Source organism: Chrysemys picta, chromosome 7 (genome assembly GCF_011386835.1).
Source record: "Chrysemys picta bellii isolate R12L10 chromosome 7, ASM1138683v2, whole genome shotgun sequence".
In the NCBI taxonomy this organism is placed as follows: domain Eukaryota; kingdom Metazoa; phylum Chordata; order Testudines; family Emydidae; genus Chrysemys; species Chrysemys picta.
Genome location: NC_088797.1, coordinates 32,000,310 through 32,284,217, shown reverse-complemented (window position 1 = coordinate 32,284,217; position 283,908 = coordinate 32,000,310). Strand labels below are relative to the sequence as shown.

General features: G+C 47.9%; 8 protein-coding genes and 1 pseudogene across 31 annotated transcripts; 2 read left to right on the top strand and 7 right to left on the bottom strand.

Annotated features, from left to right (window-relative positions):
• The first annotated feature begins 15,859 nt into the window (after window positions 1-15,859).
• Window positions 15,860-40,882, top strand: CDC42EP2 (CDC42 effector protein 2). The gene is made up of 2 exons (XM_008179680.4): window positions 15,860-16,000; window positions 38,688-40,882. The coding sequence occupies exon 2, from the start codon at window positions 39,305-39,307 to the stop codon at window positions 40,022-40,024; it is 720 nt and encodes a 239-aa protein (XP_008177902.1). The 5' UTR covers window positions 15,860-16,000; window positions 38,688-39,304; the 3' UTR covers window positions 40,025-40,882.
• A 13,232-nt stretch (window positions 40,883-54,114) lies between these two features.
• Window positions 54,115-172,622, top strand: DPF2 (double PHD fingers 2). 14 transcript variants are annotated; one of them, XM_065553016.1, is made up of 12 exons: window positions 54,115-54,270; window positions 63,392-63,552; window positions 65,853-65,960; window positions 67,221-67,435; window positions 74,655-74,747; window positions 76,991-77,069; window positions 78,527-78,568; window positions 83,532-83,669; window positions 84,984-85,112; window positions 85,961-86,073; window positions 87,137-87,218; window positions 172,493-172,622. In XM_065553016.1, exons 1-12 carry the CDS (start codon window positions 54,239-54,241, stop codon window positions 172,495-172,497), a joined length of 1,197 nt encoding a protein of 398 aa, XP_065409088.1. In that variant the 5' UTR covers window positions 54,115-54,238; the 3' UTR covers window positions 172,498-172,622. The 14 variants fall into 14 exon arrangements, with proteins under 14 accessions (XP_065409088.1, XP_065409089.1, XP_065409090.1 ...); XM_065553017.1 differs by having other exon boundaries at window positions 87,143-87,218; window positions 172,493-172,512; XM_065553018.1 differs by lacking the exon at window positions 172,493-172,622 and adding an exon at window positions 90,531-93,994 and having other exon boundaries at window positions 67,221-67,384.
• CHRM1 (cholinergic receptor muscarinic 1) lies at window positions 107,940-153,968 on the bottom strand. 3 transcript variants are annotated; one of them, XM_024100375.3, is made up of 4 exons: window positions 153,831-153,968; window positions 113,415-113,524; window positions 110,834-112,571; window positions 107,940-109,191 (listed from the first exon to the last, which is right to left on the bottom strand). In XM_024100375.3, the coding sequence occupies exon 3, from the start codon at window positions 112,489-112,491 to the stop codon at window positions 110,860-110,862; it is 1,632 nt and encodes a 543-aa protein (XP_023956143.2). In that variant the 5' UTR covers window positions 112,492-112,571; window positions 113,415-113,524; window positions 153,831-153,968; the 3' UTR covers window positions 107,940-109,191; window positions 110,834-110,859. The 3 variants fall into 3 exon arrangements, with proteins under 3 accessions (XP_023956143.2, XP_065409084.1, XP_065409086.1); XM_065553012.1 differs by lacking the exon at window positions 153,831-153,968 and adding an exon at window positions 124,942-125,074; XM_065553014.1 differs by lacking the exon at window positions 153,831-153,968 and adding an exon at window positions 115,351-115,484.
• On the bottom strand, window positions 157,069-182,942 carry LOC101933753 (solute carrier family 22 member 6-A-like). 6 transcript variants are annotated; one of them, XM_042849701.2, is made up of 11 exons: window positions 182,473-182,942; window positions 176,585-176,872; window positions 173,544-173,647; window positions 172,529-172,683; window positions 168,926-169,094; window positions 168,209-168,332; window positions 163,962-164,077; window positions 163,476-163,690; window positions 162,481-162,589; window positions 159,318-159,521; window positions 157,069-157,661 (listed from the first exon to the last, which is right to left on the bottom strand). In XM_042849701.2, exons 2-11 carry the CDS (start codon window positions 176,798-176,800, stop codon window positions 157,574-157,576), a joined length of 1,500 nt encoding a protein of 499 aa, XP_042705635.2. In that variant the 5' UTR covers window positions 176,801-176,872; window positions 182,473-182,942; the 3' UTR covers window positions 157,069-157,573. The 6 variants fall into 6 exon arrangements, with proteins under 6 accessions (XP_042705635.2, XP_005307934.2, XP_008177900.2 ...); XM_005307877.4 differs by lacking the exon at window positions 182,473-182,942 and having other exon boundaries at window positions 176,585-177,126; XM_008179678.4 differs by lacking the exon at window positions 182,473-182,942 and having other exon boundaries at window positions 157,408-157,661; window positions 159,461-159,521; window positions 176,585-177,126.
• LOC101930964 (solute carrier family 22 member 6-B-like) lies at window positions 182,920-196,485 on the bottom strand. Of its 4 annotated transcripts, XM_065553011.1 has the most exons (12): window positions 196,228-196,485; window positions 195,198-195,260; window positions 194,682-194,873; window positions 194,244-194,347; window positions 193,694-193,848; window positions 192,260-192,428; window positions 190,795-190,918; window positions 189,450-189,565; window positions 188,838-189,052; window positions 187,120-187,228; window positions 186,555-186,758; window positions 182,920-183,187 (listed from the first exon to the last, which is right to left on the bottom strand). In XM_065553011.1, the coding sequence occupies exons 3-12, from the start codon at window positions 194,751-194,753 to the stop codon at window positions 183,097-183,099; spliced, it is 1,359 nt and encodes a 452-aa protein (XP_065409083.1). In that variant the 5' UTR covers window positions 194,754-194,873; window positions 195,198-195,260; window positions 196,228-196,485; the 3' UTR covers window positions 182,920-183,096. The 4 variants fall into 4 exon arrangements, with proteins under 4 accessions (XP_065409083.1, XP_005307922.1, XP_065409082.1 ...); XM_005307865.5 differs by having other exon boundaries at window positions 194,682-195,255; window positions 196,228-196,451; XM_065553010.1 differs by lacking the exon at window positions 195,198-195,260 and having other exon boundaries at window positions 196,228-196,451.
• Window positions 196,486-199,057: 2,572 nt separating this feature from the next.
• Window positions 199,058-213,813, bottom strand: LOC101936956 (solute carrier family 22 member 6-A-like). The gene is made up of 10 exons (XM_005307989.5): window positions 212,838-213,813; window positions 211,470-211,573; window positions 210,800-210,954; window positions 210,047-210,215; window positions 209,482-209,605; window positions 206,475-206,590; window positions 204,422-204,636; window positions 203,135-203,243; window positions 202,148-202,351; window positions 199,058-201,511 (listed from the first exon to the last, which is right to left on the bottom strand). Exons 1-10 carry the CDS (start codon window positions 213,237-213,239, stop codon window positions 201,454-201,456), a joined length of 1,656 nt encoding a protein of 551 aa, XP_005308046.4. The 5' UTR covers window positions 213,240-213,813; the 3' UTR covers window positions 199,058-201,453.
• Window positions 213,814-230,200: 16,387 nt separating this feature from the next.
• LOC122173652 (solute carrier family 22 member 6-A-like) lies at window positions 230,201-249,666 on the bottom strand. Its single transcript, XM_065553008.1, has 10 exons — window positions 248,824-249,666; window positions 247,366-247,469; window positions 243,536-243,690; window positions 241,958-242,126; window positions 239,577-239,700; window positions 238,812-238,927; window positions 237,464-237,678; window positions 236,532-236,640; window positions 234,461-234,664; window positions 230,201-232,629 (listed from the first exon to the last, which is right to left on the bottom strand). Exons 1-10 carry the CDS (start codon window positions 249,223-249,225, stop codon window positions 232,551-232,553), a joined length of 1,677 nt encoding a protein of 558 aa, XP_065409080.1. The 5' UTR covers window positions 249,226-249,666; the 3' UTR covers window positions 230,201-232,550.
• Window positions 249,667-250,674: 1,008 nt separating this feature from the next.
• Window positions 250,675-254,822, bottom strand: LOC135972820 (solute carrier family 22 member 6-B-like; annotated as a pseudogene).
• A 13,058-nt stretch (window positions 254,823-267,880) lies between these two features.
• Window positions 267,881-281,944, bottom strand: LOC101936133 (solute carrier family 22 member 6-A-like). Its single transcript, XM_065553009.1, has 10 exons — window positions 281,543-281,944; window positions 280,162-280,265; window positions 278,731-278,885; window positions 276,431-276,599; window positions 273,996-274,119; window positions 273,252-273,367; window positions 272,040-272,254; window positions 271,100-271,208; window positions 269,680-269,883; window positions 267,881-267,992 (listed from the first exon to the last, which is right to left on the bottom strand). The coding sequence occupies exons 1-10, from the start codon at window positions 281,942-281,944 to the stop codon at window positions 267,908-267,910; spliced, it is 1,683 nt and encodes a 560-aa protein (XP_065409081.1). The 3' UTR covers window positions 267,881-267,907.
• Window positions 281,945-283,908: the final 1,964 nt, after the last annotated feature.

The following is a 283,908-nucleotide window of genomic DNA, read 5'->3' as shown; positions in this document are numbered from 1 at the left end:
AATAAATGTGATGAATAGTAATAATGGCACAGGGGAAGGAGAGGACTGAAAATTATCAATGGAGCCGGCAGCTTTGCTGTGGCCATGTCCGATTAGTTTAATTAGTAAACATGGTTTTCTGAGAGCAGCCTTGGAGAGGATTCTAGAGCTATTTGCTGCCGCGGTTGGCGCCTGTGGTTGCTGCCAGCAGTGATTAAAGTTCGTCCGCCTTTGAAGTGGGTTGCGTACTCGCAGAGCTGTCGCTAGCAGGGCTAGAAGTCCATGGCTTGGGCTGGAAGGGAACTGCTAGATGTAAAACTTGCTGGAAGCAGCCTCCCTTTCATCATCACTGAGTCAGAACTCTTCTCTCCATATAAATGAGCTTTTCCTAGCTCACCTCTGTGCCACTGTGGTCATGGCTTGGCAAAAGCTGGAGGGATGTACCTAGCTTCCATTTAACTTCAGGGAAGAAGCGGGGTCTTGTGGTCAAGGCACTTGGCTGGGCTTCAGGAGATCTCTGTTCATTTCTCACTCTTCCACAGCCTCTATGTGTGACCTTGGACAAGTCACTTAATTCAGTGAGAGCTGTGTGGCTAACTCCCAAATGGGTCTTTTAAAACCCAAGACCGACTTTCTCTCTGGGACTCACCTCCCTATCTGTGAAATGGGGATAATAATTCTGCCTCGTCTATTTAGACTGTGAGCTTTTGGGCTCCGGGAGTGTCTCTCCCCATGTTTCTGTACAGCACCTTGCAGAACGGAGCCCTGATCTCAATTGGGGCTTTTGTGCTGTCATAACACTACTTCTGCTGCATACACCAAGCATTGTCAGTAATGCAGCGGCTTGTAAGAGTCGTCAAGTCCCATCTGCAGCATACAATAAGCTATCCACTGCCTAGCAAGTTGTCATATTTTTACTAGAACAACTCATTAGTAAGAAGCAAGCGTTCAACTTCTCTCCTACTCCCAGGCGTGAACCCACCGCTGCTTCCTCTTCTGCTGATTGTTCATTTTTCTGCATTTATAATGAGCCCAAGCGTTGTCTCTGATCACCAAGTCTCAGAGTGGAAATCTGATTCCCCTCCCTTATAGGGATTCTCCCTTCTGCCCCCTCTAAAAAGGATGTCTCCAGATTCCTTTCCATCCCAGTCATCCTTCCCTTTTAAGCTCGCGCCGTGTCTTTATGGGATTACTTCATTTCCCTAGCTCTCTACACGGACTGTGAGGGCGCAGAATCGCTTTGGTGGCTGGGTCTGCCCCAGGAAATCTCCCATCAGCTGCAATTTTTGGAGCACTAGTGTAGGGCAAGGGGATGGCATTTCAACCACCAGGAGGTTTGACCCTGCTCAGAAGTAAGAGGGGTTACTCTAGCAGTATATCAGCTGGGAGGAATGACAGTCTTGTGGGTAAGACACTGGACTGGACTGGGACTCAGCGGCTCTAACCAAGATCAGGGCTTCTCTGGGGCTAGGCACTGTACAGACATAGTAAGAGACAGTTGGTGACTTAAAGAGCTTGCAATCCAAACAGACAAAGGCAGGATTGCTATCCCATTTTCAGGTGGGAACACTGAGGTTAAATTACTTAATCAAAGTCACCCAAGGAGTCTCTGGCAGAGCTGGGAATTGAACCCACATCTTCCAAGACCCACTTCAGGGCCATCTCCCCTTCTGAGTTTTGCTGTCTTGTGTCCGGTGTTGTATCTTTTATGGGGCTGTGCCTCATGAATAATAATGATGTGATACAAAAAGCTGCCAGCCAGCCACGCACATGGGAATCAGCCGTGAGACAACACTTGGTAATGTAGGATTTTAGTATAAAACCTCTCCCCAGTGCATCCTGCTCCTTCAAGTGGTTGGTAATGATCACACACCTGGCCTGGCAGGACACAGGTGAGGTGACCTCATAGGACTCCTACTGGAACACAGTGGCAATAGATTTTCCTGCTTAAAGCTCCCAGCACCAGGACTGGATTAAGGCAATGTGTCGTCCTGGGCATATAGGGTGACCAGACGTCCCAATAAAATCGGGACTGTCACGATATTTAGGCATTTGTCCCGCGTCCTGATTGATCTTCGGTTGGGACGCTGCACTCCATCTTTTTTTTTTTTTTCTTCCCTTTTTTCCCCTCCGCCGCCAGCAGCACTGGGACACAATAGGGAATTGGGAGAGGGAGCTGTTTGTGTCGTTACACCGGCAGCACTTGGCTTCTTTTTGCTCCGCCGGTGACCCCCCCACACACACACACTTGTGTCCCGATATTTTCTTCCTGTCATCTGGTCACCCTATGGGCATACCACAACATGTGGCCCCCACTGTTCTGCCCTTAGGAGTAGCAGGAGCTGCAACAGGTGTCCCTCTTCCCCCATGTCCCAGCCATCGAGAGAGGGGTGGCATGGGCCTGTAGCTCTGTGCCTTGATACAGCCCAGCCTGAAGATCAGATCTGATTTAATGTTTCCCATCTGGAGCCCAAAGTAAAAACCTGCTCCACCCACTGCAGGCGTAGGGTCAGAAGTCAGTGATGGGAGGAAATGTTTGAGGTTTCCTCTGCCAGTGGTTTTTTAACTGTTTTCCCGCAACAATCTGGGGAAGCATGTTCTTTGTTATTTGTGTTTGTTTAGATTTCATCTGGAATGCATTTCAGAACTGAAAGAGTCAGACTTTGGCCCCAATCCAGCTGGCAGTGCTGATAAAACCAGATAGAAAAATGGAGATGTTATGAAGGAGGATGGGTGCAGAGCAGGGTCTACTGGAGTTAAGGGGTCTGGATGGTAGGGGGCAGGACTCCTGAGTCCCATTGATGCCTTTGGAAGAGGGTATATTTCTCAGTGGTTAGAGCAGGGGACTACAGATCAAGGCTCCTGAGTTTCTCTTTCTAGCTTTGGAAGGGAATGATATCTAGTGGTGGGGCTGAGGGTCAGGACTCCTGGGTTCTGTTCATAGAATCATAGAATAGCAGGGTTGGAAGGGACCTCAGGAGGTCATCTAGTCCAACCCCCTGCTCAAAGCAGGACCAATTCCCAACTAAATCATCCCAGCCAGGGCTTTGTCAAGCCTGACCTTAAAAACCTCTAAGGAAGGAGATTCCACCACCTCCGTAGGTAACCCATTCCAGTGTTTCACCACCCTCCTAGTGAAAAAGGTTTCCTAATATCCAACCTAAAACTCCCCCACTGCAACTTGAGACCATTACTCCTTGTTCTGTCATCAGGTACCACTGAGAACAGTCTAGATTCATCCTCTTTGGAACCCCCTTTCAGGTAGTTGAAAGCAGCTATCAAATCCCCCTCATTCTTCTCTTCTGCAGACTAAACAATCCCAGTTCCCTCAGCTTCTCCTCATAAGTCATGTGCTCCAGCCCCCTAATCATTTTTGTTGCCCTCCGCTGGACTCTTTCCAATTTTTCCACATACTTCTTGTAGTGTGAGGCCCCAAACTGGACACAGTACTCCAGATGAGGTGATCACGTCCCTCGATCTGCTGGCAATGCCCCTACTTATACAGCCCAAAATGCCGTTAGCCTTCTTGGCAACAAGGGCACACTGTTGACTCATATCCAGCTTCTCGTCCACTGTAACCCCTAGGTCCTTTTCTGCAGAACTGCTTCCTAGCCATTCGGTCCCTAGTCTGTAACAGTGAACGTTCCTCGTTCCAAAAGAGCATGTTGGTCTAGGCTGGGAATCAGGGTGCCTGGGTTCTATTTTTGGCTATGGGAGGGGAATATGGTCTAGACCAGAGGTGGGCAAACTACGGCCTGTGGGCCACATCCAGCCCGCGGGACCATTCTGCCCAGCCCCTGAGCTCCTGCCCCAGGAGGCTAGACCCCGGCCCCTCCCCTGCTGTCTCTCCTCCCCTGCAGCCTCAGCTCGCCCTGCCGCCAGCGCAATGCTTTGGGCAGCAAGCTCCTGGAGTAGCGCAGCTGCAGAGCCCAGCCTAACCCAGTGCTCTGTGCTGTATGGTGCGTGGCTGGCTCCAGCTGAGCGGCATGGCTGCCTGTCCTGGTGCAGCCGTGCCGCCAGCCACCGGTGCTCCAGGCAGCGCAGTAAGGGGGCAGGGAGCGGGGGCGGGGGGTTGAGTGGACAGTGGCCGGGTGTGTGGATAGGGGTGGGGGCGGTCAGAGGGCAGGGAACAGGGGCGTTGAATAGGGGCGAGGGTTCCGGGGGCGGTCAGGGAGAAGGGATGGGGCAGGTTGGATGGGGCAGTCAGGAAGGAGAGGAGGGGTTGGATGGGGCAGTGGGGGGCAGTTAGGGGTGGGGGTTCTGGGGACAGTCAGGGGACATACAGCAGGGTGGTGGTGGATGGGGCAGGAGTCCCGGGGGGGGGTGTCAGGGGGTGAGAAGCAGGGGGGTTGGATAGGGGGCAGGGGCCAGGCCATGCCTGGCTGTTTGGGGAGGCACAGCCTCCCCTAACCAGCCCTCCATACAATTTCTGAAACCCGATGCAGCCCTCAGGCCAAAAAGCAGCAACTTCAGGGAATCATGTTGCTTAACATTTGGTGAGCAAGCCCAGGTGCTGCAGGCAGTGATGGGAGTTACTACTAGGAGACGCTTTCCCCTCTGAGTCAGTGGGGACCCCAAAGACACAGTGCGATCCTAGGAGTTGATGTGCTTCCATGCAGTGGTGTGGGTGACTCAGTTAGGGGTGCTCTCCCTTCTGAATGACTCCCCCGAAGTACTAGGGGGCACTGCCCTTCAGGGAGCAGTGTGGAGATGCTCTCCCCTCAGTCAGTACTGACCCTGGTGCCTCAGTGAGTTGCTAAGGGTCTCTGTGCTGCAGGGAGCAGGGTGGGTGACTCAGCAGGTGCCATTTGGAGTCAGTACTGACCCATACCTTAGCTGCTGGAGTTGCTGTAAAACAGATGTTCTTTGACCACATGTGGCTATTAAAAAACACCCTGTACGTGGTAACTCAGGAGACCAAAATTCTAACTCCAGTAATTACCACTCTCTAAAATCCCCCCGACAGCCTAAGTCATACACAGCATTCTCCTTCACGTCCTAACCTAAATTGTTGTATGCTGTAGCTGTACCATGTTCCTCCCCAGAGGTGGCTGCATTTCCACAAGGGGCAGAGCAATGTGTGCATGTTCTACTCTGTGTGTGCATTCTACTCCTCCTCCCTGTGCCTGCATTCACTGCTCTGCAGTCTTTGCTAATACACAGCCAAGTTTTCTCTCCTCTGTCACAAACACTACTTTACTAAAGAAAGGGATTGTTTGCCAGTTGTTCCGTTCCACAGAGCTCAGCTTTCCAGACTCTCGGCTGATAAAATCAGACACGCCCAGCTACACATCTGTGGCAGATTACCCCTTACTTGTACTGAAGGAAGAATCTTCACCGAATGACTCAACTCTGGAACAATTTATTCTTCTTCGAGTGCTTGCTCATATCCATTCCATTAGGTGTGTGCGCGCCGCGTGCACGATCGTCGGAAGATTTTTACCCTAGCAACACCGGCGGGTCGGCTGTGGAGCCCCCTAGAGTGGCGCCTTCATGGCGCTGAATATATACCCCAGCCGACCCGGCGCCCCCTCAGTTCCTTCTTACCGCCCCTGACGGTCGTTGGAACTGTGGAGCGCTGCTTAGCTGTTCTCCACTTTCCCTAGCTTTTCTTGTTGTATCATAGTTGTAGTTATAGTTATAGTCTTAGAGTTTGTTGTAAGTTAGTTAAGTAGTTGTAAAGTTGTTCTAAATAGTCCAGGGGGTTAAGGGGGTCGTCTCCCCCCTTTCTCCCCCGGCCGCGGGGCCGGGCTCATGCCCAACGCTCCCGGCTTCAAGCTGTGCGCCTCCTGCGCTAAACCTATGCCCACGAGCGACCCGCACGAATCTTGTCTGAAGTGCCTGGGAGAGTCACACCAGACAGACAAGTGTAAAATCTGTAAGGCCTTTCGTCCGAGAACGAAGAAGGAGCGGGACTTTCGGCTCAGGCAACTTCTGATGGAGGCGGCTCTTAGCCCGGACGCTCCTTCCACGAGCAAGGCCCCGGCACCTAGCACCTCGGTGCGCAGTGCCCCGGCGGCACCGGCTGCGACGACCACGCGAGTGGCGTCAGACAAGCCTCCCCGGCACCGGACCTCGTCGGCACCGCAGACACAGCAAGTGCCTCGGCGCCGGTCCTTATCCCCAGGGCATAAAAAAGCCCATAAGACGGGGACATCAGTGCCGAAGACGCCAGCTCCCCCAGTGTCGGGGGTAGAGCCGCGTCCACCGGTGGAGCAACGGAAACAGTTGCCTCCGGCACCGTCGACTCCGGCGCCGAGGCCGTTGAGTCCGGTGCAAATAGCGTCTCCCCCCAGGCCGGCGGTGATACAGTGCCTCCCGTCGACTCCAGAGACCTTCGCGGCGGCGAGAGACTTAATAGCTCTCACGGAGCCGGCACCGCCTCAGCCACCGGCACCGACTGCACCGTTGACTCGCCCGGTCCAGTCGAGGGGGAAACCTGATTTGATGCGCCCACCATCACAGGGGCTGGAACCTCGGCACCGGTCCAGGTCCCGAAGCAGGTCCCCACGCCGCTCGCAGTCCCGGCGCCGAATATCGTCTCGGCACCGGTCGTACTCGCGGCCAAGATCTACTTCGCGGCACCGCTCTTCGTCTCGGCACCGCTATGATCGTCGGCACCGATCAACGTCGAGACGTAGTTCTCGGCACCGCTACGGTCGGCGCTCGACGTCGAGGGGTCGCTCCCGGCACCGGGCATACTCCAGGTCCTCGTCGAGGTCCAGATCCGACTCCCGGCACCGACGAGGTCATCGGCACCGGTCGCGGTCCCGGCACCGATCGCCGGCACCGCGCGGAGATAGATCATCTCCGGACCGGCACCGTGCGGCACCGCAACCCACCGGGATGGTTTCATCTCTCTCGGCACCGCCATGGCCGTCTAGATCGGTGTCTCGCTCCTCGGAGGACTTGTCGAGATCGGCATACCCCCCTCAAGGGCGCGCCGATGAACAAAATTTCGGCCACTGGCAGGAGATGGCAGAGGACCAATCTCATGGACCATCTCACTGGTCGTTTTGGACCCCGTGGGCATACCACCAAGAACAAGGGGCTCCAATACCATCGACCTCTCGCTCGGGTCACTCAGTTAGAAGGGCCCCAGAATCCACCATCTCTCGGCCTCCGCCAGGAGGCATGGAGGCTTCGGTGTCCACGCCACCCGACACCAGGGACCCAAGTGCAGGTGATGCCCCGGCCCAAGAGCAAGGGGATCGGGACCCCCCCTTGGATCCGGTACCACCGGAGGCATCCTCTTCCTCCTCTCCGGACGAGGCAGTGGCGGGCACTTCATGTACGGGTCCCCCTCCGATAGATCTTCGGGCTCACCAGGATCTCCTGCGTAGGATGGCCCGTAATATGGACCTGCAGGCGGAGGAGATAGTGGAGGTGCACGACCCGATCGTGAACATCCTTGGAGCAGATGCCCCATCGAGGGTGGCGTTACCTCTGATCCGCACGATCCAATCGAATGCGGATACGATATGGCAAACTCCTGCCTCCATTCCACCCACAGCGAGAGGGGTGGAAAGAAAATACTTTGTCCCCTCTAAGGACTATGGGTACTTGTACACCCACCCCCAACCGTGCTCACTGGTGGTGGAATCAGTGAATGCACGAGAGCGCCACGGCCAGCAGGCTGCAGCGCCTAAATCAAAAGAGGCTAAGCGGCTCGACCTGTTTGGCCGTAAGGTCTACTCAGCCGGAGGGCTACAACTGAGAGCGGCGAACCAACAGGCGTTACTGAGCCGCTATAATTTCAACTCCTGGAACTCGATGGGGAAGTTTAAGGAGTTGATTCCCCAAGAGTCCAGGGAAGAGTTTGGAGCCATGGTAGAGGAGGGCAAGAAGGTGGCTCGGACCTCCTTGCAGGCCTCCTTGGACATTGCAGACTCAGCGGCGAGGACCCTGGCTTCGGGCATCGCTATGCGCAGGACCTCCTGGCTTCAGGTTTCGGGTTTGCCTCCGGAGCTGCAACAAACCCTACAAGATCTGCCTTTTGAGGGGCATGGATTGTTCTCGGATAAGACGGACTCCCGCCTGCAGAGCCTCAAGGACTCGAGAACAATCATGCGCTCCCTGGGGATGCATGTTGTGGGCCCCCAGCGCAGGCCATTTAGGCCGCAACCTCAGCGCTTCTACCCCCCCCCGCCTCGTCAGAGACAAGACTCGACCCGGAGGCGAGGGCGAGGTGGTAGAAGAAGGTGGACCGGCCCTCAACCCGGCCAGAACCAGGGGCCACCTCGACCACCTTCAGGCCCCAGGCAGAACTTTTGAAGGTGCGGTCGAGGACGGCGCCCCAGTCATCCCCCAGGATCCAGCCCCCTCCTTTCGGGATCGCCTCTCCCACTTCCACCGTGCTTGGTCCCTTATAACTTCGGACCGTTGGGTCCTCCGCACGGTGGAGAGGGGATACGCTATCCAGTTTTCTTCTATCCCCCCCTCCTCCCCCCCTTCCCCGTCCCTCTTCAGGGACCCTTCTCACGAGCAACTTCTTATACAGGAAGTTTCTACGCTCCTCGCTATGGGGGCCATAGAGGAGGTTCCAGTGGAATTAAGGGGCAGGGGATTCTACTCCCGTTATTTCCTCATCCCCAAGTCCAAAGGAGGTCTGCGACCCATCTTGGACTTGCGCGGACTCAACAAATTCGTAGTAAAGTTGAAGTTCCGCATGGTCTCTCTGGGGGCCATTATCCCTTCCCTCGATCCTGGAGACTGGTTTGCCGCCCTCGACATGAAAGACGCATACTTTCACATCGCAATTTACCCGCCTCACAGACGCTTCCTGCGATTCCTAGTAAGCAAAGTGCACTATCAATTTGCAGTCCTTCCCTTCGGCCTATCCTCGGCCCCAAGAGTGTTCACGAAATGTATGGCTGTTGTGGCAGCGTACCTTCGTCGGCAAGGGATACAGGTGTTCCCGTACCTAGACGACTGGCTGGTACGCGGTCGTACCAAGGAACAAGTTCGCGCTCACGTCCACATAATAGTGCGCACATTCAACAAGTTGGGTATCCTACTCAACAAGGACAAATCCACTCTAGAGCCTACCCAGAGAATAGAATTCATCGGTGCGGTTCTAGACTCCAGACGCGCACAAGCCGTCCTGCCAGACAATCGCTTTTGCACCATCACGAGCCTCATCCAGGGACTCAAGACCTTCCCAACTACCACGGTGAGGTCGTGCCTTACCCTCCTGGGTCACATGGCTTCATGCACGTACGTAACCAGGCATGCCAGACTTCGGCTTCGCCCACTCCAGACCTGGGTGTCATCAATATACCGCCCACATCGGGACAGCCTGAATATGGTGGTCACAATCCCGAACTCGGTCCTGACCTCCCTCACATGGTGGCTAGATCACAATGTGGTTTGCGAGGGGATGCCGTTTCACGCCCCACAACCCTCTCTGCACCTGGTCACAGACGCTTCATCCCTGGGTTGGGGCGCCCATCTCAACGAGCACCATACCCAGGGCCTGTGGACTGCACCTCAGCTAGCCCTACACATCAATGTTCGGGAACTGATGGCGGTGCGCCTGGCGTGCCAGGCATTTCTCAATCTCCTACGTGGCCGCTGTGTGTTAGTTCTCACCGACAACACCACGGCCATGTTTTACATCAACAAGCAAGGAGGAGCACGTTCGTCAATTCTATGCCAAGAGGCCATTCGCCTGTGGGACTTCTGCATCGCCCACTCAATCCATCTCACGGCATCGTTCCTCCCTGGAGTCCAGAACACTCTGGCGGACCGGCTCAGCAGGTCCTTTCAAACGCACGAGTGGTCTATCCGTCCGGACATTATACATTCCGTCTTCCAGAAGTGGGGGTTTCCCCACATAGACCTGTTTGCATCTCGAGACAACAGGAAGTGCCACGTGTTCTGCTCCCTGCAAGGTCGAGCTCCGGGCTCCCTCTCGGATGCGTTTCTCCTTCCCTGGAAAGACCACCTGTTTTATGCCTTCCCTCCGTTTCCTCTGGTCCACAAGGTACTGCTCAAATTGCGCAGAGACCAGGCACAGGTAATTCTGATCGCTCCAGCGTGGCCGAGACAACATTGGTACACCACGCTGTTGGAACTCTCGGTTCGGACACCGATCCCGCTTCCGTTGTATCCGGATCTCATCACGCAGAACCACGGCCGGCTGCGTCACCCCGACCTGCAATCACTCCACCTCACGGCGTGGCTGCTCCATGGTTCACCCAGGCAGAGCAACAGTGTTCTCACTCTGTCCAACAGATTCTGCTGAGCAGTAGGAAGCCCTCAACACGGACCACATACTTGGCCAAGTGGAAGCGGTTCTCCTGTTGGTGCGAACAGCGAGCCACGTCCCCGTTGCACGCACCTATCCCTCTCATTTTGGAATATCTCCTCTCCCTAAAACAGCAAGGGTTGGCGATATCTTCAATTAGAGTTCACCTGGCCGCTATATCGGCCTTCCATCCAGGGGAACTCGCGTCCTCGGTATTCTCTAACCCGATGGTCGTTAGATTCCTCAAGGGCTTAGACCGGATGTACCCACAACAACGTCACCCCGTTCCGACGTGGGACCTCAACCTGGTTCTCTCCAAGCTCACAGGTCCTCCATTCGAGCCACTGGCCACCTGTTCACTTCTGTACCTGTCCTGGAAGACAGCCTTCCTCGTAGCCATCACCTCAGCAAGGCGCGTTTCTGAACTCAGGGCGCTTACATCCGAGCCCCCTTACACAGTTTTCCATAAGGATAAAGTGCAGCTCCGCCCACATCCTGCCTTTCTCCCTAAGGTGGTTTCTCCATTTCATATCAACCAGGATATATTTCTCCCGGTTTTTCACCCTAAACCACATGCTTCTCGCCAGGATCAACGTTTGCATTCCCTGGACGTACGCAGGGCCCTGGCCTTCTACATTGACCGCACAAGGCCCTTTAGAAAGACGACGCAACTCTTCGTTGCAGTGGCTGACCGAATGAAAGGCTCACCGGTCTCCTCACAACGCCTATCCTCCTGGATTACGTCTTGCATCCGGACTTGCTATGACCTGGCAGGTGTCTCAGCACCGCACCTCACCGCTCACTCCACGAGGGCCCAAGCGTCCTCGACGGCTTTCCTGGCGCAAGTTCCGATCCAGGACATTTGTAGAGCTGCGGTTTGGTCGTCAGTCCACACGTTTACAGAACACTATGCACTAGTGCAGCAGTCCAGGGACGATGCTGCCTTTGGATCAGCGGTTTTGCACACAGCAATGTCTCACTCCGACCCCACCGCCTAAGTTGGGCTTGGGAGTCACCTAATGGAATGGATATGAGCAAGCACTCGAAGAAGAAAAGACGGTTACTCACCGTTGTAACTGTTGTTCTTCGAGATGTGTTGCTCATATCCATTCCAAACCCGCCCTCCGTCCCCACTGTCGGAGTAGCCGGCAAGAAGGAACTGAGGGGGCGCCGGGTCGGCTGGGGTATATATTCAGCGCCATGAAGGCGCCACTCTAGGGGGCTCCACAGCCGACCCGCCGGTGTTGCTAGGGTAAAAATCTTCCGACGATCGTGCACGCGGCGCGCACACACCTAATGGAATGGATATGAGCAACACATCTCGAAGAACAACAGTTACAACGGTGAGTAACCGTCTTTTTTGCACTTACATTTGGTGACGGGTTTAAGAGGCTAATTTTCTCCCAAGCCTGAGGAATTTCAAGCGGCCAGATTATTAAAAAACTGCTTTCAAAGCTGAGGCAGCAGAGAGGGGATGAGTGCATGGACGTGGTTTAGATCAGTGGTTCTCAAACTTTTGTGCTGGTGACCCTTTTAACACAGCAAGCCTCTAAGTGCGACCCCCCCCTTATAAATTAAAAACACTTTTTTATATATTTAACACCATTATAAATGCTGGAGGCAAAATGGGGTTTGGGGTAGATGCTGACAGCTCACGACCCCCCCATGTAATAACCTTGTGATCCCCTGAGGGGTCCCAACCCCGTTTGAGAACCCCTGGGTTAGATTATCGTGTTCTCACTTCCTGCCTCCGATTCCTTTGAAATCCATTATGTGTTTATTTGTTCTCAAATTTATCAGTGACCATGTGAAGTGCTGGCAGAAATAAATAAGATTCGTTGACAAGGTGGATCCTACAGCAAGCAAGCTATGTGGCCAGGAATGGTTAGAGCAGGGGACAAGGAGCCAGGACTCCTGAGTTCTATTCCCAACTCTGTCACTGAGGATATGTCTACACTGCCATTAAACCCCCATAGCTAGCCTATGTAAGCTGACTTGGGCGCATGGGGCTCAGAGTATAAGGCTGTTTAATGGTAGTGTAGACATTCAGGCTCAGGCTGTAGCCTGGGACTGGGGGCGAGAGTCCCAGACCCTGGTTTCTGCCCAAACGTCTCCATTGTATTTAAACAGCCCCATGAGCCTTGGGAGCCTGAATCAGCTGACCTGGGCCAGCTATGATTGTTTAACTGCAGTGCAGACATAGCCTGACAGACGTGGTGAGTTATGGTAAGTGCCTCAATTTTCCCAGTGGGGACAATACCAAGTGAAATGCTTTGAGATCCTTGCATGACAGTGCTACAGGCAGACAAAGGATCATTATCTGTAACCAGATTCTGCAGCAGCAGAAACTCTGGTCCCTGTCCCAGCAGCTATACTAAGCATTGGCTTTGCTGCAGCAGTTGGCACCTACAGTCAGTGTTTTGTAACAATATAAGCTTTGCAGTGGGATAGGTACTCCTGCAACTTTCTTTGGCAGCGCTATACGGTCCTGGTTTGGATAGAGACACAAACTCATTCGCAAATAATCTCATTTGCAGGCTTTTTTAAGATGACCTGGCACACAGGCAGCATTTGTAACAAATGTTTAATTGAGTGGAGTGGCTGATATCAACATCGCAGAAACCTCAAAAGTGTTTTTTTGTATTGTGCGAATCTGCAGAGCTGTAGGAAATCCAGCAAGACACGGTACCTTGGGACTGTGTGGTGTGTCTGTTTGCCAACTTTCTGATGTCTTTATCTCTTCTGAAAAGTGTCATGTTTGCCAAGGGGAAAACAAACAGCACCTTCTCCTGGAGTGATTTGTGGCCCTGCGTAAATAAATGTGGTTTGGGGCTTTTTTAGGGGTGGTTTTCCAGGAGGGAACTAGGAGGGTTAGAAACATATTTTTGAAAAAAATGAAATGTGCGATTCTTGTGCAATCGCATGACTAGAGAATCTGGGCTTTAAGGAAAACATCCAATTTTGCAAGTTTTGTAATAAAATTGTAAGAGTTGGCAACACTCAGTTATCCCAATTCTAGTGTCCACATTTTAAAAAGGAAGTTGGAAAATTGGAGAAGGTCCAGAAAGGAGAGACAAAAATGATTTGAGGGCTATAGAAAATTCCTGACAGTGAGAGACTGAAAGAGCTCAATATGTTTAGTTTATCAAAAAGAGATTGAGAAGGGGCTTGATGACAGTGTTTCACAGGAAGAAAACACCAGGGTACTAAGGGGTTCCTTAGCCTAGCGGAGAAAGGCAGAACAAGAGCCAATGGCTGGGAACAAGCCAAACAAATTCAAATTAGAATTTAGGCACAACTTTTTCCCAGAGCTGGTGATTAACCATTGGAACAAACTCCCAGGGGAAATGGGGGATTCTCCCTCTCTTGGTGTCTGCAAAGCCAGGCTGGATGCCTTGCTGGAAGATGTCAAAGCCTAACACAAATTGTGCTTTTGTCAAAAACAAATTACTGGGCTCAGCGCAGGGGTGAGTGAAATTGAATGGCCTGTGATGTACAGGAGGTCAAACTTCAACTCTATGCATCTATGAAAATTCCAGTGTAGATGATACATGTTACGTTTTCCTTCTGTTCAAGTTCTTATACTCCATTCATTTTGTGCACCTCTGCTTTCCTATTATAACCTAAAGTGTTGTTGACTAAGAACATTCTGCTTAAAATATATGGAGTCAGATCCTCAGCTATTGTAGATCAGACACCATTGGCCTGATTTATAATTTACATCAACTAAGGATCTGGTCCAGAGAGTTTTAATCTCACAGAGTCCCTCTTAGGCCTAATTCTACACACAAAGTTGCACCCATTTAACTAAACACCACACCTCTAGTGAAATCAGTGCATCTTCTTTATGTAGATTAAACTCTTTAATTCTAATGAAGATGGAAATACAATAAGAGTTTTTAATATAAATAAATGCCCAGGCTATTTCCAGCACGGGTTGGCAAAGGCTCAACTGAAACACAATTTTGTGAGCAGCTTGTCCAGTGAAAGTTGGCTGAGAAGTTACAGAGATTTCATGCCGCAGGCATACTGATTTATATTTTTTATTTAGATGGATGACTAATTGGCTTAGCTCTGTGCACTGGATCCCTAAAGAATCCATGCACTTTGGGTCTGCTCCAAAGCCCATTGAAGTCAATGGAAAGACTCAGCGGGCGTGTTGGGTCAGGCACTTTATGCATAAACCATGCACTTTGTTCTCTGAGAATCAACACCCTTTATGCTGAGGCAATCTGTGCATTTTGTTCACTGAGAGAGCATGCATGTTGCACTGTTGAAAAACTCTTGTGATTTGATCATGAGTCTTGTGATTTTGGTGTTTTCCCTAAAGCCACAGCTACTGGAATCAAGACACTGCATGAGAATCTCAGCTTCAATTAAAAAAAAAAAGGTATGTTTCTAGTCCTAATGGCTGCAGAGAGAAGTTGAAAAACATGAAATGAGAGTATCCTGAAGATTCAGAACCCAGAAGGCAAATTAAAAGAAATGACAATTAATTTTAAAAATAATCTCATAATTTTCAAGACAATCTCATGAGTTGAGGGTCCTGGCTCATAATTTTTGAACATCTAAGTGATTTAGGAGCACAAGTTCTACTGAATGGCAACGGGACTGTGTTTCTAAATTACTTAGGGCCTTTTGAAAAATCCATCTTTTATGCACAATCCATGCATTTTATACACAGGGAATCCATAATTTTATGCACAGTTTAGGCACAAGGAGAATCTTTTCCCTTAATTCCCAGGGAATCTGCATTTTATGCATAAACCATGCATTTTATGTACAGAGAATTCATGCATTTTGGGTAGAATTTTCAAAAGCATCTAAATTACTTAGCAGCAAAGTCCTATTGAACGTCAAAAGGATATGTGCTCCTAAGTCACTTAGAAAGAAGAACAGGAGTACTTGTGGCACCTTAGAGACTAACAAATTTATTAGAGCATAAGCTTTCGTGGACTACAGCCCACTTCTTCGGATGCATCCGAAGAAGTGGGCTGTAGTCCACAAAAGCTTATCCGAAGAAGTGGGCTGTAGTCCACGAAAGCTTATGCTCTAATAAATTTGTTAGTCTCTAAGGTGCCACAAGTACTCCTGTTCTTCTTTTTGCGGATACAGACTAAGTCACTTAGGTGCTTTTTACAATTTTATCTTTTATCTAGGCATATTAAGCACACAATGCCCATGCATTTTATGCACAGAAGCAGCTCTGCATTTTAGGCACAAGGAAAACTCTTTAAATCACAGGGAACCCATACATTTAATGTACCAAGCATCCTGCATTTTATGAACAATCAGTCCCCTTTCGCCCCGGGAGATCTGGTCATTTTATGCATGCAGCGGACACCTCCCTCTGAAAGTTCAGTAAAGAGGATTGCAGGTTTCATAAATAAAAAAAAGTCTGCCCCTGTTTGTAGCCCCTTCTGAAGAGGATGCCCAAGGCCTCCCCTAAAGTGCTACCTCACTTTGCAAGCAGTGGAGTCGGGGAAACAGTGCGAAAGAGCAGGCTGGAGCTGGCTGGCTTGTGCACTTGGCCTGGGGAGGAGTTTGCATGCTATTTCGCTGGCTAGCTACATTGTAGCTTTAGCATTGGCTCGCTCGGGAGCAGGAGGAGGGAGCAGCCCTAGCTGAATACATTGCCGGCAGCGCGCAGTGCATTGGCTCAAGAAGGCGCAGGGTGGGGAACAAGGGAAGGAAGAACCCGCTGCTGCTCACTCAGTTGCTGGCTGCACCTCGGAGCAGGAGCCTCACTGCCACCAGCATCCGGGACTAAGGGTGAGTACTGGGGAGGTGGAGTGAGTGGCTGTCGGTTTTTGTTTGGTTGGTTTTTGGTCGCTCTCCCAGAACTTTGAAGGATGCGTGTGAGACGGTACTTGGCAGTGCCCGCTCATGCACTGCAGCAATGGCACTTGCCACGGAGCTGAGACTGGAGTTTTGGAATAGCCCAGGAAGCTATGCTGGGAGTCAGGACTCTTGGGTTCTGTTCCCAGCTCTGAGAGGAGAGCGGGGGTCAGGACACTCGGGCTCTGGTCTCACTTATGATAGGGGAGTGTGGTTAGAGCAGAGTGGGGCTGGGAGTCAGGACTCCTGAGTTTTAGTCATGGCTCTGCGGGGTGTGTATGTGTGTGTGTGCGGGGGGGAGCGGTGATAGTGGAATATTTTCTTTGCCTCGGTTTCCCTGTTTGTAAAATGGGGATAATTTCTGCTGCCAGGATGTGTGCATGAGGCCAAGAATGTCTGAGTTGCTTTGAGGCCCCAGAAAGAGGGCAGAGGCTTAGCTTTCCGAACCAGGAGGGCAGTGGTTTCTTGCAGTGTAAGTTGGTAGCTGCTACCACTTTTCTTTCTTGTCGAGGGCAGTGGGCCTGGCACTGAAATGGGATCCCTCTCCTTCTGTCTCATTCCATCTGTTAACAACCAGGGCTGACTTTCCAGGGTATTTGTTTTAAGGGAGTGTAATCTGTAATCAGTAAAGCTTGTTAAATTCCCTCTTACTGCTTGCAGCAAGAGGGGAGGGGGAAGAAATTAATTCTCTCACATTTTAAATCGAGCTGTGGTACTTAGTAACTGCCTTTTAAATTTAGAGCTGGACTTCAGGATATCATTTACCCATCGTCTGCTATATAAAGCTCTGGTTGTCGCCCATGAGGATTTTTTTTACACCTATGTAACATGTCTACGTCTCGCATGATCTACATACAGCAACCTGCCTTATATAATTTTAGAAACCAGCTGTGACGTTTATAACTATCTTTAGATTAACTTTGGCAAATTGAGATGCTTGCAATAGATGTCATGTTCCGGATGATGGGATAAAGGACTGATTCTTACTTTTAGACCTCTTGACACTGGCAGAGCAGTGTAAAGGCCCTTGGGGTAAATGAGAAGCAGGCCTTATGGATCTTAAATAAGTGACATAGTAGAGGATAGCTGGGGAACCACGGAGGTGTAAATCTGAAGTAATTCCAAGGGGCTCCGTTTACTCTTGTGTTACTGAGAGTGGAATCCACCCTAATACAAGAATATTGAAATTACCATCCAGTCCAGGATCCTGCCTCCAACATTGCCCAGTACCAGCTACTTCAGAGGAAGATGCAAGAAACCCGTAGAAGGCAATTATGGGATTACTTGACCCAAGGGGAAACTTTCTTCTCACCCTAATGGTTAGAGGCTGGCTTATATCTCATTAATGATTGTCACTAGTAGGTGCCAGTAAGACAGGGTGTTGCTAGTTTTAGGAGCAGGGCCGGCTTTAGGCTGATTCCCTGGAATCGGGCCCCGTGGGTAAGAGGGCCCCACACTCGCACCTAAGAGGGCGGCGGGGGGAGGCGGGGGTTGTCCGTTCCAGGGTCCTCGGCGGCATTTTGGTGGTGGGGGGGGTCCGCTCCGGGGTCTTCTGTGGCGGGTCCTTCAGTGCCACGGAAGACACGGAGCGGACCCCCTGCCGCTGAAGACCCAGACCACTGCCAGGTATTGGAATCGGGCCCCGCAGGTCCTAAAGCCGGCCCTGTTAGGAGGACCCCTCTTCTAGAGTCATAGAATTGTAGGACTGGAAGGTACCTTGAGAGGTCATCTAGTCCAGTCATCTGCACTCATGGCAGGCACTCTAGACCAGGGATTGGTAACCTTTCAGAAGTGGTATGCCGAGTCTTCATTTATTCACTCTGATTTAAGGTTTTGTGTGCCAGTGATACATTTTAACATTTTTATTAGGGCTCTTTCTATAAGTCTATAATATATAACTAAAATATTGTTGTATGTAAAGCAAATAAGGTTTTTAAAATGTTTAAGAAGCTTCATTTAAAATTAAATTAAAGTGCAGAGCCCCCCCGGACCAGTGGCCAGGACCCGGGCAGTGTGAGTGTCACTGAAAATCAGCTCGCGTGCCGCCTTTGGCACATGTGCCATAGGTTGCCTACCCCTGCTCTAGACCAACCCTGACAGGTTTTTGTCTAGCGTGCTCTTAAAAATCTCCAATGATGGAGATTCCACAGCCTCCCTAGGCAATTTATTCCAGTGTTTAATTACCGTGGCAGGAAGTCTTTCCTAATGTCCAACCTAAACCACCCCTTGCTGCAATTTAAGCCCACTGTCTCTTGTCCTTCTTGAAGTATTTATTTGTTATATTATTATTTCATTATTCTTTGTATTTCAGTAGCAACTTGAGACCCAAAAGAGGTTGGGGCCCTACTGTGTCTGGCACTGTACAGACAGATTTTGAGAAATGGCCCCTGCCCCAAAGAGCATACCATGTAAATAGACAGGACAGACAAAAGGTGAAAGTGGAAACAGCCAAGTGGCAAAGAGAGGGGAAGAGCCTAGAACCCACCTCTCCAGATACTCAGCCCAGCATCTTAGCCACTAGACAGCATTACTTTGTTCAGTATATCTTACAGTTAGACACATGTTTTACGGGTTTCCGTCACCCAATCTGAAGTTTGGGCCTAACTTTCCCCTCTTCATAGTTTTCCCCACATCCTTGGATGATTCTCCCCTCTCTAAGGAAGATGATCATTACAGTCACCTTCATCCTCCAACTAGCCAAGGCAAGAATGCAGGTTCCAATGTCCTTGGCGTTCTGTAACTTGGCCAGCAGGAAGTGCTTGCCATGGGAATAGCTGCCAGTCCCCAGAGTCCTGAGTTGCATTGCCTGGCTGCTAGATAGCTGAGGTGGCTGGCATACTATGTTACTGGCTACCAACTCACCTAACGTCTTGGGCGTCGTGGAATAAATAACTTCTTAGGATTAACTTTGCTCCCAAAGCCTGCCTGCCTTGCTATACCAATCCTTCCCCAACTCCCTGGTGGGCTAATATGGTGTCTCATGGCATCTTTCTGACTAGTGATCTGCCAGGAGAAGGGTAGTTCTGAGTACTTCATCTCCCTTGTGGGACTTGCACATACATTTCGCTGTCCAACTCCTTTGTGGTCTAGACTAGCTTGGAGTCAACAGCAGGGCAAGCCAGTGAAGGGAGGAGACACAGAACAAGGGAAGAGAGATTCCAGGGTAGGTTGGGCAACTTGAAGGCCCACGGGTCCCTTGAAGAGAATCTTCTTTCCAAATTGTTTTGCCACAGAGCTTTGCTTTGTTTTACATTGACAGAATAATTTTGGTAGGGTGGGCTCAAAGGATTGGTGTTAGTTTTTTTTGGGAGGGGTGGCGGGGGGGGGGGGTGGGGCGTTTACTGAATGATTCAGAGGATGGGGTTGTGGGCTGTATCCACTCTACAGATAAATCTATCTTGGGTATTTTTAAAACATTCCTCTTTAGGGCAAAAGTTTTCCCTGGAGCACTAAACAAATAGTTTTCTGTTAGTGGGGTGAGGGAAATGACCCTCCATGTAACTCCAAGGCCTTTGTGGGGCTGGAAAGGTGAAACTTCTTTTAAGAGGATCCCTGACAGATACAGCCATCTAGTGGATGTATGGGAGAACCAGGTGGATCCTCTGCTAAGGAATGTCAGTCCCTTAGCATGCTTCCAAACTCTGTGCTTACATGTATAAGAAAACCAGCCAGCACAAGACTTCCTATTCCTTCAGAGGGGAAAAAGGAATATTTTAATCTAAGGCCTTGTTTATATTGGGATGTTCGCCATCGGTGCAAGCCCCTGTGTAGATGTGTTTTACATGATTGTAACATGATTTCCACCAGTGCAGTTTACCCTGAGGATAAGCTGCACTGGTGTAAATAGTGTCTACACAAGGAGTCAGTCTCCTTGTTGCCTTTCACCTTGTGTGGTCATTTATAGTGGTGCAAATCACTTACTGCTCTGACTTAGTAACATTTTAAACACACCTTTGCTACCTTCACTTTGACTGATGTAAATGACTTCCCAAGCTGCAGGTCAGTGGAGAATCTGACCCTAGGAGTTTGGACTGGTGCTAAGATCCCAGATTCTGATCTTGCTTATACTAGTGTAAATCAGGAGCAGCTCCACTGAATTATTTGGTGTAACACTGTGGCTTTTCACCAGTGTATGTAAGTTCAGTATGTAGACAAGGCCTTAGTCTCAGAAGTTGAAGGGTGTGTGTGTGTGTGTGAAGCTGATTCTCCCTTGTATGCACATCATGGAGTCATTTAACGCCTGTGCAGAGTAGGTGCAAAACTCTACTGCTAGCTGCCATGGTTCACCACTGTGTTACTCCTGTTCTATATCAGTGTAATTTCACTGAAAATGAGTCACACTGGCATAAACCTGGGGTAATGCTGTGATCTACAGGTGATAAGAGCTAGGGATTATTGTTCTTTTATTATTTAAGATTTTGCAAAATCAAGCTACTTGAATAACCAAAAATGTTTCCATGACTTTTTTTTTTGGTTTAATTCCCAGGCTAATAAATAAGCATTCCCTCACAGTGTTTACAATGCCAACAGTGGAGCACGTACCAAGGAATCAATCTCTCGCTATTACTCTGATCCCCCTACTGCTGAAGGCCCTGATCCTGCAGTAGGATGGGATGAAGACTATTGTGGACAATACTGTAAGCTCTTTGGGGCAGGACTGTCTCATTGTTCTATGTCTGATCAGCACTTAGCACAATGGGGTCCTGCTGCGTGACTAGGGCTCCAAGGTGCTGCTGCAATAAAAATAATAATCCCTAGTGCATACCCAGTGCTTTTCATCAGTAGATTTCAAAGTGCTTTACAAAAGAGGGCAGAATCATTATCACCATTTTGCAGATGGGGAAAACTAAGGCACAGAGAGGGAAAGTGACGTGCTCAATGTCACCCAGCAAAGCAGTGGCAGAACCAGGAGTTGAATCCAGGACTCCTGGGTCCCAGTCCAATGCTCTATCCACTAGGCCACATTGCCTCTCCCTTACTAAATGTTAATGAATTTTAGCCTGGCAAGACTCCTGGGAGGTAGGTAAAGGGAGTGTCATATCCAAGGCCATCTGCTGAGTTGGTGGTATAGCTGGGAGTAGAATCCAGCTGTCGGGACTCCCAGCTCACACAGCAGTATTACACATTGACTTCAGTGGTGTTGACTCTTGATTTATCCTGACGTGAGATCACAACTGGGCCCCCAGTACTTTAGCTGCAGGAGCATCCTTCCTATCCTGTAGGCCATAAAAGTCTTGTATTAAGACCCCTGCCTCTTTATTTTTATGTAGAGTAGAACCAAGTGTCCGGATAGCTGGAATTGCACCAAACCTGGTCCCCACCCAATTCCAGATGGTCCATCTCACCTTCTTACTGACCGTGAGGCACATTTTCCAGGTTGTACTTTTCTCTTTATTTTCTCCATCTCTCTCCTGGCATATACACCTGAATCTCATTTCATAGGTTTGGGGAGGGAACTCCTGGAGTGTGATCAAGAAGATCTGGGTTCTCTTCCCAGCTCTGCGCTGACTTGCTTTGACATTTTCCCCTCCTATTCTTTGCCTGTTTAGATTATAAACTCTTTGGCCAGGTCTATGCTAGAAACTTTTGCCAATACAATAATGTCAGTTAGGGATGTGATTTCCCCTCTCCCCAGCTTATTTAGTTAATCGGTGTAAACTATACTAGCAAAAGCACGCTTGCCAGTATAAGCTGCATCTACATTAGGAAGGTTTGCTGGCATAACTGAATTTGTATCGCTATCCTGGCAAACCTTTTCAAGTGTAGACTACGCCTTTGTATCTGTGCAGTGCCTAGTACAACTATTATTTATTATTTGTATTACCAGAGTGCCCAGGAATCCCGGTCATGGACCAGGACCCCATTGTGCTAGGTGCTGTACAAACACAGAACAGAAAGTTGGTCCCTACGTCAAGGTGCTTAGATCTAATACAAGAGACAACAGATGGATACAGGCAGATGGGGGAATACAAGGAAACAATGACACAATGTTAGTGAGCATGATAGATAGGCAGTGATCCCAGCATAATAGCGGTCTGATTGTCGTCAAGTTGTTTGTAGGCCTCACAGCAAAGGAGATTTGAAGAGGGATTTGAAGCAGGCAGTGTGGTGGCTTTGTGGATGTTTATGGGGAGCTCCTCCCAAACATGAGAGGCAACATGGGAGAAAGCACAAAGGGGATTGTTTGAAAATGTAACACGTGGGTAATGCAGGCTTGCACCATGGGCCAATCAGAGGTGAGCATTGACAGCTCAACAGCCGATGAGACATGATAAATAGGGTGGGTTGGGGATTGACCAGGAAGGGCCATGAAAGTGAATAGAAGCAGCTTATGCTTTATGCAGTGGAGGTATTCAAAGGGAGGGGTGAACTGTTAAAGTGACAGGCTAGGAAAATGATCTTTGCAACCGTATTCTTTGCAGCCGTGGGGCCCTAATTCCAGTTGGGGTCTCTTGGCAGTACAGTCATAAAAATAGTTAATAACCATCTGTGATGTAACCTTTGGTTTGTCTAGACTAGTAGGTTCTGATTCTCGTTTACACTAAAGTCCCTTTGCACCACTCTGGTAAAGTGAAGGGGCCCTAAAGTGAATGCGAAGGACCCTTTACACTGCCAGAGCCTTATTAGTGTAAATGAGAATTGGCTTGATCTTGCATCATTACGTCATTGGGAGCTTTACCAACTATTTCAATGGGCACAGCATCACAATACTAACCACTGCCCCTTGAATAGCCAAAGTGCCATGTGCGTCAGCTCTCTCAGGGGAGGGCCTCAATCACAGGATGCCTTTGTTTTGGGGGCGGGCATTGAGGCCATTGAATCTCTGATGGGAGGGGTTTCTATTAGCCTGTCAGAGCAGGTGCTGCAAGGAGCCGTTAAACTGAACCTCTCAGGCTGCCCCAGGAAGGAAAGACACAAAAGGGAAATGGTTTGCCAGTAACAGGCACAAACAGGGCTAGGCTGCTATTTTTATAAAGAAAAGGGTGTGGTGCACATTACAGAAAGGAATATGATGTCATTCCCTGTGGGAGTTGGGAGGGGGTTACAGAGATGCTCTCTGTTTTGTTACAATAGCCATTGAAATACAGAGTTCTAATCTGATCATGTTAATGTTTCAGGGTAGAATCTTTAAAGGAGTTCAAGGAAATTAGGTTCCTTAGCCTCCTTTAAAAATCCCAGTCATTTATATGGCTCTCCTGTGTGCACTCATATTGGGTTGGAGGTTTTCTTTCTGATATTATCCAGTAATAAAACACTGCAGTTTTATACATACCTTTCCCTCTCCTCACTAAAACAGTCTAGGACTGGTGACCCTAGAATAAGAATAATAATTAATACCGAGCTCTTATAGAGCTCTTCATCTAGATGTCTCAAAGTGCATCAGTATCATTCTCATTTTACAGATAGGCTTGGGAGGTCACTTGCCTAAGGTTACCCAGCAGGCTAGTGGCAGAGCCAGGAATTGAACTCAGGTTCCATCAGCCCCATATAACATAGCTGTAACGGTACAGTCCTGCCAGTGACAACCATAGTAGCAGCAGGAGGTGATAATCTTGTGTTGCATGTTATATTCCTTCTCCCCCTTCACTTGGGAGTCTGATCTCAGTGAGAAATCAGCATTTTTGCTTAGCAAGTGGAGTTCTGCAAAGCTTGTTTGTTTCTGTTCTGGCTGTTCCTTTCTCAACTAGTGTTGCTAGACTGGGCAGCATGCAGCTACACGGACTGTATTGTGCAGAGTATGGGGCAGAAAGGAAATTAGATCATTATTGAGTGACAACAGGTTCATTTGTCGGGGTCTTATTCTGGTCATTTGACTGAGTGGAGATTTTTGGTTATTTTTTTAGGAATGAGATTTTCAAAAGCAGCTCCCCTCCAATCCACCCCCACCTCCGCCTAGCTAGAGCTTAGAGGGATCTTCATATGTAAATCATTCCAGAGATCAGGCTTATCTAATACTAAAAATTAGCACTCACTAGGCCTGACTGTGATTTCACTTGTGGTGCTGTAAATCAGCAATAACACCACTGAAGTCAATGAAGTTGCTTTGGTGTAAAATTAATGTGAGATCAGAATCAGGCCCTGTATGTAACTCCACTGACTTCAATGGAGCCACTCCTTATTTACATCAATGCAGATTAGGTCAAAAGCAGGCCAATAATGGTTCTTATTTTACAGAAAGGGAAACTGAGGCACACAAAAACAATTTGCTCCACAGAAGGAGTTCTTCTCACCGCCTCAGGCTCTCAGTGCTGTGCTTGGACAGTGCCTCTACCACTAGTCCAAAATAAGAGCTATGCCTAATGGGTGGACAAGAACTACAGCTGGTGTCAATTGACATAGCTCCATTAAAGTTACTGCAGCTATACTGATGGAGGATCTGCCCTTGTGCTTTTAAGGTACGTAAGTGAAGTCTTGGGGCAAAAACTGCACACAAATCCAACCCCTGGTATAGCCATGCACACTGCTCCCATAGCACTGTTGCTCCTTTTCGACCCAAACAGATAGTCAAAGTGTTAGGGGTCTGGGGATGTTCCAGTTGAAAGCAGAAATTGATGGAGTCTGGTATTTTCTTTGATGCAGTTTTGTTTATTTACAAAGAATGGACAAAGTCCTGAGTCTCTGAATCCAGAAGGAATCAAATAGCAGGAAACAGCTTCCTTTGCTCACAGCACCAAGAACATGCTTTTCAGCCTGCTCCCCTGACCCAAAAACCTCTCCCCAGGTTTCTTCCAGGGACAGCCACACACACTTTCAGCTGCTCCTTTAGTCTCTCTCTCTCAATGTGGGTATGTCTACACCGCAAGTGCTACAGTAGCACAACTGCAACACTCCAGCTACAGTGTTGTGGTGATGCAATGTAGACAGACACTTGGGGCAGGTCTTCACTGGGGGGGGGAGTCGATTTAAGATACGCAAATTCAGCTATGCGAATAGCGTAGCTGAATTCGACCTATCGGAGCCGACTTACCCTGCTGTGAGGACGGCGGCAAAATCGACCTCCGCGGCTCCCCGTCGACGGCGCTTACTCCCACCTCTGCTGGTGGAGTAAGAGCGTCGATTCGGGGATCGATTGTCGTGTCCCGACGAGACGTGATAATTCGATCCCCAAGAGATCGATTTCTACCCGCCGATTCAGGCGGGTAGTGTAGACATAGCCTTGGTAGAGCAATGGAAGGGGTTTTTCCGTGGCTGCAGTAGCAGTAAATCCACCCCCTGGAGAAGCAGTAGCAAGGTTGACAGAAGAATTCTTCCATGGACCTAGTGGTGTCTATGCTGGGGCTGTCGTTGTGTTAACTACATCCTCGTCAACGTCACGGTCTCCTTTGAGAACAGGAGTCCGGCATTTTGCGAAGCCCGAGCTCGTAAGCTGGAAAAATACGCCCCCCTGGCTGACACCCTGAGAGCGAAGGGCTATGAGGTGCAAATGGACGCCCTGATTATCGGAGCCCTGGGCGCCTGGGACCCCTGCAACGAGCGTGTGCTGCGGACCTGCAGGATCGGTCGACGCTACGCACGTCTCATGCGGCGCCTCATGGTCTCACATGCCATCCGATGATCCAGGGACATCTACATCGAGCACATCACCGGCCACCGACAGTACCAGGAGGCGTGAGCCGGAGTGACATCGTTCTCCCACTATGAGAAAGGGACCAAGTGACCTTCTCCGTTGGATTATATGAACTGGAACCATAAACTTCCTAAACATTAAATCTCACTAAATGAGGGTCAATCCATCCTCATCATCATATCCACTCATTATACTCCACACCCGAACACAATCACTCTATGAACTTCATACCCTCATATCTCAATGTCTGTACTTTGACCCATCAACCTTTTACCCCCAATCGGGGATATTGCAGATTATGTATTCCTCATGCCACCTGACCTTAAACCAAACTTTGCCCCCTCAATAATCTGTATGTTATTCCCTGATAACCAGAAACTTCTATGCTCAAACTCTGTTCACAATTTTTTTTTAACATCATCTTAATAAAATTTTAAAGTCTGTTTTTCAGGGATGTGTGAATTTTTCACACCCCTGGGCAACATAGGTAGGTTGACCTAAGTTTTAGGTGTCGACCAGGCCTCTGTCTTTCCCAGTTTTTGTATTCGGCCTCCCCCACAATCCCCTATGCCAAAATAGTATTCAACCAAAAGCCTCTGGGCAGGTTCACAATTCACAGATTTCTTTTGTCTTAGGTGGGGGTTTTAACTCAACCCATAACAAGGTTCCACCCTGTCCATAACAATACCCGCCCCCAGGTTTGCTCCTTGTCCCAGTGAAGCCTTTAATGGTGGCACTTAAGAGCCCATCCCAAACAGATTTTTTTAAAAGTAAATTTAAAATGATACAGGTTAACTGTTTACACATATACAGTGTCTTTCTGTTGAGATGGTTTCATATCACCAGCCCAAAACAATTTTATTCCCACCCAAATCCCTTTGGGGCTTTTCTCTCCCTGGATTGCCTTTCAGCGTTCTTCTGAGGTGTTTGGCTGAGGCAGAGCCTGGCCATTTTGTTCTAATGGGGAATTCAGTTCTGTAACAACTTTTCCAGCTTCAATTGCCACAGCTAGGGCTTGTCTATACCACGCAGCTTTTAGTGACACAGCCTTGTTGCTAAAAGTCAGCGTGTGAAAATGCTTTTTGTCGGTACTTTGACGGCACTTTTGCCGACAAAATACTTCCAGCCCCGCAAGCGGCGTTAGTTTTGTTGGCAGGAGAGCGCGCTGACAAAGCCGCGTTCACACTGCCACTTGCGTCGGCAAAACTTTTGTCTTTTGCGGGGGGGCTTTTTTAAGTTCCCGTGGAAGACAAACATTTTGTCAACAACTTTGCAGTGTAAACATACCCCTACATTCTCAGATTCAGGGGGTAGCCAAGCTGAAATTCTGTCCCCAATATCTTGGGATGGTCCTGATGGATAACTTCTGGGATCTAACCGTATCATGGACACCACTTCATTTATTTGCGTCAAGACTGTATGTGGTCCCTTCCAAAATTCATCCAGTTTAGGGCTTCTGTCCTTCTTCTTTTGAGGATTGTGGAGCCAGACCACGTCTCCTCTTTAAAAAGTTTCTACATATGCCTTTTTATCATAGAGCCTTTTCATTTTGTCAGAGGCCTCAAATTTTCCCTAGCAAAGGTGTGAACTTTTTCAGTTTTGGGTTGTAGGGTTTCCACACAGTCCAAATGGTTCAAATCCCTTTGTTCCCTTCAGAAACTCCATACAAGAGGTTGGTTTAGCTCCTGCCCAAATATGAGGCGTGCTGGGATACACTTCGTACTCTCATTGACTGCTGTTCTATAAGGGCTTGTCTACACTTGAAATGCTACATAGGCGCAGCTGCAGCGGGTAGGATTTCAAGTGTAGACTCTACTTTTGCTGATGGGAGGGTTTCTTGTGTTTGGTGTAGGTGGTAGCTAGGTTGATGGAAGAATTTTTCTGTTGACCTACTGCTGTCTATGGTTTTCAAACTTTTTTTCTGGCGACCCAGTTGAAGAAAATTGTTGATGCCTGCGACCCAACGGAGCTGGAGACAAGGGGCTAGGAGTGTGGGAGGGGCTCAGGGCTGGGGCAGAGGGTTGGGGTGCAGGGGTGAGGGCTGAGGGGTGGGGCCGGAAATGAGGGGTTCAGGGTGTGGGAGGGGGCTCTGGGCTGGGGTAGGGGGTTGGGCTGTGGGAGGGGGTCAGGGCTCTGGGCTGGGGGTGCAGGCTCTCGCTGGGCTGGGGATGAAGGGTTTGGGGTGCAGGAGGGGGCTCTGGGTTTGGGGGGCTCAGGACTGGGGCAGGGGGGTTGGGTGTGGAAGGGGTCAGGGCTCTCGGCAAGGGATGCAGGCTCTCACTGGAGCTGGGGATGAGGGGTTTGGGGTTCAGGAGGGGCTCTGGGTTTGGGGGGCTCAGGACTGGGGCATGGGGGTTGTGGTGTGGAAGGGGTCAGGGCTCTGGGCTGGGGGTGCAGGCTCTGGGGTGGGGCCAGGGATGAGGAGTTTGGGGTGCAGGAGGGGGCTCTGGGTTTGGGGGGCTCATGGCTGGGGCAGAGGGCATAGGCTTATCTCTGGTGGCTCCCAGTCAGCAGCGCAGTTGGGGTGCAGAGGCAGGCTTCCCGCCTGTCCTGGCACCGCGGCCTGCACTGCGCCCCGGAAGTGGCCAGCAGCCAGTCCGGTTCCTAGATGGAGGCACGCAAGTGGCTCCACACAGCTCTCGCTCACAGGCACTGCCCACCCAGCCGGCCAATGGGAGTGTGGAGCTGGTGCTCGGGGTTGGGGAGTGCGCGGAGTCCTGTGGCCCCTCTGCCTAGGAGCCGGACATGCTGCTGGCTGCTTCCAAGGCGCAGCGCAGTGTTGGAATAGGTAGGGACTAGCTTGCCTTAGCTAGACAGCACCACTGACAGGACTTTTAACAGCTCCATCGGCAGTGCTGACCAGAGCCGCCGCGACACAGTGCCTTATGTTCTGTGACCCAGTACTGGGTCATGACCTGCAGTTTGAAAACCACTGGTCTGTGCTGTGGGTTAGGTTGGCTTAACTAAATTTCTCGGGATGGTGGATTTTTCACACCCTTGAGCCATCAAAAGGAATGGGATATGCTGGTTCCTGTCCCTTTGGTGCTGTTTAAAAAGTTAGCCAGCTGACACGCCCCCCCCCCCAGCCCCCCGGCCAAGCCCTACTGAAGCTTTCCACCATCCCATCAGAGTGTAGGTGTGAGTTTTGTGGATGTCTAGAATCTCACAAACCTGTTGAAACACTTCGGATTCAATGTCTCTCCCTTGATCTGTGTGTAACTCACCCAAGACTGCAGATCTGGTGAAGAATTCATTCATTAGGCCTCTTGATTTTTTTTATTGGGTAAGCCTTAGACCATTTTGTGAAGTAGTCCATTAGCTAATAGCTACCAGCAGGTATTGATTGTCAGCCTCTGTCTCAGGCAAGGGTCCCAAGAACATCAATGGTAATGCGCTCCATTGGTGTCCCCTCAAGATACTACTGCAAAGGGGCTCTCCCCGTTTTAGGGGGACCATCTTCGCAATGCAAACAACACATTTCTTGCACCAACTATCTTGGCTGCTTTTTACCCGTAGAACTTGTCCCTTAATTTGTCTAAGGTTTTTGCAACCCCAAAATGTCCTGCAGTTATAAGATCATGACATAACCTTAGGACCTCCTTTTTCAGTGTACCAGTACCTCTCAGCTTCTGGTTTCTCCCATCACCTCTAAAATATTTCATTTTTATATTCCAAGCTTTCCCACTGTGACCAGAAAGATTTTACTGTGAGGAGACTCTACATTCCAGGGTGGATACATTTTCCAGTTGATTTTCCAATACGCCCTATCCTGTATCCAGGGGAAGTTTTAGTTGTGCCGGAGTCCATTTCTGCTACCTCTTTCCCCAGTCTTTTTGGTGGATGAACCAGGCACACTGGCATTTCTGCGAATTAGACTAGAGCAAAGGTGTAGAGGCAGTCCCATTACCTTGAGCAGCTAATTCCTTGCTCTCCTGCTTGGGGCAGTGTTTGCAATTAGCCTCGCAAGAGACCTGTCTGGACAAGGCATCAGCATGACCATGCTTATGGCCAGGCCTCTGTGTGATTGCAAAATTGTAGCATTGCAGTTTCTCCAACCCCCTGGCAAATTGTCCCTCAAGATTCCTGAATCTAAAGAGCCGTTGCAGGTCTGTCCTGACCATAATCTTCCTTGTACACAAATAGTGATGAAAATGTTCTATAGATTTAACCACAGGTAGGAGTTCTTTTTGGGTGGTGCAATAACTTCTCTCCGGACTCTCAGAACTGCCCCCAATCTGTAAGCACTAGCGGCTGTGTCCAGTATGAAAGGGGTTTTGAATCATAGGTGGGCCAAGACAGGAGTGGTCAGAAGAGCCTTTGTCGACTCTGAAAATGCTATATCATACTCTGCTGACCAGTGAAGTGGTTTCCCTTTCTCACCCAACCTGTGCAGTGGTTTTGCAATATTGGCAAATCCACAAATAAAGCTTCGGTAACAGGAGCAGAGCCCTGTAAAACACTGCACATCTGAGAGTGTCTGGGGAATTAGCCAGCTCTGTACAGCCTCAGTTTTCTTTTTGTCGGTGGAAATTCCCCCCTTGCTAATTGTGTACCCACTGCACAGTTGCCAACTTTCACGCAGTAAATAAGCACCCCAACTTTCACAATAAGCCAAAAATCAAGCTAATCCCATTGCAAAACAAGGCCAAAACAAGCCAATCCCTAAGAACCCCAACATACTATGTAACTAGATCCCTCCGGTGTGCAGTCTGGGACTGTGGTGGGCCCGCTGTGCACCCCTGAATCTCTCCCCCACCCTTGCCCCTGCTTGCTGGGATCCAATCAGAAAAAAGAAGCTACAAGCCAAAAATTAGCCAACAAGCAACTCACAAGCCAATTAAGCCAAAAGCAAGCCCAATTTCTGTGTTTTTTTCCTCAGGTTTGGCATGTCTGGCCCACTGCAGATTACCTCTTTTTGGAACCACTCACATTTCTTTAGGTTCAGTTTCAAATTGGCCACCTTCAGCTTATCACAGACCATTTGTAAATGTTTTAGTTCCTGCTCAACTATTTAAGCATCTACCAGAATATCATCTAGGTATAATAGACAGGCTGAGAGGGCATCCCACATAATGCCCTCTCCATTAGCCTCTCAGTGCACAAACCGAAAGTCACCGCTTTAAATTGCCACAAGCCTTGTCCTGCTGTGAAAACAGTTTTTCCCCTCTCTTTTGATCCACTTCCACTTGCCATACCCACTTTTTACAGCCTCCAGGTTATCATTTAATTTTCTACAGTCCACATAGAATCTGGTGCTGCCATCCTTTTTCTTAACCAGAACTATGGGTGAGCCCCAACAACTGGTTGAAGGCTTGATATGCCTTCCATTCCGGATACCTTTTCTCAATGGCCTGTAGTGCCTCTTCCCTTTTAGCTTCTGGTAAACGATGAGATGGCTGTTTAATGGGTTGGTTTCCCCCAGTATCAATCTTGTGTTGGACCAGTTGAGTAGAACTTATATCTTTGTTGGATAAGAAGAACAATTCTTAATTTCTAACCAGAAAGTCTTAAGCCATGTCTATGCTACTGGCTAAACTGGCACTGCTGCGATGGATGCAGCGGTGCCGGTTTAGCGGATCTGGTGAAGACACGCTAAGTCAATGGGAGAGCGCTCTCCCCTCCACATTTGTACACTACCTCCCTGAGAGGTGGAAGCTATGTTGATGGGAGAGCATCTCCTGTCGACATTGCGCAGTGTAGCCACCGCTGTAAATTGACCTAAGTTATATCGACTTCAGTTACGTAACTGAACTAGCGTAACTTAGATCGACTTGCAGCGTTAGTGTAGACCAGCCCTTAGATTGTTCTGCTGTTCCCTGTGTAAGTGTACAGCACTGTGCTGGAACAAGTCCAACTCTGGGAGCTCACTTTCCCAATTGTAGTTTTCTTCTATAACAGTATTTACCAGATACCCAGCTCACATTTCGCAACTGCATTGCCTTTTCTCACTATTTGCTGTTTGTCAGAGACGTTCAGCAAAGGAAATGGGATCAGTTCTTGTTTCAGAACTACAAGAACTTTAGGAGCTAAGATTCCCCTGAGAATACACATCACAGATCCTATACACACTCAGTAGCCAAATTCCCATTATTGCTGTTTAGCTGCCCAGATCTAAACAAAAACTGGGGCTGATCCTTGTATCCCCAAGCTTTTCCCCTTCAGCTTAATGTCCTCCCATTTCTCAAACTAGGAGAGGGGCTTTCACTAGACACTTGTGATATTCTGTCTTGGCCTTCCTTAAATGTATAACACTCCTTCTTTTTGTGGCGAGTTTTGTCATAGCATTTAACGGAATTGTTTTCCTTTAATTTTTTTAATCATTGCCAATTTCCTTTGTGAAAATAATATTTCTCATTTGTTCCAATCATTTCATATGGTTGTGATCCAGATTAGAATCCCCCTTTCCATCATGTATATTAGAAACAGAATTGTAGTTACAGGGATCAAGGTCATTAGCTTCCATCTTCCTCACTAATAGCTGCTTCCTCTTCAAGATTCAAATTCTGTAGCAAATTCCACAGCCTCTCAGAATGACTTTGACCTCCTTTCGCTGATATTGATCTGCAAGTCAGGGTCCAGCTGAGCATCTACACATTGATCCATTGCCCATCTATTCTGGAAGGCCTTTGTGATATGCGGATATGCCAGGAACATAAGTCTTTGAGGTCCTCTGCCAGTTCAAGTGGGGTTTCTTCTTTCCCTTTTTTTCTAGATCTTAGCTGTGCCCTGGCTAGCTCAGATTGATGGCTGACTCCAGACTGCATGTCAAGGGCTTGTACCAGGTCTGGATAACTCCATCTCTTTTCTGGGAGTAAGTTCTGCAGCACTATCAGAGATGGGCCACTCAAGTTGGACACTAGTAACCCCCCTTTCTGTCCATCTCACAGCACTGATTTGAGCTAGAATGTTGAACTGAGCCAAATAAGCCTCCCAGGGAGTTTTCCCCTCAAAGATAGTAGGTTTTTGCATCACTGGAGCTGGCCCCTCAGGGACTTTGTGGGTTACAAACAGGGTAGACAACTGTTGTAAATGTCTGGTCTTACCAAAGTCCTCTGGCTGGCTCAATTTCTTATCCAGGCAGCTGTCTTCCACTGTAATCTGTGATGCTTTGGTTTTCTTTTGGAACTGAATTTTCAGCTCCTAGTCCTTGCTGCTGCTTATCTCTGTTAGCAAGTTTCAAGTTGGCGAAAGCTTTCCTGGTCTCCACTATTTAATGGACAAAACCTCTGGTCTATGGCACTCAGGTTGCTGGTCACCTCTTTGACCTGTCTTGTCATTCCAGCCTGGAGCTTTGTAGCTGGGCTTCCCAACCTGTCTGAACATAAGGAGTTGTTGCTCCCACACCGATTTGACCTCTGCCTGAAAATCAACCCTCTGCCCTTTCTGGAATCTTCCAGATGCTGCTTTACTTTCTGTTGTGAAGCTTCAAGGTCCTGTTTCAATTCCTTTTGGCCATCTTTGATTTCTGCAAGCATTGCAATCATTTGCTCCATCTTGGTTCAACAGGAATACCAGCACACAATTTTTCTCCTTGGAGACTGGATCCCAGTATTGACCTCAGTGTTGCCCCTTTTTGACCTGAGCAGCTAGCCAACATTTTAGGACCCTCTGAATGTTCCAGTTGGAAGTAGAAATTGATGGGGTCTAGTATTTTCTTTGATGCAGTTTTGTTTATTTACAAAAAATGGACAAAGTCCTGAACTGTGAACCCAGAAGGAATCAAATAGCAGGAAACAGCTTTCTTTGCTCACAGCACTAAGAACATGCTTTTCAGCCTGCTCCCCTGACCCAAAAACCTCTCCCCAGGTCTCTTTCAGCTGCTCCTTTAAACTCTCTCTGACTTCCTCAGTTTTTCTGTTCTGCCTTCCTCCCTCACTCTCCCACCCCCCTGAAAAGAATAATCAGCCAAAAGCCCTGGAGTGGGTTCAGACACATTTTGTCTTAGGTGGAAGTTTTAACTCAATCTATAACAAAGTTCTCCCCAGCTCATAACAATCATAGAATCATAGAATATCAGGGTTGGAAGGGACCTCAGGAGGTCATCTAGTCCAACCCCCTGCTCAAAGCAGGACCAATCCCCAACTAAATCATCCCATCCATGGCTTTGTCAAGCCAGGCCTTTAAAACTTTAAGGAAAGAAATTCCACCACCTCCCTAGGTAACCCATTCCAGTGCTTCAACACCCTCCTAGTGAAAATGTTTTTCCTAATATCCAATCTAAACCTCCCCCACTGCAACTTGAGACCATTGCTCCTTGTTCTGTCATCTGTCACCACTGAGAACAGTCTAGATCCATCCTCTTTGGAACCCCCTTTCAGGTAGTTGAAAGCAGCTATCACTCCCCCCCTCACTCTTCTCTTCTGCAGACTAAATAATCCCAGTTCCCTCAGCCTCTCCTCATAAGTCATGTGCTCCAGCCCCCTAATCGTTTTTGTTGCTCTCCGCTGGACTCTTTCCAATTTTTCAACATCCTTCTTGTAGTGTGGGGCCCAAAACTGGACACAATACTCCAAATGAGGCCTCACCAATGCCAAATAGAGGGAAATGATCACGTCCCTCGATCTGCTGGCAATGCCCCTGCTTATACAGCCCAAAATGCGTTAGCCTTCTTGGCAACAAGGGCACACTGTTGACACAACTTCTCATCCACTGTAACCCCTAGGTCCTTTTCTGCAGAACTGCTGCCTAGCTATTCGGTCCCTAGTCTGTTGCAGTGCATGGGATTCTTCCATCCTAAGTGCAGGACTCTGCACTTGTCCTTGTTGAACCTCATCAGATTTCTTTTGGCCCAGTCCCTCTGTATCCTATCCCTACCCTCCAGCATATCTACCACTCCTCCCAGTTTAATGTCATCTGCAAACTTGCTGAGGGTGCAGTCCACGCCATCCTCCAGATCATTAATGAAGATATTGAACAAAACTGGCCCCAGGACCGACCCTTGGGGCACTCCGCTTGATACCGGCTGCCAACTAGACATGGAGTCATTGATCACTACCCATTGAGCCCGACGATCTAGCCAGCTTTCTATCCACCTTATAGTTCATTCATCCAGCCCATACTTCTTTAACTTGCGGGCAAGAATACAGTGGGAGACCATATCAAAAGCTTTGCTAAAGTCAAGAAATAACACATCCACTGCTTTCCCCTCATCCACAGAGCCAGTTATCTTGTCATAGAAGGCAATTAGGTTAGTCAGGCATGACTTGCCCTTGGTGAATCCATGCTGACTGTTCCTGATCACTTTCCTCTCCTCTAAGTGCTTCAGAATTGATTCCTTGAGGACCTGCTCCATGATTTTTCCAGGAACTGAGGTGAGGCTGACTGGCCTGTAATTCCCCGGATCCTCCTTCTTCCCTTTTTTAAAGATGGGCGCTACATTAGCCTTTTTCCAGTCATCCGTGACCTCCCCCGATCGCCATGAGTTTTAAAAAATAATGGTCAATGGCTCTGCAATCATACCCGCCAATTCCTTTAGCACCCTCGGATGCAGTGCATCCGGCCCCATGGACTTGTGCTCGTCCAGCTTTTCTAAATAGTCCTGAACCACTTCTTTCTCCACAGAGGGCTGGTCACCTCCTCCCCATGCTGTACTGCCCAGTGCAGTAGTCTGGGAGCTGACCTTGTTCGTGAAGACAGAGGCAAAAAAAGCATTGAGTACATTAGCTTTTTCCACATCCTCTGTCACTAGGTTGCCTCCCTCATTCAGTAAGGGGCCCACACTTTCCTTGACTTCCTTCTTGTTGCTAACATACCTGAAGAAACCCTTCTTGTTACTCTTAACATCTTTTGCTAGCTGCAACTCCAAGTGTGATTTGGCCTTCCTGATTTCACTCCTGCATGCCTGAGCAATATTTTTATACTCCTCCCTGGTCATTTGTCCTAACTTCCACTTCTTGTAAGCTTCTTTTTTGTGTTTAAGATCAGCAAGGATTTCACTGTTAAGCCAAACTGGTCGCCTGCCATATTTATTATTCTTTCTACACATTGGGATGGTTTGTTCCTGCAAGGATTCTTTAAAATACAGCCAGCTCTCCTGGACTCCTTTGCCCCTCATGTTGTTCTCTCAGGGGATCCCGCCCATCAGTTCCCTGAGGGAGTCAAAGTCTGCTTTTCTGAAGTCCAGGGTCCGTATTCTGCTGCTCTCCTTTCTTCCTTGTGTCAGGATCCTGAACTCGACCATCTCATGGTTACTGCCTCCCAGGTTCCCATCCACTTTTGCTTCCCCTACTAATTCTTCCCTGTTCGTGAGCAGCAGGTCAAGAAGAGCTCTGCCCCTAGTTGGTTCCTCCAGCACTTGCACCAGGAAATTGTCCCGTACACTTTCCAAAAAACTTCCTGGATTGTCTGTGCACTGCTGTATTGCTCTCCCAGCAGATATCAGGGTGATTGGAGTCCCCCATGAGAACCAGGGCCTGTGATCTAGTAACTTGTTAGTTGCCAGAAGAAAGCCTCGTCCACCTCATCCCCCTGGTGGTCTATAGCAGACTCCCACCACGACATCACCCTTGTTGCTCACGCTTCTAAACTTAATCCAGAGACTCTCAGTTTTTTCTGCAGTTTCATACTGGCGCTCTGAGCAGTCATACCGCTCTCTTACATACAATGCAACTTCCCCACCTTTTCTGCCCTGCCTGTCCTTCCTGAACAGTTTATATCCATCCATGACAGTACTCCAGTCATGTGATTATCCCACCAAGTCTGTTATTCCAATCACATCATAATTGCTTGACTGTGCCAGGACTTCCAGTTCTCCCTGCTTGTTTCCCAGGCTTCTTGCATTAGTGTGTAGGCACTTAAGATAACTCGCTGATTGTCCTGCTTTCTCAGTATGAGGCAGGAGTCCTCCCCTCTTGCGCTCTCCTGTTCGTGCTTCCTCCCAATATCTCACTTCCTCACTTACCTCAGGGCTTTGGTCTCCTTACCCCGGTGAACCTAGTTTAAAGCTCTCCTCACTAGGTCAGCCAGGCTGCTTGCGAAGATGCTCTTCCCTCTCTTCGTTAAGTGGAGCCCGTCTCTTCCTAGCACTTCTCTCTGACACCACCTGTGTAGCCATTTGTTGACTTCCACGATTTGACAGTCTCTACCCGGGCCTTTTCCTTCCACAGGGATGGACGAGAACACCACTCGCGTCTCAAACTCCTTTATCCTTCTTCCCAGAGCCACGTAGTCTGCAGTGATCCGCTCAAGGTCATTCTTGGTAGTATCATTGATGCACACGTGGAGATGCAGGAAGGGGTAGCGATCCGAGGGCTTGATGAGTCTTGGCAGTCTCTCTGTCACATCGTGAATCCTAGCTCCTGGCAAGCAGAACACTTCTCCGTTTTCAAATAGATGACTCAGTCCCCCTGAGGAGGGAGTCCCCAACTACCACCACCCACCTTCTTCTCGAGCGGTGGTCATGGAACCCCCCCATCCCTAGGACAGTGCATCTCATGCCTTCCAATCAGTGCTAATACTTGAAATGTTACTGTGAGAAGAGCTGCCCCAAAGGGAATCCTGCTTAATTCATTTGGCACAGACTGACATTTAAAAACCATCCTGAATTTCAAAAAGCTCTTGAGTTTTTAACAAAATTGATATGCGCTGGCGATTCCCCCTCTCATTACTGCAGGGTGTGCACAACACATGGCTTCCCCTCTACCTTTGGCACAAAGTTGTTTCTTTTTAAATGTGGTTTTGCGGAGATCTTTTGTTGGGTTTTAAAATAGAAGGTAAAACAAACTCCCAGAGCTTTCAGCTGGTTGTCTTGCATTTGTTTTTAAGTGGCTGCGAATGAAACATTGCAAATGTCGTTCACTTTGGAATGTTGAGTGACTCTCTTGCAAAATTCATCATGGCTTGGGATTGTCTGGAGGAGGAAGAACTGGCTTACAGTATCTCAGCTGCTTGGCAGACACTCTTCTTTTCTTTCCAGAAGTGCTGAGTATACTGAACAAAGAGGCTCTGAGTAGTTGGGTATTTGACTGGAGTGTAAACAGGCCTGTGGTCAATAGTATTTTATGTTTCTTCAGTTGTTTGCATTATGGTAGTGCCTAAGGCCTCAACTGAGAGCAGAGGCTCATTGTGCAATGTGCTGCAGATATGTAGCAATAGGCAGTCCCTTCCCTGAAGAGCTCATAATATTTGTCTTCAAAGTGTTATGGTTCCTATTTTATAGTTTAGGGAAGCTGAGGCACAGAGAGGTGAAGAGATTTGTTCAAGGTTATGCACGGGGAGTCAGTAGCAGAGCCAAGGATCCAGGAATTCCTATCTCCCAGTCCTGTAGTTGTATTGTATCTTTCTTTCAAGTGGTATCAGTAACTGGTTAGTTGTCAGTCATCCATCTGAAAGATGGATGAGGAGATGGGAAGCTTTTTGAAACTTAGGAACATAAAAATTGTCGTCCTAGATCGGTCAAATGAATCCATCCAACTCAGTATTCCCACACTTCATGCTTTATCAGACCAGTGGGCCTACGTAGTCCAGTATCCTGGCCTCCTTCCATCAGATTAAGAGTCCATTTAGCATAGTACTCCCACCACTGAGCTATGTTAGCTCAGATCAATGACTGACCAGTGTCCAGTACCAGATGCATCAGAGAAAGGTGTAAATTCTACGTAATAGGCAATTCTATAGGAGCATACTTATGGGGGAAGGGTGAGATGTTAAAAAGCACCTAAGTGGAAGCTCCTAAACCACTTAGGCACTTTGGAAAGTCTCACTTGATGTTTCTTCACAATCCCAGGCACTTAGTGTTTGGTTTAAGACATGAAGGTTGGTCTAATTTACAATTATTTATCCTCACTAGCATAACTATGGATTATATTCTTGTTTGCATAAATGTCTATTTTTTTGTATCGTCCTGATCTCTGTGACTCATGCATACACACTGACTTGTGGAACTCAGTGCCAATCATGGAAAAGCAGAATTCATTTCAAAAGTAGTGATAATTTTAAAGGTTACTAGTTCTCCTTGAAATACATACTGAACTTCTCCAGCATAACTAAAAATGACTGATCTTGACTAAGATTAAAAACAAACTAACTTTTTTTTTATTAATCTGTTTTATACAGTGTTTGACTGGAAGTGTTGTTAACCTGGATTATGAATGGCAAAATCAGGGAATGGAAGTTCATACTCCTCTGCTGAGTTGACAAGTTTCATCTTCAAGAAAATTTAGAACAGAACAAATTGACTTGTGAAGCTGTGTGTTCCTAATCTCAGCCTCCACTGGGAACATGTCACTAGTCCAACTTCTTAACACGTCTCCATTCAGCCTCATCAAATATGAATCACCCTGGATTTAATACATTTTGTTGATTCAGACTTTAAGAGTTTAAGCTGATTTTTCTAAGGCAACAGATTTACTGATGAACTCTCAAAAGACATCACAAGTGCCTGGAATGAATTACTTGGGGTCATTTTGTTATCTGTGACGTATCCAACAAACTTTAGAAAGAGAAACTGTGAGTGGCTGGAAATAATTCCCTGAATTAATATAATCACAGTGAGAACTTTTCTCCTACATGTTACTACTCCATTTCCAAACATCTCTTTATAAAAAATGGCAGAAAACATTTAGATTATTTTTAAACCTGTTTTTTAGGATCCAAAAAGATACCCTCATCTGACGGATTATTTTGATGGACTTTGCCAGGCCAGCTCTGAATAGTCTTTAGTAATCGGCAAGATGTCCACTAAGGTCCCAATCTACCTGAAAAGAGGTAGTAGGAAGGGCAAGAAGGAAAAACTCCGAGATATCCTTTCTTCTGATATGATCAGCCCCCCCTTGGGAGACTTCAGACACACTATTCACATAGGGAGTGGTGGGGAGAATGATATGTTTGGGGATATTTCTTTCTTGCAAGGGAAATTCCACCTTCTACCAAGGACTGAAGGTAGCCTAGATTCTGACAGGGGCAGCCACTGTGGAGTGCCATTTGAGTTCTCAAGGACTGCTACTATCTCTGGTCATGAGCAACCATTTTCTGAAGCTCCCTCGCCACTCTTAAAAAATGCCATCTCACTGCCTGTCATTGGGGGTCCACAGGCTCTAATGTTGCCCTCTACACAGGCCCCACCAAAGCCACCAAGGCTGCACCTTGATGATAAAGTTCAACCAGCTCTGCAAGGCAAGGAAGCTGTGGCAGAACTGACTTCATCCAAGGACAGCAGGACTTCTGAACCTATCCCTCATCTCTGCAGCCCCAATGAGCTGTTTGCCATCCCTCAGAATGGATTTGTTGAAGAGAAAAATAAGAATGAGTCCTTTATGTCCCATGCTGGTTCCCTGCTCTCCCTCCATGTGGATCTGGGGCCTTCTATCTTGGAGGATGTCCTTCAGGTCATGGATAAACACCAAGCTGGGAAAGTGATACAAGATTCTGGCAGGCAAGAAATCCTGACATGAAAACTAAAGGGACTTACGTGGGGAAAGACTTTAAAATGTAGAGTTTTGTAGATAAGAATTTTCCCCCCAATGTGGAATATGGTTAACTGGGCCAGCTTGAATTAGTGAATTTTATCCTGTGTGAAATCCCAATTGTGCATCTTATAGTAATAGGGTATTAAGCTTTTAGGAGTGTGTTGCTTACTTTCACCAATGCCCATCATACTGACGTTTTTTTTTATGTTGCTTTCTGCAGGCCTTTGAATGCTGCTCAGTACTGAAAAATGTATGAAACTAAGATAAGTTCAGTAGCAGCAATAAATTGCCGCTTAGCAATAAGACCTCTAACTTTACTGATCTGAATAAATTTTAAGGGATATGACTTTTTTTTTAAAGGACTGTGTCATTTTAAACTATTTGTAGTGGGTGTGGTGTGAATGATGCTGTGGAATATCAAGAGTTTAATTCAAAAGGATCCTGGTTCAGATTGAGAGACTATTTTACACATAACTTTGTTAAAGTAGAGCCTGTGAGAGATGCCATATTGCTGGGGTCCTTGTTAAAGGAAATAAAGATGTAGACTGGAATATAACCACATATATTAAGGGGATTTCTCATTAGCATTGTAATCAAGATTCACTGTCCACATTAGTCATGTAACTCACCCACAGATGTAGTACAACTCAATCAAGTTGACACATGCTGTTCTAAATCAAACTGTCTTCCTATCTGTATTTACTGTTTGAAAACCTGACCACTTGCTGTTTGCCAGATAACTTGAATTGTCAAATGGACTGTAAGCAATTTTTTTTAACCTCTTAATTGAATTTTTAAAAGAATCTGCCACTTTACCAGTAAAGCAACTAGGAAAAAAATCCATTTGGCTTTGATGATGATCCTTCTTTATAAAAAAGCTAGGAGTAAAAATTAGCAGACTGTATAGTTATGCCTATGTCTGCTAAAATAGAGTCAATGGTTGGAAGTTGAAATCATCGTACTTCAAGCTGGAAATAAAATGAAACTTTTCAACAGCAAGAATAATTAACCACTGGAACAGATTACCAAGGGATGTGGTAAATTCTCCATCACTTGGAGTCTACAAACTGAGAGACACTCTAATTCAACCACAAATTGTTGAGCTTGATGCAGGAAATTGTGGGGACACTTTTTAGCCGGTGTTATGCAGGATGATGATGGTCCCTTCTGGCCTTAAAATTGATGGAAATCTAAATTCTGCTGGCCTTAGAACTGCAGAAATAGCCAAGACAACAGATGGTTCTATTTGCTCAAGTGGGTCATATTTTCAAAGTTGCCTAAAAGATTTGGACTCCCACTTCCCATTAAAATTCCCTAGGTGGTTTTAAATGTCAGCCCTTGCTCTTATTTATTTATTTATAATCCTTTAGTACCTCGGTAGGAACTCCAGTCTATCTCAGTACTTGTGTGTCGCTCATCATTAATAGACTTTATCCTTGTAGCACTCCTGTGATGTAGGGGAGCATTGTCCCCATTTTATATCTGGAAGAACTGAGACAAAGGATAGATCAATGGGCAGATTTTTAAAGGCATTTAAGTTCCTTGGGCAAGGTCACACAGGGAATCCAGGACTAATCCAGGAATTGAACCTAACACTCCAGAGTCTCAGTCTAGTAGCCATTCTTCCACCCAGTCAAATATCAAGGCACCATGGTGCTAGGTATTATACAGAAGACCACTTCTGCCTCCACAATTTTACTAGGTAAGTACTGGATAGGACACACAACTGAGTGGGTAGAGAGGATGAGGGAATAATAAAAGAAATAGCATGTAGCAGAGAAATAATAATCTCCACTTGTCAGTAACCTAACCAGTGTCAGACAAGAATGATTTGTAAGTGTCATGGCAGAGGTAGGATATAAGGAGGGACTTAAAAGACTGCTCAACTAATCTGTGGGGGATGCCTTGTTGGAACAATATGGAATAATTCAGACTTGCATAGTTTTTTGGGCTAGGAATGTAAAAAGAGCCTGCTGGAGTTGGACACCCAAATCCATCTGAAATGTAATAGGAATTGGGTGCCTGACTCCCTTAAAGTCCTTCCAAACGCCCAGACTTGGGGTATGAGAGAGGACATAGTATAAGCACCTATCACTATCAGATCCCTTTGACTCCAGGGTTCTAGTCTCATCTCTGGGAGGGGAATGTTTAATGCTTAGGGTAAGGGAACTGGAGTCAGGACTCTTGGGTTCTATTCCCAGCTCTGGGAGGAGGGTGTTGTTTTGTGCTTAGAAGCAGTGAGGACCCAGGACTCAGCGCTGTTCCTACTCTACCACTGATTTACTGTGTGATCTTGGGCAAGTCACAACTCTCTCTTCCTCAGTTTCCCCATCTATAAAATAGGGATAAAAAAAATGCCTTCCCTTCACCACACAGATATCAAGGTTTGATGTATGTAAAGTATGTCCCACTGGCTTAAAGGCAGTAATTAAGTTCAAAGCATCATAATTCATGGACATTTCTGGCAGCCTCAATTCACAGTTTAAGATGTGTACCCTTAAGGAATTAAGGTGCCTTGACCTTCTGTTCCTCCCTCTGCATCAGAATATGTTTTTCCTACAACATCTCAATGTCACTGATTTTCTGTTTTGTACAGAGTGTATCATTTTGTTTAATCTTTTCTAGAGGGGAATAAATAATGACTCATTAAACTAACAAGCTCTCATCTTGTCACTGCACAACTGTCTCAGCTCTTGTTTATGCTGCCCATCTGTTTCTGTTGGGAGGCTTTACAAAGGAGACAAATGTGTATGTGATTAAGGTGCCTTATAAGGCAATGCTGCCTGAGAGAAGCAGCAATTTTGGTTTAAATAAGTGTTTTGATAACTTTTCTAGCCTTCAGGCTGCAAAACAGACAAACTGGACCAAATTCAGCCTGGAGTATGTGGGAACACTCCCATGGCAGTCTCTAGATTTCATTCTGGTCTGACTTTACACCAGTTTTAAATCCAGGGGGCCAGATTCTGAACTGGTGAAGTCAACAGAGTTCCACTGAGAATCTAGCCCTCTGTCTGCAGTGGAGTTACTCCCGATTTACAGTGATGTAATGGAGACCAGAAGAAGGTCCTCTGTGACTAATTAAATGGGGATAAAAGCTGTTGTTTTTTTCCTGGCAGTGCTTAAGGGTCACCAGTTAAGGATCTGGGCCCCAAAGGTGCTGTATAACCATCTAACAAAAAGATTGTCCCTGTCCAAAAGAACTTGCAATCTCAGTGGGTGTAAATAACCACACAAAGTGCAGGGCAATGGAGAGGCTGGCCTCTGGGGTGTAAATCTGGCAGAAGTCTTAAGAGTTGGAATTCCATGGGATGGAAAACAAGTATGACTTACACTTCCAGGGGTCAGAAAGGAGTGTAATTGCACTGCTGTTTTCAGGATACCTTATATGCCATGCCAAATCCATAGCTGGTATAAAGTGGCATGGATCCATTAAAGACTATGGAACTACACTGGCTTACAGTTGTCAGGGATCTGGCCCTATGTGTGATTTATACCACTGTTGAATTTGGCTCCCTGTTCTCCATGCAGCATACTGTTCATCCTATCCTGTGTTGATACATAGATGGCCCACATCTTAAGGGTATCTGAGCACCTCACAATCATCAATGAATGTTTATCCTCATATCCTGTGAGATAAAGAAATATCCCCATTTTATAGTGGGGGAACTGAGACACAAAGTACATTAAGTGACTTGGCCAAGGTCATGTCTGTGGCTGAGCCAAGAATTGAACCCAGGTCTTCTGCATCCCAGTCTATGCCCCTATTCAAGTGATTAGACCATCCTTCCTACCCTACAACCATCCTTCTGTTTATTTTCAGATGGCAAAACATCTCAGCAAGCTGCCTACTACATTCTGACCTCTTTTGGCTGCCACCAGTTTCCAGGGTCACATTGAGGCTTTAGGGTAGACGCTCACTATAAATGCTGCAACCAGAAGAAGAAAAACAGGTCCCCTGACACACCTGCAGAGTTCATCCTTCACGTTAACCCACATCTGAGTGTATTAGGGTATGGTCTGTCTGTCTCAGTATGGGGCCACCCCACTTTTTCTGATATTGTCCTACATAAAAGTGAGTACAAATTGTTAGTGCTCTGGGGAAGTCTTTTATACCTGCTTTGCATTGGTGCAAATGACTACACAAGTTGCAGGCAATGCAGAATCCTGTTTGGTATGCCTAATGTGCCTATCACCATGGTATCCGGACTCCATCTCTTCTGTTTAGATTATCCTTCTTACACAGAATATTCAATCAGGCATCACTCCAGGAATTTCCAGGCACTAGAGAGTATGGATGCCAATTAACACTTGAGATTTTGGAGGAGGCAGGGAGGATGAATTCAGATTTAGAATACAGGCCTCTACAATTTTACCTTTGCAGTAACTTGCTTTATCCAAGATCAATCTCTGTGTGTCAGTCTGTCTCTCCTCCCTCTCTCACGAGGTTAACTTTATTTTCCAGCATACTAAAGCTGTTGTTCAGCCAAACAATTCCAAGAAAAATTCTGGAACGGACCATGTTTCTGAGTGCAGAGCAGATCTGCTAATGGACAGCTCTGCTTTTCTATTGCTGCCTATAATCCTCGTGAGGGCTTTGTGGCCATGGCGACAGCACAGTGGCATTTGTTTCCATGGATTTCACCTTAGTTGGCACATCAGAGTGAATGCACAAATAGATTTCAGCCTGAAACTAAAGTGTTTGGAATCCACCTCCCCCACCACACCCCATCCTTGGAAGCATCAGAAATCTGCACAGACTGGTACAAAATAACCCTTACCAAGAAGGACATACTATCACAAAGGATCAGACTCTAGGCATCAGTCTTCCCAGCTGTCAGAATTGTCCGTCCCATGTTAAAACTTCTTGAACAGATACAACTTAAAATTCCAAATAGCATATAACTTTTTGCAATCAGTCTTAACAGTTGCTTCACTGTTAAAATTAATTCCTTCCACTGTTAGTGATGAGTTAGGAATATAGGATTCATAGCATTAATATATCAAGTCTGGTATCCAACCTCCTGTTATACTGTATCAAATCAATGATCCATCCAGCTTAATAGCCCCATCACTCCCTGCTGCACTGGATCAGACGAAGGGGCAAAAGTATCCTGGTATCCCCATCTCAGGTCAGACCAATGGGTCCATCTAGTCTGGTCTCCTTGCCTCCTTGTTACCCTGGACCACATCATTGGTCCATCTAGTTTCGTATCCTGCTGCCAAAAGAGCCCATTAGCTGATGCTTGTGAAGACGGGAAACCCAGCCTGCCCCTTGTATAATGTTCTATTAGGTGTGGAGGACTGGAAGGCATGGAATCCCTTCTGACTCTTGCTGTGATTATTTCATTAGAAACTTCCATTTTCAGAGCTTTATGTCTTAGCTATAGAAAACATGTTTAATCATGTTAAGATTATCCATCTGTAAAAATAATGACCAGCTTAAAGGAATCCTGCTAATAACTGAGGTTAAAAAAAACTTGGCTCGTTATAAACAGGTATAATTGGTACTTTGCACTGTAAATATTAATTTTTGTTAACCACACAGCCACACTTTGATAACAATTAAAAACAAGAAATGTCAGCCATGATTTGCATAAGGCATACATTAAAACAAGACAGGTTCATTCCTGGTGTAAAGCAAATGAAGTCAGGTCCTGTGGTTAAGATGCTGGCCTGGGATTCTTTAGTCTGGTTTTGATTCCTACTCTGGCACAGACTTCCTGTGTGACCTTGGACAAGTCACATAAGGTCAAATTTTCAAAAGCACCTATGTGACTAAGTCCCATTTTAAAAAGTGACTTTGGTGATTTCAGAATGTTATCCATAATTTTCTGTGCCTCAGTTCCTCATCTGTAAAATGGGGACAATGGGCCAGAAACTCAGCTGGTGTAAACAGAGCTCCAATAATCCTTCCTTTGTCCCATCCTTTGTCTATCTATTTAAATTATAAACCCTTTGGAGCAGGGATAGTCTATTCCTATGTGTACATGCAGCACCCAACACAAAGGGCCCCAATCTCAATTGAAGCCTCTTTATGTTACTACAATACAAATAAAAAACAGCCACACAAGCCAACACAATTTAAAACAAGAAATGCCAGCTACGATTTGTGTGGGACCAACATAAAAATCAGTGGGCCAAATTCATTGTTGGTGTAATTCTACTGAAGTCAGTGGGTGAATTTATCCCAAGCTTGTGGCTCCCAAGGGCTGAATGGTGTTACTGAACAGCTGCTAATCAGGTCACTTAATGCACTACTGGAAAGTTCTCAGATATTACAGTGTTGAGGGCAGTGGAAGAACCTACAGCTGTACCTCTGACCCAAGCAGTTCGCCAATATTTGTGGCCTTGCAGGGTTGTTTCTGTTAGGAGATGAAATTGAGGCTACCAGTCTGATATATTCTTTAGTGCCATCTAGTTTATTAACAAAGAATGTCCACAAAGACCTGTTTCCTTGAACATAGGTGAAAATGAAAAACAGGCAGTTTCCTGGCTCACTATTTCCCAGGCAGTTCTGTGCACAAGGAGCTCTGTCCATCTGCTCCCTCTCAGGGCCACGCTCACGAAGGGCATGGCTACACTTGTGAGTTAGAGCGCATTAAAGCAGCCCAGTGCGCTCTAACTCACGACCCGTCCACACTGGCAAGGCACGTAGAGCGCTCTGACTCCGCGGCTACAGCGCTCCTGGAACTCCACCTCGGCAAGTGGAATAACATTTGATGCGCCCCCGCTGGAGCGCCACAGCGCCAGTGTGGACGCCCTGGTCTGTTAATGCGCTCTGATTGGCCTCCAGAAGTGTCCCACAATGCCTGTTCTAGCCACTCTGGTCATCAGTTTGAACTCTACTGCCCTGCCTTCAAGTGACCAACCATCAGACCTGCCCTTTCAATTCTCTGGGAATTTTGAAAATCCCCTTCCAGTTTGCTCAGCCAGGCGTGGAGTGCTCTCAGTGAATCCTTCCAGGTGACCATGCCTCCACGTGCCAGGCGATCCCCAGCATGGAGCAATGGCGAGGTGCTGGACCTCATCAGTGTTTGGGGGGAGGAAGCTGTCCAGTCCCAGCTGTGCTCCAGCCGTAGGAATTACGATACCTTCGGGCAGATATCAAAGGACATGCTGGAAAGGGGCCATGACCGGGACACTCTGCAGTGAAGGGTTAAAGTGAAGGAGCTGCGGAATGCCTACCGCAAAGCCTGCAAGGCAAACAGCCACTCTGGTGCTGCCCCTGCAAACTGCTGTTTTTACAAAGAGCTGGATACGATACTTGGGGGTGACCCCCACCTCCATTCTGAGTACCACCATGGACACTTCAGAGCCCAGTGCAACAAGGCAGGAGGAGGAGGAGCAAAGTGGGAGTGAGGGTGCTGAGGAGGAGGAAGACACGCCGGCATCCCTAGATACATGCAGCCAGGAGCTGCTCTCAAGCCAGGAGGAAGGTAGCCAGTCACGGCGACCGGTGCTTGGGGAAGGACAAACACCAGAGGAGGTTCCCGGTAAGTGGCTTTTATTTTGGAAAGGAAGTTATTCAGTGCGGGCTCTTGGGGCAAGGAGGGTTAGGGCTGCATGCATGCCTAGATGTGGAATAGGGCGTTTATGTGCTCTCTCACATTGCGGTAATCGGCTTCAGTGATCTCTTCAAAGGTCTCAGCCAGAACTTGGGCAATGTGCTTGCGCAGGTTTCGTGGGAGAGCCACTGTGGTCCTTGTCCCAGTCAGGCTAACATGTCCGCGCCACTGTGCCGTGAGGGGCGGGGGGACCATAGCTGCACACAGGCAAGCTGCATATGGGCCAGAGCGGAAGTCGCATTGTAGTAGAAGACCCTCCCTTGCTTCCCAGGTTACCCTCAGCAGCAAGATATCTTTCAGGACCAACTCCTGTGGAAAATGTGGAGACAGTGTTCAGTATAGGGGCCTCCTGCAGCCGTTGGCTCTCCCCAAGGCACAGAAACCCAGAGGACAGTACAGCCATGAAAGAATCAGTCCCCCTTGACCCTGTGCTTACTCACCATTTTGGGACTCCCGTGGGTTATGTGCGCTCACTTTGGGATGGGCAAATTATGCTATTGTGTAGACTGTGCTTGCCCTCCTTAAGTACGGGGGAATCATTGCTCTGTCTGGTGTGAACAATGCTGCCTCTGTTAAGTGTTGCATTTTGCCTTTACAGATGCAGCCTTGAGATCTCAGCCGTCCATGTTATCACCGGCCAAGAAGCTGAAAAGAATCAGGAAGAGGCCACGTAGAAGCAAAAAGGACTTCATGCAGCAGTCCCTTAATGAAAATCGAAAAGTGCAGGAGTGGCGAGAGAGTGAAAGGAGGGTCTGTCAGCAGAATGTGGATCACCGGCACCAAATCACGGAGCGGCTGATAAGCATCATAGAGCCCCAAGCGGACTTGATTCAGGCGCTCATAGCCATGCAAGTGGAGCACTACTCGCCCACCTCCCGCAGCCCTTGTCCCAAAACTCTTTCCCTTGTGCCCCCATATCACCTCCAACCCGCTTTCCCCAACATCCAGGTTCTTATCGCCAACTGCTGCCTCCAACACCTGTAGCTTCACCACTCAGCCCTGAAAACTACGACCCTTACCCACTGCATTCAACCCCCATCACCATCCAGTATAGCCATCCTGAAGTGCAGCACTCTAAACAGGAAGGCTGAGTATGATACTGGACATACACAAATCTGTCATTGTACCGTTCCCCACCCCATCCCCTTGCCTTTTGTGTTTCCCAAGCAGTTGTGTTGCTTTTCAATAAATGGATTTTTTTGCTTTGAAAACATGATTATTGCATAAAGTAAAAGATACCTTAGCCCAGGAGAGCAACAGGCACTGCAAGTCAGTGTATCATACGTAGCAAACACAGATTGCTACTAACATTGGAACCACTGCACTTCACTCCCGTGCAGGGCACCAGACACTACTGGTGGCTTTCAGCCTCAAATTGCTCCCTCAAGGCATCCCTAATCCTTGCAGCCCCGCGCTGGGCCCCTCTAATAGTCCTGCTCTCTGGCTTTCGAATTCAGCCTCCAGGTGTTGAACCTCCGAGTTCCATGCCTGAGTAAATCTTTCACCCTTCTCTTCACAAATGTTATGAAGGGTACAGCACGTGGATATAACCGTGGGGATACTGTTATCGGCCAAGTCCAGCTTCCCATACAGAGAGCGCCAGCGGCCCTTTAAACAGCCAAAAGCACACTCCACAGTCATTCTGCACCGGCTCAGCCTGTTGTTGAACCGCTCCTTGCTGCTGTCAAGGCTCCCTGTGTAGGGTTTCATGAGCCATGGCATTAATGGGTAAGCGGGGTCTCCAAGGATCACAATGGGCATTTTGACTTCCCCTACGGTGATCTTCTGGTCTGGGAAAAAAGTCCCGGCTTGCTGCTTCCTGAACAGAGCAGTGTTCCAAAAGATGCATGTGTCATGCACCCTTCCGGGCCAGCCTGCGTTAATGCCAATGAAATGCCCACGGTGATCCACAAGTGCCTGGAGAACCATAGAGAAATAGCCCTTCTGATTAACATACTCGGAGGTTAGGTGGGCTGATGCCAGAATTGGAATATGCATCCCATCTATCGCCCCTCCGCAGTTAGGGAAACCCATTTGTGCAAAGCCAACCACAATGTCATGCATGTTACCCAGAGTCACGGTTCTTCTGAGCAGGATGCGATTAATGGCTTCTTCAAACTGGTTAACGACCGATCGGTAGCTCTGGAGTTGCCAGCTTCCAGATTGCAATAGCCACCCGCTTCTCCACCGGGCAGCTCTCAGTCTCGTGTCCTTGTGCCGCAGGGTGGGGGCAAGCTCATCACACAGTCCCATGAAAGTGTCTTTTCTCATCCGAAAGTTCTGCAGCCACTGCTCATCATCCCAGACTTGCATGACGATGTGATCCCACCACTCAGCGCCGTTCCAAGGTGGTGAGCATGTCGGTGAATGCCACAAGCAATCTCATGTCGTATGTGTTACTCGAGTCGATATTGTCGGAGTCCTCACTGTCACTTTGGATCTTAAGGAATAACTCGACTGCCAAACGTGACGTGCAGGCGAGACTCGTCAGCATATTCCTCAGCAGTTTGGGCTCCATTCCCGCAGATCGAAAAGGAAGACAGAGCGCGCAGTACAAAAAATGTTGAAAGATGGCGCCAATTGTGGACGGAAGCAGAGGGATTGCTGGGATGTGAACCGATGCATCATGGGGCGTTGGGACAGGACCCAGAATGCCCCGCCCCCTTCACACAAACCACAGCGCCAGAATGGGAAGAGGTGCTCTGTGGGATAGCTGCCCACAATGCACCACTTCCAATGCTGCTGCAAGTGCTGCAAATGTGGACACGCCAGTGCGCTTGCAGCTGTCAGTGTTGACAGACTGCAGCGCTTTCCCTACTGCGCTCTACGAAGGCTGGTTTAACTCAAAGCGCTCTACATTTGCAAGTGTAGCCATGCCTGAACTGTTTCTTTTGCTAAGCTATCTGCTGACTTTTTCTGTCCCACATCTGCCAAACCATCCTTTACCCTCTGTATTTGAAATCAGGGAAGCTCTTAGCCCATTTGGCTCAGCTTCAGATCAGACCTTGCCACATGGCCCATTGTTTTGGGGGGTGACTTTTACTGTTTCCAGCTCAAGAGGCTTAACTGCTCCTTCGTTTAGGGTGAAAGAAGTGTGCTGTATTCATCCATCAGCTCTAAGCAGGTCTTTGATTATCTACAGTTAAAAGACCCACTTCATGGCAGCCATTAACACATTCCAACATAATGTTATATCGAATAGAATAGTTTAGATCATGGTGAGAACTTGCTTCTCACTCTCTCACAGCGAGTTGGCCCGCTTTCTCATCTTCTGATTGTTTGTAAATTCCTCTTCTTGTCAAGCTGACAGTGTCTTTGATGGAAGCTGTATTCAGAGTACACTTAGCCAAGCTATCACACATTTCTTCCTGAGTTTTCTCCCTGGCTTCCTGCCCATTTAAAATGTTGCAATAAGTATTGCCTTATTCCTCTCTTACAAAGCCAGTAAAAACCACTGAATAAATCTGGCCAACCTCAGAGATTTCCCACAGCGCTGGTGACGACAACTTCCTTTTGCTCCCTGACCCTTTTTAACCTGTTTAGTTCTGTTTTGTTTAATTTTTAACTAGCTTTTCTTGATTGTTCACTTCTCAAATCAGAGAATAACCTAAATGATCATTCCAAAGCGCCACACATACGACTTTTTACCTTAGTTTTAAAAAGTATGGGTCATTCTGCCAGGAAAATTACTAGTTCCAACCTATCCAATATTGTATCTGAGCCCATGATGGCAGAATGAAATTGAGTCCCCTTTGGTTTTCTATCTTCTGGGATGAAGAGTTTTCTATCTCACTGGGAGGGAGAGTAATCTGGAGGTTTGAGAGAGGGGACCTGAGTGAAGACTCCTGGGTTCTATTCCAGCTCTAGGATGGTGGCTTAAAGGTTAGAGCAAGCAACAAAATTGAGACCCCTAAATTCTGTTCCTGGATCTAGTGGGTAAATCACATAGGGATCTCCTGTATTCTAATCCTAGCTGTGCTTTTGACTCTCCATATGATCTTGGAGGTAGGATGCAAGCTCCCTATGAGACAAATTACTAGAAATGGGAAGTGAGTGCTGAGAAGAGGCCTGGAGGAAGAGAGAGGCAAAAAAGAATGCAGAAATTGTGCAGATGGAAGAAGGAAAGAAATTGGGGAATGCACTTCGTTGGTTGGGCATCCAAGATTGCCTAGAGTTGATATGGAAACCATGTCTTGTTCTTCTTACTTTGTCCCAACAGGAAACATCATCCCATTCAGGCTGGAAAGTGGGGAGATCTGACATCAGTGCACCAGTTCCTGAAATGTTGATTTCCTTACAGATCACATGGAGAATTACAAAATAGGCCTTGTCTACAGTGGATATACTTGCCTGGGTTACTAGTGCAAAATGCTAGTGTTGACAGGCAAAGCTGCTGTTTGCATCACTGATGTTTCCTTTGGTTTCAGCGAGCAAACAGCAAGCGAAGAGCTAAACTGCATCGGTGCACATCAGCCTTAGAGTGATTTGGGATGGGATTTGCATAGGCACAGCCACCGCCCACACCCATCATTTGCCACCAATGTCCACTGTGGGAATTTCAGCAAACCTTTGTATCACTTGGAAGTCTGCTGGGCATGTTACTTGCAGGGAATTTATATCTGCCTGGAGCAAGGGAATTATTCAGACAACTTATTTTAAAGGGCCAAATGGCTTCTACAACTCCTGGATAAGAGTTTGGTACTTTCAGATCCCTGATCCCTATTGTGCAAAAATAATGAGCAGCCAATGTGTTTCAGGGAAACAAAGAGAGTTCAATGGAAACATTTTAGCCCTCCTGGCCAGCCCTGGGAAATCTGAGAAACTCTACCTAGCCAAACTGGCACCTCAGCAAGCGGAATTCTTCTGGGGTTGGCAAGGGCACCTCCTTCTGAACAAAAGTTGAAATGTGTGTCGTGCAGACCCTTCCGTTAGACTCCAACTGCAAAACTAATTACTGGGAAGGGGAAGCTTTAAACAAAGAGCTAAATTGTGTCTTGGAAAGGCTGCAGGGGGGAAGGAACCTACAATTTGTAATGGAAGAGAAAAAAAGGCAGAGCAAAAATGTTGCTGCTCTCATCTTTCCTAGTTAACAAGCCAAGAAAGTGTCAGGAAGATGCTGGGTGCATCTGATCTGTAAAAAACACACTGTGCAAGAACAGACTCAAAATAAAGCAATACACTTTCACCCACATTTTTTTTTTTACCCCATACATCGAGAGGGAGAATTTAGATCCAAGTCTATCCATGTTGGTACTTATTCTGTTCCCACAGTATCTGAGCAACTCACAGATTTTATTTTCACAACACCCCTGCGAGGTAGGAAAGCATTACACCCATTTTTTTTTTTTTTTTTTTTTTTACAAATGCCAAACAGAACCACAGGGCAGATTAAGTGATTTGCCCCTGGGAATCTGTGGCTGAAGAAGGAACTAAATCCAGGTTTATTGAATCCTAGCCCAATGCTCTATCCATTAGATGATTTGTCTTACCCTAAAATACACACATTTGAGTACTCTCTCCCACTCCCCACACTTCCATTTGTGTTTCCCATTGTGTTGAGGGTGCTTACCTTCCAAACACGGGCAATAAGCATTTTATGAGGTTAAATCTGAGGGTGTAAGCCTCTCCAAATGCAGGTGGGCTGGCAAATAAATGTTTCTGTTTCAAAGTGCAGCATAGATTCATGTGATGTCTCCAAAGCCATAAACATCCCAAGAAGCAGCAGTCCTGCACGAGGGGCAACTGGAGACAGGGCACTACCCAGCAGACAACGATGAGCAGAACAAGAGTCTTGTCCGTTGCAGGCACAACCTGTCTCCCCCCTATTTGACAGAGATTCCTCATAATGTCTCTTGATCTAAAGCTCAACATGCTGGTTCCCATCAGACTTATTCTGTACGAATGTGGGAATGCGTGCACATGGCATTTGTAGTGCCCAATCCCCTGGGGGCATGGTTTACATTAGGGAATTATAGATACAGTATTTCAGTTTTATAAGGCAAAATTTAACAACCTACCTCACACTATCCCCCCCCCAGTCACTGACACCCCCCCCCCCATGTTTACACAGAGCAGCTGGGGAACCTTTCTTCCCAACAAACACCCCATGCCAGCACGGTCCAGAGGTCAGAAAAAAAGATCAGCCACTCTGGTGAGGCATGAAAGCCCAACGACAGCACCAGTCAGTACCACACGCAGCAGCAGTAACTGGTGCAGTGAAGGAGCCGGGTTGGCCTCTTGGGGACTGCACAGCGACACCTCCCTCCCTTCACCCAGGGCCGGTGCAAGGAAGTTTCACGCCCTAGGCTCTCTTAGGAGCGGGCTCTTGTACGCATGCGTAATGTAGTCGCGACAAGGTCGGTCATTCTCTCTGCCGTACGCGTATTGCGGGGAGTTCGCCTCTGCGGTAGCGCATGCGCATTGGTGACACAGAGAAGGGGCAGGCACGTATTTTTTCCTCGACGCATGCGTAATTATGGTCAAGCGGCGGAGGCGGGGGGTGGAAGGAGAGGGGTGGGCCCGTGGTCCTTGGCGCTTGCGCAACGTAGGGTAGGCGGGGTGAGTCGGTAGCAGCCGTTCTGCGCCCGGCGCGTGCGCACTGGGCGGCCACACGGGCCCAGGCGACGGAAGGAAGATGGCGGCGGTGGTACAGAATGTGGTGAAGCTGTGAGTGGTTCCCTCCCTCCCCCGTTTTCCTGTCCCCCCGAGCGCTCCGCGGAGCAGCCCGGGCCGCGGCTGGGCTCCCTCCCCTCGGGAGAATCTAAGTGACCCGGAACGGCGGTGGCGCGGAGGGCTCCTGCTCTGGGGCTTTCATTGTTAGGCGCAAAGTTTCTCAGCCCGGCTCCTCAGGCGGAGTGGGGATCCCGGCGCCCGGTGGGCCTGGGAGCGGGGAGGTGCTGGGACCACTTGTAGCGGGAATGGGGGGAGGAGACCACCCTCACAGGATGGTCTCAATGGGGTCCCTGGAAGGGAGAATGGAGGGGGCAGAGCCCCCACTTACAGCATGAGGGAGGATTATCATTCTCAGGGCACCACCAAGAACAGCCGGGAGACATTTCCTGTCCCCCTCCCCCCCGTGGAACTGGGAAGAAGACAGCTCCATTTATAGGTCTGCCGTGGGGAACAGGGTCCTCCACAAGGCTCAGGCTAGAATAGGGGTTGCAGCTTCTCTTTCTAGGGGATCCATATGGGAGCACAAGCTACTGCTCCCTACCCAGGTGCTGAGAGCTGGAAAGGCTACAGTTCCTTTGACCTTCTAAACCAGCAGCCCTGCCTCCCCCCCCCCCCTTTTCCTAAATTTTAGGAATAAGAGAAGGTATGAGAGGGGTGGTTGCAAGACTGCCCTAAGGGTAAGGACTATAGCTTCCTAACCTCAGCAGGGTGTGAAAAGGGCCAGCTCCCCTCATATTCTTGATAAACATGGTGTAAAGGAGCAAAAGTGCTGTTTTTAAAATTGGAGTTTAAAAGTCATAGTGATTCAGCCAGCCAGCATGCAGGGTTTAAATTGAAGAGGGTTTTGTGGTAGGTAGGATAAGGATGGTAGGCCTTGACAGAGGTGGTGGTTGTGTGTAATTGTGATGACATTGCTTATAATCTCTTGAGGTTTGATTTTCCAGTACATAGTAGTAATGGTTGTCATATGGCAGACTGTGGTTAGGAAGCAGTATTTGGGATTAAGTCCAGGTGTGTGATATGATTTCCATGCTTCTGATTGAGTTCCTCTTTCTTTCCCCTCTGGACATTGTCAAATCTTTGCTATCTCTAAAGAAACTTGAGAAGAGCAAACAAAAGTTATCTGGAACACACTAAACAGCAGGTATTCTTAAAAATTTCTTGGGGAAAGGACAGTCTTAGCAACAAGGGCATCACTTTCTCTTTCTGCAAATCACACCATTTGAGCCTTGGGCAGAGGGAGAGAAGGGTGGTCTTGGAATCAAGGCAGTGCAATGGACCTCAGGTACCCTAGGATGAATTCCTGTCTCAGTCATGTGTTTCTCACAGATCCCTGGGTAGGTTACTTAATATGCCTTGTGCTTCAGTTCCCCATGTGTAAAAAGTAGATTGTCCTTCCCTGTCTCTTATGGGGATTGTGAGAATAAAATCCATTAATGATTGTGAGGTGCACAGGTACAGAGTAATTGGGGGCTGTAAAGGTCCCCAGATATCTATAAAGATACAGGTGTATGGGTATTGTAGAGTAGTAGCCCAAAATAGAATATCTTTTATATAGTGTTTTTCATCGCTAGATCTCAAAGCACTTTACAAAGGAGGTTAGTATCGTTATCCCCTGCACCAAATGCTACACTGTATCAAAATGTTAGTACAGTGTAACTGGATTATTACTGAAGAGTATTGTAGTAACATGCTTTTAAATAAGGGATAACTGAGCCAAACGTCCTCCTAACCCTCCCCATTCTTCTGATCTGTGTGAGACTTTTTGTACATTTTCTGGTCTTAGTTCAGTCTAAAAACAAGCAAAATACAAGTATCAAGTTATCCACTTGTCACATGAGCATGGAATTTAATTATTTTTAATGAAAGGACAGTTGTTGGGGTTTTTTGATTTTTTTTTAACATAAAATGTAAATTAACAGCTGTTTTTAAAAACTAATGGTGGATGTTTAATTACCAGTGTGTGTGTTAGCTAAAACTGTTTTTAAAATATTTTTTTATAATCATGGTTGGTATAGATTAGGTACAATCTGAGAATGTGGACCCAGTGTGCTAGGCAGTGTATGTAGTCCCTGCCCTGAACACTTTATGATCCAAATAGATGAGACAAAGGACAGGACAGGAAACAGAAGGGGGAACTAGGTTGCTAAAGATCACAGAGCTAGGAAAAGAACTTGGGTCTCCTGGGTACCAGTCCAGTTCCTTATCCATTGGACCATACTGCCTCTCCAGTAGCATTTTAATACCATTTTAGAAAACAGGTTTATAGACTTGAGGTCAGATCCTATTGTCAGTCATGCCAGGGTAAGTCTCGATTAACTCTATCGAAGTCTGCAGTGTTGTATTTCAGCAGTGTTGTATTTACTTGTGTATAACCGAAAGCAGAATATGTTCCTATGTCCTGTAGAAAAATGGTTTCAGTGATTCCTGAATTCTTTAATGTTGTGACCACCTTTGGGCTCACATCTGGTAACATGGCTCCCAGGGGCAATGGTGCCAATTCAGATATTACTTTTGGGGCTGGAGCAGATTTTTCAGCCCCGCTCCCCATTCTTACATCCAGCCCTGGTCCACCCCCAGGTCTCGGGGGAGTTGCCATCGCAGGCCAGAGTGCATGGATTGGGCACGCCTGCCTCAGCGGGGGTGGCAGCTCAGGCTCCGCCCTGTCTCTCTGCACCACAACTCCCTGTCAAGCTGGGGGTGGTGGTGTCTCATTTCAGCACTGCCAGCCCTTGGATTTTGCTGCCAGTGGCAGGGACCAGCCTCTGCATAGCCAGCTCTGTTCACCTCTGCTCTCTGCCTTGCAATGGGACCATGAACAGTCTCCCTGTCTCCCCCTGCCCTACTTAAATGGCAGCCCTGTCTCCCCCTCCTTGTTGGCTTGAGGTTTCCAATGGTACTAGGAGGAGCTGCCATGGGGTCCAGCAGGAGGGCCCAGCAGGCAGTGCAGGACCCAGGACCAGCTAATTTCTGGTCTGCTTTTTCAGACTAGAAGTAAAGACACAGAATCTGCTCTTTTTTCCCTCGTTGAATCAAGATATTTTTGCATATGCAGGATTTAGCCAGAAATCCATTAAATCTTTTGCTTTATTTGATATTTTGAGTCTATTTAAGCTGTTTGAATGCACAGCAATGGCGTATCAATACAATCAGCTTGTGCATTAAGCTCAGACATCTGGTTTTTAATTGTATCTTAGAAATGTGCATTATTAGCTTGAACTGTATAAAAGTATTGATATGACTTCAATAAAAAACTAGGTTATGTATTTTAAAAAGAGAATATCCAGCCATTTGTCTGTGGAAAAGTTTTCACTCTTCCATTAAGATGTTTCTCTCCTGTGTTCTCCCTCCCCCCCCCACCCCCGCTTTTGATTCCTCCATCTCCTGATCTTTCGCCCACTCTACAGTCCAAACCATGTTATCTGCTAAGGGGAATCCTGTTCTGTTTCCGAACACCTTTAGGAAAATTTTCCATCCTGAAAACTGCTATAATATTTAATGCTTATGTAGTGCCTTTAACCCAAGAGACTAAGGGCATGTCTACATTTGCCATTTAAAGCGGAAAAATTCCCTTTTTTGCTCGAAAACTGTGGGAGCGTCTACACTTGCCAAAGAGTTTTTGCAGGGAAACTCAGAAGTTTCATAGCAAAAAGAAAACCACCTCCACAAGCGGCGTACGGCTCTTACCGATGATGCTTTTGGTGGTGATGTGCAAGTGAAAACACGTTCTTCCTGTTTACAGAGCTTTTAGCCTCCGGAGCATATCCCACAGTGTCTAGGTGACCACTCTGGCCAGCATCTCTGCTGCTTTGATGCCAGGAAAACAGACATCCATCCAGGAGCCTGTAAAGCCCCGGGAACTTTGAAACTTCCCTTCCTGTTTTCTTGGCAAGTGCTCACTTATCTGGCCAGGTGACAATGGCTGCTCTAAGGACCCAAGATCCCCTGCTTGGAGCAATGCTGAGCTACTGGAGCTGATCAGTGTTCAGGGAGAGGAGGCTGTGAAGAGACCCAGGATGCCCTTCACTCTCACTCACACAGTATCTGTCAAAATGGAGAGGGCTGCACTGTGGGATAGCTGCCCTCAATGTGCTGCTCTCAGGGGGGAACTGCTGCAGATGTAAACACTCTGACACCTGTGGAAGTAAGTACACAAACCAGGGCTTTTCTTTCACTGGTTCACTATCACCGTGAAACTGACAGCGCAAAAACTCTTCAAGTGTAGACATAGCCTAAAAGTGTTTTACAAGGGAGGGTAGTTGGTGGAATTATCCCTGTTTCGAACATGGGGGAAAATGAGGCACAGAGCTGTTAATAGCACTCTGTGTGAGTAGCAGAACTGGGAATAGAGTCCAGGTCTTTTAACTCAGTCCAGGAGGGCTCTCTCCAGTGCACTGGATTGCTTCTAGAAACTGAAGTGGAGAAGAGACTTGTTTTGTCAATAGCATCATTTACTTATCAGTTATCAGGGCAAACAATTGCTACATGCACTGATCGGGGAACTGTCCTAGCAAGCAGTTGAGTGTTTCATCTGTAGTATGGATATAGCTTAAACTCCTGTCTATGCTACAAATTTAGCTGTAAAGGGAGAGATGTCCAAATCTATAGCATAGTTGAGGACATGGCTAAAGCATAATGAAATTCAATCTGCTGCAACACAGAACTATGCTTTAACTGTGTTGGTTGACAACAGTACTGTAATCAGGACCTCCCTATTCCACTGAATTTTTAAAAAAGGTGTGACTTATGCCACATACTACTTTGTGGTGTTGAACTTGCTAAGATTAGTGCTAACCTGACAGTCGGAAACCCATAGGGACGGTGGCTCTCTTAGTTGGTTCTGTGGACCATTTTATCCCTCACGTAATCTTGTTTGGCTGTCAAATCTTTCTGTGCTGTGCATAAACAGAGAGGACCGTGGATGAAACAGAATCTTTGTTGTGCAGGTGTGGAGCCAGGGAGGTTTCATTTGCAACTGAAATGGATATTAATATCTTCTTATTTTTGGGAAGTTTTCCCCCCCAGTTAATGGGGTTGGTTCTCCTTTAGCTTACATCAGTTTTCCTCCGTATAACTTCGCTGACTTAAATGAGTTAATCTTGTTCTTCACTGGTGTTGGATCAAAACCAGGATTGAGATATTTAAATCTCAGCTCCCCCATCCCAAGTGTGTGCCTTTGTTCTGCGTTATGTCCAGCAAGATATTTTGCATGGAATATTATGTGCAAATTCTCATGTGTTGCCTGAAAGACACAAGCTCCTATGTGTCATGTCTTGTTGTTCATCCTGTTAAACTAGCAGCTTCCTTACTATGTGTGTAATTACTGAGTTGTGTTATGGAGCCAGCCTGAGTGCCTTTCCTCTCTAACTCATATTCTCTGGTTTGATGCGGTCATTTCAGCCAGTATTCAAGTGTCAGGGTGTGTGTGTGTGTGTGTGTGTGTGTAAGCAAAGGGGTGTTGTGCTTATGTATTAATTTTTTCTTTCTTTCCTCTCCTGGCATCGGAGACATAAAATTCTCTCTTCTTTAGCAAGCTGAAGCCACCAGATTCTCTGCTTTCCCTCTCCCTGCTACTTTGTGGCAAGATTTTAACATTGAAATTACTATAATTATAGCTCATTCAATTAAGTGAGTCTTTAGTGCTGCTGTAGCAAAAAAAAAAAAAAAACCCTTGAAGGGGAAAAAAAATTAGATTTAATCTGAATCTTGTATTCTTCCTGTCAGTTCCTGACTTCCCTCTGATGTTTTTGCTAACCTGATTACCAAGCAGAATTGGATTTTTTTTTGTTCTCTCTAGGATCTATATATTGAAAATGTGCTTCAGAATAGCATAACAATATAAAAAGACTCTAAGTAGAGGGGCCATCAAATCAATGTTTTACTCAGAGGATAAGGACATGAACATAGCATGTAGGTAGGTCACCTGAATTTTGAGTGTGGGGATGGAAATACAGCTTTTGGCATCACTCCAAAATGCTACTCCATAATTTTGTGGCAAATCTATGTCCATGATACTTTTATTGTTGTCTGTGTGTGGCAAACTTGAGATCATTCTGCCTTCACAGTAGCAGGAAGGGAGAACTCAAAGCCTCCTTCCAAGATACATGCCTCCAACACTTGATTTAAATGAGAATCTCTGTTAGCACTGCAGGGTCTTTGACATATTTAAGGACTTTTGAATCTGTTCAGTGGTTCACATGCATTACAAATTTCTTACTCTGGAAGGCACTGCATAAAAGAATATCCCAAAAATGCAAGGATCACTCCACTCATCAATTAAAATCCAGCTACTTCTTGGTTGGGTAATGGCAGCCCCACTGCACAACAACTTAGGGCAGAAAGTGAAGGAGTTCTATATCCAATTTAAACTGCACAATATACCAGAGTTATAATTTGCATAAGGCCCTTGGGCATGAAAAGGACTGTGGGATTTTTAGTGACTGCGAGTGACTTACATTTCACCTGTTAATGGAAGGCAAGAGTTTAATTACCTTATTGGTATTTCCAGATAGTAGAAATTGTTTGGCGAAAAGGAGAGATGTGAGAATATTTTGAGGATAATGCCCCCCAAGAAATACATGCTATGTTTTTGTGTGTATAGGATATGTCAAGCAGAGGATGTCATTTTTCACATGCTGGATGATATCTTTCGGGTTCTTTTTCTGTGCAACTGTTAACATGTTCTCTATAGTAATAAGTAATTTTACTATTATTAACATTACTGTTCGCACATGATACAGAATGCTTCAATAACAAGCAATGTCTCTTGGTTTCTTGCTGGCTACAACAAAGTTTTTTAAACTGGAGGTATATCCACTGGGGTGAAATAGAGGCAAGAGAGACAAGTCATAGAAGTCAGAGCGGGATGAGAATTACTAAGTGCTGATTGGTTCCTTTACTCAGTTCCACTTAGGATACCCATCTTTTTAACACTTAAAAACCAGAAATTTGGTACAAAATTTAATTGAAAACCCAAATATAAATCAAGGTAATGGTCTTGTATGAAATAGTGAATTATTTATGGAGAATTGTAGCTTGGAACCCGTCTGTTTTAAGACCTCTGTACATAGTGCATCATTCTGTGATATTTCATGAAATGATATTTAGGGTGAAAGATTGGTTGCTCAGGGAGTTGGCAGTTGGGTAATAGAGCCTTTCAACTCTGCCATTTGACTCCAGCTGGGGTTAGCAATGCCTTTAAAAAAATAATAATAATAAAAAAATCCTGTATGATGGCTGTCTGATAGACCTCCTAGCCAGTTCTCAGCAGGACAGATGTAATTGATTGGCTCCCTTGCTAGAAATGCCAAGGATTGAAAGAGCCATGGAGACTTATCTCCCTCCCCAGAGTTGAGCAGCGGTGATTGGCTCTGAGCAGCTTCCGTTGCTCATACTCTTGGTTAACAGGGCTTCAGATTCAAGGGGTGTCAACCTGGTCCTGTGTTATCTGCTCTGTATCCCCATCTGGTTCACTCATTATGTACCTTTTGACCTTTATCTCCATTCCTGTTTTTCCACTTGTCCCCTGTATTCAGTCAGTTTCTAGGTCCCATGGGACTTCCCTTTAGAGGATGGGTCTTTTGTTCTTGGTGGGTTCTGTCCACCATTCCTGAGGATTCAAATAGGCTGGTCTGGGGTTCTCTGCTCATCTTCCCTCTAGACCCTTCATTTTGACCCTGTGACCTGCCTTTCATACTTTGTACCCTGTAATCAAGTAAGTGCTGGGCTCTGCAGCATGTCCCTCATCTGAGGGGGTGGGCCTTTATTTAATCATGTTTATTATGGTAGTGCCTAAGGACCAACCAAGAATGGAGCCTTGTTGTGCTAGGCACTGCACAAACACAGAGTACTATTTGCGGGTACTGGACAAATGAGTCTAGACCTGCCCAAAATTAAAAGCCCCCACCCCATCCCCCCCAAGGGGTAGGAATCGCTAGGCCGAGGGCACAAGTGAGTACATGGGACTGCGAAGGAGACAACAGGAATGGAAGTGAGGTCAATGGTTAAAAATCAGGGAACCAGAGGGGGACACCAAGCAGAGAACCCCAAACAGTGTCTGCTGCTCCTCAAAGGTGTCTGAGGTAGTGGACACTCCCCAGAGGAACTGCGCCTAGAGACAATACAGAATAGCAGATAGTTCCTGACCCAAAGAGCTTACAATCTAAATAGATCAAACAGGTGAGGATGGGGAAAGGGGTTATCACACACACGAGAGGAATCGGTGTGATGTCAGCAAACAGCATGTTCCGCAATTTTTGTTAGGTGAGTTTGATTTTTTTGGGGGGAGGTCATCTAAATGAAAAGTGAAGGGACTGAGGGGAACAGGGCAGGTGTGGAATGAAGCTGAGAGAAAGAGTGGGCAGGGAAGGAGATGGTTGGAGCCAACAGTTGGCTCTGCCCACCATCCTGGGATTTAAATAGGCTGATTACTTGCATCAGCATTAAATCCACCCTCGTGAGATTTAGAATGCTATGCAACTTGACAACTAATAACAATAATATTAAATAAAATAAAAAATCACTAAAAATTAATAGGAAGCCTCTGTGGTTCATGCAGAACATTATTCAGTGTAAACAGCTTTGAGAAAAATATGCCAAAAGCTTTCGGAGAACTGTCTGAAATCCTTACTTTGGAGGGATTGGTGTGTATCACACTTGGAGTAATTCCAGATACCTTCCAGGAAGCTGGGTTCTCGTAGGGATCTGATCTCTATGGGTCATTGGTCCGCTCCCTAATGTTAATTCTAACTAAAAGTCTGATTTGGGCATGTCTACGTGGTGGTGATGGAATGTCAGAGGATGCAAAGTCCCGAGGTAGGTGTTTCTAAATAGAGTTTCCTGGGAAGTCCTGCCCAAGAGCAAAATATATCACAATGGTTTGTTTGTCAGTGGTCCCTAGTGCTTGGCTCCAGCCGTTCTGTTGTCTTCAGAGTTGGCTACAGGTCTTTACAAAGGTCTAGCTCCAATATTTATGTTGGTACATCCAATCCTGCCAGAGCGTCAGGAGAGTGTTAAAAACAGGTGTGTAGAAAGTGCCAGGAAAGGCAAGCAGCGACGGCAGCTAGTCAGGGAATCCTAATAATTAATACATGGTGTCTGTTTCCTCAACCCACAGCCTTGGAGAGCAATATTACAAAGACGCAATGGAGCAGTGCCACAACTACAACGCCAGGCTGTGTGCTGAGAGGAGCGTCCGGCTGCCTTTCCTAGACTCGCAGACCGGAGTGGCACAGAGCAACTGCTACATCTGGATGGAGAAGCGTCACAGAGGCCCAGGTAGGGCCTTTTCTGCTGTTATGGTACAGTAGCGTATGCCCAAACCCAGCACCAGACTTCCCCTATTACCCACTCTTGTGTAAACTAGCAGGCCAGCTAACCAACCAGTGTGTCAGTGAAGCTCTCTCCAATGTCTCAGTATTTAATCTCCTTTTCCCAGGGATGCATTAATTTTTCAAACAGAGTTCAACATCATTCAAGACAGGCCTGGCCCCTCCTAAGGTATCTGCTGCTGCCTGCACAGCAGGTATCTCTAGCCAAGTCTTTCCCCTAGCTTGTGTGGCAAACATGCCTTCCAAGTCCTTTCCATGACCCATGGTCCTTCAGTTCTCCTTATTAAGAGAACTGCTTGTGTCTTGGCATTTTATCTCACCAGCTGGGAGGCATTTGAAAAGTCACAGGTGGGGGCTAAGACGAAATCCCTTAAAGGGCCAATTCACCCTGTGGTACATGGGCATAACTCTTGTTGCACTTTATAAGTGTTTAGATGAGGAAGGAGCGGGGAGGCTGTTTGGTTTTGGTTAATGATGGCTGTTTGCCTCGAAGCAACAGGAATACATTTGTTTTACAGTTCCCTTATCATTCCTCAGCTGCTTTTGCAGCTATCTTTCATCATGCACAGCGCTGAAGACATACCTGTTTATTGTGTTGCATAAATAAGTTCAGCAGCCTTCTGTATTCAATGGAGTGTAGTGGTTAGAGCAGGGAAACTGGTAGTCAGGGCTCCTGGATTCTAGTCACAACTCTGGAAGGCAGTTGGGTCTAGTTATTATAGCAATGTGAGTGGGAATTAGGATCTCTGGGTTCCCTTCCTGTCTCTGAGTAGAGTGTGTGACTTAATAAACCACGGCAACTGAAAATTGGGGCTACTGGTTTCTGCCTGACTCTGGTACTAACCTGCTATGAACTTGAGAAAATATTCAGGTTCTCTGTGTCCTGGGATCAGAACTGTTACTTATGATCTCATCAATACATGTGGGATCAGTGTGGCCTAGTGGCTAGAACATTGATTGGAACTCGGGAGACCTGGGTTCTGTTTCTGGCTCAGCCACTGGCTTATTGGTGATCTTGGGTAAGTCATGTCCCTTCTGTAAAATGGGAATAGTAATACTGATCACCTTTGTAAATTTGTGTTATTTTATATAGCTCTTTGACAATACAAATTTGTTTAAGTCATGAGGAATATTATGTTGGAACATTTAGTCTTAAAACCTAACTCTGTATTAGGAAATGCAGAGAAAGCCCTGACATCCCCTAACCTGGAAAAGGAAATGTGTTTGATGGTGTTTATATGATGATACTACCTGTGGACCACAATCGGGGCCCCATTGTGCTATTCCCTGCGTGGACAAGCTGCAAAGATAGCTCCTGCTCCAGAGAGCATATCCAGATTGTATCACAGGACAAAACAGACACAATGGGATGACGATTGATTGGAAGGATGGGGTAAAAAAAATACTTCAATTGGAAGCCTTTTGGGGCAGGAACCGTTTTTTTGTTCTACCGTGTACAGCACCTAGCACCATGAGGTCCTGGTCCATGACTGGTGCTCCTAGATGCTACTGCAATTTCCGTAATAATGTGTACTGAGGTAGCATAAATCTTAGCTGGCCTAAGCAGTGCTAGACAGCAGTGTTTTGTAGGCATCTCACAGCCTTTTTCAGTGTGTGTGGGAGGAATGTGTGGGATTGCAGCTTTGAAGGTTCCCCTGACCATGGCTTTAAGAAACAAAAATTTGGTTGCAAACATGCAGCTGCTGGTAGAAGCTTCCCCTCAGCCCTTTCATTCAGGAGTTCATCTTACCACACTCTGTATGTTGTTATGCATTGATATAGACTGAACCTCTCATACAAAGAGGAATGGAATGCTCTTAGCAGCTAAGTTTTGCTCCCAACATTTATCCCATTTTACAGAGAGGCAGTGTGATCCAGGGGATAGGGCACTAGACTGCGAATCAGGAGACATAGTCTATTCCTGGCTTTGCCAATGACCTGCTGGGTGACCATGAGCAAGTCACTTTGCCTCTCTGTGCCTCAGTTTCCCCCTTCCACCATGTATTGTTTTAGATTGTAAACTGTGTGGTGGTAAGATCTCTCTTGCTATATGATTGTGCCATACACAATGGGGCCTTGATCTTGGTGCTCCTGTAATACTCATAATAACTTGGGGTCTTATCCTGAAGGGTGTGGGGGTTACCCACAATCCCCATTGATTTCCAAAGGCAGTGCCTATACTCATCGCTTTGTGGCATCAATTTGTCAGAGAATATCAGGTTTCAGGCTTTCTTTTGTGTTTTAAAGGTTTAGCCTCTGGCCAGCTCTACTCCTACCCAGCTCGCCGTTGGCGGAAAAAACGCCGTGCTCACCCTCCTGAGGATCCGAGGCTTTCCTTCCCTTCCATCAAACCAGGTGACACTTCCCCTCCCTCTGATCTCTGCTCGCAATGCAGTTATTAGGCTCTTCTCATGAGCTGTTTCGCCTGAGGTTATTTCCTGTGATATTAGGGGAGTGGTCTCAATGACCCAGGAGGAGGTCCCTTCCAGTTCTGTGTTCATCTGTTCCTCTCTTGGGTTAACAATGCAGCCTCACCCATGTCACATCCATACTCTGCATAGAGCATGGTCAGAAATAACCTCTTGGCACTACTGAGCTCCATAAATGCCACAGTTACACCAGCTGGGGTTGAAATCATCCATTGTTGGCACTGTATGGGTTGTGGCATTTGTGGCTGAGCTCTATGTAGCGAGAACTTGAGCAGTCAACTGCTAGCTCTACTCACCTGAGCTGCTCCTATGGGCAGCTGATTTGGGACCATTGCAGGAGCAGGGAGGGAATGTATGTTTGAAGAAGCTGCCTGTTGCTTTACCCGACATGGACACTTTTTCAGTGGGGAATTGGAGTAGATCAGTGTTCTGCAGCTTTCCCCAGTTTTTTACCCTATGGCTCTCTAGACCAGTGTGGTATCCCCCAGGTTTGGGAAGCACCAAGGTGGGATAAACATAGAGATCCACTGTCCTTTGGGATGTAAGCCAACTACTAAGCATCTGGTCTTGAGGAAAATACCCCTCCCTAATAAATGTTGTTGCAGAATTGCGTATTTTGGAGGGAATACATCTTCTTTAGGAACACCTGTTGATGGCTGGTATTGGAGAGATACTAGTCTAGATGGGCTCATTGGTTTTGTCTAGCATTGTGGGATAGGGGGTGGGGTACCAGGCTAGATGGGTCCATTGGTTTGATTCAGCATTACAGGGAGTAGAAGGGTAGCAGGCTAGACTGACCCATTGTTCTGATCCAATGCAGTTGGATGGTGGAGATACCAGAGAAAATGGTTCTGGGCATGGCAGGTAGCTCATGATACTGGACTAGAAGAACTGTAATGATATTTTCAGAGTGCCAGTGCAGTTCAAGGTCCCATCTGTGCTACAGAATCAATTGTATCGCAGGACCCAGTTGCAACATTCCTGATACCTGACATGATAACTCTGTCCCACAATGTAGACAGGTCCTAACTACATCTCCAAATTGTGCTAATGCCTTGGATGTGTTTTCTCTCTTGCATGCAATTAGTTGATTTGGTGGTGTAGCTGTGACCTAGTAGCATGGAGAACCTGCTTGACTTCTGCTTTTTTTAGCTCTTGACTATAGTTTTCTTTCCCCTTTCTACAGACACTGATCAGACCCTAAAGAAAGAGGGGCTGATCTCCCAGGATGGCAGCAGCCTGGAGGCCCTCCTAAGGACTGACCCCCTGGAGAAACGCAGCCTGCCAGACCCGCGCAACGATGATGACAGCCTCAGCGAGTTCCCTGTCACCAACAGCCGTGCGCGGAAGGTACGGCAGAGAGAGGGCGTTCTCCCCTATGTTGCAAGAGGGAGCTTCATGGTAAAACACAAATGTCTCACTTGTAAAGACAAACAAAACACACTCTTTCCTCCCCCCACCCCGTTTCTCTCTTGTTACGCCCCTCTCCGGCTGCTGCTTTTGTGGTTGAGGATGTGTGTGTGTCTTTTGGTGCAGGATGAAGGCCTGGTCTAGGAGGAAACCACTGAGCACTCAAAATTTTGAACCCCTGGTGGGAGCCTGCCATTGGGTGTGGGGAGCAGGAGGTAACAGTGACAGACCAGGAAGCCAGGAGTGCAGTGAACTATTGGATTTGCTTTCTGGTGGTAGAAAAAGAAAACTTTCATTTTATCTGGGCCCCATTTTGGCTTAATAGAGAGGATGCATGGGTAGGGCAGTGGATGGGGACTTGGGAGACCTGGGTTCTGTTCCTGGCTCTGCCACTGACTCTGCTATATTAGAGTTAGCTACTATTATTACTATGAATTTATTACTGCTGTTGCTGTTGCCCTGACTACCAGTGGAGGAGGGAAGTAGTATAAGAGCAATATGGACTAGTGGGTAGAGCACTGATCTGGGACTCGGGAAGACTGTTCTGTTCCTGACTCCGAAACTGGCCTGCTGGGCAGCCTTGGGCAAGTCACTTCAGTGCTCTGTGCCTCAGTTTCCCCATCTATAAAATGGGGCTAGTGATACTGACCTCCTTTGTAAATTGCTTTGAGATCTGCTGATGAAAAGCGCTATAGAAGCACAAGGTGGTGGTGGTAATAATTCAGCTCTGTTATTTTGCATTGGCCCAAAGTTTTAGCTTGTAGGTTCTCAGCCCCTAGCAGCTTAAAAGAAAAGTGGGGTAAGGAAGGAGCTGACATCAATTAAAGCACACTATCATGGACTGTACCATGCTCTGACTCCCCCCTTGACCCCACTGCCTTTTGCCTCCTAAACAACAAAGTTTCAGTACAGGGAACCCTGCAGTGATTTTTTGCTCTGTTTCGGGATGTCTGCAGAGAAATAAATGTTCCCATTTCCTGGGAACAAGCAAGGAAATTACAAAGCACCCTCTAAAAAATATCTGTTTAAAACCTTTCCATTGTTACCAGTCAGGGCATTTGTGTAATCTGCAGCAAGGGCGGAGTTGTAATTTTAAGAGATCTGCAAAAGGAGAATAAGAACTGTGCTCATGTGGTTTAGGATTTTTTTTGGGGGGGGGAGGGGGCTGGGCTGTGTTATGATGGAAAAAGGTCCCTGAAAGGGATTATTTTTTACATTACAAATTTGGGTGTGTGTTTGTATTTACAGGGCCTCATCATCATAGTATTGGTTTGCCCCAAAGAGCTTCATACTTCGGTAAATGGTAGCTCTGCTCTTCCTTGTTGGATACAAATAATCCAGCTGACAGTCTAAATTGCTGCACAGCTGCCTATTAAGCCCCGCGCAGGGGCTCAGGGCCACGGTGGGGAGAGGTGCCCCTCCCCGCTGGCCCCAGTGTGGAGCTGCCATGGCGGGGAGAGGGCTGGGGGGAGTCCTCTCCCCTCACTGTAGCCCCTGGGCAGCCTGCACCCCAAACCCCTCATCCTTGGTCCCACCCCAAAGCCTGCAGCCCCAGCCAGAGCCCTCACCAACCCTCTGCCCCAGCTCTGAGCCCCCTTCTGTACCCTGAACCCCTCATCCCTGGCCCCACCACATGAATTTTGTTATGTGCGCCAATATGAAGGTGATATGTCACACATCACCTCCATATTCGTGCACATAATTCATTCTGCACATGGATGTAAAAAATTAGAGGGAACACTGCTGACAGTAGGGCTACTGCCTACTTCATGATGTTACCATTTTTTTTATTACTGATAAAGAGCATGTTAAAAAGTAATTAGGGCTTTTAGTCATTCATTGCCTAGGATTAAGTAATTGGAAACCACTTTCCATTCCACCCCTGTTCTCCCTTTTATTTCTTTTGGAGCCCAGGTTGGTGATTTGTTGTTTTGTGTTTGTTGTCTCAAGCAGAAGCCCTGTGACTGTAGTCACTACTTTACTTCCCACCTGTGGGCACAAGTTCAATCTCCAACTGATTGCTGCAGTCCTGACTAACATGGCTGTGGTGCAACAGCAATTAATCCCACCTTTGTGGTAACATTAGGATGTTCACTCGGTGCTTAAGTTGATTCATTCTTGCAGCCTTATTTTATGGGGAGCCATGTGTACTAGGTTTTATATTTATAGATACTTGTGCAGCCAGACTTGTTCGTTTCTTTTGAAGTGAGTTTTTTGGCTTAGAGCTGGTGCACCTTGTGTGAATTCTTCAGTGGATAATACTTGATCCAAGTTTATGGAAGCCCTTTACGAAAACAAGCCCTCACTATACCCATGTAAGGGTAGATAAGAGGTGGCTATGTTATTATAATAATATCATCTAGCTCTTACATAGCACTATTTTCACTCCTGGGCTCATGACAACTCACTGCTACGTCCTTGGTCGGGTACAGAAGACAAAAGGGTTTTATTTAACAATCACCCCCTTCAGGCAGGGCATTATTTGTACTAGTCTTACTCAGTACCCAGAGGCAAGACAGGTAGCAAATCAAAACTGTAGTCCTGTGTCAAGCCTACCTTTCTTCAGGGAGGCTCTGGCAGGCAGCCATCTCTAGTCAGTTCCTGGCCCAAGCCAGACTTCTCTTACAGAGTGAGAGCTGGGAGGTCTGCTCTCCTTCCCATCCAGCTCCCAGCAGAGCTGGGCTTTTCCCTTTTAACTCCTCCCTCTGAGACTGACACCTATTGCAGATATAGCAGAGGGGGCTGACTGAGCCTACAGCAGCTCATTAACCTTTTCCTGGCAATGTGGGATTTGTGTGCCTCATTGCAAGCACCTGTCATCAGTAGATCACAAAATGGGGTACTTTCATCCACCCCTCACATGCAGCCATCTCTGGCATGGAATGCAGTGGCTGTTTACAAAACTTTAGCGCGGGAGCAAAGAACACTGTATCCAAATGAAACTGCAAGGGGATTAAGTGAGGCAGAATGGAATTAGCCAGGATATCACCCTTATTGTTATACAAAGTTCCATGGGACCTGTAATGCCCCATAAGCAATGGGAATTTTATTTTCCTTGTCATCTGAAAAATGGTAACTCTGTGCCTCCTTCTGGGGGGTTTGGGGTCAGTAGCACTAATGTGGAGGAATACCCTCTGCTGAGTCGCCCACACTGTTCCTTTCACACAGCAGTGCCCTTGTATCTTACTGAGGCTCTGGGATCAGCACTGACTTGGAGGAGGGCTCTCTACTGAGTTGCCCTCACTACTCATTGTAGCACTTTGTGCTCACTAATGTGTCCCTCACTGTTGTATCAGATATGGTGTTTCTATGCTTTGGAGCTCTACTGTTCAGGTATTGCCCTTGCTGATGTTATCTGATGCGCATTCGTTCACAGCACAAGATGGCCAGCCTACAAGAACCTTGAGGTTGGTACTTCTGTTTGCCTCTGCAAAAAGGAGGTATGGGGTTCAAACCTTCCATCATAGTCTGGGTTGATTGATTCCATAGCTGTGGCATGATGCTGGGGTGGATGAGGTGGTGTCATGCTTTGAATGACATTACACCAAAGTTCCTTTCTTCCTAATCTCTGCATCATCCCTCACCTCTTTGAGATGAGGATACTAAGCCCTGTGTCCTAGCCCATGCTCCCACTTGCTGTATAGCATGTTAAAAATAACAAAAGTAATACCTAGCTCTTGTAGAGCATGTTTCATCAGTATTACTTTACAGAGGAGGTAAGTATCATGATTCCCATTTTACGGGTAGGGAAACTGAGGCACGGAGTAGAAGGGACTGGCCCAAGATCACCCAGCAGGTTGGGGCAGAGCTGAGAATAGAACCCTGAGTCCTAGTCCAGTGCTCTCTCCACTAGGTGGCTCTGACCAGAGTCCAGGGCTGCCTGTGAGCTGTAGCAGCATGTGTAAGGCTCCTCTGTTAACTTGTGCAATCACTACAATGCTGTGTTTAATCCTGCTGTCTTGTGAAGTTAAGATCCTGGGAATCCTAGAGTCTCCCTCTATTTTGTTAAAGATTTCTCCGCTTCCCCACCCCAATTGCAAATTAACTTTGGGTTCTAGGAATTTTTTTCCCATAAGGGGCGAGGAATTTGCTGTGAAATGTAAATGAGGCCCTCAAAGCCACAGGGGGCTCTGCTCTTCGTCATCTCCTATTGAACTGCTGAATCTATATTAAATGCATTGGCCGACCTCCAGGAACGTCTCACATACCAGGGCCCTACAAGCCTAGTAAGGATTGGAGCTGAATAGAGAGAATGTCTTCAGCATGCATTTTGTTCTTATCCGTTACCCCATCGTCAGACTAATTTTTGTGGTAGGAGCGTTCGGGGTGGGAATTTTCCAGCTGTAAATTTTGCAGATTTACATGTGTAAAACTGCTTCCACCTCTGCCTGGGTATTTTCTTTTGCATAATTGTCTTGGGCATTCCTTTGTGATCCAGTGAGAAGGGATGGTTTAGTGGATTTGAATATCAGGTTGGCAATAACTTCCTTGGTTCAGTACCGATGCAATGCATTGCCGTAAATGTTCCAGTTTCATGGGTCTCGGTTACCAGAGCAAATTATAATGATTACTACTAGTTATTATTTCGGTTGCTGTAGGCCAACTAAAAGCTTGGCCCCAGTGCTATGCACTGAACAAACATACAAAAGGAGTCAGTTCCTGCACTGAAGAGCTTAAACAGAGGCATCAAGAGGGGATGAGGCTTGGCCAAAGTCACACAGTAGGTCAGTGGAATAAGACTACGAGTCTCCTGATTCCAGTGCTCTATCTACTTGGCTGCACCGCAGAGCAACTATTTTAAACAGCCTTAGAGGAAGACTTGCTGGAAGTACATGTTAAAATCCCAGTAGGGTTGGCTCTGTTCTTTATCCTTCTTGGGCAGATAAATTGAGTTGTATACAGTACAGACTTTAAATTCCAAAATATTTTCTGGTCACAAAATATCCTATGGCTCTTTCCATAAGAGTTGAGGTCTTTGGTCAAATTCCAATTCTCCCTCCTGGATTCCCAATACATTTTCAGGCAGATGCATTCTTACTCTTGTCCTAAACTGTTGGGGTTGGTTAGTGTAAATTAGGAGTAACTCCAGATGAAATTGGTGGGCTGGTGTGAAACTGATATCACAGTAACCAAGGCAACTGCACTTCTGACTCCTTTATGGCCTGGCCTAGGACATCTCCACTCAGGTCTTGACCCATTTCCTTTCTTGGGGCAGGAACGTGCATTCCTCTCCCTTCTTTCTGGAAATTTAAGCTACAATTTCCTCCTGAAACTCACTCTGATCACCATAGCAAGTTGAAGTTTAGTTCAGCTCTTGCTGTCCCTCACTACAGAGAAAACATATCTTGAAAACCATAAATAGCTTATACCCATGCTGTTTTACCAGGTGTTATCCATCTTCCACATGGAAACCCTGGTAGGTTTCAAGGTCCCTCAAACAGCTCATCAGGGTTTGTTCCTCTTGGGTCTAAGAGCTGACGTGAAACTATAATCAGTAAGAGACACCCACACCCATACCCCACCCGGCTGTCCATCCATTCTGTACATTTCTCAGTTCTTTGTCTGCTGGTTCTCAGGAACCTGTGAAAACCAGTCTCTGCAGTTTCCCCCCATGCTATGGGGATCTTTAGAGATTTGCAGTAATTATCCCTTAATGTTGTTAGTTTCTGATAGTTCATTTATGCTTAGTGACTTCCCCTCAGTCACTGTACTGCTTGTCTTGTTTCAAGAGAAAAGTTTAACCCCTTCAAACCTGGTAGGCAACAATATAAGGTGAGAGAGGAAATTCAGTCATACATTCTTTGATAAAAATAAATCAGAAGTTTCCCAGTTCTCCACAATCAGAATCTGCGTTCCATCGCAGAGACAGCTGCAACTTAGTGTTGTGTGAAGCAGTCCCCCTCTGTGGACCATATAGGGACAAAAGGTGCTAGAGAAATGTATTATCACGGGAACTTCAGTGTAAACAATGTTTTTCTTTCTAGGCTTTTATACAGCACTCTTTACTATGGTGGCTGTGTTATACATCCTTTGCATGGGACACTCTTTTTTTCCCTTCCTTGTATCACAGCAGCATCCAGAGGCCTCATCATGGCCCCATTTTCCCAGGTGTTGTGCACATATTGTGTTAGGTAATGGGACAATTTCTATTTGAAAAGTTCTATATAGACAAGACAGGCAAAGAGTTGGGTCGAAAGTATTATCCCCATTTCACTGATAGGGAACTGAGGCACCAAGAGATTAAGGCCCCAATCTAACAAGTGCCTAACTTTAAGACCGTGAGTAGTCTCATTTAATTTGTCATGTAAATAGTGCCTAGGAGCCCGTTGTGCCTGGGCCCTGTACAAATATAGAGCAAAGAAATGTCCCCTGCCCCAAAGAACTTAACTTAACATCTGAGTGTAAGACCAGAGAAAACAGGTGGACACAACAAACGGACTAGGAGAGCACAAGCAAACAATGAGACCATGATGGGTGGTGGTCACAGTAATCCATAATTAGCCACCATTACTTATACTCTGTTTGCTAGCATTAAGTACTTTGGGGATAGCAAAATCTGTTACACATTATATCTTCCCCACTTCCTCCATCCAAACATGCATTAAAGGAGAAGGCATCACTTCTGTGTCTCTTCCTCTAATGGTGAGAATGGAGAATCTGCTCCATAGTAATTCATTTTTCTCTTCTACTCCCCTAGCAGGACCTTTTGTAGGACCTTCCCCAATAGCTCCCAGTTTGGGCTGAGCAGTGTTGCTTGGCACTGCAGTTCTCTCATCACTGAGTCTGTTCTGCAATAAGCTTCTTGGCTATGATGTTTTATGTGCCCCTGGATTAAATTCCTGCATCTTTTTAAAAATAAATAACTACTTGGTACTTAATTAGCCACACATTCAAAGTTTCATGCTGAATTGGGGACTGAGAGACTCACCCAAGGTCCGTAGTGGATCCAGGAGCTGAGAGCCAGGTCTCCTGAATCACAGCCTGGTTCTGTAATCACAAGACCAGCCTTCTCTTTGGTGTGGTTGGGAGTAAAATGTACCTGAAAATTCCCACCCCCTCATATATGCCACATACTCCTCCGTATGTGTTTGTAGCTTCTGGTGGACATCCCTCAGCCAATTTCTAACATCACTGTCCATTCTCCATTTCTTTCTTTCCCCAAACCATGCCAAGTTTTTTCCCCCTACAATAAACCCTCTCCCCTCTACAGCGGATCCTTGAACCTGATGACTTCCTGGATGATCTGGATGATGAAGACTATGAAGAGGATACGCCAAAGCGACGAGGCAAGGGCAAAGCCAAGGTAATGCCAGCTGGGTGAGTTATGGTGCTGTGGGTTGTCCTGGTTCTGTCTCGCTGGGCCCAGCCTAGTGACTGTGCTGAGTCTACCCTATGAATTTCTCCTGAAGACTGATATACCAATGTTCGCTGTAAAGGCCTGTCACCATTCATGCTTGTGATCATGTTTTAAGCCATATTCAATACTACATATATCCACAGCCAACATGGTTACAGAACAACGTTGCCACAGTGTTAAGAAATGGGGGCTGGGATTTCCAAAGAAGCCTAGGGGAACTCAGCTGAATTTCAATGGGATTTGGGTACCTGGCTCCCTGCTTTGAAAACCCTAGCCTGGTTGCCCAACCCTTCCCAAACCTCCCCCTCCCCCCACTGTCTCACTACCACTGGTGCTAGCAATGCCAAGAGCGTGGTGTAGACAGCACCATGTGCATTTTTGCCATCATGTCATCAGATAGGGTCTAGATGATGCAGCAGCTGAAATGTCCGCTGGAGTTGCACTGATGCAGGCAGGACACACTTACTACAGTCTCACAGTAGATCAGTCAGGAGAGCCCTGAAGCAGTTTCTCAAATGCTGCTGCAGTGTTGCCTGGAAATAATTTAATGAGAACCCACCTGTGGGTTAGATCTTCTGGGTGATTACTACTGCTGGTTCACTTCTTTTTCAGTTCCATAGACTTTAAGGCCAGAAGGAACTATTAGATCATCTAGTCTGACCTCTATATAGCACAGGCTATTAAATTTCAGCCAGTCATCCCTGCAGTAGCCACATTGACTTCAGTTAAACCAAAGCATTTTAGTCCTCAGGAAACTAAACTGTTGTGTGTTCCAGGAGAGAGTGAGGTGCCACCAATGCTTAATGGTAGGGAATTAATTAGGTGAGACATGTCCAGGTGATCCTGGTAGATGATCCATCCTGCAGAGGAAGATGAAAACCTCTTGAAGTCCCTTGCTGTCTGTCCTGGGGGAAGATGCCTTCCCAACCCCAAATCTGATGATCAGTTAGACCCTGAACATTTGGGCAAGACACATCAGCCAGGCGTGAAAGACACAGGATCCTTTGAACCATCTCGGAGTACCAGTCCACCCCAATGGGTGTCCTCCAGTGGCTGATATCAGAAAAAGATGGAAGAAAACCAAAATAGATTATTGTATATCGGGGGGGGGGGGAAAATCCTTCCTAACCCATGCAGGGCCGAAGCATGAGATTAGAGAATAATCATTATTATATTATCACAGTCTGTCTCTCATGTTCAGAAAATGGGAGAAATCTCTCAAGGGATAGTCAGTCTCTGGTAGCTGGGCTGGGTCAACTGGATAAATAACCACATCTTAGTTCACTTTAATGTGGTTCTTTGAATTTCCTGAGAAAATCTCTGATTGTTTTAATCTGAGACCCACTTTGTGTTGGTCTCCAAGGCCTGTTCTTGCCTGGCATGTGATCTACTTGGATGTATAAATAGGGGAGTATTAAGTAGGAGGGAGGTGATTTTACCTCTCTGTATGGCATTGGTGAGACCAATACTGGAATACTGTGTCCAGTTCTAGTGTCTAAACTTTAAAAAGGCTATTGAAAAATTGGAGAGGGTGCAGAAAAGAGCCACAAAAATGACTTGAGAGCTGGAGAAAATGCATGGAGAGACTTAGGGTATGTCTATGCTACAATTAAACACCTGTGGCTGGTCCAAGTCAGCTGAATCAGACTTGCGGGGCTTAGTGTGTATACGTCCTTTACAGGGAGAAAGGCAGAACAAGAACCAATGTCTGGATGTTAAAGCCAGACAAATTCATATTGGAAATAAGGCACACGTTTTTCACAGAGAGAGTGGTTAACTGTTGAACAAACTCTCAGGGGAAGTGGGGGATTTTCCATCTCTTGGTGTCTGCAAATCCACACTGGATACCTTTCTGGAAGAAGCTTTAGCAAAACCCAAGGATTGAGCCTAATAACTTGTGTAATTGGCCAGAATTCTCCAGCCTGAGTTACACAGGTCAGACTAGATGATCTAATGGGCCATTCTGGCCTTAAAATCTATAAATTATCTCAGGCAAAGACCACTAAGGGGCGCTATTTGACTTTATTCAAGCAGATTAGTTATTTTGTTATCTTAACTACAGGCATGCAGGAGCCCCTTTGACTAGTCCCTTATGGACTGTCAGCTAGTTTGGTGGCATAAGAATTACTAAATTCTAGAAGCAAATGTCTTGGCTACAGCACTTTACTGATATGATTTCTGCTTCCCAGGGTAAAGGCGTCAGTGGTGCTCGGAAGAAGCTGGATGCAGCCATATTAGAAGATAGAGATAAACCTTATGCCTGCGACAGTGAGTATGAAAAGCGCTTGTCTCCCTGTAGTCCGTACTCTGGGACCAAGCTGTCTCCAATGTATTCGCTTTTGGAGTGAGCGGTGAAGGGAACGGTGTTCCAGGATCCATTGGGGGCAGGATGGGATTTTTGCAGGGGTGTCAGTCACTCAAAATGAAGGTGGATCTGAGACTATTTCAGAGGACTTGTAAGTTTCCCCCTTTCTTTGTTTTTACTGGAGCTGTGGCCCTAATCCAGATCTGTCATTTTTGCTGGGTGCGCAGAATCCAGTTTTTTTTTTTCCCCCCTGGAAAGGACACATGTGATATCTGGCATTGGGGGCAGGGGGCAGGTTCTCCCACTCCAGCAGAATCTTCACTAAGCAAGGAGGCCATTGCAGATGTCTGGACTGCATGAAATGGCTGGTCACTCCGTTTGCATTCTCGCAACACTTTAGCCTGCACCACAGGTGTGAGCGGCATTTCTGGCAGCAGTGCCAACATATTACTTTTTTGTTCAGCTGCAAGGAGCTGTCCGAGCTCCATATTAATGTCCAGCCAGGGTCTCTGAATCTAATGGTGAGAATTGCCTCTTGACTGTATGGGTATGAGTAGTGGGGAGAATGAACACAGAGGTCTCATTCCCACTAACCAGGGTTCCTGTCTTTGATTTCTAGGTTCAGTCTGTTTTATGGGCCTGGAAAAGCCCAACCCACCCTTCCCTATGCTATGCAATACATGACTCAGCTATCTGTTTGCTGCAGGGTTTGTGGAATCCAATTACTTTGTCCTCTCCCTCTTCTCAGACCTCATAGTTCAACTGGAGGGCAGGGATCAATTCTGTCCTACTGGAGATATAGTCGCTGCTTTGCTGATCGTTGTCCTAAAGACCTTTTGGTCCATGCTCTGGCCACGAAACATGAGTTTCATGCCACACTTGTGGTATGGGAGAGCTAATTTATCTCTAATGGGATTCAATTTCAATAATTTTATTGGCAACAGAAAGGCATACTAGCCCTGCTGGGAATGAATACATCAAGCGCGTGTCTAGGGCAAGTAAATGGGATTTCTGTGACGTCCCTGTCGTGCGTTACTCTGTTTCTGATTTGGTAGCAGCCACTACGTCCCCCAAGAACTCATCCCATGCTGCCCCTTGCAGAGTTCTATGCTGCTGTTTCCTTCCTTGCTGTCAGTGGGAATGCCACTGGAAAAGCTTAAGCAGCCCAAGGGGGCGGCTATTCCTGTGATTCTGAACTTTAAATTGGCAAAAGAATGTACAAAATCCTGAGTTTTTGCAGTTACTTCTCTCTCTCCTTCCTACTGTCCTGGTAGAATTGTCACTAGTTTTTTAAGAAAACTAAGCAGTATTTTTTTTCTATTTTCTCCTTTTTAAAATCACTCTGCTCTCTGTTGCTTGCCATGTGTGTGACCTATGGTGTGTTCACCTTTTTTCTCATTATTCTCTTTCTGTATTTCAGATAGTTACAAACAAAAGCATACCTTGAAACCTCCCGACCGAGGTAGTCCATTCTCTCTGTCTGCTTTTTTTATTTCCTCCTGACTTTGTTCTCCTGGAATGTTAGTTTTAAAGACTCTTTGGAGTGGGGTCGCAATCCAGAGCACCAAGAAAAATCAAACCAAACCGCCACCACAGTTGGCACTGATTGGCTCTCCTGCTGCCTGAGAGGCCATGGATTGAACGGGCCATGGAGATTGAGCTTCTCCTTTCACTTTGGCCATGGTTTTCAAACGAGACTGTTAATCTTGGGTTGCCCATCCTGAGAGCCCTTATTAAAGGGACCTGATTTGCAGAACATTACACTAAACAGGGACCAGACTCAAAGAACCAAGAGGTCCTTCTATCTCAGGCAGCCCTGTCATGTTAGCCTGATCGTAAACTTATTAAGTTCCCTCGTCAGACTAGTTGTTTTTCAGAGGGCGGGCCCATGTACTTGCTGAAAATCAGGCCCCTCAGAGATGTCTCAAACGGGGCACCCAAAATTGTGAGTTGCTTTTGAAAATCTTCCCTCTTGCCCACAGTGCAGGGAGAAATTTGCCCAGCTGTTCTTGGTGCTGTGGATGCAAAGAGGCCTCACTGTCTTGGGATGTCAATCTGGCCCTTTTCGTCAGCAGTAAATTCACGTGACCAATTCAAATCCACTCTGGAATGGCCGAGGCATGACTCTTTTCCTTCAAGGAATGCCAAAGTGTATTGCTACTGGAATAGGCACTGTGCTTTTACTGTCGGAACCTGGCCATGCCAGACTCTGGATGAAGGTCAAAGGTTATCAGCTGCCATTGAGATTTTGGCTCAAATATATGTACTTTATTTAAAAAAGCATGATTTCTTTCCCTCTGTGATGATGGTGGCTAGGCCTCCTCTGAAACATAAGGACCATCTTTATTCTAGGGGTTCTGGGTTATCACCTGGGATGCCTTTTGGGAAATGGAGATGTTATGGGTCCATTAAAACTGCAAGATGTTTGAATGAATGACATCATGGGGGGTTGGGGGTTTTGACCATTGTCCTCAGAATTCTGAAGGGGGTGGGATGGCTTGAACCAGTCCCCGTTGGCTGCTGTAGCAATGCCGCCTGGCCTGGCCAGGACACCAGTGACACATGCCCAGCTGGTAAATGATGGTGTAATAAGAATCAAATTGGTTTTTCCTTATGCTGCCATTCTGCCTCTTAGCTCAGACTTATGGTGGCTTTTTCGACTCACTGGGCTCCTGTGCCTCCTAGCTAATATGCTACCCCATCTCGCTTAAGCTGCACCTGCACGGCTCTGCCAAATGCTTCCCTTTTCTTCCACAGCCGGGATTAGATATCAATGCAACACCAGGTCCAAAAGGCTCTTGGGCAAGCCAGTGCGTTGGCTGGGGCTCTGGAATTTGCAGGCTCTGTTAAATATTTGATGGGAAAGTTATGGGTCTGCAATTTTCTGCAACAGTGCATACTTCAGTGACTTCATTAAACTCCTCACATGGGGCCTGATCACCCATCATTTGTTACATGGCATCTGTAGTGAAGAGAAATTCAGTGTATGGGCTCTCCTACCCATCCCCAGCCACCTCATTGCTAGTCCTCTGCTGCCTCTGTTCTCTGTGGTGCAACAGTATTGTCTGACGCTCAGGTCTTGGCTGTAACCAGAACCCTTGGGGCTCTAGTCCTACCTCCAGGAAGGGTGAGTGGTGGTCTAGTGGGTTGGATTTGGGAGGGGAGGAGGAGTCAGGCTTCCTAGCTCCAGGAGGGGAGTGGGATATAGTGGTTAGAACAAAGGGGGGGTGGAAGTAAGGACTCCTGGGTTCTGCTTCAGACTCTGCCTTGGAGATTCTGCATGATCTTGGCAAGAGTCTTAATTTCTGTTATCTATAAAGTGGTGGATAAATATCCCCCTTTGTCAAGTGCTTTGGGGTCTTTGAATGAAATATGCAGAATAAGAATAGACGTTTTAATTCTCATTGACATGACTATTAAATACCTAAAATGTGGTATCGCCTAGACTAGAGGCCAGCCATCGAGAAGCTAACCATAACCCTGCTCAGAGTCCAATTCCATTCCATCCAAGCCAGCATGTGCAAGATCCCTGCCACAGCAGAAGTATCCAGAGAACAGTGCTGCTGGAGGAGCTAGCCCAGCCTGGCTTGTACTTGTGTTTACACAGAGCTAAGAGTAATAATTCCCTTTGGCAAATGGGCTTTTCAATCGCTATGTAAATTGACTGTGGCTTAAAGTGGTTTTAGAGGGATTTGTCTTTTTTCCCCTTTCTTTGCTAGATCCAAGTCTTCAGTTAAATAACTACGAGGCTTGGGATTTCCCTTGTCCCCAGCTTTGCTTTTCTGGGTAAATCTTGGCAAGCCCAAATTAATCCATCCCTCTCCAAGACCCAGTTTAAGCTTCATTGCTTTCCTGCCCTGCCTCTCTCCTCCTTGTTATCCAGCCAGGACTCCATTCCCACCCACTAGCAAGCTTGGGTGATAGGGATTTTGAGTAAAGTTATCCAAAGCAACTAAGTGCCTTAGGAGCCTAAGGCATGGCCTGCACTGAAAAGTATTTCTGGTATAGCTATGTCCATTAGAAGTGTGACCCCTCTTTGCCCCCCCAACCAACAAGCTGTGCCAATAAAATCCTTAGTGTAGACACACTATACCAGCAAAAAAAATCCTAGCTTATTTCATTCGAGGACTTAGTATAAGTTACACTGTCAAAAGAACTTTTGTGTGTGTGTGTGGTGTGGTGGTGGTGGTGGTATAGGGTGCATCTCCACTAAAGCCCATGTCTACGCTGGGAGTGCTTTATTGGTATTCTTCCCCCTCCCCAGTTTTGTTTCAAGCAGAATGTAATAGATATAATGCACACCAGCTGTCTCAGAGTGGGGCTAGGACACCGAACCCCTTACCACCAGTTTGAATCCAGTCTGGGTCATTGTGACTGAAAACAGTCCTCATCTGACTGTGGTTGGGAGGCCAACGTATGAAACAAGTTGAGTGGTTTTCAGTCCATATACTACACTGACAAATCGCTCCTAGCGTGGACAGCGCTATCCCAGCACAGTAAAACCAATACGCACACCCAGATTCCCCCTGAACAAAACAAGCTGTATTGGTAAAAGTGTGGCTTTGCTGGTTTGATGACACTAGGGACTTCTGCCAGCACACCTTTGTCAGTCGGTGATCTCTGCTCTTTGTATTGCTGACTGACAGCTATTATGCCGGTCGAAATCCCTAGTGTAGACCTGGCCTAGGGAGGGGTTGCTGATGTAGCTCTATTGATAGAGCTGCTCTGACAAACACTCTATAGTGGGCACAATGCCTAAGCCCTGGTTCAAAAGTGACTTAGGGAAGCCAAGTCTCATTGAAGGTCAGTGGGATTTAGGCTCTTCTCAGAACTCTTCTGAACATTTTGCTTACTGCCCTTCTGCCTCAGCTGCTTGGTGGCATCGATAATTGGGATTTGGGGTTTTTGTCTCACTGGGTTAAGTGGGAGAAGGCCAAGTAAGGGATCTTTGCATGCAAGGGAGATCCTCTACTGTGGCCCAGCTTCCATCTCCAAGGCAAATGAGAGCAGGCTAGGGGGAATGCTTTAATTTTCACTAGCTTGGCATGATCCCTGAGGAACCATGTGCCAGCTGGGGTTGGCAGCAGCACATCATGCTCCAGCCACTCCTCAGACAGACAGACCCCTATGCTGGGAACTGCGAAGAGGGAGGCATAAGAGCCAGCTCTGGCTACCGAGGGGTTCCCTGGCTGTAGACTTGTAGGAGGTTCCCACTCCAGTAGCACAAAGGGAGTGGATTGCAACAGAAAACCTGTTGTCTGTCCCTGCCCCCACCCCCAATTCTGTTTAAGCAAGGTGTAATTGCTATAATGGCTATCAGGTGGCTCAGGATGGGGGGTAGAATACGAGCCCCTCACTGCCAGCTCAGCAGTTCAAATACAGCCTAGGTTGTTGGTGATGACCAAGAGCAGCTACCATCTGACTGCTGATTGTTCGCTAGTACATGAAATGAGTCAGGTTGGTCTCAGACCAGTTCCCAGTGGTGCCCACCTCTCAGAAGCCTTCTGTTGACACTGAGAGGCCAGTGGATATGCCATGAAGACTGACAGCTCATTTTGCCACCCCACAGTGGTGGGGAAGTCCCTCTACAGTAGGACTTGTCCTGGCTGTTTTGTGGCCAGAGGGTGTGGGAGAAACTTGCGCTGATGCTGTCTGCGCTGTGCCTGTTCTGTGGGCTTTGATCTCTGAGGCTGCCATTCTGTTACCAAACCATGTCAGAGGTAAATGGTAAGAAAGGAATGCAGACCAGGGAGATGGCTTCCGATTCCAGGGGCATCATGCTCTCTACTTCCAGCCCTGCAAGGGAGGTTGGTTTATTGCATGGAAAACAAGCCTTTTCTCTACCTCCTGTGGCTGTAAAGCAGCTGCCTTTTAGGGACAGCAAAGCAGGCAGAGGCAACAGGAGTGTGGGGATAGTGTGGTGTTTGCTTTCTGGGATTCTGTGTGGGATGCCTTCAGCTTTGTTCCAGTGTCACTTGATCAGAGAAACCATGCATCCAAGGAGACACCACCTTTTGGGGGCTCAGAATTTCTTAGTTAGGCAGGTTTAAACGCAAGAGAAGATGAGAATTTCCTTCTATGTTTCTTGGCTTGGATTGTTCTGGACAAAGCTTTCCCATCCCCATGAAGATCTGCTGGGCAAGCAGGAGATGTAGGGGAAAAGTAGGAGGATTTATGGCTTACAGTCAACAAGGGTAGAAACGCCCATGGCTTCTCAGGGTCTGGCCAAGCCATGAGTCTGCTGGCTCATGAAGTAGCCTCCTGAAGCCATGTTGGCTGTTGTACACTGTTAAATGCTGTGTCTTCGGGAGGAGGGCGGGTTGGGAAGGGCTGTCACAGGGAGCTGGGGGGTTGCACGTGAGCAGTGATGTGTGTGGCTCAAATGCCTGCCAGGAGCTCAGACCCATCCCCATTTTCTTTTGCAGTCTGTGGGAAGCGTTACAAGAACCGTCCTGGGCTCAGTTACCACTATGCTCACTCCCATCTGGCCGAGGAGGAGGGGGAGGATAAGGAAGATTCGCAGCCCCCGACGCCCGTCTCTCAAAGATCCGAGGAGCAGAAGTGTAAGACCTTTAGCCACTGTCTTGACCCCGTCTCCTGCATGTCCTGGCTCTTCTGTAGCCTTTGTTAGAAATGTAGACATAGGGCCAGAGTGTAGTGGTGAGGGAACCAAGACTACAGCTGGGACTCCTGTGGTCTATCCCCACCTCTAGGAGAGAAGTGGGGGTCTAGAGGGCTAGAACAAGAGGGGCTCAGAGTCGGGACTCCTTGGTTCTGTCCCTGGCTCTAGGAGCCTAGTGTCTTGTAGAAGGGAGCTGAGACACCTGGGATCCATGGGAACCAATATAATCTAGGTTGGAGGAATTAGCAGAGCGGTTAGATTAGCCAGCCCACAACTCTGGATTCTTTTTCTGCCTCTGCCCCCACTAGCTGTGTGTTAGGCGAAACGCTTCCGCTCTCTGTCTGTTTACCTTTACATAACACAGGTAAAAGAACAGTTACCTTTGTCATATGCAGAGTTGAGGCTTTGTGTTTCTAAAGTGCTTTGAGATCCACAAATGAAAGGTACTGCAGAAGTGGATAGAGCCCTGTGCAGATACAAAATTTATATCCGCTTTTTACCTGTGGATATCTGCGGAGTTGCAGGGCTCTAGCAACAACAAGCGAAACCAGCGGCGAAAGCTAATACACCTCTACCCCGATATAACGCTGTCCTTGGGAGCCAAAAAATCTTACCGTGTTATAGGTGAAACCGCGTTATATCAAACTTGCTTTGATCCGCCGGAGCGCTGCTTTACCGCGTTATACCCGAATAAGTGTTATATCGGGTTGCGTTATATCGGGGTAGAGGTGTATGTGAAAGTGGCTTGCACGCTCTTGGGCAGGAGATGCACACTGATGCATGGAAGGGACTCCTGTCCAGGAGTGTGTGAGCTGTTTGCACGTGCTAGCATGACCAGGGACTGCTGTTGGTGAACTTTATGCCCGCCCCAGTGGTCGGGGCTGGGGGCAGTACAGCCATGCTGGAGGAGCTGCCAGGCTGGGCACTGGCTCCTGTGAGTGGCAGCTCGACATGCTGCTGCCGTTCCTGGCCTGGTTGCTGGTCATGGCCCTGTGGGTCTCGCTCATTGTCTCTAGAGCCCTTCATCTCTGCGGATATCCGCTTTATATACATGGATATACATTTTGTATCCATGCAGGGATCTAGAAGTGGATACATTGGCTATGGTGTGATTCCTCTCTGCTGCATCTGGAAGCTTATGTGGGCCAAAGTCCCTGCAGGAATCTCATTGAATGATGTTCTTCTAGGTGTCATTGCTCACTCTAAATAACCTTGTCTCTGTTTGGTGGGGTGGGGTTGGCTCTTCTCCAAACAGCCAAGAAAGGTCCTGATGGCTTGGCTTTGCCCAACAATTACTGTGACTTCTGCCTGGGAGACTCAAAAATCAATAAGAAGACTGGGCACCCGGAGGAGCTGGTGTCATGTTCAGACTGTGGGCGATCAGGTACTTTGATTTGCAATACCTGCATTCAAGAGGCTGGATGCCCGTGATCCAGCATGAGGTGTTGCTGCTGCTTCATTTCACTGAGTTGGGGTTGTTCTTTATGCTGGCTGCCCTCTTATTTGTCCCATGGGTGGCTGCAGTGATGCATGATGGGACGCTGATGTCTCTCTTGCCCAGAGCCAGGAACATTTCTGCTCTTTTATTTAAGGCCAGTGCAAACTTTTGGCTACCTGGTTTCTTTTGTCCCACCTAAGCCAGCTGAAGGAGGAGACGGGGGACTATGCGTCAGTGCTCCTAGCTTATGTTCCCAGCTTTGGAAGGAGGGGAGAGGGGTCTAATGGGTTAGAGCAAGAGGAGACCTGGGATTCAGGACCTCTAGTTTCCATATACAGTTGTAGAATGAGAAAGGTCTTTAGTGGTTAGAAGAGTGAGAGACTGGAAGTCAGGACTCCTGGGTTCAACCCTTGGCTCTGCCACTGACTGGCTGCGTGACCATGAGCATGTCACTTCCCCTCTCCGTGCTTCAGCATCCCCATCTGTCTGTCTCTTTACCCTGCTCTCCTGTTAGCTGGAGAGCCTTCTCCTCTGCTGTTGTCTGGAGCAGCCTCTCTGTATGTTTCTACTTCCTTCCTTGTCTAGCACTGCTCCTTCTCTATTTCCTCCTCTCTGGGGGCAAGAGCCGTCACCATTGCAGTTGCTGCTATTTGGAAACAACCTCTGTGTATCTTCCTGCCTCCCTATGTTTCATGCTTCATTTCCATTTCTCTTGCTTCTCTGAACTCTTGCCACTTGTCCAGGCCTGACGTGTCTAACATCCATGTGTGGCTTTGTTTCACCCACTTTGGCAGGGCACCCTTCTTGCCTCCAGTTCACCCCGGTTATGATGGCAGCAGTGAAGACGTACCGTTGGCAGTGCATCGAGTGTAAATGCTGCAACATCTGTGGTACCTCGGAGAATGATGTGAGTACCTTTCGGTGCTGGCAGGATCGACCATGGCAGAGCAAGCTTGACACTTTGGGCATCCCCACCTGCAAATGGGGACCAGCAAGCCTCAAGGGGTACATGTCGTTTGTGTCCAGAAATTATCTCCCCAAGTATTTATCTGCCTACATCTTGCCATGCTGCACAGCGAGAGCAGAAGCTTGCACAGTTTTGGCAGAGGCAGGAGAATAATCTTTGGAATGGAGTTTACTGTGGGAGTTGAAATTCTGAATGGAGACTAGCTGGGAGGTAGGATTATGGATAATGTCCAAGGTAGGCTCTCGGGGAGTGTGTGTTCCAGGCTGGAGTAATGCAGCTTGAGACCTTAGGTGTACCATTACATTGCCCTCTCCCCCTAGGTCAGGGGACCTGTTCTACTCTAGCTGGGGAATGTGGCTTCCCCACTGGTTTTGGTAGTTGCTTCTCCCATTACCTAAGGATCTCTGCAGATACAGACAGGCTGTATTGGTTTCACATGTGGCAGCTCCATTCTCAGAGCAATTAATCGCCTCTCTGCAGACTCAGGCGGGCATCACTACATTAGTCACTTATGGAGAAGCTCCATCCTAGACAGAGCTAATGTATCAGGCTCTCTGCAGACTCAGGCATACGTCTCTGCATCACACTCAGGTCACGCTATCAGAATTTGTTTCGCAGTACCAAAGGGTAGAAAATCAAAACCTGAAATCCTGACCTTTTAACATGAATCTAAGAGCCAGGACCCTAGGCATGTGAGTATGCCTTGATCCAGCCCTGCAGGTGTTACACAGACCTCTTCAGTGGCTGTTCCACATAGGAATCTACTACTGCTATCAGCTAATGGAGTTACTCTTGTGGCTTGAGTGGTAGAGGCTTATGCTTTTAGTGTCAAATGTGGCAGGTCTAATCCTGAGGAGTTGGTTAGACTCGCATGTCACTATAGCTCTCTCTGTTGTTCTTTGTGGGATGGCAGAATCATGCAGTGATTTGTAAATAGAGCCCTTTTGTGAAGCTGTGTTGAATCATCCGAATTTTCCTTTATTTTCCTCCCCCCTCTGCTTAGGACCAGCTGCTCTTCTGTGACGATTGTGATCGTGGGTATCACATGTACTGTCTAACTCCGCCCATGTCAGAGCCACCCGAAGGTAAATGTAGTGCTCCTTGGCCCATTCTTCATCTGTCTCTTTAGAATTCTGATAACTTATATGATTTTGGTTCTGAGTACTAGTGATTGATAGCATTGGGCCACGGCACAGCATGATGCAAGCAGGAAATGTGCAACTTTCTCCCACACGTCTCTGAATCCCATATAACATCCCGTACTATTCTGGGCCTGGCTTCCCTCCCCACCCAGAGCTCTGCCAAGGTCCCTCAAACTTGCTGCATGGCCTCGCTTGCTATTTCAGCTCTGAGCTCCCTAACACATGTAGCTCTGCTGATCCCCTATGATCCTAACCCACAGATCCCTCTGCTGCCCAAGTCCTTCCCTCCCCTGCCCAGTGCCCTACAGTCCTAATTTGCAGCAGCACCCCCTCTCACTTATTCCAGTCCTGGGTGCCTCTTAAACTGACAAATGTGCTAAGTGGTGTGTGTAGGATCTTGTGGTGAAGGGAACACTGTGCTAAGTGTAGGGTTAGGTTGGGACTCTACTTATTCATATTGTGGATATCCCCTAGGAGGCCCAGTCATGGGACAGAACCTATTATGCTAGGTGCTGGACAAATACTCCAAGTTCCCCATAACTTTCCTTGGTTTTCTTAGAGTCAGATTCCAAGTCCAGAAGGGACCACTGTGATCCAACTAGTCTGTCCTTTTGTATCTCATAGGCCATGGGACTACCCTGAATTAGTTGATGTTTGAGATGGAGTAGACATCCAATATTGATATTTAAAAGGGAGGATTTAGATACAAGGGCCAACAAATTCAGACTCGGAGGAAGCAGGTGCAGCTCTCATTGAAATTGATCAGAGATGTTTCTGCTTACATCAGAACCTGTGAAATTCTTTGGTCTGTGTCATGCATGAGGTCAGATTAGATGAGGTCTGTGGACCTCCCTCCCTCAGCCTGCTGTCAAAATAGTCAGATACACTTTCTCCGGGCAGTGCCCTCTCCAGTAAGATCCTCCTAGTACTAAATCATCACTTTTTCTATGCCAACTGGGATGTGGTAGGAATGTCATTAGGCTTCCTGAGGAAGGAAGTATGGGGACTGCATCCTGCCAAGCGTGGAAACATTTCTGCGTTGGTAGCAAAATCAAGAGTACAGTGGCAGAGTCCAGATTTTCCACCAGCCCCACCTTTCCTTGCACAATGCGCTGATTCATGGTTTCAAAGCAAACTGGTTACAGTTGAGCAGCCAGAAGCAATCTCTGGTCTAGATTCACCCATGTTAATTTTAAATCGCCTTTTAATTATCTCACTTAACATTACCTAGATGGAGTAATATCTGAAGATCTTGGGAGCTTTGTTTCCTAACATACTGGGAGCACATAGTCCTGGATTAACACTTGTTGGGATATGTTTAGGGCCCTACCAAATTCACGACCATGAAAAATGCATCACAGACCGTGAAATCTGGTCTTTTGTGTGCTTTTACCCTATACAATACTGATTTTATGCGGGAGAGCAGTGTTTCTCAAATTGGGGGTCCTGACCCAAAAGGGAGTTACAGGAGGGTCACAAGGTTATTTTAGGGGGGTCGTGATATTGCCACCCTCACTTCTGTGCTGCCTTCAGAGCTGGGTGGCCGGAGAGTGGTGGCTGTTAGTCGGGAGCCCAGCTCTGAAGGCAGCGCCCTGCCAGCAGCAGCACAGAAGTAAGGGTAGCAACACCATACTATGCTACCCTCATTTCTGCGTTGCCTTCAGAGCTGGAGAGTGGCGGCTGCTGACTGAAGGCCAAGCTCTGCGGGCAGCAGCGCAGAAGGAAGGTGGCAATACCATACCAGGCCATCCCTACCTCTGTGCTGTTGCTGCCGGCGGCTCTGCCTTCAGAGCTACGCCCTTGGCCAGCAGCTGCCACTCTCCAGCTGCCCAGCTCTGAAGGCAGCCGCTGCCGCCAGCAGCAGAACAGAAGTAAGGGTAGCAATACCGTACCCCCCCCCCCCCCCAAAATAACCTTGCAACTCCCCTGGAACTCCTTTTTGGGTCAGGACTCCTACAATTAAAACAGGGTGAAAATTCAGATTTAAATAGCTGAAATCATGAAATTTACGATTTTAAAAATCCTATGACTGTGAAATTGACCAAAACGGACCCTGAATTTGGTAGAGCCCTAGATATGTTCCAGGGACAAGAGTATGAGGCTTGTGGACATAATTGGGAATTGGGCAAGGACTGTAAGAGACGAGCAGTACTGCCTAATAGGCTGCACAACCTTCATCCTATTTTGCTTCTAAAGGAGCCACTGGAGAGTGGGAGGGCTTAAAGGGTTAATGCCTCCTTCATATTTACTGCCAGTTGGAAAGGGACTGAATCTGGGATCTCTATGTTGCCAGTTCACTTTCTCCTAAGTCATTTATTAATATGACCATATTCCCTACGATGCCCCTACCAAGATCTGGGCCTTGTTACTGTATGTGCACTATTGGTAATATTATGGTAGCACTTTGGGGGCTCAGCCAAGATTGTTAGTAGTACGGTGGTAGTGGTTGAGGTCCCAAAAGAGATTGGGACTTGTTATCGCATGTGCATTATTATTAGTAGTATATTAATATCTAGAGGCCCCAACCAAGAGTCTGGAATAAACTACTGGCATGAGGCACCAGTATAACTGTTTCCATACTAGGGGGTTGTGCCGCTTTAGCTATACCATTTTCAAACTGGTGTAGTTAAAAGCAGTATGAACACTGTGTGGACAAACCCACAATGAGGCAGTTCCTGACCCAAAGTGCTTGCATTCTAAATAAACAAAGGCTGGGAGAGGAAATAGTGGTACAGAGAGGGGAAGTGACTTGCCCAAGGTCACATAGTAGGTCAGTGGCAGAGCTGGAAATAGACCCCAGTTTGGCATCCTAGATAGCATTGCCTGTTAATCTGTTGTTCTAACGTTGCTCTATCGTCCTGTTAAACAGCTGCTGTGTTCCACCCCGGAGCTGGCTACATTTCAGCAGCCGGCAAATCGCCCCCTCACACATATGCAGTTCACTAAGCATTCTGGGAAAGCCTAGTTACTGAGTCTTCACCTCTTCTTGCAGGGAGCTGGAGCTGTCACTTGTGTCTGGATTTGCTGAAGGAGAAAGCCTCAATCTATCAGAACCAGAACTCCTCTTGATCCGGTTTTGGGTTGGAGGGCAAAGTGTGGCTCAGTAGAGTAACCTCCAGTCATTCATTACATACAGGGCTCTGTTACTTTTTCTGTCTCTTCTCCCCCCCCCCCCCTTTTTTTTTTTAAATGGTTTAACCTTTCCTGTGTTTCTTTGGGTTCCTTTTTGTTCAATTTCTCTCCTTCCCAAAGCAGATTGGACTCCGCCTGTTACCAGAAGATCCATCCTGGCCTGGGGTTAGAAGTGGATCCACTTCCCCTGCCATATCAGGTGAAGTCTTGTACGCAAGGCTCTCCCTTGGTTGTTGCTGCATTTCGGCCTCTGTCTAGGCACTGTTCCAAACATACATAGCGTGAACCAATGCTTGACCCTCACTGAAGGCAAAGCCAATCCTAACACGCAGATGAGATGCAAAAAACAGGAATCTCCTCTCTGTATAGGAGGGAGAATCGCCTTATTCATCCTGGTGAAAGATGTCTTAGTTTCTCCAGTGCAGGAACTGCAGAAAAACGCCATAGGAGAAAAGGGGTCTTACATCCTCGCTTAAATGACTCCTATTCCTGAGTCTGCTTTGTCATTCAGCATTACCGAGTTAGCAGCCACCTCCAGGGCTCCCGTCATCCACGCTCTTATGCTACAAGTCTGTCTGAGCAAAATCAACCCGTCAGGTAAAGGGAAATGGCTCCAGACATTCTGCGTGTCCCAAATCCTCCTCCTCCTCCACTTACTCTCTAATTACTGGGTTTAAGTCCACACACTTCTCCTAGTATAGACAGGAAGCAGTGCTTGTCCCTGGTTGATAGTAGGGTATTGATCACTGATCGCCCCTTCCTTCCACAAGTTGAAAGTGGTTTGACTGGTATAGGTGACAAGACCACACTATTTTCAATACCACCTGCTAGAGAATTGATTCCAGCACTGGTCAAAAGGGATCCAATGTGTGGGTGAGGGTGTGGTATCCCTCGTTTGTCAGCCAGTGTCAACCATGGATCAATATCCCAGTGTAGAGAAGGCCTTTGATTTCCACCTGAGTCAAACCAGTTTAAATATGAAGTGACTCCATTGTATCTTGGTGTATGCTGGTCTGACTGAGATCAGAGTCAAACCCATAGACCCTGCAGTACCTCAGCTTGATTGCATGTTTACACCTGTCCTGTAAAACTACACTCAGTATCCCATGGTTCCAGGTTTTAATGGTCTCACAGGGTTTAAAATTTCACCAGGTTACTTTGGAAAAGGTCTGCCCCGGCCTCCTTTACAGACTCCATCCTTGAGAGGAGAAAGGGATGGTCCTTAGGATTCTTCACTGCTGCCTTAACATAGTCCAAATGTGTAAGTTGGCCCTTCCCATGTACATCCCCTGCACTCAAGCATTTTAATGGAGTTTTGCTTATTATATTTTTAACCTACAAAGCCTGTCGTCCTGGCTTTTGGTGATGGTGTAGATTTTCATATCATTAGGATAATGAAACTACAGTTGGGGCTTTCATCCCGGGCTCTTGAGTCCCATACAGAAGCTGGTTGATCGCCATCCCTGCAAGAGGCTTGAGTCCTCCCGTGCTGTAGCAATGGCAGCACCATGCCTCCTGATAGGAGGATGATGGTTTGGGACGAAGGGTTCGGAACAAGCAGAGAACTCCAGTGTTTCCATGGAACAAGGTGCGGATGGACTAGTCTTTTGATTTGCAGATCCCTTTGCCGCTCCAGTTAATGTGCCTATCCAAGGGAGCTGCATGCCCAAGACTTGGGAGTGCCTGTTCCAGCCGGTCAATGGGTATGAATGCATGCCAGCAGGGACCCATCTCCTCATGCCATGGTGTGTTGGGCTGAGCTGGCTCGTTTCAGGACCTTGCTCTGCTCGACAATGGAGGAAAAGAAGTCAGTTAAGCCCAGTTGTTGTTTTTCCTCCCAGCTCGCTGCTGGGCGCTCCCTCACTTGGAAAATAAGGATCCCTCTCCTTCGCTGTTTTTGTTTCCGCTCTGCAGGAAACTCGTAGAATCATGTGACTGGGAATCCACTGGTGACCTTTTGAAGCCCTCTTTGCATCACCGTTTTCAGTAGCAGGGGTCAAGGTGCATGGGACGATTTTTGTTGTACAGCCCTGGTATAGGATGAAGCATCTTTGGAAGGGTGACACAAAAGGGTTCTGTTGAATAATGTGCCTGTTTTTTCTAAATCGACTTCAAACCTACCTCCAAAATCCCTTTTTACGTTCTTCCTCACTCACTAGAAATGCATTTTAAAAAAAACACTTCACCTGTACAAAAGGGGATGGATGGCTCAGGAGATGGTGAATGGGAACACTCTCATTCACACTAGGTTACTGGTTCAAATCTAGTCCAAGCTGGTAGCAATCAGAAGCCATTGTATGAAATGAGTTTTGTGGGTCTCAATCCACAAAAATGCCAGGGTCAAGAAGGCCATAGAGACTGGACATGGTGGCACAATGAGGATGCTTGCCATGCTGGCCCTTATGTGGCTAAAAGTAGACTGTCAGTCCAGACCCGTTCTGAGCACTACTTCAGATGGAAATCATTAAATAAAAGACCCCACTCCCTCCACACTTGCACAACAGTGACATGTCTGCATTTGTTTGAAATCCTATATCCACTCAGCAGTGGCTGTGGTTGGAAGCCACCTGAAAAGAGAAGCATAGCTTTGCCCACTTCATTACCTTATCCACTCTTACGAATGACTGTCCAAGCTGAAATGGGTGGGGATTCAATGCAGGGAGAGGCAGAAACCCTTTTTGCCTCTGATTCCATCCAGAGCCTCCTAATAAATGGGGCTCAGTCACTGAGCAAATCTCTCTTGCTTGGGTAACTGGGGAGCTGTTGCCTGAACTGAAATTGGCCGTTCCCCAGCAGCTCTCGCCAGCACTGCAGGGCCCTGAGTGTCTTGGACGGGCCACAATCCTCTGCAAAGTATCACATGTGTGTCTTATCCCGCCTACCCCCAAAAAAACACCAAAACGGCTTGTTAAACCTCTCTGTTGTCACTTTGGGGTGGGTTACTTTTCTTAAATTTCTGTGTAGCTCTCCTTGCAATGGGAATTCAACGCTCAGGTCAGATGTGTCCCCAGATATATTGGTTTCCCATAAGGAGACTCTTTAGGGTTGGGATGGGGAATATTATATAGCTCATATCTGTGCTTTCACCTTGTAATGTTTTTCAGGGTGGGTGTGTGTGTGGGTGTGTGTGGGGGGTCAGCTTGATTTCCTCTACTCTTCTTTATGATGCTGCTTCTTCCCCTGCCCCCTCTTGGAGGAGAAATGTCACAGTTCTGAGCAGGGAAAGCCGCCTGCTGCTGAGTTAGTTTTCTTCTTTGACTGACTTTCACAGCTTTTCCCTCTGACTTAGCAAGCTGCCTCCCTCACTCCCACACACATGCACACATGCATTAACAGACAACTATGTGTTGAGAATAGTGGACTTGTGTTTTTCCATTTCAATAACCTAATTAAATCACAAAGTTTCAGAAGCATATTTTGGGTTTGGATTTTTTTAATTTACAGAGTAAAAAACAAATGGGAATTTTTTGCTGCTGTTAAGATTCCTTTTTTCCTCTTTCCTTCCCACTTTAATTGGAGCCAAGGTGTGTAATTTTTTTAAGGTACTGTATTAAAAAAACATTAGTAAATAAACATTTTTACACGGATCTCTCATTTTAAGCTGCCTTGTTTGTTACTGATACAGATGCTGTGAGATTAGATGCTGGGGGTGCTTCTGAGTTTACTATGCAGTTCTCCAGGGAAAGCTGTTCAGGTAAAGGTGTTGTGTATTTCATCTTTCTATTTTCCACCCCTCTGTTAGATCCTGATTCAGCAAGGTTCTTAAGCTTGTGTCTAACTTCTAGGCAGGAGAGTGGTCAAAGGAAATCACTCTCATAGATTTTAAGGCCAGAAGGTTCTATTTCATCACCTACTTTAACCTGCATAGCACAAGCCAGAGAACTTCACCCAGTGACTCTTGTGATCCCCATGACTTGTGCTTGGCTAAAGCATCTTCCAGAAAGGCCTCCAATCTTTGTTTAAAGATGTCGAGACGGAGAATCCACAACTTCCTTTGGGAGTTTGTTCCAATGGATAATCACCCTTGATAGTGCTTTATTTCTAAGTTCAATTTAACATTATAAGGCCAGAAGGGAGCATTGTGATCATCTAGTCTGACTTCCTGTATAACACAGGCCAAAGGACTGCTCTGCATTAACTCCTCTCTTAACTAGAACCTGGCTTTAACTTCTAGTGTTTGGTTCAAGTGTTTAACGCTGTACCTTGCTCTGCTAGTTTAAAGAGCCCTTCAGTACCTGGTATTTTCTCCACATGAAGGTACTTGGACACCATAATCAAATCACCTCTGTCTCCTTTTTGAGAAGCTAACCAGAATGAGCACTTTAACTCTCCCAGCATAAGACATTTTTTTCCATCCCTCAAATCATTTGGGGGCTCTTCTCTGCAACCTCTCCAATTTCCTATCATACTTAGATATCTACCTTGCTGAATCTGGGCCATCCGGAATATTAAAAAAAACTTTCTTCCCCTTTAAAAGTAATGAATGGTCTAGAATGGCGTCTGAAGCTACTATTTGTATTGCAGTATCACACAGAAGCCCTAGTTATAGAGGCCAGGGGCAGCTTGTGCTAGGTGCTATACAAATGCAGAACAAAGAGATGGTATCTGTCCCCAAAGAGTTTGCATTCTAAATAAAGCGAAGGAAGGATTATCATTTCCCATTTTATGCATGGGGAACTGAGGCTCAGAGAGAAGTATTTTCCCAAGGAGTCAGTGGCAAGAGCTAGGACTTGAATCCAGATGTTCTGAGTGCCAGGCCAGTATCTCAGTTCAGCTCCAGTGCTGGACCAGAATTGATGCAGAAGGGAGAGGCATGTTGTCAGGGTTCCCTGCCCACTCTGAACTCTGGGGTACAGATGTGGAGACCCGCATGAAAGACCCCATAAGCTTATATTTTACCAGCTTAGGTTAAAAACTTCCCCAAGGCACACATTCTTTTCTTGTCCTTGGATGGTATTGCTGCCACCACCTGGTGATTTAAATAAAAATTCAGGGACGAGTCACTTGAAATCCCTATTTCCCCAAAATATCCCCCAAGCCCCATCACCCCCTTTCCTGGGGAGGCTTGAGAATAATATATCAACCAATTGCCTTTAATGTAAGTACAGACCAGACCCTTTATCTTTAGGACACTAAAATCAGGTTCTTAAAAGAAGAACTTTATAATAAAGAGAAAAGTAAAAGAATCACACCTGCAAAATCAGGATGGAAGATAACTTTACAGGGTAATAAAAAGATTTAAAACACAGAGGACTCCCCTCTGGACTCAGCTTCACAGTTACAAAAACAGGACTAAAACTACCTCTTAGCATAGGGAAAATTCACATGCTAAAATAAGATAATCTAATGCATTTCCTTGCCTTACTTACAATTTTTGTAATCTTAGATTAATCATATCAGGTATGTTTTCAGGAGATGTTGTTCCTGCGTGGTCTCTCTCTTGGTCTGGAGAGGGAACAATCAAAAAGAGCACAAACAAAACCTCCCCCCCACCCCCCATTTGAATGTATCTTTGGTCCTTTTGGTAAGTGCCAACCAGGTTTTCACCTTAACCCCTTACAGGTAAAGATTCAATACAGCTGCCCAGGAGGGATTTTATGCTACCCTTATCTATATGTTTATGACATGCCCCCCTAAATCACAGATGGTGCTGGACAGCCTGTTCCACACTGGCTGTGATTTTTTTTCCTGGAGCTCTAGGAGAAAACAAGAGTTAATAAGACACATGCACCTCTAGACGTACTACTGATTATATAAAACTAACAATATTTTCCACATGTTAAGGACGATTTTAACCAGTTGATTCTGGGAAACTTTCACAGGAGAGTGCATCAGCCACTTTGTTAGAAACCCTTGAAATGTGTTGTATTTCAAAATCTTGGAGAGCTAAACTCCATCAAAGAAGTTTTTTGTTATTTTCCTTGACAGTATGAAGCCACTTCAGTGCAGCATGGTTGGTTTGCTGATGGAAACGCCGTCCCCAAACATATGGGCGTAGGTTTTCCAGAGCGTATACAATGGCGTAACATTCCTTTTCGGTGATTGATCAGTGGCCTTCCCTCTCTGACAGTTTTTTGCTGAGAAACACGACAGGATGGAATTCTTGATCCAGTCCTTCCTACATTAAAACTGCTCCCACACTGTGCTCAGATGCATCTGTGGTTACTAAGAAAGGTTTGTCAAAGTCTGGGGCCCTTAGCACAGGGTCAGACATGAGTTTCGCTTTAAGCTGGTTAAAGGCCTTCTGACACTCTTCAGTCCACTGAACTGTATTTGGCTGTTTCTTTTTGGTCAGGTCTGTCGGTGGGGCAGCAATTTGGCTGTAGTGCGGTACAAATCACCTGTAATATCTGGCCAAGCCTAAGAAGGATTGGACTTGTTTGTTTGACTTTGGGACAGGCCACTTTTGGATAGCATTCACTTTGGCTTGTAGGGAGTTGATAGTTCCTTGACCCACCTGGTGTCCAGGGCATGTCACTCTGTTTAGGCCTATTTGACACTTTTTAGCCTTAACAGTTAGTCCTGCCTCCCTTATGGGCTCGAAGACTTTTCATAGATGCTCCAGGTGTTCTGCCCATGAATCAGAAAATATGGCCACATCGTCAAGGTAGGTGACTGCAGATTCTCCCAATCTCGCTAAGAGACTATCTACAAGTTTCTGGAAGGTGGCGGGTGCATTTTGCAGTCCAAAAGGGAGCACATTAAATTCATACAGCCCCTTATGGGTGATGAAGGCTGACCTTTCCTTGGCGGATTCATCTAGTGGTACTTAGCCATACCCCTTGGTTAAGTCTAAGGTAGAGGTGAAATGGGCACATCCCAGTTTTTCAAATAGCTCATCTGTGCGTGGCATTGGATAGTTGTCTGGGTGAGTTACAACATTTAGCTTACAGTAGTCCACACAAAAGTGAATGTCCCCATCTGGTTTGGGAACTAGAACCACTGGAGATGCCCATGCACTTTCAGAGGGGCGGATTAGACCCATCTGTAGCATGTCCTGGATCTCCCTTTCTATAGCAGTTTTGGCTTGAGGAGCCACCCAGTAAGGTTGGGCTCTAATTGGGCGAGCAGTACCTGTGTCAATGGACTGGTATACCCATTCGGTCCTGTCTTGGAGTGGCTGAGAACATTGGTGTGAAGCTAGTGCCCAGCTCCTTGATCTGCTGTCGCTGCATACGTCCAAGGGTCATGGAGAGGTTCACCTCTTCCATGCCACCAGCACTTTTTCCTTCATAGTAAACACCTTCAGGCCCACTCAGCGTCATCTCCTACCTGGGCTGTAAACTGACAAACCTTTAATTCTCTGGAATAAATGGGCTTTAAAGAATTAACATGGTATACTTTAGGGTTGAGGTGGGGCACCCTATGAAGTAGTTAACAGCTCCCAGGCACTCTTGGACCGTAAATGGCCCTTCCCACGACGCTTCCATCTTATGGGCCTGGAGCACCTTCAAGACCATGACCTGGTCCCCTACTTTGAAGGAACGCTGTCTGGCATGTTTATTATACCAGGCCTTTTGCTCTTCCTGCGCATCTTTTAGGTTTTCTCTAGCAAGGGCTAAAGAGTCCCCGAGGGCATTTTGTAGGTTGTTTACAAAGTCCAGAATGTTAGTTCCTGGAGAAGGCATAAACCCCTCCGATTGCTGCTTCACCAACTGTAATGGCCCCTTAACCTCATGGCCATACACAAGTTCAAACAGTGAAAACCCCAAACTTGGATGTGGTACAGCCCTGTAGGCAAAGAGCAACTGCTGCAACACTAGGTCCCAATCATTGGAGTGCTCATTTACGAATTTACGTATCGTGGCCCCCAAAGTCTCCACCAGGCTGTTTGTTTAATGGTAAGGGGTGGCAACAAAGTGGTTCACCCCATGAGCTTCCCAAAGGCTTTTCATGGTCCCTGCCAGGAAATTAGTTCCCAAATCTGTAAGGATGTCGGAGGGCCAGCCTACCCTGGCAAAAATGTCTGTTAATGCCTAGCACATTCTTTTAGCCCTAGCGTTGCTTAGAGCTACTGCTTCCGGCTATTGGGTGGCAAAATCCATGAAAGTCAGTATGGGGACTGCTTTCCTCTGGGTGTCTTTTTCGGGGAAAGGACCCAGAATATCCACAGCTGCTAGATGAAATGGAACCTCAATTATGGGGAGTGGCTGGAGAGGGGCTTTGACCTGGTCTTGGAGTTTTCCTACTCTTTGACACACCTCACAAGACCGGACATAAGTAGAAACGTCCTTACCCAGTCCCTCCCAGTGGAATGACCTTCCCAAATGGTCTTTGGTCCTGTTCACCCCAGCATGGCCACTAGCATGATCGTGGGCTAAGCTTAAGAGCTTTACCCGGTACTTAGTTGGAACTACCAACTATCTTTGAGGATGCCAGTCTTCCTGGTGCTACCAGGAAGAGTTTCCTTGTATAAAAGTCCTCTTTCTACAACTAACCGGGATCGATTAGAAGAGCTGAGAGGTGGTGGGTTGCTCCATGCCACCGTTCAAGCTCCCTGGAGGCTTTCATCTGCTTCCTGCTCGGCCTGGAACTGTTCCCTTGATGCTGGAGACATCAGTTCTTCACTGGATTGTGGACTTGGGCTTGGTCCCTCTGGAAGTGGTGTAAGTGATGGGGTTGTTTTCATTGACTGTGAACCGCTCTCCGCTGGTGCACTGTGTTGGATTTCAGGCTCCGGCTGAGCTGCTTGTGTAAGTTTAGCTGCAGCTGCCAGTGCAGGCTCGTTGGTGCCCTCTGGCGTTGGAGTTGCAGACGGGGTTGCAAGTGCTGGATTCAGTGCTGGCAATGGTTCTGGTGCTGGTTGCTCTGCCAGTTCTGGTTCTGGGACTGGTTCTGGTTGGGTCTCTGGGACTGGATCCACTACTGCTGTCGCAGATGTTGGCATGGGGTCCAGTTCCACCATCTCAGTCTGGGTGTCTGGTAACATCGATGGGGCTCTGGTAGAAGGCTCAGGAACAGGGATAGGTGTGAAGGCTTGCTTAGCCTGGCTGTGGGTGACCATTCCCACCCTCTTGGCTAGCTTCACATGGTTGGCCAAGTCTTTCCCCAGCAGCATGGGAATGGGATAATCATCATAGACTGCAAAAGTCCACATTCCTGACCGGCCCTCGTACTGGACAGGCAACTTGGCTGTAGGCAAGTTTAAAGAGTTTGGCTTGAAGGGTTGAATTGTCACTTGGGCCTCTGGGTTGATGAATTTGGGGTCCACTGTGCTCCAGTGTCCATCCACGTGATAACCCCTTCTTTCCGCCACACTCACAGTTTTCCTTTGCTCTGAGGGTATCTGGGAAACATCTGGGCCTGAAGACCTTTGGTGTGATTCCGGTGTAATGAACTGTAATCTGTTGGGGTTCTTGGGGCAGTTGGCCGTCACATGCCCCAGCTTGTTACATTTAAAACATCACCCAGCTGACTGGTCACTGGGGCAAGGTGGGTTGCTGGAGACTGGTGTGGTGGGACGATAAGGTGTTTGGGGTTTTCCTTGGAGTGTAGGTGGGGCCTTGGGCTGCCCCCGGTGGTAGGGTGTTGTCTCAGGTTGCCCGTTCTGATATCCGCTCCAACTGCTACTAGCTTTTTTTTTTTTTCCCTGCCATCTCCACCCATTTGGTTCTGATCTTCCCCGCTTCGATTACAGTTTTGGGTTTCCCATCAGGATGTACCTTTCTATTTCCTCAGGAACACCCTCGAAGAACTGCTCCATTTGTATTAGGAGAGACGGATCTTCCAGAGATTTAACACCTGCTCCTGATATCCAGGCATCCCAATTTTTTACAGTGTGGTAGGCGTGTCAGGAAAATGCCACGTCTGGTTTCCACCTTAGGGCTCTGAACTGCCAACGGGCATGCTCGGTTGTTAGCCCCATTCTAATTCTGGCCTTTTTAAAAAAAAAAAAAAAAAAGTTCGTAGTTGTTCATGTGCTCTTTAGGCATTTCAGCTACCACCTCTGCTAAGGGTCCACTGAACTGCAGCCTCAGCTCCACCATATACTGGTCTGTAGAGATGCTGTACCCAAGGGAGGCCCTTTCAAAATTTTCTAAGAAGGCCTCTGTATCATGGCCTACCTTGTAGGTGGGGAATTTCTTGGAATGGGGAGCAGTACCTGGAGAAGGACTGTTAGGGTATCTGATAGACCCAGCTTAGCCCTTTCCAGCTCTAAGCATTTCAGCTCTAACTCCGTCTCCAAGTGTTTCGCCTCTGCCTCCAAGCGTTTCTCCTCTTTTTCTCTCCTCCACCTCCAATTCCAACCACTTTAAGTCCAGTCGTCTTTCATGTTCTTTCTGTTTCTCTTTAGCTTCCAATCTGGCTAATTCCAGTTTCTTCTGGACCTCACTTTTCGTCATCTTTGCTAACCTTCCTGCCCTTAGCCTAGCCTAGCCCGAGAGCTAGGGAAAAAGGGGAAAAAAAAAAAAAAACTTGTGAATTCCCTTGCTATAGCTTAACTACTCTGCCCTCAGGCAAAGAGAAAAAAACTCCAGCTGTTCTTAGCTTAAAAAAAAAAAAGTGTCCTTTTAAAATCCTGAGGTCTGTGCTTCTGGTTCAAAATGATCCCACCACGCTGCCACCATGTCAGGGTTCCCTCCCCACTCTGAACTCTGGGGTACAGATGTGGGGACCTGCGTGAAAGACCCCCTAAGCTTATATTCTACCAGCTTAGGTTAAAAACCCTCAGGGCACAAATTCCTTTCCTTGTCCTTGGATGGTATTGCTGCCACCACCAAGTGATTTAAATAAAAATTCAGGGACGAGTCACTTGGAATCCCTATTTCCCCAAAATATCCCCACCAAGCCCCTTCACCCCCTTTCTTGGGGAGGCTTGAGAATAATATACCAACCAATTGCCTTTAATGTAAGTACAGACCAGACCCTTTATCTTTAGGACACTAAATCAGGTTCTTAAAAGAAGAACTTTATAATAAAGAGAAAAGTAAAAGAATCACATCTGCAAAATCAGGATGGAAGATAACTTTACAGGGTAATAAAAAGATTTAAAACACAGAGGACTCCCCTCTGGACTCAGCTTCACAGTTACAAAAACAGGACTAAAACTACCTCTTAGCATAGGGAAAATTCACAAGCTAAAACAAAAGATAATCTAATGCATTTCCTTGCCTTACTTACAATTTTTGTAATCTTAGATGAATCATTTCAAGTATGTTTTTCAGGAGATGCTGTTCCTGCGTGGTCTCTCTCTCGGTCCAGAGAGGGAACAAACAAAAAGAGCACAAACAAAACCTCCCCCTCTTCCCCGATTTGAAAGTATCTTCTTTCCTTATTGGTCCTTTTGATCAGGTGCCAACCAGGTTATTTGAGCTTCTTAACCCCTTACAGGTAAAGATTCAGTACAGCTGCCCAGGAGAGATTTTATGCTACCCTTATGTGTATGTTTATGACACATGTACAAGCTGTGCAAGCTTCCTACTTTCAGCTCTCTAGTGCTATTTTATAATCCATTGGTCCCACACGAGATATGGGGACATCAGCGCATCCATCAAACACACCCAGAAGACACTGATATCACTAAATCGGATGCATCATTGGGATGAATCGTCATTAGGCTGGCAGATCCTTAAACATGTGCCTATTGTACTTCATGAAGCTCTGGTTACAGCACAATATCATATGGACACTAAGGGACAGTGAAAGGCTTTAAGGTGGCTCTGAACCACTGGGTACAATATGCTGTGATTCTGCCTGTGATGTGCCTCAGATGCCCAGGAAGGCGTTATCAGGGGAAAGACATTTTTATCATTGGTGCTTGTGCAACCTTATTGATGGAAGTCCTTTGGGTGTTTACTGCAGAGATAGCGCATGTGCACCCCGTACCCCATGCCTAACCACTAGACCCCCCACTCCTTTCCCAGAGCTAGGCATAGAACCGCAGAGTCCTGGCTCTCAGCCCTTCTGCTCTAACCACTAGACCCCATTCCCAGAACCAGGAATAGAACTCCAGTTTCCTGTCTCCCCAAGTGTGTGTTACGGATCTGAGAACATTGAACTTCCTAGTACTGACTGCTCTATCCTGCTCTCATTGCTAAACGTTCAACTTCCTAGAACTATTAGAGGATGCTTGTCTATGTATATAATTATTTCTTCCAGTTGTTAAAAATAGGATCATGTCACTGTTGGGGAAGGGTGTGTGTGTGTGTGTGTGTGTGTGTGTGTGTGTGTGTTTTAATACAGCATGACCTTTCCCTGCAATGCTAGCTGTCGCCAGAGTTTTACATCCTTGTATCTTAATGGCAAAAAGCAATAGCTGCAGGTAAGACAGGGTCAAGTATTCAGTCTAATGGGGATAGAAGCAGCTGTGACTTCAGTGTGCAGGGTGGGGGAAGTGGATTTTATTAACTCATTCTCCCCCTTCACCTCCTTTGTTCTTTCCTTGTGCTGAAATGCTTTTAGCACCAGATTCAATTCAAACCAAACCAAACCAAGCACTGCAGCACTTTGTAGTCCTAACACCTTCCACTAAAAATATTTTGTCTGGCCGTTGTGATCTGGATGGCAGCATGGCCCAGTGGCACTGTACTGGGACTTGGGATACGTGGGTTCTATACTCAGCTCTGCTGCGTGTGGTCTTGGGCAACTTCCTTCCCCTCTGTGCTTCTGTTTCCCTTCCCACCCTTTGTCTATATCAGTGGTCTCCAACCTTTTTACGTACAAAGATCACTTTTTGAATTTAAGTGAACCCCAGGATCTACCGTGCCCTGCTCACTCCACCCTCCCCATCGCTCGCTCTACACCACCCTCACTCACTTTCACCAGGCTGGGGCAGGGGGTTGGGGTTCGGGAGGGGGTTCTGGCTCTGGGCTGAGCCTGGGGCTGAGAGGTTTGGAGTATGGGAGGGGGCTCTGGGCTGAGCCTGGGGCAGGGGTTAGGGTGCAGGAGGGTATGCAAGCTCTGGGAGGGAGTTTGGATGCAGGAGGAGGCTCTGGCTGGGGAAGAGTGTTGGGGGGCAGGAGGGGATATGGAGTGCTGGCTCTGGGAGAGGGGTCATGGCTGGGGCAGAGGGTGCAGGAGGGGGTAAGGGTTGCTGGCTCTGGGAGAGGGCTCCTGCTGGGCTACACCTCAGACAGGGCTAAGGCAGGCTCACTGCCTCCCCCAGCCCCATGCTGCTCCCAGAAGGGGCCCCTGGGGGGGGTACATGGCTCCGCACACTGCCCCTCTTTGCAGGCACTGCTCCCGCAGCTACCATTGGCCACAGTTCCCCATTCCCGACCAATGGGAGCTGCGAGGGTGGTGCTGGCAGGCAGGAGCAGCATGCAGAGACCCCTGCTCCCCCTCATCTCCCAGGACTGCGAGAGTGTGCTGGCTGCTTCCGGGAGTGGCGTTGAGCTGGGGCACGCAGGGAGCCTACCTTAGTGGCAGCCCTGCTACAGCCAGAAATCGCGATAGACTGGGAGAGTCTCCAGGATCGACAGGTTGGTGACCACTGCTCTATATAGACTGTAAACTCTTGGGGGTAGGACTGTCTCTTACTGTATCTATACAGTGCCTAAGACAATGGGTGCTGATCTAGTTTGGGGACCTGTAGGCTCTACTCTAATAATGTTAACCTTCCATCACCTAGAGGGCCTAACTCAGCTTGGGGGCACCATTGAGCAGGGTGCCATTGACGCATGGTGAAAGACAATCCCTGCCTTAAGGAGCTTACAATCCAGGGCCTGATCCAGGCAAGACTGTTGCAAATGCTTAACTTTATGCACTGTCAGCATTCCAAATCCATGGGATTTACTTGCAGTGTGTAAAGTTAATGTACATAAGTCTTTGCAAGGTTGGGGCCTAAATAGAAAAGACAGATACAAAGTGGGAGAAGGAGGGGATTATTTCCCCCATTTTACATGTGCAGAGAGATTAGTCACACATGGAGTCTGTAGCAGAGCTAGGAATTAAACCCAAGTTTCTTGAGATGAGCTAGTTGGGTATTTTGCATTGAAACAGCATTTGTCAGAAAATGCTAAACAGCCAAAACAGAAACCTTTTGCGGGAATGTATCTGCTTCAACTAAACTTTCATTGAAAGAGGTTTCTCCAGTCCAGGGTGAAAATGTGACCGAACTCAGAATAATCAATAGCCCTGTCTAAGTGAGGCAGAGCAGGGACCTGAAGCTGGGTCCCCCTTATCCCTGCTCACTACTGAGCTATTGACTGTTCTGGAATGGGGGGTGTCTGTCTTCTGCTCTTGCTCTCTTGGGCTGGTTTTTACAAAAATGCCTTGGTTTTGTCCCAGTACAGAACGGGAAACATTTTTTAAATGTTCATGAACCAGGAAAACAGTTTCCTTCCCCATTCAATTTCAGACCTAATGTAGTGCCACCAGCCCATTCTTTCTCGACAGGGAAACATGCTGCCTCTTTTTTTAATGATGTTTTCCCTATAATAATGTTATATACAACTGGCTGGAGTCAGATGATCAGATTCTTCTCCTATGAATGCAGGTGTAAATCTGGAGCGAGGTTCCATTTAACTCAAGGGAATTAGCCTGCTTTTACCCAGCTCCGGGTGAGATCAGAATATAACCCTCATGATTTTAAATAACCATTCACTACTTTAAATTAGGGCACAAATCAAATGATGGCAGCGTGCTGTATTGGGATGAGTTTCAGTCATCTACTGGAGCCGTGGCGATACGTTACAGGGAATTCCGAGAAAAGCAACAAAAGATGATTAAAGACCTAAGATTTTCTTAATGCTATAATAGTGTAGAGCAGGGGAGGATTGCAGGAGAGGATGCCCTGCTCTAGCACAATGGGGCCTTGATTACAGTCAGGGCCTCTTGGTGCAACCATATCTTAAAACAAAAACCACTATTGTAAAGCAACTTTGTTTTCCTTTTTATTTTTTCAACCAAATAAATATGAAGAACATTGACATAAACACCAGCCCAACTGGACCCTGCATGAGGAAATGTCAGTATGTACAGTCCTGTGTGATCAGGGTTTTGCAGCTTTGCCAATTCTCATGCTCAATGGAGTTTTCTTTCAGCTCACAGCCCCTGAAGTTATGATTACGTGAGACTCTGTTTACATATATTTTAAAAAAGTTTCTAGTGAAAAGCTTGAAAATGTGACCTCTAAAGGCTCAGAAACCAGAAGGAAAATATGAATCTTTCCCTCCTCGCTCCCCCCAAGTTTACTATTTGGCTTAAAATCATGAGATTTTTTTTTTTTAAATCTTGTGATTTTGGAGCTTGACTTGTGATTTTTGCATGCTTGGGGTTTGTAACTCTCATAAACATGTTTTGGTCAATGATTTATTCATATTAAACATTCAAGAGTCACAGGCTAAAGAAAGGTTGGAATCATGGCACAAAGAGGAAGTGGATTGGAGGACTGCCCCTGACTTCCCACTGGGATATCTTTTCTCCGCTGCTGGGACATCTTCAGGAAATAGCACTTAGATTGATATATCTTTTCTCCGCGGCCTGCCGGCATGTTGCTCCCAGGAGTGTTGATGCGAGTTCGGAATGTGGAGAGTGCTTATGATCATGGTACAGAATAATTCATTCTTCCTACCCGGGGAGCATCTGAGTCCTCCTTGCTTGTCTCTTCCCCCAGGGGAGAATGGATCAGAGGATCTCTGGGGGAGGGACAGGCTGGGTAGCTCAAATATATCCATCCATGTGAGGCATAAAACTGTTGGAGCTATACTGCTGCTTGAAGACTTTGTGGCAAAAGCTATGTGTGTACAGGATGGAGCAAGGAATAATGGCCTCTGCAGCAGATGGCTAGCTCAGGACTTTGCATGGTAGCCTGGGACTTGGGAGACCCAAGTTCAGTTCTCCACTTTGTTGCATGACTGAGAGCAAGTCACTCTGGCCTAGATCCTCAAAGGTATTTAGGTGCTTAGCTTGCATTGATTTCAGTGGCTAAATATCTTTTGAGACTGGTCCGTATTCTCTCACTGCCTCAGTTCCCCCTTTGTAAAATGGAAAAATGCTTTCCTACTACACAGGGTAAAGAGAAATGTATTAAAATTAGGGCTATCAATTAATCACAGTTAACTCAAAATTAATCTTGATTCAAAAAATTAATTGTGATTAATTGCAGTTTTAATCGCATTGTTAAATGATAGAATACCAATTGAAATTTATTAAATATTTTTGGATATTTTTCTACATTTTCAAATATATTGATTTCAAATAGAACACAGAATACAAAGTGTACACTGCTCACTTTACATTATTATTTTTTATTACAAATATTTGCACTGTAAAAAGATAAACAGAAGAAATAGTATTTTTCAATTCACCTCATACAAGTACTGTAGTGCAATCTCTTTATTGTGAAAGTGCAACTTACAAATATAGATTTTTTTTTGTTACATAGCTGCACTCAAAAACAAAACAACGCAAAGCTTTAGAGGCTACAAGTCCACTCAGTCCTACTTCTCATTCAGCCAATCAACCAGCATTGTAAGGTATTTACGTGCCAGATATGCTAAACATTTGTATGCCCCTTCATGATTTGACCACCATTCCAGAGGATGTGCTTCTATGCTGATGAAGCTCATTAAAAAAATAATGAATCACAAATTTAATTAACGCAACTCCTTGGGGGAGAATTGTACGTTTCCTCTATTTTACCTGCATTCTGCCGTATATTTCATGTTATAGTAGTCTCGGATGATGACTCAGCACATGTTGTTCATTTTAAGAACACTTTCGCTGCAGATTCCAAAGAGCGCAAAGAAGGTACCAAATTGAGATTTCTAAAGATAGCTACAGCACTCGACCTAAGGTTTAAGAATCTGAAGTGCCTTCCAAAATCTGAGAGGGACGAGGGTGGAGCATGCTTTCAGAACTCTTAAAAGAGCAATGCTCTGATGCAAAAACTATAGAACCTGAACTGCCAAAAAAGAAAATCAACCTTATGCTGGTGGCATCTGACTCATGATGAAAATGAACATGCGTCGGCCCACTCTGCTTTGGATTGTTATTGAGCAGAACCTGTCATGAGCATGGACACATGTCCTCTGGAATGGGGGTTGAAGCATGAAGGGACATGTGACTGTTTAGCACATCTGGCACATAAATATCTTGCGACACAAGCTACAACAGTGCTATGACAACACCTGTTCTCACTTTCAGGTGACATTTTGAACAAGATGCGGGCAGCATTATCTCCTGCAAATGTAAACAAATTTGTTTGTCTGAGCAATTGGCTGAACAAGAAATAGGACTGAGTGGACTTGTAGGCTCCAAAAATAAAACAATATAAAATTTTAAACGCAGTTTTTTGTATATAATTCTACATGTGTAAGTTCAACTTTCATGATAAAGAGATTGCACTACAGTACATGTATTAGGTGAATTGAAAAATACTATTTCTTTTGTTTTTTACAGTGCAAATATTTGTAATAAAAAATAGTGATCACTGTACACGTTGTATTCTGTGTTGTAAGTGAAATCAATATATTTGAAAATGTAGAAAGCATCCAAAAATATTTAAATAAATGGTATTCTATTGTTTAACAGTGCAATTAATCACAAATAATTTTTTTAATTGCTTGACAACCCCAATTAAAATAGTGAGATGGCTAGATATTATGGTAATGGGGCCTATATAACCCCGTTAGAGAGATGCTCATCCATGCCCCTCTATACCACTCCAACAGGGAAGAATTTCTCTACACTAATCCTTGTGAGCAGGCCAGGGACAGAGTGAGTTATTAATAGTATCCTGTGTCCATATGGTTGAATGGGACACTTTAAGACCCTGATGGGAAGAATGGAGGTGCAACTATGCTTGCTGTCTTTCCCCACTCCAGATGTCATCTTTCCTCATGTCACCTTCAGTTTTCATCTCTCTTAGTTCAGTGTAATGATACTCTGCATCTCCCTGGCACCAGATTACAAAGTGTTTTCTAAAACTCAACCAATGAAGCTTTACCACCCATGATTGCCCAAGGTCACAAGCTCTGAGAATGGAACTCCAGAGCCCAGACACCCCCACCTTTAATCACTAGACACCACTCCCCTCCCAGAGCTGGAAATAGAATCCAGGAGTCCTGGCTCCCAGTGCCACCCTATTCTACCCCATTAGCCCTCCCTGCCCCCCAGATCTGATTCCCAGTCTCTGACTCTGAGCTGGGAAATAGAAGAACTCAAGAGTCCTGTCTACCATTCTCCTCTGCCCTAATCACTAGACACCACTGACCTCCCAGAACTGGAGCTGGAATGCCAGAGTCTTCCCCCGGTCCTTGCTTTTAAGCACTAGACGCCCTCTCTCCTCCCAGCCCAGTCTCTGACTCTAACCACTAGACACACTCATGAAGAGCCAGGAGTCCTGACTCCCATTTTCCTGGTCTAAGCAGTAGGATGGCTAGACTGCACTTGTCTCTGTGGCTGAATGGGTGGAAGGTCAAGTGTCCTCTTAGTCAAAGCATAAAGACTGGAAAGAGCTGAAAATCCCAAGAGGTCATGTCACAACCATGAATCACTGGTTTCAAGGGCCCTGTGGCTTAGATTTTAAACCAGGTTTTAAATCAGTTTATCTCAACCCCAGAGCACTACATGAGCCAGCTTTGTCCATTTGTTTTCCTTTTGATACATCCACATTCATCAAGGTTTCAAGGAAAGTCACTATCTGACAATGAGTTCAAGATTACAATAATAAACGGTGGCATGGTGTTCCAGCACCTGCCAGCTGTATCCTCACCCAGACCCCAAAGGCTGGGTTCATGATCGTCTCGGAGGAATTCCCCTTCTGGCATCACAGCCAGGTCCCATACTTCCGCTGCAGTGCAGTTTGCCTGACGTTCTTCATCCCAGCCCAGGATTTAATCTAGGGGGAAAAGGCAAGGAACAGCAAATTGAGACACTCGTAATACATTTGCTTGTTATATCTTGATAAGAGTGCTGGCACCTTGGCTTCCAGCGGCAACACAGCCCTCCCTGAGCTGGGAATAGAATTCAAGAGTCCTGGCCCCTAGTACTGACTGTTGTAACCACTAGATCCCACTCTCTTCCCAGAGCTGGGAATAGAACCCACAAGTCTTTGACTCCCACTTTCCTCCTGCTCTAACCCACCAGATCCCACTCCTAGAGCTGGCATAGAGCCCTTTTAGGAAAGATTTGGTCTAGTGTATTAATTGTTTTCACATGAGTTCCCAGGGCCAAATTCCACTCAGCAGTGTCCAGGATCTGCATTGTCCCACCCACCATCCATGCTACTTCCACCAAGTCCATTCATCCTTCAGCAGGAGGCAGTGGAGTCCCCACTCTTATATTCATAGATTATGAGGCCAGAAGGGACCACTGTGATCATCTAATCTGACCGGCTGTATAACACAGGCCATAGGACTTCCCTGAATAATAATTCCTGTTTGAACTAGAACAGATGTTTTAGAAAACTGTCCAATCTTGATTTTAAAATTGCCATCAATGGAAAATCCACCACAGCCTTTGGTAAATTGTTCCAATGGTTAATTCCCCTCACTGTTAAAAACAGGCACTTTATTTCTTGTCTGAATTCATTGGTTCTTGTTAGACCTTTGCTAGTTCAATGAGCCCTCCATTATCAAATTTCTCTTCCCCATGTAGAGAGACAAGGTGGGGGAGGTAATATCTTTTATTGGACCAACTTCTGTTGGTGAGAGATACAAGCTTTCAAGCTTACACAGAGCTCTTCTTCCCCAGGTAGATACTTATAGACCCCTTAACCTTCTCTTAGATAAGCTAAATAGACTGAGTTCCCTGAATCTTCCACTATAAAGCATGTTTTTAACTAGGATCCTAATTGTCTGCTAGACTGAAGAGCCCTCTATTCTCAAATTTCTGTTCCCCTGGTAGGCACTTAAACTGATGAAGTTTACTGCAAGGTGCATGCATGTTTGCAAGAGCGGAATTGTCCCCCTCCATGCTCTTTAACAGTGCTGGCCTTAGCCACAACTGATGACGCAGGGATACCCTACAGCAGTGGTCCCCAAACTTTTCAGGCTTATGCCTCCCCCTTACTTCTGTGCACGCCCCCCCCTCCTGGGGCTGGGAGTGGGGCTGCAGCTGGGGGTGAGGAGGGCAGGGCGGGAAGCAGACCAGGGTGAGAGAGCCAAGGCTGGGGCCGCAGCTGGGCATGGGGATGGGAGTGGGGCTGGGAATGGAGCTGCATCCAGGCCAGTCGGGGGCTGAGACTGGGGGTGTCTTGGGGCCGGGAGCCAGGCCTGCAGCTGGGGGCAGGGCCGGAGCAGAGCAAGGCTGGGTGGCGCTCCCTCCCCACCTCCTGTGGGGGTTGCCCCCCCCATCATTTTTCCGTATCCCCCTGGGGGGCACACCCCACAGTTTGAGAATCTCCACCATACAGTCTCAACAATTCATGGTCTGATTCACCCTCCACTTCCCACCTTAGAAGCTAATTTCCATTCTCTCCGCTCTCCCCCTCCCCCACCACCGCTTCATTTGGCTCCCAACACTGGCCGTGCCTGGCTCACCATTCTGGAATTCACCCCACGCCTGCTCAGTGTGCTGGAGCCCTGTGGAAGGCCACCACGTGCTTGGGCATCTTCCCCCACCTCCTCTTGTCCCAGCGGCACAGCAGCAGCATCTTAAACGTATTGCGAAAAGACTTATTGCACAGGGCATAACACATGGGATTGACAGTGCTGTTGACATAGCAAAGCCAGTATCCCAGCTTCCAGAGGCTGTTAGGAACGCAGTCCTGGCAGAAGGTGGACACCAGCACCATGATGTTATAGGGTGTCCAGGTGAGGATGAAGGCCAGCAGGATGGCGCTCAGTGTTCGGGCTGCTTTCTTCTCCTTGATCAGGGAGAGGGTCTTCCGCTGGGAGAGCTGTTTGCTCCTATTCCGCAGATGGCTTTTGCCAGTCAATGCCCCCTTCTCCTTCAATGGTGATATCTTTTTGTTTGATGGCTTCTTGGCCATGTTGGGGGACTCGGTGGCAGCAGGAGACTGCGCTAGGATCCTGCACAAGCCATTCCTTCCTGCCCATGGCCCTCCAGCCAGCTTCTCCCGGTCCCGGGTTGGCTTCTGTGTTGGCAATGGTGGCTGTGCTACACTGCCAATCATAGGCAGCCGGATCACCACCGAGCAGACACTCTGAACCTCAAAGGGCTGCTCCTCTCCCTCAGACGATGTCAAGGAATCAGGGGAGCCATCCTCCTCTTCCTCCTCCTCTGTATTGATCCAGCTCCCATTGCTGCTCTGCTCCACATATAGCTTGGCCTTCCTCGAACTGGGGAAGCAGCAGGCCTGCGTGTGGGCTTTTGCCACAGCAGAAGAAACCTTGATGGGTTGCAACCGCTCGGAGCTGCTGTTGCTGCCTACGCCACCTCCTTTAGGCCCGTTGTTGGGGGTTGGCCTGACAATGCTCTTGCTTTCTGAGCCTTGCAGGCAAGCCAGTTCCCTGGCCCTGTTCTCAGTCTCCCGGTAGATCCTCCAGTAGAGAATGATCATGATGGTGACGGGCAGGTAGAAGGCTGCAATGGCCGTGCCAAAAGTAATGATAGGCTGAGAGAGGAACTGGAGATGGCAGTTTCCTGAGGGCACTGTCCGCTCCCCAACAAAGTACTGCCAGAACAAGATGGCGGGTGCCCAAAGGATGAAGGAGATGGCCCAAGCTAGGCCGATCATGATGGCCGCCCTCTTGGGCGTTCTCTTGGCCCGGTAGGTCAAGGGCCGTGTGACAGAGAAGTAGCGGTCAAAGCTGATGATAAGGAGGTTCATGACTGAAGCATTGCTGGCTACATAGTCAAGGGCCAGCCAGAGGTCGCAGGCCACGTTACCGAGGGCCCAATGGCCCATGATGATGTAGGTGGTGTAGAGGTTCATAGACACTGCCCCAATGATGAGGTCAGCACAGGCCAGGCTGAGTAGGAAGTAGTTGTTGACTGTCTTCAATTCGCTGTTGACTTTGAAGGAGACCATCACAAGCAGGTTGCCCACCACTGTGACCAGTGAGAGGATCCCAGTCATCAGCACAATCAACACCACCTGCCACAAAGAATGGCCCCCATACAGGGTAGGTCCGGGGCCTCCCTGGGAGCCATTGAGGCCTGGTGGGACGTTAGAAAGGTTCATGGTGCTGGGGTGGGGTCTCACCTCTCCCAGAATAGCGTACTGGGATGACATTGGGATCCCACCACTCCAATTCAAAGCCCCTTGGCTGGAGGAAGAAAGGTGACTAGGGGTCTTCAGTCTGAGGAGGCCTCCTGGAATGAGGAAAGAGACTTGACTGAGCTGGGAGAAGGGTCAGATTTAGAGCTGGATGAAATTTTTCAGATATTTTTTTCCTTGAAAAATGCAGATTTGGCAACACTGTGAATTTGTGAATTCATGTTGGTTTTGCTGAATTTTCATTTCATAAAACCCTCAGCCCCCACCCCTCCAATCATAATGTTACATTTTGTAAATTAAACATTTCAATTTTTTGGTTTGAAACAATTTTTATTCAAAAATTTCCTTCAATTATTTAAAAAAAATTCAAAAATTTTAATGATTCAAATTCAAACAAAACATTGACCCAAAATATTTTTTTTAAAGTTTTTGGTTTGCCAAAAATGTTGAAAAGATTTCAGTTTTAGTTCAACTTGACATGAAATTCCCCCCACCCAAGTGCTGGGTAGCGAGGGCACTGAGGTAGGAGATCTGGGTTCATTCCTGGCTTGGTTGTTCTATGATCTTGGGTAAGTCACATTCTGTGCAGAAAAGCAGTTTTTTTTTAATGGATAGGGCACTGGGTTGGGGCTTGGGACACCTGGGTTCAATTCCTGACTCTGCTATTAATCTTGGTTTAGTCATTTCCCCTTCCCGTGCCTGTTTCACTTCTCACCTTTGTCTATTTAGATAGTGAGCTCTTTGGAGCAGAGACCATCTCTTACTTTGTGTCTGTGCAGCGCTTGGCATGATGGGGGCCCTGATCTCGGTCGGGGTCTAGGCAGTGCCCTACACACTACCATACAAATGATAAGAAGAGGGAGCCAATGGGAAGGTTGGATCTCGGGGACCCTGGAGCCCATTGCCTGGAGTGGCAAAGGAGATCACAGGATACTCACCTTGCTATCAAGATTGTTTCTTTGAAACTTCATGTCCCTTCTCCAGTCCAATGATGTTGCCATGGTAGTGGGGCACTGACACATCTAAGACGTCACATTTTGGAGGCCACCTGTATCAATGAAAAGTAGTTACTTTTTCACGTCTCTCCGACACTGCTAGGTAACCCTCAAATAGCTACATTTAGACCATGACCCTGTTTTCACCCAAGACAATATCACAACTACTGTTTATTTCAATGATGCAGGTTTGGGTCCTTAACCCTATAGGGGCCCTAGTGTACAGCTGTTCTATCTCTAGTAAAAGGGAAAGGTTCAATTTTTGCTCCAAGCAAACTTTGACAGGAGCTTAGTGTAGTGGAGCTCCACAGAGGGTAGGGGGAGGAATCTACCCTAACCTACCAGTGTGCAACCTCATGCAACAATCTCTGTCCTTGTTGCATCCAACCTTTTCTTTCGTGGTCCAGTCCATATAGTTGCAGCTCCACATCCTCCAAGCTAGGTGATCTGTTGGCTTGTTGCATACAATTCCAAGCTGCCTCCACCTAACTGCAATTAACAAGGCTATTAGGAGGTACTTTTGCCTCATTGCAGTTGACAAGGATGTAGCTAGGTGCTTTCCCAGCGGCACAGAAGGAGCCCCCAGAAAAGTTGGCAGCAGTAGAATTTGAATGATAGCAAATCAAGCTCTCCTGCTACACTGGTAGGAGAAAATGCCTGTTTCCCTGATCACTAGCATCTAGAACTGTCAAGAGCTCAGGAAAAATACAGTCCAAAAGTTTTGAAATTGACTAATGATTTTGAATGCATTGTTTTTTCAATGTGTGTAACAGGGAGGTCTACCCCTTTATAAGCCAGGGGGGTTGGGATCATCCACCTCTGTTCTAAGGCAGAGTGCCTTTAAGAACTGGTGTTTGGGTTGATCAGACCCAGCTGGAAAGGTGTCAGATGATTATAAAAGCCAGCAAATGACGCAGGTGTGGCGAGAGCTGGCAGAAGCAGAGAGAATCTGGCAGCAAACTGCTGGGTCAAGATGGGGGGAGGGGAAGAGCGATAGGGAGCAGGGTTACTCTCAGGTAAGTGGCTGGTAGAGTAGGAACTTGTGAGGTATAGGCCTTTGCAGAAAACCCTGGCTCAGGGGAAAAGAGGTGGTTTCTATGCTGAACTGCTTTATTTTGGGGTTTGCTAAAGGTCACTGCAATTAATAAATGGTGGCTTGATGAAAGGCCCTGAACAGATCCTAGGCATGGCATTAATCCTGGGCTGGAGAGACAGGCCAGCCACCTACAAGGTACAGTTTGAGACACCTTCAGAGCATCAGCTACCTGCCCTTTGAAAATCAGGCCCATTTAAGGTATCTGAAGTTGGACTGGACAGTCCCGTTTCCCCCCATGCCCCCAAATGGCACGTGAAATCAACTGGCACTTTTTAAAACCATCTTGGCCAAAATACCAGAAGGAAGAGAGTAACATGAACTGTTAATGGCTGGCCAACTAAGATTCCGGTCTGGAATAAAACAAAAATCCTTGGGAAGAATCTGCCTTAACATGGTCCGGCTTTTGAAGGACACAAGTGAAATATACTTAGACCCTTTTGCCACTGCTCCTCTTTGTTGTTACATGTGCTATGGTAGCAACTGGGAGCTCCCACCAAAATCAGGGCCCAGTACAGCCACATAGCAAGAGTGCTTGCATTCTGGACAGACAAAGGGTTATTAACTCTGTTATACAGAGGGGAAACTGAGGCACGCAGCACTGACTTGCCCTAGGTCACACGATGAGTCTGAAGCACAGCTGGCAATTGAACCCAGACCCACTGAATCACAGTCCAGAGTTTACCACCACAAATCCCTCCACCCAGTGCCCATTGTTTCTCTAAGGTCTGCCAGTGGCTCAGAGTTTATTGCATAGTAGCAGCAGCAGGAGCAAAATATACTCACCGGAGCTGATCTGTGAAGAAGTTCAGCTTCTGTGTGAATAATGCCCAATTCAGGCTGGGAGATGGGACCAATGCATATATGCATGTGCACATGCACACGGAGGTGGAGTTGTGCAAACAGGGGGAAATGCAAATATTCTCATGGGGAGACACACCCCTCCATGCAACTAAACACCAGATGCCTGGAAATAACCGATGAATTCTTGGCACGTTTAATAACCGGGATTCCTAAGAAAGAGAGAAACCTGTTTCTTGTCCTTGTTTCTGATTCCGAGTGTCGGTTAACAGAGACAGCTGTGGAATAAGGAAGGAGGCACGATAGTGAATAGGTTCTCAGCTTTGCAAAGGAAACCACAGCCCAGTCTTAGGAAGGAATTAAAGCGAAGCTCATGTAACCCTTGAAAAGTCTGTTTGGCCAGGGGTGCAATAGTAGACTTACAAATGGCTATATATGGCATACAGCACTTGGGAAAGACAAAGAACCACACCAACAGGGCACTGAGTTGGGACTTAGGAGACCCAGGTTCAATTGCCAGCTCTGCCACTGGGCTGCTGCGTGACCTTGGACAAGTCACTTCCCTACTCCGTGCCTCAGTTTCCCCATCTATAAAATGCAGATAATGATATTGACCTCCTTTGTAAAATGCTTTAAGATCTATGGACGGAACGTGCTATGGAAGAACTAGATATCATTTTTATTAACGTGTTGTATCCCAGGGCTGGCTGAAAAATACTAATTTTTCACCAGAAATTTAAAAAAAATCACTTTTCCCCTTCAAAAGTTTGCAGAAAGTTATTTTCGTCTTTACCCAATTAAATATTGGAAACCAAATGTTTTTGGTCTTCCTTACAAAATTTTCATTTGTAGAAAACTAACATTTTAATGAAAACGTTTCTATTCTCATTTTGTTTTGTTGTTGTTAGGGGGCGGAAGACAGGATAATTTTGATCAAACTAAAAATGAGAAAATCTGTTTTTTATTTAAAAAGTAATTTTTGGTTGGGGGGAAAAGGTTGTTGACTTCCTCTATTTCACACACTTCCAGGAATAGAAAGAGAACCAGACCTCCCAATACAAAAAATAACTCAAATATTTTTCTATTTTGTTTGCAGTGTTGTAGCCATATTGGTCTCAGGATATGAAAGACAGGTGGGTGATGAGTGAGATAATTTCTTTTATTGAACCAACATGTGTTGGTGAAAGAGACAAGCTTTCGAGCTTTCAGGTGAAGAAGAGCTCTGTGAAGCTCGAAAGCTCGTCTCTTCACCAACAAAAGTTGGTCCAATAATAGATATTACCTCATCCATGTTGTCTCTCCAACATTTTTCTAGTCTTATTTAGTGTATCTAAGTTTAATAATAATGAATCTAGCTAAATTCTCATTGTTATCTAATCTAGTTTTATTTGTTTTATCTAATTTTATAATCCTCAATTTAAAAAAACCCCTAATTTTATTTTAACCTAATCTTATTTTTGAAAATTGGACGGCATCCCTCTCCACATATTATTTACTGTATCACAGCAGCTCCTACTAGCCCCACCTGATCAGGACCCTGTTGTGCTAGTTGTTGCTCGGGCACCCAGCGAGAGAGAGTCCCTGCACCAAAGGGCTTATAATTACACAGAGGAAGGTTGGGAGGGAAAACAGAGACACAGGGAGGGTAAGGGACTTGCTGAGGGTCATACGGCTGGTCAGTGAAAGAGCCGGGCATAGAACCCAGGTCTAGTGAAACCTAGCCCGGCCTAGCGCTAGCTGCTGGGCCATTGCTAAGTATTCTAATGAACGACCTGTGTGCAGTATAAATGGATGGAATCAGAGCAGTGTAACTATGTGTGTGTGTAATTTTATTATCTGTACCGGGATAGTGCCCAGGAGCCCTGGTCATGGACCAGGGCCCTATTGCTTTAGGTGCTATACAAACACAGGACAAAGAGATGAAAGCTTCCTGCCTCAAAGAGCTTCCAGTCCACATAAATCTACTGTGATGATTAACGTTGTCTTATGCCCTATACTGCTGCTGGTTTATGGAGTGGCTTAGCTCAAGGGCTCTAGTTTTGGAAAAGATGTAGAAGGCCATGCTGCTTTTCAAAACAAGTTTAAACAAGCATCTTGGAGGCTGATCTGGTGAAGGTTTTCAGCATCTCCAGCTCCCCCAGTGGCAGCAGGCAGTACTACACCCTGCAGCACTTCAGTCACATGACTCATGTTCCTGGAGTGTTGCCCACTTCTAAGCCCTGGTCTAAGATTTCTTTATCAAGAGACATGATTTTGGCTGGGGTTGGAGCCAGTCATACCATGAAGTGAGAAGCACCAGCTTTCTAGTGAACTTGAGTCTTCTAATTGGCTATCTGCCCAACTTGTCTGCCTCCTGGGGCAGACTAACCAAATAGAGCTGCTGCAGGCAGAATTCTCTTCCCCTCTCCCTCTGGCTCCCGCTCCCCAAGACCCCATAGCAACCCAAAGCCATACCTACAGGAGGGGAGGAGGGAGCTAAAGAGCCCAGCAGCTCGGGACAGCTCTGCCTCCCCCCGCCCCGAGCAATTCAGACAGGATGGTGATTCTGCTCCTTGTCCCCCCGCCCCTGGCCTGCAGCACTCAGCCTGGGAAGGGGCAGAGAGGGTTAAAGAGCCCCTGGAGTTGCCCCCCAGCCAGGAAGGGGTAGGGAGGATCCCACTCAGCTCCCCAACTAGGAGAGGGGGGTGAAGAGCCTCAGGAGGAACAGAGGTGAGGCTGGGGGGCTGAACTGAGCAGGGCTGGACTGAGAGGGGCTGGGGAGCTCAGCTGTTGGGTTGGGGGGCAGAATTAATTGCTGGACAGGGGATGGGTGGATGAGGGGGTGAGAGCTCCTGCAGCAGGGGCCAAAGTGACCTTACCCAATACATTCTGGGGAGTGGGCAGCACTAATTGTCGATAGGGTTGCCAACCCGCCAGTATTGGCCTGGAGTCCCCCAGAGCCTCTCTCAGAATCAGCATTGATCTCCTGGTGACTATTGAAAGCAATCCAGGATATTTTAAGAAAATGACATTACGTCATGTTGGGGGGAAAAAATTTCCCGGAATAGCTTCAGTCAGAGCTGGCAACCCTCACTGTCGTCATTCTCCCCCCCCCCCGTTCCCCCCCCGTCTGGTGTAGGCAGGGGAGTTCAAACATCAAAAGACAGACCAAAATGTACAATAGTCTTTAAATATCTCATTTTCTAGGCTGACCTTGATTTTTCTGGGTCTGAATCACTATTTCTGATCTCTTGAGGTTGGTGATACTGCTAGTAGCAAGGCTGTTGGTACAGCTGAGCCCCAGTAAATCTTAAGGACCAGGCAGCCCTAGGTGATATTCACTCCTGTGTAGAGGGGCCAGCACAAAGCCTTTGCACCATTTAAGGTGAGAGAGTCTTTGCTGGGTCTTTGTACGGGGTGAGTTTCACACATTAATACACTACAGACATCTTCTGTGCACCAAGTGGGGATAAAACAAGTGTTTAGGGTCAGACCCTCAGCTGTTTCAAACAGCATCACACTATGGAAGCCAATGTAGTGATTTGCACCAGCTGAGGATTTACACTAGCTGGGGATCTGGCCCATTTTGTACACAGGGGAGGGTAAAAGTTAAAGTGTGTGTTTCCCCCTGAGGAGTAGACAGCTGTGTAGTGCGCCTCCAATCAGTCCTACCAATCTAGACTTCAGTTTCAAGATGCTGGGGGGCGGGTGGGGGGAGAGGGGGAGGAGACAACTCCACCCCCCCCCCCCCCCCCCCCAGATGACAGATCAGTCATTCATTTCCTAACCTTGTGGAGGTTTTTGTATTATTAGATGAGGTTTTAGCTAAATGAAATCTGGACTGGTGACTGGGAATCCATAGCTGTCTCATGCTATTTCAGTCTCTGCTTCATGCACAGCCTGGCTCCATGAGAGGATGGGGATAGCGATAACACAGTAATCGGAGTGTTTTTCTGGGCCAGGCCTCAGTGTAGGAGTCACTGGATGGAATTCTTAGGGCAGTGTTGTACTAGATGATCACACTGGTCCCTTCTGACCTAAACTCATTGGTCATCCTCATCTCAGAAATGGTCCCCTTTGGCCTAAGATCTATGTCTCTCTGGCCACCCAAAAGATATAGTGGAAATAATGGGAGGGCTTCAGATGAGTAATGAGAAGAGACTTGGATAAATTGGTTTCAGTGTGGGAGGGGAGAAACCTATTTTCTCTCACTATTTCTCTCCTCTTTTTTCAGTGGAGAATTATTTTTAAAGTGAGTGGTTGGCCCCCCTGCCCCCTACCATTGAAACAAAACAACAATTAGAAATGTTTGCTTTTTGTAATGTTTTCATTCTAAATAAAAAGGAAAAATTCCAGCACAATGAAAATGTATTTGTTTAAAAAGCCATTTTTGTCCAAACAAACAACTTGGTGAAATTTTTTTTTGACCAGCTCTATTCATCCCATTAGTTACTGCTATTCATTTTTATTATTTGTATTAGGAACATAGGACTGTAGGGCACCTCCTGTATCACTGAGTCCAGTCCCTGCTATTGTAGGCAACCCTGTCATAGAATCCCAGAAACAAGGTTGTTTGCCTTCCAGTCCTCTTATTGGGAGGCCGTTCCTAAACCTCACTGCTCTGTGGAATTGTAGTAGCACTTAGGAGCCCCAGTCATGGGCCAGGAGTCGGACCCCATTGTGCTAGGCACTGTACAAAGACAGAACAAAAACCTAGTCCCTGCCCCAGGATGCAGCTTGGCTGAGCAGCGGCTCCGGGCATGAATCTTGCTACACACTAATGTCCCACGGATTCCATCTTGTTCCCAGTCATCCCTCCAGCCCCTGCCAAAGACTTCCTACTTCTGGTTGGTTTGAAAGGGAAGAGAGGGTTTCTTTTCTTTACCTGTTACAGCTCACGAGTGACTGCTGGGTTCTGGCAACCCAAGCAGCAGTGATGGGAAGTGAATGGTACATGAATAATTGAAGGGGGAGGTTGGGTCTGCGTGATGCTGTGGAAGCAAAAAGCAAGATGCAAAACCCCAGAGACCGATCCTTTCCCAAGCACCAGGAACTGCGTTTCCCCCCCGCCCTTGCTCCTCCTTGGCATCCTTTAAAGGGTTCAGAATGCTTTCTCTACACTCTCAGACATGCTCCTTTAATTATACTGGGGTTTTTAAAATCTCACAACACCCCCCTAGTTAGAGTGGTAAAAATGTGGGCAAGATTTGGGCTAATGATACTGAAATTCCTGCCTTGAGATCCACAGATGGGGGGGGGGGGGGGCACATTTTCAGCTGGCTGCCCGGGGAGTCTAGGGAGAACTTGGGCAAGTCATTTAGCTGGTCTGTGGCTCAGTTTTCCCCTCTGTAAATTGGGGATAATAGCACTGCCCTGTCTCTGAGGGGTTTTGTCACATTAAAGATAGTGAGGGGCTCAGATACTATTGTGGTGGGAGCCATATAAGTACCTTAGATCCAGTTGTTACATGCTTTTATGTGAGCAATTTAATCCCCTTGGGCTTTGCGAGTGAAGATCCCAATTCCTCCCTTGCACAGATCCCTGCTAGTGCCAGTTCATCGGTGTTTGATTTTCCTTGTGAACATAACCCTCAGCCCCTTGATTCCCTGGCTCTATTACTGCCCTGTAATTCAAGGGATGGGATTGATCAGGTGTGTTTTTCACAGCTCAGGACAACTTCTGATTGGAAGGGTGCAGAGGAGACTGTTGGAGAAGTGTCAGAACTTTTCTCCTTTCTTTCTGGAGGGTGCCCTGCAAGTCATGTCCCTTTAAAATGGGATCAGATGATGGCATGGTAAGAAAATTGAATTAGGCACCACACATGGGCTCTACTTGTTAAATCTGCCTGTGTTTAGAGGTACTTTGCTTTTAAGCCTCCCAGTAAAAATCTGCCACCCCTGTTGTTGTTATTGCTTCTGCATAGGTTGAAATTGGGTGTGATTCTGTTTGGAAGAAAAGAATCCTTAGTGTAATCTGTTTATTTACAGAAATATAAACAAAGGTCCATTTCCCTGGCAACATGTGGAACATACACGCCATGTGCAATTTCCTTCCTCAGAAATCCCACCCTGAGCTCCTCCAGCCAGCACTGCGCCCAAGAAGAGGTGACCTCTATCCCCGGCTTTCTTTAAGGCTATGGCTACATGGTAAACTAGGGTTCTGATTTCCCCTGTTCGTGCACATGTACTTGTGCTAGCTCTCATCAAGGAAGCAGGAGTATAAATAGCAGTGTAGTCGCAGGAGAGGCACGGCTTAGCCGGGCTGAGTACAAACCCGGATGAAACCGGTGGGTTTGTACTTGGCACAGCTAAGCCGTGCCTTCGCTGCTGCTACCCATGCGGTCTTGGCCACGCTGCTATTTATACTCGCACTAGCGCAAGTCTGTGTACATGAGAAGGGGAATCACTCCCCTAGCTTGTAGCCTAAGAGCCATTGCTTCCCTGAGCTTCGTCACCTAGAACCAATCCTGCAACCTCTGTGTTTAAAATCTTTAGGGAAAAGAACCCGGGAGCCCTGACTCCCAACCCCTGTGTTCTAACCCTAAGACCCTCTCAGGGCTGGGACTAGACCCCCGGAGTCCTGATGTACAACCCTCCTGCTTTAACCTCTGGCTCTTCCAGAACCTCTTACTGAGGCTCTGGCTGCACTTGCCCCCGCACTTATTGACCTTGCACAGCCTATCTGTGGCCCCATGAAGTCATGTCAACCTCCTCCTGGTGGCCATCCACCTAACCAGGAGGAGGAAGCTTGACAGGGGAGGGTTTTTGTGGGGGGAGTGCACTCTGCCAGTCACGGGACTATTTCCTGTCCCTTGTCTGATCATTCTCTGGGCAGAGTTCCTCCAGGTGGTGTCCATTAACTCTTCAGGCACCTTTGAGGAGTGGTGGGTGCTGCCAGGGGTTCTCTGCTCGGTGTCCCTTTGGGAATCCCTGATTTTCAACCTTTGACCTTCCCTCCTGCCCTATTTTTTTCATTTTTTGTCCCTCATATTCGCTTGCCGTCTGGATTCAGTGGCTTCTCCCCCTCAGTTGAGAGGGCAGGACTTTAGATTTTGAATCCCACTACCTGCAATAGGTAGGCTCTATTCCTCTCCCAGAACTACGGGTAGAACCCCACAGTCCTGACTCCCAGCCCTCCCTGGGCTTGGCTCCTAACTTGCTTCTCATTGTCTAGTTTGTAATGTTGCTTGACTCCCATATAGGGGTGGCTCCAGGCACCAACGCACCAAGCGCGTGCCTGGGGCGGCAAGCCGCAGGAGTGCGGCTTGCAGTTCGCCGTGAGGGCAGCAGTCAGGCTGCCTTCGGCGGCATGCCTGCGGGAGGTCCGCCGGTCCCGCGGCTTTGGTGGCAATTTGGCGGTGGGTACGCCGAAGGCGCAGGACCGGCGGACCTCCCGCAGGCATGCCGCTGAAAGCCGCCTGCCTGCCTGCCGTGCTTGGGGCAGCAAAATACATAGAGCTGCCCCCTGCTCCCATACTCTCTGAAAGCAGAGGCCCCGCCCTACATGACCAGGCCAAGCTATGGCAGGGAGCAGACTGCTCCCATCATTACCTCAAGGCCAGCAAGCATCATTCTAATTACCGGTAGGAATACAAGGATCATGTGAACAAACAAGGGTGACCCACAATGAGGCCTCTGAGGTCTGTCATCTGGAGAGCATCAGCCATATGGACAAACTCCTTTGCTATCACAACGCAAGGCCCCATTGCTTCTAATTGGCTCAAATATGCCTCTAATTGACAAGGATTATTTACTTAGCTGTGCAGTTAGGTTTTGGTTTCAATGCTGTGCTTGCTGGTGGCCTGGGCTGTAGGCTGGATTTTTAGCTGTTGTAAATCAGCGTAGCTCCACCAAAGTTACATTTATGACATTAACCCAGATTAAGGCCATGACAAGCTGGGAACTACACAAACGCTGACCATGATTGAGGCCCGTATCGCGCTGTGTGCGTCACAGACCCTGACTCAGATTGGGACTCTGCTGGGCTGGGTGCTGCACAGACCCTCATCAGGGTGAAGACCCTGTTCTGCCATGTGCTGCACGGACCCCGACCACAATTGGGGCCCTGTTGTGCTGGGCATGGCACAGACCCCAACTGACATCAGGACCCTGTTGTGCCAGGTGCTGCACAAATACATAATGGCAGACAGCCTGTCCCAAAGAGCTCACAATCAAAATAGACAAAGGGTGGGAGTGGAAACAGGCAGAGAGCAGGACAGGGACTTGCCCAAGGCAGGGCCGGCTCCAGGCACCAGCTTGTCAAGGGTGGGGTGGCTTGGGGCTTTTTGGCTTGTGGTGGCCAAAACCCTGGAGCCGGCCCTGGCCCAAGGCCACACAGCAGGTCAGTGGCAGAGCTGGGAATTGAACCGAGCTGTGCTGCGTTCACATTAGTGCCTGAGCCATTTGACCATGCAACTTATTTATTTAGAAAACACAAAGTCACTTGCAAATTCTGCAGGGCATGTGCTGTGTCCTTTAGCAGTGAATGGATCTGGAGAGCAAAATGACTCATTCTTTTGTAAATCACACCGCATTTTTAATGCTACAAGCCGCATTTGATGGTGTTTAGCACAGGGAGGATGTCTGGAGAGGAAAACAACCCAGCACGGCTACGTTTTCCTCCCAGTACAGACACCCCCCTTCTTCATACACACAGTTTGGGAGGGAGTCTCTGTCCCGAGGAGATTACAAGCTACTTGCACAATGCAGGCCCGTATGTGTGGGGAAGATGAGATGATAACCCCCCTAGCTCTTGTACATCCCGTTTCAGCCAGACAGCTCAAAGCAAGCCACAAGTTTACATTTTACAGATAGGGAAACTGAGGCACAGGGTGGTGATGTGGCTTGCCCAAACTGACCAGCAGGCCAGTGGCTGAGCCAGGAATAGAATCCTCACTTCCAGCAGGTACAGAACTATACAGTGAGCACCAGCCTTCCAGATGAACATAGGTTACAAGGTAATGTGGAGATGGGCCAGTACTCTAGCCACTACACCAGTGGGTCTCAGCCAGGGGTATGCATACCCCTGGGGGTGCCCAGAGGTCTTCCAGGGGGTATGTCAACTCATCTAGTTAGTTGCCTAGTTTTACAACAGTCTACATAAAAAGCACTAGTGAAGTCAGTGCAAACTAAAATTTCATAAAGACAATGACTTGTTTATACTGCTCTATATACTATACACTGAAAGGTAAGTACAATATTTATCTTCCAGTGGATTTATTTTATAATTATATGGTAAAAATGAGAGAGTGAGCAATTTCTCAGTAACAGCGTGCTGGGACTCTTTTGTATTTTTAGGTCTGATTTTGTAAGCAAATAGTTTTTAAGGGAGGTGCAACTTGGGGCACACAAGACAAATCAGACTCCCGAAAGGGGATACAGTAATTTGGAAAGGTTGACAGCTACTGCACTAAGCCATACTGTCTCCAAGGTCACAGAGGGAGTTGGTGACAGAGCTGGGAAGCGAATAAAGCTGTCCAATGACCCAGCTTAACCTAGCACCTTACCCATAAGCCCACCCTACTTTCCAAAGTGCTGCATTAATACAACCTCACCAGTGCCTAACACATGCCTGGAAAGTGGGCAACAGCTACTGTACCTGAGTGAGTTCCATATGGAGAATAACCTGCATTGTCCTTCTCCAAAGACTAGCGTAACTTTATAACCCTTCTGCGCTCCATCCCCGTGTGGCTTTGCTTCTCTCGTCTTTAATCCAATTTTTGCCCAGGCAGGAGGGAAGGAGGTAAAAATGCAGAAGTTTTCCGGCAGCTTATGTTATTGTCCCTGTATTTCTCATCTGTCCGTTGAACCTTGTGTAAATATCACGTCACACGTCAAACAAACCCTCCCACTAACTTGATGGCACGTGAGCCCTTATTTGAAAAAGGGGCTGCAGGAGCCACTCTTAGAGCTGCAGCTCGCAGCAATGATGATGTGGGTTTGGGGCTATTGCTATAGGGATATCAGAATTGCCAAACCAGATCAGACCAGTGTGCCCATCTGAGTGCCCCAGTGACCATTTCCTCCTGAACCCCAGTTGCATTATGGCCAGAAGCAGGAAGATTTACAGCCCTACTTATCTCTACTCCTGTAGCTCAAATGATATCAGTTTGTACTGGCAGTCTTTAAAGTCTAGGGTTCAACTTCAGCTTTCCGAGGGAAACGGTGGGGGCGAGGGACCTGTCTGGTTTTAAGATTAAGTTAGATAAGTTTATGGAGGGAATGGTTTAATGGTAAAACATAGTAGTCAAGGAAAACCAAGCAATGGTAGGTAAATAGCATAATGGCTAAAAGGGGTCAGGATGGAGACTCTTGCCTATATGCTCGGGGTCTTGCTGATCGCCATATTTGGGGTCGGGAAGGAATTTTCCTCCAGGGCAGATTGGCTGAGCCTCTGGAGGTTTTTCGCCTTCCTCCACAGCATGGGGCAGGGATCTCTAGCAGGAGGGTCTCTGCCGATTGAAGTCACTAATAACAGGATTGGGGACTTCAGCAGCAGAGTCCAGGGAAGGGGTGGGGACGGTTTTATGGCCTGCAGCGTGCAGGGGGTCAGACCAGATGATCATAATGGTCCCTTCTGACCTTAAAGTCTATGAGTCTATGAGCTGCTGCTGTATGGAGCCTTATTGCTGCATGTAATTTGTTGTTGTGATGGAGGGACCAATGCTTAGGGTCTTAGCTGAGGACTTTGAAGACCAGGGCTCTATTCCTTTCTCGGACATAGACCTCTTGGGTAAGTTGCTGTTTGAAATCAATGGGAGCTAGGTGCCTAAAAACCTTTAAGGATCAGGGCCTTAGTTTCCCCGTGCCTCAGTTTCCCCATTTGTAAAAAGAGGGCTGTTAATGTAATGGGGACTGTATAAATACCTTACAGAGTTAGGTCCCCACAATGAAATTTGACTCCTTTCTTTCTGCACTCACAGACTGACTCTAATACAGGGCTTGAATGTGGAAACTCAGATCTCAGTCTGTTTTCTGACCTGCTCTTCCCATTTCATAGACTGGAATGGACCATTCTGATCATCTAGTCTGACTCTCTGCATTACCCAAGCCAGCACTGGCTTCAAGGAGCATGTGCATACTGCCTTACAATCTGAGTTGCAATGGCCCCGTTGAAGCCTGCACCTCTTACTCTATGCCTCTCCCCTCTGCTCCCTGCAATCCATGTGCTGAAGGATCAGAACTCCCCTGGTGCCAGCCAGGTGTACTACAGACCTAAGAGCAGCTCCTCCAGTGGGAGCAGGTGGTACTGCATCCTGCTGTACACAGCCCACATGACATTAGAGTTGGTTAGGCATTTTTTGATGAAAAAAGATTTGTTGAGAAATTCCCATTCGTTGATGAAGGTCCGATTTAACACATTTCCTGACTCAAAAAAATGTAGCGGACATTTTTTTTGAAATTGTCGACATTTTTCGTTCCAACATTTTTCTAAATGAAAATTTCAGGTGGTTTGGTTGGAAACAACTTTTTGTTTAGAAATTTAAGCTAATTAGGCCTAAAACCGCTTAATAAAGAGAAAAGGTTGAAATCCAAAGAAAACATTTCCACAGACCCAAACCCAGAAATGGTTTTGTTGTTCAGTTTGTGAATGTTTTCAGGATTTTTGACCTTTTTGTCCTGATTCGAGATGAGAAAAAAAATTGAACTCTCAAAAATATAAGCAGGACCAGAAAACCATTTGCCACCCACCTCTCCAGGACATAGCAGTGACATTACTGGTGGGATTGATCACCATTAATCCCCTAAAATTCAGCTGCCCCTTGTCCCAGTGTTTCCTACAATGGGAGGAATTCTTCTCTGGTATGGAATCTGGGCTCATATTTCCTTCTGTACCCAACTTCCTGGTTAATAACCATCACACTCTCTGCACTCCTTGAAGAAGATGATTTAAAGAAGACTGTCTCTGAGGATTAAAGGGAGTGAGTGTGAATGAGTGCAAGAGATGCTGGATGGAAGCTGCTTGTCATTGGCTGCATGGTTTGCTTTGAATAGATTGGAAAAGCATGGAACCGTCTCATTCAGAGCCTCTCGTGTGTGCTGTTTGTGTGTTTTCGACATTGATGCCTGCAATGGGTGTTGTATGACAACATTATGGTTAAAACAGAACGGGACTGGGGAACTGGGACTCTTGGGTTCTATCCCCCTCTCTGGGAGGGGTATGTTGTTTAGTGGTTAGAGCCAGGGGACTGGGAGATAAAATTCCTCGGATGCTCTACTACTGACCTCCTGTGTTACCTTGGACAAGTCACTTTGCCTCTATGTCCCCTTTGTCTGTCTGTTTATTTAGATTTCAAGTGCTTGTGGGGGCAGAGACTGTGTTTTAAAATGTGTCTATGCAGCTCCCAGCATAAGGGGGTCCAGTGGCGGTCAGGGTCTGTGCAGCTCCCAGCACAGAAGGGTTCTAATCACAGTCGGGGTCGGTGCAGCGCCCAGCAGGATGGGGGGCCCCGGTCGGGGTCAGTGCAGTGCCCAGTGGGACTAGGTTGACCAGACAGCAAGTGTGAAAAATTGGGACAGGGTGGGGGTAATAGGAGCCTATATAAGAAAAAGACCCAGAAATTGGGACTGTCCCCATAAAATTGGACATCTGATCACCCTAAGTGGGACAAAGGGGGTCCCAGTTGGGGTCAGTGCAGTGGGATGGAGAGCTCTTGATCTTATTAAGGCCTTCTAGATGTAATACTGTCATAAATATAAAGGGAAGGGTAACAACCTTTATGTATGCAGTAATATAAAATCCCTCTTGGCCAGAGGTACAGAATCACTTATCTATAAGGGGTTAATCAATTCAATTAACCTAGTTGGCACCTGACCAGAAGGACGAATTGTGAAAGAAGATACTTTCAAATCGGGGGAGGCTTTGTTTGTTCTCTTATGTGTGTGTTCCCTCTTGAGACAGAGAGAGGACCAGGGCAGGAAAAAACATCTCCTAAAAAGATCCTGAATGATACATCTAAAATTACAGAAATTGTAATAGCAAGGAAATGTGTTAGATTATTTTTTGTTTTAGCTTGTGAATTTTCCCTATGCTGAGAGGTAATTTTATTCCTGTTTTGTAACTGGGAAGCAAAGTCAGAGGGGAATCTTTTTCTTTATCCTGTAAAGTTATCTTCCATCCTGATTTTGCTGGTGTGATTCTTTTGCTTTTTTTTAAATAAAATTCTTCTTTTAAGAACCTGATTGATTTTCAGTGTCCTAAAACCCAGGGATTTGGTCTTTGCTCACTAGTTAACCTATCCATTGGTATATTATTCTCAAGCCTCCCCAGGAAAGGGGGTGAAGGGGTTTGGGGGGATATTTTGGGGGGAAATAGGGCTCCAAGTGGCCCCTCTCTGAATGTTTGTTTAAATCACTTGGTGGTGGCAGCAATACCGTTCAAGGACAAGGAAAGGATTTGTGCCTTGGGAAAAATTTTAACCTAAGCTGGTAGAAATAAGCTTAGGGGGTCTTTCATGCGGGTCCCCACATCTGTACCCTAGAGTTAAGAGTGGGGAGGGAACCCTGACACTGCAGATGGGTGTGACCCAATCTCTGTGTCTGTGCTGAAGCTGACTGGAGTGTCTAACTTAGCAAGACAGGAGTGGAGGGGTGTCTGTTCTGGCAGGAGGGGGTTCTCTGTGGTATGCCAGCTCATCGAGTGATGGTCTAAAGGGAAAACAAATGGAAATTGATGTGCAATTTGCCTGGGAAAAGGCTGCCCTGGAAAAAGAAAAGGCTGCCCACCAGCAAACCCTGGATTTAAAAGACAAAGCAATTAAGACCCAGAAGCATGAACTGGCTGTAATGAAGTGGAAGAGGTGCACAGAGACATGTATTCTGGAGCTGGAAGTTCGGGTCCTGGTGACTGCTGCAGTGGGAACAAACCCCAGGGACTCTGTAGCTGGAAGCAAGCCCAACCTGAGTGTGTGTGTGTGGGGGATTTTACTGGCCAGTGAAAGGTCTGTCATAGCTGTGAGCTCACAGCTGGATCAGGGTCTCTTTCTCTTTTGGGGGACACAGGAGTGTCTGTCCCAGAGGGGAGCCCAAAAATGAATTTTAGGTATACTGCCTCTGCCATGGTCAGTGTCCAAGTCTCTGGCAGTAAGTTCAGGAGGAGGGTGTGATGTTGCAGTCTATATGATTTTATGAAAATATGCTAATGAATGTGAATATAATTTAACTGGAATATGCTTCATGCAAAAGGTCTCTTGTAAGGTATTGTTACAAATCTTATAATCTACTGAGTATGTTCATCCTATTTGTATGACTGTATCATTCTTGTATCTGAAACTAGAAATATGAAATATAACTCTGAGGGCCTATTGTAATTATGCAAAGTGTGGGCCATTAATGGGGGTTTGGAATCTTGATGGCTCCCATTAACCAGGACAATTGTCTGTAGATGGCTCTGTTTTACTTGTAAGTCTTCCTGTATACGTGTGTGCTGGCAAGTGGGTAATTAAGTCTTACGGTGACATGTGATCACGTCACCTGAACTGGAATCCATCTTTAACCTGGTGCTTTTCCTTTTAGAAGGGGGGGGACCCAGAGAGACAAAAGATTCCCGCCTTGTGCCAATGCTATATAAGGGGGTGGAACAGAACAAAGGGGGCTGCAGTCATGAGAAATCCCCTAGCTATCACCTGAGCTGGAACAGGGGCTGTGCCAGGGGAAAGGATTGTGCCCAGACTAGGAAGTCTGTGAAAGTCCAGTCTGTGAAAGAAACTTATTGAAACATCTCTGAGGGTGAGATTTTATCTGTATTCAGTTTTATTACTATACTAGGCTTAGACTTGCATGTTTTATTTTATTTTGCTTGGTAATTCACTTTGTTCTGTTTGTTACTACTTGGAACCACTTAAATCCTACTTTCTATATTTAATAAAACCACTTTTTACTTATTTAAAAAAAGAAGAAGTAAAAGAATCACACCTGCAAAATCAGGATGGAAGATAACTTTGCAGGGTAAATAAAAAGATTCAAAACCCAGAGGATTCCCCTATGACTTTGCTTCCCAGTTACAAAACAGGAATAAAATTACCTCTCAGCATAGGGGAAAATTCACAAGCTAAAACAAAAGATAATCTAACACATTTCCTTGCTATTACTTACAATTTCTGTAATTTTAGATGTATCATTCAGGATCTTTTTAGGAGATATTTTTTCCTGCCCTGGTCCTCTCTCTGTCTCAAGAGGGAACACACACATACGAGAACAAACAAAGCCTCCCCCTGATTTGAAAGTATCTTCTTTCACCATTGGTCCTTCTGGTCAAGTGCCAACTAGGTTAATTGAATTGATTAACCCCTTACAGGTAAGTGATTCTGTACCTCTGGCCAAGAGGGATTTTATATTACTGCATACATAAAGGTTGTTACCCTTCCCTTTATATTTATGACAAATACAATTTACAATCTTAATGTAAAGCGCTTTGAACTGATCAGATAAAAGCTGCTAGAGGAAATTCAAAAGAAGGATTACAATCGTATTCTGTCGTCTCTGCAAAGAGCACCTTTATTTCAGCAGTATTAGGACAGGAGGGTTAGAAATAATGCAAGGTTGTGTTTTAGGAGTACATTTTTAATTGTGATCCTGGGTGATATGAAATCAGTTGACTCTTGAACCTGCATTATCTGCTTTTATGGCTTGTTTTTTAGAGCAGCCTCCCTAGCACTTTTACACAGCCTTTGCTGATGTTCTGTGCTCGATATACGAGCTGACTAACTCAAGGCAAAACGGCCCTTTTCTGGGATAATTAAAGGAGGAGAAAATTTTGCTCCCAGCAGGAAATGGAAGTGTCATGTTTACAATGGACACATTTAAAAAAAAAAATCTAGAGCAGGATTTTTCTAATTATTGTGGATTAGTGGGAAGGTCACTGGATTGCGAGTCAGCACCCCTGGGTTCTGTTCCCAGCTCTGATCAGGATCTAGGAGGATGACAGTGGGGTTGGGAGTCAGGACATCCTTGATTCTATTCCCAGCTCTGAGCGGGGGGTGAGGTCTAGTGGTTTGAGCAGGGGTGGGGTTGGTAGTCAGAACCCAGACTCAGGAATTATTGGATTAATGCTTAAAGATTTAGTCAAACACAAGTGAGTAGGCTCAATACAGGGGTAACTGGGTGAAATTCTTTGGCCTGTGCTATACAGGAGGTCAGATGAAATGATCTAATGATCCCTTCTGGCCTTAAAATCTATAAATCGATGATTTCTGGGTTCTATTGCCAGCCGTGGGAGGTGAGTCTAGTGGTTAGATCATGGGGGTACTGGGATTCAGGACTCCTAGCTGAATTGCCAGGTCTGGAAAGGAAGTGGGTTTAATCAACTAGACAGTAGGGGTCAGGACTTCTGAGTTCTTTGCTCCTTGCTCTGTCACCAGCTTTCTGTGTGACCTAAAGCAAGGTACTTCATCAGTCTATACCTCAGTTTTCCCATCTGTCAAATGCGTCCCTTGTCTAGTTAGATTGTAAGCTGTTTGGGGCAGGGACTGTCTTTTAGCCCATCACAGTGGAGTCCTGGCCTACAGAGGAGAAAGGGAGCATGAGGCACCAGAACTACCACTCCCATGAGACACTGTGGTGGCATTATTTTTTTTTTTTTTTTTTTCTCTAAAGACTTGAAATTGGGAGGAAAAAAAAATAATCCAGCCAGCTTTACCCAGGCCAGAAAATCACCCTACATGTTCCCAGCCTAAACGTGTGTGGTTTAAGTAGAGTGTATCTTTTAGAAAGACATCCTTTGATTTAAAGTCTTCCAGTGATGGAGAATTTATCTCATCCTCTAGGAATCTGCTTCCGTCGTTAATCACCTTCCTTGTTTAAAATGTGCCTCTTATTGACAGTTGGAATGCTGCTGACTTCAACCTCCAGCTGTTGGGTCTTGCAACACCTCAGTCTGCTAGATTCAAAAGCATTATTTTTATTACTGTGCCATAGTAATCATACTTATCTGGAGCTACCCCAAAGCAGTCAATAGGGCTGTCAATTCCTGCTGTAGCTGAAAAGGACACAGCACATGCTCATGCCATGGAGGTTCCAAGCCCCTTTGTCTCGTCCTTTGACAGCAAGGATAGTATTCTGGTGAAATGTACAGTCAATAGGCAAAGGCTTCCCTTCCACCACCTGTTAGTTTGCCTGTTGTAGCAATCTTTGCAGAAGAGGCCAGTGCTTTTCAGGTAGAAGGACTGTTTTGTGGTTAAGCCGTTGGACCAGAACTCAGAATAACTTGATTCAATTTCCAGCGGTGCCACAAACTCCCTGTGTGACTATGGACAAGTCACTTCATTGTTCTGTGCCTCAGTTTCCCCAACTGCAAAATGGGGATAATAACCTGTCCTTTGTCTCTCACTGTGTCTTTGCAGGGCCTGTCCAGATGAGGCCCTGATCTCAGTCGGGGTCTATGCAGCACCTGGCACTGTGGGGTCTTAATCTCGGTTGTGGCCTGTATGCTACTACTGCAATTCAAATTAGCAATAGGGCATGGGACTTTCAAAAGTGGCTACATGGGACTTTCAAAAGGGACTACACATTTTATGTACGCCTTGAGGTCTGAAGCCCTAGTGAGTAGGGAGTTCGCTATTGACGCCTGTTGGCAAACAGGGAGAAGAGCATCCCAGAGCTGCTTGAGAATGCCAGATGGACAGGGACTCCATACCGGAGGGAGCTCTGTGCAGCCGTCTGCGGGAGAGGAAAGGGAAACTATTGAATGGGCCAGTCCTCATTTGCATTTCAGTTTTGTGATAGTTTGGGGCATTTTGGTAAAATTCTGGGTAAGTTTTTTGAGTTTGAGGGTGATGAAACTTCCATATCCCTCTTGGGAAATGAAAGGACAAGAGAACTGCACCAAATGTGCCTGGGAGGAGGGGTCACCCTGACCACAAGCTCAGTCTGGGGTAGTTGGATGAGAGACCCTGGCTGAAGTAGGTTTCTATTTTGTGCTGTAAGTGCTTTCTGAGTAGAATGAATTATGTTAAGGGTCCTTTGTGCTATTGGGTTGTTTTTGAAGGCTTAGAATGGAACAGAGTCAGGGATGCTGCTAAGGCAGCTTGGACTGAAGCCATAGAGAGCAACAGCAACTTAACTGAGGGTCTCTGGGGTGGGCAGCCAGGCCCATGCTCAGAAGGGGCCCCAGCCTGCTCTGCTTGCACCATGCCCTGAGACCCTGCCAGCCTGCTGGCTCCCCCGTGCTCACTACTTGCTCCTCTCGGCCTGCCCGCTGGCCGGCCGAGGGCTCCTCTCCCCACCCTGGTCCCACCCACCGGCTTCTCTCTGCCTCCTGGCCAGACCGCAGTGCACCTCCGGCTCTGGGCAGTCTCTGCTTCCCACCACCTGTGGGGCCCCACCTGTCGCCCTGGAGCTGAACTGCCTGGGCCTGATGCAGAAGCCTGGCCAGTCTTGGCCAGTTCGGGGGGAGGGGGACTCAGTGTGCCAGTTTGTAAATAGTGCCCTGGCACTGGGCTGGGTGGAGCGGAGCCGCCCCTGCCATGCCATGCCCCTGGCTGGCCCCTTGCTCCAGGGACCAATCCCCCCACCATGCTCCATTGCCCCCAGGGGGCCCCACAAAAGGTTAATATGGCCCTAGGTGTGGGCCTCCCTACCTGGCTACAAAGCTGTAATCGTCTCAGCTGTGGTAGTTGGTAGAGTCCCCTGAGCAACTCTGGCAGCCCTTCACTTAGCGGCTGGAGATGAACCTGCCTGAAATTGGCTCTACAAACTCTGGACAACAAACTGTAAGTGGGGAGGAGGGAAGCACCTAATGCTAGAATGGATTGTCTCATTAGCCATTCACAACTGTGAGAAGGGGATGGAGGTTCAGACTATTTCTAAGACACCTGGGGGTGGGGAGAAATGGAGTCTTACTTAATAGATATAGTTGATTTAGTAATTGCTGGCTTCCCCACGTTTATTCTTTGTCCCCTAGTAAAATAATTTTTGTTTTAAACCCCTGCACTCAGGGCTTGCTTAAAGGAGGTATTGTCTATCAAGGGCACTCGGAGGAGTTGATTTAGCGTTCCCAGGTTTCTGGGTAGAGGCTTGAGGCAGTGCTGTGGAAGTTTTGAGAAGAAACCCTTAACAAATGGAACTTGGACCTTTTTGCTGCCAAGCACTCCTGGCAGAAGGGCTGCATTTAAGTGCCTCAAATATCTGCCTGTGTAACATCTCGAAGGTCTTAGCTTTCACAGGTGCTGATGTAACCCACTGGTCAGTGGGTGTTAGATGCTTCCGCAGTTCCCATTGACTTGCACAGGACCTTGTAGCTGCTCAGCACCTCTCCAAATCAGGCAAAAGGAGTCTCACATTGGGCACTCAGAAACCTCATTATCATTAGAGGCCCCTGTTGTGCGGGTGCTGTGTGGACCCTGACTGAGATTGGGACCCTGCTGGGCTGGGTGCTGCACAGACCCCCATCAAGGTGAAGACCCTGTTCTTCCACATGCTGCTTAGACCCTGACACTAACAAACCCTCCCACTAACTTGATGGCATGTGAGCCCTTATTAGAAAAAGGGGCTTCAGGAGCCACTCTTCGAGCTGCAGCTCACAGCAATGATGATGTGGAGTTTGGGGCTATGGGTATAGGGACATCAGAATTGCTAAACCAGATCAGACCAGTGTGCCCATCTGGCATCATATCCTCCCCCCCCCCGAAGCTGGCCAGTGCCCCAGTGACAGTTTCCTCCTGAACCCCAGTTGCCAGAAGCAGGAAGATTTACAGCCCTACTTATCTCTACTCCTGTAGCTCAAATGATATCCGCTTGTATTGGCAGTCTTTAAAGTCTAGGGTTCAACTGCAGCTGCTAATGTATGGAGCATTTTAGGCAGTTGCAACACTCAAAACTTCAAAGTGCTGTCACCGGAGCACTCCCGCGGCAGCGCTTTGAAGTGCGAGTGTGGTCGCGCGCCAGCGCTGGGAGAGAGCTCTCCCAGCACTGCAGGTACCCCACCTCCACGAGGGGATTAATTTACAGCGCTGGGGCACTGTTTACACTGGCGCTTTACAACGCTGTAACTTGCTGTGCTCAGGGGAGGGTTTTATTGCTGCATGTACGTTGTTGGTCCCTCCATCACAACAACAATGGTTAGGATGCTAACTCAGGACTTTGGAGGCCAGGGTTCTATTCCTTTCTCGGACATAGACCTTGGACAGAGACCTACCTCAATGGGAGGTAGGTGTCTAAAAACCTTTGAGGATCTGGGGCTTAATTTTTCCGTGCCTCAGTTTCCCCATTGGTAAAGAAAGGTGTTGTGAAGCAAAGTATGTTCAGATTTCAAAGTGCTTGGATATTAATATAATGGAGGACATATAAGTACTTTACAGAGATAGGTCCCCACAATGGAATTTGACTCCCTTTGTTCTGCACCCATAGACTGACTCTGGTACTAGAATTGAATCAGGTAACCCAAATCCCAGGCTGTTTTCAGACCTGCTCTTCCAGTTTCATAGACTGGCAGGGACCACTCTCATCATCTAGTCCAGTGGTTTTAAAACTGCGGGTCCCGACCCAGTACTGGGTCACGGTGGCTCTGGTCAGCACCACTGACCGGGACGTTAAAAGTCCTGTTGGAGGTGCTGCCCAGCTAAGGCAGGCTAGTCCCTACCTGTTCTGACACTGCGCTGTGCCCCGGAAGCGGCCAGCAGCAGGTCTGGCTCCTAGGCGTGAGGGCCACAGGGCTCCGCGCACTGCCCCCACACCTAGCACCGGCTCCGCACTCCCATTGGCCGCCTAGGAGATGGACCTGCTGCTGGCTGCTTCCGGGGCGCAGCGCAGTCCGTAGTGCCAGGACAGGCAGGAAGCCTGCCTTAGCACCCCCGCTGTGCCACTGACCGGAAGCCACCCGAGGTAAGCCTGCGCCCCAATCCCCTGCCCCAGCACTGAGCCCCCCCAAAACCTGTAGCCCCTTCCTGCACCCCAAACCCCTCATCCCCGGCCCCAGCCCAGAGCCTGCACTCCCAGCCCAGAGCTCCCTCCCACACCCTGAACTCCTCATTCCCAGCCCCACTGCACAGCCCTTACCCCAACCCTCTGCCCCAGCCCTGAGCCCCTCCTGCACTCCATACCCCTCATCCCCAGCTCTGTTGGGTCACGGGCATCAACAATTTTCTTCAACTAGGTGGCCAGAAAAAAAGTTTGAAAACCACTGATCTAGTCTGACTCTCTGCGTAACTCAGGCCAGCAGTGGTTGGTACCCAAACTGTTGTGGGGGGTGGGCTGGAGGGAGCATGTGCAGACAGCCCTACAATCTGAATTGCAATGGTCCCATTGTAGCCTGCACCTCTTGCTCTATGCCTCTCCCCTCTGCTCCCTGCAACCCATGTTCTGCAGGACCAGACCACTGGTGCCAGCCAGGTGTACGACAGCTCTAGGAGCAGTTCCCCCAGTGGGGGACAGCGGTTTTGCATCCTACTGTATGTAGCCCACATGACATTAAAGCTAGTCCGGAATTTCTTGGGCCCTTTTGCTTCCAGAAACACGTGGCAGAAAGGCTACATGTAATGCCTCCGATATCTGCATCTATATCTCGACATATTGCTGAGGGTCTTTAGTTTTCAGAGGTGCTGATGTAACCCATGGGTCAGTGTGTGGTATGCGCCCCCACGGTTCCTATTGACTGACTTGCACTGTGAATTGTAGCTGCTCAGCACCTCTGCTAATCAGGAAAAAGGAGTCTCACATTGGGCACCCAGAAACCTAATTATAATTAGAGGCCCCCACTGCACAGATGCTGCACAGATCCCGACTGAGATCGGGGCCCTCGTTGTGGTAGGTGCTGCACAGACACACATGCTGGCGTTTTCCAAACAGCTCAGGGCTGGATTTCCAAACGTCTCAGCACCCAGCAGCTCCCACTGTGACACTTCCTATGCCCTGATTTTCAAAATAGCTCAGAGCTCAAACTTATTTGGATGGGTGATGGCTAAGCTCTTTGGAAAACCTGTTGATGATTGTGGGTGCTGTGCCCGTCTGAAAATTTCAGCCAGAGTGTGAGGCAGTACAGTTCTGGGGGAGCAGAGAACAGCCAGAGTGCAGGGCTTGCTAGCTCTGCCCCTGATCTGTCCCCCTAAGCTGTGGGCTAGGAGCCCCAGAACCCTAACCCCAGGGAGCTTCCCTGCTTGGGTGGATTTGAAGCTACCAGAGTGGCGTAAAGTGGCCCGATTTCAACTGGGGATTGGGGCCACAGGTACATGGCAGAGCCTGTGCATTTTGAACTTCTCAGCACCTAATGCCATCTCCTATGCCTTTGCGCTGGCCAGGAGAGTTCACTTATTAGGGTTCTGTTCTTCGGAAGGAAATATTTATATTAGCTTTGATAAATGGAAGTGCTGGAGTCTGGTTGTCATCAGTGAGGCTGATTGGGGCTGAAATGGGCTCTGTGCAGCACACACACAATTAAAGGCATCACCAGCTAAAAGGGTCAGGGGAAGGTTGCATGCATTTGTCCTAGCAGCTGGGACAGGCAGAACCAGATGAGATTGGGCCAAGGTTTATCTTAGGACCTGATCCTGCAACCATCTGTCTTACGTACCCTATCATTTTAGCACCTGAGCTGCTCACAATGTATTGTGCTCCTGCCTAGGAACCCTGGTCAGGACCGCCTAGTACTAGGTGCTGGACAAACACAGAACCACCTTTAACATATTTATTCTCACAAAACACCCTGGAGGCAGGGGAGTGCTGTTATCCCAATGTTACATGTGAGGAAACAGAGGCACAGAGCAAGTAAGGCCCAGATCCTCAAAGGTCTTTGGGCTCCATTGATTTCAGTCCTGTTCATTATGTGACCTGCCCAAAGTTGCACATGGACTTCGGCAGAGCAGGCAAATGAACCCGGCCTCCCATGTCCTAGGCTTGTGTCTTAGCCTCTGCACTATCCTTCCTCACATGCCTGTGAGTCCAATTAGGACTACTCATGTGCTGAAAGCTAAGCTTATTTGGGGCAGGGCTTTTGCCTGTAACCTCTGCATCTTACTCTCTGGGATAAATCTTTACTCCTTACTCCAGGTATGGGGTGGAGTGATAATACTTTGCACCCAGAATTTGCACTGAAGCGCACGGGTGTGAATGGAGGGAGAATTCCATCATCTCCAGCCCTTTGTTTGTAGCTCTCAAAGCACTTCATGAAATAGGGACACTGAGACAGAGAGGGGGTAGGGACATCCCTGGCCCCACAAATTCACACAGCGCAGCCAGTCAATGAAAGAACGGGGAAGAGACCTCCGATTCCCACTTCTGTGCTCAAAGTATCAGACCACACTCCCTTGCAAGAGCTGGGGATAGAATCCAGGAGTCTCGACTCCCACCCCTCTTCCTTCCTCCTCTAGCCAGCAGGAGAAACAAATCCTGACTTTTAGTTTGCTGCTCTGAGTACTGGACTATTCTCTCCTCTCCTCGAGCTGGTGGTAGAACCCCAGGGAGTGCCAGCTCCTACTGCTCTAACCCACTAGACCTCACTCCCCTCCTACTGCTGGGATTAGAATCCAGCAGTCCTGATTTACAGTTCCCCCCCCACTGCACTAACCCACTACCGCCGCGAGTCCAGAATAGAACCCTGGAGTTGTGACCCCCACTTCTATCATTCAACATGAGCTCCCCCAGACAGACATGGGCTGGGGGTAAAGCAGTCAGGAGGCGTTCTCAGTCACTCATCTGTCCATCCCTAGTCCTCTACAGAATGAGATTGGTGTGACTGGTGCAACCCAAGAGTGGGCTGTATCCCAGCAACCCACCCACGGTGTAGTCTGGCAGAGAGCTAGGATTGCTAGGCTGAGCTCTGTGTCTAGCCCGGAGTGGAGCTGTGCTGTCGCATGGCATGACAGCTGGGGAGCAGTGAATGATTTGGAATGATCATGAGCACATATCTGAAATCCCTGTGTTTTCTGGTTGGACTGGGCTGCCCCCTACACAGCTAGAAGTCCTACAGCTTTCTCTGTGTAGGGGACTTTGTTTAACCTTGCAAAACACACAGGATATCCTCTCTCTGCTGCAAGTTGTTATGTGAGTGCTCTGTCAATGAGAGACGCCTGTATGTGTGTAAACAAAATACTCAGAATAGCCCCAGGGGTCAGTAAAACACATGGTTGTTGTACACTGCAAAAGGCTCCTTTGATGCAGGTGTTTAAATGAAGCTGTTAACACAGCTCACTAACACCAGGGTAGACTAAGCTGGGCGAGATTTCTTCACCTAAACTTTTATGGCAAAAAATGCAGATTCAGTGACTCAGAAACATTGTGCGAATTTGTATCGATTTCACTGAATTGTGCCGGTAAGTAAAAAACAAAAATCAGAAAAAATCATTTTGTTGTTTTTGAACTGAAACACTTCCATTTTTATTTAATTTTACTTTTAAAAATGTAAATGTAAAAATAGGCTGACAAAATAAAACATTTCCTTCTGGGTTGAACAAAATATTTTGTTTGACTTGAAATTTAATTTTTTTTCTTTTTGAGTTGCCAAAATTTTCAAAAATTTTCATTTTTGGTTCAACCAAAACAATTATTTTCTATTTTTGTTTTAATTTTTTTGAATGGCCATTAAATCAAAAAATCCATTTGCTCAGCTCCTGTCTACACTAGAGTTTGACCTATTGCTGTTGCACTGCTTCGAATCCCTTGCATACACGTGATTTGCACTGGCAAACTGCACTAGTGCAAATTAGATTTATACTAATGCACCAGTGCTGATATCCTGGGGGTCAAAATCCGAGTGCTTGATTCTCCAAAGTCTTCCACCTTGTGCACCAATTTACACTAGTGTGAAAGGGGCATGAAACACTACCACATTGGACTAGTATTGGCTGATTCTGTTGACAAGGCCCCTTCGCTAGAGCTGTGTGAATAACGGATTTTCTCCTTTGCTGGCAATTTTGGGGAAAAAAAATCATTTGGGGTTTTTCACAATTTTTGGCAAATTGAAAAGTTGAAAAAAAATTCATTTTGTCTCAAAGGAAACATTTTGTTGGATCCAAAATGAAATGTTTTGTTTTGAGTTTGAGTTTTTAATTTAAAAAAAATTAAAATTGAAGGAATTTTCAAAATGAAAAGTAATTTGAAATAAAAACAATTGTATCAACCTATTTGGAATTTTTTTCATTCATTTCTTCCAGCCAAAAAATTTGGTGAAACTGACACGAATTAATGAAACGATTCAGTGTTGCTAAACCTGAATTACTATTTTTTTTTCTGAAAAAAAGTTTTAGCCAAAAGTTTTCATACAGATCCACCCTCTACACCATTCTGGCAGCATAAAAGGATTTTAAATGTAATTTGCGCCCCTTGTAAGGCCCCTTGATGCTTCTGTAAACGGATGCTAGTGTAGATGAGAATCAGGCTCATAATGGTTTGCATCTGCATTGCATGTGCAGTTCATTGCAAGTATGTGCTAAACTGATGATGCAAATTCTCTGATACGATCAGATGTGCTGAAGATAAATTCTCTTGGTTTGCCTCCTGCTGCACAGTGTTGCCCATGCAAAAGTTCCAATGCAAAAGCAATCAGAAATTGGACCACACTTTTACAAATCAGTCCAGATTCTCCCTCCCCCGATTCCTGGAACTTTTCAGATGTTACAAGGGCCTCTCCTTTCTTGAGGCACAGACTGTTTCATTTCCTGAGAACAAAACAGCCTCTGGTGTGGCTGTGAGGGCTGGCCACACCCCCTTTTGTGGTTGTGTTGTTATAACATCAAAGTTCTGTTTAACTTTTGTGCATTAGCTCTGTGTAGATGCTTTAGCCCCTGTGTGCGCGGACTTAATGGATGAGCTAGAGGGGCCGGTTATTGTTGGGGAGGAATGGAAAGAGTTTGCACCTGCTGTTGAAGGACTCTGTAATGAAACCCAGAGATGTTTTGAGTGGGGGATCAAAGCAAGGGGGTGTCAGTCACAGTGGGGATTTGAAACAACCTTCTGCAGCACTGACTTGGCTAAAGAAGGTTGTCTGATCTAATGGTTAAAGCACTGCATTATATCAGGAGGGCCTGGGTTCTATTCCCCCATCTGGCTGTGGCCAAGTCACTTCCCTTTCTGCCCCCTGTGATGTTTCCATTTAAAGCTCTTCCAAGGCTGCTATGTTCTATGTGTCTGTGCAGCGCTGAATTGAGACGAGGGCCCTGTTGTGTTAGTGAGGCAGTCCCCACCCCAGTGAGCTGACAATCATACAAGTGGTGGAGGGGAAACAGAGGCACAGAAAAGTGACTTGCCTGAGGTCACATAGACGGAACTGAGGCAGAGAGAAATTAAGTGACTTATTCAAGGTCTGTGCTGGATCTCCTGATTCCCAGTCCACTGCGTTCACCACAAGGCACCCCTTTCATTATTGCATGGCACCTTGACTGCTCATTTGCACCGATGAGCACAGTGGGTAGCGCTTTGCACTAGGGCAACTGATGACACAAAGAGGGCACTACGATGATAATTCTAAAATGTATCAGAGATGGGATGAGTGCAGTTGCTAGTAGTGGAAGGAGTAAGCCAGTGGGAGCAACAGACCTCTACACAGGTTGTATGCAGGGGTAGGTGACTTCTAGTCAGGAAATAGGTAGATAACAAGGATGAAGGATCGGTCATTGAGTGGGGCTTCTTAGGGGATCGTAGGAAGGCATTGGAGGACCAGACACCTTGTATTGTTGCACTGCAGCTCTAGTCTGCATCCACACCACAGATACACTTGAATCTGCGCTTTACCCCCAGCCATCTCATATTACCCCCAGCACACGTGGTGATGGGGTTTTGTGTGTGGATGGTGTGGAGTTAATGGAGACCCTCAAGCTGTAGCTTGTGTTGAAGACAAGCCCAGAGTCTGCGGGCACTTTGTGAAATCTGTGCTCTGGCGCCTCGGGATGTCTCAAACTGTTCTTCCGAGATCTGCTTTGATTTGGGTGTGCAGCACACCAGCCTGGGCTCTGCGTGGCACAGAAGGTAATTTGTAGCCTGTTGTTGGAAGCACAGATCGCTCCCAGGAATCCGTCAGAGCATGTTCTTTATCAAGGAGTGTTTATGGAATAAAATCTCTCAGTGACATGTTCTTCTCCTGCCTTTGCTCTGCCTTGCCTCTCCCCATGGCGCATTCTGCAGCAAAGAGAAGATCTTCCTATTTTGGGGTTTCTCGCCTGGGAGAACTAATGCGTCCACAAGAATCAGGGTAGTTCATAGATTCCTAGATTTTAGGGCCAGAAGGGACCATGTAACACAGGCTGGAGAACCATAGATACAGAGGAATAAAAATAGAAGCCTATTTCTGTGCTCAGTGGCAGTGGAGCAATGTGCCTTAGTAGTTCAGGATATTGGACTTGGGAGTTGGCTCATCTGGATTCTAGTCCTGACGCTGAGCTGCTGTGTGACAGAGAGATATAGGTCGGGAAGGGACCCTGAGTTCAGTCTCCTGCTATCCTTGGCCAAGTCACTTATTCTCTCTCTGCCCCACCTTTCCCATCTGTACAATGGGAATAATAGCACTGCTCTGCATCATGGGAGTGCGGTGAGAATAAATGCATTAAAAAGGTTATAAGGTGCCAGAGGCTACAGTGACAGAGTCCATACAACTATTTTAGATAGACCGTGTGGGTGATTCTTGGGATATTTGGTGTTTTTATTAAATCCTCTGCACCTGGAGTCACGATTACAGTACATGAGAATCTCAGCTTTCATTTAAAAAGAAATTAGTTTCTAGCCTTGGTTGTGTGGGGAAAAAAGGAGTCAACTGAAGTCAATAGTGTCCCTGAGATCAGAGTTGCATGGTGCAAAGTCCTCTACATGCACACAGTGAGAGGCAGTCCCTGCCCCAATCAGCTTGTACTATAATAGATCAGGGGTGGGAAAACTTTTTGGCCCGAGGGCCACATCTAGGTGGGGAAATTGCATGCAGGGCCATGAATGTAGGGCTGGGGCAGGAGGTTGATGTGCAGGAGGGGTGCAGCAGGGGGCTCAGGGCAGGGGGTTGGGGTGCAGGGTGAAAGAGGGGTTTGGGGTGTGGGCTCTGGCCCCAGTTACCTTGAGTGGCTCCAGGGTGGCTGCAGTGCGCAGCGGGGCTAAGGCAGGCTCCCTGCCTGCCCTGGCCCTGCACCACTCCTGGAAGTGGCTGGCACCATGTCCCTGTGGCCCCTGGGGGAGGGGGGTAGAGGGCTCCATGCGCCACCCTCGCCTGCGGGTACTTCTCCTGAAGCTCTCATTGGCCCAGTTCCCCGTTTCCGGCCAATGGAAGCTGCAGGGGGAGTACCCGCAGGTGAGGGCAGCATGCGGAGCCCTCTGCCCCCGCCCCCAGGGGCCGCAGGGACGTGGTGCTGGCCACTTCCAGGAGCGGCGCGGGGCCCGCAGCGCCACGGGGGGGGGGGGGGGGGCAATCCTGTGGCCCAGATCCAAAGCCCTGACGGGCCAGATCTGGCCCGCGGGCTGCGTTTGCTCACCCCTGCAATAGACAGACAAAGCCAGGATTATCATCCCCATTTTACACATGAGAAAACAGAGGCACAGAGTGGTTAGAGTGCCTTGCCCAAGGTCATGCAAGGAGTCAATGGTAGAGGTGGGATTTGAATCCAACTCTCCAGAGTCCCAATCTGATGCTGTAACCACAAAATTATCCTTCCTCTGTGTTAGCCTCACTTTGCAGATGGGGGGAAATGGCTTCAGAAGTAGAGCTGGGCAACATTTTTCACCCCAAACTTTTTCAATGTAAAAATACAGATTCAGCACCAATGAAACATTCCACACATTTGTGTCGGTTTTGCCAAATTGTTTGTCAGAAAAAAACAAACACACAATTCTGAAAAAGTTGAATCATTTAAATTTTTCTATTCAAAATGTGTTTTTTGAAATTTCTTTCCATTTTATTTTTTAAAAAAGTAAAAAATGCTTGAAATCAAAATGTTTCATTTGTACTGAAACTATTTTTTAAAACTTTTTGATTCTCTGAAATTTTTGAAAACGTTGTCTTTCATGTTGTCTCAATGCATTTTTTTAATATATATTTTTTTTCAGAATTGCCATTGAACCAAAAAAATCCATTATTTGCTGTATTTAGAGAGGCTCTTATTAATTAGAGGCTCTGGAAGCAGTGATTGGGTTAGATGCCTTCGAAACATTTAAACTCATTAGGTGAGATTTTCAAAGCCACCAAGCAGATTTGGATATTCAGGTCCCATTAATGATGCCCTCCGCATATCTCATCCATGTTCTTTGTAATAAGCGACAAAGAGTCCTGTGGCACCTTATAGACTAACAGACGTATTGGAGCATAAGCTTTCACGGGTGAATACCCACTTCATCAGATGCATGTCTTTTTAATGTTAATTGTTCTGCACAATGCACACTTAGGGCAAATCTACACTACAGTGCTACATCAGTGCAGCTGCACTGCTGTAGCATGTCTGGTGAAGACGCGCTATGGCGACAGGAGAGCGCTCTCCCATCAGCATAATGACGGCAGGAAAGCATCTCCCACTAACATAGCACTGGTGTGAACCGCGGGAAACTTGTGTCGCTGGGGTGTGGGTGTCCTTTTTCATACGCCTGAGCGACAAAAGTCAGATTGACTTAACCGGTAGTGTAGACCTGCACTTAGCCAGCGGAATTCATTGTCACAAGAAGCTGTTTAAGCCAAGAGTCAAATAAAGGACTGGAGATTTAAATGCATAATAAAGATATTCTGAGCCTCCTTCATGCTGGAAGGATTAGACTCAGAAGAAAAACATGCTGCTTTTCTACAGAGCTGATCCACCAGTGAATGATTCATGACCAGAATATGTCGCTCACTGGAGTGCGTGTGATTTATCAGTCTTCCAAATTGCAGCTTAATCTCTAGGAAAAGATTTGCTTCCAGACAGCATTAAAATGATCCATGCACATGTTCTCTTGGACTGCATTACCCAGCCGTACACTGGAAACTCATTAGATGAGATCCACTGAAATCGATGGAGTTTCTCTGACTAATACCATCGAATACTACCCCCCATGAGATTTGAGAGTGCCTTGAGATTATGGTCCGGTCCAGTGGCTAGAGTGCTAGCTGAGGACATGGAAGAGCTGCATACACATCCCTGATTCGCCACACACAACTTTCCCTGTGATCGTATGCAAGTCACTTAGGATAGGATTCACAATCACAATGGGGACTTGGGCTGAGTGTTGCAGCGCTTAACCTTTTAGGCCCAAAGCTCCACCTCTTAAAGGGATTTCGGTGCCTAAATCTGGGCTGGAGGGAGGCGCCTAGCTCTGCTTGGGATTCACAGCTTTGAAGGCTCTCCTGGAGTGAGGTGCCTAAGCCCTTTCTCACAGAAAACAGACAGCGGGAGCCTTCCCTCCCCTTTTAACCCAAGGTTCGGAGCACTCAGCTAGGATGTGGGAGACGGGGGTTCTAAACCCTGCTCTGCCTGATGTGGAGCAAGAACTTGAACCCACATTTCCCAGGCGAGTGCCATGACCACTGGGCTGAGTCTCAGTCTCTCCTGGTGAAGCTGTACCACTTTGTGTTAAATAGTCAATGGCGCAGGGACTTGAACTTGGGCCTCCCATATCTTAGTGGAGTGCCGTAATCCCCTGGCTCTAGAGTCAATTTCGCGCTCACGTTGTGGCGCAGTGACTATATGCCGGCCCGTACCTTAGCTTGATAGCTTAGCCTTGGGCCCCTCTTTCTGTTGCTTTTCACACTTCAGTGCCTCCTCAGTCAGCTGAATGGGCAATCCATGGCACCTGCTTCTTATCAGGGCCTGCCCCAGAGCCAGCAGCACAACTGAATGTCAGGGAAGGCTATAATATATAAACAGTCTAATAAACAGAGGAATCTGAAGTAGGGACAGGGTGGGGGTACTGTCTCTGGGTATGCGGTTGGTGAGAGCATTACTAGAACACGAGGCCTGATTCACCATTAAAGTGAACTTTTGCAGCAGTACAAACTAGGTATGCAACATTTCTAATCTTCCCTAAGTATGATGTCATGTCTCCCCCTCCCCCATGCCCACTCTCATCCTAACACAAGCTATATCTAGGAGGAAGGATGGTGCAATGGTTCATGCCCTACCACAGGCCTCTGAGAGTTCTCTGTTCAATTCCTGCCTGTTCCCCAGACTGGCTGTGTGACGGTGGGTAATTCACTTAATGGGAAATGGGGCCTGTTATAATGTAATCCAGTGTAATGCTTTTGCAATTTGATCGCAGTTTTTACAAGTACCTCACTAAATACCGTTGCCATTGCTAATGTTTCTAAGTCAAGTGATGGGTCGTTTACACGTGAACAAATTTTGTTCTTACATTGGTGTAAATCTGGAGTGACTGCACTGTGTTCAGTGGAGTTAAGGCCAGATTCTAGTCTCAGGTCTGTGTAAATCTAGAATGATGACACTGAATTCAGTGGAGTTGTGAGCAGATTCTGATCTAATGTTGGTGTAAATGTGGAGTGGCTGCACTGAATTCAGTGGAGTTGCTCCAGATTTGGCCTGGAGTAACTGAGATCTGAATCTTGCCCTATGCTGGCGTTTTATCCAGCCACAATCGCTTGCGCACCTATATGCTGACATCGTCTGGATTTAAGTGGAGTGTCGTTCGCTTTGGCTCCTAGCTTGCAAGGTGCCTGCTGCCCTCAACCTCTCATTTCTGCTGATCTCAGTGATGCGATTGCAACGTGGGCAGAAAGCTGCAGCCAGAAAGTCCAAATTTAGCAACCTCCCAGTGTGCTAAATTCTAGCTCTAGCTCTCTTGGCTACTCTGGGCTGTTAGTTATTAAACATCCCAACTTTGGCGTATTCATGCCCCCATGAGAGGCCATTATGGGTGTGTTTTTAGGTCAAGATTTAAGGTGGTTGTTCCTTTAGAAAAACACAACCTGGCACTGTTTTTATGTTTAACTCCTTGAGATCCAACAGTCACGAGGCCAAGAATTCTCCTAGGCTCTGTCAACACCCAAATTCTGTACTGCGATAACTAAATCTGGTAGGGGTGTGAGTTCTTACCCATATAATGACTGTACCTATAACACTGTGCTTCTGGGTGGGGCACTGGCAGAGGGAATCAAACCTCCACTCCGGTTCTTAAAAGAATGAGCATCCACTGCCTGAGCTGACAGACCCAGGTCTGTTAGCTATGGCTGCAGCACACTCATTGACTGCGCTCTGTGGTGCCCCACCGAGCAGACCTCTGCTGTGGGTGCAATGATCCAGGTATAAAGGTGCCTACTTCTCAAAGCAGGTCAGCGTCATTATCTCCTTTTTACAGATGGGGAAACTGAGGCACGGAGCGTGGCACATGACTTGCCTAACTAAGTTCACCTAGCAGACCAGTGGCATAGGCAGGAACTGAATCCAGGTCTCCTGAGGTCAAGGCTAGTGTCCTATTCAGTAGTTCAAGTTTAGTGTGCTGTCCACACACACTCCTAATGTAGATGTATATTTATTTTGCTATAACTGTGTCCGTACTGGGCGGTTTTATACAGCATTAGCTATATAGGTATAGTGAAAGCAGTACAGCTTTAGTGTGCAGACAAAGCAGTAGGCCGTTACCAATAGTGACACTTATTGGGAACTCACAGCTGCTGTAAAGCAGTGTAGCTCTCCTGGCTTCAACAGTGCTGATTTACACCAGCTGAGTATCTGCCCCTCTTAATCTCAGGGAAGATGGGTCAGTATCACTGGCCCAAATTTTGCAGGGAGGCAAACTGAGGCACAGCAAGACTAAGGCCAGAATTGGATTCCTTTAGGCATCAGACTGGTTGCTTAGCTCTTGGGAAAACCCACCTGCAAGTCACACAATAGGAGCCGAAAATCTGGGCCCTTGCTTTGGAAAACCTACACCCAGGTAATTTGCCCAAGATCAGTAGCAGAGCCAAGTGTCTGATTGCGTAGCTAGTGCCTGAATCACACTGCCTCCCAAACGAAGAGGAGCCTCTTTGCACAAGCCGATTACGTCCCCCGGAGCGCTGCTCAGGTCTTGCTTGCAGCCAGTGCACTGGGCTTCATATCCCAGTTAGTCGCAGCGAGTTTGGCTGGACATCACAGCCAGCTTTAGGAGGGGTTTAAAGTGCCAGAAAGGGGACAGGGCCCCCTGTTCTTGACATGTTTGCCTAATACAAAGGAGTCCTGACAGTTCTATGGCTGAGACATAATCTGACTGATTAGCCAAACCTTTACTTGCTGGGAAGGTCAAAACTTTTCCACAGGATTTGCTGTGGTTCTTTAAAATCAGCCTGTTTAGTGTCACCTGCTGCTAATAGCCAGTGATTTCTGCCCCGACACTGAGGCGCCATGGTCCCGATCCTCAAAGGTATTTAGGTGTCTAACTCATTGATTTCAATGGGAGTTAGGCACCTAAATTGCTTTGAGGATCTTGGCCGTAGATACTACAGTCAGGGATGTTGTTGTTAATACCATGACAGGGCTCTCAGATCATGTCCTATGGGCCATGGTGCTGGGCATGGCACAGATACATGGTCCCTGGGGGTTTCACACCACAAAGGATTTATAATCTCAGTAGAAATACTTTCATTACCTAATAATACCTCCTCCTTGTCATCAGTGGATCTCAAAGGACTTTATGCAGGAGGACACGATTGTCATCATCCCCATTTTACAGATGGGGAAACTGAGGAGGCCCAAGGTCACCTAGTAGGCCAATGGCAGAACAAGAAATAGAACCCAGGTTTTCTCAGTCCCAGTTCAGTGCTCTGTACCCTAGACCACAATGCCTCACTCCATCCCCTACCACTTTACAAGAAGGGAAACTAAGGCACGGAGCAATCAAGTGACTTGCCTAGTGTCACACATGGAGTCTCTGGCAGAACCAGGAATTGAATTTGTCTCTTGAGACATAGTCTAGTGCCTTAGTCACAAGACCATTCTCCCCCCATGGGGAAATGAGCTGCCTCTTTTTTTTTTTTTTATGATTTCCCCTCTTCTCCCCACCCCCACAAACGTTATACCCAACTGGCTGGAGTCTTTTGCTCAGATTCTGATCTTATTTACACAGCTGTAAATCTAGAGAGAGGTTCAATTCAACTCAATGAAGTAAGTCCAGGTTTTACTGAGATGTAAGTGATGTTGGCCACCTGCTGCTTACATTAAGATTGAGTTCCAGTCATCTTAGTAGCAGACAGATGGACATACGCTGGATGGAACTGAGAGAAAAAGTAATAGACAATGTTGAAACAGAGCAGTGTGGCCTTGTGCATACATCACTACAGTAGGTCTTAGAGCCAGGAACTGAATCCAGGTCCCCTATCACTGATCTCACTTGGGGCAAGTCACGTCCCTTCCTTTGCCTCAATTTCCCCATCTGTAAAATGGGGAAAATGCTATTGCCCTCCTTTGGAAAGTGCTTTAAAACCTGAAGATGAAAAGAGCTAGGTGTTGTTAAATTATTGGAGGGACTGACTTACAGAAAAGGGTTCAGAAAACTAAACATGTCCAGCTGGGTTGAGAGCTCACTAAGGTTGCAAAGGGATCAGAGGAAGGATGGGCCGGGGGTTAGTGTTGGCTGCCAGAGATGTGGGTTTGATTCCTTACTCTGATAGTAGTGATTCTGGACAGGTTACTAGGCCCAGACCATCACAAGTGATAGATTTAAATGTTTGAGATAGGTGCCTAAATGCCTTTGAGCATCTGGGCCTTAGCCTTTCTGTGCCTCAGTTTCCCCATATATCAAATGGGGCTAATATTACTTCACAGAAGTGCTGTGAGTCTAAATACATGGAAGATTATAAGGCACTCAGATATTATGCAGTTGTGCCTTGTCTAGGAAGCTACTGACTAATATCTGAGTTAAGACAGGGTGGACCCGTGAGACAACTGGGTTCTAATCCTGCCTCTGCTATTGATGTACTGCGTGAATCACTTCTCCTCTGACCAGTTAGGTTGCTTGCTCAGAATGGTGGTTTCTTACAGCTGTTTGTACAATGGAGACTGGGATAATGATAGTGGTTCTGAGCGTGATAAAATGAAGAGGAGAGCTATTTAGTCTGGTGTTCATGTTGAGACCCTCAGACATTTAGCATTTGCCTTCAGCACCTGCACCCCAGTTCAAAAATTGCTTGTCACCTGCTTACCCCAAAACACATGAGTAATCCCAGCCTTGTTCAGCAAAGTACTTACATCCCATTGAACTCTTTGGGACTTCACTGCTTTGCTCAATAGAGAGAAGGTTAAACAAGTGTTGTGCCTAATCAGGGCCCAGTTTAAATTTTGCTGGCCCCACACTCATACAGCAAACCTAGCCTGGGGGTTGCTGTGCACGTGGCCTTTGACTTCTCTGAGCATCCAGTTTTTCAGGGTGGGGAGAAAACTCCATTTTATCCCCTCTGTCCAGTGGGCAGTTTGCTGGAAAGACTGAAAATTGTCCTAATCCCCGAGCAGGGGATGATTTAGCCCTATATTAGTACGTGCTGGGGACAATGAAAGCCAACAGAAATGAATGGAGGATTCTAAGGTCAGTAATAGGAAAGGGAGTCTCACCACTACATCTGTCTGTCTGTCCATCCCCATACATGCCCGTCTGTCTCTCTGTCCACATACACACTCATTTATCTTTGTCTGTCTCCATACACATCCCTCTATCTGTCTTTCTGTCCCCATAGACCCCCCCCCATTATCTGTCTATCCGTCCCCAATCCATCCTCTGTCTATTTATTGTGCTCTTAGTTAGGTGCCCTCAAGACCCAAATCTTCCCTTTGTTTTTTCTTTTCCCACCTCCCGATGCTGCGAATTTGATCCTTTCATAAACTGTTATGAAAAGTGGCAGCTTTCTCTCCTGTCCCTCCACCCCCCCCCCCGCCTCAGCCGTTGTATCCTGCTATTTCACACCACTAGATTATACACAGCTGTTTTCAGACTGTTTTCCATTAGTAATATTTGTAACACTGGATTTGTCTGGCTAAGTGCCTTAAAAGATTATTCGGCAAGAGCTCACAATTTTAGGGCTTTCAAAGCAAACATTTCCATAAGTGAAAAAGATTTGCAAGCAACAGGTTAATACATCAAAAAGGACAACTTTATAGCACCTTAATATAGCCCTGTCTCTTGGGATTTAACTGCTTGTCTTTTGCAGGCAAATTATTTTCTATATTCTTTCTTGACCTACAAGTATTAGGAGTAGGTTTTTGAGTTGACAGTATTGTTTTTTAAATATAATGTATTATTATTTATATTAAAGACTCACCCCACCAAGAGCGGGGGGAGGCCCATTGTGTCGAGCACTGCACAAGCACAATAAAAGATGGTGTCATACTTGAAGAGTGAATTCTGAAGAGATAAGTCAGACAAAGGGAGGATAATGTCAATAATAGCTGACGTTCGCCATAGAGCATCGTAGATTTGACCTGACTGAACTTTAGAATAAAGCTTTTAAATATGCTTAGCATTTAAAAAGCATTAACGTACTTTGTTCTCCCATGCCGTGTCTCATTGGGGTTAATTTATTAGCTCTTGTAAGATCTATTAGAATCATCTTCTGTTTTTTCTTCCATATGATTTAGGTTCATTATATGCTACAATTATTTTACCTCTCTCTGCCTTTGGCTGGTTTGCTATTGTTTTTTTCTTGTGCTAAGTAACTAGGCATAGGCACTATTTTTCAGAAGTTGTTTCTGATAGAATGTCAAAGAGCCAGAGCCAAATTTTGCTTTTCCTTACCCCAACTAACCCCCAGGGCTTCAGTAATGTTATTCTAGGTGTTGAGCAAAATTTTGCCAGACCAGTCAAGAAATGGAGGCAGTGTAGTCTAGTGGATAGGGCACTGGACTGGGCATCAGAGGGGCTGGGTTTTAATCCGAGCTCTGTTGCTAAGCTGCTGCGTGACCTTGGGCAAGCCCCTTCTGCTCTCTCTCTGCCTCAGTTTCCCCTTCCATCCTTTGACTGTCTTTCTTTATGAGATGATAAGATCTTTAGGGCAGAGATGGACTCTTACTGTATGTTATCTCCTGTGTCTGGCACAGGGGCCCCCTGATATCGCTCGGGGTCTGTGTAGTGCCTAGCACAATTGGGGACCCTGATTTCAGTCGGGGTCCGTGCAGCACCTGGCACAATTGAAGTGCTGGTTTTAGTTGGAGTCCATGCAGGATTTGGCACAATGGGGAATCTCAGCTGAGGGCTCTATAAATTACAGTGATTATAAATAACAACATTTTATGAAACACAAGTTACATGCTCATATATTTAAAAAAAAGCAGAGGGAAAGAGAAAAATGAGTGTGGGTGTATCTGATGACAGGTGGTTAATGTTACTGCCTGAGAGAAATGGGGAAAACAGACTCTCACAATTAGCTGTAAAGTTTGCTCTTTAAACTCTACTCTGCCACTGGGTTCTATGTATTTTTCATCTGCAAACATTGGAAGAAAAATGTAAGCCATGTGCAATGAATTCATCTAGATCTACTCCTAGGTGAAGAGCTTTGAAATAGACTAGAGATTTTGGTTTATTTCTTCAACTGTAAAACTTTTAACAAGCTTTATAATGCCTTGTTACAGTACATTAATGTAATACATATGTAACAGGGAGGAGAACACAGGAGTCCTGAGCCCCTGCTCTAATCTAGACTCCCCTCCCCTAACTGGGAAAAGAACCCAGATGTCCTGACTCCCAGTCTGTTGCTGTGACCACTAGAATATATTTCCTCACACCATCCAGAGTTGAAACCAGAAGTCCTGATCCCTCATTCTGATCACCTGGACCATGCTCCCTTCCAAACCTAGGATAGAATTAAGGAGGCCTGACTCCTAGCTCGCTCCACCACCTGCTCTGACCACTACCTACCACAGTTGGGAATCGAATCCAGGAGACCTGACTCCCAGCCCCCTCCTCTAACCATTATATCTGACTCAACTCCCAGAACCAGGAGCTCCAACACCTATCTGTGCATTCAGATGATGCTTCTCTGCACAGCAATAATAATTAAGGATGTCATCATGTACAAATCCAGGAGGTAGTAACATGCATTTTGTCTCACACATGCTGTTCCCTGCTCATTTACTGCTATGTGTTAGAAAGAGGCTTAGACTTTAAATGCGAGATGTTGCATCAATTTCTCATCCAGTCTTAAGCACATTTTTGCCTTCCGATCAAAACTGTTGCCTGATGGATTGCATTCCTACTCACCGCATCTTTCACTGAGGAAAGCAAGGGCTAGGTCCTCAGCTCTGGTACAAATCGGCGTAACTCCATCAAAATTAATGGAGCGATGCTGATTTCCACCATCAGAGGATCTGCCGTTAAAGTCAGAATGTAACCACAGCACTAACAGTGCAAGAATCAGCTGCTGAACCATCCCATGGCAGGCTGCTTTTCTCCAGATATTGTTTGCCCTGGAAAGTTATCCAGAAAAATAAAATTGCCCCATCTTTTCTGACTCCGACACCTCCCACATGAGCTAAATTTTCTCCCTCACACAAGCATCAGCACACCCTGGTCCTCCATCTCTTTGCAGTGGCTTCAACTCACTTGCAAGATTGCCTTTTACAGCCCTTTCCTCCTGCACTCGGTAGGTCAAAAGAGGAATGAAAATGTAGCATCTTCCCAACGATTTAAATGAAATAGAGGCTCACTTACGTGGGTTGCGTCCTAGCTCGATTCAACTCTTCTGAGCAGCACCAGAACTGGGAGCTTAGATCTACTTCTGTGTTTCTGGGCTCTTGTCCTGAGCACTTGCTTTGAACTGGCAAATCTCTCCCAGTGCTTGGTGATTATGGCGTAGTTTGCGAGGGTTAAATTCACGAACTCTTAATAAAGGCATCTCCACCACTCCCTCTGCTGGATATGATGCTCAGAGTTGCCGGCTGTCTTAGAATGTGCCTGGCTGTTTAGAGTTGGTTTATGTATGTAGTTGCCAATATGAGTGTGATTATTCATACAGCATAGACTACGTTAGCCTCGCTAGTATCTTTGCAAGTGATTGTGGTCGAAAGGACCACGTGATGAGCGCTTATTTGTTTGTGCAGCAGTGTAGGCTGGAGGGTAACGTACAAATCAGGAGGACCTGGCTTTTGTTCCTGCATCTGCTGACTGACACTGATCTGCTGTGTGGCCTTGGGCAAGTCATTTGCCTCTGGTTCACCTTTTGTCTTCTTTATTCAGACTGTAAACAGATTGGGGCAGGGAATGGCTGCACAGCACCCAGTACAATGGTGTAGTGTGGGGCTTCTAGATGCTACCATAGTACTACTACTAATTCAAACACCATAATGCAGTCCTGCTCTAGTGTAGGGCCCTCTAGATAATACCGTAGTACTACCAATAATGCACACACTATAATGGGCCATGATCTCAGTTAGGGCTTTTGGATACTACCATAATGCTAATAATAATGCACACACCATAATGAGACCCCAATCTTGACTGAGACCTATAGATGCTACCGTAATGCTAATAGTAATGCACACTCACCATAATAGCCCCTGAATCTCAGTTAGGGCTTCTGGGCACTACTGTAGAGTTAATAGTGCGCACATCATGAGGCTCTGATCTAGGCACTACTGTAACACAAATAATCTGTAGACCAGATCTCACAGCACTTTAGTTGTGGCCCAGGTAAATTATGTGCTTATTTTTTTCCAATACCTGTTCAGATACTTACAAGGGGTCTGTTCTAGAGATTAAAAAATAGCATTACCGTAATAATTTGTAGCACTTTTATAGTAATCCCTTTTATATAAGGATTTCAAAGCTCTATTTTATAGGGGGAGAATTTGAGGCCCAGAGAAGGCAAGTGAAACACTAACCAAACTGGGAACAGAACCCCAGAGTTCCAGCTCCCATTTGAATGCCATTACTAGACCACATTGGCCTCTGGCAGTAGAACCCAGGAATCTGATTCCTGGTTGCAGTCCCTTGCTCGATTATTAGACCACATTCCATCCCAGAGCAGGGAACAGAACCCAGGAGTCTTGACCCCCAGCCCCAGGCTTTCCTGCCATAAACACTAAGACCACACTCTCTCTCCTGGAGCTTGGAGTAGAACCCCAAAATCCAGACTTTCAGCCCCCTGTTCCAACTGCTAGATCCTGCTCCCTTTCCAAAGTTGGAAACAGACACCAGAAATCCTGACTCCCAGCTCTGCCTACTCTAACCATTGGGTGACAGTCCCTCCCTGAATAACTCTGCAATCCAAACAGAAAGGCCTTTGGGATGTTTATTTGAAGCACTGAAATTTTAAATAATATTCCAATGAAAATGCTTCATGAAATAACAGTTGAGTTTGGCCAGGTTAGGAATCCTCCTTCCTCTCAGTGTTGTTTTAATATGGAACTGCCTGGTGCTTAAAATGGAATGATCTCAGCTCATTTCATTCCACAGCACAGGGCACCCTCTATATACAGAATGATATAGGATAAGACATGTTCATCCAGCCCAGAGAGTGGAGTGGATGAACTGTCCCCTGAGTGCTTTATAATGTATTGAACTTGGGTCCCAAATGCATCCTCTCTCTTTATTCCCATTAAACCAAGAGCTATGGATCCAGGTTTGATACAATGCAGAACAACAGTGTTATTTTGCCAGGCCAGGCTCAATATCATACACTGATACTGTCCCAAGGAGTGGAGCAAATGCCCGTTGTTCTACCCACTTAGATTACACAGAGGCCAGAGCTAGAGTCAGGAATAGACCCAGAAGTCCTGACATCTAGCCCTATCTGCTCTAACCACTAGACCAGAGATCGGCAGCCTTTGAGAAGTGGTGTGCCAAGTGTTCATTTATTTACTGTAATTTAAGGTTTCACGTGCCAGTAATACATTTTACATTTACGGGGGCCAGCGGATAGAACCCCAGACCGGCAGCAGGGGTGGCAGACGGAACCCCAGACCAGCGGCAGGCTGAGCCGCTCAGCCCACTGCCAGTCTGGGGTTCCGTCCGCTGGCCCCACTCAGCCTGCTGCCGGCCCGGGGTTCCGTCCATCCAGGCCGGCAGAGGGCTGAGTGGGGCTGGTGGCCGGGACCCTGGCTGGCAGCAGAGTGCCACTAAAAATCAGCTCATGTGCTGCCTTTGGCACGCGTGCCACAGGTTGCAGACCCCTGCCCCCATGTCCCAGAGCTGGCAATAGAATCCAGGAATCCTGACTCCTAGCACCCCCTGTCTAATCCACTAGATCCCACTCCCTTCCCATAACCAGAAATAGTACCCAGGAGTCTTGATTCCCAGTCTCAACTGTGCTCTAACCTATTTGCTTCCCCGAGCTGGGACTATGGGGGACCACTTCCCCACTGCCTAATCATTCAACCTCTCTAAGTCAGGACTAGACCTATAGCTCCATTGGAGTCAGTGGGGCCAGATCCCCAGCTGATGTAAATCAGCCATTGCTCCACTGGAATTAATGGAGTAGATCCTTAGTTGGTATAAATCGGTGTCACTCCATTGGCAACAGTAGGGCCAGATCCCCAGCTGGTGTAAATTGGGCAAAGCTTCTTTGGAGTAAAGGGGCCAGATGCCCAGCTAGTGTAAAGGGGCATCACTCCACTGAAGCCCATTTATACCAGCCAAGAATATGGTCCAAACTTTCTGTCCCATCTGGGATGAAGATAATTTTAGGGCAGAACCATAATGGAAGTCCTCCATTGGAGAGGTGGTGATACGGTGGGCAGGAGATGAATGGGTCATCCCAGACCACCTCCTTAACAGGAGTCGGCATTTATTAGGCAGCATGAGTGTTCTGTTTATGCCCCATGGAAACAGACGTGATGGTAATTGAAATTGTTTAAACATTTACTCTGACCCAAGGGCTCCGGTATTCAGGTATGTGAAAAATGGCCATGGGCCTCTCTACAATGGGAGCTGAATGAAACACATTCCATCCACAGCCATTAGATTTATAGGGTGAGTTTTCCATAAAACACAGCTGTTGATGAGATTTGGGTTGGGAACCAACTTATTGTCAGATGGCAGGAGGTCGAGTGTTAATCAGCTGTAGTGGAAAGGGAGGGAGTCTTCTAACAGTGCAGACCTGTGTGTTTGTTGCGAGTGTGTGAGAACGTCTGCCTGAGTGAATGAGTGTGTATGTGTGAGAGGGTGTGAATGGGACTGGGTGTATGCATGAGTGTAAGTGTGAACACGCACACGAGTCAGTGTACGTGTATATATGAGTGCGAGTATCTGAGTGTGCGCACACGCGCGTGTGTGAGAGATATGTCAAAGATTGAGGAATCTGCCATTTATTTGTTATGACTCCCCTGCAACCTCTCTCTGCTCTGCAGCACTGCACAGAGCCAGGCCCTGTGAGTGTACTGCCGTGTACAGAAACATGGGTGACACTTTGAGCAGAGGACTACCTAACCCAAGGGGCCCCCTCTTGCATCACACCATCAGGCTTCCTGCAGCATTGATGGCCCCATTGTCTGCAGAAGAATCTTCTCCTTTTGCTCGTCATTCTTTAGGTCTCTGGCCCTTTCCCTTTAATAAAAAAAAAGAGAGAGAGAGAGAGACAAATAAATATTGAGCCAGATCCTCAGCTGTTTTGAATTGGCCTAAGGCCACAGGGCCGGATTAACCTTTTGTGGGCCTGGTGCCAAACATATCTGTGGGCCCCCATGGAGGCAATGGAGCATGGCGCGGGAAGGTCAGTCCCCAGAGCGAGGAGCCAGCCAGAGCAATGGGGCATGGCATAGCATGACAGGAGCAGCCCTGCTCCGCCCAATGCGAGGGCACTATTTACAAACCGGCAGTTGCCAGACGCACAGTGGCCTGCCCGGCCGTGTGCTGCCAGCGTGCTCCTTCCCCTTGGGGGTGGGCCCATGCCACACCACACAGCCCCCCCCCGCCCAACACCCCCGACTCCCTATGGCCAGAGGCCCCCTGGACCCACTATGCCCAGCACCCCCCCAGACCCACTCACAAATGCACAGCGCCTTGCACAACACTACCCCTGACCACAGCCCCACCACAATTGCTCAGCACCCCCCATAGAACCCCCCCAGTGCCCCGACACACACAGATCCTCCCCGCCCCCTCACAGCCTAGCACCCCCCCATACGCCCCACAGACCCACTCACTGGCCCTGCTGGGAGGTGACTGTGTCTGCGGGGCTGAGCCAGCAGCGCAGCCAGGGCCGGTCCTAGGGCCGGGAATCGCTCCGGCCCCTCGGAAGTGGCGCAATCAGCCAGGCCAGGAGCTGCCCCAGCCGGGATCCCTCCAGACGCTCTTGCCTGGAGGGGCCCAGCCAAGCCCTCCGCACTGTCTCCCCCCCACACCCGGCTGAGGCTGGCCAGGCTTCTGCACCAGTCCCAGGCGACTCAGCTCTGGGGAGACAGGTGGGGCCTCACAGATGGTAGGAAGCAGAGACTGCCCAGAGCTGGAGGTGCACTGGGGTCCAGCCAGGGGGCTGAGAGGAGATGGGGGTGGGGCCAGGCGGCGGAGAGGAGTCCTCGGCCAGCCAGCGGGAAGGCTGAGAGGAGCAAGCGGTGGGCAGGGGGAGCAGCAGGGTCTCCGGGCACAGTGCAAGCGGAACAGGCTAGGGTCCCTTCTGAGCATGGGCTCAGCTCCATGGAGCCACTGGAGCCATTGTAAACCTGGCACTGGTGACTTCAGTGGAGCTATGTCTGATTTTCACCAGCTGGGGATCTGGCCCAATGACTCCAACTGAGCAACACCTATTTACACCACCTGGGAATCTGGCCTCATTCACTTCAGTGGCACTACAGCCAATTTACACCAGCTGGGGATATGGATGTGTTGACTCCAGTTGCGCTCTGGCTTATTTACCCACCCTAACTGAGACCAGGCCTCCATTGGGTCAGGTGCTGGACAGACATGTAATAGGAGACAGTCCCTGCCCTAAGGATCTTATGATCTAAAAAGGAAGAACAGACAAAGAGTGGGAGGGGAAACAGAAGCACAGAGTGACGGAAGTGAAACCCAGTCTCCTGACTCTCAGTCCAGCACTAGTCCGTGCTGCTGTTAAGGTGGGAGGTGTCAGTTCTCTTACTATAGTGTAGTTATATTGAATCCAAGGCAGTTTCTGCCCATTTATACACGAGAGAGAGAGAGAGATGGCTCAGACTAACTACTGTAGGAGAGGACACAATCAAAATGAAGTGAAAGTGGACTAACCCTCTCTCCACTTCTTCTATGGTGTCCGGCAATGGCACATTGAGAGTCTCTGGCAGGAATATAGCAGCGATGCCTGAGATTATAGGAGCTGTCCCATATATAATTGGTGGGAAGTATGGGAAATATTCCCCTGTCACCCTTACCACCGGAGCTACTATGCCGCCCACGCGAGCCATGGTGCTTCCAAGCCCCATGCCGGTCTGTCTGCAAGTGTAGAAAAACACCTTTAAAAAAGAAATCATAAAATCATGATAATATTGGACTGATTCTGGAAAAGACCAGATTCAATCTGCCCATGGACTTTTTTCTCCCCTTGGTCTGCTCAGAAATGGCCTTTGATCAGAACCGGCTTTCCTTATTTCTACAGCTAGTTAGGAACTTCCCTTCAACAGGAAATGCCATTTCTGCAAAAGCGAATTTTTCTGTGGGAAAAAGGTCATATTTTTGCCAATTTAAAAAAAAATTCTGTCAGGGTGGGGAGGGATCAAAACTAAACCATTTGGGTTGACTTTAATCTTTGAGGCTATCCCCAAACTGAGGTCAGGACTCACTGTGACAGGAAGGCTGATGCTGTACAATAGGATTATAGTCTCTAAATGCCTAGGTCGGGAGAAGTTATCTCCTAGTAGAGATGCATCCTTTGAGGCATCAGAAAAAAGGCAAATGAGAGATCCAAGGGCTCGGAATTGGAGCTAGACCACCAATTCAAACTTGAAACAAGGTGCACATTTTTAACAGGGAGAAAGTTTTGAAAATGGGACCTAGGTCATTCAGAAAATGTTACTTTAGGCCTAAGAATAGAACTGAGGGAAAAATTTCCACTGGAACAGTTTTCCATCAGAAAATGCTGATTCAACAAAAATGAAAATTTTCATGGGAACATAATGATTTCGTCAAAATTTTCAATGAAAAATGATTGAAACATTCCATTTCAGTGAGGTCAAAGGGCTTTGTTGTTTTTCTTTTTGCCCTGATGGGGCCTTGGGAGCCCAAAGATGGGAACAGGAAAAGCCTTACATTGGGGGTGGGGGAGGGCGAAGGTTGATCGGCTCACCTATTTCCCTCCCCCGGCCAATAGAAGGAAAGAAACCTCCTCCCCCCAAGGTGCGTTCTTTACCTAATCAGATATACGGAAAGTGCAGGGCTTGGAAATATTGAACGGACTTTATCAAAATGGTCAATAGGAACTTACTGAAATGATAACTGATTTATCATTTTGATTATTATATTAATCAATAAGATGAAATTAAATAAGGACAAGTACAAAGTACTAGTGTCATGGGACATGCCTGCCTTGTAGCACCCCATGCTGCTTGAGTGTGGTGCTGCAAGCACTCTCTGCCTCAGTTTCCTCCTCCTCTGTCTTTCCTGGAGGTTCACATGGCTCAGCCCTCTGGCTGGCTCACTCAGGGTTCAATCGTCCCTTGAGGTAACAAAAGTTCAAACACAATCAAAAGTTCTTTGTCCCCACTTGGGCTCCCCTTCAGCCCACCCATCAGACTCAGTTCCCAATCCTTTCTGGGTTACCCTTCGGTCTCTGTCTTTGGCTGTGGGACACAGCCTGGACTCCTTCCCTGGAACCTTTCACAATCTCCTTCAGACCCTTGTTCAGGGCCTTCCACAGAGTCCTTCCAACATCTGACCAGGACCAGCTAAGGCCGGGGCTAGCTAATCTGGCACACGTGTGGGTGAGCTCAATTACCCTTAAAGGGCCAGGTGATCTGTGACAACTGCATGTAAGAAGGAAAAATCAAAAGCAGAAATACAAAATGATGAATAGCTGGCTAGGTGGTCGTATTGCTGAAAACGATCTGAGGGTTATAGTGGATCACATGTTGAATATGCATCAACAGTGACATGGTGTTGTGAAAAAGGCCACTGTGATTCTGGGATGTATTAACAGGACTGTTGTATGTAAGGAACAGGAGGCAATTGTTCCACTCTACTCGGCACTGGTGATGCCTCAGCTGGAGTGCTGTGTCTTGGAGAGAGTCCAGAGGAGACCTACAAAAATGATCAGTGGTTTAGAAAACCTGACCTATGAGGAAAGGTGGATAGAACTGGGCATGTTTAGTCTAGAGAAGACTACAGGGGAGCGGGAAAAACACATAAGTCTTCAAATATGTAAATAGTTATTATAAAGAGGATGATCAATTGTTCTCCATGTCCACCAAGGTTAGGACAAGAAGGAATCAGTTTAGTTTGCAGCATGGGAGATTCAGGTTGGCTTTTAGGAAAAAACTTTCAAACTCTAAGGATAGGAACAGGTTACCAAGGGAAGCTGTGGAATCCTCGTTCTTCATGTTTTTTTAAGAACAGTTAGACCAGGGGTCGGCAACCTTTCAGAAGGGGTGTGCCGAGTCTTCATTTATTCACTCTAATTTAAGGTTTCGCATGCCAGTAATAATTTTAACATTTTTAGAAGGTCTCTTTTTATAAGTCTGTATATAACTAAACTATTGTTGTATGTAAAGTAAATAAGGTTTTTAAAATATTTAAGAAGCTTCATTTAAAATTAAATTAAAATGCAGAGCCCCCTGGACCGGTGGCCAGGACCCAGGCCGTTTGAGTGCCACTGAAAATCAGCTTGCGTGCCGCCTTTGGCACGCGTGCCATAGGTTGCCTACCCCTGAGTTAGACAAATATCTGTCAGGGGTGTGTAGGTATACTTAATTCTGCCTCAGCATGGGGGGATAGACTAGATGACCTCTTGAGGTCCCTTCCAGCTCTACATTTCTATGATTCAATGGTTTATATAATATAATGTGATACAATAGTTGAAATGATAAATCAGTTACTGTTTTGATAAGTCCTTATTGAAATGTTTTATAGAGTTTAAGGTCCAAAGGGATCAGTAGCTCTTCTAGTCTGACCTCCGGTATAACATGAGTTGTTACATTTCATCCAGTTACCCCTGTGTTGAACCCAATAACCTGGGTTTCAATAAGGTTGTTCAGATATTTCTGAAATGAAATTTTTTGGAATTTTCATCTCACCAGAAATTTTAAAATGTTGGAACTTCTTTTAGAATGGAATTTTGGAGCTCTGGTTCCAGCCGTGCCTGAGGAGCCCTGTGGTTCCGAGCTCTGACCCCCTGACTTGAGTAATGCATTGGGTAGATTTTCATCTAACGCAGAAATAGATGAGTTGCTGCAGTAGGTACCTGATGACTGTTGGGTACAGCTCGCCGGTGTAGAGGTACAAACAGTTAAAGGAAGAGGCTAAGCATCCTTTTCCAAGCACTGCCAGGGATGTACGTAAGGCCTTCAGCTCTTGTGGGGGGACATAAAAAGATGAGAGTTAATGGTCAGTGCTGGTAGCAGTCATGAGTGGGGATCAGTTGCTGACACAGTCCTGGCCAAGACTGGTCACTCAGTGCCTACAATATGTATCCGAGATACAGCCAGAGTAACACTATGAGCTATAAAAGAGATGTCTACATTAGGGATGGTCAGAAATTTTCCATCAAAACTGTTTTTTTGATGGAAAATTGGGATTTTCAACCAAACGAAGTTTTCACAGAGTGTGTCTGCCTCCCGCAGATAATATCATTTGAAAAATGAATACCCGAAAGTTAAAATATTTTGATGCTATTGTAGTGCCACATGGGAGTGTAGTTCAGTTGCCTCTTGTACCCATTCTCCTTTGTGGGCCTGGCTCCCTGATTGGACAACATCTCCCATGATACTCCTATTCTGCTCCCGAGGGTATCACTCCCTCTGCCACTTCAAGTGGACGTGGGGCCATAGGTCAGGGTTGGGCTGTGGGGGTCGAGGTTGGGTCATGCAGTGGTGTGTTGTGGAGGGGAGGCATAGCTGTGGGGAGGTAAGGCCCAAGGGGTCAGTTTTGGCTATGGGGGTAAGGCCGTGGAGAGGACTTTGGCTGTGGGGGTGGGGTTCAGCCAAAGATGCAGGGCCATGGTGTGAGGTTGGATTGTGGGGGTGGGGCCATGAGTCAGGGGAGGCCTCTGTGGCGGGGTATTGGGTCAGGGGAGGCTCCTGGTGGTATGGCCATAAGGGTGGATTTGGGCTCTGAGGACTGTGGCCAGGGGGAGATCATCTTGGGAGTAGACTGTCCCATGTCATGGTATGACTAGGGTCCCAGGTAATTTTAATTCAGCCCCGTCCCTCCCCTGGCTGCTGCACCCTGAATGCCCACCTCGTGGCACAAATATGTTGGCCAGGATCGCCAGCCCTGCCAGGATGACGGAAGCTGCCTGGGTGAAGCGCCGGCCGATGAAGCTCATCCCGATGGCAGCGCCCAGCTTGGCCGGGATGTCAATGGAGCCAAAAGCCACCTGGATGAGATAAATGTTGAAGCCGAAGTGCTGCAGGTCCATGGCCAAGCCATAGAAGGCAAAGCTGGTGGCAAACCTGTGAATGGTCATTGGAGGGGGGGATGTAAGTATACAGTGGGGCCAGATTTATCCCTGGTGTAACTAACTCAGATGGGAAAAGGGACAGCGGGATCTTGACTGGCCACATGTTTTTACCTCCAATGAATCATGGTCGGCATTGGGGTCTGCACTGACTCTGAGGAGAGGGTGCCCCCTACTGAGCTCCCCACTCCTCTCCCGGCAGCACAGCACCCCCTAGTACTGCACTGGGGCCTCGGGGTTAGAAAGAAAGAATAGAGCACACCTACCAGACACTAGATATGCAGCAGGATATCCTGCGTACGTTGGGTGTGCGGACCAAACTGTACAACGTGTAGGAAGATTGCGCCAAGGCCATTTCCTTCTGCATGTTGGATTTCAAGACCTAGGGAGAAGAGACAGTAGGAAAAATAATTCTGATGTATTATCCTGCTGCACCCTCCTCATTGTGCTTAGCACATTTGATATGCTCCACTGGAGAAAATGAGGCCAGATCCTCAGCTGGTATAAACCAGCTGTTGTGCTATTGAAGTCAATTGACAATGAAGCTGAGGATCTGGCCCATAGGGTACAGCAGAAATATGTGGTGAGGGGAGGCAAAGATGCGCGATGCGAATGATTAGAGCTCTGGAGAGACTCTCATGAGACTGAAAGGATTGGGAATGTTTACCACAGCAAGAGGGGACCCGATAAAGGGCTACAAAATAACGGACAGGATAAAGAATAGTCTGCCAGCGTTTGAGATAGGATGAGAACCCAGAAGTCCTGAATCCCAGTTCCTAGCTCTAACCAGTAGGCATCGCTTCCCTCCCAAAGTTGGGAATGGAACCCAGGAATCCTGAGTCCCAGCCTCCTCCAGCTCTAACCGCTAAACCCTGCTCTTCTCCCAGAGCCTGGAATGGGACTCCATGCTAGTTACTATCAGAGACAGGATACTGGGTTACACAGATCACTGGTCTAATCCAGTCAGGCAATTCCTGTGACGATCACTCCCCAAGGCACAGGAGCTGTTTTAAAATGTTTGCACCATTCCATTTAGAGGAAACAAAAGCAGACCAGGAATGTGGGTAAGCTCAGCACAGAAGAAAACATACAACCAATCCTGCATCCCCCTCTAGTGACCATCCGAGAGCTATCGCTTGGCTACAGGAGCTGGCACAACACTGCCGTGATCCTAACGCAGACTTAAGAGAAAAGCAGAACACAGACTTTCCTGATTTTTAAAAATATGTTCATCCAGTTATATATGAACATAGATAAATACAGATAGAGGGGTCTGTATGCAAATAGATCGGATCACTTCATCCACCACTGAAATGCTCTGGGTTGGAAAGCAGAAGCTGTTTAACAGCTCATAATAATGCTACTCAACCTTAGGACAGAAGATGAAGATAATTTGACTTCAGTGGGTTTTCCTGGGGCATTAGTCCTGAGAAATTTGGTCCGAAGCGTTAAAGCTGAAATTCTCCCTTGTGCTCTAGCCTAGATGCCCCTGAAGTGAGGGCAGCTTTATCCCTGGGGTAACTAACCTCATTTGGAAAAGGGCCCAAGGACCTTAACTGACCACATATTTCCACCTCCAGTGAATCATGGTGGGTCACTGGGGTCAGCACTGACTGTGAGGGGACAGCGCTTCCTGCTGGGCCCCCCATCTTACTCCTTGTAACACAGTGTTCCCTAGCATGGCACTGGGGCATCAGGGCTACCATGGATTCCAAGGAGAGAGTGTCCCCTGCTCAGCCCCCCACCTCATAAGCCATTGTCTTAACATCATAGAACTGTTAGCATTGAAACACACTGCAATCTATTGTGAAATACAAGTAGCATAGTTTGTACCCAAAGGTATTTGTGTCCTTGTTTATCTTTGAAAAACAAGCAGCTGAGTTCATGAAAGGGCAGGAATTATTAATCTTAGTTCAGTCCATTGGCGTGAGCATCAGAATTCTTATTCATGCTAAGACCTCACAGTCTTATCTTTCTGCACATCTTAATAGGTTTACTTTTGCAAAATGAAACTGCTTCTTTCTGTACGTCAGAATCATGGGACTTTACCAGGCATATCAATGACAATGATTTTCAGGTTGGAAAAACAACAGACTCTTGTACTTTGGAATGAATTAGAAATCAGAAATCAGGCACAAAAGGCGAACAAATTTGTAGTCTGATTGTGATCACTGGACTAGGGCCAGAATTTAAGCATCATTGGAAGCATGCTAGATTTATATCATCCATATATTAAATTAATGTCAGCAAATATCCCAGATCAGTAAGTGTGGTTATTCAGATGACCTTGAGAGCTTGTATTTGGATATGGCTAGAGGGGTTATTGGGCTCAATACAGAAGTAACTTGATGAAATTCTGTGGCCTGAAATATATGGCATGTCTAGCTAGATGATCTGGTGGTTCCTTGTTTTGGCCTTAAAATCTATGAATGATGATTTGAGGGCTGGAAAGAATGCCTTAGAGTGAGTGACTGAAAGCGCTCAATCTGTTTATCTTATCAGCAGGAAGATCAAGAGGTGACCTGATTACAGTGTATAATCCTGGGAAGAAAATATCAAGTATTAAAGGACTCTCAAGAAAGTGAAAGGCAGACCATGAACCAGTGGCTGGAAGCTGAAGCCAGACAAATTCAAATTAGAAATAAAGCACAAATTTTTAACATGGAAGGTGACTAACCAATCCATTGAAACAAACTCCCAAGAGAAGTGGTGCATTCCCTATCTCTTGATGTCATCAAATCAAGACTATCTGCCTTCCTGGAAGATGCTTTAGTCAAACACAAGTTACTGGGCTCAATACAGTAGTAACTGGGTGAAATTCTATGGCCTGTGTTATGCAGGAGGTCAAACTAACGGTCTAATGGCCTTAAAATCCATGAGTCCATGGACCAGCTTCTCAGCTGATATAAATCGACATAGCTACATTAACTATGCTGATTTAAACTAGCTGAGGACCTGGCTGCCACAGCCTAAATGTATTGGATGACACAGTTTGAGGGGTGTATTCTGCTCTCAGTTGCACCAGTGTATATTTGGAATAACTCTTTTGACTCTGGATTTACAGCAGGGTAAACAAAAACATCATCTGGCTCACAGTGTATTGCAGAATCTCCAACACTCCTCCCAAGGTGAAATTAATTCCTGTGCAGCACAAAACTTATGTACCAGTTGTTACATTTAAGTCCTTAAAATCGTAGTTTAGATGGGATTTAAGTGCTGCACAGGACTTGTGCTAACTCAGGGATGAATTTCACCTTAATATAATCTCTGCATAGCCATCAAATGTTGTGCAGCTCCACAATGAAATTTTATGCATGTTATTTAAATGCCAGGGTGATGTTTATCCCAATGGACTTCTAGATCCCAGTTCTCTTGGGACAAATTTCAAGGAGGATTGTCTTGTTCACTCTCTCTCTCTCTCTACTAGGTAAGATTTGACCTGAGCCAATGGCATGCATGAGAAAACTGCCAAAGAGCTGAGTGGCAAACAGTTTTCCGATCCCAGGAAAATTTTGGAGAGCTCAAATTTTTCTGATCCCAAATCAGCAAGAGAAGACAGCCTCAAAAATTTGCACAAATTGACAGTATGAAAAAAAAATTGAGTTTGAATCAATTGAAACATTATTTTGACATTTTCAAAATGTTTTATTTCAATTTTGACATTTTTTCTATTTAAATTTTTAAACTATAATTAGCAAAAAAAAATGTTGAAACTGAAAATATTGAATTTTCCTTTTAAAAAATGTTTGAAATGGGAATTTTGAAACTTTTTTCCAAAAACTTTTCAAAATGAGAAATTTGTTGATTTTCCAATAAAAATAAGTTTAATTGGAAAATTCCTGACCAATTCTACTGCTAAATGCATGAGTATCATGCAATGATGCATGAATAGATCCGGACAGAAAATGTGGGAGTTTTTTCCCATGCAAAATTTCAAATTTTCAGTGAAAATTCAAATACTGAAAGAGATTAGAAATGGAAATATTTCTGTTTGGGAATGCTGCCATGGTGCCTCATGGGAGTTGTAATTCAGGTGTCTCATGCTCCCATTCTCCTCTACAGGCCAGGCTCCCTGGTTGGACTATATCTCCCATGATGCACCATCTTGGAGAGATGAGGTGGTGCATCCTGGGCACTTCTGACCCTCGCGCACAGGGCCGGCTCCAGGCACCAGCTTGGCAAGCAGGTGCTTGGGGCAGCCACTCCGGAGAGGGGTGGCAGGTCCAGCTATTCGGCGGCAATTCAGCGGACGGTCCCTCACTCCCACTCCGAGCGAAGGACCTTCCGCCGAATTGCCGCCGCAGATCACGATCGCGGCTTTTTTTTTTTTTTTTTGGCTGCTTGGGGCGGCCAAAACCCTGGAGCCAGCCCTGCTCGCGCATCATGCAGTTCCGAGGGCCAGCTGAAAGCCTACACATCACTTAGGTCCTCACGGGTTCCATCCTTATTGCACATAAGATATGATTATCTCTGGTTTCTTTTGATGGTGCAACAATTCCATTCATCTCCTTACCTCAGTATCAAGCTTGTCTCCTTCTTCTTTTTTTCTATTTATCTGAGCAACTTTCTTAAGCACCTGCACTGCTCGGTCCGGTTTTCCTGATAGAACCAGCCAGCGAGCGGACTCTGCAAACCACCTGCAAAATGAGCAGCAATGCCAAGAAACAATGGAGTGCTTCCTTCTTTCCAGTTGGGGTCTCTTTGTAGGAATTTGCAGCTCATGGGAATTAGGGACATTCAGCCGTGGGTAGAGCTAAGAGCTTGTGGGGCAGATTGTGAGAAGAAGTTACACTGCTGCAAACATAGAGGAGCTCTACCAAGTTGTTGTTGTTTCCATTATAGTAGGACCTACAGCTCCCAGCTGAATTTGAGCCTCTACAGTACTAGCCCTTAAACATATGTATTTTCTGCGGTGACAGGTACAAATGACTGCCTTGGATCCAAAGACAGTCACAGACCTTGGTAAAGCCAGTGGGCGTGCCAAGCACATTCTTTCAGGACCATCAAGCTCCTTTAGGTAGTAAAGACAGCTGCAAACAATGGGGTCACTAGGCTGCGTAACAGATCACAGCTAAATCAGATGGGAATACAGACTGAGACGCAGGGCTTGTTTCAGCTCAGCCCAATGAGTATTAGATCGTGTATGCTTCCTGCAGCCCCCACGCTTGAGCCCTGTGTCTAAGAGTGAGATCAGAATCTAGCCCTGTGAACCTATCAACAATGCACTTACCAGGAGTAGAGAAAGAAGATGAAGAAGGGCATTGATGCGGTGAATTGTAACCAGCGCCAGTCCGGGAGGGCATATGCCAAGCCTGCAAGAATAATCTGCCCAGTGGTAGCGCAGTATCCCACCACTGTGCCGGCTATGGTCCGTACATTGGTTGGCACCCACTCAACAACTGGAAAGGAAGCCACCCACGCCAGAGGGGTTAATACTAGAGCTGGGGAAATGTTTTGGAGACATAGTTTATTTACTGAAAAATGCAGGTTCAGGTTGACCAAAACTATTTGCAAATTCGGTTTGAGTTCAGCAAATAGCTTTGCGCCCTGCCCCACCAAAAATATTTTTTTTTTTTGAAAAAGTCAAAATGTTTTGTTTCAACTCTTTGTTTTGAAACAAGGTTTTGTTTAGTATCAGGTTTTGTTTAGAAATTTAGCTAGATTTATTTTAAAAAAGCCTCAACATGTGTAATAAAAATCCAGAAATGCACAAAATGAAAAACCAAAAAGCTCCCACCTCCCCAAAAAAATTGTTTTTAGTTGAACACAGCATTTCATTTGATCCAAAATGAATTTTTGTTTTTCATTTCGGTGAGAAAAACAGACAAATTTCTATTTTGTGTCAACCTGAAACAATGTAAAAAGATATTTTTGGTTCAGCCACTGAACCAAACTATCAATTATTCCTACAGTTCTAGTTAATACGCTGCACAAGCGAACAGGTTTTGGAGGCATGTGGGAATGTTTCCGTGGGCTTGGATTCAGATCTCAGTGGTGCCACCTAATCTGTGAGGGGCTTTGCTGTCCTTCGGGGTTAAAAATGATGCTGAGCTATGAATGTGAGGCAGTGGTGGCCAGTGGTTAAGGTACTAGACTGGTATTCAAGGCACTGGTGTTCCATTACTGGATCTGCCACGGAATTTCTCCATGAACTTGGGCAAGACACTTTCTGTTTCCTCTATTCCTTATTTGTATTTTAGTAGCACTTAGGTTATGTCTACACTACACAGTGTTTAGCGACATGGCTGTGTTGCCACAGCCGTGCTGCTAAAAGTCGTGTAGTGTAGCCACTGTTTGTTGGCTCTCTTGCTGATTAAAAAAAACCTCTATCCCCAATGAGTGGCGTTTGCGCTGTCGTCAGGAGAGTGCTCCTGCCAACAACGCGCTGTTCACACTGATGCTTGTTGCAGCAAAACTTGTCTTTTGGAGAGCAGGGGGGCGGGGGGTTAGTGCCTCTGAAAGACAAAAGTTTTGTCGTTCAATTGCCAGTATAGACATAGCCTTAGGAATCATGCACCAGAACCCCATTGTGCTAGGCGCTGTATACACCCACAACAAAGAGATGAGTTTAAAATAAAAGACAAGAGACAACAGTTGGATGCAGAAAGACAGATGGGGAGGGACACCAAGAAACAATGAGACTGTGCTGGTCAGCACAGTAGGCAGTGGTCTAGTACACCACGCTTTGTCTCCTACTCCACTTTCCCACCCTTTGTGTATTTTAAACCATAAACTCTTCAAGACAGGAATTGTTGCTCACTATGTGAATGGACCAGGTCCAGCACAATGGATGCCCTGATCTTGACTGGGGTCTGTGCAGCACCAGGCACAATGCAGGCCCCAATCTCAATCAGGGGCTGTCAGCACCCAGCACAATGGGGGCGCTGATCTTGGGGTCTATTTAGTGCCTGGCACAATGGGGACCCCAATTTCAGTCAGAACTTCTAGGTGCTACCATAACAATTACTGTTTTAGAACCGTTAATATTAGAAAGAACCGACTCAAACCCTCACCCACAATTCCAAAACAAACTTTTTTTTAACATGTCCTTAATTGCAAAGTATTATTATTGTAATCCAGTGATGCTATAGTGCCGGGCAGGGGCGGCTCTAGCTTTTTTGCTACCCCAAGCACGGCAGGCAGGCTGCCTTTGGCGGCTTGCCTGCGGGAGGTCCGCCGGTCCTGCGGATTCAGTGTACCTGCTGCTGAATTGCCGCCAAATCCGCGGGACCGGTGGACCTCCTGCAGGCATGCCGTCGAAGGCTGCCGCCCCTCACAAGGACCAGCAGGGCGCCCCCCCGCAGCTTGCTGCCCCAGGCACGCGCTTGGAGCGCTGGTGCCTGGAGCCGCCGCTGATGCCGGGCTCCCTCTGAGACACCCTCCTGACTCGGGCTGAATATAAGCAGAAGTGATGCATGCAAACGCAGGGATAAATATTTGTATGCTGGGGCCAGATCAAAACCAACAAGAGCAGGAAAACAGCATCCAAAAATGAAAACCAGGCATTTGAGGGCAGGGGTGGCTGCAAAGCAATGCTGGGAGTTCTGTATAACAATGCACCATTAGCCCGTGTAACTCACTGTCATAAGTTCACCTTGAGGCTGAGACCTTAGCAGCATTCAAAAGAGGAATCAGATATTTGCCTGGAAAACAAGAACATTGAGAATCCCAAAAGAAAAAAAGTAGGTTACTTAGGAACCCTCTTTTTGGTCTGTGTTTGAGCAGCGCCTAGCACAATGGGGTGCTGGTCCATGAGTGGGGCTCCTAGGTGCTACTGCAATATGAATAATAATAACCGGGGTCCTAGGATACGCAATTATAATGTGATCTGTTCTGAGCGGGTATAGAGAAAACGGTGATAAAAATACCAGCCCCTCATCTGCATTGCCATTGATAGCTCAGGTGCTAAAAGAAAAGTGGGGGATTGTTAGATCACTCACACTGCATACCAGGGATGTGTGTCTTGCCTTCTGGCTGGGCTGGGTCATGAAAAGTAGGACAGCAGCTCCACAGCTCTCCCAGTTAATGAGGGCTGCTGGGGCTTGAGAGGTAGGTTGGCCTCTCAGGGGGACTCGAGCTTGGTTCGGTTCCTGGCTCTAGCACAGGATCCCTGTGTGATGGTGGGAAAATCAAACCCCTCTGAGCCTCCGTTTATAAAATGGGGACAATAATTCTTCCTTTGACTATTATAAGCTCTCTGGGGCCGGGTCAGTCTCACTATGTGCACATGTACCCTAGAGCTGCGTGCATGGATCTCTATAGGCTGAGCTAAAGAACTCATTAGCTTGGAGGTTCTCTGGGTCAATTCCCAGCCCCAAGTCACTAAGATGGTGGCTGTCCATTAAGCAGGGCTCTGTGGCCAGAGCAGAGTTATATCCTCTGTGCAGCAGACACAGGGGAGGTAGATATCCAGCGCCTTGCACAATGGGGACCAGATCTCAGGGCTGCTAGATGTTACTGTAATATTAATACTGCACACACTGTAATGAGCCCCTGATTTTACTTAGTGCCTCTGGGTGCTATTGTAATACTACTAATAACCTGTACTAATAACCTGTCCAATGTAATGTGGCCCTGATCTTCGTAAGGGCCTGTAGGTGCTCCTGTAATATTACTAATATGCACACTATACTGGGTCATCAAGGTGCTACTGTAATACTACTACTCCTAATTATGCACACACCAGAATGGAGCTTCTAGGTGCTACTGTAATACCAGAAATAACGTGCACATTGTGTTGGAGTCTCCTAGGAGCAACTGTAATGCAGGTAATTATAACCAGGTCGAATTTTCCCAGGCTAAAAACAAGGAGCAGTGGAAGAAGGTCTCTTACCCAGTGACATACAGTTGAGGATGATCCCAGAAAGGGCCATCCCGACCAGGAAGCGGAAGATGCAGTATGCGGTGAAATTGGGCGAGAAGGCGGTGCAGGTGCCCGAGACAGCCATCTGCAGGTAAGACCAGCTCAGGAGAGCCTTCCGCCCGAACCTGTGGCACAGGAAGGCATGTTAATAGCTGTGCTGGGGTCTGGTGACTGATAGAATCCTGTATATGCAGAGCCCTGTGGATAGGTGGGGACAGCACTGATGCGACCACACCTGGCAATCTGCATTCCGTCCTGGGCACGTGGATACAGATTATCTATTTTATCTAATCTAATCTCTGTGTGTTCCAGGTGCTCAGAGGAGAGCAAGCACAAATGACCAGGGCTCTGGAGGGACTGACCCACAAGGCAAGGCTATAAATGAGTTAAATGCGGCTATGCAATGACTACAAGGGGATGTGGATCACCATCTCCAGTGTAGGGGAAAGGGTAAACTGCAAGCACTGAGTGGAGTTGCTTTCTAAGGGCTACTGCAGCTTGAAATCAATGGGAGTCGTGCCTGTGACTTCAATGGGCAAACAATCATGCAGGGAGAGGGAATGCAACTAGAAGGAAGAGGATGAACATAAGCAAAGGAAAATGTAGCAACTGCCAGGCCGTGGGTCAGACCCTCAGCTGGTATGAATGGGCCTCATCCAATGCCCATTGAATACAATAGAAAAATGCTTGTTGGCACCAATGAGTGGTGCCAATTTACACCAGCGAGGAATCTGGCCCCACTGACTCCAGGGGAGTGATGCTGATTTACACCAGCTGGGGATCTGGACACACGAGGCTATTAGACTGGGATTATTCTAGCCCATGGGTAAACCTCATCTCTGAAGTCAAAATTTAACTATTCAGTTCACTGCCAGGACTTTTGCCCCTAGCCCCAGCAGATACCATTCACCTCACGGCTGCTGCTTTCTGTGCCCCTGCAGCTGCTCTCAGAGCGGGGAGAAGGAAGAGCCTTTCAAAGACCCACCTGTCTGCTAAGCTTCCAAACACAAGCGCTCCCACCAGCACCCCAGCCATGTAAATTGACTGAGCCATCTGTCCGAGTGTCCGCAGGTTACACACCAGGTCCCACTGCAGGCGGGAGAGGAAAGGGGGTCAAGACATTGTCATAAGCTGCTCATACCCACACCAGGAGGAAACAGCCAATGTTATGGATGGGGGGGGAGTATTTAACTTAGCAGACAAAGATATAATGGAGAGCTGGGGTGGCTGGTCACTAGGGGCTAAGCCAGTGGTTCTCAAACTTTTGCACTGATGACCCCTTTCACACAGCAAACCTCTGAGTACGACCACCTCCCCTTATAAATTAAAAACACTTTTTTATATTTAACACTATTATAAATGCTGGAGGCGAAGTGGGGTTTAGGGTGGAGGCTGACAGCTCATGACCCCCCATATAATAACCTCGCAACCCCCTTAGGGGTCCCGACCCCCAGTTTGAGAACCCCTGGGTTAAGGGGAATTATCCCCAGCAGTTCTGTAATGACTGTATTAGGCAGTTGATGGACTTCAGGGTGCAGTACTGCTTGCTGCCAGTGGGAGGTGGAATGTCTCAGGCTGCAGGTAGCAAAAGGAGGAGGCATAGAGCAAGAGGTCACGAGGGCTGCTGCCTCTGCTTCTGCAGCCCCACCAATAGCTTTGAGCACCAGAAATCCTTGAAGCAGAGGAAAGGTGGCCTAGTGATAATGGGCTGGCCTGGGACTCAGGAGAGTTGGGTTCTGGTGTAGGCTCTCCTGCTGACCTGCTGTGTGATCTTGCGTAAATTGTTTCCCCTCCCACCCACTGTCTGTTTAGATTGTTGGCTCTTCAGGGTAGGGACTGTTTCTTTCACTGTGTCTCTGCAGTGCCTGGCACAATGGGGGCCTCCATCTCAGTCAGGGTCTGTGCAGTACCTGGCACAATAGGGGCCCTGATCTTAGTTGGGGTCTCGAGGCACTACAGATATTTTAATAACAATCATGATTTTATTGGCACCAGGATTTGGCCATTGCATTTGGTAAATAAGGTTACATTTAAAATAAAATTAATCCCTGCTTTGTATTTATACTTTTTAAAAAATTGCAAGTAAATATTTAACTAACCAACAATCTGAGAATTGTCAAGGGCAGGGAACTTTCTCTGTGTGCAGTCCTGCAGCTCAGCATTAGTTAAACAAGCAAACAGTACTTTGCTGTGTCAGTGGATTTGTTAACGGGGTGGCTCGCAGCTTGTATGAGGTCACATGTGTGAGTGATCTAACGACTGGTGGATATTTAAATAAATGACCATCTCAGTATTGGGTATTTACTATTATGCAGCTGCATGGTGTGGCCTAGTAGTTACAGCAAAGCATTGAGGGTCAGAATTCCAATCTGTGGAATTACGTGTATTGGTTAAAGGAAGGACTGGGCATAAGGACTCCTGGGTTTTAGTCTGTGCGCTTGTGGAGGAGTGGGGTCTAGTAGGATAGAGCAGGGGGGGTGGGAGGCAGGATTGTTGGGTGTGGAGGAGAGTGGGGTGGGAGGAGAGTGGGGTCTAGTGGTTAAACAGAGACTGGGCATCAGGTTTCCTGGGTTCTGCTCCTGGCACTTGGAAGGAGAATGTTCTAGTGCTTGGAGCACTAGGACTGGGATTCCTGGGTTCTATGACAGCTTGTGTGATTCTAGGGGTTACAGGAGTAGGACTGAAAGCCTAGGACTCCTGGGTTCTGTAGCCAGCTCTATGGTTGACACAATTGTGACCTTGGGCAAGTCATGTCACCACCCTGTGCCTCAGTTTCCCCATCTGTAAAATGGAGTTAATGATACTACTACACACTTAGCTCACAGCAATGGATGCAAGTTTGTAAAGCTCTTTGAATCATGGGAAGGGCTGAGTTTTATTATACCCAGTTCCAGCCATTTCTTACCATCTGGCAAACAGTTACCAGAATGTAACCTTTGACAATCTGAATGTTCCTTCCCAGGACAAATTGTCCGTAAATAATAGGAGCAGAAGGCATGGAGACCTACAGTGACTCATCATATAGAACATTATTATTTTCTGTTCTAGCAGCAGGTAGAAGCTCCAGCAACATGCAAACACAGTAAAAGATAGCCTCCACCCTTAAGGGTTTACATTCCAAATAGACGCAGGTGGGAGAAAGGAAGAATTATCCATGTTTTACCGATATGAGAATGTGAGGGACAGAGAGATGAAGAGATTGCTGGGTGCAGACCTAGTCACCCCATCTCACAAAAGATATTGCAGAACTAAAAGGACAACAAGAATGACCAAGAGCTTGAGAAACTCTCTTGTGGAGAGAGATTGAAAGGACTCCTTGCAAAGGAGATGAATTCGAGGGGACAGGATAAAAGTCTATAAAACAATGGGTGGGAGAGAGGCAGCAGATCAGGAGCATCTATTCTTCCTGTCTGTCTCATAACAAGGGGATGTTCAATGACATTAAAAGATGGGAGTTCAAAACCGATGAGAGGAAATACACTTTTTCACATGATGTGGGATTAGCCTGTGGAACTCACTGCCACATGAAGTCATTGAGGGGAAGAAGTTAACAAGATTGAAAGAGGGATTAGACATTTATATGGATATCAAAAACATCCAGAGTAATCATAACAACAACAACAACAAGGCTTCTGGGAGGGATATTAAACCTGGTACTTCAGGGCTTGAGTCGATTTCCAACTACTAAAGATCAGGATGAGACCTATGTATGGGACAGGTTATTTTACATGGGGTTACTGCAGGGTTCTTACACCTGTCTCTGAAGCATCTGGTGCTGGCCATTGTCCAAAACAGGAGACTGGGCTGAATGGGCCTTGGGTCTGATCCAGTTGGGCAAATCCCGTAATTTGCCTAAGGTGACAGAGTAGGAATGGTTCAGAGACAGGAATTGAACCCAAGTCACAGTTCACTGCCTGGACCACACTTCCTCCTGCTCCTGTGCAATCAGATGTAAATATTGATCAATAACACCCAAGCAATGCAGGGTTTCTCTGAGCACGGTGAGTGCTTTAGGCCCTTCCTTACCTCCATAATGATGGTGTTGGTGAAGATGCTCTTGTCGTAGGTCCACCCATCCGTGCATGGCTCTGTTTCCATCTCTGTCTCGTTCGTGACGGTGGCATTGGGATTTAGGAGCTGCCACTGGGTGGTGATGAACCGGCGACACTTCTCCGGCTCCCAGTCCCCATCCATGGGGATGGAGATCCTCAAGAGATCTTTGGTGCTCAGCCTTTGAGTCATGTTTGTACCACCTGTGCTGTTGGCAGTGACACGGATCTGGCAGTGGTGTCCTGGGACAGCAGCAGAAAAATTCTGCAGGAGGTTATGAGAGGCTGTCATTAAAACAGGGATAACAAGCAAAGCGACATGGATGATTTGAAAGCGGCCCATGCCGCCAATGCTGTCTAGGAGTTCGGCAAAACTCATGATGAACAGATCCACCGTTAACTCGCCTCCTGAGGACTTAAATGAGTTTCAAAAACAGAGCTGCATTTGGAAAGAGTACCTCCTACAAAAGTTCCAGCTCTCTTTAGAGATCTGTCAAAGCACGACAGCTATAGCCAGCCGCTTCCTACAGGAGAAAAGCAAAACTTGGACGGCTGCATGGGAAAGTTTAGTCTCATTGTCTCAGAAAAAAGTTCCCTTTATCACAACCCCACTAAATTCTTGCCTATAACGTTGAAACTGCTATCAATCTGGCATCCACCCCAAGATCTGGGGTCTCAGCGGGGATCCCAGTCTGTTGGAAGAAGATCTGAGCAACCTGTGGTGTGAACTTGGATCACCTCAGTTGGACTGTTTCGTTTTGGGATGCTGGAAACTGTGCATGTGTAGTGGTGGTAATGGGGGGGAGGGGGAGGGAGTAATATATTTAGCCTTAGGAAACTGATTGGGTTAAATGGGTGCTTGTGTGGGTTATGTAAGCCATAATCATCTTACTTGGGTTAAGGTTCTACTCTGGGTTTGAAGGATTAGCTTGAAGGGAAAGGGAGACAAAATCTACTGATTCAGTAAATGTGGGACAAAGGGCAGTGTTTGGAAGGTATTAGGCCTCCAGTACACAAGGGCACCAAGCCTGCTTTGCACTGGTTAATTATTGGCATTACAGTTAGAGGCTCCAACTCAGACCATTGTTCCATTGTATCAGGCACTGCACAGACCCCAACTGAGATGGGCCCATTCTGACAGGCACTGCACAGACCCTGACCAAGATCTGGGCCCCCATTGTGCTGGGTGCTGAAAAGATGACTCATGGGACCAAATCCTGAGCTGGAGTAAATCAACATGGCTCCACTGAAGACACTAGGTTTATGTCAGCTGAGGCTCTAACTCCGTATGCACTTCATCGAAGCTGGCTGGTGACGGAGGAGAGCTGGGGTCCATGTGGAGGCAAATTGCTGGATAAAGACAGGGTAGAAACAGTGCATAAATCCATGGGAGAGAGGGGAGGACGACGAGAATGGCTGGGGGAAAAGGTTAAGGAAGTGCCTGGAGTGCTGGCTTAGGGAAAGCAGACCTGGCTTCTATCCCTGGTTCTGCTGCTGGGCAATTCACTTCTTTTCATTATCTGTTTAAACTGTGACGGGGCTGCCTCATTGTTTGTCTGCTCTTAGATTGGAAGCTCTTTGGAGCAGGAACCATCTCTTTGTTCTGTGTTTGTCTAATGCAATGGTTTTAAAACTTTTTTTTTTGGCGACCCAGTTGAAGAAAATTGTTGATGCCCGCGACCCAACAGAGCTGGGGACGAGGGTTTGGGGTGTGGAGGGGCTCAGGCCTGGGGCAGAAGGTTTGGGTGCAGGGGTGAGGGCTGTGGGGTGGGGCTGGGAATGAGGGGTTCAGGGTGCGGGAGGGGATCAGGGCTCTGGGCTGTGGGTGCAGGCTGTGGGGTGGGGCCAGGGATGAGGGGTTTGGGGTACAGGAAGTAGGTTGGGGGGGCTCAGGGCTGGGGCAGGGGATTGGGGCACAGGGTTGGGGTGCGGGCTTACCTCGTGTGATTCCTGGTCAGCGGTGCAGCGGGGATGTTAAGGCAGGCTTCTTGCCTCTCCTGGCACCGTGGACCGCGCTGTGCCCTGGAAGCGGCCAGCAGCAGGTCCGGCTCCTAGGCGGAGGCGTGCAAGCAGCTCCGCATGGCTCTTGCCCGCAGGCACCCCCTCCAGCTCCCATTGGCTGGTTCCCAGCCAATGGGAGTGTGGAGCCGGTGCTTGGGGCGGGGGCAGCACGCAGAGCCCCGTGGCCCCCCTGCCTAGGAGCCGGACCTGCTGCTGGCCGCTTCCAGGGCGCAGCACGGTGTCAGAACAGATAGGCACTAGCCTGCCTTAGCCGGGCTGTACCGCTGATGGGACTTTTAATGGCCCAGTCGGCAGTGCTGACCAGAGCTGCCACAACCCAGTGCCTTACATTCCGCGACCCTGTACTGGGTCACGACCCGCAGTTTGAAAACCACTGGTCTAGTGCATAACATAATGGGCTCCTGGTCTGTTGCTGATGCTCCTCAGCCCTACCACAATAGAAATAAATACAAATAATAAATAATGTTGCAATCCTGATCTTGGTTGTGTCTTCTAGGTACTACTATAATACACACAGTACTGAAGAATAATAGTAATAGTCCTGGGTAACAACATCAGGAGAGAGTAAAAGCCAGTCCAGCAAGTAGATATCCTTTGATGTAGTCAGTTATCCACAAGAGATGTTGGTATCTGGGACAAAATTCACCATTGGAGTAATTGCCGGGGAGTTGGTGTGCTGTGAATGCAGTGTTTTTTCCTAAGCATGATTGTCTTACTCTTACCATCTCCTTGTGTAATTATGATTTGTAGTACAGCAGTGCCTAAAGACCCCATTGTGCCAGGCACTTCGCGGACCCTGACCAAGAGTGGGGCCCTTGCAGGTGCTGGGCACTGCAAAGACCTGACAGATATCGCGCTCCATTGTGCTAGATTTTGACTGAGGTCAGGGCCCCATTGTGCCATGTGCTGCAAAGACCCTGACCAAGATCAAGGCCTTGTTATGCCAGATGCTGCCAGAAACCAGCTGATACTATCTGAGATCAGGGCCGGCTTTAGGCCGATTTGCCCGATTCCCTGGAATCGGGCCCCGCATCAGCGCCTTTTTAATTTTTACTCACCTGGTGGCACTTTGGGTCTTCGGCGGCATTTCGGCGACGGGTCCTTCACTCGCTCCGGGTCGTCGGTGGCATTTCAGCGGCGGGTCCTTGAGTGCCGCCGAAGACCCGGAGCGAGTGAAGGACCCGCTGCCGAAGTGCCGCCGCAGACCTGGAGCGCCGCCGGGTGAGTACGGATCGGCCCCACACTTGCTAAAGCCGGCCCTGTCTGAGATGCAGGCCCTGCCATGCTGGGTGCTACACAGACCCTAACTGAGATCAGGGTCCCATTGTGCCGGGCACACTTGGTAAGAGACAGCCCTTGGTCTGAAGAACTCACAATGTAAATAGACAAAGGAAGGTTTATTAACCCTCTTTTCCAGATGAAGAAACTGGGGTACTAAGGCCCAGAGTTTTAAAGGTATCTCGGAGTTGCTCCCCTCAGCATTTCAAGTGACTTAAATCATTTAGTCTCATTTTCAAAAGGGAATTAGGCACTCAAGAGCTCAAGTCTCTATGGAAGTCACGGGGACTCAGGCTCGTAAGTGTTTGAGTCACATCTGGAAACGGGACTTAACTTCCTATGCAACTTATGAGCTTTTGCTACCCTCTGTGACTTGTCCGAGGTCACACACAGCGTCTTTGGGGAGGCAGGAATTGACCCCCCCAAAGGTCCAATCCAGAGCTGCAACTGAAACACCTGCCATTTTTCCTGCCCAGTAGCCAGGGCCGGTGCAAGGAAGTTTCACGCTCTAGGCGAAACTTCCACCTTGCGCTCCTCCCCCCCCAGTCCTGCGGCAGCTCCCCGCCCTGAGGCGTCCCCCCCGCCCTAAGGCGCCCCCCCCATGGCAGCTCCCCTCCCCAGGTAGCTGTGTGGCAGCTCCCCACCCCAGCTCACCTCTGTGCCGCCTCTTCCCCGAGCACGCCGCCCCCACTCTAATTCTCCTCCCCTCCCAGGCTTGTGGTGCCAAACAGCTGATTGGCGCCGCAAGCCTGGGAGGCGGGAGAAGTGGAGCAGTGTTGGCGTGCTCAGGAAGGGGGCGTAGCAGAGGTGAGCTGAGGTGGGGAGCCCTGCGGCAGCTCCCCCCCCGCCCTGAGGCACCCCCGCAGCAGCTCCTCCCCCCCCACCCCGGCCCGGGAGCTGTGCGACATCTCCCCACACCAGCTCACCTCTGCTCCACCTCCTCCCCGAGCATGCCGCTCCCGCTCTAATTCTCCTCCCAGGCTTGTGGCGCCAAACTGCTGATTGGCACGTCAAGCCTGGGAGGCGGGAGAAGAGGAGCGGCGACCGCACGCTCGGGGAGGAACGCTGTAAAAAAAAAAAAATTGGGGGCACCGCTTTTTGGCGCCCCCAAATCTTGACGCCCTAGGCAACCGCCTAGTTTGCCTTAATGGTAGCACCAGCCCTGCCTGTAGCATGTTCTTTGGTGGAAGCCGTTGTTGTCTCTTGTCCTATGCTAAGACTGTAAGTTCTTTGTAGCAAGGAATGTCTCATTTATTCCACATTCCTAGTGCAGTGGGGCCCTGATCTCTGACTGGGGCCTCACGTTGTTATGATACTAATAGTGCAGTGGGACAAGCATTTGGGATGCAGTTGACATGTGAGTAAAGTGGTTGTGCTGTTCCCCTGGGAGTTGTGGGTTCAATTCCCTGCGTTTCCCCCAAATATCAAAATTTTCCCCTGGAACCACCCCCATTTCTGACCCACTCTAGCAATGATGCCAGCACAGGTATTTTTTTAAAGGGCGTTTTTTAGAAGCAATGTGGTCTAGTGAATAAGGCACTCACCTAGGTTATAGTCCCAGCTCTGCCATTGGCCTGGTGTGTGACCTTGGGTGAGTCACTTCCTCTTTCTGTACCTTTGTTTCCCCTCCCACCCGTTGTCTGTTTAGATTGTGAGCTCTCTGGGGCAAAGGCTGGCCCTAGCTATGTGTATGTGTAACCAATGGGGCCCTTCTTGTTAGGGCCTTTGAGCCCTCCTCTAATATGAATAACTTTGTCTCACGTATGACTCTAAAATAACATCGCCATGAAAAAGCCCTGGCTGAAGGTATTGAAAACATGGTCACCTTGACTTTGAGTGACATCTATATCTCAAGAGGGTGGGGATTATTTGTGGGTGTGGCTTGATTGTGGACCAGGCTAAGCACTTCCTTTTTGGACCCGCATTTGTTCTTCCCCTGCCTTTCCCTATGGGTCTGATGCAAATTGTCAGCCTGGGAAACTTGAGTCTGTGAGATACATGAACTACTGTTTGATAAGCTCTCTCATTGCATGGCAGCACGGCCCTGGACTGTAACGTGTTTCTACCATACTCAGAACTCCTTTGTGCAGAACCTCCTCTAAACAGGTATGTTTTTATGCATATTTCAGTAACAATAAGACGTCACAATCCCACTGTGTAGGGTGCTGTCCCTGCCCTGAAAATCCTGTAATCTAAATAGACAAAGTGTGGGAGGGGAAACTGAGGCATGGAGTGGGGAAGTGACTTGCAGAGTGTAGTATACAGGAATAGGGCAGAATTAACTAGTCTGTGATCCCTCTAAAGGCTTTCGCTGGGTTCTGTATTTTCAAAGCCACTCAGAGCAATGGTATCTAAGTAGCTAGGCTTTGAATGACTTCATGTACTAAAGAGAAGAGCTGGGTGAGAATTTTCTGTGGGAAATTGCCAATTTGTCAAAACCAAAACTTTTTGGTTTCTACCAAAGTTTTGTCGGGAGGGTTTCTCAGGTCCAGGATAGAATTGCTGATCAAAATGAGAGAGTGAGCGAGGCCCACCCCAGAAAAGCCCGATGGCCAGGGTACTCACCTGTCATGAGGAGTCAGGATCAAGTCCCTGTAGAGAGTGAGAAGCACTGACTTGCTAGCCTGGTTGTTAGGGAACTTGGTTGGGGTGCAGAAGAACAAGGTTTAGGTTGCTACTTTGCCTGAGCTATTGGCTCTTCTGGGATGGAGCTCTCTGTTTTCATGAAACGTTTTAAAAGGTCTTGGTTTTGTTCTGATATGAAACCTCTGACATGATTGTGCTAAACAGAATTCCTGGTTTCTGGCTAACCCTATTAAATAGACACAGTTATTTGGGACCCAACTGGACCAGTGCGGTTTGTTCACACTGGTTTTGCTGTGGGAAGAGCAATAGACACAAGTCCAATGTCAGTAGTTGAGCCAGGATCAGAATCCAGGTTGTCTGACTCCCAGCCCAATGCTGTGTCCAGTCTTAAACTGCCGCCTCATGTTAGCAGCTATGGCTTGTACCTTTTGGAGGCACAGTTGACTTTATTCGCTTTGCTGAAAGTGGATACAAAAGGCTGACATGATGTCTCATGAATACGCCTTCCACAGAAGCAATCTCTGACCCTAGCCGGTAAAACATGAGGGTGTTTGATTTTAATCTAATTGGTATCAAGACCTAAAGTCTGTTTAGTTTCTCTTCTTAAATGATTTCCTTGAGTGGTTCCAATCTGGAGGCTTTCAGCGGAAACTTGTCTTTCCGTCCTACATCTGTAATCACTCTGGACCTTCTCCTATAAGGGAATAAGAAGAGACCACGTGACTATATATCAACGCTGCATTTCTTTTAATCTTTTCATCACAGCAAGTCATGACTCTATAAAAAGGGATTAGCTAAACCTCCCAATAGCTCTGTGAATTACACTATCCCCCTTTTACCTCTTCTCCCCCCCACCCATAATGCATCATGGACTCAGCCTAGAGGCCCTGGGGTTGTGGCCCCCAGGAGAGCAAAGAACAGGTGTCAATGGGTCAAGATCACCTTCTCCTTCCCATGTAGGAGTCAGGGTCTTGGCTCGGGTGGGGGCAGGGAAATGAGTGTCGTGTCCTATGAATATTCTTGAGTTTTGAAAATTTTTCCTGTCCCCAACTGGGATGAAAAGTCAAAACCTCAAAAATTATCATAAATAAAGAAGCTGAAAACAATTCATTTTGAAGCAATTAAAATGTTTCATTTCAATAAATTTGAAACATTTTGTTTTGATGTTGATGAATTACTTATTTAACTTGTTTTTCTTACCGTTAGCTTAAATTTCTGAGCGGAAAGTGTTTCAAACCAGAAAACCACTTTATTTTTGTTTTGAAAATGTTGAAAAAATTCTTTTAAAAAAATGTTTTGCAATTCACCAACACTGACACTTTCCCTTAAACAGTTTTGTTTTTGACAAATTGGCATTTTCCAACCAAAAAAAAGGTTTCTTTGGAAAATTCACAACCAGCTCCAGTCCAGGCTAGATGCCAGCTGCAGAGTCCTGATATAGAAAACATTGAGAAGCACTGATCTAAAGAACAGGATGAGGGAGTAAGAACAGATGGCAATCCCAGCCCTGCCACTAACTCACTGGGTGACTTTGGGCACGTCACTTTCCCTCTCTATGGCCCATACTTTGCATTATGGTAGTGCCTGAAGACACCAACTAAGATCAGGGCTCCACAGATCCTGATTGAGATCAGAGCCCCATTGTGTCAGGTGCTGCACAGACCCCAAGTGAGATCAGAGCCCCATTGTGTCAGGTGCTGCACAGACCCCGAGTGAGATCAGAGCCCCATTGTGTCAGGTGCTGCACAGTCCCCGACTGAGATTGTGGCCCCCTGTGCCGGGTGTTATGCATGTAATCCTTGTGGCCTGAAGCCCTAGGGAGGAGGGAGCTCACTGTTAACACCTGTTTGTGAACAGGAAGAAGAGTAGTCCAGAGCTGCTTAAGAGCTCCAGATGGACAGGGGCACCATGGGATGGGAGGTCTCTGCCAGCATCTGTTGATGAGGAAAGAGAAATGATCGAATCGGCCAGGCCTCATTCGCATTTCAGTTCTGTGCTAATTTGGGGCATTTGGGTTAAAATATAGTTAAGTTTTGAGTTTGGCGGCAATAAAATGCTGTTTGACCCTGCTGGGAAATGAACGGACAAGTGAACAGCACCAACATGCTGGGTGAGGGGGTCACCCTGACCGACACAACAGGCGGGCACCGTTGGGTAAGGGAGCCTCATGCGAAAAGAAGGGGTCCTGCTAGCTGTGGGCTGAGCTAAACTGGTGTTGAGACGGTGTATAGAGCAGTGCTGGGGAGCAGAGATGAGGCGCCTTTCAGGCACAGAGGCCAGAGCTGAGCTGAGCTGAGGCAGTGGGTTGATGCTGACAGGGCTTGGGCTGAAGCTGTACAGAGCAGCAGTGTGTATCTCAGGGACTCTGGTGCAGACCTCTCTGCCTAGCAAGCAGAGCTGAAATCACGTGAGCTGGGTCCGGGGGCGAGCAGCCCAGGCAGCACAGCCAGAATTCGTGGACTCCACCAGCCCTGGGCAGCAAACCGTGATTGATGACGGCTGAGAAGGGAAGTGGCTGGAATGTCTGAGCCACTCACAGCTGTGAAAGGAGGCCTGAGGCTGGGATTACTGCCAAAATACCCGGGGTGTGCGTGGGGGGGAGAGTCTTACCTAACGGTGTGGATTTATTAATTTCTGGCTTTCTCAAGTTAGTTCTGTTGTCCCCTTCCCCCACCCTCATAAAGCTTTTTTTGTTAACCCCTACACTCAGTGTTTGCAAGTGGGGAAGTCTTACCTATCAAGTTTCAGAGTAGCAGCCGTGTTAGTCTGTATTCGCAAAAAGAACAGGAGAACTTGTGGCACCTTAGAGACTAACAAATTTATTTGAGCATAAGCTTTCGTGGGCTACAGCCCACTTCATCGGATGCATGCAGTGAAAAATACAGTAGGAAGATATATATATACACACACAGAGAACATGAAACAATGGGTGTTACCATACACACTCTAATGAGAGTGATCAGTTAAGGTGAGCTATTACCAGCAGGAGAGAAAAAAACTTTTTGTAGTGGTAATCAAAATGGTCCATTTGCAGCAGTTGACAAGAAGGTGTGAGGAACAGTAGGGGGGAAAATAAGCATGGGGAAATAGTTTTACTTTGTGTAATGACCCATCCACTCCCAGTCTTTATTCAAGCGTAATTTAATGGTGTCCATTTTGCAAATTAATTCCAATTCAGCAGTCTCTCGTTGGAGTCTGTTTTTGAAGTTTTTTTGTTGTAATATTGCGACTTTTAGGTCTGTAATCGAGTGACCAAGGAGATTGAAGTGTTCTCTGACTGGTTTTTGAATGTTATAATTCTTGACGTCTGATTTGTGTCTATTTATTCTTTTAGAGACTGTCTGGTTTGGCCAATGTACATGGCAGAGGGACATTGCTGGCACATTTGATTTTGATTACCACTACAAAAAGTTTTTTTTTCTCCTGCTGGTAATAGCTCACCTTAACTGATCACTCTCGTTAGAGTGTGTATGGTAACACCCATTGTTTCATGTTCTCTGTGTGTGTGTATATATATATCTTCCTACTGTATTTTCCACTGCATGCATCCGATGAAGTGGGCTGTAGCCCACGAAAGCTTATGCTCAAATAAATTTGTTAGTGTGTAAGGTGCCACAAGTACTCCTGTTCTTTTTACCTATCAAGGGTGGTGTATACAGTTTTCCAGGTTTCTGGGTTGGGGCTCAAGCTGGTGTTTACATTTTTTGAAGGATCCCATTGAAAACGGAACCCCGCCCACTGACACCACCTGATTACACACATACTCACTGAGATCAGGGCCCCATTGTGCCGGATGCTGCACAGACCCTGGTGAGGTCAGGGCTCTGTTGTGCCGGGTGCTGCACAGACTCATACTAAGAGACAGACCCTGAAGAGCTTAAAATCTAACTAGACCAAGGGTGTGAGGGGAAACAGGCGTAGAGAGGGGAAGGGGCTTGCCTAAGCTCAGGCTGATGGAGCTAGAAATAGAACCCAGCTCTCTGAGCCCCAGCCCATTGTGCTAGCCAGTGGCCGTACTTCCTCTCCACTAGCTGTGCGGAATGGTTGCAGAAATTACTCACTGCCTCTCGACGTCTTCTATGGTGTCCGGCAATGGCATGTTACGGGTCTCAGGGAGGAAGCAGGTGGCGATGCCGGATACAATAGGGGCAGTTCCATAGATGATCAGCGGCAGGGACGGCAAGTACTCACTGGTCATTTGCACAAGCGGGGCCACTATGCCGCCCACCCGAGCCAGGGTGTTCGCAAACCCCATTCCGGTCTGTCTGCCGTGGAGAGAGAACAATCAGGGTCTGGGAACCGGCCTTCAGCTGGGTTTGCCTTTTCTGAGCTACAATCTCCATGTTGTTTATTCACAACTTGCATATCTAATGTAATCTCTAACCTGCCTGCCTGCAGTGTCCTGTCAGAAAGCAGTAGAACAAGGTATCCTGATTCATTATCCAGCAGATTCGTTTGGATTTGCATCTCCTAACAGCTGTAGGAAACCCAGTGGCTCAGCTGACCAGAGCTCTTGCTGTCATTCTGTCATTGCCATCTCCTTGAGGTTAATCATGCAGGGTGAAAACAGCAACACAGCCCAGCAGCCCAGGTAGGACTCCTTAAGGGGCGTTTGCGTCTACGTACCTAATCACCGTGGGGTAGAGCTCTCCCGTATAGAGGAAGGCACAGTTGAATGAGGCAGCCAGGCAACCTTTTCCAAACACAGCCAGAAGAGTGCGCAGGGTCTGCAGATCTAGGGGGAGGGAAAGGATGACATCAGCAGGTGCTGCTGGGGCTCAGCTCTTTGCACAGTGGAGGCCTGCAAACGCAGTCCTTAATCTCTCTGTCCTCGAGTTTCCCCCCCAGACTCTGTAAAAAGAGTCAGTAATTACAACAGGTTGAATTTTTTTGGGTCAAAAAGTAATTTCCAAGAAAAATGTCTTTCTTACTGAAAATTAATTGTTGTCCTGTTTTGTCATGGTCAGATTATATCTCCAAGATGCACCATGGCCTCCCCATATTATTTATTATTTGTATTATCATAGTGCCTGGGAGCCGCAGTCATGGGTCAGGAAAGAGACAGTCCCTGTCCCAAAGAGCTGGCAAGCTAAGTATAAGACAAGTGATGACATGGATACAGACAGATAAATACATTAGAACGGCCATACTGGGTCAGACCAATGGTCCATCTAGCCCAGTATCCTGTCTGCTGACCGTGGCCAATGCCTGATGTTTCAGAGGGAATGAACAGACCAGGGCAATTATCGAGTGATCCATCCCCTGTCATCCACTCCCAACTTCTGGCAGTTAGAGGCTTAGGACACGCAGAACATGGGATTGTGTCCCTGACCATCTTGGCTAATAGCCATTGATGGACCTGTCCTCCATGAACTTACCTAATTCTATTTTGAACTCCGTTATAGTTTTGGCCTTCACAACATCCCCTGGTAATGAGTTCCACAGGTTGACTGTGTGTTGTGTGAAGAAGTCCTGCCTTGTGTTTGTTTTAAATCTGCTGCCTATTGATTTTATTGGGTGACCCTTGGTTCACTATGGGGTAGCACAAGGAAACAATGAGACACTATTGGTCAGCATGATAGGCTGTAGTTTCAGCACACCAGCAGCCTAACCATTGTCAAGTTTTTTGTAGGCTTCAGGGCAGAGGGAGTTTTAAGGAGGGTTTTGAAGGAGGATTCTGTTAATTTTGCTGATGCTTACGGGGAACTTTTCCCAAACATGAGGGGCAGCATGGGGGAAAGCACAAAGGTGCTTGTTTGAACATGTAACAAGTGGGTGTTAGAAGCTGATATCATGGACTGATTGGAGTCAATCTTTTAATACTGAATGAGAGCTGTAGGGCAGGTGGGGGGATAGGTCATGAAGGGTCTTGAGAGTGAAGACAAGTAGCTTATATTTGATACGATAGAGAAGAAGGGACCAGTGCAGGGAAGCAAAGAGAGGGGAAGTGGTGAGTCATGGCAGCTCCATGGCATTATGGGAGATGTAGTCTGGCTAGGGACCCCAGCATTTCAGAATTAAAATTTGCAGGGTGGGGGAGGTGCCATGCATGTTCATTTTTTTTATTGAAAAACTGAAAATTTCGGTGTGAAGCTGATGCTTTTCACATAAAACTTAATTTAGCCAACCCCCCAATTTTCAGTTGAAAAACAGTTTGGATGAAAACATTTTCAACCACCTTTAATATACAGACATCGCTTTTATAGATCATTCTTGTAACATCACTCTTGCTGTATCTTGCATATATATGCTAATTAAATTATATATATGCTAAATGTATATACATGCTAATATATGCTGATTAAAACCAGAGCATGCAGATCGATAGTGCACCAGGGCCTCACCTTGTGGCACAAATATGTTGGCCAGGATCGCAAGCCCTGCTAGGATGAGAGCAGAAGCCTGGGTGACTCTCCGGCCAATGAAACTGATCATGAAGAAACCAATCAGCTTTGCAGGGATGTCGACTGCTCCGTATACCACTTGGATGAGGTAAATACTGACCCCAAAATTCTGCAGATCCATGGCCAGCCCATAATAGGCAAAGCTGGTGGAGAACCTGTCATTGGCGGCACAAAAATGCATGGTACAATGGAAATAGTCTGCAGGGTGCAGTACTGCTGTTGCCACTGGGAGTGCTGTAAAACGCTCTGTAGCCTGGGACTTGGGAGACCTCGGTTCAATTCCCCTCTGTGACAGACTTCCTTGTATGACTTTCGGCAAGTCACTTAGTGTCTCTGTGCTTCAGTTCCCCTTCTGTAATAATCCTACCTCTAGTCTATTTAGATTGTAAACTCTTGAAGGTAGGGCCTGGCCCTGTCTCGTCCTACTGTACAGCACCAAGCACAACAGCATTTGGATCTCAGCTGGTCGTACCATCATAACAAAAGCCCCTGGTTTATCTTCTGCCCTTCCACCCTCCTTTCCTCCCTCTGCATCTGAATGAACCCACCTACCATACGAAGCACAGGCACCAGGATATCCTGCGTACAGACGGTGTGCGCACCAGATCGGCAGCTGTGTGGGTGGATTTGGCTGAGGACATTTCTTTTTGCAGGCTGGCTCTCAAGTCCTGTGCGGAAGAGACACAGGAGAGTTTATAGCTTCCCCAAACCCTTGGTTATTTAAATCCTTACGGTTATAACTTGGGGTATTCTTGCTATCCATGTAAACACCCGGGGTCTGGAGCTGCCATCACTGGTGGAGCCAGTCTTCAGGCTGCAGTACCCCTGGCTACCACTGGGAGATGCAGGTAGCTGAGGGAAGAGGCATAGAGCAGGAAGTGCAAACTCCAGTGGGCCTATTTCAACTCATAGCACAGGGCTCCTTGTTTAGGGCATTGTGCGAGGCACTGAATGCCTCCCACGGATCGGAAGAGCGCATCCTATGAGGTTTCTCAGCACCTTTAGAGGTTCAGATGCTAGAATTCCCATTCCAACATCCCCCTTAGCAACCTACATTTCCAGACAGCAATCCATGTGGTAGATTTCTAAGGGGATCACCCTGTCAGCATGCCTGGCTGTCTCTTTTACTGGAGTTGTTAAGGCCTGGATATGTTTTATTTGGATTCTTTATTGCTATTGTTTTACAACAGCTATAGCTGGACTCTGGGACCTGATTTCTGGGCTTGGAGACTGTATATTTATTACCCTCTTGGCACCAAGCGTTCATGTGTCCCTGTCTAGAACTGGACAAAATGTTTTGGTTGAAACTTTTTTCAGTGAAAAATGCAGATTTGATGATATCAAAACAAATTACAAATTTGTGTCAATTTTACCAAATTGTTTTGGAAAATTAAAAAAAACCCCTCCAAATTGAAATGTTTTATTTTGACATTTTTTAAATGAAATGTTTTGATTTTTTTTATTTGAAGCAAATTTTTGTTTTGAAATTTCCTTTAATTTTATATAAATATTTTTTGTAAATGTTAAAAATGCTCAAAATAAAAAAGTGTCATTTCACGATGAGTGAAAATTTGGCCCGAACTGAATATTTTCCCTTTTGATTTGCCAAAAACGTTGAAAAAAATTGTTTTCAGTTTGACCTGAAACAATTTTTTGGAATTGCCAGTAACCGAAAAAATCCATTATTTGCCCAGCTCTTTCCATCTTTGCGTGTGTGTGTGTGTGTGTGTGTGTGTGTGCGCACGCGCGTGTGTTCCCTCTCTGGAGAAGGGTGTGTGAATTCGCTCTATGGTGTGTTTGTGTGTGTCAGTCCTCTCTCTGGCAATCACAGGGTGAGAGGCACGCACATAAACTCCATGTATTACAGCCTTCCCTTTTAGCCCATTCAATTCCTCACCTCTACGCTGAGTTTGTCCCCTTCTTCCTTTCGCCCATTTATTCGTGCCACTTTCTGCAACTCCTTTAATGCCTGGTTCAGTTTGCCGGCTGTTGCAAGCCAGCGGGCCGACTCTGTGAACCACCTGTTTGGAACCAGAAGGGCACATGGTAGCCAGCTTCCCTCCCATTGGCCTTAGTGCAGGGTAGGGCTTATGATGACCCCATGTGGTGACACCAGGAAGTTCAGGGTGGAGAACCTAGGGGAACCCCAGGGCTGTGTTTGTCCAGCAGCTTAATAAAGAATTGCCTGTATGTTCATTACAACAGGGTCCTTTTCACCGTAAGAAACACCAAACCTATTGAAAAGACTCAGGACACCCGGGGCTCCCAACCTACGTATGATACAGAAAGAGTCTGTTGCAGTTCAGGTAGGGTGACCAAATGTCCCGATATTAGGGGCTTTGTCTTATATACGCAACTACACCTTTACCCCGATATAATGCGACCCAATATAACACACATTCAGATCTAATGCGGTAAAGCAGCCCTCCGCAGGGGCGGGGCTGCGCACTCTGGCGGATCAAAGCAAGTTCAATATAACGCGGTTTCACCTATAACGCGGTAAGATTTTTCGGCTCCCGAGGACAGTGTTATATCGGGGTAGAGGTGTATACTCTCCTCCCTCCCCCCTGAAAAAAAGTGTCCCAATTTTTCACACTTGCTATTTTGTCACCCTAAGTTCAGGGCACATTTCAAAACTCCTCTGTCTCTATGTGATTAGAATAGATGCAATGTTTAGGCTAAAGGAGCAAGTTGAGAAGCAGTGTAGCCTAATGGATAGGGTACAGCATTAGGAGGCAGGACAGCTGGGTTCTCTTCTTGGCTGTAGCACTGCCTGTCTTGTGACCTTTGGCAAATTACTTCCCAGGTGGTTCTCTGCCCAAAGATCATCTGTTGCATCTGTAAGCGTGTCTGGGCAGGAACAGTGTCTGTACAGCTCCTAGCCCTGGTCTGTAGGGGCTACCATAATAATAATGGTCTTGTGAGCAGGACACTCGCTTGGGAAACCTGGGTTCTTTTTCCTGCTCCTACCACAGGTGCCCCATGTGACTTTGGGCAAGTCACTCCATATTTCTGTGTATCAGCTCCCCAGTCTGTAAAATGTGAATAATAACCCTTCCTTTTTCTATTTAGACTGTGCGCTCTTTAGGACAGGGCCTCTCTCTCAGTGTGTGTCTGTCGCGCAATGGGACCCTGACCTCAGATGAGGCCTCTAGATGCCACCATAATATGAAAAATAACAATCAGTGCCACCTTAGATTGGGACCCCCACTGTGCCAAGTGCTGGACAGACATTCAGTGAGAGACACACCTGGCGTCCGAGAGCTTGCAGTCTGGATACCGTCCAGAACCCCTCGGTCCCCACAAGGGATAACAGGGAGGTCCCCATGCTGGCAAGGTTTACAAGTGAGAATGACACCTACCAGCCATAGAAGAAGAAGAAGAAATAGGGCACCGAAACAGCCAGCTGCAGCCAGCGCCAATCCGGGATGACATAGGCTAGCCCAGCCAGAATGAACTGCCCGATGCTGTAGCTATATCCTGTCACCATGCCAACTGCTGCCCGGAGTTTGGTGGGGGTCCACTCCACAGCTGGGTGAGGAGATAAAAGGGGGAAGAGAGTCAAAGTCCAGAGAACACCAGTCCGAGCTTTCAAAACCACCTGGGCACCTAAATCCACCCCAAACAAATGGCCTGATTTTTAAGTGGAACTTAAGCAGAGTAGGAAGAACAATGGATTTTTTGTTTTGGTGGCAGCTTCAAAAAGGAAAAAAACCCAACAATAGTAAACAATTCATTTTGGGCCAACCAGAATTTTTTTTTTTTAATTTTGGGCAAATCAAAGAGCTGAAAAAGGTTTCATTTTGGGTTAAATTAACTGTTTTGTTTTGACTGTCAACATTTTAAATTCAAGGAAATTTTGAAATGAGAAGTCATTTTGAACCAAAAACATTAAAAAGTTTCAACTTTTTCTGATTTGTTTTCGACATGAACAATGTGGCTAAACCAACACAAATTCGTGAAATGTTTTATGGAAAAAAGTTTCAGCTCAGAAATATCACCCAGCTGTAGACTCAAGCTCTTTGCAGGTGGGACTGTCTTTTAGTTCTGTGTTTAAAGGGACTCTAGCACAATGGGATCCTGACCCATGACTGGGTCTCTGAGGCGTGGCCACCCTGCTGGTCAGACTAGAAGCTGTTTGAGGGGTGAATACCGCCTCATCTAGCGTTTCTGTCACATGCATTATTTTGTAATGCTCATTCTCCTCAGCATCCTCTTTATCTTAATGTAGGAAGATACTGTTATGCTGGGGGGTTGGAGCTGGTGGGCCTAACTGCCACTTTTCATTCAGGATAAAAGTAAGAAACAATCAAGCTCCTTTATGGACCCAGATAGCTGAAACAATAGGAGCCACTACCCAAAACACAGGCACATGTCAAGGCTTGAGCAGATGCTGAGTCATGTGGCCCATGGGGGTTCCTTGGACAGTGATATAGCAAACACAGGGGCTGGAGCATGGACTGGTGCAGCTGTGTGTGTCTTTGTGAGAAAAGCAGCAATAACGGAAGGTACAAAGAAGCCTGAGATACAGCCAGAGAAGTCCTGGTAGTGTGACCCTGAGAAAACACTAGGAAGGAGCGCTTTTTGGGCAGAGTGCTGGCTGAAAAAAGGTTGGTATAGTGAGCAAAGTAACTGCCTCCTGCTGTTTGTTTCCTCCTGCGAACAGGGAAACAAGACATTGTAAATAACCAGGATTGCACCAGAGAAATACCTGGCTCCATCATCAACTTCTCCTCTTAATGGAAACATCCTGGAAGACCCCAAAAGACTTGCTACTTGCTTGAGTTGGTACTTACAGAGGGACACACAGTTGAGGTTGATCCCCGACAGAGCCATTCCAGTCAGGAAGCGGAAAACGCAGTACATGGTAAAGTTAGATGAGAAAGCAGCGCAAGAGCCGGTGATGGCCATTTGCAGACAGGACCAGATCAAGAGTGACTTCCGTCCAAACCTGTGGCAGAGAAAACCAAGGCTATCTGCTAACAGGCAGGATAGGCTTGTGGCTAGAGCGCTGAGTTATCACTCTGGGGGAAACAGTATGACCCCCATCTCTGTGGTAGGGCAGCACTACAAACCCCATTGTACAGATGGAGAACTCAGACCCAAAGAAAGTAAGGGACTTGCACAAGGTCACACAGGAAGTCTGTGGCAGAGTAGGGGCTTGAACCCAGGTTTTCCCAAGTTCTATGTGAGTGCCCTAACCACTGGGCCACTTTTCCTCTCTGATTATAAGTGCTGGTAAAGACAGCTGGAAGCTGTTAGAACTGGGCCATTACTCCCGCCCTCCCCCCCCGGTCATTCAGCTCCTGCACCCTACCTAAGTGAAGTGACAGACAGGCATCTTACTTGTCAGAGAGACTTCCAAACACAATCGCTCCCACCAGGACTCCGGCCATATAGATCGACTGAGCCATCTGTTTCAATGTCCGTGAGCCACACACCAGATCCCACTGCAAGTGGGAGAGAAAACACCATCTCAGTGAGAAAGCATGAGGGAGACAAGTCCAGCGAACTTGGTCATAGTGAGAATGGGGGCCCCAAACTCTGACAAGGTTTGTGAAGAACCTAGCAAAATGTGGCCCTGATCTTGGTCAGGATCTGTGCAGCACCCAACATGGCGGGATCTGGGGTGTCCAGATACTACCACAATACTAGTTCAGATCCTTATCTGGCGGATATCATTGTAGCTCTGTTGATTTCAGTGAAACTATGCTCGTGGTCACCAGATAGCAATCTGGTTCAGCATAGTCACTAGCCAGTCATTGCCAGGAGAATCTTTCTTACCTCGGTGATGATGGTGGAGGTGAAAACACTCTTGTCATATATCCATCCATCCATACAGGGCTCCGTGTCCATTTCAGTCCCATTGGTTGTTGTGGCATTTGGGTCTAGGAGCTGCCACTGGGCGGAGATGAATCGGAGACACTTCTCCGGCTGCTGGTTCCCATCCACGGGGATGGAGATCCTGAGGAGCTCCTGGCAATATAGGACGTCAGTAAAGTTGTCATCACAAGTGTAGTTAGCAACAATGGCAATATGGCAGTGGTGCCCAGGGGTAGCAGCGGTAAAGTTCTGCAGGATGTTGTGGCTGGCCATCAGTAATATTGGCAGGACCAGTAACATAACATGGATAATTTGGAAACGGCCCATACTGCCGACCTGCTCTAAAAGTTCTGCAAAAGTCATGTTGCCCCAGACCAGAAGACTCCGACACCTTGAATGTGCTTGTTTTGTGAAATAGATGCACACCCAAAACAATGTGCAGATGTAAATAGAGGAATGCAACTGCTGTTTACTCACAGATGCGCACAGCTTTGTGTTTGCTTAGACATCCACTCCCAGTCTTGTCAGACGCAATCTACTCTGGAAAGACAGAAAGAGTTGCAATGGATCTAGTAATAGCTCAAAGTGAATTCCTATAACCGAGTGGTTGATTTGGCTGCATTAAGGATCTGCTGATTAAATAAGCAGCTGATCAGAATATTGACGCAATTAAACCAGATGCAAAAATTCTAGGTCATTCCGTGCGCAACTAATCCACCGTTTCTTTTGGCTACTAGACAATTCCAAGTTGATTGTGAATCCCAGAAGCCCGAGGAATGGTTTGGTTGGGAATGCTGTGCCTAGCTGAGCTCCATGTCAAGAAGTAGATTGTTCGGGGTTCTGTTGCACTTTCAGTTTATCTTTTGTTGCGTTTCATTTCTTTAGTTAGGCAAAGTTCCCCTTGGTTTGGAGGACTTAATGCAAAAAGAAAACGATTTTAAGAGGAATTTCGGAGAAAGCATGTCAAGGGAGAGCCAGGTAAAATATGCCCTTAAATCTGAGTTTTCCAACCTTGATGTATTTTGCACTGTGGAGCAAATCTTGTTGTGTAGATGGCCAACATTTTGGAATTCCACATAGTTCAGCAGGAGTTTCCATGTATCCATAGTGCTGAGGGGCAGGGTATAGAATTGAACTCAGCTATCAATGAAAGACATGAGGCTATGCTGATTTACACCACCTGGCCTATCTACACAAGAGTAAATCTGGAGTCACTCCCCTTCAAGCCCCTATTTTACCAAATCAGGGAGATTCAATGAGCTATTTGCTCTGCTGGTTTAAATCAACATAGTTCCACTAACTTCAGTGCTGCTTTACACGAACTGAGGATCTGACTCATGTACATCAATGTAAATCTGGAGTCAATGCGCTTCAAGCCCTATTTTACTAAATCAGGGAGAGTCAATGAGCCAGATCCTCTGCTGGTGTAAACAGGCACTGATCTACAATGGAACTAAGAATCTGGCCCCATGCAATTAAAATATAAACCTTGGTAAAATAGACTTACCTGCTTCCTATGTTGCAATGTCTTTAATAGGCTACAGCTGCTTTTCTCTGTGGGTCAATGGATCGTACTCCCACCAAATAAATTGTGCAGAAATCTTGCTGGATCAGTGGAGATCAGGCTATGACAGCAACACATTGAGGACAGAGAAGGTGGGACTTGCTCAACTTCTCTCATTAGAACTTGCAACCTCTTTGCCCTTGGCTCAACAACTGCATCAAAAGCCCAGCAGGCAAACCTTGAGTGCCCCTTTAATGACCCAGTTAGGAGAACTCCCACTTAGCAAATTAATAAACAAGAGCTAACGTGATCCCACCATGCAGCCAGGACCTGGAGCAGAACATTGTGACTGGGGAATGTAAACATGGTACCTTTCCTGCAGTTCCTGGTATGAGGATGCTTGCCGGTAGAACAAAAATGATGCCAGAGGAACAGAGCCAGGGGCTTGTTTCAGAACAAGAAGAAATTAAAAACCTTCCAACAAGGCAAAACAGGTTTCCTGCAAGCTAACAGTCTTAACAGAACACTGTAATAATGCTGGGGATGTGCTCAGCTGGATAGAGCACTGCCCAGGGATTCAGGAGAGCATGGTTCTGCTTCCAGCTCTGACCTATTGGGTGGCTTTGGGCAAGTCATTTAATCTTGCTGTGCCTCAGTTTCCCCATTTGCAAAAAGGACACAATTATATTGATCTTCCTATTAGATCTGCTTAAAAATTTTCCAGGTGACTGCTTCTCACACACGATGGCTTTTTGACAAAATGGAAATTTTCACTAAACTTTTTACAGGAAAAAAAATCAACGTATCTATGGAAAAGCTATGGAGAAAGAAATAGATATACATGAAATAATGTTGGAGTGTTAATGGGTTTGAAAGCAAGCTTAGTACATTCACCCTTTCCCGGTGCAAACTGAGAAGAATGAATGTAAATGTTGCTGGCCAGAAAACAGAAGAGTTTTTCACACCAGAGCAGGCAATTCTGGGCTGCTGACATGAAAATAATGAAGGGACAGGCCATGCCAGCAGTCTCTGTAGCACTGCCAGCATGTGGGGGTCCTGCAGTGATCCGCTCAGCTCATGCTAGTCACTGAGGCATTAGCTGGCTGTAGAAGCTGGTTGCTTGCATAAACTGAACATCCCAGTGAAGAGGCAAATCCTCAGAGCTGTAATTCGGAATCACTCCCTTGAAGATGAGGAAACTTTGCCAGTTTACACCAGCTGGGGATCTGGGCCCATTGACTCCAGTGGAATTACACTGATTTGCACCAGCTGGGATCTGGCCCACTGTAGCTTGTATGTCCCTAGGCCACTTTGTCCCATTTCATCCTCCTTTTCTCTTCTCTTTTTCCCATTGGGCCATATTCAGAGGTGCTATAAGTTGCAAAACAGTTAGTGTCTCTTTCCTGGTAGTGCAGAAGTTGCATCCAATATATGTGGCAGGGGACAATGGATTGTCTGGTCTAATGGTTAGAGCAGGGGGGGTGGGAGGAAGGACTCCTGGGTTCTGTTCCAGGCTCTCGTTGGAGTTGTGGAGTCTAGCGATTGGAGCAGAGTGGTGATGTGGGCTGGGATTTAGGACTCCTGAGTTCTATTCTCAGCTCTGGATGGAAAAGCAGAGTCTAGTGGTTAGTGCAAGTGACTAGCAACTAGAACCCTTGGGTTATTTTCCCATCTCTGCACAGATTCACCCTGAGATCTTGCAGTAAATAACTTTTTGCCTTATCCATGAAAATAGAGGGGCGATAATCCAGACCAGTTTGTGAAGTGCTTTGTGATCCTTTGGTAAGGTGAGCTGCACCTTTGCAAGTTATTATTTTAATAGGAGTTTTTCCTTTACTCTTGTCTCTTGCAGTCCAAGTTGCAATGACCAAAACCAAGATCCCTTTTCAGAATACAAGATTGGGGCTTCTGAAATTGTACAGCATTTTCACTGCAAGAAAATATATTAAACTCCCACATAAACTCCTTTATTTAGCTCAGGATTTTGCAATAATATTCCTTTGTTACAATAAATAGACCCTTTCCCATATTTTTTAACCTATTATTAAAAATTTGCACTTTTCACATATAATCCTTTTCCCTCCATTTTTTGTTAAGCATATACGTTTATTTATGGGTAGGGTTAAACCTAGTTGAAGCTGGCGAGTGTAATAACCGTCTTTCACTCAGGATAAGTGTAAAAATCAATGGAGTTCCTTTATGGAACCAGGTAGCTGAAACAATAGAAGCCACCACCCAAAACACAGATATATGGTAAGGCTTGAGTAGGAGCTGAATCATGTGACCCTAGAAGTTTCTCTGGTGCTTGATACAGCAAATCACAGGGACTTGGGCATTATTTGGGGAACTGTGTCTGCGTGGGAGAGAGAAGCAGCAGAAAACCAAAGACACAGCCACAAGAAACACTAGTAGCATCACTCTGAGAAAAAGCTAAGAGAGAGATAGCTTTTGGGCTAAGTGCTGGTAAGAAAGAGGCTTGGAACTTGTGACATTCCCCTCTGGTATTATCAGGACCAGTGATCTGCTAGGTCACTCCAATCCTTGACTCTGGGAGCCAGCCTTACCCTTCTCTGCTGTGAGAACCCCCTCTCCTGGTCTGTTCACGCACAGCCTCTGGCATGTAAACTGCTCCCAGCTACTTGCAACTGAATGACACTAGCCAATATCTCCGGTCCCAGACACAACCCTAGGAACCTCCGTCTTGCAGTGTCCAGTTATGCCTGCTGGACACTGCAAGCTTATCTGAGTTCGTCAATTTAACAAAGAAATTGATATGTACCAGGCTTGTTATCCCAAGGGGAGTCTCTGACACACTTCAAACCAAACGCACTGCTTCAGGCAGAACAAACAAATTTATTAACTATAATGATAGATTTTAAGTGATTATAAGTCAAAGCATAACTACTCAGATTTGGTCAAATGAAATAAAAGCAAAACGCATTCTAAGATGATCTTAACACTTTCAATGTCCTTACAAACTTAGATGCTTCTCACCACAGGCAGCCAGGCTCTCCCTTTTGATCAGCGCTTCAGTTGCTTGGTATGGTGTCTGTAGATGTAGATGGAAGCGAGAGCATGGCAAATGTCTCTCCCTTTTATCATGTCCTTTCTTCCCTCTTGGCTTTGCCCACCCCACTTCAGATTCAGGTGAGCATTACCTCATCACAGTTCCAAACTGACCAAAGGAAGGGGGGTGACTCCCTCGAGAGTCCAACAGATTCTTTTGTTGCTGCCTAGGTCAGCCTCTTTTGTTCCTGTGATGCTGGGCTGGGTTTGTCCCATATCTGCCCTGATGAGGTGTGAACTGCCTCTCTCTTCTTGGAGAGTTTTTGCCTGGGCTTGTTTTAAGCCATGAAGATACATTTTCAGCCTCATAACTATATACATGAAATCATAACCTATAACATTACTGTAACAATTACTATAACATCACTATAACAACCGTGCTCAGTGCATCATGAGCCTTCCGAAGACACCCAACATGACAAACTTTGCATTCGATACCACGCAATCATTTTATAAAGATGAACGAGGGGGTGTAAGCTGTTCCCCTGAGGTACAGAGCGTCCCAGAACTGTGAACAAGAAACTGCCTCCTGTTGTTTGATTCCTGCTGTGTTCTGGGAAACAGGACTTACTGCATACTTCATACATAAACAGGAATGCATAAAAGAAATACCTGACTCCATCAGTTGCTCCTCCTCATGGAAACAATGTGCAGGATCCCAAAAATTGCTTAACTGCTCGGGTCACAAAAGGGTAACAGTTTCATTATTAACAAGCAGCACAAAGTCCTGTAGAAAAGCAAATTTATGTTCATGGAATCCTACATGGGCCAGATCCTCAGCTGGTGTAAATCAGTGCCGCTCCATTGGCTTCAACAGAGCTATGTTGATTGGCACCAGCTAAGGATCTGGGCCACAGATGTTAAAACGGGAACACACCTCACCCAGCTCTCTGCTGGTGCATTTGCCAATTATCATTAATTATTATTTGTATTATGGTAGCACCTATTGAACAACTGAGATTGGAACTTCATTGTGCTATGCAACCACATAGAAAGAGGCAGTAACTTGATTGCTCTGTGCCTAAGTTTCCCTATCTGTAAAATGGAGATAATAATAATTCCTTTTCCTATTTAGATTGCAAGGTCTTTGGGGCACAGACTGTCTCTCACTAGCTGTTTGTGCAGCACCTGTCACAATGGGGCCTTGATCTCAGTGGGGGCCCCTTGACACAACTGAAATCCAAATAGTGATAGCAAAGCAAGTGTACCTTATGAAATAGAAGAAGGTAGTTACAATTGTGCAAAGTTGGAGAAACGGTTAACAGGATACAGTGGGATGCAACCATTTAATGAGAATCTCACCAGTAAATCACTATGCAGGAATATCTGTCCCGGGAAATTTGAGATGTGCCTGTTTTTTCCTCATGTTCATCTATTCTGTTTTCTCCTCCTATCATGAGGCAAAAAGTTCGCTGTTCCTAGGTGCAGAGTATTGTCTGGTGAGTTAGAGCTGAGAGCCAGGACTCCTGAGTTGTCTTCTGGAAGGAGAGTAGGGTCCAATGGCAAAAGGAGGGAGGACTTGGATTCTGCTCCTGGCTCTGGGAGGGGAATAGGGTCTATAGTAGTTGGAGTTGGGGTGGGAAGTAGCACTAGGACTCCTGGGTTCTCTTCCTAACTATGCCACAAGCTTTGCTGTGTGAGGTTCAGCAGGTTGCTTTACCTGTTTGTGCTGCAGGTTATAAGTCTTCATCAGTACCCTATCTTATGAAATAATGGTGTAAATCAGCAGCGCTCCAGTGACTCCAGCTGGGGCCTGGCCTTTAATTGGTGAGCAATGGAGCCTTTTCAAAGCAGTGCTGTGTAACAAAACCTCTTAATGTGTGTACTGCACTCAGACTACTCTATCTATGAACATCAGACCAGATCTCTAGCCCCTTCCTATATACACTCAATTCAATGGACAGTTTGACTACACAGGCAATGTCAGACCATGACCCATATTTGCAGCGTGAGCAGCATGTGTTGGATTCTTGCAGTGAGCTATATGGGATGTTGAACTAGAGGGAGATGCTGTGCAGAGCAGTTGGGACATGTTCCCCTTTTGCTTTCTAGCCAGTCGCACTGTATAAATACTCCCAGCAGGAATAGAATAATAAAAGATATAAAAGCTAAAAAATGTGCTTCATTTTTCTCTCTTTAGCTCACTTGTTTGGCTGGATCTGGCTATGTAGAATGAAGGAGGACATTCATTTGTAGTTCATCCTTGAGCGTATGTCTTGATCTTAATAAAAAAGAAAAAGAAAAAGAAAATAAATATCAGTGTTTGCAGAATCATCAAGAGAAATGATTAATTTAAAACAGATGCTCAAAGCTAATGCAAATTTTTGTTTTTTAAAAAAAGTTCCAGGGTTTTTGATTTTTTTATTTATTTTTACAAAACCCAAAACTAAAGTTTATTTTTCCCCCCCCCAATTTTTTTTTTTCATTTTTGACAAAACCTGAATATGAAAAATGTTCATTTTTCTTGAAATTTTCCACTTTTCTTTTAGGAACCCAAAACCAAAATATTTTAATTTCTTTCTGAAAATTTCTGTTTATTTTTGACGAAACCCAAAACTGAAAGAAATTTATTTTAATTTATTTGGTTTTGTTAAAAAAAAAATGTTTTTTTTTCCATTTTCCTGGGATTTTTGATGAAGCTGAAACTAATTCCCCTCCCTGTCCTCCCACTTTCAGTGGCAAGAGAGAAATGGAGACAAAAATGACTAAATTGGAGGTGGAAAAATGAAAAATTTCTATAAAAATGTTGAGAACAGTGAAATATCTGTTCCTGTTTGGAACATACAGATCGAAAACCATGTCCAGGTTTTCGAGAAATGTCTTTTTTATTCTGGTTAATTACACAAATGCCACTTACTGTCTTTCCACTTCGTCTATGGTCTCAGGCAATGGCACGTTGTGTGTCTCTGGCAGTAGGCAGGTTGCGATGCCTGAGACAATAGGGGCAGCTCCATAGATAATCAGGGGCAGGGATGGGAAGAATTCACCAGTCAGACGAACAAGTGGAGCCATGATGCTACCAACCCGAGCCATGGTGCCGCCTAGTCCCAGCCCGGTCTGCCTGCAACAGCCATAAAAAGTACCTGTCTGAGCTTGGGCCAGAGCCCCAGCTGGTGTAAATGGGCCATAGCTCTGAAGTCAATGGAGTGACACACTAGCTTTGGACTTGAACCATTGACTCCAAAGAAACTGTGGCCCATTTACATCAGCTGGGCATCTGATCCCATTGATTCCAATGGAACAACGCTGAGTTACACCAGCGCTGGATTTGAACCATTGACTCCAGTGGAGCTATGGTCAATTTACACCAGCTGGGAATCTGGCCTCGTCGACTCCACTGGAGCAATGCCAATTTACACCTGCTGGGGATTTGGCCTCATTGACTCCAAGGGAGAGATACCAATTTACACAAGCTGGGGATCGGGCTCTTTAAATGTGTATTTCAGAAGGGATTTCCCCCGTAAAAAGAAGATGTGATCTGAGCATAGGACGCAGGAATAACTGAAATGGAGGCTATAATGAAAATTGTGATTCACTTCTCACTTAAACTGGTGTAACTCTACTGATATAGCAACATAAGAGTACAGACAATGAGAAAGAGAAAAGAGGATGTATGGGACGGATAGATAGAACTCTAGCTCTGAGGACTCAAGTGGCATGGAGAGCTTGTACAGGCTGTGCAGAGGGGTACATTTCACTCTGAGAGCACAAGTCAGCTCTGTGATGTCTGAATTCACTACACTTTACAAGTCATCAAACGAGTTCCACGGAGCGCAGCCAAGGTCACAGTTTGCTGATAGAACTTCCTAGGCAGCAGTGGGGTCAGGTGCTGGCTTCTAGATACCTGATCACCGTTGGGAACAGCTCTCCAGAAAATATATAGGCACAGTTAAATGATGCAGCCAGGGAGCCTTTTCCGATCACAGCGAAGACCATGCGCATGGTCTGCAATTCTGGAGAGAGGGAAAAATAGGGTGTTTCAGCCTAAGTCAGGAGTGACTTAGGTATTATTACATGCAGTGTTGGTGTAGCCGTGTCAGTCCCAGGATACTAGAGACAAGGTAGGGGAGGTAATAGCTTTTATTAGACCAATTTCTGCTTGTCTGTCTCACCAGCAGAAGTTGGTCCAATGAAAGATGATGCTTAACTCTTATTTAATGCTTTGCATTGGTAAATCACAAAAGCTCTTTACAAAGGAGATCAGTGTCATTATCCCCCATTATGGGGAAACTGAGGCACATAGAGGAGAAGTGACTTGCTCAAGGTCACCCTGCAGGCCAGAGCAATGAATAGAACCTAAGTCTTCAGAGTCCCAGTCTAGTAGTTTGTTCACCAGATCATACTGCCTTCCCCTTCTGGCCTTCAATGTGTGGGTCAGATCCTCAACTGCTCTAAGCTGGGAAGACTACTAGATATATAAACTCTTATGTATGGTCCAGCCGACTAGAATGGGACAAAGAACCACATTGTGTTAGTGTGGGATATACTACAGTTGAACTATGCCAATTTATATCAGCTAAGGATCCAGCCCACTGTTCCATGGTTAAGCAAATGCTCTGATGCCCGGACATTTTCATAGTTTCATAGAGTTTAAAGCCAGAAGGGACCATTAGATCATCTGGTCCGACCTCCTGCATGTCACAGGTCATTACATTTCACCCCGTTACCACCCTATGTTGAGCTCAACAATTTCAGTTAAACCAAAGCATTTTAGTCTTTAGAGAACTAAACTGTTGTGTGCCCCAGGCCAAGAACAGGAGAGACCGAGGGGCCGCTGATGTCTTTGCAGGCTATTGATTAGGCTGAAAAAGGCCCAGATGATCCCATTAGATATGTGACTCTCCCCCTCCCCCCTGCAAAGGAAGAGGAAAACCCCCTAAGGTCCCTGCTATTGTGATCTGGGGGGAAATTCCTTCCTGACCCAAAATCTGGTTTTTAATTGGACCCCGAGCATGTGATCAAGACACACCAACTGGGCACCAAAGGCAGAATTTTCATACAACCTCACAGCACTGGTCTGCTCTGTCCGTGTCCCATCTCTAGCTGTGGGAGATTTGTACAAGAGTCCCTTGAGCAACTGAACCCTTGAAAATCCCTTATTCCATCCCATAATGAGCAAATCCTCTCTCACCTTGTGGCACAAAAATATTAGCTAGGATGCACAGTCCGGCTAGGACCAAGGAAAAGGCCTGGGAGAAACGGCGTCCAATGAAAATGATGGTGAGGACTGAGATGAACTTGGCTGGAAAATCAACTGCTCCAAAGATCAGCTGGGTCAAGTAGACATTGACATTGAAGTTCTGCAAGTCCATGGCCAAGCCGTAATAGGAAAAGCTGGTGGAGAACCTGAAATGGATGGTGCAGAGATACGCCCATGGGTTAGAGCTGGTCAGAAAATTGGGAGGGGTGGTCACAAATTTTTTTGATGAAAATGAAAAAAAAACAATGTTATCTATATTTTCCACTGAAAATTTGTGGTGAAGATTTGAATACCAAAATGTTTTGGCCAAAACATAAATATTTCTGTTCAGAAATGCTGCTATGATGCCTCATGGGAACTGCAGTTTGGGTACCTGATGCTCCCATTCTCTTCTATGGGCCGGACTCTCAGGTTGGACTACATCTCCTATGATGCACCATCATCCTCCCTCTTGAAAAGGGAAGGCAGTGCATCATGGAAGTCCCTGGCTGAGATGTATCATGGGAGATGTAGTCCACCCAGGGAGCCAGTTCCATAGAGTACAACAGGGACATGAAACTACAACCCCCATGAGGCACTGCAGTAGCATGTCAGAATTTAAATATTAAAGTATGTTGCAGTTTGAATGTTTAGTTTTTTCTGTGAAAAACTGAAATTTTTTGCAGGAAGCAGACATTTGCAAAAAACCATTTGTTTAATCAAAACTCCAATTTTCTGCTGAAAAACATTTTTGGCAGAAAAATTTTGACCAGGCCTAATGTTAATACATATCTAGGGCCCTACCAAATTCCCAGTCCATTTTGGTCAATTTCACACTCATAGGATTTTAAAAATAATAAATTTCACGATTTCATCTTTTTAAATCTGAAATGTCATGGTGTTGAAAGTGTAGGGGTCCTGACCCAAAAAGGAGTTGTGGGGGGATCGCAAAGTTATTGTGTGTGTGTGTTGGGGGGGTTGTGGTACTGCTACTTTTACTTCTGTGCTGCTGCTGGTGGCAGCGCTGCCTTCAGAGCTGGGCAGCTGGAGTCGGAGAGCGGTGGCTGCTGACCGGGATCCCAGCTCTGAAGGCAGAGCCGCTGCCAGCAGCAGTGCAGAAGTAGGGATGGCAGGTATGGTATTGCCACCTTTACTACTGTGCTGCTGCCTCCAGGGCTGGGCCCTCTGTCAGCAACCGCCACTCTCCGGCCGCCCAGCTCTGAAGGCAGCAGCGCAGAAGTAAGGCTGGCATGGTATGGTGTTGCCATCCTTACTTCTGCACTGCTGCTGGCGGGGCACTGCCTTCAGAGCTGGGTGCCCAGCCAACGGCCGCCACTCTCCAGCCACCCAGCTCTGAAGGCAGTGTAGAAGTAAGGGTGGCAATCCCGCGACACCCCCTAAAATAATCTTGCAACTCCCTTTTGGTCAGGACCCCCAATTTGAGAAACAAATCTATATAGTATAGGGTAAAAACACACAAAAGACCAGATTTCACGGTCTGTGATGCGTTTTTCCAGGCCGTGAATTTGTTAGGGCCCTATACATATAGGTAAATCTTTACTCTCCTTGTATTTGGGCTGTAGTACATAGCACTTAGACAACTGAATTTCATCTATAGACCTTGTTATCTTCATTGTTCAGGTGGGGTTTAGAAGTGGTTTGTCTAAGGATGCAGGGGGAGTGTGGTTTAGAGCACCAGACTGGAGGTCAGGACACCTTGGTTCCGTTCCCAGATCTGCCACTGACGTGCTGTGTTAACTTAGGTAAATCTCTTCCTCACTTCCATTCTCTCACCCCTTTTTCTATTTAAACTGTCAGCTCTTCAGGGCAGGGACTGTCTCTCACTAAGTCTGTGCAGCACTTGGCACACTGTGGACCCTGGAGTTAGTCGGGGTCTGTGCAGCACCCAATGTTGGCTGGGTGCCGTGCTCATTTACACCAGTAGAAGAGCTGGCTCCTTATGCTTCAATATCTTTGCCTCAGCAAAATGGAAGAGCCCACTTGCCATATGCAGGAGACTCCGCAGGAGATTTTGCGCATGGCGGGTGTGCGTACCAGGTCCGTGATGGTATGGCTAGATTTGGCTGAGGACAGTTCCTTCTGCATGTTGGATTTCAAGACCTAGATGGAGAAGAGAGCATGCGGCAAATGGTATCCGTGAGAATAAAGCAATGAATAGCAGGGACAAGTGCTAGTTAATACCATTGTGTATGAAGTTCCCAGCTCTGCTCAAATAAGGCTCACCCAGACTGAAGGTTTGGACTCCTCTACCTACAGGGCCAGATCCTCAGCTGGTGTAATTGGCATAGAATCATTGCCTTGATGGAGCTATGCCCATTTGCACCAGCTGGCTATCTGGCCCCATTGACTCTAATGGAGCAACAGTCAGTTTACACCATCTGGGGATCTGACCCCAGTGACTCCTTTGGAGCAATGGCCAATTTACATCAGCTTGGGATCTGGCCCCATTGACTCCAGTGGAGTGATGGCAGTTTTACACCAGCTGGGGATCTGGCCCAATAATTTCATGCACACTTCCCTGTTGACAATTCAGCTGTCCACTGATAGCTTAGGGTATAGGTCGGCAACCTTCGGCACGCAGCCCATCAGGGTAATCTGCTGACGGGCCGCGAGACATTTGGTACGTTGACCGCAGGCATGCCCCCCCCGAAGCTCCCAGTGGCTGCAGGGACATACTGGCCGCCACTTCCCGCAGCTCCCATTGGCCAGGAATGGCAAACCGTGGCCACTGGGAGCTGGGGGGGGGGGGGCGTGCCTGTGGTCAACGTAAACAAAATGTATCGCGGCCCGCCAGCAGATTACCCTGATGGGTCACGTGCCGAAGATTGCTGATCCCTGGCTTAGGGATACAGGTATCCCCTGACTGGGTCAGACCAGTGGGTTCTTCCAGCCTCTGACAATGGCCAGTACCAAGTACTTCAGAGGAAGGTGAAAGAAACCTTTTAGTTATGGTATAACCTGTCACCAGGGACAGGGTCCTCCTAACCCTCACTAATTAGAGATCAGCGTATGCCCTTTATCATTCAGACTGATGGGGAGGATGGTCTAGTGGTTTGGGCACCAACCTAAAATTTAGATGCCGGGTTTAATTTCCTGCTGTACCACAGATTTCCTGTATGACTCTGGGCAAGTCACTTAGCCTCTCTGTGACTCAGTTCCCCATGTGTACAATGGAGATAATAGTGCTCCCCTGCTTCATGGGAGAGCTGTGAGGGTAAATACATTCAGGAGTGTGAAGTGCTCATAGATCATAGAATATCAGGGTTGGAAGGGATCTCAGGAGGTCATCTAGTCCAACCCCCTGCTCAAAGCAGGACCAATCCCCTATCATCAGGTGATAGGGCCATATAGGGTGTTTAAATTAATAGTTTACATCCTTTCTTGAATCCTGCTATGTTTGTATCTTGTAGCAGTGAAGTCCAATGGAAATTATTTGTGAAAAAGTATTTACTCTTATCAGTTTTAAATGTGCAGTCTTTACATTTCAACAACCGGTCTCGTCAACCCCAAATCTTCAAAAATCATGGTTTACCCTCACCTCAAAAAATCCTGAGATTGTCTTAAAAAACGTGAGATTTTAAATATATAATAAGTGTTGGGTTATTTTTATTTGCTTTCTGGTTTTTGAACTTTAAAAGACACTTGGGTCACATTTTCAAGCTTTTCTTCAAAACTATGAGTACTAGGAAGTTACTTTTTTATTTTTTTAAATGAAAGCCAAGGTTGTCTCAGAATGACCTCTCTCCAGTAGTCCAGGGCATCAGATATCATAAGACTCACAATAAAATTATAATGTTGATGGCACTGCATCGCCTTATTCTTCCATTCTGGGAACAAACGTTCCCAGTCTACCTTCTCCATCCCAGTCATTGTTCTGCATCTATCTGTCTGACTGTCTATCATGTTCCTTCCTCCTCCACACTAAATAATCCCAGTTAGAGTTGGTTGAAACTCAAAGTGTCCATTCTGTGTGAAGTTCAAACATTTTGAAATTTCCTTTCATCCCGAATTAGAACAAAAAGTCAAAATTGCCACTGGAACAGAATTTCAAAATAAAAATAAAAATTCATTTGATAAATATAGAAACAATCTAATCAAACCAAAACATTTTGATAAGGTATTTTGACTTCACCATTTTGACTTTTTATGTATAATATAATAATATATAATTATATTTTCCAAAAATATTCAGCCTGAGGCAGACACTCAGCATGGAAAATTTTAGTTTGAACAGTTATTGTTTGGGAAAGTTATAGGCAACTGAAAACAGAGTCTTATAATGGGAAGTGTCAGGCAACCTTAATAATAAATGGTGCTAACAGGCCTGCATATATTATATTATAGACAAAATGTAGTGCTTTTGACCTTAAAAAACATTTTGATAATTTTTTATGAAAATTTTAACGCCATAAGTAAGTTCCCATGAAATGTTTCCATTTAATCAAATCAGCATTGTCTGATGGATTACTGTTGTGTTGGAACATTTTCCACCAGCTGTAGTCCCAATTTATTGCTAAGGGTCTGGCCAGGCTCTGATTCCATCTCTTTGTTCACTCTATTTCTGCCACATCACTTTATGAGAGGGTGACCAGAACAGAATACATTAGCCCCAAACTTCATACTGCAGCTTTGTAGAAGCCTGGACCCAGGACCTGGATCAGCCCAGTTTGTGGTGGTACATCCTAGGAACACCCCTTCGATGCTGCCTTCCTGTTCTCCACAAACTTTGCATTAGATCTTTTCTTTTCAAATAAGTTTCAAGCTGTTGTGTTTGCAAAGAAGACCTTGAAAGCATGACCTGGGTGCAAATGCCTGCCTGAGTTTGTAGAGAGCCTGAGACAATAACTTGGAGAGATGTGAACAATCATTTTAAGGACTTATAGGCAGAGCTTATTTTGTGGAAAGGGCATGGACTCCCCCCCACATTTTAACCCCAGTTTGGACCATCTGGTTTGTCTATGGGACAATAAGGGCCTCTATGGATTCTTTACCTCAGTGCTGAGTTTGTCTCCTTCTTCCATTTTCCCATTGATCCTAGCAACCTTTCTCAGCCCTTTCACTGCCTGTTCTGGTTTTCCTGATATCACCAGCCAGCGGGCAGACTCTACAAACAACCTGCCAACAAGACGAAGCCAAGACAATAGTTTTGATTCTTAGTTACACTTCTCTCTTAGAGCTGGAAATAGAATACAGGAGTCCTGACTCCCAGCTCCTACCCCTGCTCTAACCCACTAGACGGAACTCTTTTGGCTCTTGAAGAGAAGTGGTGTCTAGCAGTTTGAGGAGAGAAGAGGAAGTGGGTGTCAGGACTCCTGGTTTTTATTCCCGGGTCTGGGAGGAGAGTGGGGGGCTATCTGGTTAGAATGATGGGATGCAGGACTCCTGGGTTCTTTGGGCGGGAAGTGGTATCTAGTGGTTAGAGCAGGAAAGTGACTGGGAGTTAGCAAGGCTAAAGAAGGACTTAAATGGTCCTCTATCCAAGAGGTACATTACACACCTAGGAAGGGGGGGAAAGAATTGCCAGAAATAATTCAAGCTATTGATCAACATACGTACCAGGAGTAAAGAAAGAAGACAAAGAAAGGCAGGGAGACTGTGAGCTGTAGCCAGCGCCAATCTGGGATAGCGTAGGCCACCCCAGCCAGAATGAATTGCCCAGTAGTGTAGGAGTATCCATTGATGGTGCCCACAATGGCCCGAACATTGGTGGGGATCCACTCTATGCCTGGGTAGAGAAAACATGGGGCCCACTGGGTCAGTATGTAGTGCAGGTCCCCTCCCTCACTCATGCCTGCACTGCAGAAGAGATGAGTCTAGGACGCACTAAGGAAGCAGTGTTAGCTCAGGCTGTAGCAGTTTGTAAGTTTTAGCTCTGGAGGTCACTGGTTCTGATTCCAGAGTCCTGGCTCTCTTTCTCTCTCTCTCACACACACAACATTATTTGGGATTAGTAATCTGGACTCCTGGGTTCCATTTCCAGCTCTGGATGGAGGAATAGGGTCTAGTGGGTTAGAACAGGAGCAGGGCAAGGAGTCAGGACTCTGGGTTTCCATCGCTGGCTCTGTGAGCGGCGTGTGTTCTGTGGGTTAGAGCAGGTGAAGAGGGCTGAATGTCAGGACTCCCAGCTCTGGGCAGGCTGAAGTGTCGCATATGCTTGTGCTGGGCCCACTACACAGGGTGAATTTTGTTCTGTCCTGGTTCTCCCAGGAGCAGACACCAGGTGTCCGGTGCTATCAGAGGCACCTTTATAAGATTGGCTGGAGAGTAACTAGTCTGCTGGGATCATTCAGACCTGAAGCGCCTACTTACACAGCGAGACAGAATTGACCGAGATGCCGGAAATGGCCAGGCCGGTGAGGAAGCGGAGGACGCAGTACATGGTGAAGTTGGGGGAGAAAGCAGCACAGATGCCTGTTACTGCCATTTGCAGGTAGCACCAGATCAGGAGGGCTTTCCGGCCAAACCTGCAGCACAGAGAACAGAGTTAATGGGGGTGTGGGGAGATCAGGAAGCTGGTCCAGGGCAGGGAATTTGGAGGCTGATATGATTGCACTATATTGCACCCATTACTCCTACTCTGGTGATCTCAGCTGCCTCTAAGCACTGTTTGCAATGGAGAGTGCTTGAGCCAAAATTCAGGGTTAGGAATTATTTGAATGCATGACGTTATCCCAGTACACTTCTGCCAATGCCCCTCAAGCCCGAACTGCAGCCCTCCTGCTGTTCCAGCCCTGGCCTCCCCTCCCCCAGCTCTGTGATGCCCCTCAACCTTAACCCTGTTCCCTCTGCCAATTCGTATCAGTTGTGACCTGCGGCATTCCCAGTAATCCCTCCCCAGGGCCACTACACAGTCCTGACCTGCAGGCAGTAGGTACATAACCATTGTGACATGTTTTTGGAGCTGGGGTTGGTGTGGCTCCAGCTCACACTAGCAACATGAAAGCGTGTGGAGCTCGGAGTCGCAGCCTCACCATCTCACCTGTCCGCGAGGCGTCCAAACACAGCTGACCCCACCAGCACACCAGCCATGTAGAGCGACTGCGCCATTTGTTGGAGTGTCCTGGACTCACACACCAAATCCCACTGCACGGGGGGAAGAAAACAGAGACCAGTGAGAGCAGGAAGATTTCAGAGCACACATTGCCTGAGCTGGAACTTTTTGGAAGTGCCTATGGGTGGCGGGGAGGGGAGGTTGGACATGCTGTAGCCTGGTCTGTAGAGAGGATACTTTGATCCCTGGGTCTCGATATTTTGCTGCAGGCAGACACAGAGATGGGAAGAGGTGGCTTTAAGCCACACTTGTGCTCCCCGTTTCTGGACCCTACTTAACCCTGGGGTATGTGTAGAGTGGCCTCGGAGCTGCTCCGACTTCCACTCTTCCTCTTGATGCTCCAGGGAAGCAGAGCTCAGTGCAATCAGGCCACACCCCCTATGCTGGGGAGCTGGGAGTGGAGCATTTTTACAGGGCTGGGTTATCAAGGGGCTATTCACACACCCCCACACTGAAAATCTGAGCCCCAAAAATCAGGCTCTGAAGTGGACACCCACGAGTAAAATTGGTGTACAGAGAACCCCTAGGGTCAAGTGTGTGTATGGGGGGATGGGGAGAGCTATACTGGTCAGTCAGCAAACCTGTTACAGTACGAACAGCGGGTGTGGTCCCCTGGCCCTGTACCTTGTAGAGTTGCCACCCATCCAGGTTTTCCCAGGGTCATCCCTTTTTTGAGGTAGCTGCCCTGGGAAATCTGTCAGGGTACTCAGTGCACCCTGACGGTTTTATGGGCTCAGGATCATCTTGGACGTCCCATTTTTTTATACCTCAGAGGTGGCAATCCTACTACCTTGTGTGGTCAGTTATACCTGTGCCAAGGGGGAAAAATAGTCTGCCAGATCACAACAGTAAGAGATTTGGTGGAGGGACTGTCTCTCAGTGTGTGTGTATATAGAGCCTAGTGCAACGTAACAGTCTACAAGCTATTGTGTTGTATTAGCATAGCACATATCGATCCCAAAGGCGATCTGGAGTCCCATTGTGCGAGGTGCTGCCCAGACCCCAACTGAGTTCACGATTCCATTGTGCCAGGCGCTGCACAGACCCCGACCGAGATCAGAGCCCCAGTGTGCTACACCCACATAGTTAGAGACAGTCCCAAAGAGCTTACATTCTAAATAGACAAAGGACGGGAGAGGAAACAGAGAGGAAGAGATTTGCCCACAGCAGATCAGTAGCAGAGCTGGGAATAAAACCTGGGTCTCCTCCTCTCTCAGCCCAGTACCCTAGGCACTGAGCCACACTGCCTCCCTATGACAGCATTGCCTGGACTATACAGAGTCAGGTTTCTCTCACCTCAGTTATAATGGTGTCAGTGAACAGGCTCTTATCATAGGTCCACCCGTCTACACACGGCTCAGTATCCAGCTCTATGGTGTTGGTGCTTGTGGCATTTGGGTTTAGGAGCTGCCACTGGGTGGTGACAAACCGCTGGCACTTCTCCGGCTTCTGGCTCCTGTCCATGGGAATGGAAACCCGGAGCAGATCTTCAGCAGGTAGGCTGGCTGTGAGATTGGCATGATGGGTGTAGTTGGCCATGATGCGCACTTGACAGTGATGCTCTGGGATCCCAGCAGTGAAGTTCTGCAGGAGGTTATGGCTGGCCAGCATTAAGAGTGGGATGGCCAGGAATGCCACATGCATGACTTGAAAGCGTCCCATGCCACCAATGTGGTCCAGAACTTCTGGAAAACTCATGGCTCTCGGGTGGCGCTGGGTCGATAAAAAAAAATTACCAATGATGGATGAGAAGAATACACTCTTCCCCTGTGTTAGCAAAATATCTCAGTGGTTTGGCCAAAAAATAACTGCTCAGTGGTGCTGATTCACACCATAAAATGGAAGTATGGCCACTTGGGATGCTTATGCTGAACTTCTTGTAAGGTATGTGCATCCCAGCAAATAGTCCCTTAATACCACAGGTTAAAATTGCAGAAGGTGGCAAGTTGGCTTAATAACTTTTCAGGTTGCCACCTGCATTAAGTGTCTGTTGTTTTTCCTGTTGCTGCAGAAATCTCAGGTTAACTGGTCCCAGTTTGCAGTGGCAAACAGTTCAGTCCCAGGTCAGTGAAAAGACACCCATTCCAGGAATGCTAGATGGATTTTCTGTCAGGATTGACTCCCTGCTAATCCCCAGATTTTACCCTCTTGCAGATGGACTCATTGGTATATAAAGGCTTGATGTGCTCAGGCAGTTAAAGTTTTACTTTGCTTATTTGGTGGATTAAGTCAGATAAGAAAATGTTTGACATGATTTGGCACAAAGGGCAGTGCTGGCAAAGGAACAAGTCTGCAGATCATAGGGGACAAGAATGATGAGCTTGGTTAGTATATTAGAGTTATGGGATGGGTGTAGCATGGACTGGAATCTGGGCTGGATTCTGTATCATTTACTGCTGATGTAAACCTGGACTATTTGCTCTTGGGAGATTTTCGAAAGCGCTTTAATGAAACACCCAGGTCCTCTTACCTTTTAGTCCCTAGGAGAGGAAATACCTCTTCCACACAAGACGTAATTAGACTGTGGCATTCAGTGCCACAAGAGACATTTGAAAGTTCCACCCTACCTCAAGTTTATGGACCAGATCCCCAACTGGTGTAAACTGACTTTGGTGGAGCTACGCCAGTTTACGCCAGCTGGAGGTCTGATGCATCCGACTCACCCTCTGATCATACTTAGCTTTGTTTTCCGCTGTAACACTTTCATGTTATTCGCAGTCACAGTTTTTAAGGCCAGAAGGGCCCACTGTGATCATCTAGTCTGACCTCCTGCATAACACAGGCCATAGGACTTTATCAGTTCCTGCTTGAACAAAAGTTTATCTTTTAGAAAAATGTCTTGATTTTAAAATTGCCAGTGATGGAGAATCCATCACAGCCCTTGGTAAGTTGTTCCAATGGTTAACTTCTCTCAGTGTTAAAAAATATGTGCCTTATATGTAAACCAAAGCGTCTTATTTCTAGTCTAAAGTTCATCGTGGATGGAACAGATGCATTGATTTCTGAGGCTGAATTCCAGACTATTTTTGGCCTGTATAGCAGTTCTAGGTGTTCCTCCAAGATGAGATCTCATGTTCGGTTAACACCACATGTGTGTTGGGGTCCATAATTCATTGACAATAGGCTGTGCCTTTCTCTCAGAAGACAGGGCAAATGGCTCCCTAAATGAACTGTCATAGTGAGAACACAGGAATTGCCAGACTGGATCAGACCTGGGTTACTTTAATCCTGGGACAGTGGCCAGCACCAGATGTTTCAGAGGAAGGTGTGAGAATGCCAGAGTAGTCATATGTGGGATAATCTTCTGGCCCCATCAAAATCTCATCCTGATTTTGAATAGTTAAAGGTGGAGGTTTAAATAGTTGAAACAGGAGGTTTAATATCCTTTCCCTTAGCATTAATTATGGCAACTTTAGATACTCTTAATATCCATATAAATGTCCAATACCTCTTTGCATGTTGCTAAATCCTTGGCCTTAATGACCTCCTGTGCCAGTGAGTTCTACACTCTAATTATGCCAGGGCTTAGAAACAGGTAGTACACACCCATCCCTCTCCTGACATGTCTCTGGAGGTACTATCATGTTCTCTAGAACCTAAGCTTGGATTTTAAAAATTAGTAAATTTCCAGTAGTGCTGGTCAGGAACCAGAGTTTTCATTCCATGGAAAATACTGACATGGAACAAAAAGCCCAAATGTTGAAATTTCCTGCAGAATAACAATTCAGAAACATTTCAGTTTGGAACCATCAGAATGTTTAGTTTCGATAGAAATGTTGGATATAGGACTGGAAGGGATCGCCTGGGTCACTTAGGCTTGGTCTACACTAACCCCCCAAATCGAACTAAGGTACGCAACTTCAGCTACGTGAATAACGTAGCTGAAGTTCGAAGTACCTTAGTTCGACCTTACCTCGGTCCACACGCGGCAGGCAGGCTCCCCCGTCGACTCCGCGGTACTCCTCTCGCCGAGCTGGAGTACCGCAGTCGACGGCGAGCACTTCCGGGTTCGACTTATCGCGTCCAGACAAGACGCGATAAGTCGAACCCAGAAGTTCGATTGCCAGCCGCCGAACTAGCGGCTGGGTATAGACGTACCCTGAGTCCAGCCCCAGCTATTGCAGCAGCTCCTCCTGCTGGTCATCCAGGGAATTAGCTCATCAGCCTCCGGAGCACACTCTGCAGGCCGGTGTCTCGCTTGCCGCTGGCCCCCCGTGTACCTCCCGGACCCCAGTGCCCCTTCTCTTGGGGTTCTGCCCCCTGCAGTATCCCACACTCTTGCTGGGTCTTCCCTCCCCAGGGAATCCCCAACCCCCTATCCCCACCTCGCCTCAGTCTTGGGCTACTGCAAGTCACCATCTAGCCCCCGCTCACTGGGGCAGACTGCAGTATAATTGCTACTCAACATCGGCAAGGAGGGCTTGGACTTGCTGCCTCTGCCTACCCTTGGGCTGTCCTCTCTGCAACCCCTGTACCTTCTCGGCCTTTAACAGTCATCGCCCCGCTACAAGCCCCCATTCATCTTAGCAATGGGTTATCTCAGATGCTCAGTGCAGGATAATTTAAACAGTCTTTCAGGCACAATCAAGCCCCTTTATATGGTAAAAACAGCTGCAGGCAATGGGACTTCCACCCAAGACACTAAGCCATGTGGCTAGGCCAGTGTTAACCCCGGCAGATGAATAGGGCTCTCTTTGGTTGCAAAGGAGGGGGCTAGGCTGTGTATGTTGGAGGCAGGAAGCCAGGAGAAGCAGTTCTGAGTGTCTCCCAGGGGAGGAAGCAGAGAGACAGGGGAAGGCTTTTTGGACACAGAGCTTGTGGGGCGGGTGGGGAGCAGGGGCAGATGTGGGGATTCAGGAGCAAGGAAACTGCCTGCTGCTGTTAGTGTTCAGGGAAATGGTACCCTGTAAATGAACAAGGTTTCACTAAATAATTCACTTGACTTGTATCATCCATTCCTCATGCTAACAGAAACAACCCTGCAAGGCCCTGAATATTGGACTAAAGCTCAGGCCAAAAGAGCAACAATAGAGAAGGGAAGAGCAGGACTCCTGGCTCCTGTAATCATTCAAACAAACTGCACTTTACTGCAGCTGAATGCAAGGTGACACATCTAGCAGCAAGGAAGGAAGGTCACCCCTACAGAATGAGGGCCTGTGTGCGGGAAAGCAGTGGCGATCCTGAAAAGGAGCTAGGGGTGGACAAACAACTCAACATGAGCTCGCAGTTCAATGCGGGTACAAAAATGGCTCTTGGGTTCCTTGGCTGTATAAACAGGGGAGCAGTGAGGAAGAGCAAGGGGATGATTTTACCTCTGTGTATAGCATTGGTGAGACCAGTACTGGAATGCTGCGTCCAATTCTGGGGAGTGCTTTTTAAAAAGGATGCTGAAAAATTGGAGAGGATGCAGAAAAGAGCCAGAGAAATTATTCAAGGGCTCAAGAAAATGCCTGACAGTGAGAGACTTGAAAGCTCAGGCTGTTTAGATCAAGAGGTGAGTCTATGACAGTGTAAAGCACCTTCATGGGAGGAAAATACCAGGTACTAAAGGGATGCTGTGGATGCTTTCAGCCCAGTTCCAGGTGGAGTTTAAACCTAGCAGAGAAAGGCAGAACAAGAACCAAAGGCTGGAAGTTGAAGCCAGACCAACTCCAGTTAGAAATAAGACACCTTTATTTCACAGTGAGAGTGATTCACTATTTTTCCATCTCGTGACGTCTTCAAACCAAGGCTGGATGCCTTCCTGTAAGAGCTTTAGCCAAACCCAAGTCGTTGGGCTCAGTGCAGGGGTATCTGGGTGACATTCTCTGACCTGTGATTTACAGGAGATGATACAAGAAGATCTATGGTCCCTTCTGGCCTTAAAAGGTATGAAACTATGAAAATGAGTTGTTGTCTGAGAGCCATTACTTGGGTCTCCCAGTCTTGTTGCTTGTCCCTAGTCTTTTTTCAGCAAGAGGGCATGGAAGCAGCTTGGGTGCTATGTAGAGCCAATTTTGAGCGGTTTTCAAAGGCAAGATATGGTCCAGAAGCTGCAGTGGTTGATCATTTGCTTGTTGTGTTGGACGAAGGTCAGATGCTGATGACTGGATCTGTAGGCCTTTCATAGCCTTAGTCACAAGGCGTTGTTAACTCAAGAGCTCATACTAGCAGTCACACCCCCCTCAACTCCCTGTTGGGCCCAGAGGGCATTTCTGGGAGAGCAGTCATCCATTCATGTGGAATGTCATGGGGTTATTTTCTGTGCTCCACTGAGCTGTGTGGGGCAAGGGGAATAGCAAATTGGGATTCCTGGCTTCCATTCCTGGCTCTGGGAGGGGAGTGGGGTCTAGTGGGTGAGAGCAGGGGGGAGGGGGCAGGGAGTCAGGACTCCCGGCTTCTATTCCCATCTCTGGGAGGGTTGTGGGGTCTATTGGGGAGAGCAGATAGGGCTGGGAGTCTGGACTCCTGCGTTCTATTCCTGGCTCTAGGAGGTGAGTAGGGGTCTAGTGACTAAAGCATGGGGCCTGGGAGTCAGGGCTACTGGGTTTTATTCCCAGATGTGTCTGGGTAGGAGGGTCTAATGGGTAGAGCGGGGGGGACTGGGAGTCAGGACTCTTGGGTTCTATTGCCAGCTCTGGGAATAGAGTGAAATGGGGTCTGGTGGGTTAGCGACGCATAGCGGGGACTTGGCATCAAGGCTCTTGGGGTCTGTTCCCATCTCTACAAGGGGTTTATGATCTAGCAGTGGAAATGGGAGGGACTGATTAGTCTGGATTTCTGGATTCTATTGCCTATTTGGAGAGGAAATAGTATAGTCTAGTGTAGGGGTCAGCAACCTTTCAGAAGTGGTGGGCTGAGTCTTCATTTATTCACTCTAATGTAAGATTTCGCGTGCCAGTGATACATTTTAATGTTTTTAGAAGGTCTCTTTCTATAAGTCTATAATATATAACTAAACTATTGTTGTATGTAAAGTAAATAAGGTTTTAAAAATGTTTAAGAATCTTCATATAAAATTAAATTAAAATATAGAGCCCCACGGACCCAGGCAGCGTGAGTGCCACTGAAAATCAGCTCACGTGCCGTAGGTTGCCTACCCCGGTCTAGTGATCAGAGCAGAGGATTGGAAGCTAAGATGCTTGGGTTTTGTTCCAAACACCAGGAGGAGTGTTATCTTGTGGTTAGAGTAGTACTAGTAGTAGTAGAGTATTGATAGCTGGGAATCTTGGGTTCTGTTCCGAACTCTGGGAGGGGAATGCGGTCTAGTGGTGGTGGTGGTGGGGGGTGCTGTGAGTCAGGACTCTGGGGCTCTATCCTTAGCTCTGCCACTGACTTTCCATCCATAACCTCAGTCATGTTGCTCTGTGCCTTACTTTGTTATTCTGTAACACGGTGTGACAAAGTTCCTCCTCTACCTTGGTGGGTCCTGCACTTATTGGTGGATTTGCTCGCCTCAGAGATTCACCATGTGGGTCAAAGAAACAGCCCAGAGACCTTTCTTTCTGGTGGAACCCACAGTCCTCCTGTGTCTGATCAGGAGTTGGGAGGTTTGGGGGGAACCTGGGCCCACCCTCTACTCTGGGTTCCAGCCCTGTGGACTGTAGCAGTCTAGAGTACCTCCTGGAACAGTTGCACGACAGCTACAACTCCTTAGGCTACTTCCCCATGGCCTCCTCCCAACACCTTCTTTATCCTCACCCCAGGACCTTTCTCCTGGTGTCTAATACTGCTTGTACTCCTCAGTCCACCAGCAATACACCTTCTCGCTCACAACAACTAGTGCCTTTTGCTCCCAGCTCCTCGCATACACACTACAAACTGAAGTGAGGTCCTTTTTAACCAGGTGCCCTGATTAGCCAGCCTGTCCTAATTGATTCTAGCAGTTTCTTCTTAATTTGTTCCAGGTGTCCTAATTAGCCTGCCTGCCTTAGTTGGTTCAGCAAGTTCCTGCTTGTTCTGGAAGTGCCCCTGTTCTCTTACCAAGGGAAAAGGGATCTCCTTCATCTGGGAGTAATAGATCTCGTCTTTTGAACACTCTCTGGCCTGGAGGGTGGAGGAAGGCAGGGGGCTGCTCCTGCTGGGCCGGGCCAGACATCACCACCTGCCCCCTTCTCTGCTACCCAGTTGCTGGCTGGCTGCTGAACCCCCCCACCCTCAGTTGCTGCTGTTGCTCCAGAGGAGGGAAGTGAGGGACCCCAGCCCAAGCCGTTACTGCTGTGGACATGACTACCATCACCACCATCTGAGTGGGGTCCCTCCTGCCTGGCCACCGGACTGCCACCTGGAGCTGCTGTGGAGTTGCTGGAGCCCCAAGGAGGAGAAGAAAAGGACCATCTGCTGCTGGGGGAGCACACAGAGATTCTGAAGACCACTGTGGAGGGGGCACTTAAGGATTGAGTAATTTTCAAACTCTGCTCTTGTGTTGGGGGTCTAGACTGTGTTTGTGCAGATGCCGGGGATGTGGAGTGGAGCCTGCTCCATCTGTGTCCCCCTTCGCCCCCGCCACCACCACCGTTGCCACCTCCACCATCCCCACTGGCTGCTTACCATCTGCCTTGAGCTCCTGCCTCTGGGACTGAGCTGCTCGCCTGGCTTGCCGTGCCCGTTTCCACCATTTGGGCCTGCAGCAGCAGCTGCCAGCCTGAACATTGACTTTAAGGGCAAGTGCTCATGGGTGCACATACTCTTGACCCCCGCCCCTTTGGAACAGGCCGCCAAGCTTTACCCCTTGCTGCTTACCCCATTTGCCCCTGCAGACTTTGCCCCTCCCCAGCTTCAGTTTGTTTGTCTGCCCCGCCCATTTCCCTCTACAGCTTTGTTTGCCCTGCCCCTGCCCTGAAGCTAGCCCTAGGGCCTCCAACTTGTTTGTTCCCCTCTCCTTGCAGTCCCCCCAGCCCTGATTAGCCCCTCCCCTCATGTGCTTGTGCCTCTCCCCTGTATGAGTTTGACCCCTGTATCACTGCACCCCTCCCCATGTTGTTACATCCCCCAGTTCCCTAGTGCGGCTAGAGGAGCTGGAACCCCAATCCAGTCGGTGATTGACACACACACCCAAGTCCTTGCTAGCCCCCCCGCCCATTTAGCCTTCCCCTTCTGGTGCCCTCTTTCCCTGCCTGCAGCCTAGCAGGGAGGGGTGGTTGCCCTCTTTCCCTGTCCCCCCCCCTCCAGTGTTAAGCCCCCACCCGCTTTCGTTATGGCAGGGGACACAGCTGGCGAGACCCCTCAAGCAGACCCTGCCGTCCCCCGTCCGCCTGTCCCCCCATTGACCCCGTCAGGCCTCCACCTCAACTTAGGGTTACCATATTTCAGCAAGCAAAAAAGAGGACGGGAGGAGCCTTGTCCTAGCCCTGCCCCTCCCCCTCAGAACCTCAACCCTCCCCCTGCCTCTTGTATCCTGACTGCCCCCTCCTGAGACCCTCCCCCCATCCTAACTGGCCCCCTGGGACTCTACCCCCTACCTGTACCCTGACTGCCCCAACCCTTATCCACACCGCAACCCCCAGACAGACCCCTGGGACTCCCACGCCCCATCCAACCACTCCCCACCCCCTGACAGCCCCCCCAGAACTCCCAAACACCCCCCCCCCGCTCCTTGTCCCCTGACTGCCCCCTCCTGGGACTCCTGCTCCTAACTGCCCTCCAGAACCCCACCCCCTACCTAAGCCTCCCTGTTCCTTGTCCCCTAACTACCCTCCCAAATGCCCCCCCGGATCCTACCTGTACCCTGACTGCCCAAAACCTTATCCACACCCCCACCCACAGAAAGCCCCCCCCTGAACTCCCGACCCCCCCGTCTCTTGACTGCCCCCTCCAGAACCTCCCTGCCCCTTCTCCGACCCCCTGGCTCCCTTGTCATTGCCCTTCGGCTAATGTCTCTGTGAGCTTGCTCAGGAACTGCCTGAGCCGTTCTCCCGGCACGCTGGGGAGCGGGGGAGGAGCTCCAGACTGCCGGAGGCGATCTGCGAATGCAGGGAGGGAGTGATCTCTGCTGCAGGGGGGAGGAGGGGGAAGTGGAGGACGGGCTCTCTCTGGCTGTCGGAGCCCCATGTAAGTGACACCATCCAGCCGGCTGCCCTGTCAGCCGCACACACTCTGCGGGGGGGGAGGGGGGGGGAGTCCGGACATTTACAAATTCCCTCCAGACGCTATTTTTAGCTCAAAAAGCCGGACATGTCCGGGGGAATCCGGACGAATGGTAACCCTACCTCAACTGCTGTTGCCGAAACACCTGCTGCCGCCCCTGCTGGGGCACTGGGGAGACCTCCGCTGCTGCCACATCCCTTGCCCCTTCCGATTCTGGGGGAGCCCCCCCCCAGCCGGCAGGAAGGGCCAGGGTAAAAAGAAGGGTAAGGGCCCCGCCAAAAAGACCAGGCCCTCCATGGCAGGGACTGCCCCCACTGCTGCGGCGTCCCTCCCCACTGCTCCCTCCACCAGCTCTGCAGGTGCCCGGTCCCCAAGGCATACGCCCAGGTGACGGTGACCCCCTCCCCGCCCGCCTGCTGCTACGTCGTCTCTCCCGACCACCACCTCCGCTACCATCTATAGCGGCCGGGGCCCCTTCCCTACCTTGACCAGGAAGCACGGCGTCCGTTGCCTCCTGGTGCCCACCTCGCCCCATGTGGAGACCTACCTACGTGCGGGCGTTGGAGAGGGTGGTGGGGCCCAGGGCCATCGTGGCAGCCTCCAAAATATAAGGAAAGGTTCTCTTCTTCCTAGCATTGGAGGCTGCCACCCAGGAGGCGGTGAAGACGGGCCTGGCGGTGGGGGGCGTGTTCGTCCTCCTGGAGCCATTGGAAGACCTGGGCGTCCGGTTAGTCCTGACCTCTGTCCCTCCCTTCCTGCCCAATGCCGCTCTGCTGCCTGCCCTTTCTACCCTGGGGAAACCAATCTCTGTCATCAGCCCTCTTCCATTGGGCTGCAAAGACCCCGCCCTCCATCACGTCCTCTCGTTCCGCCGGCAGGTGCAGCTTCAACTGTTGCTGGCGGCACGTAACGGAGAGGTGCTTGAGGGGTCCTTCCTGCTCCCCTACCAGGGGCCCCAATACCAGGTGCATTACTCTACGGGGGAGGCCCGGTGCTATCTCTGCTGGGCGATGGGACATGTCCAGAGGGACTGCCCGTTGGCCTGGCATGGAGAAGCGTCCTGGTAGGGCACTGGCCCCATCATTGCCAGCGCCCCTGACTGCCTGGCACCTGGAGCCGCCCCTCCTCCTTCTTGGCCCACCACTGCTCCCACTTGGGCCCAAGGGGTACTTCCCCCCCCCCCCCCCAAATCCGCCCAGATGAGTGGGAGAGCCCCGCCTCCGCTGCTTGCAGTCTGGTGCGGCCTGTGGAGGAGGGTGTGGCGAGGATACCACCGGGCACGGTAGAGGGCCTGCCCCAAGGAGAATATTCCATCCCTCATGCCACCCTACCGCTACCTCCCCGAGCCATCGCCCCTGACCCTGACCCGACCCCTATTAGCCAGCCCCCGGACGATGCCATGGATGGCTGGGCCCTAGTACAGGGGAAGCGAGGCAAGCGGAAGGCTCGAGCTCCACTCCTTCCCACCGATGCGGAAGCTCTCCGGAAGACCAGGAAGGGGGGCACCGATGCCGAGCCTTCCACTTTGCCCCCGGGTGTGTTCCATCCACCAGTGCCGGCTGGGGAAGATGTGGCAGCATCAGAGGATACCACCGCCCCTCCTCTGGAGTCCCTTCCCTCAGAGGCCCCTGATGGAGTCCCTCCTGCCCCCTTAACAGTTGAAGCCCCTGCGAGCCCCAAAGCGAGAGTCGCTTTGGGTGCCGGCAGGGAAAACCCCGGGGTGGTGGAAGGTGATCTCCCCTGCATTTATGAGATTGAGACTCTGGGTCTGACCCTGGTCACGCAGGGGGAGGATGACCCTCTGCCAGCGGGCCTCAATCTAAGTGACCTCACCCTTAGGGTTACCATACGTCCGTTTTTTCCCGGACACGTCCGGCTTTTCGGCAATCAAACCCCCGTCCGGGGGGAATTGCCAAAAAGCCAAACATGTCCGGGAAAATGCCTGCCGGGCACTTCCCCTCCCGCAGCTGCTCTGCTCCTCCCCTGACTCTTCGGCTCTGTTTAAGAGCCGAGCTGCCCGAGCGCTATGGGCTTCAGGCAGCCCCCTTGCCTCCGGACCCCAGCCGCCGGCCGGGCACTTCCCCTCCCGGGCTCCGGCAGCGCAGGGTCCGGAGGCATGGGGGCTGCCCGAAGCCGGTAGCGTTCGGGCAGCCCGGCTCTTAAACAGAGCCAAAGAGTCAGGGGAGGAGCAGAGCCTCCGGCCGCGGCGGCTCTGCTCCTCCCCTGACTCTTCGGCTCTGCTTAAGAGCCGAGTGCTAAGGGCTTTGGGCAGCCCCCATGCCTCCGGACCCTGCGCCGCCGGAGTCCGGGAGGGGAAGTGCCCGGCTGGGGGCGCAGGGTACGGAGGCATAGGGGCTGCCCGAAGCCCAAGCGCTACCGGCTTCACGGTTTGCTGGGCAGCCCCCAGACCCTGCGCCCCCGGCTGGGCGCTTCCCCTCCCGGGCTCCAGCTGCGCTGGGGAAGCGCCGGCCGGGGGCGCAGGGTCTGGGGGCTGCCCGGCAAACCGTGAAGCCGGTAGCGCTTGGGCAGCCCTTTTCGCGTGGCTGGGAGTGGGAGGGAGGAGGGGGCGGAGTTAGGGCGGGGTTGGGGCGGGGAAGGGGCGGACTTGGGGTGGGGCTGGGAAAGGGGCGGGGCCAGGGCCCGTGGAGGATCCTCTTTTTTTATTTGTTAAATATGGTAACCCTACTCACCCTGACCCCCCCTTTCCACATGCTCCCTCCCCCTAACCGCTGCTTCTGCTCCCACCTACGAGGGTCCCCTGGGCTCTTCCATCTGCATGGCCGCAGGTTGCACCCTGCTGACGGCTGCCGAGCCTACTGAGGCGATGGCCGGTGGGTATCCCTCGAAGGTGTTGGGCAACCGACCTCCTTCCTGGGTGGGGACCCCACTGAAGACTGTCCACCTCCCGATGCTGTGGCTGCCACACCAGCCATAGAGTCTGAGCTCGGTATCACTGAGGGTCCCCTTCCCACACCCCAGATCCCTGAGCCGAGCCGAACTGAGAGGGGCCACCTCCCAGCGGCCCAGCTACTGGGGCTCAGGATCCTGCCTCTGTCCCTTTCCCCGACTCTGCTCCTGATCCCTGTCCCCCTCACCTCCCGTGATGCCATTGTTGCCCCTGGGGCTGTCTCCTTCCCTTTTCCAGAGGATGACACTCCAGGGAACAGCCTTTGTATTTCCCTGTCCCGACCCACTAGGGGCTGCAATCTTCCCTCTGCCGCCCCCTACTGAGCCGGGGTGGGAGGCGGGCCACATGGCACCGGCCCATCGGGTGCCACGTTGGGGGTCCGCCCCCTGCCTTCCCATCTCGGTAGGCCACGGGGCTTCAACGGGGGCCCCACCGAAGGCAATCCAGAGTCCAGTGACCCCTCCCCATACACTGCAAGAAGAACTGCGGGAGTTCCTTGCAGATGTCTATGGCTCCTATAACAAGGTGCAGCTCGCTCTCCAGCGATGGTGGGATTTCCATCAAATCCTCTGGGCTGCCAGAGCCCTCGTGCGGGAGGGTAAAAGGACCAGGAAGCAGGGCGCCGTGGCCTATCAGCGGGTCTGCCTCTTCCATGACTCCTTACTCACCTACGGGGTAGGTCATGGTTTGCTGCGTGGCCCGACGGGCCATGAGTGACCCTGCTGGCAAGGATCCCCCCCAGCCCTCCTCATGGCAGCTATCATCTTCGCAACATTGAACACCCAGGGCTGTAGGATGGGACTCCGCAGGAGCCAGGTGCTGCCCTTCCTTCGGGAGGGGGGGTACTCTGTGATTTTCCTGCAGGAGACCCATACGGGTCCGGCTGCTGAAGACAGCTGGCGGCTGGAGTGGGGGGACAGGGTCTATTTTAGCCACCTCACCACCAATTCGGCTGGAGTGGTGACCCTGTTCTCCCCCCGACCTACGGCCTGAAGTGCTGGGGGTCACCAAGCTTGTGCTGGGCCGCCTGCTGCACCTCCAGGTCCATATGGAGGGGCTCATGGTCAACCTTGTCAACGTTTATGCCCTGACATCGGGCCTGGTGCGGCTGCGTTTCTATCAGCAGGAGTTTGCCTTCCTCGTCTCCTTGGATCCTCACGAGTGCTTGTCCTGGGCAGGGACTTTAATATCACCCTTGAGGAGCGGGACCGCTCGGGGACCGAGCAGTGCCTGGCCTCCGCAGACATCCTCCGGGAGATCGTCGACCGTCACTCCCTGGTGGATGTCTGGCCCGACCACCACCCGGACAACGTCTCGACGTTCACTTTTGGGTGGAGGCTCATCAGTTGTGCCACTCCCGCTTGGACTGCATCTATCTGTCACGCTTCTACCTTTCATGGGCCCACTCCTCCAGCATCCGTCTGGCCCCGTTTTTGGATCACCATCTAGTCACTGTGACAGCCTCCCTCTGTGTGGAGAGGCCAGGGCTAGCCTATTGGCATTTCAACAACAGCTTGTTGGAGGATGTGGGCTTTGTGGCATCCTTCTGGGAGTTCTGGCTGGCCTGGCGAGGGCAGAGGCACGCCTTTCCCTTGGCGTAGCAGTGGTGGGACGTGGGGAAGGTGCGTGCGCCCGGCTCTTCTGCTACGACTACACCCGGCGCCAGCCGACGGAGGGATGCGGCGATACAGCAGTTGGAACGGGAGGTCTTAGATCTGGAGAGGCGTTTGGCCGCCAGCCTCGAGGATCCATCCCTCTGCAGAGTGTGCCAGGAGAAGTGGGAGGAGCTCCGGGCCCTCGAGGACCATCGGGCCCGGAGTGCTTTTGTTCGACCCCGCATCTGCCTCCTTCGGGAGATGGATCGCGGCTCCCGCTTCTTCTACGCCCTGGAGAAAAAGAGGGGGGCCAAGAAGCACATCACCTGACTCCTGGCAGAGGACGGCACCCCCCTCCCGAATCCGGCGGAGATGTGCGGGAGGGCCAGGGCCTTCTATGCAGGCCTTTTCTCCCCGGATCCGACTAATCCTAACGCTTGCAGAGTGCTCTGGGACGGACTCCCGACAGTCAGTGCGGACAACCGAGACCAGCTGGAGCTGCCTCTCGCTCTGGCCGAGTTCTCGGAAGCCCTCCGCCGCATGCCCACCAATAAATCTCGGCATGGATGGGCTGACCGGGGAGTTCTACCGTGTGTTCTGGGATGTCCTTGGCCCAGACCTAGTCACCGTCTGGGCCGAGTCCTTGCAGAGCGGGGTCCTCCCTCTTTTGTGCAGGCGAGCCGTGCTCGCCTTATTGCTGAAGAAGGGGGACCTCCGCAACTTACGGAATTGGCGTCGCGTCTCACTCCTCAGTATGGACTACAAAATCATAGCCAAGGCCATCTTGCTGCGGCTAGGGTCCATGCTGGCGGACATGGTCCACCCAGACCAGACCTACACCGTCCCGGGCCGCACCATATTCGATAATCTGTATCTGGTCCAGGACCTCTTAGAGCTTGGGTGTAGGGATGGTCTGTCGTTCGCCCTCCTGTCCCTGGATCAGGAGAAGGTGTTCGACATGGTGGACCACGGGTATCTCCTGGGCACTCTGCAAGCATTTGGCTTTGGACCCCAGTTTGTGGGTTTTCTCCAGGTGCTGTACGCTTCCACAGTGTGTCTGGTCAGGCTCAACTGGACCCTGACCGAACCGCTCAGATTCAGGCGAGGAGTACGGCAGGGGTGCCCCCTCTCAGGCCAGCTGTATGCTCTGGCGATCGAGCCCTTTCTCTGCCTCCTCCGCGGGAGGTTGACGGGGTTGGTGCTGTGAGAGCCGGAGCTGTGGCTGGTCCTGTCGGCATACGCCGATGACGTGCTCCTCATGGTCCGGGACCCGGGCGACTTGGTGCAGGTGGAGGCTTGCCAGGCCGTCTACTCGGCAGCCTCCTCCGCCCGGGTCAACTGGGTCAAGAGTGCTGGCCTGGTGGTCGGGGACAGGTGGCAGGCGAGCTCCCTTCCACCCGCACTTCAGGCCATCCAGTGGAGTGCGGGTCCGCTGCTCTATCTTGGCGTTTACCTTTCTGCCACACATCCGTCTCCGCCGGAAAACTGGTACAGTTTAACGGGCAGGGTGACGGAGCAGCTCCGGAAATGGACAGGACTACTCCGGTGCCTCTCCCTCCGAGGGAGGGCACCGGTGCTCAATCAACTAGTCCTGTCCATGCTCTGGTACTGACTCAGCACCCTGGTCCCGGCCCCGGGCTTCCTGGTCTACCTCCGGACGGTGATTCTGGAGTTCTTTTGGCCAGGACTGCACTGGGTCTCTGCCGGGGTCTTCCAGCTTCCCCTGGAGTGTCTACACACTCAGGTCCATGTCTTCAGCCTCCAGGCCCTGCAGAGGCTCCTTTGTGGTGCAGGTAGTCCGGCACCACCCACCCTCCACCCCAGGCTCTCCAGACCTTTTCATCGGGCCTCTGCCCCATGGACCCAACCAGCCTCCCCGCCCCTTCACCGTGAGCCGGCTGCACAATCTACAGCCGGTTCGCTTCCAAACCACGCCAAGGAAACACCTATACACGCTCGTGCTCCACACCCTTCACTTCCTCACCCTTGCATCCCGCCCTGACACAAAGGGGCGGGACCTCCTGCCACCTCTAGAGGGTGAGAAGCCCCGGTGGGCCAGCCTATACTCCGCCCTGGTCCCGAGGCCCGCTGGGGATATCAGTTGGCGGCTCCTTCATGGGGCCGTGAGCACGGGCGTGTACATGGGGCAGTTTACCTCTATCCCAGACATCTGCCCTTTCTGCGGCGTGAGGAAAACCCCGGCGCACGTTTACCTGGAGTGCGCCAGGCTGCAGCCCCTATTCCAGCTCCTCACAAATATTTTGTTAAGTTTTTGGTTGCACTTTTCCCCTCATCTTTTTATTTATCTTTTTATTTATGCACTCCCTATCCGTGGCCCCACAATGTCACGGGACCTCCTGGTCAACCTCCTCCTAGCCCTGGTGTGACATTATTGATATAATCTGGGACCATATAGATCATTGTTGCAACCAAGGTCCTGTAGTGGCACAAAAATCTTGTATAAAGGGGGTCAAATGGGATGTCTAAGACAAGGTTATGGTTTACTGGTTATGATTATGCTGTCTATATGTGTGTATCAATTTTGTAGTTGAAGTTATGAATATTGGCTCTATACTGTCTGTATTTCAAACTTATGCTATGCTGCTGGGTGACATCCCAGACAAACTGGTTAGCTCTGCCTAGCCTGCTTGATGGCCCATTAAGGACCATCAGCTATATAATGGACCCATTGAGAGAAGGCAAATATGCCTTAAGACTCAGCAAAGTATGCAGGAACTTGCCCATGTGACTCCAGACTCCATTTTGCTGTAATTTTCCACAGTAAGAACAAAGAGGTGTTCTTACACTTGGAAAAGACTATATAAGGTTGATGTCTCATCTCCATCTGTTCTTCAATCCTGCTTCATACCTCTGGAGGAACTTTGCCACAAGCTGAAGCTTTGAACAAAGGACTGAGGACCCATCCCAGCGGGGGATGTATTCCAGAAACTTGATTTGAACTTGCACTTTATTCTATCGCTGCTGCAAGCCTGAACCAAGAACTTTGCCATTACTGTATGTAATTGATTCCATTTAACCAATTCTAACTCTCATCTCTATCTTTTTCCTTTTATGAATAAACCTTTAGATTTTAGATTCTAAAGGATTGGCAACAATGTGATTTGTGGGTAAGATCTGATTTGTATATTGACCTGGGTCTGGGGCTTGGTCCTTTGGGATCAGGAGAACCTTTTTCTTTTACTTGGGTATTGGTTTTCATAACCATTTGTCCCCATAACGAGTGGCACTGGTGGTAATACTGGGAAACTGGAGTGTCTAAGGAGATTGCTTGTGAGACTTGTGGTTAGCCAGTTGGGTGAGACCGAAGTCCTCTTAGTCTGGCTGGTTTGCCTTAGAGGTGGAAAACCCCCCAGCCTTGGGCTGTAACTGCCCTGTTTGAGCAATTTGTCTTGAGTTGGCACTCTCATTTGGGTTCCACCAGAACTGTATTGTCACACCTGGATAAAACGGCCATCTATAAAACCAGGGACAGGAGGTTGGCTGATGAGTCTCCTGTGACTGTGGGGCCTATTTCTGATCCTCTGTCCGTTCACGCATCCGGGCAGAGTTCCTCTGGGCGGCGTTTGCTGGCTCCCTTGACGCCTTCGAGGAGCAGTGGGTGCTGTCCGGGGTTCTCTGCTTGGTGTCCCCGTCAGGTTCCCTTTGTTTGATCCTTTCACCTCACTACCATCCCTGTTATCTCATTAGTTGTCCCCCAGAATTATTTGGTTTCCAGGCCCTGTGGATCCTCCCCTTAGGCTGGGGGGAGGTTCTTTAGCAACGGGTGCTCCGCCCGCCCACTTCCTGGTTCCCAGTAGGAACACTCTCCTGTAGCCATCTGGCCTGACCCTGTCACACACAGGTACAATAATATTCACCTAACTTCCATAAGGATGTGAGGTTTGGTTAAGCAATATGCAAAAAGCCCTCTGAGAGCACAGAGAAGAGCAGAGTATGATTGTATGGGATGGCTGTGTTCCCCCCCAGCACCCCAGAGACTGAGGATGTAACCAGCACCAGGGTCTGTACTTGAACCCTGAGCCTAGCTTCCAAAGAATGCAGAACCTGCCTTCAAGAACACCACTGCCAAGTGCAACAGAAACTGTTTATTTGCGACAGCATTTCACATAGGTATTTTCTTTGTACAGTAAATAGATGCTTTTGCCCCAGTTCTAGGTGGAGTTTAAACCCTGCATAGATTGGGATGAGCCACATTTTGATCCTGTTAACTGAAATTTTTTTTTTTTACATGAAAATGTGCATTTTATTAACACAAAGCATGGGGACAAGGAGAGACATTCTCAAATCCAACCAAGGCAGCTGAGTTAGGGTCTGTCTATGCTGCAGTCAGAGGCTGCAATTGCAACTGGAGCAGACATACCCCAGCTCGTTTTCATCTCGCTAGCTTGGCTCCCAGAACAGTGAAGCTGCAGCAGCACATGTTTCAGCATGGGCTAGTCCTGTGACTAATGACCCAGGGGTCCAGACAGGCTTGTACAGCCAGTGCTGAAGTATTGCTCTGGTACCTGAGCTAGCGCGAGTAAAGCTAACTCAGGTATGACTGCTCAAGCTGTAGTCACCCCTTCAGTCGTGATTTATACTGGTGTAATTGAGTGGTCTGGTGGTTCAAACTAGGCATCAGGATTCTTGGGTTCCATTCCGAGTTCTGTGAGGGGAGTAGGGTCTAGTGGTTAGAGCTGTAGGGGCTGAGAATCAGGACTCTTGGGTTCGGTTACCAGATCTGGAAGGAATGGAGTCTAGTGTGTCTGAGCAGCAGGAATGAGGGTCAGGACTTCTGCGTTCTGTTCCCAGCTCTGGCTGGAGAGTAGTGTCTAATGGTTAGAGCAGATGGCGCTCGGAGTCAGGACTCCCGGGTTCCATTCCCAGCTCTGGAATGGGAGGGGAAGTTAGAGTGTGTTTGTGTTGGGGGCGGTTGGAAGTCAGGACTCCCGACTCTGAGGAAAGTAAAATGTAGTGGGCTAGGGCAGGGGAAGCTGAGAATCAAGACTCCTGGGTTCCCTTCCCTGTTTTCAAAACTGAACAAAGGAAATATCCTTTCTGACATGATGGTGTTAGACTGTGGAACTCATTGATAGAGGATGACCTTGAGGCCACAACTTAGCAAGATTCAAAGGGGAACTGGACATCTCTATGGGTAACAGGAATATCAATCATACAACAAAAAGTTCTAGAAGGCATATAAACCTCAGGCTTCAGGCCTTAAGCCAATCTGTGACTAGCGAAGCTATGCGAAATTTTTCAACCAAAACTGTTTTGGGATGAAAAATGCAGATTTGGTGACACTGCAATGGTTCATGATTTCATGTTGGTTTTGCTGAATTGTTCGGTTCAGGGAGGAAAATCCCCCCAAAATCTAAATGTTTTGATTTTTCAATTTGAAACAACTTTGTTTAGAAATTTCCTTGAATTGTTTTTTAATAAAAAATACTAAAAAGTTTAAAAGCAATTTGCAATCAAAGCAAAATGTTTCAAACTAAACACATTTGTTACTCTTTTTGACTTGCTGAAAATTTTGAACAATTTCATTTTCAGCCAAAACGTTTTTTTTCCCCTTGATTTTTTCCAAATTGCGAGTGAGCTGAAAAATCAATTTTTTCCCCAACTTTAATGACAGTTCAAGATCACAATAAGACTTAATGTTGGTGAAAATTTCATATCTGCCCACTGCAGATTTCTTACACCTTCCTCTAAGGCATCTATTGCTGACCACTGTCAGAGAGACTACATGGACCTTGGCTGCGATCAGTCCAGCAGTTCCTATATTCTGCCACCATTTCTGTACATATTCTTACAGAATTCCCTTAAGAACTGCCACCACGTGACTGTCCTGCAGTACTGGGCCAATCCTCAACTATGTGGATTAACACGTGCTGAGGATCTGGCCCCAAAGTATTTGTGAGCTCTTGGGTACCATATGTTGGATCCCAGCAGAGTGCAACACCGGGTTTTGAACTCCATGGAGGAGCTACATAGAGTAATTGATTCTTGTCCCCCACCTTGCACAGCAGCAAGTCCCGTGGTATAAATTCCTGCTGTGATTTGGAGGTCAACATGCTGTTCGAAGAGGTTGATTCCCTGCATTAAGTGCAAAATTCAACCCCTATGGAGTTGTCACTGATGCCTGCATATTACTTCTGGCATGATTAAAACAGAAAAAGAGATAGGGGGGGAGTGTTCAAAAGTGCCGAAGCCCCCACTTTCAAAAGTGATTGGGAGCCATATTTTCAAAGGTATTTAGGTGCCAAGAGATTCCGATAAGTGCCCAGTGGGATTTTCAGACGTGCTCAGGTAGATGAGGCACTTATCTCTTATGGGAGTGGCTAAGTCACTGGTGAAAATGGAACATAGGCTCCTAAGGCACTTAGACACTTTTGAAAATTGTACCCATAGACCCTACAACAGTTATTTGTTTTTCTTTCCTTAACTGGCTCCCTTGGCTGGGTCTGGCATGGTGGGTTTCAGAAGGATCTTCATTTGTTGTTCTTCATCTCTCAGATGCCTGGGTCTCAATGAAAAAGAATATCAGTAAATATTAACATTTATACAAGCATCAAGAGATGTACTTGGCTTAAAACATGCTTGGAGCTAATGGGGCCAGATCCCACCTGGTGTAAATCAGCCGTAGCTACACTGGAGTCAATGGGATCAGATTATCTATCTATCTGTCCAAATGACTGGAGGATAGCTAATGTGATGCCAATTTTTAAAAAGCGCTCCAGAGGTGACCCTGGCAACTACAGGCCTCACTTCAGTTCCGGGCAAATTGGCTGAAACTATCGTAAAGAATAAAATTGTCAGACACATAGGTGAACATAATTTGTTGGGAAATAGTCAACATGGTTCTTGTAAGGGGAAATCATGCCTCACCAATCTACTAGAATTCGTTGAGGGGTCAACAAGCATGCGGACAAAGGAGATCCAGCGGATATAGTGTATTTAAATTTTCAGAAAGCCTTTGACAAGATCCCTCACCACAGGCTCTAAAGCAAAATAAGCAGTCCTGGGATAAGAGAGAAGGTCCTCTCATGGATTGGTAACTGGTTAAAAGATAGGAAACAAAGGGTAGGAATAAATGGTCAGTTTTCAGAATGGAGAGAGGTAAATAGTGGGGTTCCCAGGGATCTGTTCTAGGATCAGTCCTATTTAACATATTCATAAACAATCTGGAAAAAGGGGTAAAGAGTGAGGGGGCAAAATTTGCAGATGATACAAAACTACTCAAGATAGTTAAATCCCAGGCAGACTGTGAAGAGCTACAAAAGGATTGCACAAAACTGGGTAACTGGGCAAGAAAATGGCAAATGAAATTTAATGTAGATTAAATGCAAAGTAATGCACATTGTAAAACATAATCCTAACTGTACATATACAAAGATAGGGTCTAAATTAGTTGTTACCACTCAAGAAAGTGATCTTGGAGTCCTTGTGGATAGTGCTCTGAAATCATCCACTCAATGTGCAGTGGCATTCAAAAGAGCGAACAGAATGTTGGGAATCATCAAGAAAGGGATAGATAATAAGACAGAAAATATCATATTGCCTCTATATAAATGAATGGTATGCCCACACCTTGAATACTGCATCCAGATGTGGTCGCCCCATCTCAAAAAAGATATATTGGAATTGGAAAAAGTTCAAAAAAGGGCAACAAAAATGATTAGGGGTATAGAACGGCTTCCGTATGAGGAGAGATTAATAAGACTGGGACTTTTCAGCTTGGAAAAGAGGCGACACTAAGGGGGGATATGATAGAGGTCTACAAAATCAGGAGTCGTATAGAGAAAATAAATAAGGAATTGTTCTTGTATTATGAGAAGGAGTAAATAACAAGGGGCCACCAAATGAAATTAATAGGTAGCAGGTTTAAAACAAACACAAAGTATTTTTTCCACACAATGCACTGTCAACCTCTGGAACTCCTTGCCTGAGTGTGTTGTGAAGGGCAATACTATAACAGGGTTTAAAAGGGAGCTAGATAGATTCATGGAAGATAGGTCTATCAATGGCTATTAGCCAGGATGGGCAAGAATGGTGTCCCTAGCCTGTGTTTGCCAGAAGCTGGGATTGGGTGACAGGGCATGGATCACTTGATAAGCTGTCTGTTCATTCCCTTTGGGGCACCTGCCATTGGCCACTGTCAGAGGACAGGATACTAGGCTTGATGGACCTTTGGTCTGACCCGTATGGCCGTTCTTCTCTATCTAATCATGCATATCATTTCTTGTTTGTGCTCTCTCTCTCTCTCTCTCAGTGGACCCATGTCTATATCACAAAGCCCTCACAAGGTGCGTCATGGCTACTGTTCTTGTGTCCCAGTAGATTCTACTAACCGTGTCTCCACCTCCTCTATGGTATCAGGCAATAGCACATTGAGCGTCTCGGGCAGGAAGGTCGCTGCAATGCCAGAGATGATTGGGGCAGCACCATAAATGATCAGTGGCAGGAAGGAAATGTATTCCTCCAACATCTTCACCAATGGGGCAATGATACTGCCCAGGCGTGCCATGGTGTTGCTCAAACCCAAGCCGGTCTGCCTGTGAATTTGAAATCATAACAAACAGAACTATTCGCATAAGCCACAGTGATGAGAAAAATCTGGGCTAAGGAGCTCACAGGCAATAAGCCAAGCAGTACCTCTCAGCCAGGCCCTGTGGACTAGTAGAGTGACTAGGGAATCAGGACATCTGGGTTCTTTTCCTCGCTCTGCCATTGACCCACTGCGTAACCTTGGGCAAGTCACTTCCTCTCTCCGTTCATCTCTTTCTCCTCGCACCCTCAGTCTGTCTTGTCTATTATGATTGTGAAGAGCAGAGACTGCTGTCACTATGTGTCTGGGCAGCACCTGGCACAATGGGGCCCTAATCTCAATTTGGTTCTGTGCAGTGCCTTCTACAATGGGGGCCCTGATCTCACTCGGGATCTGTGGAGTGCCTGGTACAATGGGGACCTGATCTCAGTCAGGGTCTGTGCAGCAGTTGGCACCATAGTGTGGTCTCTAGGTGCTAATTTCATAAGTGGGATCTTTCTTGGGGGCAGGTTACCACACAAGTGCAGGATTTCTTGCAGCTGGGACTGAGCTAGCTAGATCTTTGATCTGATGTGGCAATTCCTAGTTCCTAGACGGGCAATTTTGGGTGGCTAGACTGAGATGCCTCAGAGGGCCCTCACTTTTCAGATGGCACATCCTCAGCAATTGCAGAGAATCAGGCCCAGTTGCGGTGTCCTAAGGTGGGCATCTTCTGAGGTGCCCAAAATCACTAGTAGAGCTGGTCAGAATATTGTTTTCCTGTCATAGACTCATAGACTTTCAGGTCAGAAGGGACCATTATGATCATCTAGTCTGACCCCCTGCATGATGCAGGCCACAAAAGCTGACCCAACCCCTTTCCCTTGACTCTGCTGTTGAAGTCCCCAAATTCTGTGATTTAAAGACTTCAAGTCGCAGAGAATCCTCTAGCTAGTGACCCCTGCCCCATGCTGCGGAGGAAGGCGAAAAACCTCCAGGGCCTCTGCCAATCTACCCTGGAGGAAAATTCCTTCCTGACCCCAAATATGGCGATCAGTAGAACCCCGAGCATGTAGGCAAGATTCTCCAGCCAGACCCTCATTGGCCATTGATACTATTTACCAGCGATGGCACGCTGTTGATTTGACTAAAATCACATTATCCCATTAAACCATTCCCTCCATAAACTTATCTAGCTTAATCTTAAAGCCAGACAGGTCCTTCGCCCTCACTGTTTCCCTCGGAAGGCTGTTCCAATATTTCACCCCTCTGACGGTTAGAAACCTTCGTCTAATTTCAAGCCTAAACTTCCCCACAGCCAGTTTATATCCATTCGTTCTCGTGTCCACATTAGAACTGAGCTGAAATAATTCCTCTCCCTCCCTGGTATTTATCCCTCTGATATATTTAAAGAGAGCAATCATATCCCCCCTGTCCCATGATACATTTTGAGATTTCAAACATTTTCCCCATTCTGAATCAGGACGAACTATTGACATTTCAAAAATTTTTGTGAATTCAACAGTATAAAAAAAATCTTGGTTTGGGTAACTCACATCATTTCATTTTGATTTCGACCATCATAAATTTGTACAAAAAAGGGTTGTTTTTTAATACACATTCCAAAACACAAAGTTGTTTCCAAACAGAAAAAACTGAAATTTTCGTTTTGGAAATATAATTTCCAACCTCCCCCCCCTGCATTTTTTCTAATCAACACTTTCCCGTGAAAAGCTTGGGCTTTGATGAAATGTATTTTTTCTGACAGAAAAACTACATTTAGATGAAAAATTCCCGCCCAACTCTAATCACTAGTCACTTGGCTCTGGTCTTTTGCTGTTCCACGGGGCTGCATGTGAAATTTGAACTGCACCCTCTGAGTTTTTTCTACATACCTAATCACTGTGGGGTACAGCTCACTTGTGTAGAGGACGACACAGTTAAAGGAGGCAGCAAGACAGCCTTTTCCAACAACAGCCAGAACGGTGCGCAGGGTCTTCAGATCTTGGGAGAAGCACACAATGGAGGAGGGTTAAGCAGGTGGCAAAAGGCTGAAATGCTCAAGAAGGGTCAGGAGTCAATGGGATGTATCCCCAGCCACTGGTGCTGATGGGGCCAGATCCCCAGCTGATATAAATCAGCATAGCTGCACTGGAATCAATGGAGCTAAATCCCCAGCTGCTCCATTAAAACCAAAAGGGGCAAGAAATCAATGGAGCTGGGCTAATTGACACCAGCTGAGGATCTGTGCCTCGGTTTGCCATCTAGAAATAAGAGTGATAGTCCTTTCTGTGTTGTCTATTTAGATTGTGAGCTCTTTGGGGCAGGGCCTGTCTCTCCCTTTAGGTCTGTGCAGTGCTCGGCACAATGGGGCCCTGATGTCATCTGGGGTCTGTGCAGCACCTCGCCCAATGATCAAATACTAATAACCATCTACCCAGCTTTGTTTGTGAAACTGGGTCTGTCACCCCACCCAGACAGCGGCTCATCCACTTTGCAACCATCTTGCAACAGGCCAGCCTGGATCAGGCTGAATATGTCTCTTAGGTTGCTTCATGGAGAAGTGCCATGGGCAACTGGTGTCGTAAACACGGGTCAGCTGCTTCAATCCTTGGCAGCAGCAGGTGGTTCTGCAGTACCTCAGCCACAGAACACAGCTGTGACATATCCGTGGGCTTGAGCCCCATTAGCCCTTATGGATCAGCTCTCCTGGCTCTTCTTCCTCCCCTGCAGCTGACCATATCAGCCAGGCTTTGGACCTTTGGTAGGACAAAGGCTTGAACACTTCCGGATCGAACCCTGAAAATCCAGGACACCAAGTAACCACCTTGTGGGACAAAGATGTTGGCTAGGATAGAGAGTCCAGCCAGGATGAGGGTCAAGGCTTGTGTGAACCGGCGCCCGACGAAGCTCATTGTGAGGACTGAGATGAACTTCGCTGGGAAATCGACAGATCCAAAGACCAGCTGGATCAAGAAGATATTGACACCAAAATTCTGCAGGTCCATGGCCAACCCATAATAGGCAAAGCTGGTGGAGAACCTGGGATGAAACAGACAGGTATTGATGCATAGACAGTCCTTATGATTGGTTTACTTGTTACAAGATGTTCCCTTTCAGCAATAGGCCCTGGAAATGTGTTTAGTGGTTGGAGTCAGGACCCCTGGGTTCTCTTCACTGCTTTGAGTGGCAGTGTAGTCTAGTGGGTAGACTGCACTGTGTTCTGTTCATGGCTGTGAGAAGGGATTAGGGTCTAGTGAGTTAAACTCCGGAGCAGCTGGGAGCCAGGACTCCTGGGTTCTATTTCCAGCTTTGGAAGAAGAGTGGGGCCTAGTGGTTAGAGCAAGAGGGGACTTTGCTTTGTTATTAACTCTCAGAGAGGAATGGGGGCCAATAACTGGAACAGGACACACTAGGCACCAAGGATTCCTGGGTTCTTTTCCCAGCTCTGCACATGGAATGTGTCCTAGTAATAGGAATAGGTGACTATAGGAGCCAGGACTCCTGTGTCCTATTCCTGCTTCTGGGTAGAAGCACCTCCTGGTGGTTTTCTCTACATGCTGTCTCCCAGGTGGAATTTACCAAAGTCTAGCTACAACATACTGAATTTTGATCTAGTGGGATATTCAATCGAGGTGAAATTGACTGTCACTGACATGCCATGGGATGAAGTGGAGCGTCAGTGGGGCTTAGTAGAGCTGAGCAAAATTTTTCATCTAAAACCTTTTCCAGCACAAAATGCAGACTCAATGACATCAAAATGTTTAGGGAATTCATGTCCCTTTTGCTGAATTGTTTCAGATAAAAAAAAAAAAAAGCCCCACAAAACAAAAACAAAACAAAATCTAAATGTTTTCAGTTTTGGTTCAAAAGGAATGTTTGTCTCAAACATTTCTTTAATTTTATTTTAAAAAAAATCTTAAAATATTTGAAATCAAAACAAAATGTTTCACTTGATTTTTTTCAACTTTTTGATTAGTCAAAAATTAAGAAGAAATGGTTTTTTGTTCAAGGCAAAATGATTTTTTGTAGTGATTTTCGGAATTGCCTGCGGGTCAGAAAATCCATTATTTGCCCCATTCCTCAGCAAATAGTCGTGCCTGGTTTACTTGCTGCAGGCTGCTTCATATCATCGTCTCAGCTTCCTCTTTGTGCAAGCACAAGAGCCGACTAACCATACAAAGCAGAGGCAGAAGGAGATCCGGCGTAGGACAGGGGTCCGCACCAGGTCGATGAAGGTATAGCTGCTCTTTGCAGAGGCTATTTCTTTCAGCATGTTGGATCTCAAGACCTGGGGAGAAAAGAGAATTCTGGGTAATGGCATGGGGCCTCCATGGTGGGAAAGGCCTGGAAACAGAGCAGGGGAATGGGAGGGAATGAGATTCCGGATCATCCAGTGGTGCCAAAATTCTAGTTTCAGAGGAGGCCTCAGTCTAGACAAAATAATGTGTACGTGTAGGAAGGGATGGATGGATGGATAGATAGAAGGGTGTGCATGGGGATGGATGGATAGTTGGATGGATAGAAGCATTTGTATGGGGATGGATGGATAGATAGGTGTCTGGGGGCGATGAAAGATAGATGGAGATGAATAGAGAGATTATGTGTATGAGTATATGTTTATAAAAGATAGGTGTTTATTTTTAGAGATGGATATATAGATGGCTGGATAGGTGGTTATGTATGTACGACTATAGGTAGAGAGATTGATAGAAGATACCTTGTACGTATGGGAATCCCATTATACGAGAAAGAATTCAGACCATGGTGAGAATACCATTGCTCAGGGAACACTAAAGCCAGTTGCGCCACTGGTGTACATGTGCAGAGTCCCCATGACATGAGTGCAACCAGGCTGATTTATATCTGCTTGTCTCGCGTGCCTATATCGGCCGCTGGAGATGGTGGGAGCTCTCAGACTCTCTGAGATCTAGTCTTACCTCTATGTTGAGTTTGTCTCCTTCTTCCTTCTTCCGGTTTATCCTGGCCACTCTGTGGAGCTGCTTCACTGCCTCATCAGGTCTGCCGGCTATTACCAGCCAGCGGGCGGACTCAGCGAACCACCTGGGAAGCAGAAGATATGAAAACACACCTGCACAGAACACGTGCATTGCTCTTGTTGAACTGCGATCAGCCCCATTGGAGCACGGTGCTGTTCTTCTACACTAGGGGCAGTGCCCAAAGCCAGTGCAGGGCACAAGCAGTGACAGAGGCAGCAGGGAGCATGTTGTGGAACAGCCTTAGTGGAACCTGCATTTTCTGGTCTATCTCCTCCCCCCGCTACCTGGAGCCCCCTGGTGACAGCCAAGTGTTACTGCAACCTGAAGCTCCATTCCCACCAGGAGACTGCCCAGTGGCAGCAGGTGGTACTGCACCTTGCCATGCATCAGGAAAGAAGGATGGTGATAGCCAAGACCTGACTTCAATTCCCTGCTCCTCTGCAGACTTCTTGTGTGACCGTTGCAAGTCACTTAGTCTGTCTGTGTCTGAATCCCCTCTTCTGTACAATAGGATAATAGCACTGCTCTCCCTCAGAAGGGTGTTGTGGTTACAGCTGGTCGGCACTTTTCAGCTGAAATATTTTTCCATTTAAAAATGCGGGTTTGTTCAAACTGAAACTGTTTGCAGAGAAAGGTCGGTTTCAATGAATCTCTTGATTTAAAAAAGAAAAAGTTTCAAAAATTTTGTTTCAAAATTTTCGATCATTTACACTAAAAAAAAGGGTAAAATATAAACAAGCTCCAGATCAAAAAGAAAAATTTCAAAATTATCAAAAGGAAACATTTCAACTGACCCAACCGGAATATTTTTTCAGATGATCAATTCACAAAAGTTTTCCTGGTTTTGACTTTTGGCCAGATTCAGGATGGGAAAAAATTTTCAAAGTCTCAAAGACTCTCATGTTTGTTGCCAGCCAGCTCTAGCTGTGAGGATAAATATATTAAACACTGTGATGTTCCTAGATACTATGGTGATGGGTGCCAGATAAATACCCAGGATAGGTCAGTTCCTCATATTACCTAGCGGTGACATTATGGGTGGAGTAGAGCCCTCTTTGGTTTCACTGGAAATTTTTAACAATATTTTAAATTTTTTTCAACAGAACAAAAGTTTTCATTTTATTTCCATTTTGGGAGGGTTATTTATTTCCTCTCTTTTATTTCCTTTTGCTTTCATTTTTCCACTGGAAAATGGGGGAAAGTGGAAACAAATGGCTCCGAAACATTGAAATAAAAAATTTTATTGTGTCAAAAAATTAACAAAGTTAGAAAGCAATGGTTATTTTTCAGCAAACCCGCCCCCCCTCCGAATCCTGAAAACTAAAATAAAATGTTTGCTTTCATTGCGAATTTTTGAAGGAATTTTGCGGGGGAAAACCATTTTTCTTGGAAAACAAACTTAAGACATCAAATCTTCAACTCTGTCTATTCATATGTTATCCTCTTAGTCTTGCCATTTCCCTGGTTTGCTGAAACAATTCCAGGTTTGAAACTCCACAGCTTTCATAGTTCTTTGCTCATTATTTGCATTACCGTAATGCCCTGAAGACCCAGTCATGGGGCAGAACCCCATTGTCCCAGGAGCTGAACAAAAAGACAGTCGCTGCCCCATACAGCTTATAATCTAAGGACAAGACAAGCAACAAAAGGTGGATACAGAGAGAAGAGCACAAGGAAACAGTGAGACAATATTGGTCAGCATGATAGGCAATGGTCTCTGCACACGAGCAGCCTAACCGTCGTCAGGGTTTTTTGTAAGCACACAGCAAGAGAGAGTTAGAAGAAGGACAACGAGGTACCTTAGCTGATGTTTACCGGGGAACTCCTCCCAGGTATGAGGGGGCAGCATGATAGAATGCACAAAGGGGCTTGTTTGAAAATTTAGTAAGCGGGCAATGGAGGCAGGCATCATGGGCCAATCGGAGTTGGGAGTCGGCATTGTACTAGTGAATGACAGATGGGATAGGTATGGTGCAGTAGGGCGTGAACGGCTTTGAAAGTGAAGATGAGTAGTTTATGTATGATGTGATGAAGAACGGAGAGCCAGTGGAGGGCTGCAAAGAGAGAGGTGACATGGACAAAGTGATGAGACAGGGAAATGATCTTTGCAGGAGTGTTTTGAATGGATGTAAGTGGAGCAAGATTGCATTTGCCAAGGCCGGAGAAGAGAATGTTGCAGTAATTGAGACGCAAGATTATGAGAACTAGGATAAGGGATTTATTTATTCTACTTGCTTAAAATTTGTTTCATTCCTGCATCCAGTGAGAAAAGCAGGGTGGAAGGGGAATGGATCAGAAAGGATAAGGGTGAGCTAACCTACCAGGAGTAGATGAAGCAGATGAAATAGGGCAAAGACACCACAAGCTGCAGCCAGCGCCAATTGGGGATGGCGTAAGCCACCCCAGCCAGAATGAACTGCCCGATTGTGATGCAGTATCCATACATGGTGACGACAATGGCCCGTGTGCGGGTGGGTGTCCATTCCACAGCTGGGGAGAGACACACACAAAGGGAAAATAATCTCGCTGTCCTTGGGCTGATAACCTCCAGTGGTGAGAACAAGCACGAGCAGAAGCAGCAGGAACATGTACGAACAGCCTTCCCCTGGCTCTTTGAGGCTGAGATGAAATAGCTCCCCAGAACCTGCATTCCCTGATCCATGCCTCCTTCCCCTGCTAGTTGCATCCCACCTAGTGGTAGTAGGCGGTACTGCACCCTGCTGGAGGCGCTCCATTCCCCCTCGCCACGGCAGCAGCCAGTACTGCGCCCTGCAGCAACTCCAGCCCCCTGGTGGCAACAAGCAGTACTGTACCCTGCAAGGTTGCAGCAGCTCTAACACCCCACAATGGCACACTTATGCACCCTGAAGTACACCAGCCACAATACACAGCAGTTATGTAATTGAATAAGCTGAGTCCCATTGGTGTCTGATACCCAACTGCCCTGCCCCTGGGTCCTTCAGTTCCTAATGGACCTGTATACATTGTATAGTGGAAGGGACTTTCTAGTAATAGAATCTTAGAATATTAGGGTTGGAAGGGACCTCAGGAGGTTATCTAGTCCAACCCCCTGCTCAAAGCAGGACCGCTCCCCAGAGAGATTTTTACCCCAGTTCCCTAACTGGCCCCCTCAAGGATTGAACTCACAACCCTGCATTTAACAGGACAATGCTCAAACCACTGAGCTATCCCTCCCCTCAATGAGTTTGCGGCCGACCCGAGGACTGGCCAGATGAGGAGGGCATTCTGTAGCTCCTGGCTGATGCACATGGCCTGTGCCTGTTCTGTAGAAGATGTATTGTGGAATCTCTGTTCTGTTGTGAATCATCGTCATCTGATGATGGCACTCCACTCTAAATAGTTTCCCTTCCATTCTTGGGGACTGTAGGGGTTCGGCCGGGGCTCATCCCCCTCCAGGATGGCTGGGAACCAAGCGGCCTCACTATGGGGACCTGCATGCTATTGGAAGCTGCCGTGTTTTGTGGCATCTCCTGTGCTCTGGCACTGCAGAAGCACATGGAGATGCGATTGTTCCAGAGAACTCAGTTCTCGTTTAGGTACCACATGCTCAGAAGAGGACAGGCCCAGATTTCAAGGTCCAAAATACCTCCTAAATAACGTGCTCAGGTCTTTGTCAGCTGTAGCAATCAGTGTCCCAAAGGGAGCTGCTGAGTGCTTTGGTAAATCCAGGTTGGAATGGGACCTAGGACTTTTGGAAAATCTAGCTTCCGATTTTTGGTGCTGAGACCTTGCACACACCGCATGGGTGGGATGTCCTTCTGGTCTCTCTGTGCTCCCACCACAGAGTAATTTATCAGCAGCGGGAACAAGGCACCTCGATCCATCCCCAGTAACCAGCTCATCTTGTGTCTGGGATGGCAGGTGCCAGACACACTTACACAGAGAGACACCGTTCATCACAATGCCCGAGAAGGCCATTCCGGTCAGGAAACGGAAGATGCAGTAGGCAGTGAAGCTGAGCGAGAAGGCAGTGCTGGTGCCCGTGACAGCCATCTGCAAATAGCACCAGATCAAGGGAGACCTGCGGCCAAACCTGAGCCAAAAAGAACCAAGAGAACAGGTGAGGGAAACCCAGGATACTGAGGCAAGTGTGTTCAGAGTAGGAGTTAAACCTGGTGCAAGGAACTATTGGTGCCATTGACTGGCATGGCTCCCTGGCTTGGGGAAGGGGCAAAGAGGCAGGAGGCCCCAGTTCTAAAACCAGCTCTGTGGCATGTGACAAAAGGTTATTGATGAAAATACTTCATGTCAGCCGTGCTGTAGCTGCTAATGATGAGGCCTGCAGGGCTGGATTAAGGCAATCTAGGGCCTTGGCAGTAGAGTTATCCCCTGGCTGGTATTTGACTGTTAGAAAAACATCCGATCCTGATTTAAAATCTCCAGGGCTGGAGAATCCACCGCACCCCTTGGGCCGTTGTTCCAATGGGTAATTCCTTTTGCTGTTAGAAATTTGCACCTTATTTCCAGTCTGAATTTGTCTAGCTTCAGTTTCCAGCCACTGGCTCTTGTTAGATCTTTGTCTGCTAGATGGAAAAGCCTCTTATCATATTGCTGCTCCCAGTGTAGGTACCTATATAGAGAGCCCCATGTTTTTTGCAAATGTGAAATAATATGAAATAAAGCTTAAAAACTCACCCTGCAGTGGCAGCTCCTGTCCTGTGAAGCTTGACCTGGCTCCCCACTCTGAACAGGTGGGGGCACGCAGCCAAACCTGAACAGCACTGCGACCCTGTGTGCCAGGCCCAGGGCTGGCTCCAGGCACCAGCCGAGCAAGCTGGTGCTTGGGGCAGCAGATTGTTCGAGGTGGCATTCCGCTTTTTGTTTGTTTGTTTTGTTTGCTGTGCCGCTCCGGCTGCCCTGTAGGGGGCGGCGGCGTGGAGGACGGGAGCGCCCTGCAGCAAGCCCGGCAGGGCTGTCCGCGTCCTTCCCTTCCAGACGACCGGAGTGGCACGGAGCCTCCCGGCAGGCAGCGCACCAGTCGGGTCCGCGTGGTAGCGCCCCGCTGAAGCCGTGGCCGCCCCCTTCTCTCTCTCCCCCGGCTCCGTCCGCCCCGCAGGTTTTTTTTTTTTTTTTTTGCGCTTTGCCGTTTTGGCCGCCCCATTTTTGTTTTGCTTGGGGCGACCAAAAAGCCAGAGCCGGCCCTGGCCAGACCACAACAGCCTGAGTCGAGAGCCAGGCCCAGCCGCACCACACAGGACCAGGGCCGGCTCCAGGCACCAGCGCAGCAAGCAGGTGCTTGGGTTGGCCAATGGAAAAGGGCGGCATGTCCGGCTCTTTGGCGGCAATTTGGTGGCGGGTCTCTCAGACCGAATTGCTGCCGAAGAATGAAGTGGCGGCAGTAGAGCTGCCGCCAATCATGGCTTTATTTTTTTCCCGCTTGGGGCGGCAAAGACGCTGGAGCCGGCCCTGCACAGGATCCCAGGAGCCGCTTCTGCGGGGTGAGTGCAGGGCAGGCTCGGGGGTGCAACGCTCACCTCCCCCAGAGCCTCCCAACCCCTGGTGGCAGGACTCAGCCCCCTCCAGGGCCTCCCAAACCCCAGGGCAAGACCCGATCCCCTGCATGGATAACATTAACAAAACAAAAATAACAAGAAATTCCCCCCAAAATAAAATAAACAATTATAAAAAGAATTCAGCGGGTTCCACTTACAGACTGTGATCAATTCACCCCTTAACCTTTGCCTTATAGATCGAGCTCCTGGAGTCTCTCACTGTAAGGCACATTTTCCAAGCCTTTAATCATTCTCGTGGGTCTTCTCTGACCCCTCTCCAACCTACTGTAACCCCTTTGGGGTTTAGAGAGCATGGCCCTTTTAAATCTTTTTCCTAAGGGGGAGGGGGAGAGTAAGAAAAAAGGAGGGAAACTCCAGGGGGCAGCGCTGGAGCTCCAAGGAGAGGGAGAGGCAGCCTGCAGGCCCTGGAAAAGTGAAGCAGCAGAGAACCTGCCTGAAGCCTGCGAAGGACAGGGCCTATCGGGGACACCCCAGGACAGGAGCCAGGAGGAGCACTGTGCCAGGGAGGAATTGCCGAGAAGGACAGGCCAGAGCTGGACCCAGTATCACGGCTGCCCAGAGCTGCATGGGGCCGTGAGTACTGGGGCTTGTGACTCTGCATTGGGAACAAGGCTGGAGGTTGCTAGGTAGTTAAGTTAGGGTTACCATACGTCCGGATTTTCCCGGACATGTCCGGCTTTTTGGGCTCCAAATCCCCGTCCGGGGGGAAAGCCCAAAAAGCCGGACATGTCCGGGAAAATCGGGACATGCTGGGCCGGCCGTGCGGGTGCTCGGGGGCCGGGCCGGGGGCCAGGGGCCGGGCCGGGGGCTCCGGGGCCGGGCTGGCGGGGCTGGGCCGGGAGCTCGGGGGATGGGCCGGCGGTGCCGGGGGTGCTCGGCCGGGGACCGCAGTGCTGGGCGGGCCGGGGGTGGTCGGCCGGGCCCGGGGCCGGCACCCCAGGGCCGGGGCCAGCCTGGGCCGCGCCTCCTCCCCCCACACTCCCCCTTACCTGCTTCAGGCTTCCCGCGACTCAAATGTTCGCGGGAAGCAGGGGAGGGGGCGGAGACTTTGGGGAGGGGGCGGAGTTGGGGCGGGGCTGGGGGCGGGGGCGGGGCCCCGTGGAGTGTCCTCCTTTGGGAGGCACAAAATATGGTAACCCTAGTTAAGTGGGGAGGTAGTCGCTCCGTGTGGCTTTGCAGAGAGCGGCAGAAGAGGGCACCAGAGGGCAGCGCCGTATTATTGCCTAGGCCGACAAGGCCTAGGCCTAGGGCGGCAAATTTGCAGGGGCGGAAGCTCCTCCGCGCCCCGCCCCCCTGCTCCAGCTCACCTCCGCCTCCTCTGCAAGCGCGCTGCCGTGTCCTGTTTCTCTCCCCTCTCAGCGCTTGCGCTGCGAAACTGCTGTTTCACAGGGCAGGGAGGGAGGGGGGACGCCACACGCTCGGGAAGAGGCGGGGCCGGGGGCCGTGATTTGGGGAAGGGATCCAATAGGGGAAGGGAGGGGGCGTAGACTTTGGGGAAAGGGTTGGAATGGGGGCGGGAAAAGGGCGGAGTCGGGGTGGGGCCATGGCTGCAATTATTTCCCGGCCGAGGGGCGGCAAAATTATTAATCCACCACTGCCGGAGGGGTTTGTTGGGGAAAGTTCACTGGCGCCGAAGACGACCAGGAGCACCCAAGACTCACCACTGTATTGGAACTTTGCTCAGGACTCTTGAACTCTGTGTGCAGACACATTGCTCAGTGTCTGTCCTGTCAGACTGTGCTACCAGTGGGCCTGTGGGGCCTTGGCTTGGATGCAACCCTGTTTTACCCTCCCTTATATTTCCCCTTGTTGTTTTTCTCCTCTCATCTCTCTGTAAATAAATATTTCCCTTGTTACATCCATTGTACTTTTCCTGTGTGTGTGTGTGTGTTCACTCTGGGGAGTTTGGAACAGGTGCCCCTGGGATTGAAGGGATTTCTCCTGCTGCATTCCTGCGCGCACCCTGTCTTGTCCAGAGCTGCCTGCAGAGCAGACTCCATCTTGGCCACGAGGGCGCTAAAGTTATACTACCAACATCCTTCTGGGATTGTGGACACCGGAACTGAACACAGGATTCCAGTAGCAGTCACACCAGTGCCAAATACAGAGATACCATAACTTCTCTCCTCCTGCTCAAGATTCATGATTCCCCCAGGAATCAGCCTTGCTCAGCTTCATAATGACATTGCTCTCACCTGTCTGACAGACCTCCAAAGATGATGCCTCCCGCCAGGACCCCAGCCATGTAGATGGACTGAGCCATCTGCTTCAGCTGCCGGGAGTCACACACCAGGTCCCACTGTAAGGGAGAGAGGAAACGAAGCTGGGCTCCAGGAGGAAGACTGGCTTGTGGTTAAGGCCCCAGAGTGGGGCTGAGATTTTCAGAGCCATTGATAGCATTTAGACAGCCAGTTCCCATAGCAATCCTTACAATTCATTTTAATTTGTTAATTACAAGTCCAAAGCTACCTACGTTTAATGGGAAATGTGATCTGCAGGGCATCACAGCCTGAATCTCTCTGAGCCTCAATGTCCATCATCTGTAAAATGAGGGAGGATCATCCTGGTCTCTAGCTTTGTACCTGTGCAGCACCCAGCACAGCTGGGCCCCAATCTCAGTTGGGGTTCACAGAGCACCCAGCACAGTCTCAGTTGGGGTCTGTGCAGTGTCCAGTGCAATGGGGTCCTGATTGGAGCTGGGGTCCATGTAGTATCCGCCACAAGGGTTCCCCAGTCTGAGCTGGGCTCTGTGCAGTGCCATGCACAACAGGGCTCCACTCTCAGCTTGGGTCTGTGTAGCATCTGGCACAGTGAGTCTCCGAACTCAGCTGGGTCTCTGCAGTGCCTGGCAGAATGGGTCCTTTCAATGTTAATGTAGGATCAAATATAATGATCCCACGTGAGGCGGATGGTTTTGAATGGACTGAGCGTTCAAGAGACTGGGACCCCTACTCCTAGCTCTGACACTTACTTGCTGTGACCTTGGGCAAGTCATGCTGCCTCGCTGTGCCTCAGCTGTGAGATGGGATAGTAAAGTTTAGTCACTATTGTAAAGCCCTTTGAGATCTAGGGGAGAGCAGGGCTAGCTCTTAGCATCATTCACAGTTCCTTTAATGCGGATTAGTGGATTATGTCCAGTTTAATTGAGAGGAAACTGACTGCAAAATGGATGGGGGAATTCCCATCCCAACCAGTGCAACCACAGCTTCCTCCTACTCATACACTGAAGGAATCAAGCCTCTGTGAAGCGTAAAGGCCGTGTCCTGCTTTCCTCTGCACCTGTGCAATGGCAGCCACTTGAAGCCGCATGGATTGAAGTCGCCTGGGGGGCCAGAATGTAACTGAGAACAGCACGTGGCCCTGGATGAAATTCTGCACTGACTTAGGCTGAAACCAAGCCGATGTCAATAGACATGCAGGGGCTGTAGGTTGGTGCAAATTTTAAGATCAGATCTAGGAAGAGGAGGATTGATAGATAGATACTCTGACCCTCTCTGCCCAAAGGACAGTGAAGCTTACTTTCAAAAATCTATGAAAAGGCATAACTCCAACAAAAATATTTTCAACTCATCCACCCCAACTTCCACCGCATGGTTTCAGTATCCTTTTCCCAGCCGGTTACCCGCACTGCAGCAGGACTTGCTCTCACATACCTCTGTAATGATGGTGCTGGTGAAAATGCTCTTGTCGTACACCCACCCATCAGCGCAGGGTTCAGTCTCCAGCTCGGTTAGGTTTGTGACTGTGGCGTTGGAGTCTAGGAGCTGCCACTGCATAGTGACAAAGCGGTGACACTTCTCTGGCTGCAGGTTGCTGTCCATGGGGATGGAGACCCTGAGGAGGTCCTTGGCAGCGAGCTTTCCGGTGAGGTTGGTATAAGGAGTGTTGTTGATGTTGATATGGACCTGGCAGTGGTGCTCAGAGGTGGCAGCAGTGAAGTTCTGCAGGAGGTTATGGCTGGCTATTATGAAAACTGGGATAGCCAGTAAGATCGCATAGATGATTTGGAAGCGACCCATCCCCCCGACGTGGTCTAAGAGCTCGGCAAAACTCATGGTGCAGGGTTGGAAGATTCAGCACTAACTGTCTGGGTTAAGCAAAAACGATGGGGCTTCAATAAAGGACGTTACCTTGTAATTGTAAAAATTAAACGTTGTGCGATCAAAATATCTACACAGAAAGACGTTAATTTGAATCCAGCTTGTATTGCACTTCACAACTTCAACAACAGCCATAAAGCGTAGCACTTCTTACAAAAAGTCAGCTGTTGGCAAATAGTGTCCATGGATTCTTGAGGGTGTAGTTTCCAAAGAAGAGGCATTGAGTTATATTCTACCTAAATAACTGAGTATGATACCACGTTGCTTCTCCTTTGTTGCAAAAATTCCCATGCAACTATTCCTAGTTTCCTGTCAGCTGCAGGAAAACTCCACACACCTTTTCTATGAACTTTAGAATGGTTATGCCAAGCTTAATTCCATGTTGATCCTTGCCTTTTACCCTCTGGAAAAGCAGGTGGGGTTTATATATCCCTCGCAGGGTTATATAAGGCCTTAAACAGGTCACTTAGTTAAAATTTTACTTTGTTTTGCATGGATTAAGTCCAAAAAAGAGAGAGTCTGAAAGCAATGTGCTAGATACGGCGCTAAATGCTTCCAATGCAGAGGTGACAAACACACTGATCCAAGATGCTAATCCAGATGGTCTTTGGGTGAGTATATTATTCACACCACAGGGCTATAACCAAAAAGGATCCAGATTTAGCTGAGATACCACAAGTCCATCCCTGTCCTGAGTAGTGTCACCAGACACCAAATGTGAAAAATCGGGGCGGGGGTGGGGGGTAGTAGGACCCTGTATATAAAAAAGACCCCAAAATTGTGCCTATAAAATTGGGACATCTGGTCACCCTAGTCCTGAGTCGTCACTATTCTTAAAATACCACCTGGATATACCCAGCTGAGATTGGGGCCCATTGTGCCAGGGATTGTACAACCCCATAGTGTGAGCCATTCCTGTCCCAAAGCACTGACAGTCTAAATAGACAAGACAGACCAAAGGGAGGGTTGTAATTAGCGTTGATCTGAAAAATTTTAACAAAAGGTTTTTCAGGAAATGTTCTGCAGGAAAGGGTCGTATTTGACAAATGTCTTGACTCTAAAACATTTTAAGAAAAAAGATTTGAAGATGAAAAATTGGAGATGACAAATTTCAGGTTTTCAGTGTAAAATGACTTTTTGTTTAGAAATTTGAGCTAATTACAGAAAATTTTTTTGGAAAATACAAAATGGTTGAAAGATAAACAAAATGTTTCAACTGACCCAACAAAAGTGGTGCAGATGCTTGTGCTGGGCCCAGTACACAGGATGAATTTTGTTCTGTCCTGGTTCTCCCAGGAGCAGACACCAGGTGTCCGGTGCTATCAGAGGCACCTTTATAAGATTGACTGGAGAGTAACTTGCCTCTGCTCCTTAGTCTGCTGGGATCATTCAGACCTGAAGCGCCTATTTACACAGCGAGACAGAATTGACCGAGATGCCGGAAATGGCCAGGCCGGTGAGGAAGCGGAAGACGCAGTACGTGGTGAAGTTGGGGGAGAAAGCAGCACAGATGCCTGTTACCGCCATTTGCAGGTAGCACCAGATCAGGAGGGCTTTCCGGCCAAACGTGCAGCACAGAGAACAGAGTTAATGGGAGTCTGGGGAGATCAGGAAGCTGGTCCAGGGCAGGGAAGTTGGAGGCTGATATGATTGCACTATATTGCACCCATTTCTCCTACTTTGGTGATCTCAGCTGCCTGTAAGCACTGTTTGCAATGGAGAGTGCTTGAACCAAAATTCAGGGTTAGGAATTAATTTGAATGCATGATGTTATCCCAGTACACTTCTGCAGATGCCCCTCAAGCCCGAACTGCAGCCCTCCTGCTGTTCCAGCCCTGGCCTCCCCTCCCCGAGCTCTGTTATGCTCCTCAACTTTAACTGGTTTCAGAGTAGCAGCTGTGTTAGTCTGTATCCGCAAAAAGAACAGGAGTACTTGTGGCACCTTAGAGACTAACAAATTTATTTGAGCATAAGCTTTCGTGGGCTACAGCCCACTTCATCGGATGCATAGAATGGAACACACAGAAAGAAGATATTTGTACATACAGAGAACATGAAAAGGTGGAAGTAGCCATACCGACTGTAAGAGGCCAATCGAGATGAGCTATCATCAGCAGGAGGAGAAAAAAAACAAAAAAAACTCTTTGAAGTGATAATCGAGATGACCCATAGAAGGTGTGAGGATACTTAACATGGGGAAGTAGATTCAATTAGTGTAATGACCCAACCATTCCCAGTCTCTGTTCAAACCTAAGTTAATTGTATCTAATTTGCATATTAATTCAAGTTCAGCAGTCTCTCTTTGGAGTCTGTTTTTGAAGTTTTTTTGTTGCAAAATTGCCACCTTTAAGTCTGTCACTGAGTGGTTAGAGAGGTTGAAGTGTTCTCCCATTGGTTTTTGAATGTTATGATTCCTGACGTCAGATTTGTGTCCATTTATTCTTTTGCATAGAGACTGTCCGGTTTGGCCAATGTATTTGGCAGAGGGGCATTGCTGGCACATGATGGCATATATCACGTTGGTAGATGTGCAGGTGAACGAGCCCCTGATGGTATGGCTGATGTGATTAGGTCCTATGATGGTGTCACTTGAATAGATATGCGGACAGAGTTGGCATCGGGCTTTGTTGCAAGGATAGGTTCCTGGGTTAGTGTTTATGTTGTATAGTGTGCGGTTGCTGGTGAGTATTTGCTTCAGGTTGCGGGGCTGTCTGTAAGTGAGGACTGGTCTGTCTCCCAAGATCTGTGAGAGTGAGGGATCATCTTTCTGGATAGGTTGTAGATCTTTGATGATGCACTGGAGAGACTGCTGAACTTGAATTAATATGCAAATTAGATACAATTAACTTAGGTTTGAACAGAGACTGGGAATGGTTGGGTCAATACACTAATTGAATCTATTTCCCCATGTTAAGTATCCTCACACCTTCTATGGGTCATCTCGATTATCACTTCAAAGGGTTTTTTTTGTTTTTTTTCTCCTCCTGCTGATGATAGCTCATCTCAATTGATTGGCCTCTTACTGTTGGTATGGCTACTTCCACCTTTTCATGTTCTCTGTATGTATAAATATCATCTTTCTGTGTGTTCCATTCTATGCATCTGATGAAGTGGGCTTAGCCCACGAAAGCTTATGCTCAAATAAATTTGTTAGTCTCTAAGGTGCCACAAGTACTCCTGGTCTTCTTTCAACTTTAACCGTGTTCCCTCTTCCAATTCGTATCAGTTGTGACCTGCAGCATTCCCAGCAGCCCCTCCCCAGGGCCTGCTGGGAATAGGTACATTCCTGACCTGCAGGCAGTAGGTACATAACCATTGTGACATGTTTTTGGAGCTGGGGTTGGTGTGGCTCCAGCTCACACTAGCAACATGAAAGCGTGTGGAGCTCGGAGTTGCAGCCTCACCATCTCACCTGTCCGCGAAGCGTCCAAACACAGCTGACCCCACCAGCACATGTAGAGCGACTGCGCCATTTGCCGGAGTGTCCTGGACTCACACACCAAATCCCACTGCACGGGGGGAAGAAAACAGAGACCAGTGAGAGCAGGAAGATGTTAGGGCACACATTGCCTGAGCTGGAACTTTTTGGAAGTGCCTATGGGTGGCGGGGAGGGGAGGTTGGACATGCTGTAGCCTGGTCTGTAGAGAGGATACTTTGATCCCTGGGTCTCGATATTTTGCTCCAGGCAGACACAGAGATGGGAAGAGGTGGCTTTAACCCACACTTGTGCTCCCCGTTTCTGGACCCTACTTAACCCTGGGGTATGTGTAGAGTGGTCTTGGAGCTGCTCCGACTTCCACTCTTCCTCCTGATGCCCCAGGGAAGCAGAGCTCAGTGCAATCAGGCCACACCCCCTATGCTGGGGAGCTGGGAGTGGAGCATTTTTACAGGGCTGGATTATCAAGGGGCTATTCACACCCCCCACACTGAAAATCTGAGCCCCAAAAATCAGGCTCTGAAGTGGACACCCACGAGTAAAATTGGTGTACAGAGAACCCCTAGGGTCAAGTGTGTGTATGGGGGGATGGGGAGAGCTATACTGGTCAGTCAGCAAACCTGTTACAGTACGAACAGCGGGTGTGGTCCCCTGGCCCTGTACCTTGTAGAGTTGCCACCCATCCAGGTTTTCCCAGGGTCATCCCTTTTTTGAGGTAGCTGCCCTGGGAAATCTGTCAAGGTACTCAGTGCACCCTGCCGGTTTTATGGGCTCAGGATCATCTTGGATGTCCCATTTTTTTATACCTGAGAGGTGGCAATCCTACTACCTTGTGTGGTCAGTTATACCTGTGCCAAGGGGGAAAAACAGTCTGCCAGATCACAACAGTAAGAGATTTGGTGGAGGGACTGTCTCTCAGTGTGTGTGTATATAGAGCCTAGTGCAACGTAACAGTCTACAAGCTATTGTGTTGTATTAGCATAGCACATATCGATCCCAAAGGCGATCTGGAGTCCCATTGTGCCAGGCGCTGCACAGACCCCGACCGAGATCAGGGCTACACCCACATAGTTAGAGACAGTCCCAAAGAGCTTACATTCTAAATAGACAAAGGACGGGAGAGGAAACAGAGAAGAAGTGATTTGCCCACAGCAGATCAGCAGCAGAACTGGGAATAAAACCTGGGTCTCCTCCTCTCTCAGCCCAGTACCCTAGGCACTGATCCACACTGCCTCCCTATGACAGCACTGCCTGGACTATACAGAGTCAGGTTTCTCTCACCTCAGTTATAATGGTGTCGGTGAACAGGCGCTTATCATAGGTCCACCCATCTACACATGGCTCAGTATCCAGCTCTATGGTGTTGGTGCTTGTGGCATTTGGGTTTAGGAGCTGCCACTGGGTGGTGACAAACCACTGGCACTTCTCTAGCTTCTGGCTCCTGTCCATGGGAATGGAAACCCGGAGCAGATCTTCAGCAGGTAGGCTGGCTGTGAGATTAGCATGATGGGTGTAGTTGGCCCTGATGCGCACTTGACAGTGATGCTCTGGGATCCCAGCAGTGAAGTTCTGCAGGAGGTTATGGCTGGCCAGCATCAAGAGCGGGATGGCCAGGAATGCCACATGCATGACTTGAAAGCGTCCCATGCCACCAATGTGGTCCAGAACTTCTGGAAAACTCATGGCTCTCGGGTGGCGCTGGGTCGATTAAAAAAAAATTACCAATGATGGATGAGAATACACTCTTCCGCTGTGTTAGCAAAATATATCAGTGGTTTGGCCAAAAAAATAACTGCTCAGTGGTGCTGATTCACACCATAAAATGGAAGTATGGCCACTTGGGATGCTTATGCTGAACTTCTTGTAAGGTATGTGCATCCCAGCAAATAGTCCCTTAATACCACAGGTTAAAATTACAGAAGGTGGCAAGTTGGCTTAATAACTTTTCAGGTTGCCACCTGCATTAAGTGTCTGTTGTTTTTCCTGTTGCTGCAGAAATCCCAGGTTAACTGGTCCCAGTTTGCAGTGGCAAACAGTTCAGTCCCAGGTCAGTGAAAAGACACCCATTCCAGGAATGCTAGATGGATTTTCTGTCAGGGTTGAGTCCCTGCTAATCCCCAGGTTTTACCCTCTTGCAAACGGACTCATTGGTATATAAAGGCTTGATGTGATCAGCCAGTTAAAGTTTTACTTTGCTTATTTGGTGGATTAAGTCAGATAAGAAAATGTTTGACATGATTTGGCACAAAGGGCAGTGCTGGCAAAGGAACAAGTCTGCAGATCATAGGGGACAAGAATGATGACCTTGGTTAGTATATTAGAGTTATGGGATGGGTGTAGCATGGACTGGAATCTGGGCTGGATTCTGTATCATTTACTGCTGATGTAAACCTGGACTATTTGCTCTTGGGAGATTTTCGAAATACCCCAAGCATGAAGCACCCAGGTCCTCTTACCTTTTAGTCCCTAGGAGAGGAAATACCTCTTCCACCCAAGACGTAATTAGACTGTGGAATTCAGTGCCACAAGAGACATTTGAAAGTTCCACCCTACCTCAAGTTTATGGACCAGAGCAGGACTCCTGGCTCCTGTAATCATTCAAACAAACTGCACTGTACTGCAGCTGAATGCAAGGTGACACATCTAGCAGCAAGGAAGGAAGGCCACCCCTACAGAATGGGGGCCTGTGTTCGGGAAAGCAGTGGCGACCTTGAAAAGGAGCTAGGGGTGGACAAACCACTCAACATGAGCTCGCAGTTCAATGCGGGTACAAAAATGGCTCTTGGGTTCCTTGGCTGTATAAACAGGGGAGCAGTGAGGAAGAGCAAGGGGATGATTTTACCTCTGTGTATAGCATTGGTGAGACCAATACTGGAATGATGCGTCCAGTTCTGGGGAGTGCTTTGTAAAAAGGATACTGAAAAATTGGAGAGGATGCAGAAAAGAGCCAGAGAAATTATTCAAGGGCTCAAGAAAATGCCTGACAGTGAGAGACTTGAAAGCTCAGGCTGTTTAGATCAAGAGGTGAGTCTATGACAGTGTAAAGCACCTTCGTGGGAGGAAAATACCAGGTACTAAAGGGATGCTGTGGATGCTTTCAGCCCAGTTCCAGGTGGAGTTTAAACCTAGCAGAGAAAGGCAGAACAAGAACCAAAGGCTGGAAGATGAAGCCAGACCAACTCCAGTTAGAAATAAGACACCTTTATTTCACAGTGAGAGTGATTCACTATTTTTCCATCTCGTGACGTCTTCAAACCAAGGCTGGATGCCTTCCTGTAAGAGCTTTAGCCAAACCCAAGTCGTTGGGCTCAGTGCAGGGGTATCTGGGTGACATTCTCTGACCTGTAATATACAGGAGGTGATACAACAAGATCTATGGTCTCTTCAGGCCTTAAAAGGTATGAAACTATGAAAATGAGTTGTTGTCTGAGAGCCATTACTTTGGTCACCCAGTCTTGCTGCTTGTCCCTAATCTTTTTTCAGCAAGAGGGCATGGAAGCAGCTTGGGTGCTACGTAGAGCCAATTTTGAGTGGTTTTCAAAGACAAGATATGGTCCAGAGGCTGCAGTGGTTGATCATTTGCTTGTTGTGTTGGACGAAGGTCAGATGCTGATGACTGGATCTGTAGGCCTTTCATAGCCTTAGTCACAAGGCGTTGTTAACTCAAGAGCTCATATTAGCAGTCACCCCCCCCCTCAACTCCCTTTCTGTGAGAGCAGTCATCCATTCATGTGGAATATCATGGGGTTATTTTCTGTGCTCCACTGAGCTGTGTGGGGCAAGGGGGATAGCAAATTGGGATTCCTGGCTTCCATTCCTGGCTCTGGGAGGGGAGTGGGGTCTAGTGGGTGAGAGCAGGGGGGAGGGGGCAGGGAGTCAGGACTCCTGGCTTCTATTCCCATCTCTGGGAGGGTTGTGGGGTCTATTGGGGAGAGCAGATAGGGCTGGGAGTCTGGACTCCTGCGTTCCATTCCTGGCTCTAGGAGGTGAGTAGGGGTCTAGTGACTAAAGCATGGGGCCTGGGAGTCAGGGCTACTGGGTTTTATTCCCAGATGTGGCTGGGGAGAAGGGTCTAATGGGTAGAGCGGGGACTGGGAGTCAGCACTCTTGGATTCTATTGCCAGCTCTGGGAATAGAGTGAAATGGGGTCTGGTGGGTTAGCGATGCATAGCGGGGACTTGGCGTCAAGGCTCTTGGGTTCTGTTCCCATCTCTACAAGGGGTTTATGATCTAGCAGTGGAAATGGGAGGGACTGAGTCTGGATTTCTGGGTTCTATTGCCTATTTGGAGAGGAAATAATATAGTCTAGTGCAGGGGTCAGCAACCTTTCAGAAGTGGTGGGCTGAGTCTTCATTTATTCACTCTAATATAAGGTTTCGCGTGCCAGTGATACATTTTAATGTTTTTAGAAGGTCTCTTTCTATAAGTCTATAATATATAGCTAAACTATTGTTGTATGTAAAGTAAATAAGGTTTTTAAAATGTTTAAGAAAATTCATTTAAAATTAAATTAAAATACAGAGCCACCCAGACCGGTGGCCAGGACCCGGGCAGCGTGAGTGCCACTGAAAATCAGCTCATGTGCCATAGGTTGCCTATCCCTGGTCTAGTGATCAGAGCAGAGGATTGGAAGCTAAGATGTGTGGGTTTTGTTCCAAACACCAGGAGGTGTGTTATCTTGTGGTTAGAGTAGTAGTAGTAGTAGAGTATTGATAGCTGGGAGTCTTGGGTTCTGTTCCGAACTCTGGGAGGGGAACGCGGTCGTGGGGTGGGGGGGTGCTGTGAGTCAGGACTCTGGGGCTCTATCCATAGCTCTGCCACTGACTTTCCATCCATAACCTCGGTCATGTTGCTATGTGCCTTACTTTGTTATTCTGTAACACGGTGTGACAAAGTTCCTCCTCTACCTTGGTGGGTCCTGCACTTATTGGTGGATGTGCTCACCTCAGAGATTCACCATGTGGGTCGGAGAAACAGCCCAGAGACCTTTCCTTCTGGTGGAACCCACAGTCCAGGTCACCTCCTCCTGTGTAGGATCAAGAGTTGGGAGGTTTCAGGGGAACACGGGCCTACCCTCTACTCCGGGTTCCAGCCCAGGACCCTATGGACTGTAGTAGTCTAGAGTGCCTCCTGGAACAGTTGCATGACAGCTCCAACTCCTTGGGCTACTTCCCCATGGCCTCCTCCTAACACCTTCTTTATCCTTACCACAGGACCTTTCTCCTGGTGTCTGATAATGCTTGTACTCCTCAGTCTACCAGCAATACACCTTCTTACTCTCAACAACTAGTGCCTTTTGCTGCCAGCTCTTCGCATGCACACTACAAACTGAAGTGAGGTCCTTTTTAACGCAGGTGCCCTGATTAGCCAGCCTGTCCTAATTGATTCTAGCAGTTTCTTCTTAATTTGTTCCAGGTGTCCTAATTAGCCTGCCTGCCTTAGTTGGTTCCAGCAAGTTCCTGCTTGTTCTGTAACTGCCCCTGTTCTCTTACCCAGGGAAAAGGGATCTCCTTCATCTGGGACTAATAGATCTCTTCTTTTGAACACTCTCTGGCTGCTCTCTGGCGTGGAGGAAGGCAATGGGCTGCTCCTGCTGGGCCGGGCCAGACACCACCACCCGCCCCCTTCTCTGCTACCCAGTTGCTGGCTGGCTGCTGAATCCCCCCACCCTCAGTTGCTCCAGAGGAGGGGAGTGAGGGACCCCAGCCCAAGCCATTACTGCTGTGGACATGACTACCATCACCACCATCTGAGTGGGGTCCCTCCTGCCTGGCCACCGGACTGCCACCTGGAGCTGCTGTGGAGTTGCTGGAGCCCCAAGGAGGAGAAGAAAAGGACCGTCTGCTGCTGGGGAGCACACAGAGATTCTGAAGACCACCATGGAGGGGGCACTTAAGGATTGAGTAATTTTCAAACTGTGCTCTTGTGGTGGGGGTCTAGACTGTGTTTGTGGGGACACCGGGGGTGTGGAGTGGAGCCTGCTCCATCTGTGTCTCCCTTTGCCGCCGCCGCCACCACCACCACCACCACCACCATCCCCACTGCCCCCTCCACCAGCCCCACTGGCTGCTTACCATCTGCCTTGAGCTCCTACCTCTGGGACTGAGCTGCTCACCTGGCTTGCCACGCCCATTTATACCATTTGGGCCTGCAGCAGCAGCTGCCACCCGGAACATTGACTTTAAGAGCAAGTGCTCATGGGTGCACATACTCCTGACCCCCTCCCCTTTGGAACAGGCCCCCAAGCTTTACCCCTTGCTGCCTACCCCATTTGCTCCTGCAGACTTTGCCCCTCCCCAGCTTCAGTTTGTTTGTCTGCCCCGCCCATTTCCCTCTATAGCTTTGTTTGCCCTGCCCCTGCCCTGAAGCTAGCCCCAGGGCCTCCAACCTGTTTGTTCCCCTCTCCTTGCAGTCCCCCCAGCCCTGATTAGCCCCTCCCCTCATGCACTTGTGCCCTTCCCCTGTTTGAGTTTGACCCCTGTATCACTGCACCCCCCATGTTGTTACATCCCCTAGTGCAGCTAGAGGAGCCGGAACCCCAATCCAGTCGGTGATTGACACACACACCCAAGTCCTTGCTAGCCCCCCCGCCCATTTAGCCTTCCCCTTCTGGTGCCCTCTTTTCCTGCCTGCAGCCTAGCAGGGAGGGGTGGTTGCCCTCTTTCCCCATCCCCCCCTCCAGTGTTTGGCCCCCACCCGTTTCGTTATGGCAGGGGACACAGCTGGCGAGACCCTTCAAGCAGACCCTGCCGTCACCCACTCCGCCTGTCCCCCCATCGACCCCCTCATGCCTCCACCTCAACTGCTGCTGCTGAAACACCTGCTGCCGCCCCTGCTGGGGCACCGTGGAGACCTCCGCTGCTGCCACATCCCTTGCCCCTTCCGATTCTGTGGACTGTAGCAGTCTAGAGTGCCTCCTGGAACAGCCGGCGGGAAGGGCCAGGGTAAAAAGAAGGGTAAGGGTCCCGCCAAAAAGACCAGGCCCTCCATGGCAGGGGCTGCCCCCACTGCTGCGGCATCCCTCCCCTCTGCTCCCTCCACCAGCTGTGAGTGCCCGGCCCCCAAGGCGTACGCCCAGGTGACGGTGACCCCCCTCCCCTCACGCCTGCCGCTACGTCATCTCTCCCGACCACCGCCTCCGCTACCATCTATAGCGGCCGGGGCCCCTTCCCTACTTTGACCTGGAAGCACGGCATCCGTTGCCTCCTGGTGCCTGCCTCGCCCCACGTTGGCGAGGATGGTGGGGCCGAGGGCCATCGTGGCAACCTCCAAAATGTACGGAAGGGTCGTCTTCTTCCTAGCATTGGAGGCCGCTGCCCAGGAGGCGGTGAAGATGGGCCTGGTGGTGGGGGGCGTGTTCATCCCCCTGGAGCCGCTGGAAGACCTGGGCGTCCAGTTAGTCCTGACCTCTGTCTCTCCCTTCCTGCCCAATGCCGCTCTGCTGCCTGCCCTTTCTACCCTGGGGAAACCAATCTCTGTCATCAGCCCTCTTCCATTGGGCTGCAAAGACCCCGCCCTCCATCACGTCCTCTCGTTCCGCCGGCAGGTGCAGCTTTAACTGTTGCTGGAGGCACGTAACGGAGAGGCGCTTGAGGGGTCCTTCCTGCTCCCCCACCAGGGGCCCCAATACCAGGTGCATTATTCTACGGGGGAGGCCCGGTGCTATCTCTGCCGGGTGATGGGACACGTCCAGAGGGACTGCCCCTTGGCCCGGCACGGAGAAGCGTCTGGGACCCCCGAACCCTGGCAGGGCACCGGCCCCATCATTGCCAATGCCCCTGACTGCCTGGCACCCGGAGCCACTCCTCCTCCTTCTTGGCCCACCACTGCTCCCGCTCGGGCCCAAGGGGTACTTCCCCCAATCCACCCAGACGAGTGGGAGAGCCCCGCCTCCGCTGCTTGCAGTCTGGTGAGGCCTGTGGAGGAGGGTGTGGCGAGGATACCACCGGGCACGGGAGAGGGCCTGCCTCAAGGAGAATCTTCCATCCCTCGTGCCACCCTACCGCTACCTCCCTGAGCCATCGCCCCTGCCCCCCCGACCCGACCCCTGTTAGCCAGCCCCCGGAGGATGCCATGGAGGGCTGGGCCCTAGTACAGGGGAAGCGAGGCAAGCAGAAGGCTCGAGCTCCACTCCTTCCCACCGATGCAGAAGCCCCCTGGAAGACCAGGAACGGGGGCACCGATGCCGAGCCTTCCACTTTGCCCACGGGTGTGTTCCATCCACCAGTGCCAGCTGGAGAAGATGTGGCAGCATCGGAGGGTACCACCGCCCCTCCTCTGGAGTTCATTCCCTCAGAGGCCGCTGATGGAGTCCCTCCTGCCCCCTTAACTGTTGAAGCCTCTGCGAGCCCCGAAGCGACGCTCGCTTCGGGTGCCGGCAGGGAAAACCCCGGGGTGGTGGAAGGTGTTCTCCCCTCCATTTATGAGATTGAGACTCTGGGTCTGACCCTGGTCACCCAGGGTGAGGATGACCCTCTGCCAGCGGGCCTCGATCTAAGCGACCTCACCTTGGCCCCCCTTTCCACATAGGGTGACCAGACGTCCCGATTTTATCGGGACTGTCCGATATTTCCTTGTTTGTCCCGCGTCCTGACCGACATGTGGTCGGGACACTGGACAAACAAGGAAATGCGCTGGAGCCTGGAGCCCGGAAGTGCTCGCACCCTCCCCCCGCCCCGACTCCACCCTCTCCTCCACCGATTGGCTCCCTCCCCGAATCCCCGCCTCTTCCCCAGGCTCCCCATTCCTCCTCCCTCCGCCCTGGGGCCACCGCGGGATTGCACCAGCTGAGCAGCAGCCCAGACGTGACTGGCCAGGGGCTGGGCCCAGCGTGCGCGCTGCTGGGTCCCCGCAGCAGGCCCCGGCTCGGGAGGTTCGGGGGCGCCAGAGCCGCAGCCGCCAAGCGCCATGGCCGCTTCCTCCCCCCGCGGCAGTGGGAGCTGCAGCAGTGGCTGCTCCCAAGTCCCGCTGCCTGGGGGGGAGAACAGCCGCCGCCTGGCCCCGCGGGCCGCCCCCCTTCTCTCCCTACCACCCAACTGAGTCCTGCCTGCTCGGGGCCAGGCCGGACTCTTACTCACTCTGGCCCCGCGCTTCCTCTGAGTCTCCCGGGCCTCCCTCCAGCGCTTGTGGAGGAAGGTTTTTTTGTTTTTTTTGCCCCCCCCGCCCCGCCCCATGTCACCCTCCCCCCCCCACGTCACCCTCCCCTCCCCTCCCCCCGCGTCCCGATATTTGAATTGGGTGATCTGGTCACCCTATTTCCACATGCTTCCTCCCCCTAACCGCTGTTTCTGCTCCCACCTACGAGGGTCCCCTGGCCTCTTCCATCTGCCTGGCCGCAGGTTGCACCCCGCTGACGGCCGCCGAGCCTACTGAGGCGATGGCCGGTGGGTATCCCTCGAAGGTGTTGGGCAACCGACCTCCTTCCTGGGTGGGGACCCCACTGAAGACTGTCCACCTCCCGATGCTGTGGCTGCCACACCAGCCATAGAGTCTGAGCTCGGCATCACTGAGGGTCCCCTTCCCACACCCCAGATCCCTGAGCCGAGCCGAACTGAGAGGGGCCACCTCCCAGCGGCCCAGCTACTGGGGCTCAGGATCCTGCCTCTGTCCCTTTCCCCGACTCTGCTCCTGATCCCTGCCCTGCCCCTGATGCCAACCCTGTCCCTGTCCCCCTCACCTCCCATGATGCCATTGTTGCCCCTGGGGCTGTCTCCTTCCCTTTTCCAGAGGATGACACCCCAGGGAACAGCCTTTGTATTTTCCTGTCCCGACCGACTAGGGGCTGCAATCTTCCCTCTGCTGCCCCCTACTGAGCCGGGGTGGGAGGCGGGCCACATGGCACCGGCCCATCGGGTGCCACATTGGGGGTCCGCCCCCTGCCTTCCCATCTCGGTAGGCCACGGGGCTTCAACAGGGGCCCCACCGGAGGCAATCCAGAGTCCAGTGACCCCCCCCCCCATACACTGCGAGAAGAACTGCGGGAGTTCCTTGCAGACGTCTGTGGCTCCCATAACAATGTGCAGCTCGCTCTCCAGCGATGGTGGGATTTCCATCAAATCCTCTGGGCTGCGAGGGCCCTCATGGGGGAGAGTAAAAGGACCAGGAAGCAGGGCACCATGGCCTATCAGCGGGTCTGCCCCTTCTGTGACTCCTTACTCACCTACGGGGTAGGTCACGGTTTGCTGCGTGGCCCGACAGGGGCCATGAGTGACCCTGCTGGCAAGGATCCCCCCCAGCCCTCCTCATGGCAGCTATCATCTTCGCAACATTGAACACCCAGGGCTGTAGGATGGGACTCCGCAGGAGCCAGGTGCTGCCCTTCCTTCGGGAGGGGGGGTACTCTGTGATTTTCCTGCAGGAGACCCATACGGGTCCGGCTGCTGAAGACAGCTGGCGGCTGGAGTGGGGGGACAGGGTCTATTTTAGCCACCTCACCACCAATTCGGCCGGAGTGGTGACCCTGTTCTCCCCTGACCTACGGCCTGAAGTGCTGGGGGTCACCAAGGCTGTGCCGGGCCGCCTGCTGCACCTCCAGGTTCATATGGAGGGGCTCATGGTCAATCTTGTCAACGTTTATGGCCTGACATTGGACCTGGAGCGGCTGCGTTTCTATCAGCAGGAGTCCGCCTTCCTCGGCTCCTTGGATGCTCGTGAGTGCTTGTCCTGGGCGGGGACTTTAACATCACCCTGAAGGAGCGGGACCGCTTGGGGACCGAGCAGTGCCTGGCCTCCGCAGACGTCCTCCGGGAGATCATCGACCGTCACTCCCTGGTGGATGTCTGGCGCGACCACTACCCGGACGACGTCTCGACGTTCACTTTTGGGTGGCGGCTCATCAGTCGTGCCACTCCCGGTTGGACTGCATCTATCTGTCACGCTTCTACCTTTCACGGCCCACTCCTCCAGCCGGCCCCGTTTTCGGATCATCATCTAGTCACTGTGACGGCCGCTCTCTGTGTGGCGAGGCCGGGGCCGGCCTATTGGCATTTCAACAACAGCTTGTTGGAGGATGTGGGCTTCGTGGCATCCTTCTGGGAGTTCTGGCTGGCCTGGCGAGGGCAGAGGCACGCCTTTCCCTTGGCGTAGCAGTGGTGGGACGTGGGGAAGGTGCGTGCGCCTGGCTCTTCTGCTGCGACTACACCCGGCGCCAGCCGACGGAGGGATGCGGCGATACAGCAGTTGGAATGGGAGGTCTTAGATCTGGAGAGGCGTTTGGCCGCCAGCCCCGAGGATCCATCCCTCTGCAGAGCGTGCCAGGAGAAGTGGGAGGAGCTCCGGGCCCTCGAGGACCATCCGAGCAATCTTCTGCGAGACATCTCCAGGCTGCCGGTCTTCTACCAGGACCTCCTCCGGACTTGAAAGCTGTTCTCAGTAACCAGGTCTATGGCAGCCACCGAGGGAGCAGATCTCCTCACGGAGCCCCTGCTACACAACCCCCAGTTCCATGTGCAGGTGGCGGAGTCCCCCTCGGTGAGCCAGAGGTTGGTCCTGGCAGAAGTCACCAGAGTCGGAGACCTCCTGGACTACAACCGGGGAGACTGGCTAGATCCGCTGACGCTCGCTCAGCGCATGGGGGGGGCCTCTCCAGGCCTTGTACTCCCCAGCGTGTACTTCAGGAGGTGTGGGCCGCTTTGGCTCCCGCAGCTTGGGCCTACCTTGACTGGTTCCTGGGAGAGGGCACGCCCTGCCCACCCTCCACCCCAGGCCCTCCAGACCTTTTCAGCGGGCCTCTGCCCCATGGACCCAACCGGCCTCCCCGCCCCTTCACCATGAGCCGACTGCACAATCTACAGCCGGTCCGCTTCCAAACTGCACCAAGGAAACACCTATACACGCTCATGCTCCACACTCTTCACTTCCTCACCCTCACGTCCCGCCCTGACACAAAGTGGCGGGACCTCCTGCCACCTCTAGGGGATGAGAAGCCCCGGTGGGCCAGCCTATACTCCGCCCTGGTCCCGAGGCCCGCCGGGGATATCAGTTGGCGGCTCCTTCATGGGGCCGTGAGCACGGGCATGTACATGGGGCAGTTTACACCTATCCCAGACACCTGCCCCTTCTGCGGCGTGAGGGAAACTCTGGCGCACGTTTACCTGGAGTGCGCCAGGCTGCAGCCCCTCTTCTAGATCCTCACAAATACTTTGTTAAGTTTTTGGTTGCACTTTTCCCCTCACCTTTTTATTTATGCACTCCCTATCTGTGGCCCCACAAAGTCACGGGACCTCCTGGTCAACCTCCTCCTGGCCTTGGCTAAAACGGCCATCTATAAAACCAGGGACAGGAGGTTGACCGATGAGTCTCCTGTGACTGTGGGGCCTATTTCTGATCCTCTGTCCGTTCACGTATCTGGGCGGCGTTTGCTGGCTCCTCTGATGCCTTTGAGGAGCGGGGGGCGCTGTCCGGGGTTCTCTGCTTGGTGTCACCGTCAGGTTCCCTTTGTTTGACCCTTTCACCTCACTCCCATCTCTTATCTCATTAGTTGTCCCCCAGAATTATTTGGTTTTCAGGCCCTGTGGATCCTCCCCTTAGGCTGTGGGGAGGTCCTTTAGCAACGGGAGCTCCACCCGCCCACTCCCTGGTTCCCAATAGGAACACTCTCCTGTAGCCATCTGGCCTGACCCTGTCACACACAGGTACAATAATATTCACCTAACTTCCATGAGGGTGTGAGGCTTGGTTAAGCAATATGCAAAAAGCCCTTTGAGAGCACAGAGAAGAGCAGAGTATGATTGTATGGGATGGCTGTGTTCCCTCCAAAACCCCAGAGACTGAGGATGTAACCAGAACCAGCGTCTGTACTTGAACCCTGAGCCTAGCTTCCAAAGAATGCAGAACCTGCCTTCAAGAAGAACACTGCCAAGTGCAACAGAAACAGTTTATTTGCATCAGCATTTCACATAGGTATTTTCTTTGTACAGTAAATAGATGCTTTTGCCCCAGGTCTAGGTGGAGTTTAAACCCTACATGGATTGGGATGATCCACATTTTGATCCTGTTAACTGGATTTTTTTTAACATGAAAATGTGCATTTTATTAACACAAAGCATGGGGACAAGGAGACAGATTCTCAAATCCAACCAAGGCAGCTGAGTTAGGGTCGGTCTATGCTGCAGTCAGAGGCTGCAATTGCAACTGGAGCAGACATACCCCAGCTCGTTTTCATCTCGCTAGCTTGGCTCCTAGAACAGTGAAGCTGCAGCAGCACATGCTTCAGCATGGGCTAGTCCTGTGACTAATGACCCAGGGGTCCAGACAGGCTTGTACAGCCTGTGCTGACATATTGCTCTGGTACCTGAGCTAGCGAGAATCAAGCTAGCTCAGATATGACTGCTCAAGCTGTAGTCACCCCTTCAGTCGTGATTTATACTGGTGTAATTGAGTGGTCTGCTGGTTCAAACTAGGCATCAGGATTCTTGGGTTCCATTCCCGGTTCTGTGAGGGGAGTAGGGTCTCGTGGTTAGAGCTGTAGGGGCTGAGAATCAGGACTCCTGGGTTTGGTTACCAGTTCTGGAAGGAATGGAGTCTAGTGTGTCTGAGCAGTAGGAATGAGGGTCAGGACTTCTGAGTTGTGTTCCCAGCTCTGGATGGAGAGTAGTGTCTAATGGTTAGAGCAGATGGTGCTTGGAGTCGGGTCTCCAAGGTTCCATTCCCAGCTCTGGACTGGGAGGGGAGGTTAGAGTGTGTTTGTGTTGGGGGCGGTTGGGAGTCAGGACTCCCGACTCTGAGGGCAGTGAAATGTAGTGGGCTAGGGCAGGGGAAGCTGAGAATCAGGACTCCTGGGTTCCCTTCCCTGTTTTCAAAACTGAACAAAGGAAATATCCTTTTTGACATGATGGTGTTAGACTGTGGAACTCTTTGATGGAGGATGACACTGAGGCCACAACTTAGCAAGATTCAAAGGGGAACTGGACATCTCTATGGGTAACAGGAATATCAATCATACAACAAAGAGTTTTAGAAGGCGTATATACCTCATGCTTTGGGCCTTAAGCCAATCTTGACTAGCAGAGCTGTGAGACATTTTTCAACCAAAACTGTTTTGGGATAAAAAATGCAGATTTGGTGACACTGCAATAGTTCATGTTGGTTTTGCTGAATTGTTTGTTTCAGGGGGAAAATTCCAAAAAAAAGTCTAAATGTTTTGATTTTTTCAATTTGACACAACTTCGTTTAGAAATTTCCTTTACTTGTTTTTAAATAAAAAAATAGTAAAATTTAAAAGCAATTTGCAATCAAAGCAAAATGTTTAGTTTGAAACACATTTGTTACTCTGATATGCTGAAAATTTTGAACCATTTCATTTTCAGCTAAAACGTGTGGTTTTTTTTTTCCCCCTTGATTTTTCCAAAGTGTGAGTGAGCTGAAAAATCAATTTCCCCCCCAACTTTAATGACTGTTCAAGATCAGGATGAGACTTAATGGGGTGATTATTTCATATCTGCCCACTGCAGATTTCTTACACCTTCCTCTAAGGCATCGATTGCTGACCACTGTCAGAGAGACTACATGGACCTTGGCTGCGATCAGTCCAGCAGTTCCTATATTCTGCCACCATTTCTGTACATATTCTTACAGAATTCCCTTAAGAATTGCCACCCCGTGACTGTCCTGCAGTACTGGGCCAATCATCAACTACGTGGATTAACACGTGCTGAGGATCTGGCCCGAAAGTATTTGCTGAGCTCTTGGGTACCATATGTTGGATCCCAGCAGAGTGCAACACCGGGTTTTGAACTCCATGGAGGAGCTACATAGAGTAATTGATTCTTGTCCCCCACCTTGCACAGCAGCAGGTCCCGTGGTATAAATTCCTGCTGTGATTTGGAGGTCAACATGCTGTTTGAAGAGGTTGATTCCCTGCATTAAGTGCAAAATTCAATCCCTATGGAGTTGTCACTGATGCCTGCATATTACTTCTGGCATGATTAAAACAGAAAAAGAGATAGGGTGGAGTGTTCAAAAGTGCCTAAGCCCCCACTTTCGAAAGTGATTGGGAGCCACATTTTCAAAGGTATTTAGGTGCCAAGAGATACAGATAAGTGCCCAGTGGGATTTTCAGAAGTGCTCAGGTAGATGAGGCACTTAGCCACTCCCATGAGAGTTAAGTCACTGGTGAAAATGGAACGTAGGCTCCTAAGGCACTTAGGCACTTTTGAAAATTGTACCCATAGCCCCTATAACAGTTGCTTGTTTTTCTTTCCTTAACGGGCTTCCTTCGCTGAGTCTGGCATGGTGGGTTTCAGAAGGATCTTCATTTGTTGTTCTTCATGTCTCAGATGCCTGGGTCTCGATGAAAAAGAATATCAGTAAATATTAACATTTATACAAGCATCAAGAGATGTACTTGGCATAAAACATGCTTGGAGCTAATGGGGCCAGATCCCACCTGGTGTAAATCAGCCATAGCTACACTGCAGTCAATGGGATCAGATTATCTATCTATCCAAACGATTGGAGGATAGCTAATGTGATGCCAATTTTTAAAAAGGGCTCCAGAGGTGACCCTGGCAACTACAGGCTGATAAGCCTAACTTCAGTTCTGGGCAAATTGGTTGAAACTGTCAGACACATAGATGAACATAATTTGTTGGGAAATAGTAAACATGGTTTTTGTAAAGGGAAATCATGCCTCACCAATCTACTAGAATTCTTTAAGGGGGTCAACAAGCATGCGGACAAAGGAGATCCAGTGGATATAGTGTTTTTAGATTTTCAGAAAGCCATTGACAAGATCCCTCACCACAGGCTCTTAAGCAAAATAAGTCCTGGGATAAGAGAGAAGGTTGTCTCATGGATTGGTAACTGGTTAAAAGATAGGAAACAAAGGGTAGGAATAAATGGTCAGTTTTCAGAATGGAGAGAGGTAAATAGTGGGGTCCCCCAGGGGTCTGTTCTAGGATCAGTCCTATTTAACATATTCATAAACAATCTGGAAAAAGGGGTAAACAGTGAGGGGGCAAAATTTGCAGATGATACAAAACTACTCAAGATAGTTAAATCCCAGGCAGACTGCGAAGAGCTACAAAAGGATCTCACAAAACTGGGTAACTGGGCAACAAAATGGCAAATGAAATTTAATGTAGATAAATGCAAAGTAATGCACATTGTAAAACATAATCCTAACTGTATATATACAAAGATAGGGTCTAAATTAGTTGTTACCACTCAAGAAAGTGATCCTGGGGTCATTGTGGATAGTTCTCTGAAATCATCCTGTCAATGTGCAGTGGCATTCAAAAAAGCAAACAGAATGTTGGGAATCATCAAGAAAGGGATAGATAATAAGACAGAAAATATGGGTATAGAACGGCTTCCGTATGAGGAGAGATTAATATGACTGGGACTTTTCAGCTTGGAAAAGAGGCGACTAAGGGGGGATATAATAGAGGGCTATAAAACCATGAGTAGTATAGAGAAAATAAATAAGGAATTATTTACTCCTCATAATACTAGAACAAGGGGCCACCAAATGAAATTAATAGGTAGCAGGTTTAAAACAAACACAAGAAAGTATTTTTTCACACAACGCACTGTCAACCTCTGGAACTCCTTGCCAGATGGTGTTGTGAAGGCCAATACTATAACAGGGTTCAAAAGGGAGCTAGATAGATTCATGGAAGATAGGTCTATCAATGGCTATTAGCCAGGATGGGCAAGAATGGTGTCCCTAGCCTGTGTTTGCCAGAAGCTGGGATTGGGTGACAGGGCATGGATCACTTGATAAGCTGTCTGTTCATTCCCTTTGGGGCACCTGCCATTGGCCACTGTCAGAGGACAGGATACTGGGCTTGATGGACCTTTGGTCTGACCCAGTATGGCCGCTCTTCTCTATCTAATCATGCATATCATTTCTTGTTTGTGCTCTCTCTCTCTCTCTCTCTCTCTCTCTCTCAGTGGACCCATGTCTATATCACAAAGCCCCCACAAGGTGCGTCATGGCTACTGTTCTTGCCTCCCAATAGATTCTACTAACCGTGTCTCCACCTCCTCTATGGTCTCAGGCAATGGCATGTTGAGCGTCTCGGGCAGGAAGGTCGCTGCAATGCCGGAGATGATTGGGGCAGCTCCATAAATGATCAGTGGCAGGAAGGGAATGTATTCCTCCAACATCTTCACCAATGGGGCAATGATGCTGCCCAGACGCGCCATGGTGTTGCTCAAACCCATGCCGGTCTGCCTGTGAATTTGAAATCATAACAAACAGAGCTATTAGCATAAGCCACAGTGATGAGAAAAATCGGGGCTAAGGAGCTCACAGGCAATAAACCAAGCAGTACCTCTCAGCAGGCCCTGTGGACTAGTAGAGTGACTAGGGAATCAGGACACCTGGGTTCTTTTCCTTGCTCTGCCACTGACCCACTGCGTAACCTTGGGCAAATCACTTCCTCTCTCCATTCATCTTTTTCTCCTCACACCCTCAGTCTGTCTTGTCTATTATGATTGTGAAGAGCAGAGACTGCTGTCACTATGTATCTGGGCAGCACCTGACACAATGGGGCCCTAATCTCAATTTGGGTCTGTGCAGTGCCTTCTACAATGGGAGCACTGATCTCACTCGGGATCTGTGGAGTGCCTGGTACAATGGGGACCTGATCTCAGTCAGGGTCTGTGCAGCAGTTGGCACCATGGGGCTCTGGGGTGGTCTCTAGGTACTAACTTAACAAATGGGATCTTTCCCAGGGGTAGGTTACCCCACAAGTGCAGGGTTTCTTGCAGCTGGGACTGGGCTAGCTAGATCTTTGATCTGATGTGGCAATTCCTAGTTCTTAGAAGGGCAATTTTGGGTGGCTAGACTGAGACGTCTCAGAGGGCCCTCACTTTTCAGATGGCACATCCTCAGCAATTGCAGAGAATCAGGCCCAGTTGCGGTGTCCTAACATGAGCATCCCCTGAGGTGCCCAAAATCACTAGCAGAGCTGGGCGGGAAATTGTTATCCTGTCCGATGATACATTTTGAGATTTCAAACATTTTTCCCATTCTGAATCAGGACGAACTATTGAAATTTCAAAAATTTTTGTGAATTCAACAGTATAAAAAAAATCTTGTTTTGGGTCCCTCACATCATTTCAACTCGATTTTCACCATTATAAATTTGTACCAAAAAGGGTTGTTTTTTAATACAGATTCCAAAACACAAAGTTGTTACCAACCAGAAAAAACTGAAATTTTTGTTTTGGAAATGTAATTTCCAATCTCCCCCCATTTTTTCTAATTAACACTTTCCCGTGAAAAGCTTGGGCTTTGATTAAATAGCTGTTTCCATCAGAAAAATACGTTTTGATGAAAAATTCCCAACCAACTCTAATCACTAGTCACTTGGCTCTGGTCTTTTGCTGTTCCACGGGGCTGCATGTGAAGTTTGAGCTGCACTCTCTGAGTTTTTTCTACATACCTAATCACTGTGGGGTACAGCTCACTCGTGTAGAGGTAGACACAGTTAAAAGAGGCAGCAAGACAGCCTTTTCCAACGACAGCCAGAACAGTGCGCAGGGTCTTCAGATCTTGGGAGAAGCACAAAATGGAGGAGGGTTAAGCAAGTGGAAAAAGGCTGAAATGCTCAAGAAGGGTCAGGAGTCAGTGGGATGTATCCCCAGCCACTGGTGCTGATGGGGCCAGATCCCCAGCTGGTATAAATTAGCATAGCTGCACTGGAATCAATGAGGCCAAATCCCCAGCTGCTCCATTGAAGCCAAAAGGGGCAAGAAATCAATGGATCTGGGCTAATTGACACCAGCTGAGGATCTGTGCCTCAGTTTGCCATCTAGAAATAAGAGTGATAGTCCTTTCTGTGTTGTGTCTATTTAGATTGTGAGTTCTTTGGGGCAGGGCCTGTCTCTCCCTTTAAGTCTGTGCAGTACTCAGCACAATGGGACCCTGATGTCATCTGGGGTCTGTGCAGCACCTAGCCCAATGATCAAATACTAATAACCATCTACCCAGCTTTGTTTGTGAAACTGGGTCAGTCACCCATCCCAGACAGCAGCTCATCCACTTTGCAACCATCTTGCAACAGGCCAGCCTGGATCAGGCTGAATATGTCTCTCAGGTTGCTTCATGGGGAAGTGCCATGGCAACTGGTGTCGTAAACACGTGTCAGCTGCTTCAATCCCTGGCAGCAGTAGGTGGTTCTGTACCTTGCAGTACCTCAACCACGGAACACAGCTGGGACATATCCGTGGGCTTGAGCCCCATTAGCCCTTATGGATCAGCTCTCCTGGCTCTTCTTCCTCCCCTGCAGCTGACCATATCAGCCAGGCTTTGGACCTTTGGTAGGACAAAGGCTTGAACACTTCCAGATCGAACCCTGAAAATCCAGGACACCAAGTAACCACCTTGTGGGACAAAGATGTTGGCTAGGATAGAGAGTCCAGCCAGGATGAGGGTCAAGGCCTGTGTGAACCGGCGCCCGATGAAGCCAATTGTGAGGACTGAGATGAACTTTGCTGGGAAATCAACAGCTCCAGAGACCAGCTGGATCAAGAAGATATTGACACCGAAATTCTGCAGGTCCATGGCCAACCCATAATAGGCAAAGCTGGTGGAGAACCTGGGATGAAGCAGACAGGTATTGATGCAAATGTTGGTAGACTGCACTGGTGGGTAAACTGCACTGTGTTCTGTTCATGGCTGTGAGAGGGGATTAGGGTCTAGTGAGTTAGACTGGGGAGCAGCTGGGAGCCAGAACTCCTGAGTTCTATTTCCAGCTTTGGAAGAAGTGGGGTCTAGTGGTTAGAGCAAGAGGGGACTTTGCTCTGTTGTTAACTCTCAGAGGAATGGGGGCCAATAGCTGGAACAGGACACACTAGGCACCAAGGATTCCTGGGTTCTTTTCCGAGCTCTGCACATGGAATGTGTCCTAGTACTAGGAATAGGTGACTATAGGAGCCAGGACTCCTGGGTCCTATTCCTGCTTCTGGGTAGAATCACCTCCTGATGGTTTTCTCTACATGCTGTCTCCCAGGTGGGATCTACCGAAGTCTAGCTATAACATACTGAATTGTGATCTAGTGGGATATTCAATCAAGGTGAAATTGACTGAATGGGATGTCAGTAGAGCTTAGTAGAGCTGAGGAAAATTTTTCATCTACAACTTTTTTCAGCACAAAGTGCAGACTCACTGACATCAAAATGCTTAAGGAATTCATGTCCCTTTTGCTAAATTGTTTCAGATAAAAAAAAAAAAGCCCCACAAAACAAAAACAAAACAAAATCTAAATGTTTTCAGTTTTGGTTCAAAATGAATGTTTGTCTCAAACATTTCTTTAATTTCATTTTAAAAAAATCTTAAAATATTTAAAATCAAAACAAAATGTTTCACTTGATTTTTTTTTCAACTTTTTGATTAGTCAAAAATTAAGAAAAAATGGTTTTCTGTTCAACGCAAAATGATTTATTGTACTGATTTTTTTGGAATTGCCTGCGGGTCAGAAAATCCATTATTTGCCCCATTCCTCAGCAAATTGTCATGCCTGGTTTACTTGCTGCAGGCTGCTTCATATCATCGTCTCAGCTTCCTCTTTGTGCAAGCACAAGAGCCAACTAACCATACAAAGCAGAAGCAGAAGGAGATCCGTCGTACGACAGGGGTCCGCACCAGGTCGATGAAGGTATAGCTGTTCTTTGCAGAAGCTGTTTCTTTCTGCATGTTGGATCTCAAGACCTGGGGAGAGAAGAGAATTCTGGGTAATGACATGGGGCCTCCATGGTGGGAAAGGCCTGGAAACAGAGCAGGGGAATGGGAGGGAATGAGATTCTGGATCATCCAGTGGTGCCAAAATTCTAGTTTCTGAGAAGGCCTCAGTCTAGACAAAATAATGTGTATGTGTAGTAAGGGATGGATCGATGGATAGATAGAAGGGTGTGCATGGGGATGGATGGATAGTTGGATGGATAGAAGCATTTGTAGGGGGATAGATGGATAGAGGTGTGTCTGGGGGGATGAAAGATAGATGGAGATGAATAGATAGATTATGTGTATGAGTATATGTTTATAATAGATGGGTACATAGATGGCTGGATAGGTGGTTATGTATGTACGACTATAGGTAGAGAGATTGATAGAAGATACCTTGTACGTATGGGAATCCCATTGTACGAGAAAGAATTCAGACCATGGTGAGAATTCCATTGCTCAGGGAACACTAAAGCCAGTTGCGCCACTGGTGTACATGTGCAGAGTCCCCATGACATGAGTGCAACCACACTGATTTATATCTGCTTTTCTTGCATGCCTATATCGGCTGCTGGAGTTGGTGGGAGCTCTCAGCCTCTCTGAGATCCAGTCTTACCTCTGTGTTAAGTTTGTCTCCTTCTTCCTTCTTCCGGTTTATCCTGGCCACTCTCTGGAGCTGCTTCACTGCCTCGTCGGGTCTGCCGGCTATTACCAGCCAGCGGGCGGACTCCGCGAACCACCTGGGAAGCAGAAGATATGAAAACACACCTGCACAGGACACGCACATTGCTCTTGTTGAACTGGGATCAGCCCCACTGGAGCACGGTGCTGTTCTTCTACACTAGGGGCAGTGCCCAAAGCCAGTGCAGGGCACAAGCAGTGACAGAGGCAGCAGGGAGCAGGTTGTGGAATAGCCTCCGTGGAACCTGCATTCTCTGGTCTATCTCCTCCCCCCCTGCTACCTGCAGCCCCCTGGCGACAGCCAAGTGTTACTGCAACCTGAAGCTCCATTCCTGCCAGGAGACTGCCCAGTGGCAGCAGGTGGTATTGCACCTTGCCATGCATCAGGAAGGAAGGATGGTGATAGCCGAGACCTGGCTTCAATTCCCTGCTCCCCTGCAGACTTCTTGTGTGACCGTTGCTAGTCACTTAGTCTGTCTCTGTGTCTGAATCCCCTCATCTGTACAATAGGTTAATAGCACTGCTCTCCCTCAGAAGGGTGTTGTGGTTACAGCTGGTCGGCACTTTTCTGCTGAAATATTTGTCCATTGAAAAATGCGGGTTTGTTCAAACTGAAACTGTTTGCAGGGAAAGGTCGGTTTCAATGAACCTCTTGATTTAAAAAAAAAAGAATGTTTCAAAATTTGTCCTTTGTCAAAATTTAAAGTTTCAACAATTTTTGTTTCAAAATTTTTGATCATTTACACTAAAAAAAAGGGTAAAAAATAAACAAGCTCCAGATCAAAAAGCAAATTTCAAAATTATCAAAAGGAAACATTTCAACTGACCCAACCGGAATATTTTTTCAGATGATCAATTCACAAAAGTTTTCCTGGTTTTGACTTTTGGCCAGATTCAGGATGGGAAAACTTTTCAAAGTCTCAAAGACTCTCATGTTTGTTGCCAGCCAGCTCTAGCTGTGAGGATAAATATATTAAACACTGTGATGTGCCTAGATACTATGGTGATGGGTGCCAGATAAGTACCCATGATAGGTCAATTCCTCATATTACCCAGCAGTGACATTATGGGTGGAGTAGAGCCCTCTTTGGTTTCACTGGAAATTTTTCACAATATTTTAAATTTTCTTCAACAGAACAAAAGTTTTCATTTTGCTTCCATTTTGGAAGGGGTTTTTTATTTTTTTTATTTCCTCTCTTTTATTTCCTTTTGCTTTCATGTTTTCACTGGAAAATGGGGGAAAGTGGGGAAAAAATGGCTCCAAAACATTGAAATGAAAATTTTTGTTGTCAAAAAATTAACAAACTTAGAAAGAAATGGTTATTTTTCAGGAAACCCGCCCCTCCCCCCCAAACCCTGAAAACTAAAATAAAATGTTTGCTTTCATTGCAAATTTTTGAAGGAATTTGGGGGGGGGGGGGGGAAGCCATTTTTCATGGAAAAGAAATTTAAGCCATCAAATCTTCAATTCTCTCTATTCATACGTTATCCTCTTAGTCTTGCCATTTCCTTGGTTTGCTGAAACAATTCTAGGTATGAAACTCCACAGCTTTCATAGTTCTTTGTTCAGTATTTGCATTACCGTAATGCCCTGAAGGCCCAGTCATGGGGCAGAACCCCATTATCCCAGGCACTGAACAAAAAGACAGTCGCTGCCCCATACAGCTTATAATCTAAGGACAAGACAAGCAACAAAAGGTTGATACAGACAGGAGAGCACAAGGAAACAGTGAGACAATATTGGTTAGCATGATAGGCAGTGGTCTCTGCACACGAGCAGCCTAACCTTCGTCAGGTTTTTTTATAAGCCACACAGCAAGGGAGAGTTAGAAGAAGGACAATGAGGTACATTTGCTGATGTTTACAGGGGAACTCCTCCCAGGTATGAGGGGCAGCATGATAGAATGCACAAAGGTGCTTGTTTGAAAATTTAGTAAGCGGGCAACAGAGGCAGGCATCCTGGGCCAATCGGAGTTGGGAGTCGGCATTGTACTAGTGAATGACAGATGGGATAGGTATGGTGCAGTAGGGCGTGAACGGCTTTGAAAGTGAAGATGAGTAGTTTATGTATGATGTGATGAAGAACGGAGAGCCAGTGGAGGGCTGCAAAGAGAGAGGTGACATGGACAAAGTGATGAGACAGGGAAATGATCTTTGCAGGAGTGTTTTGAATGGATGTAAGTGGAGGAAGATTGCATTTGCCAAGGCCGGAGAAGGGGATGTTGCAGTAATTGAGACGCAAGATTATGAGAACCAGGATAAGAGATTTGTTTATTCTACTTGCTTAAAGTTTGTCTCATTCTTGCATCCAGTGAGAAAAGCAGGGTGGAAGGGGAATGGATCAGAAAGGATAAGGGTGAGCTAACCTACCAGGAGTAGATGAAGCTCAAGAAATAGGGCAAAGACACCACAAGCTGCAGCCAGCGCCAATTGGGGATGGCGTAAGCCACCCCAGCCAGAATGCACTGCCCGATTGCAAAGCAGTAACCATAGATGGTGCCCACAACGGCCCGTGTGCGGGTGGGTGTCCATTCCACAGCTGGGGAGAGACACACACAAAGGGAAAATAATCTCTCTGTCCTTGGGCTGATGACCTCCAGTGGTGAGAACAAGCACGAGCGGAGGCAGCAGGAACATGTACAAACAGCCTTCCCCTGGCTCTTTGAGGCTGAGATGAAATAGCTCCCCAGAACCTGCATTCCCCGATCCATGCCTCCTTCCCCTGCTAGTTGCATCCCACCTAGTGGTAGTAGATGGTAGTGCACCCTGCTGGAGGCGCTCCATTCCTCCTCCCCATGGCAGCAGCCAGTACTGCGCCCTGCAGCAAGTCCACACCCTGATGGCAGCAAGCAGTACTGTACCCTGCAGGGTTGCAGCAGCTCCAACACCCCACAATGGCACACTTATGCACCCTGAAGTACATCAGCCACAATACACAGCTGTTATGTAATTGAATAAGCTGAGTCCCATTAGCCTCTGATACCCAACTGCTCCTGGGTCCTTCAGTTCCTAGAGGACCTATATACATTGAATAGTGCAAGGGACTTTCTAGTAATGAGGAGGGCATTGACGGGCTGACGCACATGGCCTGTGCCTGTTCTGTAGGAGATGTATTGTGGAATCTCTGTTCTGTTGTGAATCATCGTCATCTGATGACGGCACTCCACTCTAAATAGCTTCCCTTCCATTCTTGGGGACTGTAGGGTTCGGCCGGGACTCGTCCCGCTCTGGGGCGGCTGGGAACCAGGCCGCCTCACTATAGGGACCTGCATGCTATTGGAAGCTGCCGTGTTTTGTGGCTCTCAGGCAGGGACTGAGCAGACAAAGAGGTTTAGGAAACCCACGTCCTGGCGCTGAAGGACCTGGGAGAGGGGGAGACTGCCACCCGCATGTTGGGTGGCAGGGGGGACGCAGGCCCACCCACTCCACTGCGTCTCAGTCCGGGGCCCTAGTAGCGGCAGAAGACCCGTTGCTGCGTCAATGGGGATCCTGACCGCAGCAAACTGACATTGGCTCTGGGTGTGCTGCAGCCAGACTAGGGTCGGCTGGCCCCGGGCTACTTCCTACCTCCCCCTCTAGATGTACCTGCGTCTGGACAGAGTCTTCCAAGGAGTCAAGCACCATGGGCTCCTCTGGGTACCCGGCGGGCGGTAGGCTTGGCAGCAGTTCTGGGTAACTTGCCACAGACGAGTTTACCAGCTTCTCCGGGGTCTGGTCGGTGTCTGGCCGGTCCTCGGGTCGGCCGCAAACTGCAGGAGTCTCCCAACTGGGAGCTAGGCCACAGGCGTCTGGCTTGTCCGGTGGCCAGGCCTCTAGTGAACTCTGGGCAGTGCTTCTATATCGTGATACCAACTTTTCCCAACCTAGTGCTAAAAATTTCCCAAATCTGGTGGAAAAATTCCCAAGTAAAGCTTTTTACAGTGCTTCTATAACCTGGGAACTTTCCCAAAACTTGGGAATTTGTGAGTAAAATGTTTCAACTTGGGAAATTGGGAATTTTCATTCAAAACATTTTACTCAAAAATTCCCAGATTTTGGGAAATTTCCCAAGATATAGAAGCACTGGTTCTGGGGTTGGGCTTTTGTACTTTCTGTCCTGCACCCTGACCTCTGGGGAGGGGGGCGGGGGGTGCAAGCTCCACTGGCTCCGCCCACTTTGGTGTCTGGCGGGGCTCGTCCCCCTCCGGGGCGGCTGGGAACCAGGCTGCCTCACTACAGGGACCTGTATGCTATTGGAAGCTGCCCTGTTTTGTGGCATGTCCTGTGCTCTGGCACTGCAGAAGCACATGGAGGTGGGATTGTTCCAGAGAACTCAGTTCTCGTTTAGGTACCACATTCTCAGAAGAGGACAGGCCCAGATTTCAAGGTGCAAAATACCTCCTAAATAACATGCTCAGATCTTTGTCAGCTGTGGCAATCAGTGTCCCAAAGAGAGCTGCTGAGTGCTTTGGTAAATCCAGGTTGGAATGAGAACTAGGAGTTCTGGAAAAATCTAGCTCCCGATTTTTGCTGCTGAGACCTTGGACATCCCACCCATGCGGTGTGTGCTTCTGGTCTCTCTGTGCTCCCACCACAGAGTAATTTATTAGCAGCAGGAACAAGGCACCTCCGTCTATCCCCAGTAACCAACTCATCTTGTGTCTGGGATGGCAGGCGCCAGACACACTTACACAGAGAGACACTGTTCATCGCAATGCCCGAGATGGCCATTCCGGTCAGGAAACGGAAGATGCAGTAGGCAGTGAAGCTGGGCGAGAAGGCAGTGCAGGTGCTCGTGACAGCCATCTGCAAGTAGCACCAGATCAAGGGAGACCTGCGGCCAAACCTGAGCCAAAAAACCAAGAGAACAGGTGAGGGAAACCCAGGATACTGAGCCAAGTATGTTCAGAGTGGAAGTTAAACCTGGTGCAAGGAACTATTGGTGCCATTGACTGGCATGGCTTCCTGGCTTGGGGAAGGGGCAAAGAGGCAGGAGGCCCCAGTTCTAAAACCACCTCTGTGGCATGTGACAAAAGGTTATTGATGAAAATACTTCATGTCAGCCGTGCTGTAGCTGCTAATGATGAGGCCTGCAGGGCTGGATTAAGGCAATCTAGGGCCCTGGCCATAGGGTTATCCCCTGGCTGGTATCTGACTGTTAGAAAAAATGCAATCTTAATTTAAAAATCTCCAGGGCTGGAGAATCCACCACAGCCCTTGGGCCGTTGTTCCAATGGTTAATTCTTTTTGCTGTTAGAAATTTGCACCTTATTTCCAGTCTGAATTTGTCTAGCTTCAATTTCCAGCTACTGGCTCTTGTTAGATCTTTGTCTGCTGGATGGAAAAGCCTCTTATCAGATTGCTGCTCCCCCTGTAGGTACCTATATAGAGAGCCCCATGTTTTTTGCAAATGTGAAATAATATGAAAAAAAGCAAAAAACTCACCCTGCAGTGGCAGCTCCTGTCCTGTGAAGCTCGGCCTGGCTCCCCACTCTGAACGGGGGGGCGCCCCACCAAACCGGAGCAGCACTGTGACCCCATGTGCCAGGCCACAACATCCTGAGTCGAGAGCCAGGCCCAGCCGCACCGCACAGGACCCCAGGAGCCGCTTCTGTGGGGTGAGTGCAGGGCAGGCTCGGGGGTGCAACATTCACCTCCCCCAGAGCCTCCCAACCCCTGGTGGCAGGACTCAGCCCCCCTCCGGGGCCTCCCAACCCCCAGGGCAAGACCCGATCCCCCTGCATGGATAACATTAAGAAAACAAAAATAACAAGAAATTCCCCAAAATAAAATAAACAATTATTAAAAGAATTCAAGAGTCTCCACTTACAGACTGTGATCAAGTCACCCCTTAACCTTTGCTTTATAGATTGAGCTCCTGGAGTCTCTCACTGTAAGGCACATTTTCCAAGCCTTTAATCATTCTCGTGGGTCTTCTCTGACCCCTCTCCAACCTACCAACATCCTTCTGGGATTGTGGACACCGGAACTGAACACAGGATTCCAGTAGCAGTCGCACCAGTGCCAAATACAGAGATACCATAACTTCTCTCCTCCTGCTCGAGATTCCTGATTCCCCCAGGAATCAGCCTTACTCGGCTTCATACCGACGTTGCCCTCACCTGTCTGACAGACCTCCAAAGATGATGCCTCCCGCCAGGACCCCAGCCATGTAGATGGACTGAGCCATCTGCTTCAGCTGCCGGGAGTCACACACCAGGTCCCACTGTAAGGGAGAGAGGAAACGAAGCTGGGCTCCAGGAGGAAGACTGGTTTGTGGTTAATGCCCCAGACTGGGGCTGAGATTTTCAGAGCCATTAATGGCATTTAGACAGCCAGTTCCCATAGCAATCCTTACAATTCATTTTAATTTGTTAATTACAAGTCCAAAGCTACCTACGTTTAATGGGAAATGTGATCTGCAGGGCATCACAGCCTGAATCTCTCTGAGCCTCAATGTCCATCATCTGTAAAATGAGGGAGGATTATCCTGGTCTCTAGCTTTCTCCCTGTGCAGCACCCAACACAGCTGGGCCCCAATCTCAGTTGGGGTCCACAGAGCACCCAGCACAGTCTGAGCTGGGCTCTGTGCAGTGCCAGGTACAACAGGGCTCCACTCTCAGCTTGGGTCTGTGTAGCATCTGGCACAGTGAGTCTCCGAACTCAGCTGGGTCTCTGCAGTGCCTGGCAGAATGGGTCCTTTCGATGTTAATGTAGGATCAAATATAATGATCCCACGTGAGGCGGATGGTTTTGAATGGACTGAGTGTTCAAAAGACTGGGACCCCTACTCCTAGCTCTGACACTGACTTGCTGTGACCTTGGGCAAGTCATGCTGCCGCACTGCGCCTCAGTTTCCCCCAGTTGTGAGGTGGGATAGTAAGGTTTAGTCACTATTGTAAAGCCCTTTGAGATCTAGGGGAGAGCAGGGCTAGCTCTTAGCATCATTCACAGTTTCTTTAATGCGGATTAGTGGATTATGTCCAGTTTAAATGAGAGGAAACTGACTGCAAAATGGACGGGGGAATTCCCACCCCAACCAGTGCAACCACAGCTTCCTCCTACTCGTACACTGAAGGAATCAAGCCTCTGTGAAGCGCAAAGGCCGTGTCCTGCTTTCCTCTACACCTGTGCAATGGCAGCCACTTGAAGCCGCATGGATTGAAGTCGCCTGGGGGGCCAGAATGTAACTGAGAACAGCACGTGGCCCTGGATGAAATTCTGCACTGACTTAGGCTGAAACCAAGCCGATGTCAATAGACATGCAGGGGCTGTAGGTTGGTGCAAATTTTAAGATCAGATCTAGGAAGAGGAGGATTGATAGATAGATACTCTGACCCTCTCTGCCCAAAGGACAGTGAAACTTACTTGCAAAAATCTGTAAAAAGGCATAACTCCAACAAAAATAATTTTCAACTCATCCACCCCAACTTCCACCGCATGGTTTCAGTATCCTTTTCCCTGCCGGTTACCTGCACTGCAGCAGGTCTTGCTCTCACGTACCTCTGTAATGATGGTGCTGGTGAAAATGCTCTTGTCGTACACCCACCCATCAGCGCAGGGTTCAGTCTCCAGCTCGGTTAGGTTTGTGACTGTGGCGTTGGAGTCTAGGAGCTGCCACTGCGTGGTGACAAAGCGGTGACACTTCTCTGGCTGCATGTTGCTGTCCATGGGGATGGAGACCCTGAGGAGGTCCTTGGCAGCAAGTTTTCCGGTGAAGTTGGTGTAAGGAGTGTTGTTGATGTTGATATGGACATGGCAGTGGTGTTCAGAGGTGGCAGCAGTGAAGTTCTGCAGGAGGTTATGGCTGGCCAGCATGAAAACTGGGATAGCCAGTAAGATCACATAGATGATTTGGAAGCGACCCGTCCCCCCGACGTGGTCTAAGAGCTCGGCAAAAGTCATGCTGCCGGGTTGGAAGATTCAGCACTAACCGTCTGGGTTAAGCAAAAACAATGGGGCTCGAATAACGGACGTTACCTGAATAGGTCGATTACTTGTAAAAATTAAATGTTGTGCGATGAAAATATCTACACAGAAAGACGTTAATTTGAATCCAGCTTGTATTCCACTTCACAACTTCAAAGACAGCCATAAAGCGCAGCACTTCTTACAAAAAGTCAGCTGTTGGCAAATAGTGTCCATGGATTCTTGAGGGTGTAGTTTCCAAAGAAGAGGCGTTGAGTTATAGTCTCCCTAAATAACTGAGTGTCCTACCACGTTGCTTCTCCTTTGTTGCAAAAATTCCCATGCAACCATTCCTAGTTTCCTGTCAGCTGCGGGAATACTCCACACACCTTTTCTATGAACTGTAGACGCATAAGGGAATGGTTTTGCCAAGCTTAATTCCACGTTGATCCTTGCATTTTACCTCTGGAAAAACAGGTGGGGTTTATATATCGCTCGGAGGGTTATATAAGGCCTTAAACAGGTCACTTGGTTAAAATTTAACTTTGTTTTGCATGGATTAAGTCCAAAAAAGAGAGAGTCTGAAAGCAATGTGCTAGATACGGCGCTAAATCCTTCCAGTGCAGGGGTGACAAACACGCTGATCCAAGCTGCTAAACCACATTGCCTTTGAGTGAGTATATTATTCACACCACAGGGCTAGAAATTACCTATAGCTAAAAAGGATCCAGATTTAGCTGAGATACCACAAGCCCACCTCTGTTCTGGGTAGAGTGATCAGACAGCAAATGTGAAAAATCGGGAGGGTGGTGGGGGGTAATAGGAGCCTGTATAAGAAAAATACCAAAAAATTGGAACTGTCCCTATAAAATTGGGACATCTGGTCACCATAGTCCTGAGTCGTCACTATTCTTAAAATATCACCTGGATATACCTAGCTGAGATTGGGACCCTGTTGTGCCAGGGATTGTACAACCCCATAGTGTGAGCCATCCCTGTCCCAAAGCGCTTACAGTCTAAATAGACAAGACAGACCAAAGGGAGGGTTGTAATTAGCGTTGGTCTGAAAAATTTTAGCAAGGAAATGTTCTGCAGGAAAGTGTCGTTTTTGACAAATGTCTTGACTCTAAAACATTTTAAGAAAAAAGATTTGAAGATGAAAAATTGGAGATGACAAATTTCAGGTTTTCAGGGTAAAATGACCTTTTGTTTAGAACTTTGAGCTAATTACAGAAAAAATGTTTGGAAAATACAAAATGGTTGAAAGATAAACAAAATGTTTCAACTGACCCAACAAAAGTGGCGCATACGCTTGTGCTGGGCCCACAACACAGAGACACGGGGCGAGCCAAAATGACTTGCCCAAGTGCCTGTAACTGAACTGGGGATGGAGCCCTGAATTTGTGATTCCTCATCTTATGCATTAACTCTGAGGCCATTCTTCCTCACAAGGCGGCTCTTGCTGTGGTGTAGTTTTGATGTCTGACGAGTGACTTGGTAAGTCCAGTACTGCCAGAGTCAGCCTAGTTGGCTGATTGGCTTAGTGGAGGTGTCCTTTGTTTGTTCCATGCTGCCACTCATGCCTTGCAGCTGAAGTGCTAGGGGTCTCAATCAAGCCATTTGGGGGGTTTTAATGAAGAATAATATCTGAGTAAAAAACAAATGATATGATCCTAAGACTGTTGTGTTATGGGTTGTTGTTTGTCTTGGTTCCCAGGTACCAGTGACTGGCATAGATAGACTGATACATATGGGGATGGGGGGATGTGCATGGGGATAGATGGATGGACAGATATTTCTTTTGGGTCATGTCGTAGGTTTGCTGGGGGGAGGGAAAAGCTGAGGAGCTCAGCAGAAGTGGGGCAGTTCTATTCTGTGGGGTTGAGCAGGGCAGTGTGAGCTCACATAGCCAGTCTGTGCCCTGCCCCACATCTCTGTGAGGGCCCCTGTCTGACCTGGGC

Bases quoted from the DNA above. Each gene is read 5' to 3' on its own strand.
- CDC42EP2 (XM_008179680.4), top strand. From the start codon at position 39,305: ATGTCCACTAAGGTCCCAATCTACCTGAAAAGAGGTAGTAGGAAGGGC.
- DPF2 (XM_024100387.3), top strand. From the start codon at position 54,239: ATGGCGGCGGTGGTACAGAATGTGGTGAAGCT. The intron at 77,070-78,526 runs GTGAGTATGAAA...TCTGTATTTCAG, and splicing joins TAAACCTTATGCCTGCGACA to ATAGTTACAAACAAAAGCAT. The intron at 87,219-90,267 runs GTAAATGTAGTG...CTCTTCTTGCAG, and splicing joins CATGTCAGAGCCACCCGAAG to GGAGCTGGAGCTGTCACTTG.
- CHRM1 (XM_024100375.3), bottom strand. From the start codon at position 112,491: ATGTCATCCCAGTACGCTATTCTGGGAGAGGTGAGACCCCACCCCAGC.
- LOC101933753 (XM_005307877.4), bottom strand. From the start codon at position 176,986: ATGAGTTTTGCCGAACTCCTAGACAGCATTGGCGGCATGGGCCGCTTT. The intron at 173,648-176,584 runs GTAAGGAAGGGC...TCCCGCCTGCAG, and splicing joins CCAACACCATCATTATGGAG to TGGGACCTGGTGTGTAACCT. The intron at 164,078-168,208 runs GTAAGGAGATGA...TCTTCTCCCTAG, and splicing joins GAGACAAGCTTGATACTGAG to GTCTTGAAATCCAACATGCA.
- LOC101930964 (XM_005307865.5), bottom strand. From the start codon at position 195,083: ATGACTTTTGCAGAACTTTTAGAGCAGGTCGGCAGTATGGGCCGTTTC. The intron at 190,919-192,259 runs GTAGGTGTCATT...GGTTCCAAACAG, and splicing joins TTCTTCTTCTTCTATGGCTG to GTGGTTCACAGAGTCGGCCC. The intron at 187,229-188,837 runs GTGAGGCCCTGG...CCCTCCCCCTAG, and splicing joins CAACATATTTGTGCCACAAG to ATCTGCAGACCCTGCGCACT.
- LOC101936956 (XM_005307989.5), bottom strand. From the start codon at position 213,239: ATGAGTTTTCCAGAAGTTCTGGACCACATTGGTGGCATGGGACGCTTT. The intron at 211,574-212,837 runs GTGAGAGAAACC...CCCCCCGTGCAG, and splicing joins CTGACACCATTATAACTGAG to TGGGATTTGGTGTGTGAGTC. The intron at 210,216-210,799 runs GTAAGTAGGCGC...TTCTCTACCCAG, and splicing joins GGTCAATTCTGTCTCGCTGT to GCATAGAGTGGATCCCCACC.
- LOC122173652 (XM_065553008.1), bottom strand. From the start codon at position 249,225: ATGAGTTTTGCCGAGCTCTTAGACCACGTCGGGGGGATGGGTCGCTTC. The intron at 247,470-248,823 runs GTATGTGAGAGC...TCTCCCTTACAG, and splicing joins CCAGCACCATCATTACAGAG to TGGGACCTGGTGTGTGACTC. The intron at 238,928-239,576 runs GTAAGACTAGAT...TTTTCTCCCCAG, and splicing joins GAGACAAACTCAACATAGAG to GTCTTGAGATCCAACATGCT.
- LOC101936133 (XM_065553009.1), bottom strand. From the start codon at position 281,944: ATGACTTTTGCCGAGCTCTTAGACCACGTCGGGGGGACGGGTCGCTTC. The intron at 276,600-278,730 runs GTAAGTGTGTCT...GTCTCTCCCCAG, and splicing joins GATGAACAGTGTCTCTCTGT to CTGTGGAATGGACACCCACC. The intron at 269,884-271,099 runs GTATGTAGAAAA...TCAAATTCACAG, and splicing joins CTGTACCCCACAGTGATTAG to GCAGACCGGCATGGGTTTGA.